Source organism: Chiloscyllium punctatum, chromosome 10 (genome assembly GCF_047496795.1).
Source record: "Chiloscyllium punctatum isolate Juve2018m chromosome 10, sChiPun1.3, whole genome shotgun sequence".
Taxonomy (NCBI): domain Eukaryota; kingdom Metazoa; phylum Chordata; class Chondrichthyes; order Orectolobiformes; family Hemiscylliidae; genus Chiloscyllium; species Chiloscyllium punctatum.
This window is the reverse complement of record NC_092748.1, coordinates 29,757,456-30,045,813: the sequence shown is the minus strand read 5'-3', so window position 1 is coordinate 30,045,813 and position 288,358 is coordinate 29,757,456. Positions and strand designations below refer to the sequence as shown.

The window sequence follows — 288,358 nt, the reverse complement described above, 5'->3', positions numbered from 1 at the left end:
AATGAACTACCAGAGAAATTAGTGAATGCAGGTACAGTTACAACATTTGAACGATATTTGCATAAGTTCATGAATAGGAAAGGTTTGGCGGGATATGGGCCAAGTGTAGGTAAATGGGACTAGTTTAGTTTAGGAACATGGTCGGTGTGGACTGGTTGGACTGAAGGGTTTGTTTCCTTGCTGTATGACTCTATGAATGAAACTGTCCCATGATTCTCCTGAATGTTGAACTTTCTATCAAGTCTTGCTCTATCAAGAACTGCTATTGTCCTGAGGTTAATGTAATTGTCAAAGGCTTTCAGTACATCTTCAAATATATCAGTGCTTATTTTGTTCCTTGGTGAGCTACAACACCATCAACTGTTCTCCCAATTGTACATCAAAGTGTATTAGCTTTATCAGCTTCTACTTTGGTATGTAATTTGGAAGCTACACTGAATCTTAAGATTTGGAGGTGCCAGTGTTGGACTGGAGTGTACAAAGTTATAAATCACACAACACCAGGTTATAATCCAACAGGTTTATTTGGAAGCACTAGCTTTCTGAGTGCTGCTCTCCAAAAGCTAGTACTTCCACAGAAACCTGTTGGACTATAATGTGATGTTGTGTGATTTTTAACTATGAATCTTAAGAACTTAAATTCTGTGTTTTATTTGGCTTACATCTAAGATTAAATCTTGCTGACAATATTATTTTTGATGCCATGTCTTTCTAATGGGATTTATTTCCCATGCTTAAAAGACTTTTAGTAATAGCAATGCTGTTGCTGTGTGTTGCTACTGGAGGGATTTCCTGCGTTTTTATGTCCCAAATGAAGGATTTACACCTTTGGATGCTAAAATGGGGGATTCCAATGTTTTGCAGGTAAAATGGACGATTGTTGACTTTTCCACAGTCTCTCAGGATGAACTTGTCGTTTGCAGCCTATGTGCATTAAACCCATTTCCTAAATGGCTTTCCTGAATAAATTCCATTGCCTGCAGCTTCTATAATAATGACCCCTTTAATCACAGTTATTTTTTCTGGCTGATTGCTGCTGCTGTTGCTCTAATAACAATCCCTGCGTCTTTCAGAATCTTTTCCTGATGAGTCTTGCTGTCTGCTGCTTTAGTAAGTTCCCCGCCAGCACTGTGATTTAAATAATGGATCTAAGTCTCTTAAATTTCTTCTTCTGTGAAACATCTTGCTTTGGCTTCAGATCACTTATTCTGACTTTGCAAAATCCTAGGCCTGAAGCCTTAATCCACAACCTGGTTGATACACCCAACATTCTCCAGATGATCTGGTAAAGGCAAAGCTTTTTCCATCATGGGCCATCTACATGTGGCCATGGCAACCGAAGTGCTTCTCTTGATTCCTGCCCTCTTAAGTGTCACATGTGTTTCCTCTCTCATGCCGTTGTCCCTCTCTGCACAGCTGTCTCATTTACAGGATTTATTACTTACTTTGGTCGATTAATTTTCTTGTTGCTTGTTGCATTCCCTGCTGTGGGTTTCTCCAGTGCTTTTTTAGTGTTAGTGTGGGCTTTCCCTCTCTGTGGTTCAGTGCCGAGATCCTCTTGAAGTTTATTATGCACTGCTTCTTGTCATTGCTGAATTTCACGTCAGGCTATCCGTCCAGTTCCAGTGTTGGATCACCGGGCTGGCCTCATTCTTCAGCTGTAGCCCTGTGCTGCCTCTGGGACTCACATCGGGTGCTCTTTGACACTGTTATGAACCAGACCAGAGACCCTCAAGAATATATTAAGAAGGTAGTCAAGAGTGTGGTGCTGGAAAAACACAGCAGGCCAGGCAGCATCTGAGGAGCAGGAGAATCGACGTTTCAGGCAAGAGCCCTTCATTAGGATGGGTTCTGAAGGGCTCTTGCCTGAAACATCGATTCTCTTGCTCCTTGGATGCTGCCTGACTGGCTGTGCTTTCCCAGCACGACACTCTTGACTCTGATCTCCAGCATCTGCAGTCCTCACTTTCTCATATATTAAGAAGGTAGCCTAGACCCTACCTTTTTATTTTTTTTAAGGCAAATGTTGGGTGCGGCATTTCAGATGCAATTTGATTCGTCAAACTACTCAATATTAAGCGAAACACAATTTACTCAAACACTATAGTTAAAATATAACAAAAGAAAGAGGAACTCAGAATAACTTACCCCGATTGGAAAGCTTAATAAAATAATAGATTATTTTACTACTAAACAGTATCTGTTCCAATATAGAAACATCACATAAACACACCATTGGCAAAAGGCAAACAGATTGTCTTTGTTGTAGTTCTCCAGACCAAGAGGAAAGAACATCAAAGGAAATCTGAGAGAAAACTCAGAGAGAGTGTGTTGCAGTCATGAGAGATTCATTGCCTTCCAAATCTGCTGAGACGCCAGCAATAACTGCTGAAAGTTAAAGCTAAAGCCCCTGGTTTAGTGGGTGAGAAATTGGTGACACCCATTCAGCTGCTTCTATTGTTCCACCTTTTTTTAAAAACACCCAAGTTTTCACAAGTTGTTTATCTTCTCATAAACCGCTTGGACCTATCCCCCCAGTCTCTGTCTAGAAGAAATCACGACAAAACACTCCTCTTGAAGCCAAAGTGTGATCATACCACTTGCCTTTTCTTTCGCGGGTATAGTCAATGTCTATCCCTTTGTAGTAAGATCAGTCTGCACCCTTGCAAGTGAATATTAGCAGGCTTTATTAAACAGCATGGACATTTAAAGAATTCTTCTGTATCCGTACAGTTTCACACACCTGTTCCATGTGATCTACCATCATTATCAATGGCTCTCTTGGTAAATGCTCACTTGGGAATTCCAGAAATAAATGTGCAGTTGACCATTTCCTCCACAACATTGAAGAAATGCCCAATGAATAGGCATGTTTTCTTACATTCCTTCTTGCAGCCATTTAGAGTCATTGAGACATAGAGATGTACAGCACGGACTCAAACTCTTTGGTCTAACTTATCTATGCCGACCAGATATCATAAACTAATCTAGTCCTATTTGCCAGCACTTGCCCCATATCCTATTCATACACCCATCCAGATGCCTTTTGAATGCCATAGTTGTACCAGCTTCCACCACTTCCTCTGGCAGCTCATTCCATACACATACCACCCTTTGCAGGGAAAGGTTGCCCCTTAGGTCCCTTTTAAATCTTGCCCCTCTCACCTTAAATCTATGCCCTCTAGTCCTGGACTCCCATACCCCAGGGAAAAGACCCTGTCTATTTACCCTATCCATGCCTCTCATGATTTTATAAACCTCTATAAGGTCACTCCTCAGCTTCTGATGCTCCAGAGAAAATAGCCCCACCTTATTCAGCCTCTCCCTAAAACTCAAACCCTCCAACCCCGGCAACATCCTTGTAAATCTTTTCTGAACCCTTTCAAGTTCCACAACATCCTTCCGATAGGAAGGAGACCAGAATTGCACGCAATATTCCAAATGTGGCTGAACCAACAACCTCCAACATTACCTCCCAACTCCTACACTCAAAGATCTGACCAATAAAGGAAAGCAAACCAAACGCCTTCACTATCTTATCTACTTGTAACTCCACTATCAACAAACCTTGATTCTGCATTCCAAGGTCTCTTTGTTCAGCAACACTCCCCAGAATCTTACCATTTAGTGTGTAAGTCCTCAGCTCTCTAACTGTAACAAGTTTTCCTAAAGTTTGTCAGTACTTTTCACAGCTTATCTTTGAGCTGAATGCATTATTTAAGCTAGGACTAGCTGAATATAATGGTCCAGATCTTCTAGTCAGTGGAAGAGATGGAGGGCACAATGCTGGCCTTGTTAAAATTACACTCTGAGCTTTCCTACTGGAGCACCTTCCTGCCTGAGGTCCAGCTTAGCTCAATCTTGGACCCAGTGACAATATGGTTCAGGAAGCCCGTAACTGAAGTAAAATCAAGTTCTGTGCATAACTCTCACCAGTTGTCTTTCATTTAATTGACTTTCAGATGCTGACAAGCATCACATGCCCCACACTCCTAATGATGCTGTCCATCACACATCCCTGAAAATACTTGCCTTTCCAGCCCCTGACAGTGTTCTCGCCCCCGCACCTCCTGACATGGCTCACTACTCACCTTTGGACCCTGCTACACATTCCTAAACATTCACGATCCTTGGCTTATCATTGGGCAAACCTACCTCCTTATTCTGTCCAATGTGAGCAGGGGCTTTGGGGGAAGAGGGGGGTTGGTTAGTGTTGTCAGGAGTTTTCTAGTGTTAATCACTGTCATAGGGTACAAGACTGTGTGAACATTGTTAGGAGGTAGGGGTGTGTGAGCAATGTCAGGCTCACAATGGGGATATTAACATTTTCAGTGTTTTGGAAGAAGGGGAGAAAGAGTGTTGTGCTAGGTGTGTGAACTGTTAATATTTGGGGGACTGTGATGGGATATGAGCCAGGAATGCGTGGGGGATAGTGAGCAGTGTCAGATTTGCAGTGGGTGCTGGGGTGCTTTGAAACTCCACCCGATTTCCCTGGAACCCTGCTGAACAGGTTTCACATATGCTGTGGCAAACTCTAAGCAAATTAACATGGTGGAAGTATAGGACAAAGTGGGAATCAAATGTTATTGTGATCAGGATTAGAGTGGTGCTGGAAAAGCACAGCAGGTCAGGCAGCATACAAAGAGCAAGAAAATTGACGTTTAGGGCAAAAACCCTTCATCAGGAATTGCGCTATTCCTGATTAAGGGCTTTTGCTCGAAACGTCGATTTTCCTGCTCCTTGGATGCTGCCTGACCTGCTGTGCTTTCCAGCACCATTCTAAATCAGACTTGGGTTTCCAGCATCTGCAGTCCTCATTTTTACCACGTTATTGTGATCAGTGCAGGCATCACAGTGCCTTTTTAGTTCATTTCCAAGTTTGGGTGTCAATCAGCTCTTTGAAACATCCTACGCTGTGCAGCCCTCAATACTGGAAATGTCTCATTACTTGCTACTAATGGTGCCAGATAGTCGAGGTCAACAAGATGAGATATGGAAAGCATATGAAAATAAGACTGGCAAAGAGAAGGTATGAGAATAAAATTGAAGTTATCATTAAAGGGAACACAAAAATACCGCACCTGCAGGTAAATAAATAGGTAGTCAGAGATGAGGGACACGGGAGAATCTATCAGGAATAATGCAAGTTTAGAGATAGAAGTAAATTCCTCCATTGGTACTTTGTACCAGTGTTTATGAGCAAGATTACATCAACAAAGTCACAGTAGAATTAGAGATGGTAAAGATAATGAACGGAATGTAATAGATAGGATATACTGAGAAGGCTACTTAAGTATCATATGGATAGATCACCTGGTCCAGATGGTATACATCTCTGGTATTGAAGGAAATGAGATGTGAAAATAGCAGTAGCTTTTACTCATTATTTTCTCATCTTCTCTAGATTGGGGGAATTAGGGATTGATTAGTGTGGCACTCTTATTTAAGAGAGGAGGAACGGTCATTCCTAACAAATCTGTTCATTTAATATTCATGGTGGTTCAGGTTTCAGAAACAATATTTGGGATATAGGTAAGAGAGAATTGAATTACTTAATGACAGCCCTCAAGGATTTGTAAAAAATAAAACATCTCATGTTTAATTGAATACTTGGGTGAAGTAAGAGAGAAAGAGAATGCAATAGAAGGTGCCAGGAATTGTAACCAAGCCTGTGACAATGTATCACATAAAAAGCAGATTAACAACATTGAGGCTCATGGAGTAGAAAGGCTTGAATTAAAAATTGGCTGAAGGACAGTAAACACCAGGTCCTGATAAACGGTTGTGTTTCAGATCGGGAGACAGTAGATGGTGTTAGCACTAGGACTATTGCCTTTTTTGACACAACTCAAACATTAAAATGCAGTGTAAAGTATCATTAAGAACTCAGAGGTGTGGCAAACAATGAGAGTGAAACCAAGCAACTGCAACAGAGCTAAGAGCAGTTTGCACAGTAAGTGGACACATTGAAGATGGAATTCAATAGAGAATGTGTGCAGTAACACATTTTAGATTAGAATCCCTACAGTATGGAAACAGGCCCTTTGGCCCAACAAGTCCACACTGACCCTCCAAAGAGTAATCCACCCAGAACCATTTCCCTACCCTAGATTTACCTCTGACTAGTGCAATTAGCACTATGGGCAATTTAATACAGCCAACTCATCTGACCTGCACATCTTTGGATTGTGGGAGGAAATCGGAGCACCCGGAGGAAACCCACACAGGCACAGACAGACAGACCCAAGGTGGAAATCGAACCCAGGTCTGTGACGCTGTGAGGTAGCAGTGCTAACCACTGAGTCACCATGCTGCCCTTTCAGAAGAGAAATCGATTTGGCTATACAGAATTAAAAGCACAGTTCTTAAAACTGTAAGAGAATAAAGGGACCTGCATTGATTTGGCTGCATTGATTTTTTTTGAAGATGGAAAGATAATTGAGAGATTAATTTCCAATACATTTGGGATTTAGGTTTTCACAAATAAAGGTGCGAGTACAAAAGTAGGTAAGTTATGCTGAATATTTATAAAGCTCTAGTTAAGCCACAGCTGGAATACTGTACACAATTCTGGTCAGTATGCATTAGGTTCAACGTAAAAACCCTTGAGAGGGTGTTGAGAGGATTTATCAGAATATCTCCAGGGAATGAAGGAATTTAGCTACAACTTTAAATTGGGGAAAAAGTGTTTTTTTTTCTCTGTGGTATAAATGATATTGATCTGATAGACACATGCAAGCTTATGACAGATTTAGGTAAACTAGATAAAGAAAAACTGTTCCCATTCACTAATAGCACAAGGACTAGGGAACACAGATTTAAGGTTTTGGACAAGAGATGCAGGGAAAATATGAAGAGGAGCTTTTTACACACTACGTTATACAGACTTTGGGGACAAAGATGGTGGATCTAGAGATAAACAATGATTTGAAAAGGGATTTGGATGGTCACTTGAAAGCTATGGGTTTGTATAGGGAATGGGATTGACCGGAGTGCTGTACAAAAAGCCAGTATGGGTTTAATGGATCAATTAGCCTTCTTCTGCACTGTAACATCTTCATAATGTCATGCCTGTATGATTTGAGGTCAATTCAGAAGTTGGCAGTTCACATAACCTCTTAGTGCCATGCCCCAAATTGAACCATGTAATCTCTTCTCAGTTCATTATAGTGCTGCCTAGTTAGTCTGTGCAGCTGACCGTCTGTCATGTTAATCATATTCCCAGATAGCAGCCTTGTTAGTATGTTGTATCTTCCAGATACCAACCACTTATCACTTGTGGTAGCTCCCATCATCAATCCTCCTTTCATACACCATGTTGAGGGGCCAGTCTATTATCAATGATTGAGGATAGACCACAAGAGTTTTAACAAGAAGAGGATCTCACGGGCGAGTGGGCGGCACGGTGGCACAGTGGTTAGCATTGCTGCCTCACGGCGCCAGGCACCCGGGTTCAATTCCCGCCTCAGGCGACTGACTATGTGGAGTTTGCACATTCTCCCCGTGTCTGCGTGGGTTTCCTCTGGGTGCTCCGGTTTCATCCCACAATCCAAAAATGTGCAGGTTAGGTGAATTGGCCATGCTAAATTGCCTGTAGTGTTAGGTGAAGGGGTAAATGTAGGGGAATGGGTCTGAGTGGGTTGCGCTTCGGCGGGTCGGTGTGGACTTGTTAGGCCGAAGGGCCTGTTTCCTCACTGTAAGTAATCTAATCTTAAAAAAAACAAGTATTTCAAAGTAGCAATAATTGCAATTAACATTAATCAGTTAAGTGTAACTACAACTACTAGGTATGTTATATCTGTCTGCATCAGCATCTTGTGCAAAACTAACAGTTTTGCCCACACTATGACAGTGGGAAATCTTCAGATTGAGTAGAACAAACTTTAACATTAATTCCTTCTGAAGCATTACTTCATGCAATAGTATCAACTGTGAGGTCCACGGTTCAACATTCAGCTTGCTGCATGACAAGCCCATCAACATTCCATCCATCTGCAGGTCAAATACAATATATGAAACACAACAATTTTTCCATTTTAGTTGCATTTACTATAAAATACACCACTAAAGAAAAGTCAGATCAGCATGTTTGAAGTACGCATCATTTAATCACCAGTAATCTTTGTTACTCAGCAGTAAATTCTACTAAAATAAGCATTGGGAAGTCACACAGTTTATCATACCAGTGCCAAAAATGTCCAGCATTTCTATGATGCATGAAGAACTTGTTCAAACTTCAAATCCTTACTCACTGATTTAAGAATTGAACTGTTGAACTATTCTGCACCATCTTCGGTTGCTGTGATTCTAGACCTTTACACAGACAAGGTGTCCGATGATGATAGGCAATCTCTGAGGAATCCATCAATAATATTCACATCTGTCCAGGAAAGCAGCATGGTAGGCTCACCCAAAGTGCACCCATCTGAAGTTTCACTCCACAATTTCACTCGCACTTTATAATTCAACTACTGCTGCATTCCTCCCTGTATACAGGCTGCCTGGGGTTCTGGCACAGCTCGACTTGCTTATATTACAATTATGAATAAATCCAGATGGATAGCTATGTGTATTTGGTCAGCCTTTCTTTTGTCCAGAGCCATAGGGGAGTTTTAACCTTACAGAGCATGTGGTCCTGGGATGGGATGGATGGTTAATTGGGCTAAAATCGACAGGGTATTGGGAACCCACAGCAATCCCCAGCTTCTGCTTTCTATTGTAATGTGTGCTATGAGCAAGAGGCCTCATTGAGTGAGATGGGTTTTCAATGCAAAGGTGTTATGACCAAGTCCAGAGGGGTGAGTAAATTCCTCTCTGCCTGAGGTTGATAATAACAGAAAGGAAAGAAAAAAAGGATACTTTTTCCCTTTCAATACAGATTCCGACATGCATTAAAGGTCTGAAGAACACACCAGACTGAACTCCATCAGTTAATCAGAATGAAGGAGTTAGTTGATTGAAATATGAACTTATTTAAATGGGTAAAAACTCATACTATCACTGGTAAGCATGCAGACAGAATAATGTACCAAGTAAAGGGAGGTGGATTTGAAAAAAAAATTACTGCTCTCTGATGAAGGAATTATATGTTGAACTGGGGTTCATCTCGAGACTGTTGCATGGTGGAGTTCCATGTTTTTAAAAGAAATCTCAGTTGATGATTTGTTTTCTCATCACCATTTTGCAAGACCAGACATCGAAGAGAATAACAGCCCTTATTCTTGGCTCCTGCAAGATGTTACTCCATTTTTGCAAATGTCTGTTCTGCAGCAAAAGCCTCAAGCTCATATCATGGTTTCTCACATCAGAAGTAGGGTGTGGGTTTGATGTGTTAAACCTGGCTGTTAGCCCTGAATGGGGACAGTCTACTTTGACAAAGAGTTTTGATGGTCCAGCATATGAGTTCAACTTGTCATCCTTTGGTATAGAGTGGGGTTTCAATCCTCCGCTGTGCTTTGCTAGTTTCAGGGTTAATTGTTCATTCTAGTAATACCTGTAGTTGAGAAGGCTCTTCCTTAGTGACATGAAAGGTCTCATTGTGAGCTCCACATTCCAGATGATGAATTTTAATTGAGAGTGTGGTGCTGGAAATGCACAGCAGGTCAGGCAGCATCCGAGGAGCAGGACAATCGACATTTCGGGCATAGGCCTGTGGGATAGGGGGCTGTCAGATAAATGGGAGGGAGGTGGGGTGGGGTGGAAGGTAGCTGGGAATGTAACAGGTAGATGAAGGGGGAGAAGAAGGTGATAGGTCAGAGAGGAAGGTCGAGCGGATAGGTGGGAAGGAAGATGGACAGGTCAAGAGGGTGGTGTCAAATTGGAGGCTTGGGACTGGGATTAGGTGGGTGGAGGGGAGATGAGGAAACTGGTGAAATCCACATTTATCTTATGGGGTTGCAGAGTCCCAAGGTGGAAGATGACACATTCTTCCTCCAGGCTTTGGGTGGTTAGGGTTTGGCGTTGGAGGAGACCCGGGACCTGCGTGTCCTTGGTGGAGTAGGAGTGGGATTTGAAGTGTTTGACCATGGGGCCCGGCCCTCTTGACCTGCCCATTGTTTTTCTCACCTATCCATTCCACACTCCTCTCCGACCGATCACCTTCTCCCCCACCTTCTTCTGCTTAGCGTATTCCCAGCTACCTTACCGCCAGCCCCACCTGCTCCCATTTATCTCTCCGCCCCCAGACCCATAAGCCTCGTTCCTGATGAAAGGCGTATGCCCAAAACATCAATTCTCCTGCTCCTCGGATGCTGCCTGACCTGCTGTGCTTTTCTAGGCACCGCACTCTCAACTCTGATCTCCAGCCTCTGTAGTCTTCACTTCCTCTTATATGAATTTTAATGTCCAGGTAATAACCCCTGGATAGCATTTTCAGGATGTAGTAAGTTGCCTTAATCATTAATATATTCCTGTAAGTTTGGCTGCTGTTGCTGAATCTAAAACTGTTTAGGTTACATAAGTATCAGGCCATTTCATGCTCCTACTTGATGCAATCTTGTCTGTGAGCATATGCTGACAGTCTGCTCAGTGTTGTACTCAAATGTTTCATCTGATATGTAGGAGGGGCAACTCATCATCTACATACTCTCGATGACCATCTTTCATCTGCCTCTGTTTTCCAATCAAGGCATCATGTACCCTTGGGAGTATCAACAAATGATGAGTGCGAAGAGTTTTCTGCACTTTGCTGAATAGTATTTGCATTGTGGTCCTGCAGTAAGAAGATATTTATAATCTGGAACAGATATACATATTAGCTCTAGACTATGTTGTGTTGCCAGTTGGCTGATGATCTTCAGATCATCTTGCAGAGTTAGAGGGCCTTTTCCTGGTGTCAGCGTCAGGTTTTAGAAGATGCTGTCTGTTTGTTATGACAATACCATAAATAATGGCCAAAGACATATCCTTCTGTATGCTGAAAACACTACAGTGTTGGTGTCCATAATATAAAATATCTATCGTCACCAGGGTGATTGGTTGTGGTGTTGTAGTAACACTCAGTTTAATGCATACCGGGGAAGGGGATCTTGTATCTTCTTTCTATACAGTGAGGTTGCCATTGGTTGGCTGCTACATCTACATCACTTGCAACATCTATGGGTGCATGTATTTCAGTGCAAGTAATGAAGGATGTACACTCCAGTCCCAGAATCTAATTTTGTGCACAAATTCTTTTGTTCCTGCCTCAAGTGGCATATAATCTGGATTGTGGGAAACGCTACCTCTGTGCTCATATATTCTTTGATGTTTACAAGTCTGCTCACTGTGCATTTCCATATCCTCATTCTCTGACTCTACAGCTCGGCGAGGCTTTTTTTTGGATCTTGCTTTACGATGTTAGGTACACCCTCTTAGTTGTTTGGAATGCTACATGGGTTTGGCTGTAGGATGTGGCTGCTTTTGCAGTTGATTAACTTGTTCTGGTCTTTAGTCTCTACTTTGGGCTGTTTCCAGTGTTTGCTGGCCCCACATATATCACACACATTTTGAAAAGCTGAGCAATTTATCAGTGCGTATTTGAGATAATACAACTCACATTGCTTACTAGGCTTATGAGAGCTTATGCTGCTCCTCGGATGCTGTCTGACCAGCTGTGATTTTCCAGCATTACACTCTTTGACTCTGATCTCCAGCATCTGCAGTGCTCACTTTCTCCCTTACCTGCAAGGCTGTCATGTCACTGATAGATAAATAACACATAGATTACAGACTTTGTCAGCCTAACTGTATTCATATCTGTTTTGCAGCAGTACTTCAATGCCAGACTTCAGACCAGTCCACGGCATCTTTTTGGATCGCATTCTATGAGAGTATAGTTGCTATCCCAAGCTAAATTACTTTGTCAGTCAGCTGTTTTTCCTTAAACTGCAGGCACACTGCCTGTAGTGTGCTATCTCGTGGCTGTTCCTATGCAAACCTTTTTAGCAGACATGAATTTGCATGAAAAACTGCATGAATTTATGTAAGACTCCGTTATCTCACTTTTTAGATTAGAATCAATCTAAACATCATGGCATAGACAGAGAACACTTGGTGCTAACACCTTCAACATATTGTCTAGCTATCACCATTGTTAACAGCTAACCCAAGAATGCAACTTTTTTAAAAAAAGGTTTTGTGATTTACACATGAAAGAAGTGAAACTATCACTGTATTCGAACAGATGAAAGGCTTAACAGACAATCAATTTTTCAATGTATAATTTCAGTTATGTCACACTGTAAATTTTTGCTATAAATTCTGTGTTAGGATTGAGCCCTCTACTATCACCTGATGAAGGAGCGTCGCTCCAAAAGCTAGTGTGCTTCCAATTAAACCTGTTGGACTATAACCTGGTGTTGTGTGACTTTTAACTATGTGAAGATGTGTATAGATCTGTACATGAAGCATATGAGTTAAACAGTTCGGAAGCAAGATTGAGTGAAAACTTACAATTATATGTAAAGCCAGATATATCTGGATGTAGGTTTGCTCGCTGAGCTGGAAGGTTCATTTCCAGATGTTTCGTTTCCCTACTAGGTAACAACTTCAGTGGGCCTCCAGGCGAAGCACTGTACATGATTCCTGCTTTCTATTTATATGTTTGGGTTTCTTCAGCAACAAACCCAAACAAGCAGACAAAGCACATCCAGAAACCCTAGCCACTCTCCCCTACATCAAAGACATCTCAGAAATGACTGCCAGACTACTCAGACCCCTTGGCATCATGGTAGCCCATAAACCCACCAACACACTAAAACAGCAGCTAATGAACTTGAAAGACCCTATACAGACAACAAGCAAAACTAATGTCATTTACAAAATATAGTGCAAGAACTGTAACAAAACTACATTGGACAAAAGGCAGAAAACTAGCCACCAGGATACATGAACACCAACTAGCCACAAAATGACATGACCCTCTCTCACTAGTATCCTCACATACAGATGAGAAAGGACATCACTGCGACTGAGACAACACATCCATCTTAGGACAAGCCAAACAGAGACATGCACAAGAATTCCTAGAAGCATGGCATTCCAACCGGAACACTATTAACAAAGACATCGAGTTAGACCCCATCTACCACCCTCTGAGAAAAAGAACAGGAAATTACATCACCACAGGAAATGACATCACCAAATCAAAGAAACCCAAACATATAAATAGAAAGCAGGAATCATGTACAGTGCTTCGCCTGGAGGCCTATTGAAGTTGTTACCTAGTAGGGTAATGAAACATCTGCAACTGAACCTTCCAGTCAGCAAGCAAGCCTACATCCAGAACCTCAACCTGAGCTACAAATCGTCTCAAAACTTGCTAAGCCAGATATATATATATATATAAAATGTAAATGAGGAAGAAGCACTGAATGCATTTAGCAATTATTTGCAAGTGGTAGTATATGATAAGAGAATGGTGTTAGCATGTAGTGCAAAGAAAGGAAAATGAATAGGATTGGAAAGAAGGTAATAAAATGTGCCCCATTGTGCTGAAATGTGGACTCATGTCTTATTTCCCCGCACTTGCTTGTTTTAGATTAGATTAGATTACGTACAGTGTGGAAACAGGCCCTTCGGCCCAACAAGTCCACACCAACCCACCGAAGCACAACCCACCCATACCCCTATATCTACCCCTTACCTAACACTACGGGCAATTGAGCATGGCCAATTCACCTGACCTGCACATCTTTGGAATGTGGGAGGAAACCGGAGCACTCGGAGGAAACCCACACAGACACAGGGAGAACGTGCAAACTCCACACAGTCAGTCGCCTGAGGCGGGAATTGAACCCAGGTCCCTGGCGCTGTGAGGCAACAGTGCTAACCACTGTGCCACCGTGCCGCCCAGGTTTTTGGCCAGGTACTACCTTCACCAATGAGAATTCTAAGTCTTTGTTGCTTTCGTGTCATACTTCCAACATCAAGCAAATTGTGTTTTATTTTTGCGTGTATTTAACACCTACTGGGAGTAAGCAATCAAAATGAGTTACTATTGTGTGCTATCTGGTTCAGTACCAGTAGTTCATTAGCAGGAACTAATGAATTTCCTCAGTACAACTCCAGCAAAGCAAATTATTAAAGTGCCATTTTTTTCTGCATTTTCATGGCAACACCAATCAGAATGTACATGCCTGGTCTGAGAACTAAGATTTGACAATGAACTATTCCTACTACATCTCTGTGCCACTGATGGCCAAGCCAATCAGCACCCTCTACTCATGCAGTATAAATTGGAGCCCTTATTTTCAAGTCTGTTTCTTGTTCCTAGTCCTGATGAGTGCAAGACAAAAAGCTTTGACTTCTAGTCTTTATTTAGCATCTTTATAGCCATTATCTTATTTGTCCAGTGTAACTTTTTAGCCATTAACACCTATGTTTATTTTACTCAAGTTTATAAAATGATTTTTTTGGAATTTCAATTCAATCCGAGAATCCTTTCATTCTTGATTATGAAATCTACTCCTTGTAAGACAGATGATTATCAAGACCTCATCTTCCATCACCAAACCATCATCTCCTTGACCATACACAACCTCATCACCTCAGGGGACCTCCCACCTACAGCTTCCAACCTCATAATCTGGGAACCCCGCACTGCCTGGTACTACCTCCTACCCAAGATCCACAAGCCTGACCATCCCAGCCGACCTATCTCCTCATCTCCTTATACCTTAATACTGTCCTATTCCCCCCCCCCGCAGTCCAGGAACTCCCCACCTACGTTGGGGAGACCACCCATGCTCTCCATCTCCTCCAAGACTTTCATTTCCCTGGCCCCAACACCTCATCTTCAGCATGGATAACCAGTCCCTGTGCATCTCTATCTGCCATGATGAAGGCCTCCAAGCTCTGCTTCTTCCTCTGCCAGCATCCCCACCAGTACCCTTCCACTGACACCCTGATTTGGTTGGCTGAATTGGTCCTCACCCTCAATAATTTCTCCTTTGAATCTCCCATTTCCTCCAGACCAAAGGGGTAGCCATAGGCATCTGCATGGGCCCCAGCTATGCCCATCTCTTTGTCACTTACATGGAATAGTCCATCTTCTGGAGTAACATTGGCACCACGCCCCACCTTTTCCTCCGCCACATAGATAACTGTTTCAGCACCACCTCATGCTCCCACAAGGAGGTTGAACAGTTCATCAACTTCACCAACGCATTCCACCATGACCTTAAGTTTGCTTGGACCATCTTGGATACCTCCCTCCCATTTCTGGACCTCTCCATCTCCATCAACGGTGACCAACTCAACATGGATATCTTCTATAAACCCACCGACCTCCACAGCTACCGGGACTACACCTCCTCCCACCCTACCTCCTGCAAAAACACTATTGCTTATTCCCAATTCCTCCACCGCATCTGTTCCCAGGAGGACCTGTTCCGCCACAGAACACACCAGGTGGCCTCCTTCTTCAAAGACTGCAATTTCCCCTCCTACGTGGTAGATGATGCCTTCCAGTGCAACTCATTGATTTCCTTCACTTCTGCCCTCAAACTCCACCCCTCCAATCGCAACAAGGACAGAACCTGCCTCCCCCCTCCCCCGGTCCTCATGGGCGGCACGATGGCACAGTGGTTAGCACTGCTGCCTCACAAACCGGAGACCCGGGTTCAATTCCCGCCTCAGGCGACTGACTGTGTGGAATTTGCACGTTCTCCCCGTGTCTGCGTGGGTTTCCTCCGGGTGCTCCGGTTTCCTCCCACAGTCCAAAGATGTGCAGGTCAGGTGAATTGGCCATGCTAAATTGCCCATAGTGTTAGGTAAGGGGTAAATGTAGGGATATGAGTGGGTTGCGCTTCGGCGGGTTGGTGTGGACTTGTTGGGCCGAAGGGCCTGTTTCCACACTGTAATGTAATGTAATGTAATCTAATCTAATCTAATCTTCCACCCCCTCAACCTTTGTATACATCGCATCATTCTCCGCCATTTCCGCCATCTACAAATGGATCCCACCACCAGAGATATAGTTCCCTCTCCACCCTATCTGCGTTCCATAAAGACCATTCCTTCTACTACTCTCTTGTCAGGTCCACGTCCCCCACCAACCCACCTTCCCCTGCCACCGCAGGAATTGCAAAACATGTGCCCACACCTCCTCCCTCACCCCCATCCAAGGCCCCAAAGGAGCCTTCCACATCCATCAGAGTTTTACCTGCACTTCCACACATGTCATTTACTGTATCATTGCACCCGATGCGGTCTCCTCTGCATTAGGGAGACAGGACACGTTCTTGCAGAACACTTCAGAGAACACCTCCCGGACACTTGCACCAACTAACCCCACCACCCCATGCCGAACACTTCAACTCCCTCTCCCACTCCGCCAAGGACATGCAGGTCCTGGGCCTCCTCCATCACTAAACCCCAACCACCCGATGCCTGGAGGAAGAATACCTCATCTTCCGCCTTGGACCCTCCAACCACACAGGATCAATGTGGATTTCACCAGTTTCCTTATTTCACCTCCCCCCCACCTTATCTCAGATCCACCCCTCCAACTCAGCACTGCCCTCTTGAACCATCCTATCTGTCCATCTTGTTTCCCATCTATCCATTCCACTCTCCTTCTTCATCTATCTATTGTACTCTCAGCTACCTTCCCCCCAGCTCCATCCCCCTCCCCCTCCCCCTCCCTCTTATTTATCACTCCATCCCTTGGCTCACAAGCCTTATTTCTGATGAAGGGCTTTTGCTCAAAACACTGATTCTCCTGCTTCTCGGATACTGCCTGACCTGCTGTGCTTTTCCAGCATCACACTCTCGACTCTGATCTGCAGTCCTTACTTTCTCCATTATCAAGGTCCAACTTGACCAATGTTCTCACAACTGGGCTCACAGCACCATCCCGATGCAGACTTATTCTGAGTTTAGGTAGACCTCACTTCAAGCTGGGCTTGTCTTCCTGGAAAACAGCACTTTAACTGAATCATTGTTCCGTTGGAACATAATCATAAGCAGTACTGTGCATTCCCAGCTGAAAGAATTTAGAAGATAAAATGAATCATGGAATATAACAAGAATACAATATAAATTCAAATAAGATAACACTCGCCAATTTCGATCAGTCTTTTTGCCTCTTTGCATTTTCCAGTTTGTCTCTTTGTCCAGTCTCCTCTGATCGATTCCCAATACAACAGAGCACAACCCAACATTGCACAAGATGGAGTTAACCAGGAAACAAAAACATATTTCAAGGAACTGGATCATATTCCTGAAGAGAAAACCCAATAAAACTTGTGAATGATGCATACTGATCTAACTTGACTTGTAAACCTTAGGACAATGCTCCCGTATGAACACTACGTCCATTCCAAGTGTGCCTTTTTAAAACTATTTTTTGACTAACCAGAACTAAATTGGAATAATGTCAGTTGGTGTGATAAAAAGGAGGATTCTGAATCTCTCTCACAACTTGCTTTCTTACCTATCTTTTCATTGTCAGCAGATGATACACTTGGTTCCTTAATTCAAGCCATTGTGTCGATTTAAAAAGTTAATTCTCCAGCACTGGTCCTTGTGGTACTCCACTACTTGCAATTTGCCAGGTTTAAAACACTCCCCATACTGAATTTGAGGTATACTCCCTAATGGGAGTATCTAACCCTTTTAGCTGCCTCAGCACAAAATGCAATTTGCAAAGCACAAATGTATGAATTATTCAAATAATATCTCTATGACTCTATGACGCCATGAATATGGTACAGAATGAGCAATTTAGTCAGTCTCGTTCCACTGCACTATCTTAATAGACCTGTACATTTATTTCTTTCAAGTGTGTCTCTACTTTGTTTTTGAAATCATCGATCATTTTTGCTTCAAACACCTCATAGGTGGAGATTTCCAGTCATCCCCTGCATCTCTTGCTAAATAACTTCTATCTGTGTCTCCTAGTCCTTGTACCATCAACAAATGGGAACAGCTTTCTACCTTACTTAAACACATTTTTTGTTGTTTTGTATGCCTCCAAGGTAAGAGATGTTGCACATTTTATGTTGCACAGAAGACTTATTCAAAATGGCTTAAAATGTTTACTTTTGTGCAAATAGAAATTAGCAATTGTTCAGTATCTCTTTTTGAGTAACTCCACCCAGGATTAACTAATAACATGCAGCGAGAGGTTGGCAACAAACATAATCAACAAATAAATCCAAACATAAGCCAGAAATGAACACTACAAATTCACCCCTTGTAAAACCGAAGGTTTTATTTTGAATTAAGACAACCAAACATAAGACAACAAACATAAGTATCTTAGAGTTCAGTATGTTTGTTTTTTCTAATTATAAAATAGTCTCAAAATATAAAGGACTCTGATGATGGTGCTGAGAGCTACAATCTTGAAAAGGTGGTTCTGTGTGATCAGTTCTGTGAGATGAATAGTCACCATCACAGTCACTTATCGTAAAAGGATCCTCATAGTCTTTGAAATATCCATGGATACCTGTTATCAAACATTCCACTTTGTATTGCCATCCAACAAATAAGAGTTGGGTCTAAGCAACTGCTTTTTCTGTTATGGTCCAGGTAGAGGTGATACATATTTGTGCTGCACTTTGGCTATTTGTTCTGAACCCTATTTCCAATTTCAAATTGGGGTTTCTTTGTCATCTCCATGCTGGTTGAATTATGCTTTTGATTTATTCAACTGCATTGCAATGTCTTCGCTTTTGCTCTAGCATTCTCATTGAGTGAAGATCATGGCTCAAGATTGGTCAGCAGCATGCAAACGTTTCAGCCAGTCATTATTTTAGTTGGTTTCTTTCCAGTCAGACAGTGTGGGGGTGGATCACTATGTGTGATATACTGTAAATACATTGCTTAACTGTTGTCCCCTCTCACATTCTAGCTCTCAGACTGTCCTTCATCACCCTTCTGAATTATTCAACGTTGCCATAGGGTGCAATATATTGTCAGGTGGTGGTTAATTCATACCTTGTTAGGTCTATTAACTGACAGGAAACAATTGCTATCTTTCTAAACTGTGCCAGTTTCTGTTATAAAGCATTTTACAAACTGCTTGTCTACAACGTCTAACTGAAATAGTGGTTATGGAATTTGTTATATGATCATTCATTATGTAAATGATTAACAACAAGCCCAAAAAAAATCATTGATTTCTAGGGGCTGCTTGTACTTCTCCAAAAATATCTACTTAGAGTTGTTGTAGTTATTTCATTAGTCATGGGGTTTGGATTGTGGAGATGTGGAACACTGTCAGATTTTTCACAGCTTCTAATGAATACTTCTTTGCTGAGATCTAGTGCCAGCCGCAGGAATGCTTCATAAGATCACTGTTTCATTTTAACATCACCCAGATGTCTTACACAGGCAAGATGCAATCCAGATTGCTTTAGTGATTTCAGGGTAACCACTTAAGAGAGAGCAAGTTCATCGCCTACTTCAAAGTACTCTCCAGTAGCACTTCTTTACATCACTCAGCTTTTACATACTGGTTTACTTTCTGCAGTCTGTTTCTACCTCAACTCTTCTAGTGTAACACAATTCACAGTTGCATGTGTTGCACAGTTCAACTGTATTCACGCAGTTTTTAATGTCACAAGTCATTTCACCATCACAAACAAAATGTGTTAGCAGCATGGCTGGGCGGGTCAGCTCTTTGGTTGTGTAAATCTGAGTAATGTTTGGCCCTGTTGCAGTACTGATGAAGACATTCTGACCGTTGCATAGAGATCGATGACCAAAGTCTGATGGGGTTAACAATGTAGTCAGCATTTGGTGAGCAGTATGGAGAGTGAACTTTCCATCAGAGACATACACATTCTCAAACATAGATCCAGGCCAGTGCTTCTCACATTCTGTAGAGTATTTGCACAGTTTTTGAATACAGAAATGGACCAAAAGTCATTCATTTCCCTCAGTGAATTGTGAAACTACATTGCCAATCACATTTCCTGATGATACGTGTTTCTGCATACGCGTTGAAAAATACATTGACCGCTGGAGATATTATCTTTAATATATCAAATGTTGTTTACTGCCCATTTCCATTGTGCATCATTCACAGGAGCTTGTGAAGAGGCCTTGTGATAACTGCATGCTTAAGGAAGAATTTGTGATCAAAGTTGGTTGCACTGAGGAATGATGCCAACTCATTCATGTTAGAAGGGGTTGTTTGACATTGTAGTGCATTGACTTTCCTCCAGCGGCCACTCCACACCATAGGAAGCCATTCTTGGATATCGTGAATGTGGTTTTGTCCTTGTTGATCATTAAATTGTGATGTTCACGTATTACTGATAATCACTGACAATGTTCTGTTTTGTTGTTTCCATAAACAATGATATTTGATGATCCCTTCAAAGTCTGACAAGACTGAAGAAATTATCCCTTTTAATTATAGTCTTTAGGTCATTCTATGGTGATAAGGATAAAAAAGATTCAGTTAATGGCAAATGGAAATGCTTCATTTGTGTCAATTTTCATGAAGCGTGTGGAGTCATGAAATGATGCTAATAGTTCTTGGATCCAGGAATCTGGGATATTTGTCTGAACTTATACATTTACGTATCATATTAATGTTAGCACACAATCTAAGATTGCTACTTTTGTGCCATGCAATGGTTATGTTCAATGTCCATGCCAATTCAGTAAATGATATTGCTTTAAGTTGTTTCAGTTCAGGAAGGATTGCAAATGTAACTATTCAGGAAGGATTGCAAATGCAACCATGTCAAATTTTGCAAAACTGATGCACTTGACAAATTGATACAACAAGCATGTCAGCAGCATCCTTTACTGTCAGCAAATCTGATAAATAAGGAAAGATACTGGTGAGTCTGTACTGTCAATTACATGGGGTTAACCAATTTGAAGTAAGTCTGTCGAAAAGGTTTCCCCCAATTAACCCTGTGCCTTTGTCTATTCAGCGCATGAAACTATCTAAGGTGATTTTTTTGCAGCTTAAAGGACCTCTGCCCCAAACCCCTGATAGTTTGGTCCACAATTAGCAGATACTGACATGAACATCTAGTTTAGGGAGAATATTAAAAGCAAAATCAATGTATAAAATGGAAAAGTAACAACATTGGTCTTCAAAATTTTATAAGAGACCAGAGTCACAGTCATCTTTTAAAATCGCCAACAAACCACCGTGGGTGGCATGGTGACACAGTGGTTAGCACTGCTGCCGTGCAGCACCAGAGAGCTGGGTTCAATTCCTGCCTCAGGTGACTCTCTGTGTGGAATTTGCACATTCTCCCCGTGTCTGCGTGGGTTTCCTCAGGGTGCTCCGGTTCCCTCCCACAATCCCACAGGTTAGGTGAATTGGCCATGCTAAATTGCCCGTAGTGTTGGGAGAAGGGGTAGATATAGGAGAATGGGTCTGGCTGGGTTACGCTTCGGTGGGTCGGTGTGGACTTGTTGGGCCAAGGGCCTGTTTCCACACTGTAAGTTCTAATCTAAAACCACAATATTATATGCCCTAGTTCCTACTATTCCACAACAAAGACTTAAATGACATCTTTAATGTGATTAAATGTCCCAAGGTGCTTCACAGGATCATTATAAAACAAAGTATAATACTGAGCCAAGTAATGACACATTGAGTCAGATGATCAAAAGCTTGATCATAAAGGAAGGTTTTATATAGGGCTTTAAAGGAGGAATACAACGTGGTGTTTGGAGATAATTCCATCATTTGCAGTCCAGTCAAATGAAAGCATGGTAACAAAGACAGAGCAATAATAAATATCAGTGCAGAAAAGACCAGATTTGGAGAAGCACAGATATCTGAGAGGGTTGTGGGTCTGGAGGAAATTATGGAGATAAGGAGGGTTAAGAGTATGGAGGGTTTTGAAAGCATGGATGAATCGCCCACTTGCTCATGGGGAGATCCACAGGTTTGATGCATCATCGTACCCTACTCTTTTGACCTTGCTTTTTGCCATCTCCTTGCATCTATACATAGGTAGGGGCTTCTCAAGACCATAATAACAAAATTCTTCATTGACCAACACAATTACACTATTAATGAAGCCAAGACCCTGTATCACAACCAATTGTTGTTAGGTGAAGCCCAGCAATTTAACGATATCCATTTGATTGTGTATCAAATGCCACATTGGCAATCTGCTGAGGCCAGTTGGTGATCAATTTTGAATGATCCTAAAGTCGCTGAATTCAATCACTTTTTATGAAGACCTTTGCTAGCATCTGCCTATAAGTCATATGCAGTTATTGGCACCTCAACACCCAACCTCATCCCTTAACTGGATAGGCCTATACCTCCAGTTTGTTAATTGGCTGGCTGCCCACAGGATCGTGTTTAACTAGTCCCATTACATGTTGCTGTTGTCAGGATCTGTAGCCTCTAAATAAAATTTGACTCAGTTCTATAGAGTTTGAGATTACCGTGTATGTAGCATTCTCCTCATTCAATTTATGTGTAACATACTTCTAGCTCATTGTTATTCTAAGTATAATATGCCAAGCTCTGTCATTTTGTGCGCAATGCAGTCCAAACTCTGAATTGTTGGAAACATAACTGAATCCAAGCTGTGTCCTCCTGCCTGTAACACGCCTGTTTCTATGTTATCCTGTATATACCACACTCTGCTTTTATGATGTAACATAATCCCTGACCAGTTTAACTTGTTGTGAGGCACGCTCCTTAGCTTGAGTCGCATGTCATCCTAAATGAGTGCGATCATAATTGTATGCTCAACTGAATGTAACATTTCACAGATGTAAATTACCTGCTTACACAATGAAGGCTCAAGCTTAATGCCAGCTGACCTCTAAACTGTTCACTGCATATTCATGCTCACTGCACATTCTTTTGTATTGGTGGACAGAAGTACAGAGGTTTGACTTTATATATTAACATCACAGCAGTAACAGGACATCAGGAGACAGGGTAAAATTTACGCAAGTTGAATCAGGAAATAAAAATCAACAAGAAAAAATCTTTAGTTATCAATTAAAACGCCAGAGGCTGAACATAATTTTAATTCAGCAGTCTTGAGCACACACTTGGAGGTCAGAGAATGCTGCTTATTCAAACATTTACATTTCTGAAATAACTCCAATTCCCAACAGGCTGCAGTGTTGGATTTCAGTACATGAGTTGCAGCTGTCACAGTGATGAAATTCCCTTGTAATAAAGTAATATGGCTGTAACCTGTTACGCTTTAAAAATCATGGCATTGGGTTCACTAAGATGTCAGGGCACGTGTTTCAGGGCATTTCAGACAAGACGTTCAGAGAGGCTGTTGGGGCAAGAGCTTCAAAGAGGATGTCAGGGCAAACGTTTAGAAGAGGATTTTAAAAATGTCTTTGGCATCTCTGGCTAGGCCAGCATTAAATGTCCATCTGTAGTAATCTGGAGAACATGGTGGTGAGCAGCCTTCATAAACTGCTACAGCTCTCGGTGTGTATGGAAGGGAGTTCAAGGATATTCAAACAACAACAGTGAAGGAATACTGTTGTAGGTCCAAGTGGTTTGGAGGAGACCTTGCAGGTGGTGTTTCTATCCATCTGCTATCCTTGTCATAGAGTCATAGAGATGCACAGCATGGAAACAGACCCTTCGGTCTGACTTGTCCATACTGCCAGATATCCTGAATTAATTTAGCCCAATTTGCCAACACTTGGCCCATGTCCCTCTAAACCCTTCCTATTCATATACCCATCCAGATGCCTTTTAGATGTTGTAACCATACCAGCCTCCATCACTTCCTCTGGCAGCTCATTCCATACACGCACCACACTCTGCTTGAAAAAGTTACCCCTAAGGTACCTTTTATATTTTTCCCCTCCCACCCTAAACCTATATCCTCTAGTTCTGGACTGCCCCACTCCAGGGAAAAGACCTTGTCTGCTTACCCTATCCATGCCCCCTATGATTTTATAAATCTCTATAAGGCTATCCCTCAGTTTCTACACTCCAGGGAAAACAGCCCCAGCCTATTCAGCCTCTCCCAAAAGCTCAAATCCTTTCAAGTCCTTTCAAAGGGAGAAGTTGCAGGTTGGCAGGTGCTGTCAGAGGTCCCTCGGTAAGTTACTACAGTGCATCTTGGAGATGGTAGACTCTGCAAATACTGTGTATTGATCATGAAGGGAGTGAATGTTGAAGGTGGTATTTGAGTGTAAATTATGTGGAATGCTTTGAACTGAACATTATCAAGCCTCTGCACCAATCCAGGAAAGTGGAAAGTATTCGAACATACTCCAGACTTCCATCTTCTGGATGATGACATGCTTTGGGCTAACAATACAATTTACTGACTGCATAATCCATAGCCTCTGACTTGCTCTTGTAGCCACAGTATTTACATGGTTTGTCCAGTTCAGCTCTGGGTAAATGGTAACTCCATGAACTTGATTGTGGTCGACTCAGTGATGATAATATCATTGAACATTATGGGATGATTGATAGATTCTATTTTATTGAAGATTGTCATTGCCTGGCACTTGTGTAGTGCACTGTTACTTGCCCCTTATCTGCTAAGCCTAGATGCTCTCAATATCTTACTGAATTTGGATGGTGACTGTTTCAGTATCTGAGGAGTTGCAAATGGTGGTGAACATCAGCAAACATCTCATTTCTGCACTTATGATGGAGAACAGCTCATTGATGAAGCAGCTGAAGATGGCTGAGCCTAGGACACCATCCTGAGGAACTTCTGCAGAGATTCTTGGTGCTTTGATGATTGGCCTCCAGCAATCACAACTATCTTCCTTTGTGCTAGACATGACTCCAATTAGTTGAAAGCATTCCCTTTCATTCCTGTTGGCACTAGTTTTGCAGGAACTCCTTGATACCATACTCTGTCAACTGTGCCTTGATGTCAAGGGCAAGTCATTCTTACTTCATGTGTCAAGTTCAGCTCTTTTTCGTCCATGTTGAAACAAAGACTGTTTTGAGACAAACAAAAAATGTTGGAAACACTCAGTAGGTCTGGCAGCATCTATGGAGACAGAAAAACACAATAAACATTTCAAATCTGATAATTTATCACCATACCACAAGCTGGCCAAAGTTCCACTTGTACACAATTCTTTGGCTCCAATTCATTTGTGAACTACACTTCAAGTACCCCTGAAACTAACTGTGTAAACAGTGTTTAGAATGAGTGTCAGGTTACTTGCCTGAACACAACAATCCTCCAGAAATCCTTGCTTTTAAAACACTCATTTTCTCATTTCAATCCATGATTAAACTTGTCAAAAAATAATTTAAAAAACAGTCATTACAAGGTGCAATGGGATGGTTTGAAGACCAGTACATGTGATGTTGGAAACCACAGGAGGACGATCATCTACTAAGCATCTCTGGCTGAAGGTTGTTGCAAATATTTCGGTATTGTGTTTTGTACAGCTGGGCTGGGCTCCCCATCATTGAAGATGGAGATGTTTGGGGAGTTTCCACCTCCTGTCAGTTGTTTAATTATTCATCAGTATTCGAGACCAGATGTGGCAGGACTTCAGAGCTTAGGTCTGATCCGATGGTTGTGAGGTTGTTAGAGCCCGATGTATTGTATGCTGCTTCTGTTGCTTGGCAGATAAATAGTGCTGTTTTGTAGTTTCACCAGGTTGACATCTCACTTTTAGGTATGTCTGGTACTGCTTCAGGCATGTCCAGCTGCACTTGTCATTGAATCTCCCTGATTGATGTCAATGGTAATTTCGGGGTTATGCCGGGTCATGCAGATGACAGCTGAATGTAACTCTGCTGCTGATGGCCCACAGCACCTCTTTAATGCTCAGTTTGAGTTGCAAGATCTGTCTGGAATCTGTCCATTGTTTCACACAGTGATAGTGCCATACAACACAATTGAGAGTGTACCCTCAATGTGAGTCAGAAGCATTGTCTCCACAAGGACTGTGCAGTGGCCACTCCTACAGATACTATCAGGGACTACTGCAACAAGTTGCTTGGTGAAGACAAAGACAAGCAGATTTTTCCCTCATGTTGGTTCCCTCACCACCTTCCACTGACCCAGTCCTTTAGGATTCTATCTGCTCCATTAGTATTGGCTGTCAAGCTCATTTGGTGATGGTTCCCTCATTCAGAGTATATCTGTGCCCTTGTCACCTTCGATGCTTCCTCCAAATGTTGTTCAATGTGGAGAAGTATGAATTCTTCAGCTTGAGGGTCATGGGAGGGAGTCAATAGGAGGTTTCCTTGCCTCTTTTGGATTTGATACAAGATTTTCAGAACGGAATGTCAAAATCAGTATTTTGGAGAGGAATGTTGGGATGAGTTTTTCAGAGTGGAATGTTGGGATGAGTGTTTCCGAGTGAATGTTGAGGCTGCTGCCCATGGACAGTCGGATTTTTCCGGAAACCAAAGCTAAGGTGTGACAACATAAGGAAATTGTGAATTGGTTGCTGGGTTATGCTGCTTAGGAACTATGTGAAAACATCTGGCAAGTGAAGTGCAACAGTAGAATTAACAGTCAGCCATTAGTGAGTAGTTGGTGAGGATTTTCTTTTAACTTTATTTTTAAAAAAAGGATATTGCTACAAGTAAGATATGTTCAATATAAGTAGGATTTATCAGTATTATAAGGTTTATGAATGGTGGTGAGGCTTATTAATATTGGTAAGGTTTTGTTTTAGCAGAAACAAGTTCAGCTGATAAGTAAGTAGCAGGGTTACGCCAGCCTCTAGAATGCATATCATATGCCATATCAGAAAAATGGCAGCATATCTATGTGACTGTGAAATTGGTGGATTCTGCACATATAGAGGTGGTCACCCCACAGCTTAACAGCATGGAGGAAGAGAAGGAGAGACCACATCAAATGCAATGTTTGCATTCATTTCAAGAGGACTAAATTCAATAGCAGTGATGTAGTGCTACTGCTGTATAAGGCTCTGGTCAGACTGTGTTTAGAATATTTGGAGTGATTTTGGCCTCCATATGTAAGGAAGGATGCGCTGGCACTGGAGGGGTCAAGAGGAGGTTTACAAGAATGACCCCAGGAATTAAAGGATTGTTATATGATGAGCAACTGAGAACTCTGGGTGTCTACTTTAGAAGCTGGAGGGGCAATCTGATTGAAACTTACAGAATATTGAGAGGCCTGGATAGAGTGGACATGGAAATAGATGGTTCCACTCGTAGCAGAGACTATGACCTGAGGGCACCGCCTTGGAGTGAAAGGGTGACCCTTTAGAGATGAGGATGAATTTCTTTAGCCAGAGGGTGATGAATAAGTGGAAATCATTGCCACCGAGAGTAGTGGCGGCCAAGTCATTGAGTGTACTTAAGACAGAGATTGATAGGTTCTTGATCACTGAGGGAATCAAGGGTTATGGGGAGAAAGCAAGAAAATGGGGTTGAGAAACATATCAGTCATGATCAAATGGTGGAGCAGACTTTATGGGCCAAATGGCCTAATACTCCTTCTATATCTTATAGTCTAAGGGATTATACTGAAATTTCATACGATATTAGCTAGGTCTCAGCTGGTTTAATGAGCATGACACATTAGGAAAGATATGAAGGCATTAGAGAGAGAGCAGAAAGGATTCAATTACAAAGATAGCTGGGGAAGTGAAGACTGTTATTCTTGGGAAAGGAAGGCCAAGAGGAGTTTTGATAGAGGTGTTTAAAGTCATGAGTGGTCTGGGCAGAGTAAATGGAAGGAAAACGTTCCCACCCATGATAGGGTTAAGAAAGAGAGAACATTGAGAAACAAAGCAAATGCGACACAATGAAAAACCTTTTTGTCCAGCAGTGGTTAAAGTATGGAAACTTCTTCCTGAGATTATGGTGGAGACATGGTTCAACTGAAGCATTCAGAAGGAAATTAGACTGATATCCAAAAGGGAAGAGTGTGCAGAGTTGCAGGGAGAAGGAAGGAGAATTGCACGAAGTGAATTGCTCATTCAGAGACTGTTTCAGATTCAGGGCTAAGTGGTTCTCCATCTGTTCTGTAATAATTCTGTGATTCTGTGAATAGCTAACAGTGTCAGCAAAAATGTAAGCCACTGGTCGTAACAACTAAAAATTGTGGGAACTGTGCATTGTGTTGGAATTGTCCTGTTGGTCATAGATGTTGCGGTGCTTAGCAGGTTGAGGAGCAAATGAACAATGAGCTTGTAAGCATATCTTAAGTTGCTGTATTTCTTAAATTTCCATAGCAAGACTGATATAATCTCCAGCTCTTGGAGCAAGCACATTGTTGCTCACAGAATGTGCTTGCTTTAAGCAGTGGGTAGTAAAACCATGAAGAATGAGTAGGCATTTTAGGTTCCAGCTCTAACCTTGTTCACATAACAGTCATCAATATCTAAAAAAGGAGAGGAACTACAGTTGTTTGAAAAACAATAAAAACCTTTTCACTGTGTGAGGGTTGATAAATACTAATATTTAATTATTTAATTGAGTTAATACAAAGTGTTGCTGTAGTATTGAAGCACACAGCATAGGTAAGTAGTACATAATACAATAACACATTGAGTAAACACTTTAATTTATCTGATATCAGTGGATCTTTTAACAGCAGGTAAAGATAATTATTTGAAACAATCACTTATTATTGAGGTTATTAATGAGGTGCAAAGAGCTTACTGCATTCCCTAAAATCTGTTATAATGTGAACGATTTAAATTGAAAAAGTTAATCAGCACCATTTGCCTGATGTAGCAGTTGCCTATAAACACAAATGGTGTTCATGTTGGGGACTGTTCCTTACCATACAGGGTTATGTGTGACTGAGCTATGGCAGTACCTTCTGCATTAGTTTGTAGATATTCTTACTCAAGCAGTTCAGAAATGTTATTGTACATGTCCGGAGGAGGTAGGACTTGAACTCAGACCTCCTGGATCAAAAATAGGATATTACCACAGTACCACAACAGTCCTGCGGTGATTTTTAATTATTTTTCTCTTTTACCTTTTTTTTAATCAATCTGTTCAGAGTTGTTATTACACACCTCTGGAGCAGGGGAGACTTGACCCTAGGCCTCTCGTCTGCAGTGATTTTTACTTCACGGTGATGAATACACTCAGCTGAACACTGCTTAGGCAGTAACATTGTTTTAGAGTCAGCAAGTGCAGAAGTGGAATTTTGAGGAACCTTGATGGTGGCAAACTGGTTTCTGGCTGCTAACAGGAAATTATACTCAACTTCAACACTCCCATGCTGCTTGTTCTGTGGACATAGAAATCACAGGAGGAAATGGTCGTGATTTGATCATTTATTCTGCAAGCAGATTTAACCCTCAAAATGAACTGTTACTAATGTTTGAAGAAAGTTTGACAAAAAAGACCGGTTGAAATTTGAGAGGTTGATACAGTCCATTGGTTAGATATTAAAACTTATGGTTTGAATCCCTTCATTAACAAATATATTGTACAGGAGTCTCAGTGAACAATACATCTGCATGAGGGTAAGTAACAAATTAAGAACACTTGCAAATGAAAAAAAACTTTGAAACAGGAAATACTGATAACGCTTGGCCAGTATCCTTAGTAGTCTGCTCCGTTGGGGCATTTCAATGTAACCTGACAGATTTAATTCCATCTTAAGCACTGTCAGCAGGAAAACTGTTGAAATCTATCTTATAACATGATCTAATTCCATGGAGCAATTAAAATGGAGAACCGTGAGAGAGAAACTAATTTTTTTCTTTTATTTAAGGTTGGTTGCAACTGGATAAGACAATCCACAGGAAATTGAGTTGTTCATGGACAAAATGCAGAAGATTGGTGTTTAAGAAAAATGTGAAGCACTATACTCTAAGAGGCAAGAAGCCTGTCCGACAAAATGGATAGCCATGGACAAGTAATGAGATAAAAGACAACAATAAAGCTAAAAAAAATTTCAAAATACAATAATGGACAGATCCTGGTCAAATGGGAAAGATACAAAGAACAGCAAAGGGTGACAAAACATAGTATGTGCAATAAAAAGGGAATGTGAAAAGAAACTTGAAAAGAATATCAAAAGCAAGACAAATTTTAATTACATTTGTAAAAAAGGTGGTCAGGAGTGATGCAGCTGCTTTGTAATCTAATAATGGTGATATTGTCAATGAAATCAGAAAACTGATATTTGGAGCTGTTGAACAATTACTTTGCATCAATATTTGCTGTAAAGGGGAAAGATCAGCATGCCAGACATCAGGGATTGACAAACAAAGTAATAGTAATGAAAGAAATGGCACTAAACAGTTACAGATCCCCAGAACCAGATGGCTTCAATCTCAGGGTTTTAAAGGAAGTAGGGCAAAAGCCTTAATTAAAAATTTCCAAAGTTCTCTCAATTTTCGAGCTGTTCTTTCAGATCGGAAAATTGCATATTTCATTCTGCTATTTAACGAAGGTGAAGAGGGAAACCGGGGATTTGCCGAGTTAAACATCTGTTGTTGGAAAACTCATGAAGTCTATAGTTAAGCATTGTGCGACTGAACATTTTGAACTTTTCAATAATCAGAGAGAACGTGGACTGGTAAAAGGTTGGTCTTTCTTAATGAATGTGATTGCATTTTTTTGAAGAGTTGATTAAAGCAATAAAGAGTGAAATATCTCTGACTATCATTTACATGAGCTTTCAGAAGGTAGCCTCATAAGAGACTACTAGCTCAACTTCCTGTTCATGAAACTGAAGACAAATTTTTAACTGGGTTAGAAAAAGCCATTGATCTTCAGTTGTGGAATATCTTAATGGTAAAAGATCTTTCAGTACGAAGGGAAATGGGGATACTGTTGAAAATACAATCAAGGGAAAAGATCAGCTCTGACCTTGTTGATTGGCAAGAGGAGACAGAGTGTCAGGATAATGGATGGCTGCTCTAATTGAGGGGATATGACCTAGTGGGAAGGAATTTTACACTAATCAGGTTAGTGATGGCAAGAGAAACTGAAATATGCAGTGTACATACTTGGCCCTGTTCTGTGGTCTCCCCCCCTCACAATTATCCGCTGGTTGGTCAATTCATGGTCGACAAATTAGCGGCTCACATTAGGACAGGAACCAGGCAAAGCGACATACATCAGTCAGAGGGAAGCTCTTATTTGGTGAGTTAATGGTTCTATCCAAACAGCCAATAGGGGGCCAAGGTCAAGACAGTAGTGAGCATTGCAGACTCACTGACTGAGTAACAACTACAGACAAACTTTGACAGACCAAGTCTTCCTCAAGTGCTAACCACATTACATCCATTTCCACTTTATCAACCACTAGTCCAGTGAGCAAAACGTGCATTCAACAGTGTTCCTGGAGTAAAGGAATGTTGCAGTTATAGTCATAGTAGAGTCATAGAGATGTACAGCATGGAAACAGACCCTTCGGTCCAACTCGTCCATGCTGACCAGATATCCTAACCTAATCTAGTCCCAGTTGCCAGCATTTGGCCCATATCCCTCTAAACCCTTTCCATTCATATATCCATCCAGATGCCTTTTAAATGCTGCAATTGTACCAGTCCGCACCACTTTGTCTGGCAGCTCATTTCATAGACGTACCATCCCCTGCGTGAAAAAGTTGCCCCTTAGGTCTCTTTTATATCTTTCCCCTCTCACGCTCTTGTTCTGGACTCCCCCACTGCAGGGGAAAGACTTTGTCTATTTATCCTATCCATGCCCCTCATGGTTTTACAAACCTCTTAAGGTCACCCCTCAACCTCCGATGCTCCAGGGAAAACAGCTCCAGCCTATCCAGCCTTTCTCTTGAGCTCAAATCCTCCAACCCTGGCAAGATCCTTGTTTATGAGCGGCACGGTGGCACAGTGGTTAGCACTACTGCCTCACAGCGCCAGAGACCAGGGTTCATTCCCGCCGCAGGCAACTGCCTGTGTGGAGTTTGCACATTCTCCCCGTGTCTGTGTGGGTTTCCTCTGGGTGCTCCGGTTTCCTCCCACAGTCCAAAGATGTGCATGTCAGGTGAATTGGCCATGTTAAATTGCCCGTAGTGTTAAGTTAGGGGTATGGGTGGGTTGCGCTTCGGCGGGTCGGTGTGGACTTGTTGGGCCGAAGGGCCTGTTTCCACACTGTAAGTAATCTAAGTAATCTAAATCTTCTGAACCCTTTCAAGTTTCATAACATCCTTTCGATAGGAAGGAGACCAGAAGTACACACAATAGTCAACTGCTTGGATCCATGTCCTCCTCCAGTTTGTGAGTAAACGGTAGGAGGTTCTCATTCCAAAAGCTGGAAAGAGGAGATGTTCCTGCCTGACCAAGAAGGCATGGGTAGAGTTGGCAGAGCAGATCAGTGGTTGTGGGGACATCTGTAAGAACTGGTTCCGGTAGCACAAAAATTGACTGTCTCAAATTGAACTCAGATCAATTTCCACAGTTGCCTTGTGGTTCACTTTTGTCTTCTCATTCGGCCTTATTTTTCACCTTTTGTGCTACTTGGTCAACGCTGTTGCAAACCCTTATCCCAACAGCACCCACAATTGAGCTCATGAGGCCAGCATTAAAGTTTTGAGAAGCAATAGTTTGTGATCAGTTGGGTCTATAATTGACTCAAATGCTCTTTAATTGGTGGGAAATAGCAATCTCCCAGCTTTAAGGCCCATTTGTCTTCCACATTACAGCATTGGGAAATTTTATTCTACAGCAAGAGGGAAAGTTATCTGAGCTCTGAATGTAAAAAAAAATCTCCCCATGGTGCCTCATGATGATTTGTGTTTCACCCTCACCTATGAGAAACAGAAACCATAGAGTATAGGAGCAGGAAGAAGACATTCAGCCCTTTATTCTTGCTGCACACTCAGTATGGTCATTGCTGATCATCCAACCCGACTCCCTGTTCTTGCTTTTTCTCCATACTTTTTGATCCCTTCAGTCCTAAGAACTGTATCGAAGTTATAGTCATGGAGTCATAGAGATGTACAGCACAGAAACAGACCCTTCGATCCAACTTGTCCGTGCCAACCAGATATCGCAATCCAACCTAGTCCCACCTGCCAGCACCTGGCCCATATCCCTTCAAACCCTTCCTATTCATATACCCACCCTGATGCCTTTTAAATGTTGCAATTATACTCACCTCCACCACTTCCTCTGGCAGCTCATTCCATACGAATGCCACTCTCTGCATGAAGAAATTGCTCCTTAGATCTCTATTATATCTCATCCTAAAACTACGCCCTCTAGTTCTGGACTTCCCAACCCCAGGGGCGAGACTATGTCTATTTATCCTAGCCATGCCCCTCATGATTTTGTAAACCTCTATAACGTTACCCCTCAGCCTCTGCTACTCCTGCGATAACAGCCCCAGCCTATTCAACCTCTCCCTATAGCTCAAATCCTCCAACCATGGTAACTTCCTTGTAAACTTTTTCTGAACCCTTTCAAGTTTCACAACATCTTTCCAATTGGAAGGAGACCAGAATTGCACGCAATATTCCAATAGTGGCCTAACCAGTGTCCTGTACAGATATAACATGACCTCCCAACTCCTGTATTTAATACTCTGACTGATAAATGAAAGCATACCAAACACTTTCTTCACTATCATATCTACCTGTGACTCTACTTTCAAGGAGCTATGAACCTGCACTCCAAGGTCTCTTTGTTCAGCAACACTCCCTAAAACCTTACCATTAAGTGTTTAGGTCCTGCTAAGATTTGCTTTCCCAAAATGGAGCACCTCGCATTTATCTGAGTTAAACTCCATCTGTAACTTCTCAGCCCATTGGCCCATTTGATCAAGATCTCATTGTAATCTGAGGTAACCTTCATCACTGTTCACTACACCTCCAATTTTGGTGTCATCTGCAAACTTACTAACTATACCTCTTATGCTCACTTCCAAATCATTTGTATAAATGATGAAAAGTACCGATCCTTGTGGCACTCCACTGGTCAGTCTTCCAGTCTGAAAAACAACCCTCTACCGCCACCCTCTGTCTTCTATCTTTGAGCCAGTTCTATATCCAAATGGCTAGTTCTCCCTGTATTCCATGAGCTCTAACCTTGCTAACCCATCTCCTGTGGGGAACCTTGTTGAACGCCTTATTGAAGTCCATAAAGATCACATCTACCGCTCTGCCCTCATCAATCCTCTTTGTTACTTCTTCAAAAAACTAAAGTTTGTGAGGCATGATTTCCCACGCAAAAAGCCATGCCGACTATCCCTAGTCAGTCCTTGCCTTTCCAAATACATGTACATCCTGTCCCTCAGGATCCCCTCCAACAACTTGCCCACCGCCAACGTCAGGCTCACTGGTCTATAGATTCCCAGCTTGTCCTTACCACCTTTCTTAAACAGTGGCACCACATTTGCTGACCTCCAGTCTTCCGGTACCTCACCTGAGACTATTGATGATATAAATATCTCAGTTAGAAGCCCAGCAATCACTTCCCTAGCTTCCCACAGAGTTCTAGGGTACACCTGATCAGGTCTTGAAAACAATCAATGTTTTGACCTTGACTACTTTCTATGGCAGAGAATTCCACAGGCTCACTTGGGTGAAGAAAATTTTCATTTCAGTTCCAAATGGCCTATCCCGAATCCATAATCCATCAGGAACATCCTGCATTTATCCTGTCTAGTCCTGTTAAAATTTTGTAGGCTTCTGAGATCCCTCCTCACTATTCTAAATTCCAATGAATATCGTCTTAACCAATCCAGTCTCTCTTCATATGCCAGTCCTGCTATCCCAGGCATCAGTATGGTAAACCTTTGCTGCATTCCCTCCATAGCTAGAAATTTCTTCCTCAGATAAGGAAACCAAAACTGCACACAATGCCCCAGGCGTGATCTCACTAAGACCCTGTACAACTGCAGCAAGACATCCCTGCTCCTGTACTCTAATCTTCTCATTATGATGACCAACATACCATTTGCTTTTTTTGTCGCCCATTGTAGATTTCTGCTTGCTTTTAGTATTTGATGTATAAGGGCACCCAGGTCTCATTGCACTTCATGTGGTGTGTGAGTAATGGGGAGGACACAAAGTGGCTACAACAAAATTTAGAAAGATTGAGTGAATAAAGCATATACATGGCAGATGGAGTATAACATGGAAAAACAGAATGGCATATTGTTATTTAAACGGTGATAGATTGGGAAATATTGATTGTCAAAGGGACTTGGGTACCAGATACTGAAAGCAAGCAAGAAAGCAAGAATGCTACATTAGCCTTCATCGGAAAAAGGTTTGTTTTGAGCATAGGGACAGGGGAGTCTTGCCTGCAGCCTCACTAAGTCTTACCTTGGTGGGAACACACCTGAAGCACTGTGTGTAGTTGTGGTTTCCTTGCCTCAGAAATGATATACTTGGCACAGAGAGATGGCAGCGAAGGTTCACCAGATTGATTCCTTGCGTGAGAGTTTTGTCATATGAGGAGAAATTTGTTGAGTTGGACCTGTGTTCACTACAGCTCAGCGGAATCACAGGGGATCTCACTGAAGCATTTAAATTCTGACAGGGCTGAATTATCTGGATGCAGGGATGATGTTTCCCCTGTCTGGAAGTTCCAGATGAAGGGGTCACAATCTCAAAATATCCGTGATTTGAAGGAGTTGGTGTTGGACTGGGGTGCACAAAGTTAAAATCACACAACACCAGGTTATAGACCAACAGGTTTATTTGGAGGCATTAGCTTTCAAAGTGCTGCTTCTTCATCAGGTGGTTGTGGAGCAGAATCATACAACACAGAATTTATAGCAACAGGATTGCAGTAACATTAAACAAATTTAGCTCACGTCTTTCATCTTTTAGAATGACCATGTTAGTTTTTGTTCCTTCATATGTAAATCCTGGAACTTTTTTTAAAGTTACATTCTCAGGATAGCTTTTAATAATAGGTGCCATCTCATCTCAGCTCAGGTAATGCATTAAAGGTGTGGAGTTAAAGTCTGTTTCCCAACTTTAGATCAGACTGATTCTACTTCTAAAGTTGGGTTACATGGATTTATGCAGTTTTTGAGCAAAATAAAATATAACTCTGCAAGTACAAATTCACCCCACATGTGTGTGTGTGTGTGCAGGAGAGACTGAGTGTGTTCATGTGGGTGTGTGTGTGGGGTGGGGGGGGGGGGGGGGGGGGGGTGTGAGTGTCTATGAGAGAATGTGTGTGAATGTAACGGGGTATAAGTCTGTGAGAGGTTGCACGTGTGGATGTGAGTGGGGGGGTGTTTGTGTGAACATTTGAGAGAGCTTGTGTATGAGAGAGGGTCTGCGTGGCTGTGTGCATCTATAGGAGTCTGTGTGTGAGCATGTGTGTGTATAGTGCAGTGGGGTCACCTGCGGTGTGACATGAACCCATGACATTCTATGACACTGCGATCCTGTTGCTATAAATTCTGTGTGATATGATTCTGCTCCACGACCACCTGAAAAAGAAGCAGCAGTTTGAAAGCTAGTGCCTCAAAATGTACGACAGGTCATTTCTTCACCCAGAGGGTGGTGAGCCTGTGGAATTCTCTACCACAGAAGGTGATGGAGCTAATGTCACCGAATTTAGTAAAGAAAGAAATACAGATTTCTAGAAGGTAAGGGCGTTGAGGAGTATGTGAAAGGTTCGGGAATATTACATTGAGGCAAAAGATCAGTCACAATCACACTGAACAGCAGAGTGGACTCAATGGGCCAAATGGCGTAATTCTGTTCTTTTTTCCTGTTTCATATGACTTGCACTTGTGACTTGTCACAATCACTACAGACACTGGGATAACACTGCTTCCAAAGCAGTATTCAGTTAACTCAAAACCTTGCTGCCCAAATCCCATCCCACATTAACCAGAACCAGATCCAATGACTTAACCTACCTTGGTTTCCTTGTTCCCCAATATCCCCAGCTTAAAATTCTCATTCTCAGTTTTAAATTCACTTAGTATTGTTCTGACTCAAAACACTCTTTGCTGGCATCCATTGTTGCATTCTCCTCCAATCCCAATTTGTGAAAAACTTTCCTGCATGTAATTCTGCTTAGGCCTCACTACAGCCCTTGCTGACTTACTTTGAATCAATTTTGTTGTCTGCAGTTACTCCCTTTGTTGCTAAGTTGCAAGGAGAGCTTTCAGCAGGTTCTTTTTTGTGCTTATCTATCATGTGCAGCATCTGTTATCCTTGTGTTTTTTTTCTATGAAATGACTTGAAATGTTCTTTGCATTAATGGTGCTTTAAAAATTACATTGATCAATAATAAAACTAATATTAAAACAGAAGAGAAGCAGTAGGAATTCTTTTTGAGAGCTATAGGAACAGAGGGACTCCTTGTTAGATCATTGTTTTCTGTGAGACTCCTTACTAGAGGTGGGAATGTTTGTCATTCTGTGGAACTCAAGCATATGATGCCAAACTCCAGTTCTCCTTTTTAAGATTGTAATCTCATGCCTGCATATGCTGGTATTTATTATAAATTGTGTTGGAGATTGAAAGAAAACAAGAGACTGAGGCAAAAACACACTGCTTGTCGTTTGCACAGGAATTCTTTTAAAGCTAGGTCCTGATCCTCCAATGATTCCACAGTTTATTGGGCTAGCTGATCCCAGCCTGGATAATGGAATGGCCTCAGTGCCTTTTGTTGTTGAAGGGAAAATTGGCCATGTTTTCTGTTCATCAATGATCATGCTAGGAGGTTGATGTAAATAAAAGTTAGGTAACCTTATCAAAAACAGAATAACGTCAAGGAAACTAAAAGAGGGAGGAAGGGAACAAGACTAATCCCGCACCTTTAAAACAGGACTGTCGCAGATACTGGGATAACACTGCTTCTACATCCATATTCAGTTTGCAAAATTGAAGATGATTGACGAATCAAGGAAAAAGGTACAGTAAATCATAAATAATCGGGTTAATCCATCATACTTCTCTCCATCCATCCCATGACTATTTGCTTTCCTGGAACACGGACACTGCGCATGCAAAGTCAACTCGCTGTTTAAGGTGCACCTGGCAAACTCCAGAAAGGCTATCGCAGTATTTGAAGAGGCAGTAAGGGACATTAAGTGGCAAGATTCACTCCAAAGAGTAGATTCAGTGATCCATTGAAAGATTTAGCCAAAACAAAATTAAATCTTTGAGACCAGCTGCTCCACCAAAGCCCCCACCCCAACCCTCACCACCCCCCCCCCCCCCCCCCCGCCACTTTCTTTGGAGGAATTCCAGCCTTTACTTTCCAAAGAATTCCATAAGGCAGTTACAGAAAATTATGTCAAGTGGTGTAACCTTAAACTAGGATTTTTCAGCTACTAATTCCCCTCATAATATGAAATCTTCCTTATGTAAGATAAGGCCATCAGGCTTATAACTGGAATTCTTGCACTCAGGTGGGAACAGCCATAATCTTTTTAAATGGGCTGCTATAACAATAGAATTCTATGCTACCTTAAAATAGCCCAACATCCTCCTCAGAAGATGAGCAACAGATAAAAGTTAAGAGTTCCCCTTGAAAATTGTATTTTCTTCTAATTCAACTGAATAATGATACTCTTACAAACTATTCTCAAAGGTGAAATTATGAAGAATCACTTCTGTAATCCAACACTGCTAGTGGGAAGCTAGATTCACAAGCAGCAACTTGCAAGAAATTTGTACCAAATACTAGAAGGCAAGGTCAGAGATGTGATACATTCTTGCATATTATAAAGTGGAGGAAACTCTCTAGAAGCTTGTACTTGACACAGTGGGATTCATATTTGCATGGACAGTCATAATGACTTTATTTGGATGTTAGTTGTTTGTAAGTTGGCAATAGTTCTTTAAAACTTAACAATGCATTTACAAAAATTAATTGCTGTATTGTATTATTTATTGAAAGACCACTTGTATGAAATTGGTACAGTTTATACATTTTAACATCAATGCAAGACAGACATATTGATGCATTGTCAGTGCAACTAATACCTTTACATTCAGTGATGTTTTACTGCAGGAAAATCAGTTTACCTCGGCAATAGTGTTTAATGAAAACAAAGACTGATTATGAATTGCTAAACTGCTACATGGATATATATATTATAACATATTAACTATATTGAATACTATGGCTGCTAAAACTTGGGCTATCTTCAACAGCACAGCTTAAAACCAAATTTCCTCTTCGTAATTTACAGTGTTTTCAACACATCTGAAATCTTAGTCTGGGTTCTAACCTCTTTATACCCCAAATCCATTATTCTCATTATGATAAATCTTCCAAAGGTTTTTGCCTTTAGTTTACTCTGGTTTATCCAGATTTTCATACAGAAGCCATATGAACCCTTTGACATTAAAATGTAAGACAAATCTTAGGCATGTTTAATTTTACTTACAAAAGTACAGTAGATTTTACAGTGTACTGTTCTCAACACAATATGTTTTGGTTGTGCACAGCAAAAATGACAAATAATGGAGCAAAGCCTGGACCCGCTAACAGAAAACACAATTCAGCTTTTTCACAATCGCAACTGGGAGATTTGTGCCGTACAATGTGCACTTCCAAAAATATGTCAGTGCAGTGATTCAGGTGCATAAAAGTTATGAGCTATGAACTTTTGATACCAGCCTCATGGTACAAGGCTGTGCAGCAAACAGAAACCAGGCCTTTCCCAATAGAGAATAAATCAAAACTGGGAGTCAACATTCTATGTGTGAGGAATCAAATTGTAAGCAAATCAGGGCTTGCATTTATCTGGAGTATTTCAGAACCTCAGGTCATTCCAAAATTCTTTACAATCAACAAATTACTTTTGAAGTGTAATCATTACTGTAATATAAAAAACGTGTTGACCAATTTGCATTAAGCAATGCTCTGAAAACTGTAATAATGAGGACATGATCTGTTCTAATGATGCTGGTTGAAAAACAGATTTTGGCCAAGATAGCAGGTAAAAACCCTAACCTTTATTTGAACAGTACCATGCAAAATTTACACCATTTGAGGGGCATACCTAGTCTCAGTTAACAGCTCATTGGGGTGGCATGGTGGCTCAGTGGTTAGCACTGCTGCCTCACAGCTCCAGGGACCTAGGTCCAATCCCAGCTTCAGGTGACTGGCTGTGTGGTGTTTATATATTCTCCCTGTGTCTGTGTGGGCTTCCTCCCACAATCCATAAATGGGCAAGTTAGGTGAATTGGCCATGCTAAATTGCCCATAGTGTTCAGGGATGTGTAGGTTAAGTAAATTGGTGAGGGGTAAACATAGGATAGGGGAATAGGTCTGGGTGGGCTACTCTTCGAAGGGCCAGTGTGGTCTTGTTGGGCTGAAGGACCTGTTTTCACACTGTAGGGATTATGTAAATGTCTCCAACATGCGGCACTGCCTCACTATTAAACAGAGGTGTCATGTAGTTTGCATGTACAAGGATCAAAGATGTGGCACAAATCCATGATCTTCTGACATTGAAATGGGGGTGCTACCACTCAGCGACATCTCACACCTTAGGGAGTTGTGTTCCTTTTTGCTTTGGAGTATAGTTGCAGATGACCTCGTCCTAGAATCATAGAGCCCCAACAGCATAAATGGTGACTATCAGCTAATCGAGTACATGTCCATATAGTAATGCAGTTAGTGCAAATCCTCCGTTCTATCCCCAGACTTCTACAGGTGTCCCTCAAATGTCCTTACAATTTCTTTTTGAAATCATTTTATCCACTTGTAATCATTTTATTAGCAGTAGGGACGACTGAAGCTTAAGGTTATTGCCAACATTCATTACGCAACATAGTTATGTGTCCAAGGAGACATAAATAAAATTTGTGAGTAAGAAAGCAAGCTCTTTCAAACAAGAAAAGTTGTGACTAAGTTACAAAAAAGCCACTGAAGTGAGCAGTTCACATTACTCACTGCAACAATCATAATTTGCATTTATGTATCAACTGTATTTATAAAATCACGAGAGGCATGGATAGGGTAAATAGACAAAGTCTTTTCCCTGGGGTCAGGGAGTCCAGAACTAGAGGGCTTAGGTTTAGGGTGAGAGAGGAAAGATATAAAAGAAACTTAAGGGGCAACTTTTTCACACAGAGGGTGGTACGTGTCTGGAATGAGCTGTTAGAGGAAGTGGTGGAGGCTGTACAATTGCAGCATTTAAGAGGCATTTGGATGGGTATATGAATAGGAAGGGTTTGGAGGAATATGGGCCGGGTGCTGGCAGGTGGGACTAGATTAGGTTGGGATATCTGGTTGGCATGGATGGGTTGGATTGAAGGGTCTGTTTCCATGCTGCACATCTCTATGACTCTATGACTCAAAGCATCTTTGGACGTTGACAGGTTTGAGGATGCCAAACCAAAGAAGAAAATGTTAGGAGGAGTAGCTGAACTCAGAATCAGTGGGTTTTGTGGAGGGAGTGCTGGAGTAGGCAGCCTTAGTAGTTGAAAGCTTGGTCATCATTGTTTCTGCGAAAGGTTGCTGGAAGCACAAGAGGTTGAGGCCAGATGAATAAGGGTATGAGTAGAGTTATAGATCTGGACTAGGTGACAGTGGTAAGCAGCAACCCCATGGAATGATTTAACTGCAATAATGAGAGGTTTAAAGTGAAGGGATTCTGGGAGTCACGCCACATAAGATATGCATGGTAGTTGAATTTGGCAGTGCTTGCTTTGAGATAAGAAACTGGAGGCAGGGTTTTGAATGAATCTAGATTTATTGCACCAAAAGATGAGAGACTGGCCAAGGGAACATTGAGGAAATTGAATCTGGAAATGACAAAGGAGAGTTCCAACAGCACGTGAGCTGTCAGGGAAATGGAGCAAGTAATATTGCAGAGCCTGAAATAGGCAGTCTTCTTAGTACAGTCAGTTCTGATAGTTCCTTCTCGCGCAATGTCGCGTTATAAGAAAATCGTGCATTGCCATGTCATTTAAACTAATGAGGCATGAATCACGTCATAGCTATTACAGGTAAGAACAGTTCACATTCTACAGATAACTGTCCAAATTCTTCAATCACGTTAAAGCCAATTTGCATTGAAGAAACACACGTTATGGCAAAACTGACTACACTAGGAATGTTGGGTTTGAGGTTGAGCTTAGGTCAAATTGGATATTGCATCATGTACATGTCAATGTGTGCAACAACACTGTCAACAAGAAGCAAGATGGGAACAGGTTATCTCCTTGCTCTTTTAACTGCCAAATGGAAGATGACACCACAGGAATCTGGAAAATCATAGATGCAAATACTTTTTACATGGTGAGAATTTTCATTAAAATTCTCCTGTGGATATTATCTTCTGTGCTGGTGTTGTTTCAACATAAAAGACCCCATTTGAATTCTTTACAGTTGTTTACATGAGTTGCCTTAACTGAAATGTTATCATCATTTGAAAAAACAGAATAATTATAGTGATAGTTACCATCGTCCCGTAAGGCTGCTCTCCTTTATTAGAGAGAAATGACAGGAGGTGAACTTAACCTGAGGGTCACCACGCTGCTGGTGATGGGCAGGGTCAAGGCCTCAGCTTTTGCAGGAATTGAACCCCTACTTTTGGCATCACTCTGCCTCACAATCCAACTGTCCAGTCAGCTGAGGTCACAGAGTCCCATAATAATTATACAGTGAGGTTTAACTGCAATAACGACAGTGGTAGTGTTCCCACCTTAGAACCAGGAAGCCGGGGTTCAACTCCCACCTGCTCCAGAGGTGTACAAAAATATCTCTGAACAGGTTGTTTAGAAAATATCTACAAATGCGAAGTCAGATTAGTACTACCGCACTCAATATGAACTCCCTCATTACTGTGTAGGAAATGTTCAAAGGAGAAGATTAAACAATTATAGTCTACATCCCTAGGACATCTGATCTTATGCCTGTTTGAAAAAAATAGTTTCATGTGGCCCTATTATAATTAATTATGGGGCATATTTGTGCACACTAGGCTCACTGATTTTAAATCAACTTGCTCAATCCTACAACCTTGTAAATCCAAAATCTCCCAGTTAGAAAAATACTTGCACCCAAAATATTCTACAGACTCCACTGAATATTTAAACACTTGGCTATAATAGCAATTATACTATTTAATCAAACACCGCACTTGCTATTGCAGTTTAATAGATATTTGAGAAGGTAATGCTTCTGCTCAAAAGAGTGGAGATTATATTAAGCGATTGCCTCTAACATGGAGCACTCTGTTTCTGTGGTGTCCTTAAGTCTCGTGATACCAGACTTGACAGAATATTTGACGATGAAAGCTTTCATGAGATCATATCTATAGTTTTTATTGATGAAGCTATAAAGTATGGGATTGGCACAGCAGTGTACTAGGGATAGACACTGAGTGATATGGAAAGCCATATATACGAAATTTTCCAGTTCACAGCTGAAAGATAAAAGGTTTAGAAACCACAAAAAATCAAGAAATAAAATTGAGTGATAGGGGAGCCAACAGATAAGGAAAATAATCACATAGACAAATATTATCTTTCGGCTATTTTTTCTTTCTGGGTCACTTGTGACTGGAATGGCTGTTGCTAGGAGAAAGTAGAAAATTGCAATTATGGCAAATGGGATAATAAAGCCTACGATGATGCAGATCATTTCCATCCCAGCCATCCATTCTCTAAAGTTTTCTTCAGGATAAGCCAAATGGCAAATGGGTTTATTTTGATAATTGGGAGTCACTTTCAAGAAGAAGAAATCTGGAAGTGATATGAGAAAGGCAAAAATCCAAACAAACATGCAGATAATCTTACGGATCAAATCTTTCTTATGGTCAATGGAATCTCGGAACCACACCATTGATATGTACCTGTCCACACTCATGCAGGTTAGAAAGAAGATGCTCCCAAACAGATTGACACTGAAGATGAGGTGAGTACTTTTGCACATAAATTGCCCAAATGGCCAGGTGCCGTGCTGAATGAGAGATGTGACCCAGAAAGGGAGAGTGACGACCACACACAAGTCTGCAATGGCTAGATTTAGGATGTAGAAGTGGGTTTCGTATCTTGATCGTTTTGCCTTCACGTTCACGTAGACCACCACGATGTTGGCCACCAAACCGATGACAAAAATCAGGATATAAAAGAAAGATATGGTGTGCAGGATCGCATTCTTAGAGAAATTGTGCAGACAGTGGAAAATCTCCCAGGTCAAACAGTCAGAGTCATTTACACAAGTGGTCCAGGTCTGGTTCATTGTGGTGAGGTTTTGTTCATCCCAGTAATCCCAGATGCTGATTAAATCAGCGGCTGTCATGGTGATCAGATATGATAAGATTTCAGAGAGATCTGTAAAAACAAAGAAAAATCTAAAGACTTCATCTTTTTGATTCACTGAAATAATTTTAAATGCTTAGCTCAATTACCAGCATTCCTCATATATAATTTCATATCCCGTCCATAAGGAAAGCTGACAGGAGGGATGGGAGGAATGATAATGCAGTAGATGATCATGAACTGACCCCCAAAAAGTGTGACAAAATAGTGCAACCATCATATATTATCTCACTAAAACATATCTTCAGCCTGATCAGTGCAATTAGTTAGTAACATCAAATTTAAAATCTGAAAGATAAACATAACATTAGGTTCACAACATTCCAGAAACAAACTAGGGAAACAAGCTGCTTTCAATAAGCCATGTCTCTAACTGGACTGAAACTGTTTCCAGACTGATTCTCATCACTTTTCTTAAGGCTGACTTATTTAACTTTAAAAAGAAACCCCTTAAATTTCTGTACTCTTTTCCAAAAAAAAAATTCTCTGGATGTGGGTGTTACTGACAAGTCCAGAATTTGTTCCCAATTCCTAATCCCGACCGGAGTTAACTGAGTGACTTGCCAGACCACTGTTTAAAGGCAGTTAAGAGTCAAGTATGTTGTGTGGAGCTGGACCTATAGGTCAGATTAGGTAACCACAGCAGGCTTTCCTCCTTAAGCACACGTGTTAATAAGTTCTTCTTTCAGACAACTTAACAGTTTCAGTGTCAAGTTTATTGTTATCAACTATATCTTTCCTGACTTTTAAAAAAAAACTCAACTTAAATTCTCAGACTGCAATGCTGTGATTTGAACACACGTATCCTAAATAATTGGTTTAGGTCCTCTTGATTCCGAGAACCCTCTAATACTACCTTTGCCTTAAAGAAAATGCAAAATTGGTTTCATTAGAAAATACAGTACAGTAGTTCTAACCACATATTATACTATGTTAATGCCCATCACAGTGGAACAATTTGCTTTATACTATGTTTTGTTTGTGCATGTTAAGTTGATACATATTTAGTCTATTCTAAATATGTCAGCTTTAGCTTAGTTAGTGACTAAAAAACTGCAAATGCTGGAATCCAAAGCAGACAGGCAGGAGGCTGGAAGAACATAGCAAGCCAGGCAGCATCAGGCGGTGGAGAAGGGTTACAGTCCTGAAGAAGGGTTACACCCGCAATGTTGACTTCTCCACCTTCTGATGCTGCCTGGCTTACTGTGTTCTTCCAGCCTCTTGCCTGTCTGCTTTGGCTTAGTTAGGAGCATGCATACTTGTACATCATAAGATCTGGGCTCAAGTCCCACTTCAGAACTCAAGCACAGAAATCGAAGCTGGTGCTCAACTACATATTTAAAGGGACAGCTGCAATTTATTTTCACTTCATTCATAAGATCAGTATTTATTGTCCAATTCTAAATGATTGGAAGTGATGGTGAGCGGGTTTCTTGAACTGCTGGCTTCCATGTATTAGGCATACCCATCGTGATGTTAGGGAGGGAATTCCAGGATTTTATCCTGGTGATGCTGATGGAATGATTGCACAATTCCAGGTTAGAATGGTGTGCAGCTTGGATGGGAACTTTCAGGGGGTGGTCTTCCCACGCATTTATTGTCCTTGTCCTTTTAGGTGGTGGAGATCATGGGTTTGGAAAATGTTGTGGCAAAAACCTGACTGAGTTAATGCAGTGTATCTTGTAAATTATAGGCACTGCTGTCATTGTGTGTCAGTGGTGAAGGATTGCATATTGAAGCTGGTGGACAAGATGCCAATCAAGTGGGCTGCTTTATCCTCGTTGTCATGCTACACTCATCCTGGCAAGTGGAGAGTATTCCATCACCCTCCTGACTTGCGTCTTCTAGATGGTGGACAGGCTTTCAGGAGTCAAGAAGTGAGTTACTCACTATAAGGTGTTGGTTAGCTCAATTGGCTGAAAACTGTTTTGCCAACAGTGTGAGTTCAATTCCCACACTGACTGAGATTACCATGAAGGACTTTCCTTCTCAATCTCTCCCTTCACCTGAGGTGTGGTGACCCTCAGATTAAACCACCACTAGTTTTTTCGCTCCTTAATGAAAGAGTCTGGTAGGACTATACTGAATTACCTTACTCACAACAGAGTTTCTAGCTGCTGTTGTAGACGCAGCCTCCTGTTGTAGACACAATATTTATATTATTGTTTCTGATCAAATATAACACCAAAGTGTTGATAGTGAATGATTCAATGATGGTAATATCAGTAAATGTTAAGGGAAATGGTTGGATTCTCTCTTGTTGGAGATGGTCATTGCCTAACACTTGTATGGCATAAATGTTTCTTGCCACTTATCAGCCCAGCCTGAATTTTGTCCAGGTCTTGTTGTAATTGGAAATGGACTGCTTCAACACTTGAGGAGGAGTCACGAATGGTGCTGAATTTTGTGTAGTCATCAGCCCACCTTTGACCTTACGATGAAAGGAAGATTACTGATAAAGCAGCTGAAGATGGTTAGGCCTCGAACACAACCTGAGGAACTCCTGCAGTGATGTCCTGCGGATCAGATAATTATCATCCAGAACCACTACCACCTTCCTATGTGTCATCTATCACTCCAATAATGGGGAGTTTTTTTCCCTGATTCACATTGACTCCAGTTCTTTTGGAATAATTGATCTTACACCCAGTCAAGTGATGTCTTCACTTTCACATTTGATATTAGCATATATTGCCTATGATTGGCCCAAGACCCTTTCAAGGTGAGGACCTAAGTGGCCCTAGCAGACTCCTAACTGAGTTTCAGTGCCAAGATTATTACTAAGCAAGTGCCACTTGAAAACATAGTCAATGACATTTTCCATTGCTTTGCTGATGCCTGAGGGAAGCTGGAACAGCAATTGGTCAGGTTGGATTTAAAATTAGAATTAGGTTTTAATGTCACATGTACTCAAGCACAGGGGCACATGAGACAGTGAAAGGTATATAAAGTTGCCATTTCCGCGCCATCTTAGGCACAAAGGTGCCTAGGTACAAAAGCTTCGGTGTAAATTTGGAAAGAAAATAAGTTAAAGGTCCAGCGTTACTGTCCTAAAGCGGAGAAGGCGAGAAAATAAAAGCAGACAGAGCAGATGAGTCCACACTGGGCTCCAACTCAGATCCGCACTGGGGTTCATCTCAAAGCCGGAGTGCCTAGGTCCATGCGAGGCTTCACCATGAGGCCGCACTAGGTTTCATCATGAGGCCATGCTGGCTTAACATGTCGCCACTGATGTTGTCTGAGGACAGGAAGTAAGTAGAATTGGAAAAAAAAGCCATGAAAGGAGAATGGGTGATTTGTCCTGCTTTTTGTGTACAGGATCTCCCTGAATAATTTTCCAATTGTTGGGTATTTGCCAGTTTGGTAACTGTGTTGGAAGAGCTGGGCTGTGGGTGTAACTAGTTCTGGAGCACACGTTTTCATGTATTATTGCTGGAACGCTGTCAGGGCCCATGGCCTTTGCAGTATTCAGTGTCTTCAACTGCTTCTTATTATCAGAGGGAGTCAATCAAACATGAAGACTGGCACCTGTGATGCTATGGACCTGAGAAAGAGATTAACATGGATCATCTACTTGGCAAATCTTGTTGAAGATATATCCACTTCAGCTTTATTTTTTGCACTGATGTGCTGGGCTCCCCCATCAGGGACTATAGGGAATAGCAAAACTGCAGTGATCAGACCTGATCAGTTGTTTCAGGGCTTGCTTGTCCCGATCTATTGCTTGTTGCTTATGCTGTTTGAATTATGTATAGTCCTGTCTCACAGTTTCACCAGCTGGGTGGAACACATTTTCAGAGATGCCTAGTGCTACTCCTGACATGCCTTCCTGCACTATTTATTGATCATAGAACATTGAACATCACAGCACAGTACAGGCTCTTCGGCCCTCGATGTTGCGCCAACCTGTGGAGCCAATCTGAAGCCTATCTATCCCACACTACTCCATTTTCATCCATATGTTTATCCAATGACCATTTAGATGCCCTTAAAGTTGGTGAGTCTACTACTGTACTAGGGCTGATCATCCAGTTAGATGGTAAGGGAAGAGTGTGGGATTTGCCAGCCACAAGGTTGCAATTTGTGTTTGAGTACAGTTCTGCTGCTGCTGCTGCTGATGGCCCACAGCACCTCATGGATGCCAAATCTTAAGTTGCTAGTTCTTTTCAATGCCCATTCCACTTAGAATGGTAATAGTGCCACATAACATGCTGGAGGACTAGTCCTAATACTGTCATGAGCAGATGCATCTGTAGCTAGATTGGTTAGTTTGAGATCAAGCAAGTTCTTCCCACTTTTGGTTCCTTCACCACCTACCACAATAACCTTTAGCACCTCACCACTTCAATTGGGAATGATGCTGCTGAGTGATGGACATTGAATCTCCAACATGAAAGAGTGTTGCTGCATCAGTGGAGGGTGGGTTATAGATGGCACTCAGTGGGGGATTTCCTTGCCCATGTTTGAACTGATACCTTAAGACTTTATAGGGTCCAGAGTCAATGATGAGGCAATCCTATTTGTGTTCCACTGTGCCAATGGGTGGTCTGTCCAGTTCATTCATTTTAACAGATTTCATAAGGGTAGATACAACTAAGAAATTTGGTAGGCCATTCCAGAAGGCATTTAAGTATCAACCACAATGCTGTGGATCTGGAGTCACATGTAGGTTATACGAGGTGAGATTTTCCTTCCCGAATGGACATGACTGAAGTGATGGGTTTTTATAAAAATCAACAATGGTTTCATTCACTCATACAATTTTTTTGTGGTCATCGATAGGATAGCTTTTGTTTTAAAAGAAAAATCTAGATTAATTGAGCTCAAAATCTATCATAGTGTAATTTTAACCTGTGCCCCTTTCTCAATTACTAGCTAAGTGATCATACCGCAATACTACCTAAAGGGAACTGGTTAACAAATGGTTCTTTGTGACAATAAATGATAGTTCCATGGCAATTACTTCTGATACTAGTATTCAATTCCAAATTGATTAATCAAATAAATTGCAATGGTTGGCTTTGAACCAATGCCCCAGAATATCAAGCTATTGATCTTCTAGTCCAGCAGTATTACCACTACTGCACAATCTTTCATTACCGATACCTAATGAATGATGAATGAGAGCCATTTGCTATAGGGAGAGGATGAATAGGCTGGGCTGTTTTCCCTGGAGCGTCAGAGACTGAGGGGTGACCTTATAGAGGTTTATAAAGTCATGAGGGGCATGAATAGGATAAATAGACAAGGTGGGGACTCCAGTACTAGAGGGCATAAACTGAGAGTGAGAGGGGAAAGATTTAAAAGGGACCTAAGGGGCAACTTTTTCATGCAAAGGGTGGTGTGTGTAAGGATTGAGCTGCCAGAAGAAGTGGCGGAGGCTGGTACTATTACAACATCTAAAAGGCATCTGGATGGGTATATGAATAGAAAAGGTTAGAGGGATATGGGCCAAGAGTTGGCAAATGGGAGTGGATTAATTTAGGATATCTGGTTGGCGTGATGAGTGGGACTGAAGGGTCTGTTTCCATGCTGTATATCTCTGTAACTCTATGACATATATTATAGTGCTTCAAAAACTCATAAAAGCATATGCAATTGCTCTTCATGCAATTGATTTCCTCAAAATTCAATGACTATGTTCGGTAGGTAACAGAACAGACATGTCTCGCCTGCTGTGACATGTGAGATAAGTGGTTAGTGATTTTATTCTTTTGTGAAAATATGAAACAGCAGCCAGGAATATAGCTGTGGGAGTGTTCTAACCTTCACTTGAACCACTGGAGGAGACAAATTGAACCTCAGTTTAAACCTTCATTTAATGGAAGTATCTGCAGCACCATAGGACTCCCTCAGCCCTGCACTGTAATATCAACCAAGACTATGTGCTCAAGTCTTAGAATGGAACTTGAAACAATAAATATCTGACTTAAACATTTGGAAGAGAGGTAATGTGACCAAGGAAAAACCAGGTAAAAAATGGTAGAATTAAATAGTCCCACAGACAGAAAAATCTCACAAGTAAATTTACAATTAATTGTCATATAAGCAATGGGAATGAAAATTAAAATGCAATTTACCTGTTTATTGCACTCTAGAATGAGTTAAGTATGAATATGTCACAATAAATAGTATATGCCATTGACGAATCACAAAGACACTAAATATTCTTAAGGATCACAGAATGATGAAGTGAAAAGATTTCTCAAGGGCAAATCAATAGATAAAAAAAGTTGGGAATTGTCTTTAAAAGTCTGTGATCTTATCAAGAAAAAATAGAAAATACAAGCAAGTGTTCAACTGAGAATATGAGTATTTAATAATGCATATGATATTTCTTAGAATTTCAAAATGAACAGATGTGCGATATAAGGGTACATTTCCAAATGTTTCAGTGCTCTGGCAAGCATACTGGAAATTTGGCTACAAGCCAAAGTTTGCATGGGTATGATTCTCCTTTCATGAAAAGCAATGGATAAAAAGAAACGTTTGCCTGTGAATTGGGTGTGGTCCCACATTCCTCATGTGGTGTTGACTTGTAATGATTTATACTAAGAGAGTCAAATAAGTATTTTAGAGTTCTTTTTATCATTCTGGTTGAGTGCGGTTGTCAGCATGTTATGGAATATATATCAAAGTGTCCTGAAGAAGAGTTATAGAGTCATAGATGCATCGAAATGTACAGGCCCTTCGATCCAACTCGTCCACGCTGACCAGATATCATAAATTAATCTAGTCCCATTTTCCAGCAATTGGCACATATTCCTCTAAATCCTTCCCATTCATATCTCCATCCAGATGCCCTTTAAATGCTGTAATTTCTTCTGGTAGCTCATTCCATACATGCACCACCCACTGCATGAAAAAAAATGCCAATTAGGTCCTTTTTAAATCTTTCCTTTTAAATCTCACCCTAAACCTATGCCCTCTAGTTCTGGATTCCCCCACCCCAAGGAAAAGACCTTGTCTATTTATCCCATCCTTGTCCCTCATGATTTTATAAACCTCTATGAGGTCACCCGTCAGTCTTTGATGCTCCAGGGCAAAGGGCCCCAGCTTATTCGACCTCTCCCTATAGCTCAAACCCTCCAACCATGTCAACATCCTCATAAATCTTTTCTGAACCCTTTCAAGTTTCACAATATTCTTCCAATAGGAGGGAGACCAGATGTACATGCAATCTTCCAAAGGTGGCCTAACCAATGTCCCGTACAGCCACAACGTGACCTAATAACTCTTATACTCTTCTTATGAATGGCTAAGAAGGATCTCCTCAACAGCAACCAATTAAGTGGCAAGTGGCAATACTGCCACTCTAGTATGGATGGTTGACCGACCAATCACATGCCAGTAGCTTCAGCAGCATCGTGAAGGAGTACACCTTCAGGATAAGGGTGCATTGACGGCCCTGCACATTCCAAACTGGTTAGACTAGGGTTGTGCAGACCAGGCTGGTGGACCTAGGTGATCAGGATGTGTGGGGGAGGGGCTGACTGAGGACTAGCAGTGTTACTGATGTGGTGAATGCCATAACCATCAAGGAGCCCCTCTCTCAGCCATGCCTCAACTATCAAGAAAAAGGACCCCACGCTCCTACCTATTGGGACGCTGCCTGAGTCTCTCCAGGGAGCAGTGAAACCCCCCCCATTCCCACTTCAACATTGGCAATAACCTGGCAGAGGTGGAAAGTGGCCCTTAATTGAGCATTTAACTAGCTCAAAAGGGCCCTTGGCAGGCAATGCTTCTGCCATCCATTCTACCATTGTCAACATAACACGGCAATGCAAAAATATGTCGAGCATATGCTGCTTTACTGCCCTTTTTTGACAATCTTCTTAACTCCCAGGCTGATCCCAAAGGAATGGTAAAATGCAGATTTTACTTGATTCTAACAAAAGCCCAAATTTTCCCGTGAGAGCAGAGAAATCTGGGTGCAAGCTGGCACACCGCACAATGTAATTGGCGATAAAGTTGGAATGTCCGACAAGCTGATTTGCACTGTTCAGGAAACCACGTAAAAGTCTCCAGTACTGAACTCAGGGTGAAAGACTACAGGTGCATGAAGGGACATACCTGAAAATGCTATGCTGGTTAATCTTTTGTCTAATTCAGAGTTTGCCTGGTGTAAATGACTACCCTTACTGACCTGAACACACTCCAACTAACCATCAACGGCCGATAAGACCACAGCTCATCCCAACTGTTCACTCATGCACCCACTCAGGCTGAGGGAGACCAAATGGAATATGAATGCTCCACTTGTTTCTTCTCCAGCCATCCTAGCTTGTCCACTCAGATGTTAGATGGCTAATACTGTCTTTCCGGTGGGAAGAAGGCCAATATACAACAGCGAATCTTGGGTGGACAGACTCTACACCCCACTGGTATGGTAGGCCGGGACAGTCTGCAAAAGAGGGGTAATGTTGTCAACAAGGAAGTTGGTCAGTTACAAATTTAAGAACCACCTCCTCTCTAAATGAAAGGTTCAAAAAAGCTCAACTTTTTAAAAAAAAATTACAGGTGTTATCACCTATCCTAATGGAATCCTCTATTACATGAAACTATTTTCCCAGGAGCCATCATTATTTTGCCTTTGTGCTACCCTGCCATTGCTGTCATAAATGACTTCCAAACTTTCTCAAATCTCACGCTTGGAAAATGCAGCAGGCAACAAATTTTTTTTAAAAATTCGGTCGATGGACCCATTAAGGAGCTAAGTGGCTCATTAACTGGTGATTTCAAAATGCTGGATGGGATGCCCATTTCCAACCTACCCCTCCCAATCCACTCTCCCACCAATTTCACAGACTGCTACGATAACCTTGATCACAGCCTTTATTTTGTTCAAATGGGAGGACAGCTGGTTCTGATTTGTTCACTGAAAATCCAAATGTGTCTCCTCACTCTTCCATACACATTCACGAAGAGTCAAGACCTTTATAAACTTAACCGAAAAGGCAACTCCATTTCCTTCAACTCTGCTGCAATTGTGGGACTTACCTTGGAGTGGCTGTATTGGTCATTTTTTGTGCTTCAACTGAGATCAAAGACTTGGCTGAAAATTGGAGCTGTTCCATCATGAAACAGAAAGCTTTGTAGTGTACCTAATGTACCAAACATTGTCATCGACATGGAAGATCTGATCCAAAAAGTGGGAGCGGGAATACAAATACATTTTATACGTACTGTAAAACAAAAGATAGAACTCAAGAGAAGCATATTTGCCTAAAGAATGGTTAGAAATTGGAACTCCTGACCACAAGGAACAGATACTTTTTCAATGAGATGGACAGCATGGGTAACCAACCTTGCTTTGGCACTGCAGAGTAGTTAAGGGGCAACTACATTATTGAGGATCTGGAGTCACGTGCAAATCAAACTAGGCAGGTATATCATATTCCCTAGTTCCATGGGCACTAATTTGCATTTTGTAAGTGCGATTTGAATTCCACCAGCTGATATTGGGATTTCAACCCATGTGTCTAAAGCATGAACGCAGACAGCTGGATGGCCTGTCTAGCGACTCTTGTGCTTTCCTTTAGGGCATGAATTCTTCTCCCTGAGCGAGAGAGGTTGTGCTAATCGGAATGAGAAGGGATGAGAGAACGCTCATGTGGAGCCTAAGTCCCAACGAGAACCTGTTGGGGGCCGAGGATCTTGTTTACCTCCCCCCGCCCCCACCCCCATCCTTCAGTGCAATAAAGACTAAAATAATGCCTCGCTAATAATTCAGTAAGACGATGGTGTTCCAGTTTCTCTTTGCTGATCCCAGCAACAATGTATCCTTAGTCAGTCAGGGATGTAAAGAAATCAACTCTGCTCCCGCTCCCGATCAAAATTCACTGATTCTGACTGAAAAACGTGAACATCGTCTCGGTCTTAAGGTACAAGCAACTCGGAGACTTCAGTCGACAAAGAAAAAAAAACTCCGGTTACTGGCCGGCACTTGTCTTTTCTTTCCGGGACTGTGGCACCCCACCCACATTTCATGAAGAAGCACTTAAGGAGAAACTACGCAAGAAGAGGTCAGGTCTCCGACCTAGCAATTCCAAAGCAAACAGCAGAGTTTGTTTTTCAACCGACAGCTACATTAACCGTGAAGGAAAATGAGCAGAAGAAGTCCATGCATCTGAGAAACGCGCGATCGAACATTTTTATAAGCTATTAGCACCTGAATCCAAATCTTAGATTAAGAAAGCGTTTGATTTTGAGCCTATTTGTTAATAGTGTAAACATGGTGTGGTGGCCTCAGGCAATGTGCTTTGGCTGAGTCTGCACTGTTGGCACAGAGATCTTACCTGGGGGAAGAGTATAGAGCCTGGCTTGTTTCTCAATAAGCGAGACCGGCTGCAGTTCAATGACTTGCTGACTGACCAAGAGCTTGCACATGAAGCATGGTAATTTTGCAGGAAGATGCCGACCGAACACTTATAAAGCCCCCAATTAGTTACCGAGGAGAGGAGTTATCAGCTTTCACTCTCGCACGAATGAACCTGCAGCGCTTGATATCAGTCATTTCTGAGACACTTTCAATATCAATAAGCAGTCCAACTGCTGGGAGCTATCAAGGCTCGCCCACAACAGCTCCAGTTGATAACAGCAGTCAGTTCTACACAACTTTTCTTTCGCCGGTGTTTACACAAACAAGCAGGCTTTACACACACAATGCCACGGATATCGTTGAGGACGGAACATGTCTAGAGTTTAGTGTCAGGTTAAATGGATCAAGGGAAAATAAAAGCTCACACGTTACCTGCAATCCGCCGCTCTCGCTCTTCAGAGCTGTGTTACTGGAAATTCCTTCTGCTGTGTCGCACGGATTCCGTGTTCCGAGGAAGACGCCTCCAAACGGAACTCAGGGGTTAGTAAGTGGGCAGTTCCCTCTTAGAGAAATTAGTGGATCAGGCTATCACGTTTTTCGGCATCCAGGAGTTATCCATGCTTGTGTAATATCCAGAGTTGTTATTACGAATTGAAAACGCTGAAACTGTGTTTATCTACTCGGTTGTTATTTTAATGCAAAGCGAACAGTTGACAGATGAGTTCAAAGAAAAGCCTATTCATTTTACTTCTTTGCAAATTGCAGTGATAAATATGAAACTCGCTTGTAAAATTCCAGGTTAAAACAACATCTTCTTGTTATTATCTGGAGACAAACACAAAACCAGAAATGGAATTCCACGGGGATTGTCCAATTGAAAAGTTGGGAAGTTCGATGTCGTCATGTTGTGACTGGATATTAAAGATTGGCATGAAGAGGTGACCGCTGGCCATTGTGAGGAACCCCAGCATAAATGTTGAGGAGAGAGACTAAAGGTGGCAATTTCACAAGCTGAGCCACCAGTAAGCAGGCCAGAGGACTTCTGAAAGTGAGATGCCTGGATAGATCCTGTGGAGCTTGTCAATATGTCTCAATAAGGATCTTGCATTTGCCACGATGGTGTGGCACAACAGCAAGGATAGGCCTTGAGCAACAGGACATTCAGGACACTGCCCCTTCCAGTGATGAGGGTATGAAAGGAGAATGGTGACCAGGCACACGATGGAATGAAGCTTCTGAGGGACAGCAGGCAAGGTGCAGTGAGATATGCTGTAAGAGGACTTGTGCCATAATACCGACACCTTTCACCTCAACCTTGCTCAAATACACTAATAAACTTTTCCCTTATCTGCTAACATGACCTTGATTGTCCTGATCATTTCCCAGGCAGCATCATCATGGCAATGGTGGTGACCTCACTGAAAGTGCATCTTGCTATCACTGCCTTTCTGAGAACCAGCAAACTGTTAGTGGTTCAGCAATGTTTAAAAAGCAAAGGATTCTTTCATTGGTACAGTCACACAATTCATTTCATGCAAATGTGACTTCCGATCATTAGATCTAAGTGCAACTAGGTGGACTTTTAAAAATATATTGCTCCTGTGTACTGCTCCCCCGTGCCGTCAACTTTTGATGAGTATGATGGTCATCCTCGAGCTGTCTGAGACCTGAACGATCAGAGAACCATAGAAAATAGGTGCAGAAGTAGGTCATTTGGCCTTTCCAGCCTGCACCACCATTCAATATGATCATGGCTGATCAGGCAATCTCAGTATCCCATTCCCACCCTCTCCCCATACCCCTTGATCCCTTTAGCCACGAGGGCCACATCCAGCTCCTTCTTGAATATATATCTAATGGACTAGCCCCAATAGCTTTGTGTGGGAGACAATTCCACAGATTCACAACTCTCTGAGTGAAGGAATTCTTTCTCATCTCAGTCCTGAATTGCTTACCTCTTATTCTTAGACTGTGACCCCTTGTTCTGGACTTTCCCAACATTGGGAATATTTTTCCTAAATCTAGCCTGTCCAATCCCATCAGGATTTTATATGTTTCCGCAAGATCCCCTCTCATTCTTCTAAATTCCGGCGAATACAACAAGCCCATTCGATCCAATATTTTCTCATGTCAGTCCTGCCATCTGAGGAATCAGTCTGGTGAACCTTCGCTGTAAGTAAGAATGCCCTTCCTCAGACTAGGAGACCAAAACTGCACATAATACTTAGGGTGTGACTCACCAAGAACCTGTATAACTGCAGCAAGACGTCCTTACTCTGATATTCAAATCGTCTTGTTATGAAGGAGAGCATGTCACCTGCATGCCAACACTCAGGTCTCATTGCACCTCACCTTTTCCTAAACTGCCATCATTCAGGTAACATTCTGCCTTCCTGTTTTTTTGACCAAAGTGGATACCCTCATGTTTGTCCACTCAATCAATCTGTCCAAGTTGGCCTGCAACCTCTTAGCATTCTCCTCACAGCACACACTGCCATCCAGCTTAGTGTCATCTGCAAATTTGGAGATATTGCTTCAATTCCTTCATCCAAATCATTAATGTATATTGTGAACAGCTGCGGTCCCAGCACTGAACCCTATAGCACCCCACTCATCACTGCCTGCCACGCTGAAAAGGACCCCTTTATTCTAACTCTTTGCTTCCTGTCTGCCAAATAGTTCTCTATCCATGCCAATACATTACCTCTGATACCATGAGTTTTAACTTTCCTTACCAATCTCTTATGTGGAACCTTGTCAAAAGCTTTTTGAAAGTCAAGATATACAACATCTACTGATTCACCATTGAGTTCTTTACTGGTCATATCTCAAAAAAATCCAGAAGATTTGTCAAGCATGATTTCCCTGAGTGAATCTACGCCTACTAGAACCAATTCTGTCGCCATTTCCAAGTGTTCTGTTATTACATCATTAATGATTAACTCCAGCATTTTCACCACCACCGACGGGATTAATGCTAACCAGCCTATAATTCCCCATTTTCTGTCTCCCACCTTTCTTAAAGAGTGGAGTTACATTAGCTATCCTCCAGTCTATTGGAACTCTTCCAGAATCTACAGAATGCTGGAAAATGATCGCCAGTGCATCCACTGTTTCTCAGGCCACTTCCTTAAGCACTCTGGGATGCAGAGCATCTGGCCCTGGAGACTTATCGGGTTTTAATCCGATTATTTCCCCAATATCATTTCCTGACTATGAAGGATTTCCTTCAGTTCCTTGTTCATGCTTGACCCCATGTGCCCTCACACTTCCTGAAGGTTACTGATGTCCTCCTTAGTGAAGACAGATTCTAAGTATTTGTTCACCTGGTCTGCCATCTCTTTGTTTTCCATTATGAATTCACCTGATTCTAACTACAAGGGACCTACATTTGTCTTCACCAGTTGTTTTCTTTTCACACATCTACAGAAATGTTTGCAGTCAGTTTTTATATTTTGTGCAAGCTTACTTTCATATTCTACTTTCCTTTCTGAATTAATCCTTTTGTCCTCCTCTGCTGAATTTAAAATTTCTCCCAGTCCTCAGGGTTGCTGCATTTTCTGGCTAGTTTATATGCTTCTTTTTTGACTTTAATGCTTGTTTTCCCTTGTTAGCCATGGTTGAGCTAACTTCCTGGTTTTAAACTTATGCCAGACAGGGATGTACTATTGTTGAAGTTCATCCATGTGTTCTTTAAATGTCTGCCATTGCGTATCATCAACCATCAACCCTTTAAGTATCCTTGTCCAGTTTATCCTAGCCAGTGCATGCCTCATACAATCCAAGTTAGCTTTCTTTAAGTTCAGAACCCTAGTTTCAGATTTAATTGTGTCACTCTCCATCTTAATAAAGAATTCTACCATATTATGTCCACTCTTCCCCAAAGGATCTCACACCACAATGTTGCTAATTAATCCTCTCTCGTTATACAAAACCCACTCTAGGATGTCCCCAACATCACAACTACTGTTTGGAGGCATGTACACAACACCCACTTATGTCTATTTCCCTTTGGTGTTCCGCAACTCCACCCATACAGATTCCACATCGTCCAGGCTCAAGTCCTCCCTTACTATTGTGTTAATCTTCTCCTCAACAAGCAACACTATTCCCACCTCCCATTCCTTTCCATCTGTTTTTTTCTGAAAATTGAACAACCCAGGCCTTTGAGTTCCCAACCTTGGTGACCCAAGTGTATTGAGAGCATCCAGTACAAATACAGGAGTCCCCTCTTTGCAGAATTGTGAGGCACTGTTGTCAGCATCAGAATGTCTCTGGGGCTGTGTCCACACCAGGAGCTGATTGATAGGATTTCCAAAATACAGCAGATAACCATTTCTTCACACTTTCCCTGTTTAACCAAAGAGTCCAATGACACCAGGCACCTCATTCTCCTTTCACTCAGTTATTGCTCCACAGAGCTCAAGGAGGTGGTGATAATGTGCAGGTCCATGTATGCAGCCGGTATCAATTGGGTGATATCCTAGAAAATTCAACCTGCTGCTTCCATTTATATACTTGTTACAAAAAAGTACAGAATTGTTTTGTTGCAGCACCAGCTCTCTGAATGAGCATTGGGACTTGGTGATATTTTCCCACTCTTTCCCCATAACCCTGCCCACTTTTATTTAACTAATAATATAAAGTCTTTTTGAATGCCTCAATTGAACGTGCCTCCACAACACCTCCAGATAGTACATTCCAAACCCGAACACCTCACAGAGTGAAAACGTTTTTTTCACATTGCACGTGCTTCTTTTGCAAATCTGTGGCATTTTGTTGTTACTCCATCTACAAGTGGGAACAGATTCTCTGGCTGCCTGTCCAATCCTCTGAGCACTTCGTAAATTTCCACCAGTGCTCTCTGGTCACAGGATTGGCTGATGAGAACACTACTTTCCCTGTCTTTCTTTCCCAAGCTGCTTTCATTGGTTTGCAGGAGACAGAAAGTGACTTGTGATAACCTTTAAGAGGTTATTTTGTCCCGGTGTTTTTGTTTTGCAGAGATGTTGTAAGGCAGAGATGCTGAACTGCCTACTGAAGATGACTTGAGTAAACAGATTGGGAGGTCTTGGGTTTTTTTTAACAGCCTGAATGAGTGTGGCCAGCTCTCACAGATCCAGATTTCTGGGTTTCAGCTTTTTCAGTAATAGCAGAAGCTATTGGGGTCTCAGAAAAGTTGGAATCTTCAGTGAATGTCTCCTGGCTGCCACACTCTCTGAATTTTCTCTTGACTTTTTTCCCTCTCGGATTGGAGAACTGCATATGAAAATCTGTGTCTGAATTTTCCTTTTTGCCAAGGAGTGTGTTTATGTGATGTTACTATATTGGAACATTTAATTAGTAATGGGTACTGTATGTATTATTCTGTTAATTTTCCAATCTGTTAATTTACTCTAAATTCCTCTTCTTTTTTAACTACAGTGAGTAAATAATTTGTGTTTTGCTTAACACCGAGTAGTTTGACCAGTCATATTGCACCTTTACATTTGCCTTTTAAAATAAGAAATAGTTGGGGTTTAGTCCACCTTCTTAAAATATTCATGAGAAGATCTGGTCTGCTCCATAACGGGCTGGTTCACAATTATTAAAACTTCTTTTAACCGATTAATTAAAAGCCTCAACTTACAGCAACTTCTGACGGAAAGGTGAACTGTTTTCTTCAGACTTAAAGTGGCTTTTACAGCAGAGAGCAGAGAGAACACCTCAACTGATGGAGATCTAATGGCTTCTCCCTGTTTGTTCACAGCCCTAGCTCTTCAGCTACCGGGGAACTAATCACATTGTTGTTTGAAAGCAGAAGACCTTTGTCATCAATAAGTGGTTGCTAGTCCACAGATAAATCAGCTATTTGTTTTCAGCTGATTCTCCAGCTGTACTGGCTCCACCTCCTCTCTGCCTTCTCCTCCTACAGCAGTTGTGTAAACAGTGTTTACTATGAATGTCAGGTTATTTTGCTTTTATGTTCCTAAGCTTTCTTATAATCTATATCCGGAACCCACGTCTTTCCTAGACATTACCAGCTAGTTGGAAGTGCAATACCTCAAGGAGCAAATTAGATATTTCTTTCTGAACCTGCACAAATTCATGGGGTTATGGTTGTGGTGGTGTTGGGAGAGGATGGAGACAGATAGAGAGTGAGAGTGAAAGTGACAGGTCTTGGTTCTGAGATTTCCTTTTGCCCTGAAGTTATGACGAAGAGCTTAAACTGATTTTGTCATCTGTAAATGAAAAAACAGAGAAATTAAGCTAACTAGGATTAGCATTATGTGTAGTGTTTAAGGTGTTTTCAGCATAATATCAAGTGGCACTTACATAGTAATAATTGGCTCACTAATTCTCAGTTGAGGTATTGCCTGGGATACTCAGCTTCTGACCTCATTACTACCTTGGCTCAAGCACAGACAAATGAGCTGAACTCGGGAAGTGAGGCAGAAATGACTGCCTTCAACATTACGGCAGGCATTTGACAGAGTGTGGCATCAAGGAGACCCAGCAAAATTCAAATCAATGGGAATTGGTGAGTGGGGTCAATTCTCCACTGATTTGAGTCTCTAGCACAAAGGAAGATGTTAGTAATTATTGGAGATCAATTATATTAGCTCCAGAATATCACTGTAGGAGTTCCAACCATCTTCTGTTACTTAATCAATGACACCGAAGTCTGAAGTGAGGACATTCACTGACTACAGTGTACAGTATTGAGTACTATTCATAGTTCTTCATGCAGCATGGATGACCTGGACAACATTGAAGCTTGGGCTGATAATGGGCAAGTAATATTCATGTCACACTATTTCCAGACCGTAATAATTCCTAATATATGAGAATTTAACAATTTCCATGGATATTCAATGTCATTATAATCTCTAAATCTTCAGCTATGAATGTCCTGTTGGGTTACCATTGACCAGAAAATGAAGTGGACCAGTTAAATAAATACTATAATCTGGAATTGTGCAGTGAGTAACTCACCTCATGACTCTCAAAACCAGTTTGCCATTGACAAAGCATATTTCAGGACTGTGACAGAATATTCAACACTTATCTTTATGAATATGGCCACCACAACATAAAAAATGCTCAATACAATCCAGGACAAAACAGTCTGCTTGAAAAGTGCCTCTACCACTGAGTGGCAGCAATGTATATAATGTACAGGATGCACTGCAAAAGCTCACAATGTCTCCTACAACAGCACAGCAACATAATTAAAAATGACAGCCCCACTAAAAGGCACTGCAACAAAACATCGACAGAAACATATCAAATTAAATGAAAATGTTAACTTTGTAGGGGATGCTTGCACTCTTGTCAAGTAATCCCCCCGAAAAAGATGCCAACCGGTCACAGAAGGCAACACGGCTACTGGAAGACACAGTGTGCTCTGTCTCCATAGGCAACTTGGTGCACAAAACCAGCATGCTGCCTGAATCTGTTAATGGTTTCTTTGGCAAGACTCCCTAAATTATATACTCAGTTCTGTCTCGCATTTTTTATTGTTGTGCAATAGTTAGCCTTTTTTGTTCAGAGTATCAATCCCAATGACTGTGTAAGGGGTACTGTACTATTTGTCACTGAATGGTTGGAAAGATAAGTTGCTCTTAACTGGTGTATGGAGCAATGAATAGGTAGATAATCCTCTGAGGTCATCTGTGATGTCACTGTGACAGCAGTAGCTACGTCCCCATGTCCTACGAAGAGGCTGGACCCTGCACAGATCAGAGCATGTTGTTCTATAGCCTTATCATCATGTACAGTGTAACAATAAACATAGATTAATAGTTACTATGAAGTCTGACCGAAGCTTGTATTACAATACAACAAAACCATACTAGAAGCAAATGAATCAACTTACTAAAAAATTAGTTTAAAAATTCAGTAGGTCTGGCAGCATCTATGGAGAGAAAGTGGAATTAATGTTTCTCCTCTCAGAATGTTCTGAAGAAGAGTTGTTGGACCCTAAACATTAACTCTGCCTTCTCTTCACAGATGCTGCCAGACCTGCTTTTCCAGCAATTTTTGTTTCTGCTTTCCAGAATGCACAGTCCTTATTTTTGCTTAAGAAATGTTAATGATCAAAGTGCCTTGCAATGTTCCAGTATGTTGATTCATTGCCCTCTACTGGTTATTTATATGAACACATAGGACAAATACTACAATATCCTTTCAAGAACTTCATCTGTTAGAAATACATGCTGGGAGATCAATACCTTGAAGAGTATGTTTGCTTTCTTGAAATACATGTCTATTGAGTCATATTGAGTGACAGAAGCCTGCATTTGGAAAATCTGAATTAATAGCTGATCTTATGCATGAAACTAAAAATGAACGAAAGCCCACTCAGGTAAAGAGATTTGACAGCTATCTTGATGAGGTTGGTTTCAACAATAGATTCTCCCTAGGGCCTCAATATGTTAAAAGTGATCATAGGTGAAGCAAAACAAGCCAAGTAGGGCTGCATCGTTTACTAAATTTACTGCTAGGATTTCCTGTGGTCAACCCTGATTACTTATTCTCAATTCATTTCAGCATTGTGTTGGGCTGGACTTGTCAAAACAAAAGCAAGAGTTTGTGTGAGTTAAGAGCTGCTGAATAAACCATGACATTCTGCTTGCACTTAACTACCAAGTGGCAAAAGATTCTGTTGTATATTTTTGCCTTTCTTTTTATTTTATTCACTTGTGGGATGTGGATGTCACTGGCTGGCCAGCATTAATTGCCAGTCCTTAATTGCTCTTGGTGAGCTGCCTTCTCTAACCACTGCAGTCCACATGGTGTAGGTAGACCCACAATGTCCTTAGGAGGGGAATTCCAGTAATTGGACTTAGCAACAGTAAAGGAACACCAAATATTTCCAAGTCAGGACGTTGAGTGGCTTGGAGGGGAACTTGCAGTTGGCGATTTTACCATGTTCTTCCTGCTCATGTCTTTCAAGATGGAAATGGTCATGGGTTTGGGTGGTTTTGTCTCAGTATATTTGGTGAATTACTTCAATACGTCGATTGCTGTTTAAGAACAAAGCCACACAGCTTACCTATCCTTAGCCACATCCCATCTTACAACCCTGTCTAAGTCAGTGCTACTTTTTCCCAATAGCCTGTGTACCTTAGCACCTTCTCACTGTTCAACGCGGGACTGTCACATACAGGAAATCTTTAAAATGCTTCAAAGCATTCATGTTCATTCAGCAAACTGAAGCTGCCTTTGATCTCAGATCCGAAACAGACTGGTAAACATTTGGACAAATATATTGTCACTGAATGCTCACTGCATCCAGCTCTCATCTTTTGCAACTGGGTGTGAATTAAGTCCCATATAGCTTGTTATCCTTAACATTGCTGCACTGTATCATGCAGGGGTTAATGTTCCTCCTGCTCAATGTCCTCATTTTCCTCTGCAGAATACTATTCTTGCTGTCATTGCTCTTCAGCTTTAATGACATCTCCCATTTGTCTGTTGAAATTGTTATGAGCACAGCATGCATTGATTATACAGCACGTTCCTGTATCGCAAGGCTGCTGAGACTGATCCAAGCATCTGAAGTTTATCTTCAGCACACCTCTCTTTCAGTCCACTATGGTCTTTGTTGAAGAATAGGCAGTGTTGCATCTAATTTTGGATTCAGTCATGCAATTGTGTAACTGAGTCATCAGCCATAGTCATCAGCCTTGTCTCCCAGTCACCATCCATATAAGACATCGAGCCCTTTAGGTGCAGCAGGATCGTAAAAGTTCTCAAGAATATGGACATCATAACAACTCACAGACCACCTTGTGCAAACTTCTAGTAAATGATCACAGATCATTTGCCCCTTTTCTATTTATGAACTCAGTTATGCTATGATATGGCCCTCTCAATGAGGTGTGTATACAGTCTGTCCCACCTTGTGCCAGGGAGAAAGCAGCTATGTTGCCACAGTGTACTGTCAGGGCTGTAGCAATGACTTTGCCATGAGGATATGAGATAAAGTTGAATGATCTGGCAGAAATTGCATCAGTATTGGTCTTTATATACTTGTGGGTCAAGGACTGAGAGATCCCACACAGGGGCCAGTTATGTAAACCATTAGCACACTTGTCACCCAGCTAGGATAGCCACCTACTCCTTCCATGTGCACGCCCTGCTTCAGCAGTCGGTATAGTTCGGTGATAGTGTATTCCTACAGTGGGACGAGGAACACCCTGACAAGGACAGCCATGGAATACTTCTGCATGGAACTGTGACATGGGACCTCATTCTGATGAATGCAGCAGTCGTCATGTCGCAAAGAGATAGGAGGAGATTGTAAATGCTTTATGGTACTGAGACCTTGCTCTACTAGCCCCACATTACCCAAGAAAGACATCACTGCATGTTGTTGAATACTAATAGGTCAAAGAGAGAAGGAATTGTTTCCATGCCTTTGTGCAGCCTACTGCAGAGATACTACAGAATCTTTGTGCTTTATGCTCTGAAAATGCTACTTTCGAGGTCACCACTTTTGAGGTCACTTCTATTCCACAGAGATTAGATCTTCTATCTGCAATGGTTAATGACATGGTGAAGTTTGCTTGTAACCAGCATTTGCATCCCACACAGTTTGACATTGCATACATTTCACATGCACAGTGTGATGATTACAGATGACCTCAATCTGTACTGTGAAAGAGACATTGAAGGTCTCAGCTCAGCCTGGTAAAGAAGTTCGTCCCTAACTGACTCCCCTGACTGTAGTGCTGGTAATGTCCATCCCAAGCAGTTGATGGACTGCCCAAGGCGCTGTAATGAGATTGAATAATGTCCTTTATTTATTGTATCAAGATGCCGAGGCTGGCAGCAACCCCCCCGCCCCCCCCACACCCCCACCTTGATTTAACTGAGGACTGCTCCCCTTAAACTTTGAGTCTGAGGCATTTGGTTGATGCATGGTTTCTGGAATATGCTGTAGCTGTGAGATTGTTGCTGTACCGCATGACTGACAAACATGATAAGGTGAGTGTGTTAAAGAGCAAGGTCAGATGGAATTATTGAGACTTAAGATCTGGCTGAATGGGCAAAGTGCCAAAGGACAAGGCAAGGCAGGGATGCTGTGGGCATCAAAAGACTCACAAAGTGAACAGAGTGAATGAGCAGTCCTGAGATGCAGCATCGAATACATGAGATGGGTGCCTGCGTGCAAAATGTCCTTGCAGCAGCATTCTAATAAAAGGCGCCAGTGTGCTCCAAAGTGTAGCTTGTAAATGAAAAATCTTACCGTAAGTGGATCAGAGATTTGCCATGATGCTGTGTTGAGGCTAGTATGTGTCAGATGCAAAAGTCTCTGGATGCCAGATGTGTACTGCTGCTGCCAGTGGAGTCTGCTATGAGATGTTGGTGCCTGGTGTCCAAAATGGAGATGTGCAGAAGCATGTGGTGAGATGGCATATCCAGGTAACTGTTTTGACTTTCGTTTTCAGAACTGTTGCTTTTTCATGGCTATCCAGAGGATGGAATCATGGGAATATTAATGAAGCAAGATTAATTAATAATGCAATAACAATACAGAGCAACCTCGGTTATCCGAAAGTCAATTGTCTGAATTTCGGATGATCCAAACCAGATCTCAAGGGCCGACAAAAAATGTTATCTGTTATCTGAACACCCAGTTAGCCAAACAAAATACTGCTCGCCCATCTCATTCAGATAATCGAGGTTGTTCTGTACATGCAAATAGGCCTCTCGTGCTCACGTGTAAGAGTTGCTTTCAACACTTAGTTTGAAAGTGGGACTTCACACTCTTCACATCGAGAAGCTCTTCACTGGCAATCTCATGAATTTTTCCAATTTCTTAGCCATTGCCTAGATCATTTACAATTTCCTTTTAGCCATATGTACAGAATCTTTACTGAAAATTCTCAGTTGTCTATTCACAGCACAACTTAGTGTAACTTGAACTACTAGCAAGCACACTAACACGTAAGGGTAACAATTGGTTTTTAACCACCCTGCTTGTGTATGCAATGTCAGGCAAAACACAAACATGTTTTTGTTTTGCCTAGAACTACCCTTCTTTCAACTCACACCATATTTTTAATCTGGGACACAACCCACAGGACACCAACATTCAGCTTTTTGAATGGCATCCTTTCCTTTGAAGTGACGCTGTCTGATGTTCCCTTGACATTTTGGTGTGACACATCCTAGGGATTTTAGAAAGCCATTGAATTTACATTATCAGCCAGTGTTTCATGTTGTTTCCTTCTTTTTTTTAAAACAACACATGTTTCACTTAAAGTTCAATCATCCATAAGTAACTTGAGGTTGTGGTCCGTTTTCATAAGTGTAGCCAATATATACTTAATGGTGATTGAAAACAACCCATCACTAGTAGCTTCTGATTCCTCTTCATGCTTTTATTAACATTTGTATCTGTCTTGCATGAAATACGATAATTACAAAATTTCAAAAGTAATGCCCATTATTCACTTGCTGGTTTGCATGGGATTTTGACATGGATAACCCAAGAAAGTTTGAGTTGTAAGCACTTTTAATTTTTTTAGTTTATCCTGTTGTGCTAAAATGCCTTAAAATTAAAGTTGGCTTTGTCTTATATTCACACACAATATTTCACAATAGTAGATATCACCCAAACTGTTTGGAGAAAAAGAAACATTGAAATCAACTATAATAAGTCTGTGGTAAACATCTGCTGAAAAACAACAAATAATGAAATAACAAAATGTTTCAGACTCTTTAAGAGTCACAAAAGTTCTCTAATTTTCTGTAGTCCATTCCAGATGGTAAAAGTAAGGAGCCAGCTTAGTACTTACCTTCTATTTGTCTGAGAGTGGGACTCATTCTAAGTGATACTATTTTGGAACAATCTAAAATATCAGCCTCAATCCAGGATTTCTAATGAAATGAGTGAAGTCAAATTTTCCAGTTATCAGTGTCTGTCCCTAGCCATTGGCTTCGGGTTTTGTGAAATTTCTGCTTTGTGCAACAACTGACACATGCATTCCAACCACATGCTAAAAAAAGCCAGATGTCCAAAGTTGAGCTTAAAATGTAGATGGACAAAATTTCCATTAATTGCAAAATTGCATTGTCAAATATTTTGGATTGTTCTTCAATCATCTTCAAGCTCTGATAAAACCTGCGACAGATGAGGCCTCTGACCTGACCATACAATGTGCCAGAACCTTTCCCATTCTTTATCTGATGTGAAGCCAGTTCACCATCTCAAACTGAAACCCAGATGCTGCAGCAATGAGCAATGGCTTTAGTATCTGGAGGGAATTGACAATTTTTGTTGTCCAGTTGTGGAGAAAATGTTTGCAATTCTTTCCATGTCATATTTTTAAAAAGGGTGGTTGCAGTAAATAAGAAATCACAGTCCCAGTAATAACACTAATTTATTGCCAAAACGTTTGGCAGCTTTGCTTTAGCATGTGTTGAACAAACACAAAGAAACTGATGGAAAATGCACAAGATGATGTTTTTTCCTTTTGTTCATTTTTTTTCTTGACACAACTGGCATTTATTGCCCATCTTTAATTGTCCTTGAAATAATGTCAGCAAGCTGCTGCCTTGAACTGTGAGTCCATGTAAGGTTACGGTTCTCCTAAATCACTGTTAATTAAGGAGTTACAGGGTTTTGATCTAACAACGATGAAGGAGTGGCAGTGATACATTTCCAGGAAGTCAGGAATGTGTGTGATTTCAAATTATGATGTCCCTAATTTCCAGCTGCCTTGGTCTTTCTAAATGGTCAAGGTTGTGGGTTTGGAAGACGTTGTTAAAGTAGCCATGGTGAGTTACAAAAACATTAAGAATTGCAAAACATTAGGGCACCGTTCAGTCTGTTTCTTCCAATGTTGTTTCTTTGCAAGAGTCAGTTCCACCCTTCCATGATTCTCTGTCAAAGGAGCTGTGGCGATTGCTGCAATATGTCTGAAAAATGCTGTCGCTGCCAAACCACTGGCCAACCCAAACAGATTGCTTGATAAACAATACAATCAGAAAAAAGAAACTCAGAAAAACAATTGTGAGTTGTCCCATTTTGAGAAAACTTTACCCTTGTGGAACTGGCTGTTGGCCTTGAACCCTAGAATTAAAAATGGGCAAGTCTGCCAGGATGGATAGCATCCTATCAGACTTTCTGGACCAAATTGGCCTATTGGCAAAACAATAGCTGGAGAATGGCCAGCTATATGGCTAAAATCTGGTGCAAGGCAATGCTAATAGCCAGGCCTAAACCAAGAAAGTCAGAAAATGACCCTGGGAGCTACATTTTGCTGCTTTCTGCAACTTATGTAACCTTCTTAAGTAGCTCATCCTTTTAACAATTCAATAGCTTATGAACTCATGTCTCTCCTAAAAGTAGGTTGGCTTTACGCTCTACTGGAAATGGGAATTCCAAGTACTACTGGCCGTTTGAGAGATGAAATCCCTTCTAATTTCCATCTTAAATGTTACACTCCTTATTTTGAAAATATGCCCTAGTTTCTCCCATAAGGAGTTATTTCTTCTCAGCATTTACTCTGTCAAGTCCCCATCAGAATCCTATATATTTCTGAGTGCTGAAATGACTAAATAATCCAATGCTGGATCTACAGCGCTGGTAAGGGTGGGACAAGTGGTGTTTGTTTAAGTGTGTGGGTGGAATATTTGGGGCTTTGAATGCTCCTTCTTCTGTTTGCATTTGGTGTCCATCAAGGAATGTCGGAAACGTTCAAAATGTTGGTTCCTTCCTCTTCAGCTTGGGTGGTCTTGGATTTGATATTCCCACGAGTTACATATTTCCAGGGAGGCTTTGAGGATATCCTTGAAGTTTTTCCACTGCACTCTCAGTAACCACTTCATTTGCTGAAATGGGAGAGCTTGTTTGAAAGTCTTGTATGAGGCGTGCTGATAATATGGCTTACCCACCAAACACAATTGATCATAACTGGTGCCTAATGCTGAGGCTGTTGCCTGAAAAATGACACTGATGATGAAGTAGGAGAAAGTGAGGACTTGCAGATACTGGAGATCAGTGTCGAAAGTGTGTTGCTGGAAAAGCACAGCAGGTCAGGCAACATCCGAGGAGCTGGAGATTCGACGTTTCGGGCATAAGCCTTTCATTAGGTCTCAGCAGGAGAATCAAAATTTTGGGTATAAGCCCTTCATCAGGATTCCTGAAACATTGATTCTCTTGTTCCTCAGATGCTGCCTGACCTGCTGTGCTTTTTCAGCATCACACTCTCGACACTGATGTTGGAGTGCCTACACAACCCGTGGATTTGCAGGATTTTGCAATGCCATTGCAAGTGATATTTCCCAAGGGGTTTACAGTATCTGCTGTATATTGTCTATTTGGGACTCAAGCAGAAAGGTTGGTTTGTAACACTACTACTCCTGAAGATCATGAACTTTGTGACAGTTTTAAGGTCTTTGTCATCATTTTTCTCCTCAGATAGACAAATGGAAGCAATGTTGAATGTCGTTGTTGATGTCTGCAAACTAGGGTGAGGGGACGTTCCTGATATTTGGGAATTAGTCTACATTATTCAGTGGCTGACCATGAAACCTGACAGTCAGGGGAGGTAAGGTGACAAGAGCAGCTGTTGGAGGACCTTTGTCTTTCTGATGTTTAGCCTAAAGTCTACTCTGTGAGCAAACAAATTTGAAGAGTGCTCTCCATAGTAACTCCTGACTGGCAGAATGAAAGGCGTTGGAGAAATCAAAAAAGCCATTTATAAAGGTTGTTCTATTTTTACTATGTGTACTCGCTGTATTTTATTTGAATTTATTTTGCTGTGAAGATCATATCCTGTGTGCCTCTTGATAGACAGAATCCACATTGTGACTTTGAGTTCTTCAGTCACTAGGAGGAGAGAATTAAGGAGAAATATTTCAATGATCTTCCTTGGGGCACACAGCAGAAATACTCCTCTGTAATCACTACAGTTGATGTTACCTCTTTGCTTGAAAATGGTTACAATTATCAGCATCTCAATGATCCTTGGGCATTGTCTCCTTCTTCCATTTGACGGAGATGATGTAATCTACATGAGCCAACCATGTACCCCTGGTATATTTCAGTATTTTGGTGGGGATTTTGGCTGCATTAGCAGACTTGCTGGCTTTTAGCTGTCGAACGGCCTTTTCATCCTCTAGGTTATGCTGAGGTAATGATAGACAGCATGCTGTGAAGTGAGGTTGAGGTCACCATCCCTCCTAACCTTCTGTTCTCCGATGCTAAACATTTTGTCTCAGCAAAGGTCTCAGCTTCATCCCTCTATGACCCCCACTTTAATGAATTTTAGGCATGACGTAATGTCAAACTCTTCTTCAGTTGTCTTCACCTCTGTGCCCATTTCTTTGGACAAGAGTCCTCTCCCTGTCTCACAGACTTCTTTGCCCAGCTCTAATACTCTCCCTCCACCTGGATGCCTCCCTCTGGCCTTTTACCTGCACTCAATCTGTTCATTGAGAACTGTTGATGTGACATTGGTTGCCTCAATTTCTCTGTTCCCATCGCCCAATCCAACCTGTACTTACTTTAAACTGACTGCACTCCATGTGCTTAGATACAACCCTGACTTTGTTATTAAGCTTGTTGATAAGGGTGGTGCTGTTGTCGTCTGGTGTACTGACCTCTACATTGCAGAGGCTGAGCGCTAGCTCTCAGATACCTCCTCCTATCTTCTCCTGGACCATGAACCTAGCATGGCACATCAGTCCACCCTATCAACTACAGTCACTCGCCGCATTTCATCTAGTCATCTCCCCCCAACTGCCTCTAAGCTGATAGACCCCAGACCCACACAGCTCGCATCTACCTCCTTCCAAAAATTCATAAACAGGACTGCCCGGGCAGACCCACTGTTTCAGCCTGCTCCTGCCTCACAGAACTCATCTCTTCTCACCTTGACTCAGTCTTTTCTCAGAGGAGAAAGTGAGGACTGCAGATGCTGGATATCAGAGTCAAGAGTGTGGTTCTGGAAAAGTACAGCAGGTCAGGCAGCATCCGAGGAGCAGGAGAGTTGATGTTTCAGGCATAAGCCCTTCATCAAGAATCCTGAAGGGCTTATGCCCGAAATGTCAATTCTCCTGCTCCTCGGATGCTGCCTGACCTGCTGTGCTTTTTCAGCACCACACTCTCAACTCAGTCTTTCCTCCCCGATACAGTCCCTACCCACTTGCATCCATGATACCTCTGACGCTTTACACCAGTTTCAGAATTTTCAGTTTGCAGTCTCCAGCCGCCTCCTCTTTACTATGGATGTGCAACCCTTTTACATATCCATTCCTCATCTGATGGTCTCACAGCTCTCTGCTTCTTCCTGGAGCAAAGGCCAGAACTGTCCCCATAACAACCCTCCTCCTCTACTTGGCTGAGCTCATTCTCACACTCAACAACTTCTCTTTTAACCCCTCTCATTTTCTTCAGGTCAGCCCCTACAGCCCAAGTTATGCCTGTCTCTTTGTGGGGTATGTGGAACATTCCTTATTCCAGTCCCATTCTGGCCCCACATCCACAACTGTTTCTTCAATATATTGATGATATAATCAGTGCTGCTAAGTTGATTGATTTAGCTTCCAATTTCCACTCTGCCCTCACTTTCACCTGGTCTATCACCGACTCCTCCCTTCCCTTCTTCGACATCTCTGTTTCCATTTCTGGAGATGGGCTGGCTACTATTATCCACTATAAACTCACCAACTCCCACAGCTACCTGGACTATACATCCTCACACCCTGCTTTCTGTAAATATTCAATTCCATTCTCCCAGTTCTTCTGTCTCTGTCACATATTCCAATGAGGCTAACTTCAAAAAGGGAGCCTCCAAAATGTCCACCTTCTTTCTCAAACAAGGATTCCCAGAACTGTTATCGATAGGGCCTTCGACTGGGTCCGACCCATCTCCTTCATGTCTGCCCTCACACCCTCTTCCCTTCCACAACAGTGATAGGGTTCTCTATGTCCTTACCCACCAGGATCCACATTCAGAAGATCATCAGCCACTATTTCCGCCAACCCCAGCAAGATGCCACCACTGGACACATATTCCCATTCCCTCCCTTGTCCACTGTCCGCAGGGATCATTCCCTCTGGGACACCCTGGCCCACTCGTCCTTCACTCCCAACAACCCCACACCACCCAACATCCCCACAGCGCTTCCCCTTGCAACCACTGAAGGTGTAGCACCTGCTCATTTACTTCCTCCCTCTTCAATATCCAAGGGCCCAAACATACCTTCCATTTTACCTGCACTTCTCACAATCTAGTCTACTGCATTTACTGCTCACAATGTGGTCTCCTCTATGTTGGGGAAATGAAGCGTAGACAGAGTGACTGCTTCACAGAACATCTGTGGTCTGTTCGTAAAAATGAACAGTTTTCCATTGCAATGGAACCTTTTCAGAATGTAGGAAATTTTGGAATACAGCAACTCGTGTCTTATTGAGGAAAAGCTTTAAAGAGTCAGAAGATAAATCACTCATGACAGAATAACCAAGCTCTAACCTAATCCTGTAGTCACGGTATGTTAAACCCCTGGTCAATAGGGACAGCCAGGTTGCTGCTAATGAGGCATTCAATGATGTCAATGCTAAGGGAAAGTGGTTAAACTCTGATTTTTGGAACTGGCTATTGCCTGACATGTATGTGGCTCAAACTTTATCAGGCAATATCACCATCTTGTTGTCTTAGCATTTTCTAATTTGGCAAAGTTTAATCTCTGATACTCTGCAAAACTGTATTTTTCTGCATGCTTGCAGTTTAGGTAAGTGTTTGTACAGTTATAAAGGGACAGGATACATTTCTACATTTTAGTATTTTTAATATTTTCTATATGATTTTAACATAATGGAACAAACTGTTTTCATGTTAACTGAGAAATACTTGTCTGGGTTAATTTTTCCAAATGGCACAATGCCAAGTACATACTGAATTACAAAGAGAGCATCCTATTTAAAAATAAAAAAAAACTGTTGCTGTCAAACAAGGAGGTGGAGAAGAGGAAAGGGTTACTTCTCTTCATTAGATTTAACAATAACAACATTCACTCGTCCTTTGCCTTTTTAATAAAAATATGATTTACCATTCTTATTAACTAAATTGTTAATTTCACTTGCTGCATTATGCATGATCTGCTGCAGTCTCACCCAATTTTCTGGGCAAAAGTGGGGACTACAGATGTTAGAAATTAGTGTCTAGATTAGAGTAGTGCTGGAAAAGCACAGCAGGTCAGACAGCATCCGAGGAGCAGAAAAATCGATATTTTGGGCAAAAGCCCTTCGGGACTTCATCAATTACTAATCTGGTCCATCTTCTTTTGCATACTCCTTCAAATGAAATTTCCTTGATGGAGATGGCTTTGAAAGTGGGGTTTGTGGGGGTAGAGGCGGTACAAGGAAACTTAAAAACTGGTACAATCCATCTTCTGCACATGCTCCCAACTCCCTGGTCTGCCAATCTAATTGGAAGTGACAGGGAAGCCATGAGAAGCTTGTAACAAGCCACCTACATTCCACTTCACAGCTGATATTCTTTAATTTCCTCAACCCCCCCCCCCCCCAACTAGATAAAAATAAATACAGTCTTGTAGGTCTAAGAGACGCCTTTGGTTTTTTTGGATAGAGTCAAGCTCCAATGTTTGTTTCCTTGATATGCTACTGTACAGAAGCGAACTGCATTTGTGACTGGTTATATACACTGTATTTTTTAAAATAAATAGAGTAAATTTTTGAAATAAACAACAAAGTATGAGTCAATGCGATGTGTCAGGAATATGAACAAATCCTCTTGGTTTCCCCCCACAATCCAAAGATGTGCAGGTTAGCCAAATTGGCCATGCTAAATTGCCCATAGTGCTCACGGATGTGTAGGTTTGGTGCATTAGAGTCAAGATTAGAGTGGTGCTGGAAAAGCACAGCAGGTCAGGCAGCATTCAAGGAGCAAGAAAATCGACGTTTCAGGCAGGAGCCCTTCATCAGGAATGAGCCTCATTCCTGATGAAGGGCTCAGTAAGGCGTTCGAAAAGGTTCCAATGGGAGACTGGTTAGCAAGGTTTGATCTCACGGAATACAGGGAGAACTAGTCATTTGGATACAGAACTGGCTCAAAGGTAGAAGACAAAGGGTGGTGGTGTGGGGTTGTTTTTCAGACTGATGGCTCTATGACTCTATGACTCCTGGCCGTGACCTGCAGTGCTTTTCCAGCACCACTCTAACCTGACTCTGATCTCCAGCATCTGCAGTCCTCACTTTCACCAGGTTCAGTGCATTAGACAGGAGTAATAGGGCAGGGGAATGGGTCTGGGTGGGTTACTCTTCAGAGGGTCCGTGTGGACTTGTTGGGCTGAAGGGCCTGTTCCCAGACTGTAGGGATTCTGTGAAACAGATGAGAGGCCGCTTGGCTGCAGGAGGTTCAAGTTGCAACTCATCCTGTGGTGCATTGGTAGTGTCCCTACCTCCGAGTCAGGAGGCCCGCGTTCAAGTCCCATCCGCTCCACAGGTGTGTAATAACACCTCTGAGCAGGCTGACTGGTGAGATCTCAAGGTAAAAACAATGACTGCAGATGCTGAAAATCAAATACTGGATTAGTGGTGCTGGAAGAGCACAGCAGTTCAGGCAGCATCCAACGAACAGCGAAATCAACGTTTCGGGCAAAAGCCCTTCATCAGGAATAAAGGCAGTGAGCCTGAAGCGTGGAGAGATAAGCTAGAGGAGGGTGGGGGTGGGGAGAGAGTAGCATAGAGTACAATGGGTGAGTGGGGGAGGAGATGAAGGTGATAGGTCAAGGAGGAGAGGGTGGAGTGGATAGGTGGAAAAGAAGATAGGCAGGTCGGACAAGTCAAGGAAACACTAACTGAGCTGGAAGTCTGAAACTAGGATGAGGTGGGGGAAGGGGAAATGAGGAAACTGTGGAAATCCACATTGATGCCCTGGGGTTGAAGTGTTCCGAGGCGGAAGATGAGGCGTTCTTCCTCCAGGCGTCTGGTGGTGAGGGAGCGGCGGTGAAGGAGGCCCAGGACCTCCATGTCCTTGGCAGAGTGGGAGGGGGAGTTAAAATGTTGGGCCACGGGGCGGTGTGGTTGATTGGTGCGGGTGTCTCGGAGATGTTCCCTAAAGCGCTCTGCTAGGAGGCGCCCAGTCTCCCCGATGTAGAGGAGACCACATCGGGAGCAACGGATACAATAAATGATATTGGTGGATGTGCAGGTGAAACTTTGATGGATGTGGAAGGCTCCTTTAGGGCCTTGGATAGAGGTGAGGGAGGAGGTGTGGGCACAGGTTTTACAGTTCCTGCGGTGGCAGGGGAAAGTGCCAGAATGGGAGGGTGGATCTCAGCCGACAACGAATCAAAGTGAGATGGTCAAAACCTGGATCAGCTCCTGGTTGCCTGGGCGATGCTGGAATGAGCGGTGCAGATCACGCATGCGTTTCCTGGCCATACCCTCAGGCTGCTCATCGGTGCGAAAACCGCGCATGCGTCTTAGGGCCGTACCACCATCCCACCCCAGCGCATGCGTATTACGGCCGCATCGCCATGCCGCTCGTCAGCGCTGAAACTGCGCATGCGCCAGCGTCCTGGTTGCCCTGGAGTTTGGAGGAGCAAGTGGGAGAGACGCTGAGCTTTGAAAGAAAGTTCAGGAGCTCCTAAAAACAAAGCCAGCAGGCACGCAAAACGATTATTTCGCAAATCAGTAAAATTTGCTAGAGGGAGATTGGAAGAGTGGGTGTTCAGCTTGCAGGAAACCCACCTGGAATTTCTGGAGGATCTGATACGGTGTGGAGGATGAAATCAACAAGGCTGTAAAACCGACCACCCCATCCAGCTCAGGGGAAGTCCAAGCAATCCATAAACTACCCTTCCCACACTGCTGGCATCATGTCAAACAGGTAAGCAAGAAGTTAATTTGTCTAGATTAAATATGCATCAAAATATGTAGCGAGAGGAAATAAGGGAAATTGAGCATTTCAACAGAACATATTGCATTGCTATAGACTTCGTTAGAAATAGTGATTGAACTAAGATTAGATCATGCTCCAGGCTGAACAGGATTGTAGCATAGTCATTTAGTTGTAGTATGATATTCTGAAGTTCCTTTTAGACAGAAAACCAATCTTCACTGAGCTTTTTAAAATCAGAATTGCATATTAATTGAAATTGATTTGCAATAGACCAGTCGCATTATTGCTTTTAAATTGTGAAATGGAAGTAATTTGTAATGAGAATTACATAATGCAATTATCAGTGACCTCAAGATACAATTAATAAATGTGAAATGGGTTTCCAAATTTTAGCATTAAGATTCATTAGTTTCTTCTTTTTTGTTTTGAGCCAAAATGTATTCCATATGGTGATTTGAGTAAAAACAGAAACATCATCATAAAAATCTAATATCCCTCTTTAGTATTACATTATTTATAAAATTGTAATACTACAATGATCCATTCAAATTTTGGGAAAACCTTCTAAAAGTGATACAATATTTTAGAAGGTGCAGAAGTCAGTAATCCGAATATTGCAATCTGTCAGATTTTGCACTGCAGTATTGCACTGCAGCTTGTTAAATTACTTTGGTGTTCTACTGTCTACAATAACACTACAATTGAAAGGAGAACACATAAATGATGCTGAGCACAGGTTAATGACAGCTGGCATAACATAAGGTGTAGTACAGTTTGACATTAGAGTCATAGAGATGTACAACACTGAAACAGACCCTTCGGTCCAACTCGTCCATGGCAGCTAGATATCCTAACCTAATCCAGTCCCATTTGGCAGCACTTGTCTCATATCCCTCTAAAACCTTCCTTTTAAATACCCACCAGATGACTTTTAAATGTTGTTGATGTACCAGCCTCCACCATTTCCTCTGGCATTCATTCCATACACACACCATCCTCTGTGTGAAGAAGTTGTCCCTTAGGTCCCTTTTAAATCTTTCCCCTCTCACCTTAAACCTATGCTATCTAGTTTTGGACTCCCCCACCCCAATGGAAAGACCTTGCCAATTTACCCTATCCATGCCCCTTGTGATTTTATAAATCTCTATAAGGTCACCCCTTAGCCTCCAACTTTCCAGAGTAAACAGTCCCTGCCCATTGCTAAGTCATTATAGAAGAAACATCTCATCCACTCTTGGATACTTAAATGAGACCTCCTGGAAAGTAAGAATGCCTAGAAATAGTGGCACGGTGGCACAGTGGTTAGCACTGCTGCCTCACAGCGCCAGAGACCTGGGTTCAATTCCCGACTCAGGCGACTGACTGCGTGGAGTTTGCATTTTCTCCCCGGGTTTGCTCCGGTTTCCTCCCACTGTCCAAAGATGTGCAGATCAGGTGAGTTGGCCATGCTAAATTACACCGTAAAGGGGTATGGGTGGGTTGCACTTTGGCAGGTCAGTGTGGACTCGTTGGGCCGAAGGGCCGAAGGGCCTGTTTCCACACTGTAAGTAATCTAATCTAATCTAAATAGCATGAGGATGGGGTTGCATTGAAGTGTGCTGAACTACAATGGTTAAGTAGCCTTTTGATACTTGCTGTCCAAATTACAAATGAGAACAGGTTATTTGAACATTAGTGGAATCCATTGTATTCTGCATCAGGATGAATCACGCTCCTTTCAGAAGAGATCAGGAGAAGATTAAATGTGAGGGAAAACAAACAAAACAACAGAAAAGATCATTTAGGTTCTACATAAGATATCTATAGACAGTATCAAATTCATTTCATATTTTGTCTAAGTAATGCCAATTAATGCAGTAATAAATCTAGCACAATTGATCGGAACAAAAATTCATCCCATAATAACCATCCATTGGCCCATTGACTGGAAAGGTGTTTGTGTGATGAGGACAGTAGCTAAACTACGCTCAATCTTATTGCCAAATAAGTTGCCAACTTTTACCCATTTACTGAAGGGCTACCATATGGTTATTAAACTTTACTAGAACAATTTAAAAAATGTAAATTAAAATATTTTCTATAATGCTTAAAAAAATGAATGTGTTGTCATTTCTCCAAACAGTGACTTACTTGACATTGGAATTACCATGAAGCCAATATTGTCATAACTTTGATAAATCTTAAATTGTATCACATTGCAGACAGTTGGTACATAAGAACAGAAGTCGGCCTTTCAGCCAGTTGAGCCTGCCCGACCATTCAATCTGGTTATGGTTGATAGAACACTTCAATGCTTTTTACCCACCCCATTGCTGTCAATGTATTTTGTAAATTTCCATGAGATCACCACCGCACATCCTTTGAAACTCTAGGGAATACAGGCCCAGTTTACCCAATGTGTCTTCACAGGACAGTCCTTCCATCCCAGGGACAAGTCAAGTGAATCTTTGTTGCACTCTCTTATGGGAATAATGTCTTTCTTGAGATAAGGAGGTCAAAACTGCACACAGTACTTCATGTGCTGTGTAACCAAGCTCCCATGCAGTTGAAGCACGGCTTCATTACTCCTGTACTCAAAATCTTTTGCAATAAAGACCAACTTTCCAAGAGTTTTCCTAATAGCTTGCTGCACTTGCATGTTAGGCTTCAGATATTAATTGACAATGATACTGAGGTTCCTTTGTACATCAACACATGCCAATCCCTACCATTTAAGAGATATTCTGCGCATCTGTTCCTCTTACCAAAGCGGATAACTTCACTTTTTTCCAGATTATATTCCATCTGTGGTGTTCTTGCCCATTCATTAAACCTGTTCAAAGCCCCATGACACAACTTTACATCTTTCTCACAACAGACATTCTCATTTAGCTTTGTATCGCTTGGAAATACTATACTTAATCCCCACCTCCAAATCACCCACATATGTTGTGAGTCACTGGGGAACAACTACTGATCCTTGCAGTATCCCAATGCCTAAGAATTCCCCTTTTGTTTCCACTCTGCTTTCTGTTTATCAGTCAGTCATTAATTACATTACCTCCTATCCCATCTGCTTTTATTTTTCTGAACAGCCCCCTATGCATTAAAAGCCTTCTGAAAATCTAAATAGAATATGCAACTTGATGCACTTATATAGTATGATCTGCTTGTAAAGCTCGTAAGACAAAACTTTTCATTGTACCTCAGTACACGTGACAGTAATAAATCAAATCAAATCAAATCCATCATCTCTCGTTCATCAATTTAGTTTGTAACAATTTTATAACAAAACTCATTGGTGCATCAAACATGATTTTTATTCATGAACCCATGCTGACTATACCTAATCAGATTTTTATCTGCTTGGCTGTTTATCACAGCCTTTATAATAGATTCTAGCCTTTTCACTACTTCTGATGTTAGGTTAATGGTCTGCAGTTCCCTGTTTCTCTATCTGACTCCCTTCTTCAATAATAGGATGACATTTGCTAACTTCATTATTTCAGAAGCATTTCAGAATCTGTACAATTTGAGAAGATAACCATTGGTGCGTTGCCTGTTTCTAAAGCTAATACCGTCAATACTCCAGGATGTAAGCTGTGAAGTTGTGGAGATTTATTCACTGTCAGGTCCAATAATTCCTCCAGTTCAAACTTTTATTAATGCTAATTTCCTTCACGTCTTCATTCTCCCTAGTTGTTTGGATACTGAAGAAGGACATTTAACCCCTTGAGCCTGCATCTCCATTCAATACGATCATACCTAACGAACTCTTCAATTCCTTTTACCCACTCTATCCCCACAACACTGTACATCATGCATAATTGGTAATCTATCAATCTCTATGGTAAATATACTCAAAAGACTGAGCTTCCACAGTACTCTGTAGTAGAGAATTCCAAAGGTTCACAATCCTCTGAGTAAAAAAAATTCTCCTCATCCCATAGTATTTTATATTGTATACAGTTCTACATATTGTAGCATATGTTTCTTATACTGAAGCTCAAAGTGAAGGTTTCAAGTTATCCCATCTCATCTATTCCTTCCAAAACAGTTGCTGTCCAGACCAGTAACAACAAAAAATATTTTGCCCTCGTTGCCTATGAAATTGTGATAATGAAGACAATCTTACTGCCTTCGACAATCCTCAAGGGTGAGAAATGTGTTGCATGGGATGGCATCATTAGGCAGGATGGGAAATGTTAATTTCCCGAAGTTGGGTTGAGATGCAGAGATTAAGTTGCTTGTGTGCGTTTAGTACATCGAGGATTCTGCCAGCTTATGGTGGAGTCTTTTTTGTATTCAGTACTCATGATTGTAAATCCTTTTGTTATGGTGAAAATCACAGCCTCAGAGTCAGAATCGGGATTCAACGACGAGTTTATTGTACAAAGAAACCGGAGCTCTGGGGAGAGAGGCATCCGCCAGCACGGCTGTCAGTAGAGAGCCTTCTCTCACCCTCGGAGCACATGTCATGATATTTTATACATTTCATGGTATAATATTTCAAGTATCGATTCTTTGTTTGTACAGCATGGTTTGTTTCCAGAAAACATTACAGAGTCATTGTCAGTTTCAGCGGCTATTCGGAAGTCAATTGTTGCAGTAATTGATCGTGATCGTTTTTCCTGAGAAGGAAAATCGTTTTCCATTACTGCAAATTTGAAGTATGAACACCTATTTCCAAGCAGTCTTAGGTAGTTAACATTTCTACTGAAGGTGGTGGCTGGACTCAGACAAGTTTGCTGATGACACCAAAATTGGAGGTGTAGTGGACAGCGAAAAAGGTTACCGCAGATTACAACAGGATCTTGACCAGATGGGCCAATGGGCTGAGAAGTGACAGACGAAGTTTAATTTAGATAAATGTGAGGTGCTGCATTTTGGGAAAGCAAATCTTAGCAGGACTTATACACTTAAGGGTAAGGTCCTAGGGAGTTTTGCTGAACAAAGAAACCTCGGGGTGCATGTGCATTGCTCCTTGAAATTGGAGTCGCAGGTATAGGATAGTGAAGAAGGACTTGATATGCTTTCCTTTATCGGTCAGAGTATTGAGTACAGGAGTTGGGAAGTCATGTTGCTGCTGTACAGGGCATTGGTTAGGCCACTGTTGGAATATTGCTTGCAATTCTGGTCTCCTTCCTATCGGAAAGATGTTGTGAAACTTGACAGGATTCAGAAAAGATTTACAAGGTTGTTGCCAGGTTTGGAGGATTTGAGCTATAGGGAGAGGTTCAATAGGCTGTTTTCCCTGGAGTGTTGGAGACTGAGGGATGACATTATAGAGGTTTATAAAATCATGGGGGGCATGGATAGGATAAATAGACAAAGTATTTTCCCTGGGATGGGGGAGTCCAGAACTAGAGGGCATATGTTTAGGGTGAGAGGGGAAAGATATAAAAGACCTAAGGGGCAACTTTCCATTCAGAGGATGGTACATGTATGGAATGAGCTTCCAGAGGATGTAATGGTGGCTAGTACAATTGCAACATTTAAAAGGCATCTGGATGGGTATATGTATAGGAAGGGTTTGGAGGGATATGGGCCAGGTGCTGCCAGGTGGGACTAGATTGGATTGGGACATCTGGTTGGCATGGACGAGTTGGATAGAAGGGTCTGCTTCTGTGCTGTACATCTCTATGACTCTATGACTTCGGTGGGAGTGGACATTACTGATGTGTATTCTCTCCCCCTCCCGCCTTAAACTAATCATCTATGTTCTGTGTCTTTTGCTGGCATCCTGTTAGCCTCAGGCAGTATCTGTGCATGCTTTGCTGTAGTTTTCCATGTAATGGCTCAGTGGCCATCTTGTGTGCTAAGTGACCAACTTATGGCTCAGTGGCCATTTTGTGTCTGTGTGCCCCATGTCAGCATGCCCTGTGTCAACTCCCACTTCACTCCCCACTTTGTGGTCAAGGAGGCGACTTTGGAGATCTTCCATAGACCACCCAACTCACATATAGACCTTTTCTAAGGTCTCCTCATCCCGAGGGGTGTTAAGGAATGTGAGTTTCGTTGGGGGCTCTTCTGTGATGACTCTTGCTCCTGGCATGGCCCGCATCAGTAGCACCTTACTGCAAAGTTTTAAACATCCGAGGCCTAGGCAAAATACCAGTATGAGTGAATTAAGGAGAACAATCCCGTGTGTCAAATAGCGTCCCCAGGATTTGCCTACCAGCCATTCTAGCCAGCTATCTCCTCCTGTGGCACCTTGTCTGAAGTAATCTAGCTGGTCCCAAATGTTTTTGATTTTCTGTGTAACATTGTAAGAATCGTTAATGGCATAGGTTATACACTTGTCACCAATGATTGCACATACTCCCCCTTGCTGGGATAACTGATAATCCATCACGTAATGTGTCTGAAGTGCGTAAAGTCTGAGTTCAGCCAATTCACCATTGATTGCTTGTAGAGCCTATGGTGTATTGTTCCCTGAGATTGTCAATCCACACACAATATAGTTTTGGTTGATCCCTGCCCTCCCCTTCACTATTTGATCACACAGCATTGCCCTTTGATGTGAAGGGCACTACTTGTCACAGGCCACTCCGCTGTTTCTTTTCTTCCTGGTGGTGGAAATTTGAATAAAGATTTGTGCACTTTGTGTCTTTCACTGTGTCTCACACCTGCACACACACGACATGGGTGCTGAGGGAAAAATAAGCACCACCGCAGTTAGGCGGTAGTGTGGGGGAGGGGTGGGGGGAGGTGGTAAAAAAATGAAAAGACTGTCAGAGGTGTCTGAGAGCTGGCTCTTGAGCGAGCTGGATCAGTGTGTGTGCGTGTGTGTACAAGGACTCTTCTCATTGACTGTGTCAGGGGGGAAGGGGGGAAAATATATAGTTTTGGTTTTTCGCGCTGATGACCCCTGCCGGCCCCTCAAAAACAGAGATCCCCAAAACCTGTACTGCAATGATGATCCCAGTGTGGTGGGGATCTGCAAATCAGGGCAGGATTCCTGGCTGATGGAGCGGGCCACTATCCTTCTCCGAACATATCCCCGACTGGGGCATGGTACAGCGAGGGGTCCTATCATTCCTACTGCGAAAAGGTTCAGGAGGTTTGGTGTGTCAGTAGTGTAAATCCCCTTAAATAAGAAAACGAATCCCCTCGCTGCCCAATAGCATACAGTGTCCTGTTCCTGTTCCTGTTTGTCTTCCCATCTTGCCTCTGACTCCCCGTTTGCTCCCCCCAGCTGGTAGGTATCAAACCGGTATGTCCATGTGACAGAGCTTACGTGAGTGTCATTGCACTGTCTGTATATAAACTGCCTTCCCGTGGTCACCTTCAAGCATGCCTGTTCGCTGCAGGTTGCACGGAAGTTGTCTCTGGGTGATTGTACAGTGCTGGTGAGCACGTTGTGTCTGCACACATGAACTGTTTCTCAGTACCACGGCATAAACACATCTCCATCCCTGCCCCATGAAACAGAGTGGGTAATCAGCGATGTTTATATAGGTCTTTCCCTCCCCCTGTTGGTGCGCCCAACCCCATGGGCCGGTGGGTTTGACCAATTCCACACACCTACCCTGGAGTCCCCTTTTGTATTTCCCTGGCTCTCCCTTCCATGGCACGCCCGAGGTGTCTATTGTGTATAAGTCGCGAGGGGTCCACACAGGGGTGGCCACAAATATAGATTCGACCGATCGCACCAGTGGGTAATTCCCATGTAAATTTAGCTGGGTTTTTAAAAGAGGTTGTTCTCAAATCCTGACAGGCTTCCGAAACAGTAGTACACACTCTCGTAAGTACATGATTAAAGTTAAATGATGTTAACAGTCAGTGTCCCTTTCTTTTACAATGGTACCCGGAGGTCGGCAGCAGTAGGTGATTTCTGTCCTTGTCAGTAGTTTTACCCATGCCTCTGGGTGGTTTGCTAGGTTGTGGTCACGGTGCTCTCCCCTTGCTCACTGTCTTGCTCACAGTTCCTGTCTGTGCCTGGGGGATGGTCAATCATATTAGTTCGTTCATAGGAGTCCTTATACGGTTCGAGTTGGGTCCAGTGATTCCACGTTCCTCTTTCCCTAATGTCTATATAGGCGCGGGTGTCACCACTGATTATAACTTTCTACGGCCGATTCTATTTTGGGGAAAAGCCGAGTTGTCAGGCCCGGTTCGTAGGAGGACGCAGCTCCCAGCTGCTGGGAGCTCAGGGAAGATTTTGAGTTCCCCTGCCTTGTCCTTTTGTTTTTGTCTCTCATTTACTAATTTACGCATCCCTTTTAGTTGGGTGCTTAATTCTAGTACATATTTTAGTGGTACATATATCGGTCCCACCCATTATAGTGGTGTCTGGTAATTGCTCGCCTGGTCATTAATTCGTAGAATGTTAGTCCGGTTGGCTGATTCGTGGTGTCTCTTAATTTCATTAGTACAGCTGGCAGCACTTTGGCCCATGACCTCCCTGATGTCTGCATGGCCTTAGCTAAAGCATTTCTAAGGGTTTTGTTCATTCTCGCTACCATTCCTAAGATCTGGGGGTGATAGAGGATACAAAAGTTTTGTTTTATCCCTAGTAGCTGGCATCCTGTTTTCATAACTTTGCCTGTGAAATGTGTCCCTTGATCGGAGTTGGTCTGTAGAGATACCCCCACTTCGGGGTTACCTCCTTTGCTAGAATCCTGGCTCCAGTGGCAGTGGTACAGTTCTTGGTGGAGAATGCATCTACCCATCGGGTGAACTGGTCTATGATGACCATGCAGCACGTTTTCCCATGGGAAGGTGGTAGTTGGTGTTCCCAGGGTCCCCTTGACCTCGGTTGGTGTCCAATCCTAACTTTTGTGGGCCTACCTGGGTTGTGTTGTGTGCAAACCATGCATCTGCGGCAGTGTTTGGCTATATCTCTTCCCATTCCCTTCCACCACCACCCTCTCCCTAGACTTGCTATCATAGCTTCCCTGCCTGTATGTGAGAGCCCGTGGTGCAGCTCGAACAAGGTGTTTTGTATGCACGCTGGTGCTACCATCTTGTCTTCTTGCCTCCAGACACCATCCTCCACTTTAAGTGCTCCCTGCATTTTCCATCTCTCTCTCTGCCTGTGGGGTGTCCTCCTGCAGCTGCTGTATGTGAATAGCATCTTCCGTTATTTCAATAGTTGCTGTTGGAACCTCATCAATGGTTTCCTGCTCTAAGGTTCGCTGGGCTGCTCAGTCTGCAGCTTGGTTCCCTTTAAATTTCAGCCATTATGGACTATCCTTCCCTGGCTCCTTTGGTGCGCTTTGATTTTTATTACTACAGCCTCATTTGGCTGTTCGCTGGTGCTCAGCAGTGCTTGGATTCTCAACTGGTGTTTGATGGGGGTTGCCCACGCTTTTCCCAGCACACTACCTCTGTATGATTTGCTCTATTGCAGTGACTGCAGTACTTTCCTTGTCCTATTCCTTGCCTGTGGGGCCCTATAGTCTCTGGCAAGGTGTCCCTGTCGGTCACAGTTGTGGCAGAATAGTTTGATTCTGCCTTCGCCTCCATTCCAGTTGACTTCTCTGTTGGGTTTTGATTTCATCGTGGGAGCTTCTGCCTCCTGCACCCTGCTAGGTCACTCTACCAGGTCGTCATAATTTTGGGGCGTTATCACTCCCATTTTCAGGATGGATGAATGGGTCCTAGAAAGCCCAAATGAATGCCTGGTCCCCACGATCTGGGTTTGCTTGACCTGAGCACTCCTGCTATACCTAAATAATCATTCCCTATATTCAGAGGCTCCTTCCCTTTTGGGCTGTTTAGTGATTGTGATTTTGCTCCAGCTCGTGAGAGAATTTCCTAATACCCGCTGGATCTCCTCTTTAAAATGGGCGAAGGGTGCCGGCTGGGCATCTATCTCAGCTGTAAGGGCAACAACATGTGTCCACCCCAAAAGTCACGGGCTGCTGTAGCTTCGGGTCCGCCAGCTACCTGTCTCCATTTGTCTGCTGGGCAGGCTGCCTGGACCAGCTGATGTATATCCCTCAAGTGCAGTTGGTGCTCAACCCATATACTGTCTAGCTCTTCCCAGAACCTTGTGTTTGCACTTCAGGGCTGTAATTTGCCCACGGAGGCCATGATCTTTCTCCCAGGGTAAAGGGTTATAGTTTGCTTTTGGCTGCAACTCTGTTCCCCCCTCTAGTGATTGGCGCTAGATTATATTCTTGCATCTCCTGCTCTGCTGAGGGAGCAGTTGATCCCTGCTGTACAGTTTCGTAGGAGGGGAAAAAGTCAGCCTCCCTTTCCTCCTGTACTTTTTCTAATCTTTGTTTCAGCTGCTTTATCCCATCCTCCAGCTCCTCATTTCGTTCTTGGCCTTTTCTCCACCTGCTAGTGGAGGCACCTACTTGTTCAGTTAGGCCTGCTAGTTGGTACACTGATATTACACCTTTTTAGTTTTCTTTTGTTTTGCTTTATTAATCAAATTCCGCTGCTATTCTAATGTCTGGGATGGGTCCCAACCCCCTTTCTTCATCTGTTCTGTCAGCACTAGTCCATTTGTTTTGTATTTCTCAATAAGGGTACCTGCAGCATCCCCTTTAAAATCCCGATCTGCCATCTCGCAGATTGTGTACCCCTGGATACCACCAACAGTAAGTGTCCTTATCCACTGGGACTTCTCTACCCACTGACGACTAATACTGCCCCAGTACCCGTATGGCCGTAGCAGCCTCCTAGCAAGGTATGTTCTCTACCGACGGGAATTCTCTACCCTCCTGGCCACCACTGCTAGTTGGTACCTATCAATCGGCTGGGAATTTTGGTTCATTACGGTGTGCTGTTCACTGGCACTCCTCTGCCCTCCCGGCCACCTCTACTGTTCCAACACCATCCGATAGGCCCAGAAACCTACCTCTACCCTGGTGTACTCTCTACTGGGGGGACTTTTTACCCTCCCAGCCACCGCCGCTATTCAAGCTCGGCTGTTCTACTACAGACTGACAGAATATGATGATTACTCACAGTGTCCACACTTCCCACCTCGGTAACGTGCTGCTCCACTGGAGGTTTGGTCAGAGTGATCAGCTTCTTTTCCTCACCACTTCAATTGAAAACACAATAACAGATTGCACCCAACCTTCGACTAGGCTCTAACTGCACTCTGCAATCCTCACCCCTACAGAGTCCAACGTTACCCACATTTGCCACTTGTGCTTCACAACTGCTAGTGCCCTTGATGCTTCAATTCCCAACCATCGTGTGGGGGGCTAGCCCTCTGAACAACCGTTTTAGGGCAGGGTTTTTGAGGCAGGCAGTACCTCATCCTCTGGTCGTTTCAGCACAAGCAGCTGGTTATCACACCAGTTAGTACACTTTCCCACTTATGCTCCACAGGCATGCACTTATACACAACCCAGTACTATCGCACAGGTTATACGTTACAATGGTATACCCTTTTAAACTGTGTCTTTAGCCTGGTCTGACTCTTCCCATTTTCAAATTCAAAGTGTCTCTTACCCTGGCTCCCCGATCAAGCCCTTTTGACCAGAGCACCAGGAATAGGAGACCCTGCTCACAGTGCCAGTTGTTGTGGGGAAAATCACCAGCATCGGAGTCAGAATAGGGATTCAACGACAGAGTTTATGGTACAAGGAAATACTGGAGCTCTGGGGAGAGAGAGAGAGAGATGTCCGCCAGCACGGCTGTCAGCAGCGAGCCTTCTCTCACCCTCGGAGCACGTCATGATATTTTATACATTTCATGGTATAATATTTCAAGTATCGAGTCTTTGTTTGTACAGCATGGTTTGTTTACAGAAAACATTACAGAATCATTGCCAGTTTCTGCAGCTACTCGGAAGTCCATTGCTGCAGTAATTGGTCGTGATTGTTCTTCCTGAGAAGGAAAATCGTTTTCCATTACTGCAAATCTGAAGTATTAACACTTGTATACAAGCAGTCTTAGGTGGTTAACATTTCTATTGGAGATGGTAGCTGGACTCAGAAACTTTGGCGGGCAGTAGACATTACTGATGTGTATTCTCTCCCCAACCTGCCTAAACTAATCATTTATGTTCTGTGTCTATTGTGCTGCTATCCTGTTAGCCTCAGGCAGTATCTGTGTATGCTTTGCTGTGTTTTCCCATATAATGGCTCAGTGGCCATCTTGTGTGCTAAGTGACCAACTTCTAGCTCAGCAGCCATCTTGTGTCTGTGTGCCCCCTGTCAACATTCACTTCACTTTTTATGATACATCTTATCTTCAAGATAAAGTTGGTGGCACACAAGATTCCTTTGGCACCCATATCTCACAGAGTGGTGAAAACAGTACTGGGCAATAATACAAACATTCATAGAGCTATAGAGTCATATACCACGGAACAGACCCTTTGGTCCAACTAGTCCATGCCAACTAGGTTACCCAAACTAAACTAATCCTGTTTGCATTTGGCCCATATCCCTCTAAACCTTTCCTATTCATGTTCCTATCCAAATGTATTTTAAATTTTGCAACTGTACCTGCACCTACCACTTCATCTGGCAGTTCATTCCATATATACACCATTTTCTATGTGAAATAGTTACCCCTCAGATCCCTTTTAAATTTTCCTCTGTCACCTTAAAACCATGCCTTCCAGTTTTGAACGTCCCTACCTCAGAGAAAAGACATTTGCTGTTCACCTTATCTATGCCGCTCATGATTTTATAAACCTCTATAAGATCACTCCTTAGCCTCTTCTGCTCCAGTCTCCCCTGATAACTTCAACCCTCCAGCCCAGTAACGTCCTTGTAAATCTTTTCTGCACCCTTTCCAACTTACTAATATCTTTCCTATAGCAGGTAGCTAAAACTGTATACAGTATTCTAACGTGGCCTCAGCAATGTTCTATACAGCTGCAACATAACATCCCAAGTCCAACATTCAATGCTCTGATCAATGACCGCAAGCATGCCAAATGCCTTCTTTACCACCTTACCTATGAAGCTACTTTCAAAGAACTATGTATCTGAACCCCTATGTCTGCCTGTTCGACAACACACCCCAGGGCCCTACCATTAACTGTGTAAATCCTGTCCTGGTTTGTCTTCCCAAAATGCAATACCTGACATTTAGCTAAATTAGACCCCATTTGCCACTCCTCAGCCCCATTGGCCCAGCTGATAAGATCCCATTGTACTCTTCGATAACCAGCTTCACTGTCCACTATACCACCAATTTTGATGTCATCCACAAACTTACTAACTATGCTTCCTATAGTCTCATCTAAATCATTTGAACAATGATAATTAACCGTGGTCCCAGCATCAATCCCTGATAGCGAGTTTTGAGAAGATTTGTAGCTCAGGTTGAGGTTCTGGATGTATGTTTGCTCGCTGAGCTGGAAGGTTCATTTCCAGACGTTTCATCACCCTGCTAGTTAACATCTTTAGTGGGCCTCCGGGCGAAGCACTATTGATGATTCCTGCTTTCTATTTATATGTTTGGGTTTCTTTGGGATCGTGATGTCATTTCCTGTGGTGATATCATTTCTTTTTCTTTTTCTCAGGGGGTGGTAGATGGGATCTAACTCGATGTGTTTGTTGATAGAGTTCTGGTTGGAATGCCATGCCTCTAGGAATTCTCATGCGTGTCTCTGTTTGGCTTGTCCTAGGATGGATGTGTTGTCCCAGTTGAAGTGGTGTCCTTCCTCATCTGTATGTAAGGATACTAATGAGAGAGGGTCATGTTGTTTTGTGGCTAGTTGATGTTTGTGTATCCTGGTGGCTAGTTTTCTGCCTGTTTGTCTAATGTAGTGTTGTGTCAGTCCTTGCACGATATTTTGTAAATAACATTAGTTTTGCTTGTTGTCTGTATAGGGTCTTTCAAGTTCACTAGCTGCTGTTTTAGTGTGTTGGTGGGTTTGTGGGCTACCATGATGCCAAGAAGTCTGAGTAGTCTGGCAGTCATTTCCGAGACGTCTTTGATGTATGAGAGAGTGGCTAGGGTTTCTGGACGTATTTTTTCTGTTTGGGTTTGTTGCTGAGAAATCTGCGGACTGTGTTCATTGGGTACCAGTTCTTTTTGAATACACTGTATAGGTGATTTTCCTCTGCTCTGTATAATTGCTCTATGCTGCAGTGTATGGTGGCTTGCTGGAATAATGTTCTGATATAGCTTCGTCTGTGGATATTAGGGTGATTGCTTCTGTAGTTCAAATTGGTCCATATGTGTTGTTTTTCTGTTTGAAGTTCCCCATTGGCTGTTCGCTCTATTGTGACATCTAGGAATGGCAGTTTGTTGTTGTTTTCCTCCTCTTTCGTGAATTTTATGCCAGTACAGGTACTATTGATGGTCTTGAAGGTTTCCTCTAATTTGTTTTGGTTAGTGATGACAAAGGTGTCATCCACATAGCCGACCAAAGTTTGGGTTGGATGGTTAGCAGAGCTGTTTGTTTGAGTCTTGCATTGCTGTCTCTGCTAAGAACGCTGATATTGGAGATCCCATGGGTATTCTGTTGGTTTGTCTGTAGGTTTTATTGTTGAAGATGAAGTGTGTGGTAAGGCATAGATCCACTAGCTTGACAATGCTGTCCTTGCTGATGAAGATAGTGGTGTTTGGTGTATGTGTCCTTGGGTCTTCTAATAGTGTAGGCAGTGTTTCCTTGGCCAGGTTAATGCTGATTGATGTAAACAGGTCTGTTACATCAAAGGTGGCCATTATTTCATCCTCTTCTATCTTAGGAATTCAGGAATTCTTGGGTGGAGTGGATGGAGTGGTGTGAGTCTTCTACTAAGTGTTTTAGTCGTTGGTGTAACTCCTTGGCCAATCTGTAATTGGTGCTCCAGGGAGCGAGACTATGGGTCTGAGGGGGGCTCCTGGTTTGTGAATTTTGGGTAATCCGTAGAAGTGTGGTTTGTTGGATCCGTCTGGTCTCATTTTTTGGAAGTTGGTCTTATTTATTTCTCCAAATTTCTGAGGTTTTTAGAGTAGGGCTGTGATTCAGTTCTCTAGTTGTAGGCCAGGTCTATCGCCACATGTTGGTAAGTGTTGGTATCTGTAAGTAGTGCATTCGCTTTTTCAATGTAGTCGCTTTGATTTAGAATGACTGTCAAACGTCCTTTGTCTGCAGGTAGATAACAATGTTTTTATCTTTTTTTAGTCTTTCCAGTGCTTTCCTTTCCTGTGTATTGAGTGTGTTTCCTTCCTTTTTTCTGCTTAATGTTGGTGCGACTACCTGTCTGATAGTTTGCTGGGTTTCTTCTGTGAGTTGGTTGTCCTTTAGTGTTGTTTCTAATGCTGCTAAGAAATCTTTCTTGTCCGTATCCTGGCAGTTGTAATTTAATCCTCTTACTAAGACGGCTTTTTCAGTGTCTGTTAAGGGTTGGTCAGATAAGTTTTTTATCCGTGCTTCTGTGTTGTCAGTGTTGTTACTTTGTGTAAGTTTGTCTAGTTTTTTTTCTGTAGGTCTAGTTTTTTTCATTTTCAGTGTTTGTCACTGTCTAATATCAATGGTTTGTTGTACTGTGTCTGTCCATTTATGGTCTGTTGCATTAATGAGTAAAGAGTTTTGGTGCAAAATTTCCCAGTTATATTTACGGAGACTGTTGTGGGCATCATTACTCATTTCTCTAAGCATTCTGCAGCTGTTTTGCTCTGTTATTCTTTTGTTTAGTGGGGTGTTAGGGGGAGGTTTGTATTTAAGACATTTAGGTAGTACCTGTTTTCTTAGGCATTCATGCAGGAAGTACATCTGTTCACAGGTGGCACTCTGTCAGATGGCATTTGTTTCCCATTTTTGGGCCATTTTTAGTATATTGCACCCATAGGTCTTAGCGGGTTTTGAGAAGATTTGTAGCTCAGGTTGAGTTCTGGATGTAGGTTTGCTCGCTGAGCTGGAAGGTTCATTTCCAGACGTTCGTCACCTTACTCAGTAACATCTTCAGTGCGCCTCTGGGCGAAGCACTGCTGATAATTCCTGCTTTCTATCATGGTATCCCACAAACCCACCAACACACTAAAACAGCAGCTAATGAACTTGAAAGACCCTATACAGACAACATCACCTAGTAGGGTGATGAAACATCTGGAAATGAACCTTCCAGCTCAGCGAGCAAATCTACGTCCAGAACCTCAACCTGATTACAGGTCTCCAGCACATCAAACAATCTTCCACCATCACTCCTAGTCTCCTACCTTCATGCCAATTTTGTATTCCATGTGTTCTAATCTTACGAATCAATCAACCATACAAACCTTTCGAAGGCCTTGCTAAAGTCTATGTAGATGATGTCTCCTGCTCTGCCTTCATCATTTTCTCGGTCACGTCTTCAAAAAAATCAAATTTATGAAATAAAATTTCCAATGCGCAAAACCATGCTGACCATCCCTATTCAGTCATTGCCTGTCCAAATGCAATCAAATCTTTTGTCTTAGAATCCTCTCCCACAATATACCCACCATTGACATCAGACTCACTGGTCTGTAGTTCTGTAGCTTTTCCTTGCAACCTTTCTGAAATAAAGGCACAACGTTTGTCACATTCAGACTTCTGGAACCTCGCCTTGGCTGAACATGATACAAATATCTCTGCAAGGGCCCCCACAATTGCTTACCTAGCTTCCCACAATGTCCTGGGATCCACTTGATTAGGTCCCTGGGGGTGATCAACTTTGTGTTTTATGACTCCAGCACGTCCTCTTCCGTAATGTGGACTGATTTCAAGGCCTCACTATTTATTTCTAAATGTTCTCTCGCTTCAATGTTGTTTTCCACGTAAATATTAACATGAAATATTTATTCAGTATCTCGCCCATCTCCTGAGGTTCTAAATGTAGACCGCCTTGTTGATCTTTAAGGGGCCGTACTCTCTCCCTCATTGTTCTTTTGCCCTTAATGTACTTGCAGAATCTCTATGGATTTCTCTTAACCTTATCGACCAAAGCTATCTCATATCCCCCTTTTGTCGTCCTGATATCCTTTTTACGTATGCCCCTATTCTCCGCAAGGGATTTACTTGTCTTTGTCTGAGGTGCCTCCTCCTTTTTCTTGATCATAGTCTCAATATTTCCAGTCATCCAGTGTGCCCTACTCCTACCAGCCTTGCCCCTCATTTTGACAGGAACATACTAAACTCTCGTCATCTCACTTTTAAAAGCCTCCCACTTCCCAGTCGTCTCTTTATCTGCGACCAGCCGACCCCAATCAAATTTCAAAGTTCCTAATATGGTCAAAACTGGCAATGCTCAAGTTTAGAACTTTTAACTTTTAAACAAGGCCAATTCTTTTCCATAACTATTTTAAAATTAATAGCATTATAGTCACTGGTCCCAAAGCGCTCCCCCACTAGCACCTCAGTCACTTGCCTATTTCCCTAGAGAAGGTCGAGCTTTGCCTCTTCTCTCGTAGGAACATTTTGGTAAAGAAAATTTTCTTGAACACACTAAACAAATTCCTTCTCATTCAGGCACTGTGGTAGACCCAATGTGTGTTTGGAAAGTTAAAATCCCTCGCAATTACAAGCCTAAAGATAGCTGAGATCTCCTGACATATTTGCTCCTCAATTTACTTCTGACTATTGCGGGGCCTATAGTACAATCCCATCAAGGTGATCAATCCCTCCTTATTTCTCAGTTCCACACAAATAGCTTCATTGGATGATCCCCCTGGAATATCTTCTCTCAGTCCAACAGTAATGTTTACTCTGATCTAAATTGCCAATCTCCCTCCTCTCTTGCCTCCACTTCTATCCTTCCTATAGCATCCAGGAACATTGAGCTGCTCATCCTATCCCTCCATCAGCCATATTTCTGTAATAACTATTGCTATCCCAGTCTCATGTTCCCAAACATGTCCTGAGATCATTTGCCTTCCTTGTCAGGCCTCTTGCACTGAAATGCATCGGTTTAGTTCTTCAGTCTTACCTCATTCTTTGCCATGCTCTTGCCTGCCTTGCCTATTTAATTGGCACACTTTAATTTCTGAATCATCCTCAATCTTCTCTCTTTCCTCGTGACTGCTTAGGATCCCTCCATCCTACCTTCATACTAGTTTAAAGCACTAGCAAATTTCCCTGCCAGGATATTGAAACCCTTTGAGTTCAGGTGTCACCCACCTCTCTTGTAGAGATCATTTCTGATTCATAAGAGATCCCAATGTTCCAAAAATCGGAATCCCTGCCCCCTATACCACCTTCTCAGCCACTCATTAATCTTCCCTATCCTCCAACATGTGGCACTGGATGTAATCATGAGATTGCTTTTTAATCTCCTGCCTACCCTCCTATATTCATTCTGCAGAAGCTCATCCATTTCTCTGCCTCTGTCGTTGGTACCAATGTGTACTACAACGGCCTCTGGCTGCTCATAATCCCCTTTGAGAACTTGCAGCAACTGCTCCGAGAAATTCATGAAAAGCAAGTAAAAAATCATCAGCCATGTAGTCAGATTGCGACTCTGTTTCTTTTTTCATTTTTGTTACCACAGTGCTCTGCATTTCTAGCCCATAAATCTGGTCCTGGTTCCTTCAGAAATGGAAAGTGTACTTGAGATTGAATAGTTCCTTTGCAGTTCAGGAAGTTGCAGGAAGTCAAACCATGCCCCCTTGTGTTGGCCTGTTGAGTGTCATGTGAAAAACTTCATGTATCGTCCTCTTCACCAAGATTCAATTATGTACTTACAAGTGATTGTTTGCTCCTAAACAGTTATGAACATGTAATTTATGCATTGAAGTAGATGTGGATGGACATTGCATGAAATTTAAAATGATAGAGCAAGTAAAGAGAAATGGTTTCCACTAGTCTAAGTGTTGATACCCAGAGGGCACCAATTTACAGAATTGGCAAAAGAACCAGCGGTGAGACAATGATTTTATAAATGTGATGAATGTTCAGGATTTGGAATGCACTGGTGGATACAGATTCACACTGAAATTCAAAAATTAATTAGATACATACTTGAAGAAGAAAAATTTCTGGAGGCATATAAAAGGTGAAGGGATTCCTGTACCAAAGACCACATTCTCAAAAGGCTGAGTGACTACTTCTTGTTCTGTTTCAATATATGATTATATAAATTATATCTAACACATTTACTGTAATTAGTGGTTAGTGTTCTGAATATCTAGTAGTTAATTCAGATTTTTTTAGAATATAATTGGTTATTAATATCTAAGCTGTAGAAAATGGGACATCTGGCTGAGAAACTGGTACTGAACTAAGACAAATTCAAACAAGCTTTTATTATAGGGAGAGAGGTTCGTGTTGACTTGAGGTTAATTGCTAGAAAATTAAGATGATAAATAGAGGATGGGCATATTTAACTAAAGAACTAGAAACAATACAAACTAGAAATTATTAATATAGCTTTTAAGAATTAACTTTGCACATACCTAAAAAGGGGGAGGGGGCAGGTTTAAAGGAGATGTAAGAGGCAAGGTTTTTACACAGAGGGTGTTAAGTGCCTGGAATGCGCTATCAGAGGAGGAGGTGGAGGTGGATACAATAGCAATGTTGAAGAAGCATCTTGACAGATATATGAATAGGCAGGGAATAGAGGGATATGGACCACTTGGGATCAAAAGGCTTTTGGTTCAGAAATGGATCGTGTGTGGGCGCAGTCATGGTGGGCTGGAGGGCTTGTTCCTATACTGTGCAGTTCTTTGTTCTTTGGAGTTCAAAGATAATTAAATTGCATTATTATCTGGGAACAGTATGTGTGCCCCATTGCTACAGAGATCAATGGAGCTTAGAGAGATTACTTTTTGAAAAGTTTTTTTTTGAGGTTTTTTATTGTGAGTTATCTCTCTGAATTCAATGAGGATATAACCAGCAGGTATGACTAGGTTTGGGAAAGCACCTAAGAGGCTGAATGTGATTTGAATTTCATGTGGCTTCTATCTCCTTGGAAATTGAGAGATAAAGCTGGACCTACATCTGAAGCAGCACAAATCTCGATCTGTTGTCCATTATGAAGTCTGTGGTTGGGAATGGTATTCAGTCTAAGACAAATTTGTTCAAGGAAAAACGACAGGAATATTTGTTTACCTGGAAACCCATAGAAGAAATAAACATCATTTCTCAATAAGAAGCATTTAACCTTTTTGCAGCTGAAGACATAATTAGTTTGTTTACCATTTGAAACCAGAACAGTGGGCTATTGAAAACTAAGTGTGTTTACTGAGGTTTTAAACCTATGTATAGAAATTGTAGAGACCTGTAGCTGTGGGATCCAATGTTTGGAAAAGAACTTGGATAGTTGCTTAGCTTAAAGGAAAGACCCCCATTAAAGCTTACCTTGGCGAATGGCTGGAACATTGTAGAGAAATGTGAGTGAATTTCAGAGAGTGATTTACTTAATTGTGAGTTGCTCCCAGGAAAAGTGAATGAAGTTTACAGATTTCATGAGATAAGGCAACGTGTTTGTGTGTTTGTAAATAGAAAGTTTATAGCATAAACTTTTATGATCAAGGTGTTATGATAATAATGCTTTGTTTGCATAATGCTTGTTGATATACAATAAAATTTATTTCTTTAAAGAACATGAAATCCTGTGCCATAATTCTGCCAGTTAATTGTTAGGTCTTAGATTTCTCCTTTAATTTAAATGTTTCCCAATCAGATTATAATATTGTTTAACTTTTTGTATCTGCTTTCTTTCATTGTAGCACTTACAATAAGATGTGGGTTGATACCCATGAGGACCTGGAATACCTTCTGAAGCAGGAAATCAATGCCCAGGTTGCTAAACCACAGACAGACCGTGTGATAATCTTTCAGATGCTGGTAACATTCTATGTGAAATACGTGCAGATTTTCCGTAGTATGGAAATTCTGTATGACCAGATTGTGCATCCTCAGAAGCGAAGAGTTATTCATCATGTGCTGGATGGGGTTATGGGAAGAATCCTGGAGCTAAAGAATGAAATGGTGAAGCTGGAGTTCTCAGAGTACCACTATTGTGACGATGTCCTGCAAGACCTCAAGCTAACCCCAGTAAGTGTGGTTCCATCATGGATTAGAGATATAAAGAAATGCAATGGATCTGATGTTGGTTTGAGAGTTATAGAGCATTCAATTGGATAGTCGCTGAAAATGAGTTAAGAGTTTACCAAGGGAGATGACTAAATTGAAATGGTGTTGGACGAGGAGGTAATGCATGCCAATGCAAAATGCCCACCTCTGTGTAAAAGCTACATTGGTGCTGGTGGACACCTCATGCTCTCGCTCCAAGGACATCTGAGCATGGACATAGCCACAAAGAAAGGCGGGCCATTGGGAATTACAGCTTTCTCTCTCCACAGCTTGATGCCTGGATGTGTTGATCGTTGCCTTAGCTAGGCCCTGGGCCATGAGGTCCTCCAACCTTTCCCCCTACCCAACCACCCATCACCACATCGGGTGGTCAAAAATCGACAAAAATTCAACTTTCTTGTTGTTCTTTATTTCAGACACCCATCACCAATCAAACAAAACAAATTACTGTGAGCACTGTCCACCATGTGTAGGTGAAACAATCAAAAATTCAAGAAAACAGGTTGGGATTTCTGGGTGAACAAGGCAGAGGATTAAACCAAAACAGTATTAGATTAGATTACTTACAGTGTGGAAACAGGCCCTTCGGCCCAACAAGTCCACACCGCCCTGCCAAATTCCCCTACATTTACCCCTTTTACCTAACATTACGGGCAATTTAGCATGGCCAATTCACCTGACCTGCACAACTTTGGACTGTGGGAGGAAACCCATGCAGACACAGGGAGAATATGCAAACTCCACACAGACAGTCGCCTGAGTCGGAAATTGAACCCGGGTCTCTGGTGCTGTGAGGCAGTAGTGCCACCGTGGATTTCAGCTCTTCTCATACATTTGAAAAATCCACCACGAGTCACCCAATTAACTGCCTAAACAAATAAAAAGTTCAAGTGCTGGTGACCAAGCTGGTGTAATCATAACGCAAATCAAAAAGGTGGGGAAACAAGAGAGGAACAAATTCAAAGTAGCGTCAGAGGGGGACTTAAAGAATTCAGCTCTTCAGCGCAATCAACTTGGAGATGTACTGAAACAAAAATATATTGCTGGAGAAATTCAGCAGGTATGGCAGCATTTGTACTGAGAAAGAGTCACAAGACTTGAAACTCTGCTTTTCTCTTCACAGATGGTGCCAACCTGCTGAGTTTCTCCAGAACTTTCTATTTTTGTTTCAGATTTCCAGAGTCCACAGTTCTTTGTTTCTGTGATCCTATTACATTTGATTGGTTGACCCTGAAAGGGATCTGCGTTTTTAACATGAACGGCACATGCCGTTATCTTACACCTTGCATCCACTGCTAGTAATCGGATAATATCACTCAAGTGTATTGCAACTATGATCAGCAGAAGCCAAATAGGCAGATGGTAGCATAGTGATATGTCATTAGATATTAATCCAAAGATCCAGGCATCTCATCATGCTACCTGGTGGAATTTCAAAAAATTATAAATCTGAAATTGAATGCTCATGTAATTAAAGTGAGCAGATTTTACATAGTTGTCAAGTATTGGCTGAATGGGTGTGGTCTGATCGCTCATCATAATCCCCACATCCATTCTCAGGTGCTATTTAATTTAAAACCCTAATAATTTGCACAAAGGTTGTAAGTTTGCTCGCTGAGCTGGAAGGTTCATTTTCAGACATTTCATGACCATACTAAGTAACATTACCAGTGAGCCTCTGGTGAAGTGCTTGTGTTATGGCCCACTTTCTATATATATGTATTTATGTTTCCTTGGGTTGGTGCTGTCATTTCCTGTGGTGATATCATTTTCTGTTTTGGTGATGTAATTTCCTGCTCCTTCTCTCAGAGGGTAGTAGATGGGAACCAAATCGATGTATTTACTGATAGAGTTCTGGTTGGAATACTGTGCTTCAAGGAATTCTCATGTGTGTCTCTGTTTGGCTTGTCATAGGATGGATGTGTTGTCCCAGTCAAAGTGGTGTTCTTCCTCATCTGTATGTAAGGATACTCGTGATAGTGGGTCATGTCATTCTGTGGCTATTTGATGCTAATGTATCCTGGTGGTTTGTTTTCTGCTTGTTTGTCCAAAGTAGCCCACAAATCCACTAACACACAAAAAGCAGCTAATGAATTTAAAAGACTCTATACAGACAACAAGCAAAACGAATGTCACTTACAAAATACTATGCAAGAACTGTAACAAACACTACATTGGACAAACAGGCAGAAGCTAGCCACCAGGATACATGAACATCAACTAGCCACAAAGAAACGTGATCCAGTATCACTAATATTTTTACATACAGATAAGGAAGGACATCTACTTTGACTGGGACAACACATCCATCCTAGGACAAGCCAAACAGAGACGTGCATGAGAATTCCTAGAAGCATGGCATTCCAACCAGAACTCTATTAACAAACCCATCCATTTGGATCCCATCTACCACCCTCTGAGGAAAAGAACAGGAAATGACATCACCAATGCAAGAAAATCTAAACACATAAATAGAAAGTGGACCATAGCACCAGTGCTTAACCGGAGGATCACTGAAAATGAATCTTCCAGCTCAGTGAGCAAACTTACATTCAAAACCTCAACCTGAACTATATATCTTCTTCAAACTCACTAATTTGCCCAATATTCAAAAGGCTACAATAAATCATACTGTATTCTTGATGAAGGGCTTTTGCCTGAAACGTCGATTTTCCTGCTCCTCGGATGCTGCCTGAACTGCTGCGCTCTTCCAGCACCACTAATCCAGAATAAAATAAATCATAGTACTAGTTGCATTACTTTGCAATTAATTTCAGTTACTATTGCCATTAAGACATAGCTCTGGGGGAGCATCATTCTGACAGTTGCATTGAATTATGTCACCTCACATATTAATTTTTAATGATTTCTGATGACTACTTAAGCTTCAAATTACATCAAAGAGATATAAAAAGATGTCCTGAGCAATGAGTACATTTTCTGAATTTGTTGATTCAAGCCTTTTGTTTACTTTTCTCAAATTCAATTTCACAGGAAGACCTAGAGATCCCCATCCCTGGATACTTTGTCAAAGATAAACTGAAAGTCTTGAAGATCAGGCAAAACATTCTCGAGCAGATATTATCAGAAACCTCACTTCCAGTGGAACAAGTTAGTAGTACATAAACAAATATGTACATCTTTACTTTTAATATTGAAAGTGTTTTTGTGTTTAATTTCTTTACATCTTGAGAATGTAAATTAAACCTGCTTTTTACAGTGTTAAAGGTGATAGCCTTCTGTCTATTATGTCCAAGTAATATGTCCATAAAGATATAAATTGGATACGTAAAAAACAGAATGTAAAATACCAATTACCTTGACACGAAATGGAGCTCAGTAGGTCAGGTGACCTTTTGTGTTTCTGAGGCATTCTATACAGACCCATGCCTAGTCAAGTCTCTGGGAAGGCACTTACCACACAGTCAACCTTCCCAGATGTTGATCACCACTTGTCTCCATTTCAATTTGACCCAGAATCACAATAACTGATTGACTTGCAGGACATATGGAGATGGGAAGTATAAATAAAGATACCTGGGGGCTATTCATAACTGAAATGCTGATAAAGTTATCAAATATTTCCATTGCAAGACAGTTGTTTAGCCTACCAAACGATTCTTGTGGACAATGGGAACACCAATAGTATGGTCGTATGATAAAACTCACAACTGCACAAAGCAACTTCTTAATTCTGATCTTTAGAAGGTGAGGGTCAGTCAGGATGGGAGGCAAAGATACCCAAATGGGAGGAGATTCTCAAACTAAGAGAGAGTGCTGTCTAGAAATTTGCCACAGGTGAAATGTGGGGCTATTCTTTCATCTTCAGGTTATGATTTCACCACAAGGGCTTGACCATAATTTTAAACTGGAAAACCCAGAAACCTGCTGTTGCATGGTGTAAGCCAGCAACGTCCAATATCTATTGTCTTTAGTGAACCAAGAGAGATTATTCTGGTCTGAAATGTTTCCAGTTACTGTCGACAACTATTAATAAAAGTGACTTGCACGGTACAACTTCTGTCATCATTTTTTCTTGTCTGTGTGACTTGTGTGAATGAGTGTTGCTGCGTTTTTATTTCGGGTACTAAGCCTTTTTTTAAATTGAAATCTGTCAGAAAGTCTGACCTGTTTCTGATATTTAAATTCTCAGCACTCAAAGTGTTAAAACATTTCTGCTTTTAAAAGCTAATTGTTGTAGTTAGTCCTAAGTGGTGGAGAAGGAGGGAACCATTCTGCCATTTCCTTTCTGTCTGTTGCTCATTTTGTTCGACAATGGGTTACACCACAGCTCTGTATTAAGCATCATCTGATGTAACATTGGCTGCAGAGGAAGGTGTATGGTTGACTCTTTTCTTGTACCCTTTTCTTCACTAGGTAGCTTTTTGTTTCTGCTTGCCTTTTTCAATACTCTACAATGGCAGCAGCCTCAAGAGATCAAGGCTGTCAATGATTGTCTCCGAGATGTCAGTGTCATTCTTTGACATTTTTTTTGCAGGATCCTAGTACTGAAGGTATGACTGTTCAGATGGATTACTGTATAATGGCTGTCATCCATTTTCTGAACACAGGAAAGGCAGGGTATATGTTATTGGCTTAGCATTTAGTGTAGGCTAATGGTATTAATATGCTCCATGACCACTTGAGTTATTGACCTTGTTCTGTTGAGAGCTGCCAAGGATATATCTAAGACAGTGAAGGTGGAAAGTGCTCAAACTTTTCTTGCAGTGTCTGATGTCCAGGTCACATCACTATTACAGGGCTGTACTGAGGAGTTGGTTTTGGTAGACTTATCTTCTGGTGTTCTCTATTAGGTTGTTAATGTTTCATGCTCTCTTATTCAGCTTGGACATAACTACTGCTTTTGCAATGCTTGTATGTGATTTCAGCATCAAATGACAGGGAGGAGTATAAAGGCAGCAGGGGAATGGTTAAGACGAAAATTAGAATAGCAAAAAGGGGACCTGACATAGCTTTTAAGTTAAGGAGAATCCAAAGAGATTCTATAAGTATGTTAAGAACAAAGGAGTAACCAGCGAGAGAATAGGGCCATTTAATGATCAACAAGGATCATTAATTTCCACATATGTGTGGAACCTTAGGAGACAGGTGAGATACTAAATGAATATTTTGCATCAGTATTTACTACGAAGAAGGAAATGGAAGCTAGGAAACATGGGGAGGCAAATATTGATCACCTGAAAGAATCCATATTACAAAAGAGGAAACACTGAGGTCTTAAAATACATAAATGTAGGTAAATCCCTGCACCTGACCAGGTGTATCCCAGAATTTTGTAGGAAGATAAGGAAGAGGTTGCTGGGTCCCATGCTGAGATAATTGTATTATCGACAGCCACAGATGAGATGCTGGAAAACTGGAGGGTGGACAATGTGGTGCCATTATTTCAGAAAGGTGGTAAGGAAAAGCCAGAGCAGTATAGATGAGTGAGCCTAATGTCAAGGGTGAGTAAGTTGGTGGAGGGGATTATGAAGGACAGGATTTACATGCATTTGGAAAGACAAAGACCTTGTGAGTGGGGAATCATGTCTCACTAACTTGATTGCATTTTTTGAAGGAGGTGACAAAGAAGCTTGAGGAAGGAAGGGCAGAAAGACATTTTAGAAGGTTCTGCAGGTAGACTGCTTAGCAAGACTAGATTACTTGAATCTGAGAAACTAGCCAATAGGATGCAAAACTGACTTGAAGATAAGAGGCAAAAGCTGGTAATGGAGGGTTGTTTTTCAGACTAGAGGCCTGTGATCAGCAGTGTGCTGCAAGGTATTGAACTGGGTCCACTATTTTCCGTCATTTATGTAAATGATTTGGATGTGAATGCAAGTGGTATGGTTAATAAGTTTTCAGATGACACCAAAATTGGTGATGTAGTGGACCATGAAGATTATCTCAGAGTACAATGGGATCTTAATCAGATGCGCCAATGGGCTGTGGAATGGCAAATGGAGTTTAATTTAGATAAATGTGAGGTATTGCATTTTGATGTGCTAAATTAGGTAGGAGTTGTACAGTTAAGGGTTGGGCCCTGAGTAGTGTGGCTGAACAGAGAGACCTAGAATTGCTGGTATAGAGTTCCTTGAAAGTGGAATCACTGGTAGACATGGTGGTGAAGAAGGGTTTGGCAAGCTTGCTTTAATTAGTCAGTGCTTTGAGTGGAGGAGTTGGGACCTTATATTGCAGCTGTGCAGGACATTGGTACGGCTACCTTTAGAACACATGTTCATTTCTGGTCTCCCTGCTGTAGGAAGGATGTTGTGAAACTTGAAAGGGTTCAGAAACAATTTACAAGGATGTTGCCTGGGTTGGAGGGTTTGAGTTATAGTGAGTGCTGAATAGGCCGGGGTTTTTGTCCCTGGAGTGTCAGAGGCTAAAGGTTGACCTTACAGAGGTTTATAAAATCATGAGGGGCATAGATAGGGTGAATAGCTCAGATCTTTTTCCCAAGGTAGGAAAGTTGAAAACCAGAGGGCAGAGATTTAAGGTGAGTGGGAAAAGATTTAAAAGGGACCTGAGGGGCAGCTTTTTCACGCAGGGGTGGTGTATGAATGGAGCAAGCTGCCAGAGAAAGTACATGAATACAAAGGATTTAGAGGGTTTTGGACCAAATGCTGGCAAATGGGATTAGATCAGTTTAGGATATCTGGATGTTGTGACAATTCGGGCTGAAGGTTCTGTTTCCATGATGCATAACTCTATGACTACATGACTGCCGGTGAACATAGAGTCCAGATATATGAAGCCACCAGCATCATAAAGTCAGTTCTGGAAGATGCCACCACGGCAACATCCTGCACTTTAATGTTTATCTTCCTGATATTGATATCAGTAAAAAAAAATATAGAATCTGTTTTTCCTTGATCACAACCTATTTTCACAAAACAGATCTGAAGAAAGGTATTTGCCTGGGAAACAGCATCGTGGATTAGTTTCCCTTGTTTTTCTTCTGCGTCTGCTGTTACTTTGAAGAGATTCAGAAACACCTCTCTCTGAAAAGTATTGCCTTGCAGAAACATAAATTTCAACACGATTGATATACATTCTCATACATTTGTGGCCAAAGGAGATTTTTTAAAAACATTGAGATCAACTTTCCAGGTGTGGGAGAGTCCACTCTGACAGCTACATTTCCCAGCCACTTTATCATTATGTATCCCACCTTTAACCTTCTTCAGTACAAATCCACCAAATGACAAGACTGGTTTTTCTTTGGTATCACGTAATAAACTTGAAACTCTTTCCTCTGTCCTGTTGTCTTTGATTTCTTTTTATTTTAGCTTCAAGTTTTTTGGCATCCACCAACAACTCTCAATGAATGGGGATGTCTGATTCAGATTCTTTTTAAAGACTTTTCTTTGGTTTTCATTTTATTGTGCAATGTTTTCAAGTTATGGCCTGTACTTGCAATTTAATGTCTGTCTAATGCATGTACTGCAAGAGCTCCTAATTGCTGCATTGAATACCCATACTCTGGGATGTAAACTTGTTCTGACACAAGTGTTATTTCTGGACCCACTTGGAATGTTCTTTCATGCTCTCCACTTTTTGTTCGTTTTGTCAGAAGCACTCACAGTGTTTGACAAGGTGCAATCCTTCCAGATAGGCTAAGGTTTTCATCAGGTAGCACATGATACTGGCTTCCTCCAAGAAAAATCCCACCGCTGATGGGAGTAGCCTTTAGATAGCCTGAACTAATTCATGACTGAGCAGGTCTTGCATTTGAATGGTTTTGTTGAAGGGGACTTAGTGAGTTGCTGTAATGTATCTTGTAGATGATATAATTGCTGTCACTGTGCATCAGGTGGAAGGATTGCATGTTTAAATTGGTGGATAGGGTGCCGATCAAGGGAGCTGCTTTTTCCATGTATTTAGTCAAATTTATTGAGCGTTGATGGAGTGCATTCACCCAGGCAAGTAGAGAGTTCTGTCACATTCCTGACTTGCGCCTTGTAATCGGTGTACCGACTTTGAGGAGGCAGGAGATGAGTTACTTACCACAGAATTTCCAGCTTCTGATTTGCTGTTGTAGCATTTATATGCATTTGTAGTATTTATATGCTAGTCCAGTTGAGTTTTCTGGTCAATCAATTCTGTGAAGTTATGCCACTAAATGTCAAGGAGAGATGGTTAAGTTCTCTCTTGTTGTGGATGGTAATTGCCTGCTAGTTGTTTGGCATGAATGTTATGAGTCATTTATCCATCCAAGCCTGAATGTGGTCCAGGTCTTTCTGGATATGGAAACAGACTACTTTGGTGGCTGAGGAGTTGCAAATGGTATGAACATTATACACTCATAAGTGAACTTCTGATCTTATGATGGAAGGGAGATCCCATTGCTAAGGTAGCTGAAGGTGCTTGGGTCTAAGCCACTAACTGGGGCATTAGATAGTACAGTTAACTTGAGGGCTTTCCATGTGGTGCAGTGGTGATATACCTCCCTCTGAGCCAGGAGGCCTGAGTTCCTGTCCCACCTCCTCCAGAGATGTATATAACATCTCTGATCCGGTTGATTAGGAAAGAAAATATACCATAAGGAACTGCTGGGACTGAGAGACCCTCAGCAACCACAACCATCTTCCTTTACACTAGGTGTGACTCAAAGCAGTGGATAACTTCTGCCAGTTTCAGTTGATTTTAATTTTGCTCAGGCTGTTTGAGTAGACTCAGTGTGATGCTGCCTTAATATCAAAAGGCAGTTGTTCTCATCTCACTCTGGAATGTCATGTTTTCCATGCATGTTTGGATCAAGGCTGTAATATGGTAGGGAGCTAAGTAGCCCAGTTAGAACCCAAACCAAGTATTAGTGAGCATGCTATTGTTTTGTAAGTGCCACATGATAAAAATATTGACAACACCTTTTTTTCACTTTATTGACGACTGAGACCACACCTGGTTTGGTCTCCAAATTTGAGGAAGGACATTCTGGCTGTTGAGGGAGTGCAGCATAGGTTCACGAGGTCAATTCCCGGAATGGCGGGACTATCAAATGTTGAAAGATTGGACCGACTGGGCTTGTATACACTTGAGTTTAGAAGGATGAGAGAGGTTCTGATTGAGACGTATAAAATTATTAACGGATTGGGCACTGTGGAGGCAGGAAGCACGTTTCTGCTGATGGGTGAGCCCAGAACCAGAGGACACAGTTTAAAAATAAGGGGTAAGCCATTTAGAACAGAGTTGAGAAGAAACTTCTTCACCCAAAGAGTAGTGGCTATATGGAATGCTGTGCCCCAGAAGGCAGTGGAGACCAAGTCTCTGGATACTTTCAAGAAAGAAATGGATAGAGCTCTTAGAGATAGTGGAATCAAGGGTTATGGGGATAAGGCAGGAACAGGATACTGATTGTGGCTGATCAGCTATGACCATAATGAATGGTGGTGCTGGCTCGAAGGGCTGAATACCCTACTCCTGCACCTATTGTCTGTTGTCTATTGAGAGTTGACTGATGAGTGGTAGGAGAAAGTGAGGTCTGCAGATGCTGGAGATCAGAGTGTGTTGCTGGAAACGCATGGCAGGTCAGGCAGCATCCAAGGAGCAGGAGCTGAGTGGTACTTGGCCAGATTAGATTTAGATCAGTCAGCCCAGTTGGCTGGATAGCTGGTTTGCAGTGCAGAGTGATGGTAACCTTATGGGCTGAGGCTACCATGAAGTTCTTTACCTTCTGAACCCCACACCTCACCTGGTTAAACCCATCACCACTTCTCTCTCTCTCTGTCTCTCTCTGATGAGAGAGCACCCTCATAATCCTCTGGGACCATGGCAATTTTACCTTTTAAACAGAATTTACTGAAAATGTTTTCTATTCATTTCAAACCTGGATGTATCTAGTGATATTACGTCAAATTTAATCTGTTATTCATTTTTTATCTTTGAATATCTGAGAACAGAATTATAAGTTTGTTCTGATATCTGATGAAATAATTTATTCTTTTACCAAGTTGAAGCTGCCTTCTCTCACTGTAACCTATTCCTTACACATTTTAGAAAAGAGTTGTCAAAGTATTGACGCTAGAAGAAGCCATTCAAGTTATTCAAATTTCTGAGCGTGCTCGACAGGGACGGCTACGGGCCAAGTTTATGCTGGAAATCCGAATGCAAGAGGAAAAGGATAGATTATCTAAACATAGAGCAGCAAGCACACTGGCTCCTGAACTAGCAGCTACTCGGATCCAAAAGGTTTTTAATATCATACAATCTTGACTTAAGAGAAGAACATAAGCATAAGGATTAAGAATGAGTAAATGATGATTAGTAGGCAACTTGTCAAATATCATTGGCATTACAATAATATTATTGGGATGAAGGCTATCTCAGGTCCAAAATAATTTATTATATTTAGTTTTGTTATCCTGGAAAGTTGGTAAAAATCCCAATTTCTTCAATTTATGATCACCACACAAAGAAAACATCATTATATGTCAGCAAAAAAACATTGTTCAATTTCTGTGTCATGACTTTAGGTTAAACAAATCCATCATACATATTATGGTGAGGTAAAAGTTTTGTTTTTAGCAAATTATTTTCATTTGTCTCTTTGGACTGAAGAATGTTACTAATGTAAAATAATAAACTGCAACTTAATTATTGACTTTTATTTAGCATATGCATTTATCATTTATGCTTGTACTTAAAACTTGAAAAGGCCGCACTCGGTCAAATTCATAGTTACGTTTCTATTTCTATCATGTAAGAAAACCACCTAAAAATCATTCCTTTCTACACAGAAGCTGTTTGCAGTAACTTTATTTGATTTTGTAGGTGTGGCGTGGATATACTGGGAGGAAAATAGCAAAGAAAGAACGTGCAGAAGAAATGATATTTATTGAAATGGTGAGTCCTAGTGATGCAATTAACAAGTAAGCATTGTCAAGCTGATATTGAAGTGAATTGCCAGTCAGTTGATTAATTAATCTGAAATTGGGTCTTGGGAAAAGATTAGGTTGCAATTCTCCAAAATAGCATGATACTTTTGAACTCTGAGCTACAATAAAACACAGTCTGAAACCACACAACAACTCTCTCTCTTCATCTGCTGGGATAAATGTGGAAGGTTAACTGTAGGTGAAATGATCGATAAATTCCAGTGGTATTTGAAATCCGTGCCATTCTGAGAGAGGGAGTCAAATGCTGGATATGGGCAGAAGATAACTAAGATTACTTTCTTTATACTTCTAATATTTGCAGACCCTAAATCTAATGTCAACTGCTTCCACAAAATTTTCACCAGAATTCCCCGCCAGTTTTGCATTATAATGCGGAGCTTTACTTGCATTACCAGTAGAAATTCTGCTAACAATTCTCCTCATGTGAATAAACAAGAAGTGAAACGTAACAATGATCTGGTAAATAGATTAAGTAAATTAACCAAATAACTAAATTAAGGGCTAAATCTAACCAAAATTTTAATTGGTAACTTATTATCTTGTTTAATCCCCACTTGAACCTTCTAAAGCTGAAATAATTAAGAAGCAGAATTAACAAAAGCTATAAAAACATTTCCAACAGCTACTACATATTATGCATTCCATAAGGAATGACTTACTTGCAGTATTCTGGCTTTCCATGGATCTATATAAGAGAAAGTGAAAGCTTTTTTTGTGAAAACCTTGTCAAGCCAGTCATACATTTCAACTGCCTCTGAATTTCTGCCTTCCTTACAATTAGTTTGGCTTCCGGCAAGGGGTAAAGGAGAAACCTGTCAGTGAATTTAGGGTTTCCTGCATTCTGCTGGGTCCCCATCTCCAGGTTCCAGCAGGTCAGATGCCACACAAATGATTAGATGATAACCCTGGGTTTATTATCTGTCTCTGAAGTCATGCAAATCTTAATTTAGTTCCCATTTTTTGCTCAGTAAAAATTAAACCAGTCTGAAACATTAAAAATTTCATAATATTGTTAGTCAATTATCTTTTCGTTAGTACCAGTTTAAAATTCATATTGAGAGTAGGGAATCTGTATCAGAAACAACTATTTTGATAAGGGCAGATTGGTCAGAGTATAAAAATAGATAGTAAGAGCTTTATATATAAAAAGAGAGAGAACAAAGTGAATATCAGGCCTTTGGAGAACAGGCTGGGGAGATAATAATGAGGAACCAGGAGCTGGCAGAAGAATTGGTTAATTACTTTTTATCACTTTTCAGGGTACAAAACATTAATAGCAATCCAGAAGTACTAACCAACCAAGGGTGTAAAGGGGAATAAATAAATGTGATAACTATCACCAGAGAAAAACTACCAGGGAAACTAATTGGGCTTCAGGCTGATAAATATTCTGAAGCTGATGGGTTGCACCCTACAATATTAAAGGAAGTAGTTACAGTGATAGTGGATGCAAAGATAGTGATTTTCCAAGAAATCTTAGAATAAGTCCCAGAGCATTGGAAAATTACCAGTTTAATACCCTTATTCAAAACAGAGGAAGACAAAACAATGGGCAACTCTTGGCAAATTAGTTTACTATCATTGTGAAAATTATTGACTCTATCATGAAAGATGTAATTGTTGAGCAATTAAACATATATAACATAATCAAACTGAATCAGTATGGCTTCATGAATGGGGCATCATGCTTGACCAAATTTATTAGAATTTTTTAAGTTAAAAAACTTGATTGATGAAGGGGAGCTATTACATTTAGTATATTTGGATTTAAAAGGCTTTTGATAAGGTACTACACATAAGCCTTCTCAATGAGGTAAGAGCTCATGGTGTTGGGTTGGATATTAGCGTGGATAGGGGATTGGCTAACTCATGAAGTTGGGATAAGGAGTGCATTTCAGGATGGAAATCTGCAACTAACAGTGCCATTGGGATCAATGCTGGTGCCAATATTACTTACAATATGTCCTAATGATTTGGATGAAGAAAGTGAATATAATGATGCCAGGTTTGTAATGAAACAAAAATAGATGCAAGGGCAAGTGGTGAGGTTGATACAAAAATCCTACAGAGGAATATAAGCATGTTGAGTGAGGAGGCAAAAACTTGGCAGATAGAATATAAAATGAGAAATGTGACATATAGTTTGACAGAAATAATAGAAGAGCTGAATATAATTTAAATGGAGAGAGTCTGCACATAATTGCATCATAGAGAGATTTAGGAGTTGTCATGTATAAATCACAAAAAGCCACCAAATTGTCCAGCAGGTAATTACAAAGCCAAATGGAATATTGGCTTTCATTTCACAAGGAATAGAGTACAGGTCATTCTGCTATAATGCGCGTTTCGTTAACGCAAATTCGCTGTAACACAGTTGATGAATTGGGGGCTCTGTTTCTAAAGTGTGAAGTTTTAAAATGTGTTTTGGCTTTAACACGATTACATTGACAACACTTTAGGTCCTGTGTCTGAAGAGCAATTTTTCTATAATGTGGGTTTGCACAAGAACTCAACCATCACGTTATAGAAGAATTACCTGTATAAAAATAGGGAAGTCTTGCTAAATCAATGCAAGGCACTAGCTGAAATGCACCTAATAATAGATATAAGAATGTATCAACTAAAAGATTTGGTAATGTTGGAGGTAATTCAGAGAAGGTTCACCAGGTTGAATCTGAGTATGGAGTGATTTTCTCATGAGGAGGGGTTCATTAGATTGGATCTGTATTCATTGGAGTTTTTAAGAATGAGCGGTAACCTTGTTGAAACTTAGAAGACACTTGCGACTTGGGAGGATGTTGGAAATGCTTCAATTAAACAAGTTCCAAATTCTGTCAGAGGTTTTGGCCCAAAACGTTGACTTTTCTGCTCCTCGGATGCTGTCTGACCTGCTATACTTTTCCAGCTTCACATCTATTGACTCCAAATTCTGTCAGACTTCAGTAAGAACATATGCAAATAGTGGAGTGTGTCAAGTATAGATGCTGTTCAAATAGCACCATATTGCTACCACATTTCCAATCCCAAGGCCTAATAAAGGTTTGACAAACCAAAAAACCTCCTGGAAAGATGCTCACTATTTAAGTAGGTGGTAACCAAACCTCTTTACAAATGGCCCCATTGCATGCATCTTTTGCTTTGGGAGGTTAGGCTGGGATCATGTTGTTCTGTCTACCTGGTATCACATTGGAATTGGCCTCCATGTTGGACCAGTGCTTGAACATACTGTTTAGAAGGTTCTCCTCAGTTATCTCGGACATTACCTCAGTTGTTTTAGAAACTGTTGGGACTGTGAAGCCTTTTCTCTATCCACTCCCATGCCCCTCCATTCTCCAATGTCATCTTTTTGCCCCATGACAATTGCAGGCTGTTCATTTCCACTCACCAAGGAAGCTGTATGCACAAAACCATTGTCAAGATGGGGACCCTGCTGAGCTCATCAATTTGAGAGCTTTGGAGCAATCAAGTACTCAGAATGAGACCGTTTGAGAGCTGTTTCAATGGGGACATATAGCCAGACATCTGTTTCTTCCAATGTGCTCATACTGAATGCTTGGCAAAGCTCCAAGTGAGTTTGCTCAGCATGGGTTCTGTTTTAACAGGTGGAAGTGGAGTGTTTTCTTTGAATGATTGATGTCTTTATGAGGCTTTTATAAGTCATTCTTTCTTATTCTGTTTTGTCAATGTCTGCATATTTATTTGGACAAACTTAAGACGTGTGAAGTGAGGGAAAGCTGATGTTGTTGATTCTACTAATATCTGACACATTTCTAATATTGCAAATTTCTGATTTCTTTTTTCACTACTTTTCTCTACTTGTCATTGGTAATAAATGGTGCATTGTTCTGCGCTGACTGCATACGAGATGCATTGTCATGGAGTGGCTATGAAAGGGATATAGAATGTGCCACGGAATGCATAGAAAGAGCTGGCGGAACATGAAGGGGCTATTTTTATGTTTCAAATGGCCTCTGAATCCAGACTGTGATTAGTTTTTTTTTCCTGAGGGATCATGAATCATGAGCCATCAGAAGCTGTCCCAGCATTACAGTGGAGCCGGCCAGGATAAGGATGCAGGTCGACTATCAGGACCCTTCTCTAGTGCTGGTGAGGAATGGGTGGGGCATGAATCGCAGAAGTGGGTTGTGTCACCATTTTAAAGTATCTTCCTAGTCTGCGCCTCTAAAATAATACAAAGACATGCAGATGCTGGAGATATGAAACGAAATTGCTGGCTAAACTTAGGTCTGGCAGCATCTGTGTGAAGAGCTCTTTGAGTCTGGTGACTCTTCAACAGAAATTCAGATATTCCATGTGCGATAGGAAAAGTGGTTTGCTCGTAACCTGTCAACATCATTGATTGTCAATGAACTGCCGTGCCCTCCCATCCCAACAACATGACCATTCAGTCCATAAGTAAAATTATACAGTTATAAATAACTGTAAAATGCCAACAATTGATTGTACTTTTCTGTCTGTGCCTACATTTTGTTTCATTATTGCTTTGCTTGAGATGACCTGGGCAGCTGCAGTCTGCTGGACTGAGGCATTGCCGAGAGGTGCTGGTACAGCTTCTTTGCTCTAGTCTATTGGAGGCTGTGGGGCTCACTGGCAGAAGGGATGAGAAATACTGACTCACTCTTTGTGCACTCAGATGTCAGTAAGTCAATTTACAGGTGCCCCTCCTCCATTTCAGTGTAATGGCTCTTCTCTGCTTCCCAGACATACATAAGGGATATCATCCAAAGTACATGAATAGTCCATTAATGTACTGAAATAACTGCACAGAGGCCAGTATACTGTCACTGGGTCACCCTTTATTTATGTGGGCACAGTACACTGGCTGTGGCCAGCCAGCTCGGAGTTAGTCTCTGAATCCCCTGTTTACATATGTCAGCTAGGGCTCCCTGATTGGCCCAGATTAACAGTTCTAGTTAAGAATCTCATAGTCAATAAGATCCACATGGTTCCAATCATGACACAAATACATCTATTTGGTGGAGAATATTCTAGACTTCCTTCTAGATTTATCAATTTCCTCCGATTAGTGAATGGCATTTCCAGTCTGAAGCAGGTTTGGAATTAGCATCGCCATATTGGGAGCTGTACAAACTGCACAGGTTGCATGCCTGCAGGATCAGGACCAACATCATTGTAGAAGCATTCGCTAGTACAGGGGGGGAGGGATTAAACTAGAGTGGCAGTTAAACGTGAACTTGAGTAGGGCAACAAAGATAGAAATGAAAGGTAGAAAAATAGAAAGCAATGATATAGTTGCAATTATAGAGTCTTGGCTGTGGAGTGATTACTGGAGGGAAGTGAACATCCAAGGGTATTCAATCTTTAGGAAGGTCAGAAATAGGTAGTGGGATGATGTTGTTAATTGAACGATTAACTCAGTTCAGTCATGATAAATGAATTGGCTCAGGAAATCTAGATGTGAACTCCATCTGGGTGGATTTATAATGTAAGAAGGAGTAGAAAACTCTTTAAATTGAAAAAATAGCTTAAACCCCTAATTTAGTTGCTTGGTTAATTTAGTTCATCTATTTTCAAGATTATTGCTCATTTTCACTTATTTACTTGTAAAAGGAGAATTATTAGCTGAATTTGGAATGGTGATGCAAGTTTTACTGAAAAAGCTGCACATTTTTGAACAAAAGTGGTGGCACGGTGGCTCACTGGTTAGCACTGCTGCCTCACAGCGCTAGAGACCCGGGTTCAATTCCCGCCTCAGGCACTTTCTCCCCGAGTCTGCGTGGGTTTCCTCCGGGTGCTTCGGTTTCCTCCCACAGTCCAAAAATGTGCACCTTAGGTGAATTGGCCATGCTAAATTGCCCATAATGTTAGGTGAAGGGGTAAATGTAGGGGAATGGGTCTGGGTGGGTTATGCTTCGGCGGGTTGGTGTAGACTTGTTGGGCCGAAGGGCCTGTTTCCACACTGTAAGTACTCTAATTTAAGAATTCTAGTGGAGTAGATAAGAAAACTGTGTGGAAGCAGTTGACATTAGATTTAGATTAGATTAGATTACTTACAGTGTGGAAACCGGCCCTTCGGCCCAACAAGTCCACACCGACCCACCAAAGCGCAACCCAACCAGACCCATTCCCTACATTTATCTCTACACCTAACATTACGGGCAATTTAGCATGGCCAATTCACCTAACCTGCACATTTTTGGATTGTGGGAGGAAACTGGAGGAAACCCACGCAGACATGGGGAAGAATGTGCAAACTCCACACAGAGAGTTGCCAGAGGCGGGAATTGAACTCTGGCGCTGTGCTAACCACTGTGCTACCGTGCCATTCGCAATTTAAGGTCTGCAAATATTAGAAGCATTAAGAAAGTAATCTTATTTTAGTTCTGTCCATATCTAGCATTTGACTCCCTCTCTCAGAATGGCACAGATTTCAAACAGCACTGGAATTTATAGGTCATTACATCAACAGTTAAATGTATGTATTTAGCCAAGTAGATAAAGAGAGAGAGGTGGTTTCAGCCAGTGTTTATTGCAGTGTTTAGAGTTCAAAAGCAATTTATTTTAGAGACTTGCAAACTAATCTTTTCCTGAGACCCAATTACCAAAATTACAACAAATGTTTTATTAATCAGCACCTATGCAATCAGGAGTGATCGAATATTCCAGTTGATCAAGAGATCCACATAATTAATGTAAAAACACCGACCAAGTAATATATATGTAATGCAGTGTGTATATATATCACTGATATACTTTATTTACAGCATAAATCACTTAAATAATAATGTAACTTTACCTTAAGTAAAATTTACTGGCAGAGAGCTTTCTCATTTGTACCCTCAGCTGACTACTTGGACATTGTGGAGATCGTGACAATACAGTAAATGTCCAATATTTCAGGTATATTATTTTCGCTAGTTCATAAGGTGCCATTTTTCAGATGAGACATTAAACCAATGCGCTGTCTAGCATCTCAGGAGAATGTTAAGGATCTCATGGCTTTTTTCAAAAGGAGTAATCTTTGATGTGCTGGCCAATATTTATCCCTTAGTCAATTGCACAAATGGTCAGTATCACATGTTTATTTGTGGGAGATTCCTGTATGCAAATTGGTTGCCACTCTTCTGATATTTACACTTTCTTAGTTAATTTTGTATTAGTTGTAAATCTTTGGGATGTTCTTTGGTCCTTGAAGGAGTCATATCCTGCATACAAATTTAGGAAGTGGGACTGTGAAGAGAACAACAGTGTGATTTTTCAAGAAATTTTTAAATGCTTTAGTCACATACAGCAAAGTATCTAAGTGTTTACTATTCCTGTGGAAGTTTTAAGTCCCAACTTAGATTAATGGCTACTTAATTGGCAACATGGTTTTCCTTCCAGGGACCCCTCAATTCTCAGTAATGAGTGAAGGGAATGAGGTAACATTTAAGAAGGATGAGACCAACCAGATTATACACATGTATACAATTATACATAGGGCCCACAGAGATTAATGAATTTTGAAGAATGTTACAAGCTGGAGTTACTATTGGGTGGTGATGCTGGCCTACTGATCACAAAATGAGATGAGTCTGATTATAGTACCCAGATCTAATTGGCTAATTTATTCTACATAGGTGGTCAGTGGGAAATAGCAGAAAATCATGATCAGTCGTGAGAAGAGTCGTGATTAGAAGGAGGAGAAGACTGTCCCTGATGGAGGACTCTTAGGCTGTTTTTTTCAGAATTCATAGCAGTACCCCTGCCTACGCTGACTCCAAACAGAAAGTAATGATACCTGTTTGTGACTCTTTGTTTTATCCTGGTCTTCTCCTTTTCTGTCATCACCTGGCAGAAAAGCCCTGTCAATATAGTTGTATAAGGAAGGAAGTGAGCACAAGATGGTAGAGATCCTGTCAGACTCCTAATGAAAACATCTTATACTGTTTTCCGTAGGTGGTGAAATTGAGCTGTGAGGATGACATCCAGCATCCCTTTCAATCTATTTAGTTTAGAAAGTGTGCAGCAGTCTTCATTGGTATTAAATTGTGAAAATTAGTGATTTTAGATAAGGAACATGTTAGGTGGATTGGCCATGCTAAATTATCCTGTAGTGTCCAGGGAGGTGCAGGCTAGTTGGATTAACCATGTTAAATGTGAGATTACAGGTATAGGGTTGGGAGGTGGGTTGTGTCTGGGTGAGGTACTGTTTGGAGGTTCGGTGAAGACACAATGACCTCTATCTTCAGTGTAGGGATTTTATGATTCTGTCAACCAAGCTGAGTGCTCCTTTTCAGTCAAACAATAATGAAAGTGGTTGGAAAAGTTGAGCGATTGTAATTAACATTTCCCTGGATTGTGTTCAGTGCTCAGTGTTGGTTCATCAACTGTACCTTTTTTTCTTTGTAGAAGCTGTATGTTTAAAGGTACTGTCAAAAAATACTTGGCGAGTTACTGCAGTGCATCTTGTGGGTTGCACCCACAGTGCTGGTGCTGTACCTAGCTGCTGGTATTTAGCGGTAGGGAGCAAATATTTATGTTTAGCGTTTGAATGCTGTTGAATCTGTACTGGCAATATTTAGAATCGAAAACTTGTACTTATCAGAAAAAGCCAAAAACAATGGATTTATTCTCCCCAAAGTCCTGTAGTCTGATAGATACCTTATGATAAAGAAAGACAATGGAGGGATGCCAAACTTCGTGCCACAAATTTAAGATAGTCATGAATAAATGCAATTGGAAATTCAGGAGAAAAGTTACTTCCCACAGAGTGGAGCTTGTTGCCACTAGCAATAGTTGAGGCAACTAGCAAAGATATACTTAAAGAAAAGTTAAATAAGTACAACAACATAATAGAAAGAGATGTTGGTATAATTAGTTGAAGAAAGTGGGAAGGGGCTTGTGTGGAACATAAATTCTGCCAAAGACCAGTGGGTCACATGGTGCGTTTTGGTCTATAGATACTGTCTGCACAGTAGACCATGCTAAAATTTAAGAAACGTCATCTCCAGATATTTTCAGGGTTAGTAATTATGCTAGAACTGGGAGGAACTGCAGGCAGGATTGAAATCTCCCCAGGAGTAGCAAAGAAACATCCGCATTGTTTTTTCCATCAGATGGTAAATTATTGCGAGAATTGTAAATGAATTTCCTTTTGCTAGCCTCAAATTAATCCTGCATGTTTCTCAACAGTTACTCAATAATGATTGACAGGGGAGTGGAAACAAATTGATTATAATTCTGATAGCTGTGTTATGGTGTGGAGTTTTTTTTGTAAAAGTGTTTCCAAGTACTCTCCACTGACAAGTACTCCATGTGGTATTATATTGAGCCTTAGAGATCAGGGACAGGCTGGATTTGGTTCATGACCTTTTGAAAAGGAAGTTGATTTTGGGCTCAGCTGCATTACTTTATTTGGCTTTAGTACTGTTGGGCTGGGTAGTTTAGAAATCAGTGCTTGATTACTATTGAGTGACAAGTAATAGAAACTTGGTGCATGAAGGCTGGGTGAGGGTAAAATTGGCTTCATTTGGGAATCCCATGGTGGCTGAATCAATGTGTAATCTCACATGCAAAGAATGAAAACACACTCCAGTGATAGCCAATATTGTCAAAACAGCTGTGTGGCATAAAACTGAAAGTAATGGAACGGGAAAATAACCAATGCAAAAAGGCTTGGCTGAACAAAAATGTAGAATTCTTTGAGCTGTAAAGAGGTTTTGGTTTAGAAATTTCATAGTCCTACACCTAATTTTCAGATACTAAAGGGGCGCCTCCTGTTTTGTTTGAAGACCGTGATTGAGACTGCCACCGTGATTTGATCTGTCTTTATGGATACACGCCATAGGTGATCATTCATTATCAGTTCGGCTTTATGTGAGATTTAGATATCTGGGTTTTATTTTCCTAAACTATTGAGAGGCTTTCTCCAAGGTTGTATTGACCCACTTTGAATGCAATCTATCACTGCCTCTACCTTACCTTAGAGTGACTAGTTTCTGACTTTCTGGAGTTCCAATGAACTCTTATTTATACTTCACTAAACATAATGCTGATTTTTATATTGTAGTCTCTCTACATTTATTGAATCCTCTTCTTGACCTTGAGAATATGCAACTTCTGATGTCTGTATTACATCATGTTGTATATTTTCATATCATTAACTTATGCATTCTCATTATACTATAACTCCCCCCGTTTTGCTCAACGTTTACATTTCCAGTATTTCAACAACTTCTTCAAACTCTTTAAATTCTCATTTTCTCTTGAAAGTCTGAACTTCAGGGACTGAGTTTTTGTGAAATTTTCATAGCTTGTACTGAACTTGTTCACCTGTGATGTGAATGATGGTGATCTTCCACCAGTTCTGTAGTTCAAGTTTCTTGCGGCAGTGTATTTGATGCCTGTGTATTCTCATTATTCCCAATTCTGTGATAGTTTTCGTAGTTGCCTATCTGCAACTATTTCGTAGTTGCCTATCTGTTCCTTATGAATATTCCGATGAGAGTTCAAATATATAATACCAGCTCTAATGAAAGATCACTGGACTTGAAACATTAGCTGTTTTCTCTCCACAGGTGCTACCAGACCTGTTGAGTTTCTCCAGCAATTTCTGTTTTCATTTAAGACCATGTGGCTGATCTGATTTGCTGAGAACTGAACCCTGTTGATGTCCTTTCTCTGATCTAAATCTTCTAGTTTGGCATCAAAGCTGACAATGTCTTTACTCTGTGCCTGGAACTATGCCAATTCTTTCTACCCTCTGGTGGTCATTCTGAATATCTGTTCCTGTCTCACGGCATAAAGATATAATATTTTGTCTCTGGTTATATATGCCTTAATACTGGAACTTCTGCTTTGAAACTTCTGCCCATAAGTAATTCTGCCAGTTAAAGGTCATGATTCAAATGTGTTATTTTGCAGTTTAGTTAAATTAAATCTCAATAGCTATTTCTGATCATTAATAATAATTTGACTTTTATTGCTGTCTCGGCGTCTTCATTGGTCTGTGAGTGATGAGGAGAACTAGTGAATGTAATTGATACCCAATTCTGCTGTTATCTACGTGAAGTATTAAATCACAAATTAAGTGGCAAGTATACATTCCCTTGATAGTTGGATAGGTATAGTTCCCGGTCTACCAAGAAGACATAAACAAAGTAGTGTCTGACTGTTGATTGACCTATATTGCAGGATAACATGAAACTTTCAATTTCTTTTGAGATGCCTGCCCACAAGAAGGTTCCTGTGTACAAGCTTTATACTTGTTTATTCTGAAGTGACCTCCATTTAAGAGGCATTTGGATTGGTATATGAATAGGAAGGGTTTGGAGGGATATGGGCTGGGTGCTGGCAGGTGGGACTAGATTGGGTTGGGATATCTGGTCGGCATGGACAGGTTGGACCGAAGGGTCTGTTTCCATGCTGTACGTCTCTAGACTCAATGACTCTAGACTCAGTGGATATTATGGAAAACCTTTTCATTCATAGTGTTTTGCGATGCAAGTCTATGATTGAAAACTAAAAGATCATCTATTATAATCAAGTTCCTCCTTTGTATATGATATATTTGAAAAAACTAGCCTATTGATTCTGTTTTGACTGCCTTAACAGAACTTCTTGATTTTTTTATCTGATGCCATACTATGGATTTGGGTTTGAGGCAGATCTGTTGAGGAGGATGCAAAGACTTAGATTTCAAGTAACACTCATTTTCTTTCATACCAAGTACTGCTACACATAGTAATCATCAATGTATCAGGCACTGACTTATAGCGACATTAGGTAAGGACTAAACCATCTTTATGTGTTCATGTCCATGTGCTGTCTGAGCTTCTTCTAGAGAAACTCACACCCTTGTCTCTTAACGTGTCCTTATAGCATGATGTAATTCACCCCACATTGTGTACAATTTTTACTCAGTGAGGTGCAGCTATGTGACATCACTACAAGGTTGCTCCAAGGTCCTAAAGCCATAATACAGCATTTACTTCTGCTTTTTGAACTTCTCAATTTTCCTGTAATTTCCCAGAGGCAGTAATGACTTCATTATAACTGGTAGAAATGTTTTTACATCATCAGTAAGGACTAAATCTTTTGCTTCAACTTAATCAACTGTAGTTCCAGATAATGCATCAACTATGATCTGTGTTTTCCAATTCATAGACTGTCATTTAATCATAATAACCTGAGGCTGAACTTTGGATTGTAACAACATTTGGACTATCTCCTTGCATTCTAATAATGTAAATATTGGATTGTGGACTGTTTCTATTTGAAAATTCTCTGCCATCTAGAAATCTGAGAAACATTTACAGCCCTTTGATTATGGCTAAACATTTTTGTGCTATGGTTGCTAAACATTATTCTCTGTTCCTGTTAATGTCCTGATGTGAAATATACAGGCTTCCTGCTACTAAATCCTGAACCTGGATTAATGCTATACCCAATTCTCTTGAAGTTGCATCTGCATCCATCAATGATGACAACCTTGGATTGTACTGAGCTAACAGATCTGAAGAAGGCAATTTTGTTTTTATCTTCAGAAATGCTAAGATCTGCCTTAGATTACAAAACCATTATTGACCTTTTCCAAAAAGATCTCTTTAAATGTGCGTAATTATAGACATATTTAGAATTAATTCATCTACCTGATTGACCGTTCCTGGAAATTGTTGAACAGCATCAAAATTCCCTGTGGGAATTCCCTTCTTGACGTTGTCTTCCTCAGATCGACCATGGTTCCACTCTCTGGAATGACATGGCACAAGAATGTAATTCTTGTCCTTGCAAATTGACATTTTTTATTCAGCTTAAAGCTGCATTCTACAATGCTTTAGGAACTTCATGAACTCTGTGAAAATGTTGTCATGCTATGCATAAGTATGTCATGCATATGACAAATTACCCCTTTGTTACCCTCTAGAATTTCAAAGTTTACATGTTGAAATATTTTGAGAGCTCATGGTATTCCAAACGGTAGACAATTATTACAAAATTACCCAAAAGGTTCTGATGAATGTGATTAACAACTCTAATAGTCTAGGGGCATTTGTCAACTGTTAGCATCAAATTTCATAAAGTATGCTACTGTTTTTAGTTTTGTCAAACTGTCAGCCACAGAAGACATTGTGTGGTTTTCTCTCTGGACTGCTTTATCCAATTGTGTGAAGTCCACACGTAACCTGAGCACACCACTGCCACCCATGAACAATGATTTGTTAGCATTGTTATCCTAACACTGTTTAAAGGTGTATCCAAATTTTATGTTTTATTAAACAAAGTAAACTGCTTCACAAAAAGGAATCCAAAATGTGAAGGTTACCTTTTCAATGTTAAAAGTGTTGTCAGGTGGCTTAAATTTTGGAAGTCTTTTTAATCTGTTGACCTTTGTTATTAATAATACATAGTAATGTGCTTACATTATGAATGTGTGCAACAATGAAATTATTGAACTCATTATGCATTGTGCATAAAACCTGTAAATTGTTTGATCTGAAATGCAATCCTTCCAGGTACCTTGCTGAACTTGATTGAGACTTATAGAATTAAAATTTTAGTTTTTGTTTGATACAAATTTGAACACATTGCTTATTTATTTATTCACTTCTAACCACAGAAATTTAAAGGTAGATAATGTACACAGAAGGATAAGTATTTTGCAAGTAGTATTAATATGTTATGTAGTGTTACCAAAGACACTCTCCCAATCTTTAGGTCCCCATCCATTTACTGGATTTACAATAACTTTCCATTTCTTAATTTCGTTTTATGTCTTTTTCCCTCTTTGTCCAATTTAGCTCCCTTTGGAATATTAATTGTTTGTCCTGTATTTGAATGTGAGGTATTTTCTTTTTTGAGCCAATCTCTTTCAAATGATAGTTTTGCAGAGTATCCTGCTCAAGAGATATGGTTGGACAATTTCAAGCTTAAAATTAAGTGATTCATAAAAATCTGTTCTGATAGATGTTTTCGCTATCAGTGGCACGGGTGTTTTCAGTTTAGCTGTCTGACATACATACCAATGCTATTATTGCAAGCAACGTTACAAATACTATCATGACAGATGGTTGATTTCTTTTCTCAGGCACCACCACCCAATTTTGAACAGCTGAGCCCTGCTCATCTGCAAGCTCAGAAAACAGTTCTGCAAAGGCATGTAGTGCAGGAAGTACATGAGGTGGAATATCAGGAAGCTTTAATCACGCTAAAAGAACAAGTACGAACAGTGGAGGGAATGGATATTAAGGAAACTCTGCAGGACCAGATCCGACAATGGTTTATTGAGTGTCGGTAAGGAAAACAGATTCATGAATTTCCTGGAGCAACCCAAGCTTCTCTTTCAGATCTTGTTTAAATCCAGCCACAGTTGAAATTCTCAGTACTTAACCAGACTATCCTTAGCTGATATTGCTGCAACTCTTAAACACGTGGTGTGAACACTATTGTTTATCACAAGCATGAAATGAATAAAATTTAGTTTCCAAATGCTGATGACACCCAGCCCTATCTCCCCATTACCTCTTTTACTTTTGCTACATTATTGGAATGCTCATAGCTACGTTTTGTACACACAATTGCTGTAGAAACTCAGCAGGTCTTCACTGGTCTTCAAATATTAACTCTATTTTCTGTCAATAGATGCTGCCAGAGTTTCTGCCAACTTGCTGAGTTTCTCCAGCAATTTGTTTCTGTTGAAATTCTTTCACCTTGTTTAGGATGTGATTGAAGGCTGCAGGTTGGAGACCAACTATTGCACCATGGATTGGGACCTGAAAATTGAAGGGTATAGGACAAGTAGAAAGGATAGGAAGCTTGAAAATGTTAGTCTGGGGATAGGTTTCTTTGTTTGTTAATCGTGGTATTCACAGAATAGAGGAATGGTCGGTATTAACATAACCAACACAAAATGTTTCCTTCACTAGTTTTACTGGTTTTCCTTTCTGTAAGGTAGAACATAAAGGAAGAAATAAGTGGGAGCTTGTTCGACAGGAATGGCAGTAATCATGATTGATTTTAATCTGCATATAGACTAGAAAGGTTGGAAATGCACAGAGTGCATAGATGAGGAGCTGATTGAATGTTTTTGAATAATTTCTTGCAACAGCATGTTCTGGAGATAATTGAAGAATAAGCCATACTAGACCTGGTATCATGCAATGAGATTGAATTCTTTAATGACCTCACACTGAAGGACTTCCTACCTATTAGTGACCATAATATTATTGGATTTTACATTCAGTTTGAGAGAGAAGAGTGTGTCTGAGACTATTGTTTTAAAAACTTAAATAAAGGCAATTATGTGGGCAGAAAAACTAAAGTGAATTGACAAACTAGGTTAAGGAAAGGCCAAGAGAGATTCAGTGGCAGACAGTTAAGCGAATACTTCAGAATGTGAAAAATAGACACATAGCAATAAGTAAGAAAATATCCTATGGATCGATGTGCCATCCATGTTTAACTGGAAAATTTAAAGATAGATTCTAACTTAACGAAAATACTATGCAAACACAAGTGATAGAATAAAAGGTTGGACATAACATTTTTTTAAAAAAGCAAAGAATGACTAAAATAATTAATAAGTGAGGGGAGAAATTTGAGTGTGAGAGGAAGATAACCAGAAATATAGAGATAGTAGGTCTTGCATTAAATGTCGAACAAGCTCCCATTATTTCTTCCTTTATGTTCTACCTAACATAAAGGCAAACCAGTAAAACTAGTGAAGGAAACGTTTTATGTTGGTTATGTTTGTATTAAATGTTTGTATTATAGAAAGTCTTTTGGACAACTGATCACGGTAAATAAACAGTTAGCAGATGAATTGAACAGGTATTTGATGTTCGTGTTCATTAAAGAGGATACAAGGAATCCAGAATAGTTATACATGAAGAAATGGAAGGAAAGGAGGAAACTAAGAAATTTACAATTACCAGAAAAGTGGTACTGTAAATATTTGGAACTGTGGGCTGACAACTGCCTGGTTCCTGAAGCATCCTAGAGTCTCTATAGAAATAGCTGTACTTGATACATTGCTTTTCATCACCCTAACTCTATAGATTCAGAAAAAATATCCCATTAGATTTGACCATAGAAAATGCAACTCTGATCTTCAAAAAAGAAGGGGACAGAAAGTAGGAAACTACAGGCCAATGGGGTTAACATCTGTCATAAGGAAAATCTTAGAAGCTCTTATTAAAGACATTATAGCAGCACACTTGAAGAAATTCAAGGTAATCAGGCACAGTCAATATGTTTTTGTGGAAGAGAAATCATGTTTAGCAGGTTAATTGGAGTTCTTTGAGGAAGTAATATATATTGTGGATAATGAAGAACTGATGAATGTACTGAATTTGTATTGCCAGGAGACATTTGATAAAGTGCCACTTCGAAGCTTTTAATGCAAAGTAAAAGCTCATGGTGTAGGGGATTAGTATATTGGCATGGGTAGAAAACTGGTTTGCTAACAGGAAGCATAGACGAGTTATAAATGTGTTTTTGCAGGTTGGAAGGACTTAATGAATGGTGTGCCACAGGGATCAGTATTGGGCCCTCAACATTTTTGCAATTTGTATAAGTGTCTTGGGTGAAAGGACAGAAGTGGGCAGCATGGTAGATCAGTGATTAGCACTGCTGCCTCGCAGTGTCAGAGACTGGGGTTCAATGCCTGCCTTGGGCAATTGTCTGTGTGGAGCTTGCACAATCTCCCCGTATCTGTGTGGGTTTCCTCCGGGTGCTCCAGTTTCCTCCCATAGTCCCAAGATGTGCAACTCAGGTGAATTGGCCATGCTAAATTGCCCACAGTGTTAGGTGTATTAGTCAGGGGTAAATATATAGTAGGGGAATGGGTCTGGGTGAGTTACTCTTCGGAGGTTTGGTGTGGACTTGTTGGACTGAAGGGCCTGCTTCCACACAGTAGGGATTTTAATTCTAATTCTAATGAATGCCAAATTTGTTGAGGCTAAACAAAAAGCAAAGAAGTAAGCCGCGAAGAGATTATCAGGATTATACAGAGGATATATATGGGTCAAGTAGGGGCAGTACAGTGGCGAGCTGTGGGCAATGTGAAGCCTCAAAAGACAAAAAAGCCCTGAAAATAAATTCCATAAGGGGAAGAAATAACTTGCACAAATACTTTTTGAAACGTTGATTCAATTTTTTGAAAGGCATCATTACACTTTATAAGAGGCTATGCAATTGCAGATTCTGTACTGTAATCGAGAAAAACAGAAGATAAATTTGCAAGTTGAGATAAGGAGTTTTATTCAATAAGTCATCTTGTGCTCTATTGCATTGAGACCCTTCACATATTGGATAATAAAACTTTTACAGTAAGTCTTTCCTTAACAATGGACCAAACCCACACACACTACTTCAGTAGTGGTTCTACTAAAGTTTGTAAAATTTTAACAAGTTCCTATTCTTGCCCTCTCGTTGTCCTCCAATAAAAGCGATCCATGCCATTTAACTTCCTAATTGCTTAATATACCTCCTTGCTAACTTTCTGAGTTCCTCGTATGAATACACTAAATCCCTCTGAACATGAATATTTATAAATCCTGTGCATCTGACTACCCAAGTGAATAACCTGACACATCCTACATTAGATTCCATGTGCCACCTTTTTGCCCACTCACTTAACCGACCTCCTGTTTCACTTTGAAGGTTCTTTATGTCCTTTGAGGTTTTTTTCACACCTAACATTGTATCATTTGCAAACTAAGTTACATTTCTTTCGCTACATCTTTGGTTATTAATGTAGATTGTAGCTAGTTGAGGTCACAGCACTGAGCCCAGTGGCACCACATTAAGAAGAACCATCACAACTCTGTTAAAACATTGACAAATCTCTTTTTTTTTGACGAATAAAGATTTATGAACCAATTGCAGTTGATTTTAATAAAGCATTTAACAAGGTACTGTAACGTTGAAAGATTAAATGGGACTATGTCTCTGAACTTTAATGTAATATTGAAGAGTTAAACTGCACTGACTGAACATTCTGAGTGGGGATGACATTCATGAAAGAATGCGGATGACTCCCAGTCCATTCAAACAGTCATTTGCTACTATTCCCCTACTATTACCAAATCAAACTCTCATTCAATCTCTTCCATTCAGAAACACTTTCTCGCCATCCCCTGAAACTAGGTATGTCACACCTACATTGTCTTGGGAAATCACTGAGTCAGGAAATCATCTGCATAATAATTCTCCAGGATTAGGGAATTTACATTTGCATTATCTCTGAGGATGATCTCATCATACCACAGTACTAGGGATAGCATGTGGTTGGGGGCGGGGGGGGGGGGGGGGGGGAGGTTGGTAGTGGGGTGTGGCCAGAGTATCTGTGAGCATGACCAACTGACCTGTATAAAGGGGATGTGATTCCTTTATTCGGTGCCTCACTTTGACTCTATTTTAGACAGCCAATTCCCAACAAATCCTCCAAGTTAAACAAATGCCGGTGTTCCCCTCCATTCCTGAAGAGTTTCAAAGCCCCCTCTGAGGATGAAAAATACTCCTACTCTCTCAGAAGTGATCCCCGAACTTTATACTGTCACACTGACCCATCTAAGTGAACGTTCTTTCTACATCTATCTTGCCAAGACATTGAGGATCTTGTACACTTCAATCAATTCAGCGCAGATTGAGGAGCAACTATGTAAGGAGATCACAGTTAGGGCAAGAATAATAGAATTGTAATAAGGAATTTCAACTTTCCTAACACTGACTGTACAGGAAATTGTTTAGGCCACTTTTGGAATATTGTGTGCAATTCTAGTTGCCCTCCAATTGGAGGCATGTTGAGAAACTTGAAAGGGTTCAGAAAAGATTTACAAGGATGTTGCCAGAGCTGGAGGGTTTGAGCTATAGGGAGAGGCTGAATAGACTGGGACTGTTTTCCCTGGAGCATCAGAGGCTGAGGGTGACCTTATAGAGATTTATAAAATTATGAGGGGCATGGATAGGATAAATAGACAAAGTCTTTTCCCTGGGGTGAGGGAGCTAGAGGGCATAGATTTAGGGTGAGAGGGGAAAGATATAAAAGAGACCTAAGGGGCAACTTTTTCATGCCGAGGATGGTACGTGTATGGAATGAGCTGCCAGAATAAGTGGTGGAGGCTGGTACAACTGCAACATTTAAAAGGATGGGTATATGAATAGGAAGGGTTTAGAGGGATATGGGCCAAGTGCTGGCAAATGGCTCTAGATTGGATTGGGATATCTGGTTAGCATGAACGAGTTGGACCGAAGGGTTTGTTTCCATACTGTACATCTCTATGACTCAATGATCAGTGAAGAGGATGAAAGGGGTCACCTAGCTTGTACAGGCTTTAATAAACTTTAACTGTTTGCAGAATTTGGTGTGTGCGAATTACATCTCATGTATGAAACCTCGGGAAAAGAAAATAACAGTATCAGAAAAGGTAGATTAATAAAACTGATGCTCATAGACTACAAGAGTCAATGGTCTAAGCACATTTAAGGATAGAAAACAGTGAGCTGGCGTAAGTGGTTGTTTTTCAGATTGGATGATGGCAGTCAATGATGTTCCATAAGATTCCAGCTAGGACCACTAATATGCATAAATCACTGGGATTTTGGTATACAGAGTAAATTTTCATAATTTGCTGATAGTACCAAAGTCTTCATGCTATAGGAAACAAATGAATGTTAATCAACTGAGATAGGCTAACCGATTGAGCACACAAGGGGCAAATAGAAAACACAGACAACTTTGAGGTGATATATATTGGCAGATGGCATAGGAAGAGGCAACGTGGACATAAGAGCACGGTCCTGGTACTTCATGGGATACATTGAGACAAGACATAAAATGATCTAAATTATTTTTAAAAATATATTTTTTTAAGTAGGTGTGAGGTTATCCATTTTGGACCAATAAAGTATAGATTAGGGTACTTCTTGGATAGTATGAAGTCAAACAAAGTGCATGTCCAAAGAGACTTGGGAGTTGGGGCATGGAAAGTAATTGAGAAATTAATGGAATGCTGGCCTTTCTTTCTAGAGGACTAGAGCAGAAAGGCACAGAAGTTATGCTGCAGTTGTACAAAACCGTGGTTAGATCCAACGTGGAGTACCATGAACATATCTGGCCACCACACTTTCAGAAGGAGGGAGTACAGCGCAGGTTGACAAGAAAAGATATCGGTACTTAATGGGTTAAGTTATGATGAGAGAATAGACAGGTTAGGCCTGATTTCTTTAGAATTTAGAAGGTTAAGGGATGAATTAATCAAAGTCTTCAAGATATTAATCGGCAAAGACACTGAAGATAAGGATAAACAATTTCCACTGGTTGGAGATTCTAGAACTCGGGGGCATGGCTTAAAAATTAGGGCCAGACTATTGGGGAGAGATGTTAGGAAGCTCTTCTAGTACTACAAAGGTAGAGATTTGGAACTCTCTTCAACAAAGGCCAGTTGATGTTAGATCAATGATTAGTTTTAAGTCTGAGATAGATAAAGTTTTGGGTCAAGATATTAAGAGATATGGGACATTAATCGGTGGAACAGGCTTGAGGGGCTGTATGGCCTACTCCTGTTCCTCTGATCTTACACAACATGACCTTGTTGGACTCAAATGGCTGCTACTGATCACATAATTTTCAAGTTGGCCACATCTCCAGAAATTTCTGGCAGTATAACCACAAGATCAAAGTTAAACCATCACCTTTGTGAAAACTTGCACCTATTATTGTTGGGTCACATTGCAAGAACAGTAAAATAAATAGAAGTACTGAGCTTCAGTCTTGAAAATAAAAAAATAAATTGGTAGTCAGTATGTCTACAGAGACACTAATAATAACCATCTAGCTCCTTGAACTGAACCGTGAATTTTGACTAAATGCACAAAGTGGCTTCTTTAATCTAACTGACTCACTCCTGGGCAAGGTTACATCAAAATTCCTCTGGTCTTTGATGGGCTTTAATTGTTCATTTCTGAATCCTTGTCTCAGTCTTTTTTTTTTAACTTCCAGCATGGATAAAATGCCTTAAACAGGCTTAAAGCTAAGTTCCAATCTCCTTGAATCCTATTTCCAAAGGATTCTTCTATTGGCCTGAAAAGTAAGTCAGTTTACTTTAAATCAACACAACCTTGCTGTGTCATCACCAATGTGAAATTCTGCAACTCTTACCTTCAGCTATCTGGACATACCTGAACCTTAACTCCTGGGTGAAGGAACCCTCACTGGACTTAAAATTTTCCTGATGAAGGGCTTTTGCCCGAAACGTCGATTTTACTGCTCCTTGGATGCTGCCTGAATTGCTGTGCTCTTCAGCACCACTCATCCAGAATTAAAATTTACATGCTATGTAAGATAGACCAAGGGAGTATGTATGTGTGTTGCTTTAAAACATTTTAAAACAGATGACATCATGAATGGTGACAAGTACAAGAGTTCAGTCTGCCTAAGCCCCTGATCTGTTATACAGTAATTAGCATTTGGGATCTTGGGTTACATAAACAGAGTTCTGAGTATAAACGCAGTTATTACAAGGCAGTTTGCAAAATCATAAGGTGTCTGGATATAGTAGATCATAAAAAAAGCATTCCTTGTTTAAAAGCATAGAGAACCAGAGGCACAGTTTTGAACTGCTTTGTAAGTGAGAGGTAAGGAGAATTTATTTCACACAGCTAGTAGTTAGGGTCTGCCATATTGCGGAAGCAGGTTCAAGTGAGTTATTCTAGAGGGCTTTGGATGCTTTAAATAGTGCGCAGTTATGAGGAAGTGGCAGAAGATTGGTACCAAGTTAAAATATTCAGAGAGTCAGTGCAGGCACGTTGGGCTGAATGGTCTCCTTTTGCATCATGGCAAGTCTGTGGTTTTGTAATGCCAATAAAATTCTGATTAGGCTCCAATTAAGGCACTGCATCCAGTTCTAGTCACCACACCTTCAGAAGATTGTGAGTCATAGAGTCGTACAGCAAAACCAGACCCTTCGGTCCGCCATTTCTATGCTGACCTGTAGAAAACCAAACTACATTAATCCTATTTTCCTGCATTTGGTCCACAGCCTACTATGCCCTGGCATTTTAAGTATTCATCCAGATGCTTCTTAAATGTTGCGAGAGTAAAATGGTGGAAACACTCTCATCGATAATTTCAAAAGGAAATTAAATGGGAACTTGGAGAGCTGCTCTTGCAAAATCACAGGGATAGAGTAGAACTTTGGGACTGACTTGACTGCTTTATAGAAAGCCAGCATCCCTTCATCTTGTAATTACTCTCTGATTCTGCGCCATGACACTGCTGTGTTCTGCACAAAGTGAGATACAGCCAGCAGTTCTGGGTCCACCGGACCCAATGCTGCTGTCTTTTTGAATGAGATGACAGCACCAAATTTACCTTTACCTTGCTCTGCCTGAATTGGCAGGAGGGTTAGGTGGAGGTTGGTCATTGTCAGAAAACAGCACATCCAATTTTACCTCCTTGCATACTCCATGATGTTAGACCTTGATTAATTTGGAGAATTGCTGCTTTTTAAGTGTTAATGTTTTATTCTTCAATCTAGAAACACAACTGGGAGGTTTCCCAATTTCCCTGATGCAGAGAAAGGTGGTTCTGCAGCTATTTTTGCTACAAAGACTCCAGAAGAGGTAATTTTCAAGACGAATCGAAGGGTTATATTCAGACGTTTGTGATACATAATTCGGCTATAAACTGCAATTGTTTAAATGCCAGTATGTTGACTTTTGTTAATGTGTTCTACCTTATAACTTAAAATTCAACATGTATGCAGATAGTATCAGTGGCATTTTTAAGTAAGCTATAGTTTTCAGATTAGAACTCTCACTTAGAGAGAGAAAAAAGTCATCCAAGTTTCTTGGAAACAATTTCTATCCATTAAACCTTTTTGAGGAGGGATTGCAGCTTTGGAGCAGTGATTCTGTGATTGAGATAGAGCTCCATCCTGTTGCATGTTATTGTCTTTTCTAGATTATAACATTTTATCTGAATTAAGATAGCAACTGCACTGTAGAGTTTCAGTACTGTACTGGACCGACTATTGTAAACTGAAGTTCAAACATTGCAAGTTGTGATTTTGAATGTATTGGCCTCAAAATTCACAGGGAATTGAGCAAGGGAAGCCAAAAAGATTCAAAGGTCCTCACAAAGCCGTGGGTGCACAGGTCCTGTCAACTTTAATCAGGACCTCATTATCATTAATAATAAAGACTGCTGGAGAAACTCAGCAGCTCTTTCAGCATCTGTGAAGAGAGAAACAGAGTTAACATTTTGAATGTGACATGACTGTTTTTCAAAACCATAATAATTTTGTTGTTATCGTATTCCAATGAGTCAAACGGGTAGCTAGAGAGTGGAGAAGGTAGTACCTTCAGTACAGATGTGATGGCGTCTTCTTTTTAGTAAATCAACCAAGGCCTCCTTTCATTCCTCCAGTTTAGTTGGCACTAAAAACAATGACATAGCCATCTTATAAATATTGTAGTTGTAGCAATATCTTTTGAGACATAGTAATGATAGCGATCGGCATGGAAAATGCATAGTGTTATCATTGAGTGCAGGGATTTGACTAACATTGCATGCCTAGTTCATATGCTTTCATATATCCACATGTTTTGCTTGAAGGGGACAGAATGCTCACTCTTGTTTTTTCCCTTCCTTCCTGCACAGTCTCTAATATTTTTTACAAAAGCAGGGTTTCTAGTTAAATAAGTTGGCTTGTGCTTTAATAACTTACCACTCTCCTCAGGTGCTCCAAGAATTTGTTACACAAGGTGAAAAGAAAAAGAAAAAGAAAGAGAAAAAGGACAAAAATGAAAAGAAGAAGAAAAAGAAGAAAGGGAAAGCCAATAAAGAGGTAATGTTCCAAATGTTGGGTTTTGTCTTAAATTCCTCTTACATTCAGTGGTGTAAATCTTTCTCAAAAGAAGGCTCAGTCTTTCTTGTGCTAAGGATTCACCTGTATTGCTTAATATCTAATTGTATTTTGTCAGTTGTGATTTGACTCAGATAGTTTGTCCTTTGTATTAGCTGTCACTAGCATTTCTATGATAGCCCAGTAGACAACACTGATGAAAATTCTGAGATGAGCTCAAAGTCCAACCAAATAGTAGCTTTCCTCGACATGATACATGCAAACTGGACAGTAATTACAGCCCTTTTTCAACTGCTATAACCCTTCCTGCAATATATAAAAGAATAAAACTGTTACATTGTCCCTAATGTGGAGTATTGTGTACCGTTCTGGTTGCGGCATTATAGGAAGGATGTGGAAGTATTGGAAAGGATGCAGAGGAGATTTACCAGGATGTTGCCTGGTACGGAGGGTAGGTCTTAAAAGGCTGATGGACTTGACACTGTTTGTGTTAGAAAGAAGAAGGTTGAGAGGTGACTTAATAGAGACATACAAGATGATCAGAGGATTAGATAGGGTGGTCAGTGAGAGCCTTTTTCCTTGGATGGTGATGGCTAGCACGAGGGGACATAACTTTAAATTGAGGGGTGGTAGATATGGGACAGATGTCAGAGGGAGTTTCTTTACTCAGACCATTGTAAGGTATGTCTTATGGCTAAAATGCTCAAAATTTGAAGGGTTGTGATGGGATTAGGTAGTGAGAAGCTTTTTTTCCTGGTAACCAGAAGAGAAGAATGTTAAAACAATTCTCAATGATTGTTTTATTACTGAGAGATGAATTTTTTTTATAATGCAGTGAGTTGCTATGATTTAGATTTTGATAGATGTTACTTGCTCACGAGTATTGCATTCACATGTACTCTCTTTCGTCATTTGGCAAGAATCTCTCTCCCTCCAGGATTGTGACTATTTTTGCTGGAGCCTTATTTTGTTGATTACAATATTGTTTTTTTTCATTGTTTTGCATGTCTTTGTATCCATCTTAAATTCTAGCAGCCACCATACTATTTTAGAAAGTCGATTAAATCTAGAAACTTGCCAGTCGTCCTCCTATGCAGTGTTCTTCCAGTAGCTGCAGCATGGCGAGAGGAGACTGCTTTGAAGGAGAACTGCTCAGCTTTAGGTCTAGAAAGTCTCGCTACAAACCCTATTTCCTCGACATATTTAGCAACAGGGTGGGATGGTTGGCTAATTGGCCACTATGAGGGAATTTATTGGTAGAGTGCAGTGCTAGAAGGTTGAGAGACGATCTGTAGTATCATGCTGCACAGACCCAGTACCATTCCTCAGAGTGCTACCTCCATTGACCTAGCAATCTGATGGAATATAGGTTTCTGGACTGCTGTGAGACTTTTCAAGCCCCTTTGAGCATGATTATCCATTGTTATGAAGATGTAGGTGTACTGTACCTTTTAAGAGAGTAAACGCTAGCAGTGACAGCACCAAGTGTTCTCAATAAGACACAATGTAATATGTGCTCCAGCTATTGGGGTAGCCAGTTGCCTGGAAATGACAAAGCAGATTCGAATTAGGCCAATCAGTTTAAATTCTACCCTGAAAAATACCAAATTCCAATCAGGTTTTAATTGAGTATATTGACAATCTTAAAAGGCAATGACACAATCTGATGCTTTGGGGTATAAGACCGGGGAAAATTAAATAGTTGGAATGAGAACTGCCACAGGAGACCAACAGCTATAGACTGCTAATCAGAGCTCTCTGAGTGGTACCTATCTAGAGAAGGAGTTTGCACTGAGAACAACCTCAACACTGACCTAGGGAGCAAATTACTGACGAAGATAAAGAGAAGATTTGACTGCTGGCTGGTTTTAAAATTAGAATTTTTCTGTAAATCTCAGTTGGGAGTATTATTGGACTAGTGTTATGGAAAGGAAGGTAAAGGATAGGTTAGAGGAAGGAATTGTAAATAGTTGTTAGTTAATTATTACCGGGTCTGCGACTGTTCTCATTAAGTTGGCATCATTTCCATGCTAGAAGGCATGGTCTCCAAACTCTGTACAAAGCCCTGTGCCAAGTTGCAAGAGACTCCTTCATGATCCATGAAAATTATAGCAGGCTTTCTGCCAAGTTAAACAATATACTAAGCATTTCTGTGTGTCTGTCCATAAAAGCTTTTTCTGTCTCCATCAAAATTCTCATCCGAGCCCTGTGCAACAGAATCTAGTGTGCGATCCCACTGTCTATGGAGCTGACTTGTATGCTATCCCTTTCCCCTGTCTTGGTTGTGGCTGCTCATAACAGGTGAGCCATTGGACAAGATCTTGTGGAAGTCCATGGCTGTTAGCGGGGGAGGCAGTGAAAACCACATGTCACCTCTTTTTGGGAAATCCTACCATTCATGTGTCAAGCAAGCACATGACAGGTCAGCAATGGGCCCTAGCCCAGGATCAAGGGTTCCAGGTAGAGTGTGCGCTGAGTGTTGCTGACCACCCAGAGGCCAACAGCAGTCTTAAATGGCAGTGCTGTCAGAGCAATGGCTGCTACCAATATGGCATCTGCCTGAGAATTTGTGTTTCTGATTCCAGACCTCTCCCTATTTTCCTTCCAAAATACCACTATTTTAATAGCATCAATTAAACTGAAGTTTGCTACAACTTTATTGTACTCCAGTCTGAATAGCGTTATTCAAATATGAGGCAAAAACACTTTAAAAATATCTAAAATTGGATTAAATCATGAGAAGTCTCAGTGAGTTATTTGGAGCCTGAATTGCTGCAATATTCAGAGAAAATGTCTTGTTTTCAAAACAAAGTCACACAATTATTGAGGTGCTCTTCAGCGTATTACAAGCAAAATCCTGTGGAGGCTGAAAAACAGTCATGTTGGACTCAACACATTAACTCTGTTTCTCTCTCCACGATTGCTGTCAGACCTGCCGAATTTCATCAACACTTTGTTTTTGTTTTGTCTTTCATACTGTACCGTTGAGTCAGCCTATTACTTTAACAATTAATCTGTGCAAGGATCTGAATGCAGTCAAAGAAAATTGACATCATCTGGCTTTTTTGTTTCCATTTCTAGCACTTGTCATCGTAAAACATTGGTAATAGTTATGATTTAATTCATCCCATTAAGAGAGATGTATGACGAGTATGGCTTATGGACACACACACGCACATTTCTTTTTTGCAATTCAAGTGGAGGTTTAACTGAGCAAGATGTTGGATAATTTTAACCCTTTATAGAGCAAAGAGGAATGGGTGAAGATTAGATTAGATTCCCTATAGTGTGGAAACAGGCCCTTTGGCCCAACCAGCCCACACCGACCCTCCGAAGAGTAACCCACCCAAACCCATTCCCCTCTGACTAATGCACTTAACACTATGGGTAATTTAGCATGGCAAATTCACCTGAATTGCACATCTTTAGACAGTGGGAGGAAACTGGAGCACTCGGAGGAAAACAACGCAGACATGGAGAGAATGTGCAAACTCCACACAGACAGTTGCCCAAGGCTAGAATCGAACCTTGGGACCCTGGTGCTGTGAGGGAGCAGTGCTTGAATATGCGTGATGTTGAAGAGTATATATGTTAGATACTTGACAGGAACCTAATGAGTGATTTAAATAGGTAGAAAAGCAACTGATTGAGGATTTAACTATGCATTCTGTTCTAAAATCTGTGCATGTGTTTCCAAGGTTGCCTGAAAATCTCGTTAGGCAAAAGTGAGGACTGCAGATGCTGGAAACCAGAGTTTAGATCAGAGTGATGCTGGAAAAGCACAGCAGGTCAGGCAACATCTGAGGAACAGGAAAATCGACGTTTCGGGCAAAAGCTCTTCATCAGGAATAGAGGCAGGAACCCTCCAGGGTGAAGAGATGGGTGGGGGTGGGGGGGGTGGGGTGCTGGGGAGAATGTAGCAAAGAGTACAATAGAAGAATGGGGGTGGGGTTGGAGGTAATAGATCAGAGAGGAGGGTGGAGCGGATAGGTGGGAAGGGAGATTGGCAGGTAGGACAGGTCATGAGGACAGTGCTGAGCTGGAAGGTTGGAACTGAGGTAAGGTGGGGGGAGGGGAAATGAGGAAACTGGCGATGTCCACATTGATACCCTGGGACCGAAGTGTTCCAAGGCGGAAGATGAGGCGTTCTTCCTCCAGGTGTCGGGTGGTGAGGGAGTGGCGGTGTAGGAGGCCGAGGACCTGCATGTCCTCGGCAGAGTGGGAGGGAGAGTTGAAATGTTGGGCCATGCGGCAGTGGGGTTGATTGATGTGGGTGTCCCGGAGATGTTCCCTGAAATGCTCTGCGAGGAGGCGTCAAGTCTCCCCAATGTAGAGGAGACCGCATCGGGAGAAACGGACACAATAAATGACATTGGTGGATGTGCAGGTGAAACTTTGATGGATGTGGAAGGCTCCTTTAGGGCCTTGGATGGTGGTGAGGGAGGAGGTGTGGGCACAGGTTTTGCAATTCCTGCGGTGGCAGGGAGTGTGCCAGGACAGGAGCGTGGTTTGTTGGGGGACGTGGACCTGACCAGGTAGTCATGGAGGGAATGGTCTTTGCATAAAGCAGAGAGGGATGGGGAGGGAAATATATCCCTGGTGGTGGGGTCCGTTTGGAGGTGGCGGAAATGTCGGTGGATGATATGGTTAATGCGAAGGTTGGTAGGGTGGAAGGTGAGGACCAGGGGGGTTCTGTCCTTGTTACAGTTGGAGGGGTGGGGTTCGAGGGCGGAGGTGCGGGATGGGGATGAGATGCGTTGGAGGGCATCTTAAGCCACGTGAGAAGGGAAATTGTGATCTCTAAAGAAGGAGACTATCTGATGTGTACTGTGGTGGAACTGGTCCTCCTGGGAGCAGATATGGCGGAGGCAGAGGAATTGGGAATACGGGATGGCATTTTTGCAGGAGGTAGGGTGGAAAGAGGTGTAATCTTGGTAGCTGTGGGAGTCGGTGGGTTTGTAAAAAATGTCATTGTCAAGTCGGTCATCATTAATGGAGATGGAGATGTCCAGGAAGGGGAGGGAGGTGTCAGAGATGGTCCAGGTGAATTTAAGGTCGGGTGGAATGTGTTGGTGAAGTTGTTGAACTGCTCAACCTCCTTGCTGAAGCACGAGGTGGCGCTGATGCAGTCATCAATGTAGCGGAGGAAGAGGTGGGGAGTGGTGCTGATGTAACTACGGAAGATGGACTGTTCTACGTAACCAATAAAGAGACAGGCATAGCTGGGGCCCATACGGGTGCCCATGGCTACCCCTTTGATTTGGGCCAAATCTTACGTAGCTCTGCCTTGCATCTCTGATAAGGATCAAGAGCAGTAGCAATCCAAGCACTGGCAGTAAAAACTAGCTCCCAGGAACAGAACAAAATCCCCCAGCAGCAAGAGCAACACCAGCAAGTACAGCGGCTTCTCTTCTGCAGCTGCCTGCTATCTAACAGGACGCACACTGTAGACATGGAACTAGCTCCAGCACGTAGACAGTGTGGCCCAGCACAAAGTTTGCTGGCACAGGATCAGTTTATTGCACGCCAGTAAACAACAGTACCTTGTAAGACTTAGACTTTGCCAGCAGCTCATTGCTTATGTCAGCAGCATCCTGAACAAGAAAGGCCTCCATCTCAGTGGACTGGGTAGGTACATAACTGGGTGGGCAAAGTCACTTCTGCCTGAAAATTGTTTGCTTCCTGCCCCACCCAGTGATTTGCTGATGTAATTTATAAGATTTGACAATGCTGTCCATGATTGCTTCTCTGGGTGATTAATGCCAGTTTACGAGTTTATGTTCACTTCTTACAAATTGTTTCACAGAATGGCAGCTCAGTGTGCCTGGATATAAGAGTTTACATACAGGATAGGAAAGGGAATAGAGAACAGTGCAGATGCAGCATTCTTGACTGAGAATAAACTGCGATTGTCATATACTAAATAAAGCATCAAATGAGGCCATATGCGTTGAGCTTAAAAACAAAAAAGGGGCAGCCATGCAGCTAGGTTTATACTGTAGACCCTCAAATAATGAGAGAGAGTTTGGTGAGCAAATATGTAGCAAAAGTCCAAGTGCAAAAACAGCAGGCATAGTTGGGGACATTCACTACCCAAAGATACACCAGCATAAAAGACACAGAAGGCATAAGATTGTTGAACTGCATTCAGAAGGATTTTTCAGCCAGCAAGTGACAAAGCCCCATAACAGAGGGCCCCATTCTTGATTAGGTTTTCAGAAATTAGACTGGGCAGATAGATGAAGTAGAATGGAAGACTATTTTGCATCTGGTGATCATAATACAGTTAAATTTAGCATCATTTTAGAAGGTAGAATGAGAGTAAAAGTGCTAAATTGGGGAAAGCAGATGTTACAAAATGAGAGATGGCTACTTGAAGGAGAAGCAGCACAAAATCAGTGAGAGGTGTTCAAACACAAAATTCTAATGCCATGGGGTGAACACATCTACATACAGCATAGAAGAAGCATAGAGAGCAAGAGAAAGAAGAAAAATAGAGCTGTGATAATTTAAAAAAAAATCGTAATTTAGGAAGCTTATTGGAGTATACAAAGTACAGGGGGTGAAGGGGAAAACAAAGGAAAAGATGGTTTATCAATATATTAAGAACAGGTGGATGGTGAAGGAAAAGGTAGGCCTTCTTACATTTGAAACTGCCAGGCAATTCGAGCTATTACTTAAACCGGCTGCTGGAGAGGTGTCTGAGGAATTCCAACTGCATAGATACAGCATCCCAATGTGTTGTTGTAGGTCCAAAGGTGAGAAGATAGTCTCATGACAGGTATGGTCTCCATCTGAGAACCTGTCTCCCTACTGGCCACCATCTCAGGCAGACCAGGCTATAGTCGCTGCGCATGATGAATGAATTTGTGCATTCAACAGAAGCACAGTTAACCACACCAATATTTAGACATATTTAAATTATTTCATATATTTGACAGCTGATTTCTGCATGGAAAGCAATCTTTCCTCAAGTGTATTTGGAAAGGCAAGGACTGTTTCAAGATAGACAACCTGGCTTTGTGCGTGGGAAATCATGTCTCAAAAACTCAATTGAGTTTTTTGAAGAAGTAAAGAAGAGGATTGTTGAGGGCAGAGCAGTGGACGTGATCCATATGGATTTCAGTGAGGCTTTCGACAAGGTTCCTCATAGTAAACTGGTTAGCAACATTAGATCACATTGAGTACAGGGAGAACCAGCCATTTGGATACAGAACTGACTCATAGGAAGAAGACAAGGTGGTGGTGGAGCGTGGTTTTTCAGACTGGAGGCCCATGACAAGTGGAGTGCCACAAGGATTGGTGCTGGATCCACTACTTTTTGTCATTTAAACAAATGATTTGGATATGAAACTAGGAGGCATGTTTAGTAAGTTTGCAAGTGACACTAAAATCAGAGGTATAGTGGACAGCGTGAGGTTACCTCAGAGTACAATTGGATCTTGATCAGATGGGCCAATGGACTGAGGAGTGGCAGATGGAGTTTAATTTAAATTAATGTGAGATGCTGCATTTTGGAAAGGCAAATCAGGACAGGACTTATACACTTAATGGTAAAGTCTTGGGGAGAATTGCTGAGCAAAGAGACCTTGGAGTGCGGGTCATTGAAAATAGAATTGCAGGTAGATAGCATAGTAAAGAAGGCATTTGGTGTAATTTCCTTTATAGGTCAGTGCATTGTGTACAGGAGCTGGGAGGTTATGTTGCGACTGTGGAGGACATTGGTTAGGCCACTGTTGGAATATTGTGTGCAATTTTGGTCTCCTTCCTCTTAGAAGGATGTTGTGAAATTTGAAAGGGTTCAGAAAAGATTTCCAAGAACCTTGCCAGTATTGGAGGATTTGAGCTATAGGGAGAGGCTGAATAGGGTGGGGCTGTTTTCCCTGGAGCTTTGGAGGCTAAAGGATGACCTTAAAAGAGGTTTATAGAATCATGAGGGGCATGGATAGGGCAAAGATACAAGGTCCCTTCCCTGGGGTGGAGGAGTCCAAAACTATAGGGTATAGGTTTGATGTGAGAGGGGAAATATTTAAAAGGGATCTAAGGGGCACCATTTTCGTGCAGATGGAGATGCGTGTATGGAAGAAGCTGCCAGAGGAAGTGGTGGAGGCTAGTACAATAACAACATTTAAAAGGCAATTGGATGGATATATGAATAGGAAGGGTTTAGAGGAATATGGGTCATATGCTGACAAGTGGGTCTAGATTAATTTAGAATATCTGGTCGGTATGGACGAGTTAGACCGAAAGGTCTGCTTCTGTGCTGTACACCTCTATGACTGTATCCAAAGATGTGCATGGTAACTTGTGAGTGGATACAGAAGATGTGAGCAATGTTCAATATGAGTATTTTGCATTTGTCTTCACAAAGGAAAGAGATGATGCAGAAACACTGTTGGAAATTGCCAGAAAAATTCAGCAGGTCTGGCAGCAGCTGCAGAGAGAAAGCAGAGTTAAAGTTTCAGGTCCAGTGACCCATCTTCAGAATTGGCCAGTTTTCTCTCCGCAGATGCTGCCAGACCTCTCTGATTTTACAGCAATTATGGTCAGTGGATTTTTTTTAATGGAATGTGGCTTCCACAGGTGTTCCACAATACTCAGTTCAGCATGCTGAGTATCTGTCACAAAATTGTTGGCAAGCAAAAGGCCTTGCCATCGGTAACTGGCCACTAGTCCACAGATCAGTCAGCTACTTGGTGCTGGCTGAATCTCCACTTGTACACATCCTTGGCTTCAGCTCATCAACACCTCCTCCTAATACTTCTTGAACCAGCACCTCTACAAACAGTGCTTACAGTCAGTGTTAGATTACTTGCTTTCAAAAACTTGAATTTTGCGAATTATTTAGTCCATAATCAGAAACACAGGAAAAGAAAAATGCATGGTCTTTTCAAAACAAGAAACTGGACTAAGGCATTCAGCCCCTTGTGCCTGCTTTGCCGATCATGGCTAGTCAAACTGTAACCTCAACTCAATATTCCCACCTAACCCCAACAACCTCTCACCTCGTTGCCCACCAGAATCCCTCTACTTCAGCCTCAAAAGCACTCAAGTCTCTTCCTCCATTACTTTCCCAGGAAGAGAACTCCAGAGACTCATCTTGGGGTTAGAGGCTTACTTTGCTCAACTCTCAAAACCCTCAAGAAGGAAAGCAATCACTTTATCTGTCTCCTAATTTTCCAACCCAAAATGACCCCTCATTATAGAAAGAAAGGTATCTTGCTATCTGTCTCACTAACTTGTTTTGACATTGCAAAGATTTATCCATAACTCCAGGTGATTTTTTAGGTCATTTATATTATCTTGTCGGGATTTGCTATGAGGTCTGCCTAGGGGAAGAGACTGGTTGTGACAGGACTGGGAGATTCTGTCCTGCTAATCCAAGGCTGGTTTAAAAACAATTAACACCTTCAACATTTTCATAAATCCAAATCTTGGTAAGACTTGTCAGAGCCCATCCCTAGTATTGCTTTGTGAAACCGGTTGCAACAAATTCTTAATGAACCACTGATATTATCTACAAATGGAGAGATATACTTTGAATTTTGTGTTTCCATTATTTAAATATCATTGAAATAATAGAACAAGCGCTCAACTATACTTCCATCCCTGTTCCAGTTCTTGCACAAAAAATGTGCTCGAGACAAAGCTACTGGCAAATGAAATGAATTCAGGCAGAGGTGGAAACGTTGTCCATAAAGGAAAATAAATCGCCACAAAAAGAAAAGTTCGGGCATTTTACTGAGTCCTGTTTCATGTAAAGTGAATAAGTCCTTTTGTTGTTTTTCATTAACCCACATAGATTTGTTTACTTTTAAATCCAGATGTGAAATATTTATAGCAATGCCTCCAGTTGGAAAATTAAAGCAGTGTTTGTAATCTGGTTTATAAATCATGATTTCCATTTCAGACAAATATTTTAGTTTGGGATGTGGTAATGTTCCCATGGCAGCAACATTAAATGCTCCTTTATGAGATTTATGCCAAGATATCTACTTATGAACAACGCCGACCCATCATGCTCTTTAAATAAAACAGGTTGCCCAAGGCAAGATTTGTTACAAGTAGGTAACATTGTGATTCGTTGGTCTAGATTGTGCTGGAAAATTAATGAATGTTCAATTTTATTAATGCACAAATCAGATAGTAAGTTCTGACAAAACAAAATGTACATGGTGTGAGGTGCAAATTGTATAACTTGCAGACAGATACTCGCAATTTCACTGTTTGTGTATATTGCTAAACTTCACCTCTGAATGTTGGCGATGGTACTTCATGGCCTAAAGACATTTTTAATGACTTGGCAAGTGTTTATGCAATGCCAATTATCATTTCTGATGTTTAAAGTGAATTGCAAATTTTCATTCTTACATGTAGTCAATTCTTAAAAAAATTAAAGGAAGAATTGATTTTTTTCTTCACCTTACTGCCTACTTTTCTCGCTCTCTCAATCCAATCTTTCTTTCCTTCTCTTTTTTTGTCTCTCTACCTGATCCTGCTTCATGATCATTTCTATGGTGCTTTCCCAGTTCTTTAATTTCATTGCTGAAGGTAATAGACAATGGGTTCTGTCAATTTCCAAAATGCTGGATGTCTTGGTACTTTTGCTATGCCATAATCAGTTTCAGCAAAAAATAAATTTCAAGGTCAGGAGTCAATGAAGATGCCTTACTCGCAATGTATAATGTCGCACGATTTTAGCTAAAACAGCCCTATTACTTTGCCTTAAAAAACATCTGACAAACACAACAGTGCTACCAGCAGGAATGTTTTCTGATGTTTAGCTCTCTTTCCCCTCCTGGTGATCTCCATATGCAATGCAACGTCTGAATGAGAGAGTAGGCACAGAGTCTGTTCCTCATACTCTGCTAATGTACCTGTGCAATTAGCAAGGAGTAAGTGGGCAATTGTATCACTGTTTGAGAAAGTGGTTGAATTATGTTCAGTGTTTTTTTCCCTCATTAGTCAACTGAATCCGATAGATTACAGGCATTATGTTTTGCCACCGTGGTCCATTGCCAGAACGTTATTTTTATTGTGAATGTTTTAAGGGAACTAAGCTGCATTTTTCCATAAAGTTGTTGTTTGATCTCATTTCACAGACAGCTAGGTCTGGAATTTCCACAAAGGCACTTGCATTCTGCTACTGTTAGTTTGCTATAAGGGCTCTAAAATTCTAGAGGAATGCTAGGTCCTGGATATTGTATATGAAGTGCACAACATATTCTTTGATAATTCTGTCATGGAGGAATTGGACCGGAAGGTCTGTTTCTGTGCTGTATATCTCTATGATACTATGACTCTATATGTCCTTTGCACCCTTCGATGGGGCCAATCATCCAAGCTCTCCCATCACACACACTGTCCATCAGTTTGGATTACACAGCCTCCATTTCTTCAAGTTCTGACTTGAAGACCCACCAATCAGCACCACACAAATCGAGCCATGCTTGGACTTCATGATTACTGGCCAATCAGATTTACTGGTCACTCTCCATAGTGAGTATTCCTCTCCAATTAATGCCCTGCAGAGCATAAAACAGTTTTGGACAGCCAACTTTATGGTGGGTGGCTTCTAGACTGACCTTTTGTTCAGGACAAGGAGTACAGCACCCTATAAAGTCATGTATGGCCAGTCCATTTTCACTGTCTTGCTAGGAGTTAGCCCCTTTGAAGTAAATTTAAATGATAAAAGCGTGATAATATGAACAAAATTGATATGCTTTAACAATAGTACTCACCTTCACTGCAAGGTGGAAATTGTCATGTGTGAATGTGGTCATGTGTTGAAAGAGACCAAAGTCTGGGAAAAAGAGAACCCAGTGAGTACACAGCTAGCTTTTAGTAATGGAAATAAATTGGGATTGGCTGTACCTGTGCTTTTGTACATAAGAAGTGTTGTTAAGCTTCAAAATTGTATCTGCAGTGTGTGCATAAACATTTAGGTTGTATCATATCTGATAACATGTTGGTGATGGCCTTTGCATGCTATGAATGGCAAAGTATGTACATTATGAAATCCATGACATCAAGCAACTTGTGATGTTGATTTGAGACCACTCAACTCAATGCTCCTGTTAACATTTCCTCTAATCGAGAATAGATCAATGCATGTGCAGCAACAAGAAGGACCCCATCAGCACTCTTTAAAGTGATCATCATCCACTAGCTCCTGGTTAATTTTTGTCCAGGCTTCAAATCTACTTGTTTATAGAACATAGAACATAGAAAAGTACAGCACGACTGGCCCATTGGCCCACAATGTTGTGACATGGATTAATCCTAATGTAAGATAAAAGAACCTAACCTATGAACCCCTCAATTCACTGCTGTCCATGTGCATGTTCAGCATTCACTTAAATGTCCCTAATTGTATTAAATACAATTAAAGCCTGGAGGATAATGTGGCAAGATGAGGGTAACTTACAAAAAAACCTCTCCTTATATACTCCTACAGTGGGAGCATGGGGTTTTCAGCCAGAGCAGACAGATGCTGAATTCAAAACCTGGAGGTCCAGAGGTGTCTCTTGCTTAGGGGACCTGTTTGATGGGGAGGTTATGATGTCTTTTGATAAGCTGCACCAAACGTTTGGACAGCCTAATAGATACCTTTTTCGGTATTTCCAAATACGAGATTATATACAGAAGTAGACCACATTATTAGACAGTCCCTACAAATCGGATAGGGAGAGAAGAGTACTATGGCCAATGGGTCCATCCTCATTACATAATAAGGTATTGAAAGACATGGAACGACTGTTTAAAATATGGAACCAGGAATTGGGGTGAGAACTCCCTTCAGAAATGTGGGAGGACATCTGGGAAAATGCCAGAAAGATCTCTATTTGTAATAGAACTCAAGCTATTCAATTAAAGATACTCCACAGGGCTCATATAGTACAGGAATGGCTGGCAAAATTTGGGTTGGAACATCCCCAATGCGTCCTCAATGTAAAATAGAAATGGGCACTCTCACGCACTGTTTATGGACATGTCACAAGATCCACAAATACTGGGACAGAGTAGCAAATGCTCTGACAGAAATCTTGGGAATGGAGATTGGATTGGATCCAGAATCTCTTCTCCTGGGCTTTTCAAATCTGCCCTCCCTGGATGTGCATGGGAGGAAATTATTCTCCATTCTCTCTTTTTGTGCAAGAAAACTATCTTTAGTAATTAGGGAGCTGAGGGCCCACCAGGACCTTTGAATTGGCATAGGTTAATCATGGAATATATCCCCCTTGACTTCCTCACAAACATGGTGCACTAAAAAACTGAATTATTCTATAAAATATGACAGCCGTTTTTAAACTATACAGACGCAAATATTTTGGCCATATTGTCAAGGGCTTTTGTCTAGCTGTGGTAGTGGTTCTGGCTGGTTCGGGCCTCCTGGGGGAGGAATCCCACATAAATATGGGTTTTATTATGATTTGATGTTAATCCATTTTGCATACATATTTAATTATTATGTTATTTCTTATTAGTGGGGGGCATGGTGGCACAGTGGTTAGCACTGCTGCCTCACAGCGCCAGAGACCTGGGTTCAATTCCCGCCTCAAGTGACTGACTGTGTGGAGTTTGCACATTCTCCCCGTGTCTGCGTGGGTTTCCTCCGGGTGCTCCGGTTTCCTCCCACAGTCCAAAAATGTGCAGGTCAGGTGAATTGGCCATGCTAAATTTCCTGTAGTATTAGGTAAGGGGTAAATGTAGGGGTATGGGTGGGTTGCGCTTCGGCGGGTCGGTGTGGAATGTTGGGCCGGAGGGCCTGTTTCCACACTGTAAGTAATCTAATCTAATGTAAGATATTTTATGCTTTGGTTGTTTGTAGGATATATATATATATTTAATTGTCTATTAGTGTTTATATTTGTTTGTATTACTTTGTAATATTGTAAAAAATGTTTTAAAAATCTCTTTTTTCTTTCAATAAAAATATCAATTAAAAAAATGTCCCTAAAGACTCTGCTTCCACCACAACCACTGGTAACGCATTCCATTCATTCACAACTCTCTGTGTAAAGAACCTACCGCTGACGTCTCCTCTATACCTTTCTCCTAATATCTTAAAACTATGACCCCTTGTGCCAGTCAATCCTGCCTTGGGGGAAAGTCTCTAGCTATTGACTCTAACCAAGTGTCTCATTACCTTGTATACCTCGATCAGGTCACCTCTCTTCCTCCTTGTCTCCAGAGAGAAAAGTCCGAGCTCTTCATAAGACAAGCCCTCCAGTCCAGGCAGCATCCTGGTAAACCTTCATTGCACCCTCTCCAAAGCCTCTGCATCTTTCCTATAGTAGGGAGACCAGAACTGGACACAATATTCCAAGTGTGGTCTCACTATGGACTGTTAGAGCTGTAGCAAAGCCTCGTGGCTCTTAAACTCAATCCCCCTGTTAATGAAAGCCAAAACACAATATGCTTTCTTAACAATTCTATCCACTTGGGTGGCAACTTTGAGGGATTTATGTACTTGCACACCCAGATCCCTCTGTTCCTCCACACTGCCAAGAATCCTGCCTTTAATCCTATATTCAGCATTCAAGTTCCACCATCCAAATGCATCACTTGGCATTTATCCAGGTTGAACTCCATCTGCCATTTCTCAGCCCAGCTCTGAATCCTATCTATGTTGCGCTGCAGCCTGCAATAGCCCTCGATACTATCAATGGTACCTCCAACCTTTGTGTCATCTGAAAATTTACAAATCCATCCCTCAACCTCCTCATCCAAGTCATCTATAAAAGCTACAAAGAGCAGAGGCCCAAGAAAGAGTCCTGCGGGACCCCACTTAACACCAACCTTCAGGCAGAATACTTTCCATCTACAACCACTCTTTGCCTTCTGTCAGCCAACCAATTCTGAATCCAGACAGCCAAATCTCCCTGGATCCCATACCTTCTGACTTTATGATTAAACCTACCATGGGGAACCTTATCAAATGCTGCATCCATTGCTCAACCTTTGTTGACCTGTCTTGTCACCTCTGCAAAGAACTCAATTAGATTAGTTAGGCATGACCTACCCTTCACAAAGCCATGCTGACTGCCTTTAATCACGCTATGCTTTTCCAAATAGTCATAAATCCTATCCCTCAGAATTCTTTCCAAAACCTTGCTAACCACAGACTTAAGACTGACTGGTCTGTAATTGCCAGGGATTTTTCTCTTACTTTTCTTGAAGAAAGGAACAACATTTGCCTCCTTCCAATCCTCTGGTATGACTCCCATGGATAGTGAGGAAGCAAAGATCTTTGCCAGCGACTTAGCAACCTCCTTTCTTGCTTCCCAGCACAGCCTGGGATAATTCTGGTCTGGCCCAGGTGACTTATAAATCTTAATGTGTGCCAAAATTTCCAGTACATCATCAATCTTGATCTGTTCAAGCTGTATCCCAGCTCCTCAAAGTTCTCTTTCACAACAAGGTCCCTTTCCTTAGTGAAAATCGAAGCAAAAAAATCATTTAGGGCTTCCCCTATCTGCACGCACAAGTTCCCTACGCTATTCCTGATTGGCCCTACCTTCTCCCTGATCATTCTCTTATCTCATGTATGAACAAAATGCCTTTGGGTTCTCCCTAATCCTTCCTGCCAAGCCTCCTCGTGCTCCCTCCTGGCTCTCCTCAGTCCATTTCTGAGCTCCTTTCTAACAAGCCTGTAATCCTCTAAAGTTGTGCTCGATCCTTGTTTCCTCCACCTTACGGAAGCTGCCTTCTCCCTTTTGATGAAAAGCTCCTCTGTTCTCATCATCCAAGGCTCCTTAATCTTACCCCTTCTTACCTGTTTCAGAGGGACAAATTCGTGCATCACTAGCAACAACTGCTCCTTAGACAGCTTCCACAAGTCTGTTGTGCCCTTTCTGTGCAACAATTGCTCCCAATCTATACTTCCCAATTCCAGTCTGATAATGTCATAATTTCCTTTTCCCCAATTAAATATCTTCCCATGGTAACGGCTCCTTTCCCTGTCCAAGGCTATGGTAAATGTGAGGCAATTGTGGTCACCCACCGTGAGATCTGACACCTGTCCTGGCTCATTGCCGGGCACCAAATCCAAAATGTCCTCTCCCCTTGTCAGTCTGTCTACATACTGAGTAAGGAAACCCTCCTGAACACATCTGACAAAAACGGCTAAATCCAAACTACCTGCACTAAGGAGATTCCAGTTGATATTGGGAAAGTTGAAGTCACCCATCAAAACAATCCTGCTACAGCTACATTTTTGCATAATCTGCCGACCTATCAGTTCTTCAATCTCTCTACTGCTATTAGAGGGTCTGTAGAAAACCCCCAATCAGGTGGCTGCTCTCTTGCTGTTCCTAACTTCCACCTATACTGACTCAGTAGACAAACCTTCCTCAACAACCTTTGTTTCTGTACCTGTGATGCACTCTCTGATTAGCAATGCTCCACCCCCTCCTCTTTTTCCACCCTCCCTATTCTTTTTAAACGTTCTAAACCCTGTAGCTGTCAACTATCACCATTGTTCCATATTGGAACTAAAACATCCAGCCTCAGTGTGACCACTGGTAGGGAATCATGCAGATTGTTGCCAGGTATTATGGTCGTAGTGATATCTTTAATCTGCAGTTGTCCGCTGGGCTAACTACATTCAGGTCATTGCAGCAATCAGAAACTAAGCAACAAGGGTTATCTGGTGGCCACATAACTGATTCTGATATGTAGTCCATGCACATGTGTAACATATGCATGCACATTGTTATGTCCCCAGCTGATGGTAACACTGGGCAGTCAGATTCCATTGTGGAAACTGGCTTGTTTAGACCAAAGCTTTATTTTTATGTTTGTTTACCATGACGATCAGTTTCTTGTGGATATGTTCATGCACTTTTTACAAACAAATTGTAAAAGTTTATGACACAATTATTTTTTTAAAATGACACAATTGAGAGCCATTGAAATGATATTTCTATAAACAGTAAAAAGAATTCTTCCATTTTCTCTCAGCAACACCCTTACCTGTACTCCAATCACAGTGATGAGCCACTCTAAACCTTTTCTTTCTGGATAATTAGTTTCTGGATACATTTCTGTACACTCTGTGCTATTTTCTTAAATGTGTCTCCTGGAGACCCTATAAACAAACTGGCAGCTCACCTTACCTATTCATGAACTTGGGTGTCTATACTCAAGCCTTCAACAGGCTTGTAGGATGTATTTCTCTCTGATATGTTCATAGCCTTCTGCTTCTGGATTTTTATTCTCACAGCCATCTAAGCATCTCAGGACTTGTTCCAGCTGTGACTGCTTGGAGACTGTGAATAGCATCCCTTTGCTGTTATAGATCTCTTTGCTCTGGATGGAGCTGTTTCTTCATGCAAATGGGAATATTTGCAATGTCTCCAATCTGACACAGCACAAAGTGCCCAGATATCCTAATTTTAATTTGGGGTAGTGAGTGCATGGATGAGTTAGTGGAAGCCATGCCCACCCCCTCTGGAAACCATGCCAAGGTATCGACTGAGCTACGGGTTCAGAAACATGCTATATAAAAAGCCTGTCACTGTGATCCAGAAGAAATAAATTGTAAAAATGTTGCCTCTAGTATGATAACGATAGGATTACTGTACTAACAACCTATCATAATAACTCTTAGACTCATTGCCAACAACCATTTATAGAAATTGAAAACAGTCACAGCAGACTTCTAAAGAAGTGAAGTAACTTGAGAATTTAAATATCCTGACAGCTTCCAATGAGTCTCTTTGCTTTTTTGATGTACGACTATGACTATTTTTAACATTCAATTTCCAACACTGGTTTGAGGTTACTATGAAGGTCTCTCCTTCTCCACCTCTTTCCTCGTCTGAGGTGTGGTGGCACTTAGGTTAAATCACCACCAGTCGCATCTCTCTAATGGGAGAGCAGCCCCTCTGGTCTGCTAAGACACAACACAACAACACTTTTAACAATCCCAAAGACCATGTGATGTCTCCCATATGGGTCCCTGGAACTTTCCCAAAGACACACTTGGACCAATCTAAAATGTTGCTCAATCTCTCCAAATAATTCTGCTGGCTAAAATCCATCAGTGATATTTTGTACATTGTATTGGTAGAACGTGTATCTGATTGAACATGTACAGCACTTGGACTTGGATATAAAAACTGCAATTTCCACTCCCCTAGTGAAAATGATGTGTCTTGCCTTCAGAAACTGGACAATCTAAATCAGGACTCTGGTGCCATTCTGGTTGCATTGCAAACCTCACCAGAATAATACATGGGAGTTATATAGTATAATTGTTCAACCCTGATATAGCAAATGGGAGATCAAATCACTGATAAACAAATTCACGGTTCTGTAAGATTGCACTGTTTTGCTTAAGAATCTGGAAACAAAGGAAGTTCTGCACATTGAGAATAAAAGTTTGTTTCAAGCAAAAACGCTATATAAAATCTTTGGATTTTATCCTTCAGTTTGTTAAGTTAAATTTCTCCTTTAGATTTTTTTTACTTTGCACTCAGTTGTACAAAAATGTAGGTCATTTTATTTGAAGTTGTCGAGCAATCAGCACATTGAGTCTGGTTCCATGTTCCACTTGAAATCTTACAATATTGCAATTTCAGCTTTATGGTGAACTGTTTTGAAAACCAAAACAATAAAAGACACAGCTTGCTTTAGACTTCCGAAGCAGGAAATCAAAAATCAAAAACGTAAAATAAGCCTTGACTTGTGTAATGTGACCCTGGCAAAATTCAAAAACACGTAATCATGTTTTTATTTTCACATAGGAGGAAGAGGATGGTTGGAAAATAGCAGAGAGTCATTTCCTCCCCACAATCAAAGAAGGTCAAAACACATTCGAAGGTGGGGAATGTGATGATTTGATAGTCACATTTAAGTATGTCACTAACATGTTTTGGACAGTGATATTATGAAGTGATTTCTGAAAAATGGAAGAAAAACAAGGGTATTATTGAAGTTACCAGTTTAAGCATGGTTCTATTTGGGAATATAGTTGTTTATTACACCATAAATGTGTGCCTGAGACCTGTTATTAGCAATTCTGCACCATCGGGGATCTTCACCTGTCTTTGTGACCAGGTGTACAGGAAGTGTCATTTGCTGCTCCAGATCGTTTGGCTTTTCCAAACTTGAGAGACAACTGTGGAGCATCAGGGAGCAAGAGACTTTTCTGCATTGCACACTATATCTCTGAGATGGTGAGGGGTTACAATAAAAGGTGGGTGGACATTCAGAGAAGGAAGTAAAGGCTGGTGGTACAGAAGTCTTGCTTGTGTACACCACTGTTCAACAGGCACTCAGCATTAGAGGCTGCGAAGTGATGATAGCCTAAAGGAGTACTATAGCACTAATGCCCAAGGGACTGGAGAGGAGAGAACAGCAAAATGTAGACATACAGTTTTCAAAGGAGAATCTATTGTTGAGGCAATTCTGCCACTGTCATTGTATGATGTGTTCATAGAATCCCTACAGCGTCGAAGCAGGCCATTTGGCCCATTAAGTTCACATCGACCCTCTGAACAGCATCCACCCCCCCACCTATCCCTATAACCCTGGATTCCACATAGCCAATCCACCTAGCCTGCACACCCGTGGACACTGTGAGAAATTTAGCATGACCAATCCTTTGAACGTGCACATCTTTGGACCATGGGTGGAAACCAGAGCACCCGGAAGACTCCCACAGAGACTTGGAGAGAGTGTGTAAACTCCACACAGACAGTCACCTGAAGGTGGAATCAACCCAGGCTCCCTGGTGCTGTGAGGCAGCAGTGCTAACCACTGAGCCACTGTGCCACCACTGTGTTGCCTCCTTGTTGCCAGGGAAAAGGAGAACACAGACAGCATGCAGAATATTCTACGGGGGAGGATGGGATTGTTTCAGAAGTTGTGGTACACACTAATATTAACAATATAAAGAGGGCCATTATTGAGTTCCAAAGGTCAGTTCCAGGGAGGAAACTGAGAGTGGGACCTCAAACACAATAATATCTGGAATTAACCCCCACCCCAACCCTGTGCTTGTTTGGGATGGGAAACAAATATTGACCTAGCCAATAATGCACATAAACTGTGAAAGAATGAGCATTGGTGAGTAATGGTGGGTTAAGAGTTTATGAAAATGTGGTTGCATGGGAGGAGAATCACCAGCAAGGGCTGGAGGAGGGTGGGGGCTAGTGTTCAGCAAAGAGTGGAATGCTGATCAGAGGGTCAGTGTGGACTGAGTGGGCCGAATCGCTTGTTTCCACACTGTGGGGATTCTATGATTATAGTGTGTTGACAGTGGGGTACCTAAATTACCCAACTGTTGTTTGGAATAATATTTGACTAAAGGGTAAAGAAGAGGAGTAATTTCTGAAATATGTTATCAGTATTTTCATGAAAGAAGTGTTCTGAAATGAGGGATAGAATGGTGTGCCCTCTCCTGTAGCTGGTGAAATTGGTGGCAGGGATATTTAATCAGGTGGGCAAAAGTGAGGACTGCAGTTGCTGGAAATGAGAGTCTACATTAGAGTAGTGCTGGAAAAGCACAGCTGGTCTGACAACCTCCAAGGAACAGGAAAATCGACGTTTTGGACAAAAGCCCTTCGTCAGGAATGAAGGCAGGGAGCCCCCAGGTAATACTCTAATGTATTTAATCAGGTGTCAGAGTGGTGGATATGTTGCCTATAAATGTTATCCTGCCAGTTTGATGCCCTTAGCTGGTGATTAATGCTGAACAATCCTCAAACTTTGCTCGTGGCTCCCCCACCTCACACCACTACTCGCCTGTGTCTGTTTTCCTGCTTGATTTAAGGCCTTATATGGGTGTGATACCAGCAGTGCCAGCATTGTTCCCAGTGGACAATACTTCCTCATATACTTGTCTAGCTTTCCTTCAAATGAATCAATATTATTCTCTTCAACTACTCCTCGTGGAGCGAATTCCAAATTCTTATGATTCTTAGGATGTCAAGTTCCTTCTGAATTCCAAATGAATTTCTTATCGACTATCCTATATTAATAGCCTCCAGCTGCAAGTTGAAATATTGCACAAAGTTTCACTGACCCTCCCATAGGTTCTGCTGACAGGACCAAATGCAGGTCTGAGCCAACATTAATAAGTGTGTGAAGATGATGAAAATTTTACCAATCGTGGTGAACTATGAGGATTCTGATACGTATGTGTCTCCTGTAGGCTTCCCTTGGGATTGAGGATCTCTTGCCTCCACTCTAGCTTGAGTTCTGGAATGGTTGATAAGATCAATCTGTGATTGGCAGACTCTGCCATGTGGACAATAGACAATAGACAATAGGTGCAGGAATAGGCCATTCTGCCCTTCGAGCCTGCACCACCATTCATTATGATCATGGCTGATCATCCTCAATCAGTGTCCTGTTCCTGCCTTATCTCCATAACCCTTGATTCCAGTATCCTTGAGAGCTCTATCCAACTCTTTCTTAAACGAATCCAGAGACTGGGTCTCCACTGCCTTTTGGGGCAGAGCATTCCAAACAGCCACCTGGGGTCTGGCTGGTAAATGAAAAGTTGGAAGATGGGTTGTTTGGAGGGCTGTACTTCAACTTCACCTCTGCACATTGCTAACAAATTATTTCAAACTGTTTGGTGACTTCCCAAGTGACATTGGGATCTTGATCAACTGGGCAGTGAATTGAAAATGGTAGATGGAGTTTAATTTAGATAAATATGAGGTGTTGCATTTGCGTAAGACTAACCAGGACAGGACTGACACAGTTAGTGGTTAGGCCTATAGACATGACCCATGACTTTCATGAAAAATACTGATCAACACATCTCAGTCTTAAAATCACCAATCCTAAGGAAAAGACACCTACCATTAACCCTATCTATACCCCTCATTATTTTATAAACTTCTATAAGGACAACTCTCAACCTCCTACACTCTGGTGAAAAAAAGTCCCAGCCTATCAAGCCTTTCTTTATAACTCAAACCTTCCATATCCAGCAACATCCTGGTAAATATCTTCTGAACCCTCTCCAGCTTGATAATATCCCTTTTATAACTGGGTGACTAGAACATTGAAAAGCTTTCCCATGAAAAGCAGCATAAATAGGCCAATGTGTTAACCCAAAGACAGTGAAATGAAATCAGAGAACGTGTTTACAAATGAGATGCTTGTATAAGCAAAACGCAGTTTCAGCCATGCCTTAAAAAGATGAATTATACAGAATCTCAAAGCGACAGCAAATTTAACAGATGGCAAAACAAAAACCTCTGATTGTACAGCAAGTTTCATAAACAGTGGATGTCTCCAAACAGTTAATCACTTTTGAAATGTATGAACAGTTATACCATAAAAAAGCAACTGATTTACACACAAGTAATTCCCACAAACAGCAATTAATAACGATTGGATAATCTCTTTTTTGGGCATTGTGGCAAATATTGGACAGAATACCAGGTTGAACTCCCTTGCTTTTCTTTGAAAGATGTTATGTTGATCTGAAAGACATGACAGCGTCAGGTTAACTCCTCAATCAAATGACAGGACATCCAACAATGCAGAGCTTCCTCAGTGCTGCAGTGTACTGTCAGTCTAGATTTGTCTTCCAGTTTCTCAAATTCAAAGACAGGAGTTTGTCAAGGGACTATTGCTGACACTGTGTAAGGGAGTTCAGAGTGTGCATCACCAAGGGCCATATCCAGCACCTCAAAAAGAATGTTGGAGTTGAAGTGTGGTTACAAGTTTCTTGCAAGGGCTTGAGTAGTACATACACTTGATGCAAGTAAAGAAGGAAATTTAAAATATAAAATTTTGAGCAAATTACACCTGAAATGTTGGGTAACTTTGAGTATTTGAGAGGACATCAATATGGGTTGAAGAACAGAAAAGAGGAAAAGTACAGTCATTCTTCACACTGGAAGACAGTGGGGGTGCTCCCCAAGCTTTAATTCTAGCTACATTGCCTTTTTGATGTAAATTAATTGATTAGCTACTCAAATACAGAATAAAATTTCAAAATTTGGCAATGATATTGAACTTGCAGGTATGACACATATTGAGGATGACGCCAATCAATAAAATAGCAATATGTGAGTAGAATGGACAGAAAAAAGGAGGAACAGAATTTAATGCAATGAAGTGTGAGATGGTGCATTTTGGAAGAAGGCATGAGGAGAGGTGAGGTTGGCACAAATCTAAAGAGTGTGCAGTTGTTTGTGCATTATTTCTGAATGTGGCAATGCAGAGAAAGTAGGAGCAGGAGTAGGCCATTCAGCTTGCTATGTGTTTCAATATGGTCTTGGCTGATTATCTAACTCTGTGCCCTGTTCCTGCTTTCTCCCCATACCCTTTGATCTCTTTATCCCTGGGAACTATATCTAACTCCTTCATGAAAGCATTCAATGTTTTGTCCTGAACTGCATTTTGTAGCAGAGAATTCCCCAGGCTCACCAATCTCTGGGTGAAGTAACTTCTCTTCATCTCAGTCCTAAATGGCCTACCCTCATGTTAAACTGTAACTCCTGGTTCATGACTCCCTAGTCGGGGAGAACATCTTCCTATCGAGTCCTGTCAGAATTTTACAGGTTTCTGTGGGATTCTTTTTCATTCTTTTCAACTTTTATAAACTGAATATAGTCCTAACTGATTAGGCTCTCTTCATATATTAGTTCTGTCATTCTAGGAATTGGTCTGTTAACCCTTCGCTGCATTCCCTCCATAGTAGAACACAATACACCAGGTATGGTCTCACCAAGGTCCTGTATAATTGCAGCAAGACATCCCTGCTCTTGCACTTGAATCCTCTCACTTTGAAGGCTAACGTACCATTTGCTCTACACAGCGAGAGAGTAGAACATAGAACAGTACAACACAGTACAGGCCCTTTGGTCCTTGATGTTGTGCTGACCTTTTATCCTACTCTAAGATCAAACTAACCTACATATCTTTCATTTTACTATCATCCATGTGCCTTTCAAAGAGTTGTTTAAATGTCTCTAATGTATCTGACTCTACTACCACCGTTGGCAATGTATTCCACGTACCCAACACTCTCTGTGTAAAGAACTAACCTTTGAAATCTCCCCTAAATCTTCCTCCAGTCACCTTAAAATTGTGCCCCCTTGTGATAGTATTTCTGCCCTGGGAGCAAGTCTCTGACTATTCACCCTATCTATGCCTCTCATCATCTTGTACACCTTTATCAAGTCACTTCTCACCCTTCTTTGCTTCAGTGAGAAAAGCCTTAGCTCCCTCAACATTTCTTCATAAGACATGCCCTTCAGTTCAGGCAGAATCCTGGTAAATCTCCTCTGCATCCTCTCTAAAGCTTCCACATCCTTCCTATAATGAGACAACGAGAACTGAACACAATATTCCAAGTGTGGTCTGACCAGGCTCTGTAAAGATACAGTAAAACCTTGCAGCTCTTAAACTCAATCCTCCTGCAAATGAAAGCCAACACAGCATATGCTTTCTTAACAACCCTATCAACTTGGGTAGTGACTTTGAGAGATCTATGGACCATGGACCCCAAGATTCCTGTTTTCTTCCACACTGCCAAGAATCCTGCCTTTAACCTTGCATTCTGTATTCAAATTCCACCTTCCAAAATGAATCACTTCACACTTTTCCAAGTTGAACTCCATCTGCCACTTATCAGCTCAGTTCTGTATCCTGTCAATGTCCTGTTGCAATCTACAACAGCCCTCCACACTATCCATCACTCCACTAACCTTCATGTCATTGGCAAACATACTAACCCACCTTCTACTTCCTCATCCAAGTCATTTATAAAAATCACGAAGAGCAGAGGTCCCAGAACAGATCTCTAAGAAACACCACTGGTCACTGAGTTCCGGGCTGAATACTTTCCATCTACTATCACCCTCTGTCTTCTGTTGGCCAGTCAAATCTGTATCCAGATACCAAATCTCCCTGCATCCCATGCCTCCTTCCTTTCTGAATAAGCCGACCATGGGGAACCTTATCAAACACCTTACTAAAATGCATATACACTACATCCACTGCTCTGCCTTCATTGATGTGTTTTGTCACATCCTCAAAAAGGTCAATAAGGCTTGTGAGGCATGACCTGCCCCTCACAAAGGCATAGCAGAAGATTTGGGTTCTTGAGTTTTATGAATAGTCATATTATGCACAATTTTACAAACCTCATGAGAGCAAGAACGGGGGCATGTTTCATGGCAAAATAGCATGGACCCAATTTAGACATTCTTTCCAACCTCTCCCTCCTAACAACCGTTGCTTTTTCCAGTTGTGGCCAGTACAGTTGATTAGTGACAGACTAAATGGAGAGGATGAAGGGCTAAGCATAATTAATGAGCCAGTGGAACAGACTTTAGCAGATATCTGCAAACTCACCCCCAGGGGCACATTTAAAGCATGGATTATTGGATAGTCACGAACTGCAATAAGCCAAGAATTAGTCAGCAGAGTTGGAGGGTATATGGCAGGTTTATGAGTGTGTCTGCAGCATGTGTCATCAACCAAGGCATCAGGACCAGTGTTGTGTTTCTGCAGGGGGTACAACCAAAGACAGTTTCTACTCCTGGAAAGGCCAGATAGTATGGTCACAGATACCATGGTTATTCCCTGCAAAGATATTGGAGTATAGAGATGAAGGAGTTTCACTGTAATTATGTATGGCCTTGATGACCCTGCATCTTGGGTATGTGTATAGTTTTGGTCTCTTGTCTTAGAGGATGGCAATACAGGTTTAGTAGTCAGGTTTCTGGGATGAGGCAGTCATTCCATAAGAAGATATTGGGTAGACCAGGCTTGTATTCCTGAGCATTCAGGAGAATGAGAGGTAGTTCCCCATTGAACCATGCTAAGCCTTGAATGACAAAGCAGACTTGAAGGTCAAGTTGCTTACTCCTGATCCTTTTTCTTATATTCTTATGTCTTTATTTTATCAGGCTTGCTGTAAACTGGAATGTGAAGTTGGCCTTTTCTATGTGGTGGACAGATGATATTGTTGGTTGCCATGAACTGGAAGCTCATTCACATGCTTTTGCATTGGCGTATATTGATTTGTTCAAGGAAATTTACATGAATCCCCAGAATATCATAGATAAGCAAGAGATCTTAGTTGTACATTTCAAAAAGCATATTGGTTTGCATATGTAATACCAATGATGATGTAGAGGTGCCAGTGTTGGACTGCGGTGGACAGTTCAGGAGTCACCAGGTTATAGACCAACAGGTTTATTTGAAATCACAAGCTCTTGGAGCACTGCTCGTTCGTCAGGAAACTTGTGATTTCAGATAAACCTGTTGGACTATAATCTGGTGTCCTATAATACTGTACTGATGAACTTAACTTGCAGTTAGGCACCAGAGACATTGGAAGTTTACTGCACTCTAAGGTGTATATAGGGATCCTCTATAGTTCAGTTCATGTATTTTCACTTGAAGTTTATTTGATGATTTTACAAATAGTACAGCCGCTTTGCTGGAACAAAACAATATTCTCTTCCTTGATTTTGTAAACATAACTAAATGATCTAGTCTACAGATTACTTTATATTCTTCAGCCTTCTGAGGCATCCAATTCAATTCATTCTAGTGAAGTCATATTGCTAACTATTCTTTTCAGCTACTTGACAATGTTATTGACAGAGTAATTTAGGTGGGCCTGAGAAATAAAAATGCCAGTAAAATCTTATGCGTCAAGGATTTCTGTTTCCTAGAATAGCGTAAATACTCTTGCAACTGGTATCCTGTCTTTTATTCAGAGGAAAGTGGGAGAGGACCATAATAAGATTGTGCAGGAACCCTTATGACATTGTGAATGGATGGCACACATCCTAATTACCAAGAGGTTAATTCACCTTGCTTCCTGATGTTATTTTTCAAATATCTGGAGCAAAACAATGTGTCACTTCCACTACTCCCACCAAGATTCTAATTGCATTTTAGGTTCTTTTTTACTTTTTTAACACATATGTATACATTTTTAAAAATTTGACTATACCCATTTGAGAAACAGATATTGGCTAGCTGTGTTTACTGGCTCAAATACATAGAATGCTGAGGAAACCCAGCAGGTTTGGCAGTATCTGTAGAGTTACATTTCCTTTTAGCTCCAGATACTGGACTCGAAACATTAACTCTGGGTTTTCTCAACAGATGCTGCCAGACCTGCTGAGTTTCTTCAGCATCCTGTGTGTTTGTTTCAGATTACCAGAATTCACAGTATTTGATTTTATTTGAATAGACTGGCTCTCCATTTGTCCTGTGATGATATTGAGACTTTTTTAACTTCTCAAATCATTATTTTATGATTCCTGTCTTTCAGGTAAACTAACTGTAGATTTTATTGTATAAATTGATGTGAAGAAAAGACACTTAGATAAGCACCTGAATAGGAAAGGTTTGAAGGTATATGGGCCATGAGCAGCTAGGTGGGACTAGTTTAGTTTGGGATTATGTTTGGCATGGACTGGTTGTCTGTTCCCGTGTTGTATGACTATGATTATTTATATCGGACCAACTAGGGAACTTGCTACAAAACAACTGCCAACATTGCTGGCTTATCAACTACCCGACAGGGTGCGGCTAGAATAGGCTAAGTTATCTGCCTTTGATATTTTCCTTCTCTCTGTGGTGAATACAGACCTCCTTAAACACAGAGCCTTTTACACCTTCAGTCTACAATGCTGCAGTAAATGCTCGATCTAACTTGCTATACAATATGCATTAACAAAAAATGCTCTTTCTTTTTTTATCTCGTTTCCTGTTTCTGCCTTGGGGGAAGAAACAAACAAGAGCCAATAGTAGCATTTGTTAAACTGTTGACCATCTGCTCTGTCAATAAAGTCTCAACTTCTTTTCCTCTTCTTGTGCTGCAGTGACGTGGAAGAACCGAAAGGAGGACACAAACTTTTCCCAGAAGTACGTTGCTGAACTCATCAAGGAAGAGAAACGCAAAGAGGTGGAGGAGGAAATCAGAGTGCAGGTATTGAAGGTGTAATCCAAAAACAAAACAATCTTGAATTGTGGCAGTGGTGCTCAAGGTCACAAACACAACAAGCTCTAGAAAAAGTGTATAGATGGCCTTAGAATTTCCTCCTCTCTATATCGACAGCATAAATCAAGATCAACTGTATTGTTTTCCACTCTACCTCATTCTTTCCTATTAGACTGTTCAGCACTTAACCTCCATCAATCATCTCTACCTCCTACAATCCAGTTTTTAAAATCTCCAACTTTTGACACACAGTCCCTGGCTCTTCATCCACTCTATATTCCCTCATGTTTTTTTCCAATCTTGACGTGGCTTTTTTTTCTCTCAAAGCAGTCAAGAAATTTCCTGACATCCGAACCCAAGTCAGGAGACACTGCTGGAGTTTCTGTCTGAGGGTGGTAGGTACATGGTGGAGTCAGGCCTGGTGACCCGAGAAGCAGTGCACATTACAGGGACGGGCCTTGTGTGGGGGAATGTATCTCAGTGCAGGTACAAAAGCAACACCTGTAAGGAATTCCTGCCATGAGAAAGAGACAGCAATCAATAATAATCAATATTGTGATGGTTATCCAAATGGTAGCTGATATTAGAAGAATGTTTTCCAGAGGATTACATAGTTTATGCTATTCATTGTATTCACGTTGTAAAGAAGGATTACATTCTACAATACTAATGCTGGAAGCACTTCACAAGGTACTGTTATCACTCTGATAGGAAGAGTCCATTGGCAATCAAGCCTCACTAATCCATGAATTTTAATGAAATGGTTTAGCAAATCACCCAAAATAAAGTTATAGAATTGTAAGAGTCATACAGCGTAGAAGCAGACTCTTTGGTCCAACTCTTCCATGCTGACCAGACATTCCATTCTGACTTAGTCCCATTTGTCAGCGTTTAGTCCATGTCCCTCTAAACCCTTCTCATTCATATACCCATTCGGACACTTTTGTCTAAATATCTCAAATATTTTGTGGGTATTTGCCTCTACCAGTTTAACAGGCATTAAGTTCTGGAATCCCACCAGCCTCTGAGTGAAAAAAATTTTCCTCACCTTCCCTCTAAACCTCTTGCCCCTTATCTTAAGTCTATGACCCCTGGTCATTGATCCCTCCTCAAAGGGGAAACATTTCCTTCCTGTCTATCCTGTGTGTGCCATCACAATTTTATATGTCTCAATCATGTCCTTCCCTCAGTCTTCTCTGCTCCAAGGAAAATAGCTCCAGTCCAGCCAATCTCTCTTAACAACTAAAACTCTCAGCCCAAGCAACATCCTGTGAAACCTCCTCTGCATCCTCTCTAATATAATCACATTTCTCCTATAGTGTGGATTCCAGAGCTGGACACAATACTCTGTCTGTGGCCCAAATATCATTTTGTACAGTTTCAACAGAATGTTGTTGCGTTGAAATGTTAAATTTGTCTTTCTTTTGTTTTCTACAGCATTATACAATGTCCATCAGGCTTCTCTAATAAATTTGAATAACTGCCATTACAAGCAAGACTTTTTATTTATGAAAGTGGCAAAACAAAAGAAAATGAGAACTAAACCACTATTCAGAATTCAAATATTTCCCATTAATCCCATATGTACATAATCATGCACAGACAAAACAATGCAATACCATCTGCAGAGACGTTACAAATTTGAAAAGAAATTGGCCAAAAGAGTAAAAGGATCCCTTTTGATAAAGGTATGAATTCAGAAGGTGGCATGAGTTAACTTCTCGTAGATCTTTAGGCTCCCTGTTTATAAAATCAAATTCGTGACAGTAACAGATCTTCAGGTTAGATTTCAGATTCACGTGGGAAACAGTTCGGTCCTGATGTTTGAAACTTTTTCAGGCTTTCAGACTACTTCATTGAGAGAGCTTTTAGCTAGTTTTGCTTTAAGATTTGTCTTTTACTGACAGAGAGAGAGAGAGAGAGAGAGAGAGAGAGAGCTGCTTTCTGCTGCTATCCTGATCAACAAATGTTCATGTCTAAGCTGTAAAGCACAATGCAGCCTCAGTCCAAAGGCCATTGATAGGCCACAAAAATCACTGATTCTTGGAACAGCTATGGGTTGGGACAGCACACTGATAATGAAGCACCAGTACTCCCAGGACCTTCACAAAACTTAAAGATTTAATCAAATTACTCAAAGTTCTCAGTGCTCCTGTGTGATGAACTTAGGTTCATGGAAAACTTGGACCAGAGTTCTATACTTAACAACAGGCTTAACAACAATTATACTTAACAACAATTTATTACAATTAATACATTTTAATTACAGGCAAACAAAATAAGAATTATCAACTTATAACTTTCTAACTTAAATTCTACTCCTTCTTAAACCTCTACATAAACGTGCAAACATTGACAAATTAAAACGTCAATGTTATGGGTGGAGAATAAAAGATATTTGGGGAACACAGTTAAATAGCATCAGTACACAGGATTGCTTCATCTGTGTCTTTCTGATCTCCTATCAATTTCATCCCAAATCTACTCGGTTCTTCACTGAATATATAATGCAGCTGGCACATTAAATGTCCAATCTCTCAGTCATTGATTAGAGGCGGCATCTTTTATATGGTGAGCGAGAGTAGCCAGCTATCTTCCAATTCTTTGTTACTTTTCTGCAGAGATAAAGAATGCCACTTTTTTTATTTTTTAAGTCTTTGCTGCTGTATTGATCACATACAGGTTGTCCATTTGCCCAGGAGCCAATCAAAGCGTTGTTGTCACGCAGAACATTCCTGGCTCACACAGCTGGTCCTGATTGAAAAACCAATCAACAGCCTGACTCTTGGCAAAGCTGCCTTGAACACACACCATTATCACTAATTAGTTCAACAATCCTCCCCAACTGCTTCAACAGAGCAGCAGTGTTGTTGCAATTCATAATGAGTTCCCTTAGCTTATTTTAAAGCTGCAACATCGCCTTCCATACTCTGTTTGGTTTAAATCCGTTTCCTTTTCCAATTTTGGTCCATAATCTAAAAGTAAAGCAAATTAACAAAATGTGGTCTTTATAAGAATCATTCAGTGTATCTCCTATCTCTCTCAAATGTTCCACTGAACTGTTCTCTTAAAATCCTCAGTGTTACATGAATCATAGCAACTTCCAGGGTGCTGTGCAGGAACGTCATGGTGTGGTCATTCACCAACTTCTCATTCAAGAAATGGATGGATGTGGTGTTTATATAGGTGTTAACTTGAAGATTCAGTGGTCTTTTTACAGTAGCAATAGTCTTGTTCAGTTTCATGCCTTTTTCGCAAAACCCTTGATTCCCTTGCTGATTAAGAAACTGTCTGACTCAGCCTTGAAAATACTTAATGACCCAAGCCTCAACCGCCTTCTGCAGTCAAGAATACCAGAGGATTTACAACCTTCTAAGAAAGAAATCCGTCCTCATCTCTGTTAAATGTGTGACCCCTTAGTTTGAGATTATGCCGTCTCCAGTTCTAGACTCTCCCACAAGGGGAATGAACTTTTCTGCATCTACCCTGTCAAGTCCTCTAAGAATCTTGTATGGTTCAGTAAGGTGACCTCAAATTCTTCTACATTCCAATGAATAAGCCCTATCTACTCAACCTCTTCTCATAAGACAGTTCCTCCATTTCTGGTATTAGCTTAGTGAAACTTCACTGGACTGCCTCTCATGTCAGAATATCATTCCCTAGAGAAGGGACTCAAAGCTGTCAGTTGTGGTCTGAATAATACCTTGTATAGTTTTAACAAAACCTCCCTAATTTTAAAATCTATTCCCTTTGAAATAAAGGCCAACATTTCATTTGCCTCCCCTATTACCTGCTGAACGTGGATGCTAGCCTTTTTGTGATTCATGGCAAAAAGTCCTAAATTCTTCTATTCTGTAGCATTCTGCAGTCTTTCTCCATTTAAATAATATTCAGTTCCTCTATTCCTGCCAAAGTGCATAACTTCATATGTTTCCAAATTATTTTCCATCTGCCAAGCTTTTGCCGACTCTCTAACCTGTCTGTGTCTCCCTGCAGACTCTTTCTGCCATCCTTCCCACCTATTTTTGTGTCTTCCGTCATCTGGGCTTCTGTGCATTCATATACCTCTTCAGAGTCACTAATATATATTGTAAGCAATTGTGGCCCAGCATGAATCCCTGTGGCACACCACTAGTTACAAGTTAGACGGGTTACACTTAATATAGAGGGGCACCAATGTCCTGGGCAGAAGATTTGCTAAAGCACTTTGGGAGGGTTTAAATTAGTTTGGCAGGGAATGGGAACCAGAGCTACAGATCAAAGAAGAGGGTAGTTATTGATTGGGCAGAAATAGAATGCAGAGAGCCTATCAGGAAGGCTACACAGTTGATGGAACAAAAGGATGGGCTAAAGTGTGTCTGCTTCAGTGCAAGGAGTGTCAGGAATAAGAGTGAAGAACTTAGAGCAAGGATCAGTATTTGGAACTACGATGCTGTGGCTTTAACGAAAACACAGGTTCTGAAATGTCTGGGTTTATCTACTTGAAGAAGCTTTTAAGTTTTTTTAAAAAAAAACTTGTAAGATGAAAGGATAGTGACCAGATCTACCAGCTCAGCTTTTCTCTGTTTGTTATGGTTTGGTTTTAGCAAGCAGTCAGTTTTTGAGGCTGCTGGTGAAAGAAACAGCTCCATGCTAGTTCTCCCTCTGTCTCTCATCTCTCCTGTAACAACCTGTGTTTGATGTTACCTATCTTTGCCAACGGGGTCTTTATGAGGCTGTTGCAAGTATTTGCAGCAGCGTCATTAAGTTACGATAGAGTTTTAAATAGTTAACTTATTCTATGTTCTCTTTTGTTTGTGTTTCATTTGGTAATAATGCGAATAAATTCTGTTTTGTTTAAAACTAAGCGGTTGGGCCAGCTGCATCACTCCTGGAATATCCACTTTACACCTGCTTAAAACATCTCGAAAAGTTAGGGTCTGGCCTACCTTCTTGAAATTTTTTGAAAGGATCTGGCCTAGTCCAGATTCCTTTGGTTGTATGTTGTTTATGGCAATGTGCAGCATGATCCAGGTATGAGAAAACATTGGCTTGCAAATACAAGAATAAAATATGTTGTTGCTCTACGTAAAGATTTTGTTCAAAGATAATGACATGAGGCTTCTCCTATCATGTTAGTTGTTCTTAGTCCAAAGGGCGTAAAGGTACAGAAATGCTTTAAATGAAAGAAAAGCAAGACTGATCATGCACATACTCATGAAGTCTTGGATAAAATGTGCTACTGTCATAGCTTGCTTATTATTTCCGCAATTAATAAATTAGTCAATTTGTGAATTTCTTTTTGAATTAATTAATGATTGCTGAACAATGATCTGGAGAAAGCAATAGTCTGCTTGTGCCAATAGCTTTTACTCCTGTTCTTAAAACTCTTCAGTTCTTCCTTTCTGACTCGTATACACAAATTCTTGAGCCCCAAACTCAATTGTCTAACAAATATTTATTCATTTTCACAAATATTTGTAAAAAAGCGTAATTTGTTAGCCCTCAAATTGTAAACCTGACATGGTTGTTTAATAACACAGATTGCCAAATTGGATCTATTGATAAGTAGTGCAGCTTAAATCCCACAGGAAGTGGCTTCAATTCTATTTACCATTTACAGCTTCTAAATCTGTGCAAAATTTCAAGTCTAATCTTGTTTACCTTCAGCTGCCATCTGCAAGGAATAACAAGATAAAAGCTTCTTTTTTCCCACGTTTTAGAGATATTTTAATTTTTTGATTCAAAAAAGACATCTTAAGCACATATTATTATTCTAACGGAGTCATCTGAAGTCACTGGATCTTACAACATTGTTTCCTTATACACGGTACTGCTTTTAAGATTCTGATCTTTATTCACCCGAGCATGATTTATTTTAAAGTAGCGGGTGGAACATATCAATATCTGAGTCATGAGCTGAAAACTTGACCTCAGTGTGAAAGGACACCCATAAATATTTTCAGGACAATACTGATCCAAAATTTTAGGCTAACCCACCCAAAAGACTTGGATTTGCTTCCCATTTTACAGCCCACCAGGTTTGGGTGGTGTGTAAAATAGGTGGCTGCATCAATCATATTAGCTTAGTTTTGGATTAAGTTGAAATTGCTTCCTAAATAGATAGAAATAGGAATAACTTTGTGGCAATTCCTAACCCTATCACTTTAAAGAGAACTTGAGTATTTGTTGAGAAAATATGTGAGCTGAATTGTTTTCTTGATTTATTTTTCTTTGGCACAATTAATCAAAATTTGGAGATCGTGAAATTTTAATTGGAACTCACGTTCAATGCAAGTTGAGTTTCTGCAAACTGTTGTACAAATTTTATAAACGTTATGCTAAGAGCTTACCCCACCCAAAAAATTAGGAGGCACACCCAGAATATCAATGAGCCCCCACTTGCACTTTCAGACATGAGCTAGATATGATGAATGAGCTTTTGTGCTGATAGTTCTATTTTGCAATGGCTTTTTATAACTGCACCCTAATAGAACTAGAAAATGGTTTTGTATATTTTTTTTAAAAGTCGTGTCCTATAATTTAAAACCAGGTTACTCTCCATTTGTGGAGTATTAATATTGTGTATTTTGGGAGATAAACCCATTTTCACTCACTATTTAATTTGCACCTAGCAACCAGTTTTGAATATTTTGTAATAGTCACATTCAATCATTTAAAATCAGTGTTGAGAGATGTGTTATTGAGGTATGCTGTTGAAGCATTTCATCTTACACTAATCAAGATAGATGCACGCATACAAATTTTAAAGGGGCAACAATTTATACTGAATGAGAAAAAGGATTTTTCTTGATTGAGGCTTTGCCATAGAGAATGTATCAGGGAATAATTGTTCCCCAACTTGCATTTAAATTTAAAAAGGCAACTTGATTAGTAGATATATTGCCATGGGTAATGCACCAGAGAACAGTTGTACCCCAAATTTTTGTTTAATTGAAAGAACACAATATTTGGATACATTATTCTTCTTAACAGTAATGTCATTGCAGGTATGATGCCAGAATATGTCCTCATGACTGTTTGATCATAGCAAGCAGTATGTCACTTTAGCTGTTTGCAACAGGCAGAATACTGATCATTGTCAATCAGCCTGTGCTCACAGACTTCAGAACGTCTCAAACACTAAACATGATTCTGGGAATTGGAACCACTTATTGGATACTCCTGAGTCTATTCAGAATTGAAAACAAACAATTCAGCTTATCAGTTGAGCTTGTACATGGTTGAATTATGCTTGCCCAGGAATTACATATAATATTCAGCACATTGTTCCTTGCAAATACCACTTTGTAATGTGGAGTTCTAACCATCTGCATATAAAGTGTAAAGGTGAGAATTTGTGTGACAGCATGTCAAACACTCTAAGCAGTTTTGGTTTCCTCATTGACAAAATGCTTTCAGTTTGTCAGAGGCTATTCAGTTGAGATTTACTCGATTGATCACTGAACTTAGTGGATTATCTTCTGTGGAAAGATTGGGCAGGCTGGGCTTGTTTTTACTTGTGTTGAGAAGGGTGAAGAGTGATTTGTCTGAATCTTATCAACCCTTAATGGTCTTGATGGTATTTATTCATGGGGGTGAGTTCAAAACTAGGGGGTACAGTTTTAAAATTAGGGTCACCCTTTCAGGACAAGGATGAGGGATTTTTTTTTCTCTCTGAGGTTTGTGCAATTTTGGAAGTCTGTCTCAAAAGGCAGTGGAGATAAGGTCATTGATTGTTTTTGAGGCTCGGCTGGATAGATTCTTAGTGATTACTCAGGGTAAGTAGGAATGTAGAATTCAGAACACAAACAGATTAGCCATGGTCTTATTGACTGGCAGAGCAACTTTGAAAGGCTGAATAGCCAATTTGTGCTCCTAATTCATATATCTGTATAAGTGCAGGGCATTAGAGGGCAAAATCTACATTGCAAGACCTGATTACTATGTTGAAATATTTGTGAACATTTTAAGTGTAAAATACATTTTAGATATAGAATCCTTACAGTGTGGAAACAGGCCCTTTTGCTCAACAAGTCCACACCAACCATCTGAAGAGTATCCCATTCAGACCCATTCTCCTACTGCTCTACATTTACCCTGGACTAATACATTTAATCTACACTATGGGCAATTTAGCATGGCCAATTCACCTGAACTGCGCATCTTTGGATTGTGGGAGGAAACCGGAGCACCTGAAGGAACCCACACAGACATGGGGAGGATGTTCAAACTCCATCCAGTCACGTGACGCAGGAATTGAACCCGGATCCCTGGTGCTATAAGGCAACAGTGCTAACCACTGAGCCACTGTGTCACCTAGATTTTAAAAAAAAATTCTGGCTTGTTTTCTTCTAAGGAAACTATTAAACATCTCCAAAAAACTGTTTTGCACAAATTGGAGACATTTTCCCTGCCTTCACTCGCACCCCTCACAAATCCAGCCTGTCATGGAATGCCTGTTTTGCCTTATAGTCTTACAATAAATTAATAGAATGGTTAAAGGAGAGAAGGAAGTCATTTGGTGTTTTGACTGACTTTCTGCCAAAGAGGCTCAGCTAGCCCCATTCAACTTGACCTTTTCCTTAGCTGTGCAAACTTCTCCCATCAAGTGCATATCCAGTTTCTTTTTGGAAGTCATGATTGGACTCCCAATCCTAACCACCCATTTCTGAATACGGATCGACTACAGCCATATACATTTATGTGGAGGCCTACCTCTTCCACACTAATAGCCCTTCTTTTCAAACTTGCTGTCTACACCCTGTCAGGAAGACCTCTATTCTGACGTGCTCCAGATCTCGCATTGTTTGAGTGATGATCACCTCTCCTATTGGTATCACCAGTTAGCCCTATGACACAGGTATACCTCCCATTATTTCAGTTTCTTCGTTGTCAAATGCAGAGGAAGCCTATTAGTCAGTTGCCCTGAAGATGATTGCTTCAGGTGGGCAGACCATAGTCAAAGCCTCTTCAGGATCTGCAAAAAAGTCCCAATGCCATTATACTTTAAAATCCAGAAAATTCCTGCCAATGCATCAGTTTCAGGTTTTGGTTTTGTAAGGGTGCTTATAACTTCCTTGCTTTTGTGCCTCTGTTTAAAAAACTTATGATCTTTGATGCCTTTTGAGCCACATTCTGTCACCTTCAATTGTAAGGGCTACAATCTTTTCAGCAAGCTTCCTTTCAAATGCCTTTCAAATATTTTTGTGTGTAACACAAACATTCACGGAACTATTTTTATCACCTTTCTCTGTTTCTCCATCAAAAGAGTTCAAAACGCTTGTTGAGTGCATACTTTTCCAAATGAAAGTTTCTTTCATTCTTGATAATTAATTTCCAATAGCCTCCTCATCACCAACAGCCAGCTGACTCACCTTCACATTAATGTCCCCATTTACTGTACCCAGATATTCAGAACTCTCAGACAACCCGTATTCAGAAAGGTGTCTCCCTGCTTCACGAGGTAGTTCTCCAACATGCCAATAGTCCAAGATTCAAAACTGAAAATAAGAATTGTGTTTTCCTGAAGATATTACAAACAAAGCAACTAACTTATCACGGGTCGAGGGTGTGGTGCTAGAAAAAGCACAGCAGGTCAGGCAGCATCCGAGGAGCAGGAGGATCGACGTTTTGGGCATAAGCCCTTCTTCAGGAAGGGCTTTTGCCCGAAACATCAATTCTCCTACGCCTCAGATGCTGCATGACCTGCTGTGCTTTTCCAGTACCACACTCTCAACTCTAATCTCCAGCATCTGCAGTCCTCACTTTCACCTAGCTAACTTATCATGACTGGGTAGATTCCCTCACTCCAGAAACTGTTTATTTGGTTGCCCCTCCCTCTCTCTGTCCTTTTGATCAAAATCTCACTGATGGTGATAATGGGTCCTGGCTGCTTGTTTTTAAAATGCACTTTTATCTTGTGGCAGTGATAAGTTGAGTTTTTTAAGTTGCTGTAACATTTCTCATGTAACGGCACCCACCCATTTCCCATGCATGCTGGACACTGGGGAGATTATTATAATTTCCTAAGTTGTCTCTTTCTTGGACAGAGGTATAATAACGACCACTGGTCCTTCAGTGCCCAATGATAACTGAAAGATTTTGATCAATACCTCACCTATTTGTCCCTTAGTTTCTTTCAGCAACCTAGAATACAGATCTTGTCCAAGTGACTAATGCTGATCATTTTAGTCCACCTTTTTTATTTGTAACAAGTCTGTCCATTTCCTCTTAACACAACCTTCTCTTCATTTGCTTGATGAGTGGTTGAATACACACACTGATCTCTTGGATTTATAAATAGTGGAGTAACATATGGAAGCAAAAATACCAAGTCAGAATTTTTGAAAACACTGCTTAGGCCTCATGAGGAGTACTGCAGACAGTTTTGGATTCCGCACTTCACGAATAATTGAAAGACCGATGAAAGACTTCAATTCTGAGGAGAGGTTTGGAAGTGTTAGAACCATTCATCTCAGAACAGGGCAAGGTTAAGAAGTAATCCAGTAAAGATTTTTAAGATAATGAGGGAATTTGCAAGCATAAATATTAAAACTAGAACTAAAGGTTACAGTTTCAGACTTACCAGCAGAAGGTTTCAGGGCGTGATGAGAAATCTTTTCAAACATCAAGTTGTCAGGATCTGGATTAAATCTTCCTGAAAAGTTTGTGAAAGCTGATCGAGTAATAATTTTAAAAGGGAGTTGGACAAGTCTTTAAAGATAAGGAAATCACAGGGTAAGGGAGAAATCTTAATAAAAAATGGGATTAAACACAGCTGCTTTCTCACACATCAATGGCATTAGTAAAGTTAAATATGTTTTTCATTCTTTCCCGGATTTATTAATGTCAGCCAATCCGTAAGGTTCTGTGTTTTAGATATACTGCAGCCTAACAGATTGTTAAATTGCAAAAATCTTCACTTAAACTTGGTAAGAGCATTTTAACTACTTTATTCTCCAGACTGAACTTGAACACTTGGAAGCATCTAAAATAGGTTCCTTTCAACATTAATTATGCTCCCCTCTTTCTTCTCCCTATAAAGTCCAGAATTTATTGTGGCATGCAGGAAGCAGAATCAAGTTGCATAATTCATATCTCTGCTCACAAGGAGTGCCATCAGTTTTGATGACTCCATCTTCTGCAGGGGGCCCTTAGTGGTGTCCAACCATTTCCTGCACTTCCCTTCCCTCAGAGAGGATTCCCCTTGTCCTCAGTAACCACTCCAACAACATTTACACCCAAAGGATCATTAGCTGTATTTCTGCCAACTCCAACAGAATGCGATCAGCGGACACATTTTCCCCTCTCCTCACTTGTCAGCATTTCACAGGGGCCGTCACCTCGAGGACACCCTGGTTCATTCCTTCTCCACTCCCAACACCTCCCCACAGCCCCCAAGGCACCTTTCCATGCTATTGTGGAAGGTATAACACCTGCCTGTTTACCTCCTCTCTCCTCACTACCCAAGGCCCGAGACACACCTTGCAGGTAAAGCTCACAATGTGATCTGCTCTACATTGGGGAGACAAAGTGTAGACTGGACAACTGCTTTTAGGAACACCTACATTCTGTCCTTAGAGAGTGATGCTTCAACATGCCATCTTGTTCCCTGGCCAACATCCTGTCTCAGGCTTGCTGCAGTGCTCCAGTGAGGCTCGGTGCGAGTTGGAAGAACAGCACCTCATTTTCCACTTGAGGACGTGGCAGCCTTCAAGACTCAGTATCGATTCAATATTTTTAGGACCTGAACACCTCCTCCCATGTCCTTCCTTCACCCGCATCTACCGGGCCTTATTATCACATGGGCTGCTCTCATCACATCCAACCCATTTTCACTCACTAATGGTCACCATTAGTAACTTCTCATTCTCCCTGGATCACCATTACCCATCGCTTTGTATGCCCAGTTGCTGTTCTCTCCTTCTGGGCTCCATCTCCATCTATTGTTTATCGACAATGAAGAAGGTTACCTCAGAATACAATGGAATCTTGATCAGATGGCCAATGGGCTGAGGAATGGCGATGGAATTTAATTTAGATGAATGTGAGGTGCTACATTTTGAAAAGGTAAATCTGGGCAGGACTTATACACGAAATGGTAAGGTCCTAGGGAGTGTTGCTGAACAAAGGGACCTTGTAGGGCAGGTTAATAATTCCTTGAAATTGGGGTCACAAGTAGGTAGGATAGTGAAGAAGGCATTTGGTATGGTTGTATTTATTGGTCAGAGTATTGAGTATAGGAGTTGGGAGGCCATGTTGCAGCTGTACAGGATTGGTTAGGCTACTATTGGAATACTGCATGCAATTCTGGTCTCCCTTCTATATGTTGTGAAACTTGAAAGGGTTCAGAAAAGATTTGCAAGGAATTTGCAAAGGTCGGAGGGTTTGAGCTATAGGGAAAAGCTGAAAAGGCTGGGGCTATTTACCTTGGAGCTTCAGAGGTTGAGGGGCAACCTTATAGAGGTTTATAAAATCATGACGAGCATGGGTAAATAGCAAAGTCTTTTCCATGGGATGGGGGAGTCCAAAACTAGACAGCATAGGTTTGATGTAAGAGGGGAAAAATTTAAAAGGTACCTAAGGGGCAACGTTTTCATGCAGAGGGTGGTGCAAGTATGGAATAAGCTGCCAGAGGACGTGATGGAGACCGATACAATTACAACATTTAAAAGGTATCTGGATAGGTATATGAATAGGAAGGGTTCAGAGGGATATGGGTCAAATGCTGGCCAAAGCAACTCGATATATTTAGGCTATCTGCTCGGCATGGGATGAGTTGGACCAAAGAGTCTGTTTCTGCCCTGTATATTTCTATGTCTCTACTCCTCCATCCCCTGTCTTCAGCACCTTTTCCTAGCTACAGTCAGTTCCGAAGAAGGGTCACTGACTCAAAATGTTAACTCTGTTTCTCTCTCTCCACAGATGCCACCCGACCTGCTGAGTTTTGGCAATTTCTGACTTTTTTTTTCTGTGCTCATAAACTGAATTCTTCATTTATTATCATAAGCATATCATGAAATGTAAAATAAAAATAGAAAATGTTGGAAATGTAATTGGTTTCAACAAGTATAAAGACAAATAAAAGACCTACTAATACTTCAAACTTTTCTTAAAACAGTTGCAATCATCAAAACTTGAGTCCTTCTATAAAATAAAGATGGGACAGAAAAATATCAGGTAATGATGCAGTGTCATAGGAGTCAGGTTTACAATTTATGGAATGTCCTTTTCCCTCACCAAGGTTTGCTGTTTCCAGTGGTCAGCTTTCCTTGACTGTATCTGTCCTATGGAGTCACACCTCCACTCTCCTGCTTTACAGTGACAGATTGTCTCTTATTGCCATTTCCCATTTCTATTATTTACAATGTAATTCCATTATTAAGCATGCTTTTTTCCTCCATTCCCTTCTGTGGTTCTGCAGGGAACGTTCCAGTAACATTAGACCTCCTAATTTTCCGGTTATTCTTATACATCTTCAGTTCTGCTGGTTTCATTTAAATTTTGTTTTTCCTAATATGTTTTTGACGTTTTATCAGATTATCCTTTCTTATCCCTTTTGCATTCTAAACTTGATTCTAAAAGCCTTTTAGGAGCTATTCACAGGGGCCCTCTTGTGGTGTAATGGTAGTGCCCCTACCCCTGAACCAAGAAGTTTGCGTTCAAGTCTCACCTACCCGAGATGTATGCAATAACATCTCTGAATAGGTTGATTAGAAAAGTAATCGTTAAACTCTTTTAAATAACTATTGTTGATGAGTAAACAGACTTTAAAATGGGCTTTTACCCATTTGTTTTCCCTTTTTCATTGTTTAAAAGCCAGATGTTTGAAACATGTAGAATTTACATGTAGCTCTTTTTCTCCAGGTGTTGATTGATTTTAGTGTATTCCTAACAATTTTTTTGCTTTATTTAGTTTTTTTTGATCTATTTAATATTGTATGCATGCTTAGATGTCCTTTTCAATGTTCATTTATCTATATATGCATATGTGGAATGTAATCTTACTCTGAAGCAGCTCAATCAGAACTTATGTATGAAGACTCAGTGATCAGGTGAAAGTTTTAATTAATACCATATATGCTCTTTCATATTACAGGTAGATGAGCTAATGAGACAGGAACTGAAGAATTTAAAACTAGCAGTGGACAGGGATAAAGGTTCAAAGAAGAAAGGTGGGAAGAAGGTAAGGGAGTGTTGTTGAACAAAGAGACCTTGGAGTGCAGGTTCATAGCTCCTTGAAAGTGGAGTCGCAGGTAGATAGGATGGTGAAGAAGGTGTTTGGTATGTTTTCCTTTATTGGTCAGAGTATTGAGTACAGGAGTTGGGAGGTCATGTTGCAGCTGTACAGGACATTGGTTCGGCCACTGTTGGAATATTGCGTGCAATTCTGGTCTCCTTCCTATCAGAAAGATGTTGTGAAACTTGAAAGGGTTCAGAAAAGATTTACAAGGATGTTTCCAGGGTTGGAGGATTTGAGCTATAGGGAGATGTTAAATAGGCTGGGGCTGTTTTCCCTGGAGTGTCAGAGGCTGAGGGGTGACCTTACAGGGGCATGGAAAGGGATTAAATAGACAAGGTCTTTTCCCTGGGGTGGGGGAGTCCAGAACTAGATGGCATAGGTTGAGGGTGAGAGGGGAAGGATATAAAAGTGGTGAGGCTAGTACAATTACAACATTTCAAAGGCATCTGCATGGGTATATTAATAGAAAGGGTTTGGAGGGATATAGGCTGGGTATTGGCAGGTGGGACTAGAGTGCGTTGGGACATCTGGTCGGCATGCGCAAGTTGGACCGAAGGGTCTATTTCCATGTTGTACATCTCTATGACTCTGTGGCTGTAAGTGTCCCAGTACCCACATGCATGAGATACCAGAATTAAGCTGCAATAAAGTTTCTATGAAGAACTATAAGCCCAAGCATAAACTGTCTTATAAACCAAGAGAACTGAGCAACATTATACATTGTAATCAGTTTGTGACTGAAGCAGGGCAGTCTCAAGAAGCAATGGGGGAGAAAATGAACAAAAAGCAGTGGAATTTCCAAGATGTGAGCTCTTTTTCAATTGGCCATTTTGCAATCTTGATCGCTTTTTCATTTGGCTTTAATTGACTGCTAATCATGGGCCTTCTATACCTCTAAATTGACTGAATTTGGCTGACTTTAAACTGAATTTCATAGTTTGCAACAGCATCTGGAGTGAAATCACTATCTATTGAGTGCTGGCCAATAGCAATTTGTTAGCACTGGATTCATGTTATGGATATCTGGCTGCAATGAAATAGTCACCATCCCTGCTGAGTCCATACATACTTCATAGTCATATCCTTCTGGGTGGGTTACTCTTCGGAGGGTTGGTGTGGACTTGTTGGGCCGAAGGGCCTGTTTCCACACTGTAGGGAATCTAACCTAATATGCTCATCAGTCTGACCTCGAGGTGTGCCCGGTTTTGTGGGCAAGGACCGTTCCACATGACTGGATGTTTGCAAAAGCATGAAAGGTTATGTATGCTCCAGCCTAAAGAGTTGTGGGTTATGTTTATGTTTAAAATTCTTTGAACATTTGCATTTTTCCATTTGAATACGCTCAGATCATGCTGATATTTAGTTTATAAGATCATGGACCTGAAAGGATTAATGCGTAGACTGCATGAAAATCTATTCAATCAAATGGCGAAATATAGGCTTGATTGGGGATAAGATAGAACAAGTCAGGGGTTTGAAGGCAACAGATTCATCATTTAAATCTCCCAATAATCTTATTGGCTATTATAAATCAACCTGTTATTACACACCTCTGGAGCAGGTGGGATATGAACCTTGGGCCTCCTGGCTCAGAGGTAGCAACATTACCACTGTGTCTCTACCAATAGTCTTACTATGTCTCACAAATTAATGTAACCCATACCTAATTGCTATCATGCAACAAACTATATTTTGTTAAGACTGTTGTTATTTCAGTAACACTGTCAACCAAATACTGCCTCAGACCCAATCAAGGAAAGACTCACAAAACCTGTGAATATCACAATAGCTAGGAAACAATCATGTGTTTAAGGCAAGTCTATTTCTTGCTCTGAGAACTCAGCTGAGATTGAATTTCCTTACAAAATGAACCAGCATAAAGTGTGATGCTTTCTGAGCTTGGTTTTTTGATGATTTTTCAACTGCATTTAAGATTGTGAATAAGTACATGTGATCACCAAAGGAAGGAAAACATCAAATTGCCTTTTCTACGTAGATATATCTGGTTCTAGGGTTGTAATTCATCAGGTAAGGGAGAGTATACATCATTTTGTTGACAGTCACTTCAGATTAACTAGTTCAAAATTTGGTAAATTCAGTTACTCATACTGACATGCAGTTAATCCAGCTGGCATTTATTTCCTTTCTAGTCTTTTTGCCTATACTTTGTCCCTGATGGGTTCAATCCCAACCCCTACTATGTTTGCTATGTACATGCTAATAGAATATTTTGATTCATTTTTATGTTAACTGTCATTCTATTCTCATTGGGCTGGACTTTATGCTCCCCTTCTTGCATCCTTAATGATGAAGGGGCTTATAAAATTCAGAGAGTTGCTTGCCCACTGTCTGCATGCCTGCCTGCCTGCCCTGGAACTGACTATCAATTTTATGGGGCGTGGTGGAACTTTCAAGCTTTGGGAATATTGAGGCCCTTTAGTAATCTGTTAATCATCACTAAAGGAAGGCCTAAACCATGCGGGAAGCCTGACAACTTTAGCTATGTATGCTAGCATCTGGCAAGCGGGGAGGTGACATCCTGCCCTGGTCCCTTGTGCCTGTTGGAAGTTCACCTCCTAAGATCAATTGTCTCCATTCACCTACTCCATCTTCAACCTGAACTCCAGTCATCCTCAACCAGGCCTCATCAGGAACCGCCAGTGCTCCTCTTTGCCGGAACTGCCTAGAATCCCAGCATTGGCTGTCATTGCCAACCAGTGCTGCTGGGTGAATGGAATTGCCAGATAACCTATTGGCCAACAATTCTCCATGGCAGGAGTCCTACTCCACTGCCTCCCCTCCCAGAATGGGGCAGAAATCTCTCTTAAAGCCATTATGGTTGCTCTGAGCAGCAGCCATCACTGTGGGGGTGGATGGTGCAGGCTCGCCACAGACCTTTGTGCCAGGGAGCCACATTACACATGCAGTCTGTAGTCACTCTTTGCCCGTCTTATTTTACCCTTGACACTCCCTCTCAACTTCCCTCAGAGGGTGGAGGGAATCTGGAATTCACTGCCTGTAAGGCTGTTAAAAGCAAAAACCCTCATAACATTTCAGAAGTATTTAGATTTGCACTTATAATGTCAATGCAAACAAGGCTATTGATTAATTGCTAGAGAATGGTATTGGAATAGTAGGGTAATTGTTTTTGAGGGGCCAAAGGGCCATTTTTTGTGCTTAGTGTATTTGGTCTGGTTCTTGCTTGAATAATTCACATGATATTCGTCATGTATTTTTTTCTTGTCTCATTATATTCTCTTTCTCTCTGACCATGCAAGAATACTGGCTTTGGGGTCCAAATCTTGAACCCTTCTTGAACTGTGTATGGCTTGTATTTAAAAGATATCCTTTTAATGATCACCCATTGTTACCATTTTTCTGGTCAGTCTTTGGTTCCATTTTACCCTGGCTATTAGCCCTCTCAGAATTCAAGCACAGACACTCTGTGCACTTGGCTTACTTTATCCCCCAGAAACAGATCTCGCAATTTTCCCTTCCTTGTTGGACTTAGAAAATACTGGTGAAAGACGTTCTCTTAAACATATTTCAGAAACTCCTCCCCTTCTCTAACTTCATCCAACTGATTTTTATGCAATTAAAGTACTTCAATTTAGCCGCACTTCTGTGGCTGCAATCTGCTTTAAAAAAACCATACCCTCTTCCCAGAAAAATACCTCTCTCGATCATCTGTTTTCTTTCCTGGTCATGTTTCCAGCCACAGTTGGGTCAGGTCCACTCTCTCAGCACCAAACTACCAAAAAAAAGCAGCACAATATTTCCACAAGCTCTGTCTGTGTGGGATTATGTGACAGAAATTAACCTACTGAATTGTATTGAGGAATCTTTTAAATAGCACTGATGCAGAGACAATCTCACAGCTAAAAACCTGAACTTTGAAAGGCATGCAAATTTATTTAACGAACCAGTATGGTCCAAGTTTGAAATGGGGAAGCAACACTTTTACAGCATAGAGGGAAACAATGTAGTTTTGGGCATTTGGTAGGCATCATCTCAATAAATTAGGCCTTGTGACATTGTGACAGTGCCCCTGTGCATACCTTTTGCAAAGTAATGCACCATACAGCCCATGCTGGATGCTGCTGTTAGCACAGCACACACAAGTTCAACTTCCATGGCATTTTCTGCAACAGCTCTACAAACAGAAAATCCACACCCATGACTATTACCTTTATTTATTTGCTCAAGCAAGCATTTATAGCCCATCTCTAATTTCCATGGAGAATGTGGTGGTGAACTGTCTTGAACTGTTGTAGTCCATGGAGTTTTGATACAGCCACAGTGCTGTTCGGATGAGAATCCAAGGATTTTGATGCCGTAACCTTGAAAGAACATTAATACAGTTATTATGTAGCTGGAGTGATTGAGTTGCTAAGCCTCTGCTGTGCCTGACCTCCCAGGTAATAAAGATCAAAGCTTGGAAAGTGTTGTTGAACAATTCTGAGTGAATTGCCACTCTGCATCAGTAGCAAAAGGAATGAATGTTGAAGGTGACTTATATGATGTCACCAAGGAGGCTGCTTTGGCTGAGATGGTTTTGAAAATCTTGAGCATTGCTGAAATTGCAATCAGGTGGGAGTGAGGACTGCAGATGCTGGAGATCAGAGCTTAAAAATGTGTTGCTGGAAAAGCGCAGCAGGTCAGGCAGCATCAAAGGAGCAGGAGAATCGACGTTTCGGGCATAAGTCCTTCTTCAGGAATTGCAATCATCCAGGTAAGTGGGGAGTATTCCATCACACTTGAGCCTTGAGATAGTGGGACAGGCTTTGGGGAGTCAGGAAATGAGTTACTCGCCATAGAATTCCCAGCCTCTGATCTGCTCTTGTAATCATCGTATTTATGTGACGTGCAGTTGAATATAATATCAATGATAACTCTCAGGGGGTTAATAGTGGGGATATTTAGTAATGATAACGCTATTGAATTTTAGGGGGATCGCATTAGATTCTATCTTATTTCAAATGATAATTGACTGGCACTTTTGCCACTTCTCAGCTTAAGCTTACGTATTGTCGAAGTCCTATTGCATTTGGCTGTTTCAATACATAAGGAGTCATGAATGGTGCTAAACATTGTGCAATCATCAGCAAACATTCCCGTTCATGACATTCTGATGGAGGGAAGGTCATTGATACCTAATTGAAGACAATTGGGTCCAGGGTACCACCTTGGGAATTGCTTAATGTCCAGTCACGTCCATTTAGATTGCTTTAATTTACCATGTTTCTTTATATAAATTGCAAACACTGTAGCACAATAATCAACTGAAAGTTATGTGAATATTTTTGGAAGTATCCCATAAGTTGACAGGTTTTAATACAACATACACCCTCATAAATTATTTACAGTGTTCTTTTTGTAAAATATTTATCAACATCTGGATATGTTTATTACCAGTAAATTAGGGAAACCATTCTAAAATAATCACTTTGTATATCACGCAAACTGATTTAAAAGTAAGTGATTCTGTTTCTTTTGCCTATTGCTGCTCTGGAATAAACCTCCCCGTGTTACCGGGCAGATTTCTGAACAGCAGCAACAAAATCTGGCTAACTGCACAATAATGGGGTTGATTCAGCTAAGTTGATGGCTTTCCTGATCTAAGTCTTATGATTTGTGAGGGGTTAGCTGATAGAGCTCTATCATTAGCTTTGGTACCATTGAGCTAATTATGCCCAGAAAATTATCTAGTATTCCCATTCCCAGTTGATTTTGAGAAATGTTTGGCTGGGTGATGACTCTGAACAGGATTAAATTGGACTGAAACGTTTTCTGCAATTTAATGATCTGCTGATAACTTATGTAAGCTTTTATAATGGGAAAACCCCAGGAATAAGTCAACTGAATGTTTTATTTGTTTTGGTTCTTGGGTGATGGTGCAAAGCAGAGTTTGGCTTGTGTGTAGTTTCCTTTGCGACATTAATAGTCATTCATGTAGAGTGGTCTGAACTGTAGTTCTAATTGGCACATTATTTTTCATTAAGGACATGTAATAAATAATTCGAGTTCTTTTTATGATCATTTGGCAACTTTCAAGGTGAATATTTATAACATTTAGATAGAATCTGGACTCATTTCTCCCTGGTGTCATAAACTTGCACAATTGTACCCCAGATATTGATGTCCTTGTAAATAAATTCTACAGATTTAACCTTTATTTCGGTAGTTAATAAGACATATTTTTTAAAATAGATGTTTGCACGTTGAATTATTTGCATAGAAATAATGTTAGTATTTTGAATTCTATTAATGCATTGTGTTTCTGGGTTTAACACAGAAAAAAGCCAAGAAAGGAAAAAAGAAGAAAAAAGAAAAAGATTTGACATTGCACAGGTAGCAATCAAACTTGGAAAGAGCCATATTGTGATTCAATATTTTGCAAATTAATCAGACTTTCATCTCGACAAAATTGTAAGTAATTGACTGGATATTACATTCAGCACCCAGTGTATTTTGTTTAGTGGGGATCATATAGAATAGGGTGAGTGCACAGTCCACCATCTTTCTACGCATTCCTATGTTCAACTCCACAGTACAGTGGGTAGGTAGATGTGAGTGGACCAGCAGAAAGCAAGGGGACAAACCAGTCCTAGTCTCTGCAATTACAGGACCCAACTGATGGGAGCTTTATACTCCCTGTGCTACAGAGAGTCAAGAGGGAGGCAGTGACATAACGGTAATGTCACCGGAGTAAATTGGACTGATAATCCAGAACCCCAGATTCATGTCCCTCAGTCCATCGAGTCTACACTGACCATCTGAAGGGCACCCCACCCAACCCGACCAATCCCCAAAACCCCACACTTATCATGGCCAATCCACCTAACCTGCACAGCTTTTGACTGTGGAAAGAAACCAGAGCACCCGGCAGAAACCCACGCAGATACGGGGAGAATGTGCAAACTCCACCCAGAAGGTCATCCAAGGGTGGAATTGCCCTGAGTCACTGCCAATGTGAGGCAACAGTGCTAACTGCTGAGCCAACATGCTGCGGGTTCTGAGGATAGGAGTCAAAATCTCACCATGGCAAATGATAATGTTTGAATTCCATAAAAATCTGAAATCAATGATCAATAGTGACTGCACAATCACTGTCATAAAATGGCAATGTGACTTCAGACCCACAGCATTGTGGTCGACTTGTAATTGCTCTCTGAGCAATGAGGGGTAGATATGAAAGCCTTGGTGCAGCTATCCCGTGAATGAATGAAAGAAAAGGGAGTGCCAGAAGAGAGACCATTTCATGCCTGGATCAATAGCTGAAAACAGACCACGACAGACTGTAAGGACAGAATGTTATGGAGCTCTGAGTTGGTTTCTTAGACAAGTTAAGGGAGATTGGCTGTACTTGGGATCCTGGCACACAGCCTCCAGCACCTATCCAGGAGTTGGACACAGGCAGTCAGAGTTAGGTCCCCTCTTCATAAGAGTGCGATATGGATTGTTGGGCAGCACATCACCTTGTCCTGACTCTTTCTGCCTTATTGTGGACTCCCTCCTGGAATGAGAGTAAGACAGAAATTAAAGACATTGAAAGAATTTAGAAAATCTGTCACTGTTGTTGCAGGTGAGAATGTGTCCTGAGCGGGTGAATAGGCAGCACATATGGCATGCAGTGATGGAGATGTGAGGGATTGGGGTAGGTGACAGTAAAGGAGTGAAGAAGTTGCAGGCAGTAATGAGAGTAGTGGAGCATGAGCATTGTTGGGAGGTAAATACAGAAGCGGGGAGTGAATGACAGAGTATGTGAAGGGAAGATGGTGGCATTTACACCGGCAGAGTGGAGAAGATTATTGATGTTCTGTCCACATGACTGGTTATCCCTCAGATGGCTGAGACTGCACTGACCTGTAAACCTCTTATCAGGCTGGTATGATCTGACGTTGTAGCCACTAGTGCTGGTCTTGGAGGAATGAGTCTGGGTGGGTTGCTCTTCAGAGGGTCGGTGTGGACTTGTTGGGCCGAAGGGCCTGCTTCCACACTGTAAGTAATCTAATCTAATCAAAAGAAAAGAGGACATCCTGCATCTGCACCACCCTGTCCAGCAGGTCCTCCACGTTGATGTCATGGTGTTTGGTTAGAGCTTGGCTCTGGTCGTATATAGCATAGTAATAGTGATAGATCTGCATCATCTTGATATCAACACCTGGGGAGACACGAGAAGATCAAACGAATTAACATGGGAAAGGTTGATGTCTCTACAGCTGAGCACATTCCCCTCCTATGTTTAGGAACATCATGCATCCCTAGGTGCAGCAGTTGGTGTGTCTGGAGAGCAATGAATACCCAGAGACCTGTCCTAAGGGTACTGTGTGACACTTACCTTAACAGAGCTAATAAGGTCATTGAACCTTTTCCTGCATTGGATCACGTTCCCCTGGGTGACACCCTGTCTACTCACTGTGGCTCTGACCTCTGCCTAAACCTGTTTGGTCTGGAACGATGGCTTTCTCCCTCCCTCACTGTGTCCAGGACCTCTGGTTTGGCATCGGCAAAATGAGAACCTGTCCTGCCCCAGGTTCCGAGCCTCTGCCAGTTTGGTTCCGTCTCATGCCAGGAATGAATGCAGTGAAATGGCAGCCTTGGTGGATTTAAATCAAGCCTGCTCTCTTCCTTTCCACTATTCCTACCTCCACGCCTTCTCAGTGTCCATCCACCCATCCCATCTCGCCAATCAATAATCCATCGCATGAAAATCGAGGTTATGACAGTTTCTTTCTGGGACTGGGATTAAAACTCAGAACCAATCCCAGTGTCCAATACCTGGAAATCCCACCTGCTAATTGGTTACTAATAAAGTGAAGTGTATCTTTGCATGATTAAATGTGTGAATTATGCATGCTGGTATGGTGTAAATGATCTGTGGCTCAAAGACTTACTTTCTGCCCTTTAATATTTGGAGTTCATTTTTAATCAAGCTAATCATACAACTGGAAGGACATGGATGTTACCTCTCACTTCATCTCAAAGAAACATAATCTGTAGAGAGCATTTTTATATTAAACCTTTTGATTTGCCCAGAGTTATTATACACCATAGGTTTCAAGCAGTCAACACATAGTTTTTAACATCAGACTCAATCAAAACAACAGCAGTAAACATTGAACAGGCTGTATATCACACTGACTTGTATGGACATTTACAAAGTGCTGCTTTCTCAGGGTCAATTGTCACACTAAATACTAAACATCCAATGGAGTATCAGACATTGACTAAACAGAGAGCAGCTGGAAGTTTCTCCCTTGAAAACAAGGCTATGTATTTAAAAGGCATGGGGGATACCAGATAAATGAGATTCTCACAATCCTCTTGCAAACAGCACACTTACAATGGGTTGAAATCATTGCAAGATGTCTCAAAATAATATTATTAATTTATTGGAAGAGTTTTCTTTTCAGTTGAGATGTTTCTGGAGTGCTCTGGATAACTGTTCACCCTAACTGAACTAAATTAAAAATTACTACGCGACTGAAATATCATAAAATCAAAGATCCATCCCAGGCAGTTAAAAAGAGAAAAGGAAAATAAAAACAGGATTCATACCCATGTAAGGTTGTTAAAGCATCCTGAGTGAGAGTTTCTGTCACATCTGCACTGGCTAGTTGGCTTCATTTATTCAACTTTTCAGCTTATATTGATTCTGGCTGACTTGTGCAAGGTCAGTGAATTCTCAGACCTCTGCCAATGGCTTTGCATTTCTTGTCCAGGAAACATACATAAACAAAAAGGGTGAAAGAATACCAGGCAAGCCAAGTGGCTGTATGCAGCCAAACTGCTATAAACACAGCTTTATCCTAACCCGAAAGGACCTGTGCATGAGGTCATTTCTTGGCACGATGAGTCTGCAATATATAAAAAAAAGTTCATGATGACCCTGTTTGTTATGATTATTTTATGATCTTTGATTTTATGTTATGAATATAACTAGCCAGTATGGGAAAAGAGCTGCAACTGCATTAAAGCATCAGTGTAGAATGGCAGTGTACAGAACAAAACCATTCAGCACATCATATCAACATGTATACCCTGTAAATTGGTCAAGTTGCACTTTCCTGAGTACATAAAACATCAGGGGAGCAATGGCCAATATGTGATCAATGAACACAGAGACTTGAATCATAGTAGAAACAGAGAGTGTATATACTAAAAGTTAATCTTGCATTTACATAGGACAATTAATTCCCTCTATGAAGAATTAATACGTGAAGGTCTGCTCATACGACCAAGAAATGTGCGACTCTCTGATTTTATAGGTATGGAGAAAATCTTTCTACTTTTGCAATTGATATATATAAACTGAATAGGTTGATCTGTTCCAGCAGTTTCAGGGCAACCTATGGATAGCTCAGGAATCTTTTTTAATATGTATTTGTGCGTCTTTCATATGTTTAAAAATTGGTTACAACCTATTTTAATGTATTACTCAGTACCTTGAAGGAAGAGGAAGCCTTATGACAGCTACATTCCAAACATTCTCAAGGGCTGGAATCTCGTAAAGTTCCTGGGAGCAGAAAGTTCGGCAAATGGGGCATTTAACCCTGTGAGAAGTGAAAGATCAACTTCCCATCAGTTAGATAAAACTTGGGAAATATTTTGGTGGCAGATTTGTGATTTTCCAAAATATTAAAATGTCATACTTGCCGGATTAAATTGTATCTTTGCAATTCATTTGCCAGAAAATATGCAACATAGACTTTCAGATTGATGGCTGGTTAAAAATGATATGCAGCAGGCAAGATAGTCTTCTTGGTGAATTTGGAGGGAGTAGGGACTATTTTTCTTCCATGGAAATCCTTGTTGGGCCCAGGAAAAATAGGCTGAGATGTTGCATGGAGCTTAGGTGGTTTCTGTCCGGGGATGCTGGGGAATGGTTGTCCAAGGGACTGAAAGCAGGTCATGTGTGACAGTGAAGGGAGTTAGATTGTAGAGAGAGTCAGTCTTTACTGAAGGCAGCATAAACTTGAGAAGGATTGATCAAGGATTATTGGGAGTATTTCAGTCGTGATTCTGGAAGAACTGAGGGAACCAAAGTTGAATCAAGGCTGCTAGAGGGTGAATCAAAGATAATAGATGAAAGGTTGGGTATGACTGAAAGAGGATGTAGTGTGATGCTTGTAGCTCCAGAGGCCAGGGGTGTCTGTAGTCCTAATGCCTCACAATCATGGTCTATAGAACTGGGGATCCAACAAAAAGAATGTACATAAATTTTATACTCTTTTCTCCTGGCTTGGGGTGGGTGTGAGGGCATGTACAGAGAGAGATGAGAGTTGTAATGGGGGCTTTCAGGTGTAGTAGTTGGGAAGAGTGCTGGAACGGTTCAAGTTTAAATTCCTCCTTTCAGACAGGCAAAATGACATTGCTGGCTCGAAGAGAGTGCATGTTGTCTCAGTGCCATTTAAATGTGTCTGGACAGTAGGCTATTTTGAGGCAACGGCACAGTCAGTGACTGTCTGCCTGCCCCTCTCACAACTGGCTAGGCCTCTCAATTGTGTGTATTGCTAATTACTGGCCACCACACATCCAAGGGGAATTCCCATTTACGTCCAGGCCTAGATTCCATCCAAAGTCTTGGATCATACAGGTAGCGATTACTTTGCCAGATACTTTCAGAATATCAAGAATGTTCACATACTTTAATCCATCTCACTCTTCCATCATATTGAAGGTAAGTCTTAATTCTATAGTTAATAAGGAGATACTAAAGACTTCAAATGACCCCTTCTGGTCAACATTGTCTCAAATTATTTGTAGTTTTCAGGCTCAAAATCTCTTGTGTTCTACCCATCTCAGCTGATCCTGTCATCACTGGACCTTATATTTCTAATTCATCCTTAGTGCTCCTTTACTTAAACCCAGGAAATTTGACATTGCTTTACAAATGAGGATATTAATGTATAGAATGATGAAGGAACTAGAGATGACAAGAGACTGAAGAAAGAGCGAACTCGTGCATAGAAATTTGGGGAAGGCCCAGTTCTGAGTTGGAAAATCAGTAGAAGCAATTTACTTTATCATCAGAAAAGGATATCACAATTTTACATGCAAGTACATTTTAGATCAGCGATTTTGAATGGAAACAAAATTCTGGGCTGTATTTTGAATGGAAAAAAAAATTAGACTCAGGACAACTTTAAATAACATTTCTGAGAAACCTTTTTTGATGCCACAGAGGCAATATGTTTTTTTAAACAAATAATTGGTCAAAATAGTTCAGTTGGTAATATTTACTGCTCTTAAAATTTTGTCTTGACTTCTTTTACCAATATTCGTCATTGAACTGCCAAAGTACGAATAGTCATTGTTTCCTTGGCCTGATTTGAAGATGCTGGTGTTGGACTGGGGTGTACAAAGTTAAAAATTACACAACACACATGAAAGGAGTGAAACTATCATGGTATTCAAACAGATGAAAGACTCAACAGACAATCAATTTGTCAATGTACAATTTCAGTTACATCACACTGTAAATTTTTGCTATAAATTCTGTGTGTTAGGATTGAACCCTCCACTATCACCTGATGAAGGAGCGACACTCCGGAAGCTAGTGTGCTTCCAATTAAACCTGTTGGACTATAACCTGGTGTTGTATGATTTTTAACTTTCCTTGGCCTGGCTGAGTACTTAATTGAAAAAAGCATTGAAGAAATAAAATTACTGATGAGATCACAACTTGTGTGGATTTAGAAATTGCCATAAGAAAGAGATTGCCGGATTCGATTAGTTCCTTAATGAAAGCCACATTATGTATTTCCACCCCTAATCTATCTTGATCCAAGGGTAAATGTTTTATTTGTTGTTGTGTTGTAGAGAAATCGAATTTGTGACAGTGCATTGCTTCACTACCAGAAGTGGTTTGTTTGTGACTCTTGTTGCTCCCTGTGAGAAATCACATCTTAATAATATGGTCAAATTACATCACCTCGATTTTGAGTTTACTGTATTATACACATGATTGATATTCATTTAGGTGACGAATACCTGTATGGAACACTTGTCCATTTTTTAAAAATCATTATTTCCAGCAACATGTATTTCAAAACACAGTTTGACTGAGGTATAAGAGAAATTTCCTCTCCAAGGCACTGTCAAGCATGCCCAAGTCGGATGTATCGTTGTTTAAAAGCAATGTAAAGCAATCTCTATAATGATGGAACAAATCCACTGAAAGGAAATATTTGAGTGGACAGAGAATAAAATCATTTCAATTCTATCCAGGCAAGAATTCTCAGTTCAAGTCTATCTTGATCTGATACAGAATAAATCTCTCTTGAAGTTGCTGTCTTCAAGGAACAGAGCGTTTTAGACACAATCAAGTTCTTTCTGTTTGCCTGAGAATGTTACTTAACTCTGTTATTACATGAGCCAACAGAGAAAGAGATGTTTATTCCATCAATCTGAACTAAACTTTAATGTAGGTCCAACTATACTATGAAACAAAACCATCAAACCCCTCAATCAAGAATTTAAGCGGAGATTAGTACCCTCATAAAAATGAAAAAAAAAGAGTGACTTGATTGATTTTTATGTTTGATTATGTTCGCTTTTCTTACACAGGTGAGTACAACTATCTGGGAACCACACTACGGCAAACTGATATCGAACCGATGCCTTCCCTCTCAGATGTGAGGCAGCTGATTTCACTCTATGGGATTCTGCCATTGGGTAAGAGCCTAGACATGAGAATTGGAACAATACACTCCATTTTTAAATGGAGAAAACTTCCATAGTGTTTCTAATCTGTTGAAAAGGAAGAGGAAACGGTTTTGCAACACCTTTCATAGTCACTGGTCCTCTCAAAGTGCTTTATTGCCAATTAAGTCTTTCTCTGATGTAGTAACTGTTTTAATGGAGGAAATGCAGCAGCTAATTTGGAAATAGTCATTCTCCTAAACAACGATGTGAAAATGGCTGATTTGTTTTGGGAGAGGTGGTAGATAGTCAGTGACAGATAAATAACTCACCTGCTCTTCTTTGCAATAGTTCCATTTTATACCCACCTGAGAGGGCAGTCTCATCTAAACTATGGTACTTTGGCAATGCACATGGTACCACATGGAATGTTAGCCTTAAAGTCTGTGCTCAGATTCAAGAATGGGACTTAAATCTGAAATTTTCTGACTCAGTGTCAAGAGTGCTTCCAACTGAACAATATCTGCCACTGTCGTCAGATGCTTGTGCACAAAGCAAAATAAAATAGAGTTACAGAGTCATTATGGCACAGAAGGTGCCTTTTGGACTAGAGGCTATCCCAACTCCCTGGAGAGCAGTGTTAACTAATATGTTCAACATTCGGCAATCTAGCCTCTTATGCATGTCAAATTGTCAACCTTCACTTTTAAGAGTCACTCAGTATTAAATTACATTAAAGGTGCAGCAGGGGGTATGAATATCATTTTCATTGTCCAGATCACTATTTGTCATCTGTTCTTAATTATTTAAGGAACAGTCAACCATTATGGCTTGCCCATTGAAGCAAAGAAAACAATACGCCATTTAAAAAAAAATTCCATCTTCCTATTTTCTTTCGATGCCTCAAAAAGATGATATATTTATACAGCCAGGATCATTTTGTGAGCTGTGAAAGCAGGGTTAGCTTTTTGAACGTCAATTTTTCTTCTAATTTTCTTGGGAAATTGAGTGATTCAGGTGCAAATTGAAAAAATTATTTCAGTTTAGCCGGTAGTAGATGATTCTCAGAAAGCAGATGGGCATGCTCAACAGACAGCATTGCATTGCATTGATGACACAAAGTTCCATGGCATTGCAGACAAGGTAGATAATAGCCTAAAATTATAAAGGGATTATTATGAAGATGTGGGTGTACTGTACCTTTAAGAGAGTAAAAGCTAGCAGTGACAGCACCAAGTGTTCTCAATAAGACACATTGTAACATGTGCTCCAGCTACTGGGGTAGGGAGTTGCCTGGAAATGACAAAACAGATTTGTATTAGGTCAATCAGTTTAAATTATACCCTACAAAGTACCAAATTCCAATCAAGTTTGAATTGCATATATTGACAATCTTAAAAGCCAATGACACAATCTGATGCTTTGGAATATAAGACCAGGGAAAACTGAACAGTTGGGACGAGAACTGCCACCAGACCAACAGCTGCAGACTGCTAGTCAGAACTCTGAGAGGTACCTGTCTAGAGAAGGATTTTGCACAGAAAAAAAGCCTCAACACTGACCTGGAGAGCCAATCTACCGACAAAGATAAAGAGATGATTAGACCACTGGCTGGTTTTAAAATTTGAATTTTCCTGCAAATCTTAATTGGGAGTTTTATCAGACTAGTATTATAGAAGGGAAGGTAAAGATAGGTTAGAAAAAGGAGGTGTAAATAGTTGTGAGTTAATTATTCTCTATTATACTTTAAGAAATAAAGTTGTTAATTTTTACTTTAAATAGTTCTTGGCCTCTTGAATTTTCACAGATTGTTGCATGGGATAAATCTTTTCTGTGTTGCTGGTTTAAATTAAGCAGGAGGGTTTACCCCATGTCATTATAGGGAGATTGATAGACTAATTGAATGGGTAAACTATAGTGGATGGAATTTATTTTAGTCACTAATGGGATATGGACATTACTGGCTTGCCAGCAATTATTCCCTGTCCCAACTTGCTCTTGAGAAGTTGGTGATGAGCTACCTTCCTGAACAGCTGCCGTTTATGTGCTGTAGGCTGACCCACAATACCCTTAGGAAGGGAATTTCAAGATTTTGACACAATGACAGTGAAGCAATGGCAATACGTTTTCAAGTCAGGATAGTGAGGGGCTTAGAACATAGAACATAGCACAGTACAGGCCCTTTCGCCCTTGATGTTGTGCTGACCCTTTATCCTAAAATCTCTGGCTATCCTCTCTATCTATGCTTCTCATCATCTTGTAACTCTCTACCAAATCGCCTCTTATCCTTCTTTGCTGCAATGAGAAAAGCCCAAGCTTCCTCAACCTTTCTCATGCCCTCCAGTCTAGGCAGCATCCTGGTAAACCTCCTCTGCACCTTCTCTTAAGCTTCCACATCCTTCCAATAATGAGGCGACCAGAACTGAACATAATATTCCAATTGTGGTCTAACCAGGGCTTTGTGGAGCTGCAGCATAACCTCACGGCTCTTAAACTCAACCCCCCTGTTAATATAAGCCAACATACTTCCCCCAGCTTGGAGAGGAACTTGCAGGTGATGGTGTTCCCATGTATCCACTGACCTTGTTCTTAGGTATTAAAGAAGCTATCTTTAAAGCACTGGGCTTCAGTACCACCATGCCGAGCCAAGACACTGCCACTCCGGCCGAGAGACCGCCATGTGCTGCCAAGAGACGGCCACAGGCTGGGCTGGGTCAAGAAGATGCCTTGCCGTGTCTATGCTGAGGCTAGAGGTGAAGAAAAGAAGAAAATAATTTGTAGCATTATAGTTTTGAATGGAAAATGACAGACCTTGTCACATAATTGCAAAAACTGAGGCAGGAAAGTCATGGGTATAATCAAAGGGAACAGAGAATAAACAAAATGTTAGGGGAGGGAACATTCTATGGAGTAGAAGCTGATTGGCGAATTTGAAAAAAAATTATATCAGGCAATCCATAAGGTATGATAAATAGTGTGGTAGAAGGAAGAGAGAATTTGAATAAACAATGGAATTGGAAAACTGAAATGCATTTGATTAGTACAATTAGTAATTTTGCTGATGATTGCACAGTGTGTGACTTAGATGCTGAAACAGTCCAAACCCACATGCCGCAAGACATAGACAACATCAAGGCTTGGCAGATGAATCAAAAATAGCATCCCCAATAAGAGAGAATCCAACCATCTCCCCTTAACATTGAACAGCATTGCCGAAACCACCTGCATCAATGTCCTGGCAGTTATCACTGACTGCTAGCTAAGCTGAATCCACATTTAATTGCTATGACGTTAACCGAGGCTAGGAATTCTGTGGTGAGCATCTTAGTTCCTGACTCAGGAAAGCCTGCCCACCTATTTGAAGCCACAAAGCAGGAGTGTGATGAAATGTGCTTTGCTTCTCTGGAAGATAGCTCTAACAAAATTAAAGGAGTTCAAATCCATCCAGCACAAAACATACTTTGTCACTCCAGGTAATCTTTGATTTTTAAGGAAAGGGAATTTCATTCTGTTTTAATCTCATTATTATCAAAGCATTTTATTTAATGAGACTGTTGTTTGCTGTGCATTCAATAAGTATTTGCTAAGGTAAACCAGTTTACCACGAGAACAGGAAGCTTGTATTTTCAATGTAGCAATGCAGTTAAGTCCCTTGGGAAACAGAGTGGCCTGGGAAAAGACCATTTATTAAATCATTCAGAATTCAAAGTCAAACTTCCTGCTGTTTCCAGTGGGAATGCCAGCTATCTCAAATGGAAGAAGACAGAGTTCTCATGCTCATTGATTGTTATATTTAAAAAGCCAATTAAATATCTGAGATGCCTGACATTTTACTTCATATTTAGTCCGAATGTTGCTAAGTCTTTCCAACAATGGAACACTTCTAAAGATAAGAAAACTTATCAAATGTGATCTCAATTATTACAATGTTACATGAAATATTAAGATGATGTAAAACACTCCATGTAACATTGTTTCATGTGTGAGGACATCACAGCCATAGCTAATTGCATTATCTCCCAAAATCTAAATGTGTTGACAATAGTTACTTTTCCTCATCAAATCGATTGTAGTCTGTGAACTGCTATCTCAGCTGAGATTCAAGAAGTAGTCTCATGTGAACTCCCAAAGCATCCCTGATAAATAGTGCTGCAGCATCTGGTGTACTATGTACAGATTTAGTCCACCACTGTACAAAATTTTAATAGTTGTGCAATTCCATTGCAATACTGTATTGTTGTACAGGTTAATTCAGCATGGGTTCATCTGATACACTTTAATCAACTGACAGGATCTTTTGATGAAAATAGGAGTGTGGACAAAAAATCTAAGATGGAGATCAAGACCTTCAGGTTCTAAGAGACAATAAAAACTCAGGAGCTGGGGGCTTGCAGGGGAGAGAACTCCCCCATTGTCCTGACTTGGTAGCAGTAATAATTGCTTTAAGATGGGACTTCTTCCCTCTGTCAGGAGGAAGCCCTCCCTTAAGAGTTGTCAGCTAATCTGATGGCTGGCACGCTGTTAATACCAGTAAAGTCAGCTGGCCATTTTTGGAACTACAGGCATTCCCAAGGAGGCCCAATAATTGACTTCTCAGTGATGGGGGTCCAGGACTGGGTTCCAGAGGCTTTGCAGGGTGGGGTTAAAGGAAGAATGATTTTTTTTAGAGGGTGGAGTGCTTTAGATGGATTTACAGGATCTGTAAAGGATGTTAACTGTGCAACCTCCCCCCTCACCCCACCCCACACCCATGGCCATCACATTCCCCATATATAGCTATTAATAGGTTAATAGGCCCAATGATGGCATGCAAGATCACTGATTATATTTCCAAGACCATCAAATGGGAATACACAATCAAGCCCCTTGACTCCATAATGGAGTGAAAAATTACACTTCCCTATATGTGTATGCAACACAGAGGAGACTTTGAAGTCCCCGCGCAGAGTACATTTTGTTCACTTTTCAACCTCAGTGCTTCCTCCAAGTGCAGTTGGATATGAGGTGTACTGATTCACCAGCTAGGGGGCAGTACATGGTAACCTTTTGTTATTTTGTTTATCAAATGTTGTCAAACCTCTCCTAGTCTTTTCTTTCCAGACAGTGGACAAGGTACACCAACCCTGTCCTCATAACTTGTTTCTTATCCTTAACTTCATCCTGGGGAGCCGACAGTTCATTTTAATGGCTTTATCATCCTTTCTATACTAAGGTAAACAAACTGCATCTATTATTTATCTGTGGTATAGTTGCAGTCTTATATAAATTCATCAAATATCAATTAACCCCAGTCTTGAAACGCTATGAATTGTCAAGGCATCTTTCTCTTTTGTGAGGAGCTCCTGTGCACTTCTGATTTCAGTTTAGTTCCACTTTCAAGATTATGGTCTCTTGTTCCAGATTTCATCTGCCAACAGTACAGATTCTCACCAACAATTCTGTAAAATAACAGTCTTTTTCAGGTTTCAGCAGACCTTTACCTTTTAGAAAGCAGGATATGGTTTTGTATCACAAGTAAATTCCTGTGGGAGTCTCCGATTGATTCCCTGTATTCTTGTTGCAGGTTCTCAAGCTGTCCATGAGAAAGCTCCATTGGTGAAATCTTTGCTGCTGGCAGGACCATCTGGAGTCGGAAAGAAAATGCTGGTCCACGCTCTCTGTACGGAAACCGGAGCCAACCTGTTTAATTTGTCACCACATAACACTGCAGGAAAATATCCGGGCAAGATTGGTCTCAAAATGATGATCCACATGGTATTCAAGGTAGACTGTCTGATAGGACAAACAGATTATATTAGATGCACAAACGATGGTAAATGTTGAAACACTTCAGTATCGCTGCATTCTTCCAGCATGGTTGGTTTTCATAGAATCCTGACAGTGTAGAAGCAGGCCATTCAGCCAATTGAGCCCATACTGCCCCCCCCCCGCAACCCCCCCCCCCATGAAGAGCATCCCACCCATACTCAGCCCCTCCACCCTATCCTTGTAACCCTGCATTTCCCATGGCTGATCCAACTAGCCTGGACACTACAGGACAATTTAACATGGCCAATCCACCTAATTTGCACATATTTGGACTCTGGAAGGAAACCACAGCACCCGGAGGAAGCCCACACGGGCACAGGAAGAATGTACAAACTCCACACAGACAATCACCTGAGCCTGGAATTAAGCTTGGTTCGTTGGCACTGTGAAGCAGCAGTTGAGGTCCCAGCACTAATCTTGGTGTCACACCATTTATTACATCTTACCAACCAGAAAATAACCCATTTGTGCCTATTTTTCATTTTTCTTACAGCCAGCCAATTTTCTGTCCATACCATTATGTTATCCTTACACCTATATTGTTTAATCAATAACAATGTTAATAAGCTTTGTGACAATTTAACAAGTACCGAATGAAAATAAAGTTCCATACAGTCATTGCTTCCTCCTTATCTGCAGCACATTACTTACTCAAAGAACTCTGGTAAATTGGTTAAACATAATTTCCTTTAACAAAATCTTGTTGACTCTACTTGATTATCTTGAACTTTTATTAGTGCCCTTTATGACGTCTTTAATAAAAGCTCTAAATATCTTACCATTGACAAATGTTAAGCTAACTGGCCTGTAGTTTCCTGTGTTTTATTTCCCTCCCTTTTTGAAGAAAACAGTTATATTTTGCAGTCTTCAACACTAATGGGATATAACTTGGGATCTAACTTTCACCAATCTAGGAGATTTTAGAGAAATATAATCAATGCTGCATCCATATCACAAATCCCTTATTTTAAGACTCTTGGATGAAATACATCAGGATTAAGGACTTGTGCATGGTGGCACAGTGGTTAGACTGCTGCCTCACAATACCAGGGACCTGAGATCAATTCTAGCCCTGGGCGACTGTTAGGTGGAGTTTGCACATTCTCCTTGTTTTTGGGTGGGTTCCATTGGGTGCTCTGGTTTCCTCCTGCAGTCCAAAGATGTGCAGGTTAGATGAATTGGCCATGCTAAAATTGCCCATAGTGTGCAGGGATTTTCAGGTTAGGTGGGTTAGCAATGGTAAATGTAGGGATAGGGTCGGTGGCTGGGTATGGGCAGAGGGTTGGTGAAGACTTGACGGGCCAAATGGTCTCTATCTGGACTGTAAGGATTCTATGAATTGTCAGCTGCAGCTCCAACAGGTTGCTTAGTAACACTTCCCTGGAGATCTCAATCTTTCTGAGTTCAATGTTCCCTTTCATTTCCTGATTTACAACGTTTTTGTGATATTACTTGTAATATCTACAGTGAAGACTATGCAAAATACCTATTCAATTCATCTGCCACCTTCTTACTTTCCATTAATCCTCCAGACTCACTTTCTACAGGACTAATGATGAATTTATCTCTTTTCTCTTTAATGTATCTGTAGAAAATCTTGCTATCTGTTTTTATATTTCTAGCTAGCTTTCTTTTAGCCTCTGACCAGATCCAACTATACCACCACTCCTTCCACCCTGATGTGACTGCCCCTTGATGCAATGTATCCCATACCGACCTTAACCAATTGCTATTTGACTTCACTAACCCCTGACTCAGCTATTGCTCTGACTAAACTCAACTACCCACTTCACCCTGGATTAGTGGTGCTGGAAGAGCACAGCAGTTCAGGCAGCATCCAACGAGCAGCGAAATCGACGTTTCGGGCAAAAGCCCTTCATCAGGAATCTACCTACCTATCTCACTCACTGACCCTCCTATCAACCCTCACCCATCAATGCACCTCACCTACTTAGCTCTCCTCTCATTCACCCACTCATCCATTCAGCCACTTGCCTACACTCTCGTCCACTCACTAGCACTAGATCTTTAAAATATTTACCAGAATATGGCAGCAAGTGTCGTGAATAGGAGGAGTGTCCTGACTTCCCCAACTCTACATGCTTAAAATGTTGCAGAGGGATGCAGTGCTGTGAATTTCTTTGACTGTTGGAATTAGAAGATTCTGGAAGAAACGTAGAATGCATTGAGTCAGGAGATTTTACAAAGGTCTTACTAAAACTATAAAAGAAATTGCTCAGAAGAGTCAGAGGCACTTATTTCTTGGAATCCATCAGCCTCCTTTGTGAATAAAGGAGCTGGAGCAATTTGCATAAAGATCAATGAACCTAAGCGTGGGTCTTTATTGAATATTTATCTTTGAGTATCTGCTATGACTCAGTGGGTGGAAGTGTCACTTTGGGTCAGAAGGTTTTAAGTTCAAGTACCACTCCAGGCCTTGAGGATAAAAATCAATGTTGACATTCCAGTGCAATACTGAAGGAATGCTCACTATTGGAGGCATTCTTTTGAATATGATAGTAAACTAAAGCACTCTGTAGCTGTCCTCTCACATGGGGATATAAGAGATCTGTGGTACTGTTTCAAATAAGAGCATTGAACCTAACCTGTAGTTATGCATCTATTCCTTAATGTAACATCACAAGTTGAATATCTAGTTGATATTAGGTTATTGTTTTTGAGACATCTGCTGCTTCATTTTCTACATAACAGTGACTACAGTGCAGAAATATTTTATTGGCTGCAAAGTGCTTTGTGGTTTGAATTGCAGGTGTTTCTTTTATTTATGGAGTGAATGGATGTGCCAACTATAGGAGAAATTAACCAAATCCTTTCCCTGTGCCCAAATGCATACATGGACTGAGAAACTAGGAACAGGAGTAGGCTACTCTGCCCTTTGAGCGTGCTCCATTATTCTACAGCAGCTAGTTTATTTCATTCAAAGTGTAAGTATTGCAGAGAATTCTGGAACGGTGAGAGCACATAAGTAAGTAATTTCAGTTCTCCGAGTTTGTCCCAGCTCTTCTGCAAGAGTAATTCATCCAGTTCCATTCTTAAGGTTTCCCTGTACCACTTCAGACATTTTATTTCCCAAGCTCACTCAATCCTTTTTCAAAAGTCACAACTGAATCTGCCCTCAACTCTCTCAAGCACATTTCAGATCCCAACCAATCGCTGGAGGAGCAGATGGGACTTGAATAAAGACCTTCTGACCCAGAGAAATGACACGACCACTACACTGCTAGTTGATCCTTGTACACAAATGTGTACCACAGCACTTTTCCCATTTTCTTGCATCATCCTGTATTTATGTGGATTGAAAGCTTATGGTCAATACATCCACAATTCCTGTCTTACTAACTTTACAATAACTAATGCTGGTCATTCTAATTCTTCTTTTATCTTTTATTAACCCATGAAATATCTCAATTGCCTCCTTCTTCATTATCAAAGTGGTTATATGCAAGCCTACGGAGATTTAATGAAGCATTTTGGCATGGACCAAGGAAGCCGTAATTGCTGGTCTTTTGTTTATGCTTTTATTTTGAAAGGGATTGTCATTTTTGCAATTTTCCAATCTTCTGGCACTAATCCGGAGTCTGAGAAATAATGGCATATTTTGGCGTATTTGCAACATCCATTGTCACTTCAAAGAAAAGAACAAAGAAAATTACAGCACAGGAATAGGCCCTTTGGCTCTCCAAGCCTGTGCTGATCCAGATCCTCTATCTGAACCTGTCACCTATTCTCTAAGGATCTGTATCCCACTGCTCCCTGCCCATTCATGTATCAGTCTAGATACATCTCAAATGACGTTATTGTGCCTGTCTCCAGCACCTTCGCTGGCAACACATTTCAGGCATCCACCACCCATGTTTCACGCATATCTCCCTTAAGCTTTTCCCCTCTCACCATGAACTCATGACCCCTAGTAATTGAGTCCCTCATTGTGGGGAAAAAGCCTCTTGCTATCCACCCCGACTATACCTCTCATGATCTTACAGAACTCAATCAGGTCCCCCGTCAACCTCCGTCTTTCTAATGAAAATAATTCTAATCTACTCACCCTCCCTTCATAGCTAATGCCCCCCATACCAGGCAACATTCTTTTGAACCTCCTTTCACTCTTTCCAAAGCATACACATCCTTTTGGTAGTGTGGCAATCAGAACAGTATACAGTATTTCAAATGTGGCCAAACCAAAGTCTCGTACAACTATAACATGACCAGCCAACTCTTGTACTCAGTGCCCCGTCCGATGAAGGAAAGCATGCCATATGCCTTCTTGACCCCTCTATCGACTTGTGTTGCCACCTTCAGGGTACAATAAACCAGATCTCCCTCTACATCAATTTTCCTGGGGTTTTTCCATTTACCGTATAGTTCGCTTTTGAATTGTATCTTCCAAATGCATCACATCACATTTGCCCAGATTGAATTCCATCTGTTATTTCCTGCCCAATTCTCCAATCTATCTATATTCCACTGCATTCTCTGACAGTCCCTTTCAGCATCTGCTACTCCACCAACCTTAGTGTCATCTGCAAACTTGCTAATCAGACCACCTATGTCTTCCTCCAGATCTTTTATGTATATCACAAACAAAAGGTGTCCTAATATGGATCCTTGTGGAACACCACTGGCCACAGTTCTCCATTTTAAGAAACTCCCTTCCCCTACTACTCTCTGTCTCCTTCTGCCCAGCCAGCTCTCTATTCATCTAGCTAGTACACCCTGGACCCCATGCAACTTCACTTTCTTCATCAGCCTACCATGGGGAACCTTACCAAACACCTTACTGAAATCCATGTATATGACATGTACAGCCCTTCGCTCTTCAGTCAACTTTGTCACTTCCTCAAATAATTCTATTAAGTTGGGAAGACATGACTTCCCTCTTCCAAATGTAAATAGATCCTATCCCTCAGTATCTTCTCCAGCAGCTTCCTACCACTGATTTTGGGCTCACTGGTCTATAATTACCTGGATTATCCCTGCTACCCTTCTTAAACAAGGGGACAACATTAGCTATTCTCTGGGACGTCACCCATGTTAAAGGATGCTGCAAAGATATCTATTAAAGCCCCAGCTATTTCCTCAGTAACCTGGATAGATCCCATCGGCCCTGAGGACTTGTCCACCTTAATGCCTTTTAGAATATCCAACACTTCCTTCCTTCTTGTCAACTTAACCTGGAGTAATCAAACATCTATCCCTAATCTCAACATCCGTCATGTCCCTTTCCTCGGTGAATATCGACGCAAAGTACTCATTAAGAATCTCACCTATTTTCTCTGAATCCATGCATAACTTTCCTCCTTTGTCCTTGAGTGGGCCAACCCTTTCTCTTGTTACCCTCTTCCTCCTTATATATGAAGGGCTTTGGGATTTTCCTTTACCCTGTTTGCTCAAGATATTTCATGACCCTTTTAGTCCTCTTAATACCTCGATTCAGATTGGTCCTACATTCCCGATATTCTTCCAAAGCTTCCTCTGTTTTCAGTCGCCTAGACCTTATGTATGCTTCCTTTTTCCTCTTAGCTAATCTTACAATTTCACCTCTCATCCATGGTTCCCTAATCTTTCCATTTCTATCCCTCATTTTCACAGGACATGTCTGTCCATCACTCCCTTTAAAAGCCTCTCACATATTGAATGTGGATTTACCTTCAAACAGCTGCTCCTAATCCACGTTCCCCAGATCCTGCTGAATTTTGTTATCATTGGTCTTCTCCCATGTTAGGACTCTTCCTTTAGGACCACTCTCATCTTTGTTCATGAGTATTCTAAAACTTATGGAATTGTGATCACTATTCCCAAAGTAATCCCCTACTGAAACCTCAACTACCAGGGCAGGCTAATTCCCCACCAGGTCCAATATGGCTTCTTCCCAAGTTGGACTATTTACATATTGGGAGAAAGTGAGGACTGCAGGCGCTGGAGATCAGAGTCGAAGAGTCGTGCTGGAAAAGCACAGCTGGTCAGGCAGCATCCGAAGAGCAGGAGAATTGACATTTTGAGCATCAGTTCTTCATCAGGAAGCTCTTTCTGGTGAAGAGCTTATGCTCGAAAAGCAACTCTCCTGTTCCTCAGATGCTGCCTGACCAGCTGTGCTTTTCCAGTACCACAATCTTCAGTTATTTACATAATACTCTATAAAAGCCTCCTGAATGCTCCTTACAAATTCTGCTTCACCTAGACCTCTAACACTAAATGAATCCCACTCAATGTTGGGCAAATTAAAATCTCCTATCACCACCAACCTGTTGCTCCTATATCTTTCCAAAATCTGTTTACCTATCGGAACCTCTATCTCACACTCATTGTTGGAAGGTCTGTAGTCCAGCCCCAACATTGTTACCACACCCTCTATTTCTGACTTCCACCATATTGCCTCACTTAGATGTAGGTTTGCTCGCTGAGTTAGAAGATTCATTTCAAGATGTTTTGTCACCCTACTAGGGGGGCCTCAGGCAAAGCACTGCTGAAAATTCCTGCTTTGTATTCATATGTTTGGGTTTCTTTGGATTGGTGATGTCATTTCCAGTGGTGATGTTATTTCCTGTGGTGAAGTCACTTCTTGTTCCTTTTCTCAGGGGGTGGTAGATGGGGTCTAACTCGATGTGTTTGTTGATAGAGTTCTGGTTGGAATGCCATGCTTCTAGGAATTCTCGTGCATGTCTTTGTTTGGCTTGTCCTAAGATGGATATGTTGTCCCAGTCGAAGTGGTGTCCTTCCTCATCCATATGTAAGGATACTAGTGAGAGATGGTCATGTCTTTTTTGTGGCTAGTTGGTGTTCATGTATCCTGGTGGCTAGTTTTCTGTCTGTTTGTCCAATGTAGTGTTTGTTACAGTCCTTGCACGGTATTTTGTAAATGACATTTTGTAAATCGCCAGACTGTGTTCAAAAAGGATGGGTACCCAATGAACGCAATCCGCCGATTTCTCAGCAACAAACTCAAACAAGCAGACAAAGCACATCCAGAAACCCTAGCCACTCTCCCCTACATCAAAGACATCTCAGAAATGACTGCCAGACTACTCAGACCCCTTGGCATCATGGTAGCCCACAAACCCACCAACACTCTAAAACAGCAGCTAATGAACTTGAAAGACCTTGTACAGACAACAAGCAAAACTAATGTCATTTACAAAATATCATGCAAGTACTGTAACAAACACTACATTGGACAAACAGGCAGAAAACTAGCCACCAGGATACATGAACACCAACTCGCCACAAAAAGACATGACCCTCTTTCACTAGTATCCTTACATTGGGCGGCATGGTGGCACAGTGGTTAGCACTGCTGCCTCACAGCGCCAGTGACCCGATTTCAATTCCCGCCTCAGGCGACTCTCTGTGTGGAGTTTGCACATTATCCCCGTGTCTGCGTGGGTTTCCTCCGGGTGCTCCGGTTTCCTCCCACAGTCCAAAAGTGTGCAGGTTAGGTGAATTGGCCATGCTAAATTTAGCAAAGGGCTAAATTGCCCTTTGTGTTAGGTGAAGGGGTTAAATGTAGGGGAATGGGTCCGGGTGAGTTGCGCTTTGGCGGGTTGGCGTGGACTTGTTGGGCCGAAGAGCCTGTTTCCATACTGTAAGTAATCTAATCATATGGATGAGGAAGAACACCACTTCGACTGGGACAACACATCCATCCTAGGACGCCAAACAAAGACATGCATGCGAATTCCTAGAAGCATGGCATTCTAACCAGAACTCTATCAACAAACACATCAAGTCAGACCCCATCTACCACCCCCTGAGAAAATGAACAAGAAGTGACTTCACCATAGGAAATGACATCATCAACCCAAAGAAATCCAAACATATAAATACAAAGCAGGAATTTTCAGCAGTGCTTTGCCTGAGGCCCACTGAAGATGTTACCTAGTAGGGTGACGAAACATCTGGAAAGAACCTTCCAGCTCAGCGAGCAAACCTACATCCAAAACCTCAACCTGGGCTACAAATTTTCTCAAAACTCGATATTGCCTCACTGCTCAAGTCTCCCATAGTGTCCTCCTTCAGCACAGCTGTGATATCCTCTCTGACCAGTAATGCAACTCCTCCACCCCTTTTACCTCCCTCTCTATCCTGCCTGAAGCAACTATATCCTGGGATATTTAGTTGCCAATCATGCCCTTCCCTCAACCAAAGTCTCAGTGATAGCAATAACATCACACTCTTAGGTACTAATCCAAGCCCTAAATTCATCTGCTTTACCTACTACACTTCTTGCATTAAAACAAATGTCTCTCAGACCACCTGTCCCTTTGCGTTCATCATCTGCTCCTTGCCTACTATTCCCCTTAGTCACATTAACTTCAGTATCTAGTTCCTTACAGGTTTTAGTTACAATTTCTTACTGTTCACTCACCTCCTCATTTGGTTCCCATCCCCCAGCTCATTAGTTTCCTTCAGTATTCTTGAATATGCCTTATTTGGTTTTGGTGCCATATCACTTTTAAGGACAGACAGCCAAACAGACAGGTCTGAATTCCATCCCTTTCAAACCATGAACTGGGCAGAAGCTACTTTCTTGATAAGAGCAAATTTAAAAACCTCAATTTAATACTACAGTTATTCGGAATTAAGGGCTACGGGGAAAGTGCAGGTAAGTGAAGTTGAAATGCTGATCACCCATGATTAAATGGCAGAGTGGACTCAATGGACCGAATAGCTTTACTTCTATTCCTATGTCTTATGGTCTCATTCCATCCACTTCATGCATACACTTCATCTGGCTCCTTTTTGAACCCAATCCTCCTTTTGCTTTTTGTATGCCAGTAGAACACCGCAGGAATGTCAGTATCTCTTGTTTATTCAACGCCCCTCTGTACTTTCTATAAATAGTCTGGTTCTCAGTTGTATTATCCACATCACATCTGTTTTAACACTTTTTCTACTTAATTTTATCTTAATTTTTGTATCTTGTCTTCCAGGAAGCTACAAATTTGTTTGTCCTATCATTCATCTTTGCAGGATTGCACCTGGAATATGCATCAGCAAATTTCTTCTTAAATTTAACACATTGGTCAGTTCCTGTTTTTCACACCAATCACTGATTCCAGTTCTCAGGCCCAAGACCATTCTGAGCCCATTGAAGTAGATTTCATTCCAGTTACTTTTTCTTTCTCTGTGTTATTCTTTGTACTTTTTCCATAACCAATCTAAACCTTATGCTTTAATGATCACTGTTCCTAAATGTTCCCCTATCTACTGTTCCACTTTTTCCACCCTCATTTCCAAGAACCAGTGGTCAGCGAACTGGCAACATACTGCTGTAGAAAATTCTCCTGAACATATTCTAGGAACTTGGGTTCCTCTCTGCCCTTTATACGACTACACTAGGCCTTTAATTCAGATGATTAAAGTTCCCCATTATAACTACTCTAGAATTCATGCATGTCTCTGTAACCTCCTTTGTTCCTTGATAACTTTCCTACATTCTCTCCTTTTCCTGCTCCTGAGCTCCCTAGTGACATGGGCTGTGCCATCATGATGACCACTTTATGGAAGATACATAATGAACCACACTAAAGCCTTTGGTGAGAGCTGAAGGGCTGCTGTATACTCACCCCAGTGATTTGCTCGATATTGTTTTAAATGCCAGAATTGCTCACATCATACGTACTAAGCCACATGAGATTGGGTTCCCAAGCTGAATCATGAGCTAAACATTAATATTATAGCAGTGACTACATTTCAAATTGTAAGTCTTTCATTGGATGAGGACATCACTGGCTAGGCCAGCATTTATTGCCTAACCTTTATTGCCCAGGGGCAGTTAAGAGTCAACTACATTGCTGTGGTTCTTGAGGCCAGACCAGGTATGGAAGGCAGTTTCCTTCCCAAAATGGCATTAGTGAACTAGATAGGGTTTTTTCAACAATTAGCAATGGATTCAGTCATTATTAGGCTCCGAGTTCCAGATTTTTATTGAAGTCAAATTCTACCATCCTGTGATATAAAATCCTGTGATAGGATTTGAACCAATGTTCCCAGAACATTACCTGGGTTTTTGGATTAACACTCCAGCAACAATACCACTAGGCCATTACCTCACCTGTTATATAGTTCATGTCACTTAGCAACCATTCTCTGTGTTTAATGTTGCTGAAACACTGAAGGAGCAGGAAACTGGCTGGTAGAATTCCTGAGGTACACCAGAATAGTCATACACTAACTGCATGTTCATCAAATATGAACTGTTATATTATGGTAGATTTCAGCATTTAGATGTGTGTCCAGTTGATAGCACCCTGTAACATAGGAAAGGACACACCACTGCTTTCATCTGTTCAGAGAGAACACAATGAGCTCCCTTATCTTGGCAAAGAGAAAACCTTTCACCTCTCTGATGCTGCAGTGGATGGTGAACTGGGAGTTGCTACATGTGCCACCTACCCAGGTCTGAAAAGATCCCAGCCCAAAGAAGTTGGGGGTTATGGTCATCACTCCAGCCTCTGGCGCCACAGTCTTTGAGATTGCAGGTCTGGTTGGAAGGGGTGCCAGAGTTCCATCAGCACTCCCTTCGCACAAGTGCCCAAAATGCATTCAGTGCTCTAGACTTAGGTGGAGAGAAGGAAAATGCTTCCCGAAGCCACTGCATCGATAGGCCTTCTGCAGTGAGCCCTTTTCTCTCTGATCTACCCTCTCCTCTCTCTGTTCCATGCTCTCCTCCCTCTGTGTAGCTTGTCCTTTACTGCATCAGCACCAACTCCCTTTCATGCACAATTATCACAAGTAGGTTCCCAGAGCCTCAGACAGATGAGGACTAAACATCATACATAAACTGATGAACATTTATTAATCATTTCTACTTTTACAGAGGTATGATTGAGCTGGAATTCACTAGAACCATTCTCTATCAGATTACTGTCCCATGTAGTTTGATCACACTGATGATGCAGTCCAGTTGTAGTGATCGGAGCCATGCCTTTAGCTGCTAAACAACATTCAGCAATGCATGTACAAAATAGAGCATTAGATGGAGCAGCAAGATTGAAAATGGGAACAGTACAATTAAATCTGCTTTATGCTCTGACTGACATTACAATTTGTCGACACTGCATACTTTTGGAGAACATTGTCAACGTCTGTGCTACCGTTCTCCCCAAGACAATGTGTTGTGTGGCTCATGCCATTAATGTACATGGTGCAGATAAACAATACAACTTTCCTACGAAAATAGGATCCACAGTTTGGTACTCAATTTTTCAGTTTGCATTTGCCTTGTTGGCAAGTCAATTGTAACGGCATCCCAAGATGTGAACAGGCATTTTTTTGCCACTAATCTCACCCTCCAGAAGAGGAAATGGTTAAGAATAGACTCCAAGCACACTTCCTTTTGACCCAAACTCCACAGAAATTCCATGCATAAAGTTTAAAATGTCAAAGTCATATAGTGCAGGAAATTAATATAAAATGTTTTCAATCCTCACAAATGAAGGAGTTTAACTCTCTCTGTTGACCTTCAGAGGTCTTCCCCTTATTCATTTTATCTTAATAACATGGTTATTGATTATCTAGCCTTTAATCTGTTTATATGTGAACTCTTAATTAATACAGTTAGTACTAATAAATGCCTACATTATGTGGAACCAGTCAAATTTAAAAAGCTATCTGAAAAGTGAACAGTTCAAGGAAAATCCATACATCCATCCAGACAAAGACTTTCCTGGATGGAACACAGATATTAAGCATTTATTTCCCCCACACTTAACCGAGAATCAAATTTCAATTTATAAAGCTCATAATTCACTTCAGAAGTTAGTCTAATGTTATAGGTTTCATAACTTCTTGGCAGGATAGATTATTGTTGTTATCTTCACAATTGCACTTATTTCTGTCTTGTATTTCTTTTTTCTGTACTTCTTTTTATGTGTATCTTATGCTGTGATCTTACTGAGGTCAGACTGTTTGGGCTGGGGATAGAAGAATTCACAGTGGTATAGTCAGTATTATTAACATTCCTGTGTTAGCTGTGATATGTTTGAAATTGCAACTGTGATGAGACCTTGCCCATAAGCACATGAAAACTCCATAGTCAGCAAATAGAGTACAGTATCCTTGTATTCCATCAAACCAGACTGAATTAACCTTCAATTTTAGAGGTCAAATATCAATAGTGTTCTTTCCCGAATGAATCTGATCGGAGATGTTATTATATACCTCTGGAGCAAATGAGACTTGAACCTAAACCTCTCACTCTACCTCTGCATCAAGAGATCCACTAGTTGTAACATAAGGAGTTAATAGCTATTATACAGATAGCTAGAATCCATCACTGGAGATGTCAGATCCCAATGAAATGGAACTGAGGGAAGAAAGTTTGACAGGATTCTTGTTAATATCTGTGCCTGTGGTGTAAATGTTCATTCATTTGTACTGGTGCGGTGTCCAGCCTCTCTTATCAAATGTAATTATTGGGATTCCGTATTGAGATTAATACAGTAATCAGAGTTTTGTTTAGAATTTGTAGTCATCTCAGCACAATTCTTGATGATCTCAAATTCACAAGTTATAATTGATCCTTAAACTGCCTCTAATTCAACAATTACTCTGTGCTGGTTTAGCAGTTCGCATTTGGAGACCACAACAATGACTGATATGATCAAAGGATGCTATTGCACTGTTGAATATAGTTCCTGATATACTTAGTGAATATTTAACACATTAGATTCACATTTTTTTGATTTTAAAACAGGCATCAGTCATTGTGTTTGAAACAAAACAGTAGTCATTTACTGTTTCCGGCAGAATAGAGAAGTATTTACTTCTGTGGTTGTCTGAGCAGCAGCTACCATAATAACACCTGATCTTAACACTAGTGCCCAAAATGAGAAAGAAAATCACTTGTCAATGCTAACATTCTCCACCAGGGTTGGTCTGAAATGCAACAAAACATTTTTTATGATGTGCTAAATCACGTTGAGCAGAAGTCATTGGAAAATAGCAACAACTTTAAATAGGTGTGTGGATTTTTTTGATGAACAGCTAACCTTTCGATTTTGGTATTTAGTTCACCTACCACTGCTACTTAGCTTAACAAACAATCACAAGATATGGCAGGAAAGCAAGCATGGTTTGTCTCTACTGACGCTTTATTGCTAACATTGCAAATACAGTGGAACCTTGATTATCCGAATGCCAATTATCCGAAAATAGGATTATCCGAAGGAGATAGAAACATTACATAAAGAACGTGTTTCCAGCAGTGATTGCGTCTTTTGTTTACAGTGATTAAACAGGCACCATCTCCAAATGACTGACCTCCCGTCCTCTCTCTCCCCATATTTTCCCTGGATTTCTACAGAGACTGTACCCTAAACCCCCCACCCAGATAAAATCTCTCCAACATTGTCCTGTACAGGGCACTGGTGGAACCTGTCAAAAAGTTGCAGTAAAACGTGTGTGTGTGTGTACGCTGTTTGGAGACGTACCCCACAAAGGCAGCAGCAGCAATCTTATTTTTGGTGGCCAGTCCGGCTGCCCCAGGGAGGGAGCGGGAGTCAGTGCTGAACGGGGATGAGGGGGCAGGGGGCAGTGCTGAACGGGGATGAGGAGGCGGGGGCAATGCTGGACGGGAATGAGGGGGCGGGGGCATTGCTGGATGGGGATGAGCGGGCTGGGACAGTGCTGGACGGGGATGAGGGGGCTGGGACAGTGTTGGACGGGGATGAGGGGGCAGGGGCAGTGTTGGACGGGGATGAGGGGGCAGGGGGCAGTGCTGGACGGGGATGAGGGGTTGGGGCAGTGCTGGACGGGAATGAAGGGGCCAGGGCAGTGTTGGACCGGGATGAGGGGGCTGGGGACAGTGCTGGACGGGGATGAGGGGGCAGGGGCAGTGTTGGACGGGGATGAGGGGGCTGGGGGCAGTGCTGGACAGGGATGAGGGGGCAGGGACAGTGCTGGATGGAGTGAGGGGGCTGGGACAGTGTTGGATGGGGATGAGGGGGTTAGGGGCAGTGCTGGACAGGGATGAAGGGGCCGGGGCAGTGTTGACAGGGATGAGGGGGCTGGGACAATGCTGGACGGAGTGAGGGGGCTGGGACAGTGTTGGATGGGGATGAGGGGGCTGGGACAGTGCTGGACAGAGTGAGGGGGCTGGGACAGTGTTGGATGGGGATGAGGGGGCTGGGACAGTGCTGGACGGGGTGAGGGGGCTGGGACAATGCTGGACAGAGTGAGGGGGCTGGGACAGTGCTGGACGGGGTGGGGGTGGGCGGGGATCAATGTTGGACAGGGGCAGGTAGGGGTGATGTTTGGGCGGGGGCGCTGGTTATGGAGGGTGGGAGACGGGGAGGGAGGTGCGGTGTGCGGGGTGATGTTGGGGGCCAGGGGGAGGTATTGGACGGTTTGCGGTTGGGGCGGCTGAGGTGTTGGACGTGGGCTCGCGCGCTGTGTCACTCAAGACAAACCATGCTTGCTTTCCTGCCATACCTTGTGAACATTTATTAAGCTAAATAGCAGTGATAGGTGAACTAAATACGAAACTCCACCAGGATCACCCAAGGGTTTCAAGATGAAGATGCTGGCAGGGAGCTATGCCTGGTGGCCAGAGTTGGATGCCAACATAGTTGCATTAGTGGAGCAGTGCCCAGAGTGCCAACAAGGACAAATATTGCCATAGTAACACCCACACATTCATGGGAATGGCCAGGTAAACCCTGTCAACTATGCCAGTCTTTTCATGGGATCAATGGTCCTGGTCATTGTGGGCACCCATTCAAAGCAGTTGGGCATCCGTAAAGTTTGTTCGGCAAACTCAGGGACGACAATTGAGAAGGTGTGAACATTGTTCACAATACTCCAGGATGTATTGGCCACGAATGTCATTTACCAGCAGGGAATTAAAATATTCCCTAAAGTCAAGTGACATTCAGCACATAAGGACAGCTCCATACCATCCACCAGTCAGTGGTCTAGTGGAAAGAGCAGCTCAAATGCTGAAGGCAGTCTTAAAGAAGCAGCCTACTGTGTCACTTGATACCAGGGTGTCCCAGTCCCTGTTCGATTATAGGACCACCACACACACAACAATAGGGATAGTTCCAGCAGAGTCGCTGATGGGGAGAAGATTCTAACCAGTTTAAACCTGATATTTCCACACCTAGGGGGAGGGGATGGAACGGCGGCAGGAAAGTCAATGCAGGCTACAGGCATTCTCTAAGCAAAAGAGACAATTTAATTTGTGGGATGAAGTTTGGTGCCAGAACCATGGAAATAGCCTTGTATGGATACGATGCAAGGTTGATGTGACTTACAAAGTTTGGGTAGGTGATAGAGTCCTGAACAAACACGTGGATCACCTGAAAGCTGTTACCTCGCAAATGAGGCAGGAGTAAAACATACCAGGTCCCTCAGAACAGCAGAAACTGTAGTTTTTTTTCCCTCTCTCTCATGATAAGGAGACCTCAGAGTCCAAGATGGATGCAGCCTGGCTAACGCTACGCTGCCCATGCCTGAGTCCAAATCAGAGGAACTGCATCTGAGACCGAAACATCGCAGGAAAAGCTACATGAGAAAGACCAAGCCTACATCCTTGGACTTGATGTCGGGGGGGGGTGGTGGTGGGGGGGGGGGGGGGGGGGGGGGGGGGGGGGGTGGCAGGGCGGATATTTTGGCTAGATATACAAAACAACTAACAACTGTAACAAACTGAAATGACGGCAGCCCAGGCAGGATGACTACCTGAAGTGCTCATTAATTTACCTCCGAATGGCCTTAATTTGTGGTAGGACACAAAAGTGGAGCTTTAGCCTTTCTGTCCAGAAGCAGGAAGGTGGCAGACATACCATCTTAAATAATTTTTCTGCTGCTCTCAGGTCACCATCTCTGGGCCTGGCAGATTGTGTCCAACAACTGAGCTTCCACAACCCTCTGAGATAGAGAATTCTAAAGATTCACCACCCTTTGAGCGAAGAAATTCCTCCTTAGTCTAAAATGGCTTTTTTACAGTCTGAAATTGTGTCCAGTTGTTCTAAATCCCACAGCCAGCAGAAATATCCTTTCTGCATTTCCTCTGTCTAGTCCTTTCAAATTTTATAAGCTTGAAATTCAATTGAACAATTCAAATGGTTTTATGTAAAATATATAACTAAATATCTGTAAGTGAGCATCATGTTAGTGTCTGATTGTGAATGAGAAGGACTTCTGTGGCATTGTTAACAGTGAGTCCAAAATATTAGAATAGACTCAAATCACAATGGAGTTTTTTTTAAAACTTGTTTTGGTTTAAAATGTCAATTTGAAGTATGTCAAGAACAGAATAATAAATTAGAAACTTAGTGGTTGTTGAAAATGGTATAATCAGATTTGTAGCATTCAACGGAGCCTCAAGGTTTTTGATTGTTTGTCGTTCTTCCGATCTGTCTTTGCTCTTCTGAAATCCTATCCATAAATGGACACAGTAAGGCTTATGAGAGATAACATCACTTAACGGGAAAAGAATTGTGGAAGGTCACCACCTTTCCTTCATTGCAAAGGAATGTTTTCATAGCTTTATTTTTTTTACACAGGTTACTGGAAATAGAAACTTCACTTTCAGACCCCTTGCAAACTAAGTTTTCTTCCAATCTTCCCATGCCTCTCAGCTTTTATTAGGCGTTCTAAAGGTTCTTTTCCCCCCCCTTTTCCAATTATTTTTGACGGAAAAATTCAAGCAGCCTGTTTGTATGCCTCTGTCATTTCTGTTCTAAAAGTGATCAGAAGTAACTGTAGAAAACTGTATTAGATCAACTCCTCCATTCTTGAGGCACATGCCACAAATTCTATGTAAAAGCCTAACTACAATTTTAAAAACATGCTATCTGGAGACAAAGGTGCAAAATTCATGTTCTACTGGGCAGTGTCAAAGAATGTTAAACATGTTAGTTTTTCAAATAATAGATATTTACAGGGAGGTCCCATACTTACATCAGAGTTTGTACCTGATCCCAGCAAGGCAATTGTAGAATAGAATGATTACTCAGATACTCTAGGTTTAAGGATGACCAACACAAGGCCTGGCAGGGTGGAGCATTTAAGAATAGTAAAGATCTGATTTATGCCCAAAGATCTGATTCTATGTGTGCCAACTTTTCTAACTGCGAAGGGAAAAGTGATCTTCATTCAAAGCCAAAGTCAAAAGCCAAACTTCTCAACATCAGCTTTTGATTATTAAACATTATTGGGCAGTCGTCCCAGAAAGTAAACACTGGTTCACACTGAGTTGGTTGCACCAGACACTTATTGATATTATTCAGAGAATCTCATTGTCCTGTAAAGCAGCGAGCTGTCATACTTTAACTCCAGGTCACCTTCTGACACCACAGAGTGGCCACATTGATCAGAGTCTGGAATATAGCAGGTACCTAAAATCACAGAATGATTGCAACATGGGAGTAGGCCATTCAGACCGTTAATTCCATGCCAGCTGTCTGCAAAGATAACGTAGCTTGTCCTACCATTGTTTTTTCCCATTGCTCTCCAAATGTTCCCATACTAAGTGCTTATTTGATTTACTTTTCAAAGCCATATTTGATTTTAAATTCACCATATTTTCAGGAAAAATACTCCAGTTCCTAGCCACACACTGTCCAAGCAACCTTTCCTCACCTGTGAATATTTTACGAATCGCCAGCCCTCTGGTGCTGGGTCCTTCTGATAAAGGGAGCAATTTCTTTATATGTACTCTGTCAAGATTTCTATTGATGTTGAAAGCCTCCAAAAGAGAAAATCTGATAGAGGCTTTCAAAAGCACTGGAGGTCTTGATTAGATCAATAGGGAGAAAATGTTCTCACTCGTAAAAGGGTGAATAGCGAGAGAGCATAAAATGATTTAAAATGATTTGCAAAAGTAGCGAATGTGATTTGAGAATAAGAAAACCTTTCACACGATGAGTGGTTCAGGTCTGGAATGCGCTATCTAGAAATGTGGTAGAGCAGGGTCATTGAGGAACTGAAGAGAGCATTAGATGATTATTTGATCAGAAAATAGATACAATCATATAGACACCAGCAAGGGAATAGCACAAAATCATAATGCTCATGTGGAGAGCCAGTGCAGATACAGTAGACTGAATGGTCTCCTCCTGCACCATAAGGTTTCTGTGATTCTGTAAAATTCTCCTGTCAACATTCTCTGCTCTCAGGAGAACAACCCAAGCTTCTTCAACAATGTAAATGAAGCCCCTCATCCTTGGAACCATTCCAGCAAATCTTTCCACACATTCTCTCATACCTTCTCCAACAGTGCCTGGAAGTGCCCAGTTGTGACTGAAACAGCGTTTTATAAAGATTCATCATGATTTCCTTGCTTTCATGCTGCACACCTCTATGTACAAAACTCCCGGATCTAAAATAATTTTTAGAATTGCCTTCTCCACTCTCCATTTGGCGACCTTCATTGGTTGTGTGCATATGTCCCTCTGGTGTGTCTATTCCTACACCCCTTTCAGAATTACGCCTATAATGTTATTCCCTTATAATGTTGTTCCCTTTACTTCCAATAGAAATATCTCCAGAGCGGCTGTTATTCCTCCCCGAGTTGCCCTTTATTTACACATGAACAGTCCTTGACTTTAATACTGCCTCAATCAGAGTCAGCTATCAGAGTCTCTCCCTTTTCTTTTGTCAGCCAGGGCTCCCTGTTTGGACCAGATTAACAGCTCCAATCAGGCAACTAATTTTCTGAGATCCAGCTTGCTCACCTTGTTACAATCACTGCACAATCAAAATGGATCATTTCACAACTGTCTGTATTATATTTTATCATTCACCTAATTCATTAAAGTGTTGTGGGGGAGGGGAAGGGGGCGGGCAAAAAGTGGAGTAAAAGAAGCAATCAAATCAGCTATGATATTAATAAATGGCAGAACAGACTGAATTGGCCTACTCCTGCAGTTATTTCTTACAATTTTATGTTCTAGCAGCTATTTATGGAACTCTATTCTAGTAGCAATCTGCTAGTTGAGGGAAATTGGAAAATAGGCAAATACTTAAAGGCACAATATACTGTATTCTACAATTGTTTACAATTTTCCTGAATATAGTGCAGAGCATAGAAAAATACTTAAGTGCACAATATATTTGATCATTGTTTACAATTGTCCTGAAGGTAGTACACACCAGAAGTGATTTGAAATACTGGAAATCCTCATTTCTAGGCCAAACACGTATTCCCCGATAACACTATTTGATAATACGTGAGCTGATCGTATACATCACATTTGCAGCTAATCCAGAAATTCGACATTCTGTGAGGAGTTGGGTTGAAAAAAATCATAATGGCACTAATACAAATTTATTGAAAAAATATATGTCACCCTTCATACTGCCAATGTGTACAGGATCAGGGATGTCACCTGACTTTATAATTATCGGAAGGATGTGGAAGCTTTGGAAAGGGTTCAGAGGAGATTTATTAGAATGTTGCCTATTATGGAGGGAAAGTCTTACAAGATAAGACTGAGGGGCTTGAGGCTGTTTTCATTAGAGTAAGGTTGAGTGGTGACTTAATTGAGACATATAAGATAATCAGAGGCTTAGACACATTGGACAGTGATGGCCTTTTTCGTCAGATGGTGATGGCTAGCACAAGGGGACATAGCTTTAAATTGAGGGGTGATAGATACAGGCCAATGTCAGAGGTAGTTTCCTTACTCAGAGTAGTAGGGGTGTGGAACACACAGCCTGCAACAGTAGTAGACTAGCCAACTTTAAGGGCACTTAAATGGTCATTGGATAGGCATATGGACGAGAATAGAATAGTGTAGATTAGATGGACTTCAGATTGGTTTCAACAGTTCGTGCAACATCGAGGGCCAAAGGGCCTGTACTGTCTGTAATGCTCTCTAATTTCAGTCAGCCAAGCATATATTTATGACAAACTGACTACCCAAGAGATAAATAAGAAATATAACATTTATGTTGCCATTTTCATGATCTCAAGACATCTCAAAGTGCATTACAGTGTAGTAATGTAGGCTATGTGGCAGCCCATTTACACACAGCAAGCTCTGGCAAACAGCAATGTCATATTGATTTTTAATAAGCTGGCATTTGTTTCCCACCTTAAATTCCTTTGAGGAAGTGATGGCGAGTCCTTTCCAGCAGTCCACCCAATGCAAATACACCCACAGTGATATTATCAAAGAAGTTCCAGGATTTTGATCCAATGATAGTGAAGGAATGGTGACAAATTTCCAAGTTGGTTGGAGGGGAACTTGCAGGTTTTAACATACTTGCAGGTATGTTGACCTTCATTGCAAGAGGGAATTAGTACAGGAGCAACAAAGTCTTCCTGCAGCTGTACAGGGCTTTGGTAAGACCACAGCAGAAATATTGTGTGCTGTTTTGGTTTCCATACTTAAGAAAGGCCATACTTGCTATAGAGATAATGCCATGATGATTCACCAGACTGTTCCCTGGGATGGAATGTGGTGAGAAATTTCTTCATTCAGAGAGTGGCTTTGGAAACCAAATAACTGAATATACTTTTTTTAAGAACATGGATTTCTAAAGGTGCCAAGTGCTACGGAGAAGATAGAGGATCATCTACAATCACAATAAATAGCAGAGCAGGCTCGATAGACTCACTGCTCCTATTTTCTATATTTTTTAATTTCTCAAATGTGTGTATTTATCTGTTCTAACTTTAACCCTACTGATGGTTGTGATTTACCTAGGTTGCTCGTATGTTACAGCCTTCTGTTGTATGGATTGACAATGCAGAGAAAGTCTTCTACAAGAAGGTTCCAAAGATGGAGAAAGAGGTAGGAGCAAAGTAGTTTTGTTCAATGATATTGAGGCAGTTAGCTGACCCAGGTTATGAAGTCAGTATTTGTTATAGGCTTGGTTCAGTTGTTATTTTTTGTTGTTGTTTCATGAATGTGCATACATTTTAAAACTTCTTTTGTGAGATGTGGATATCACTACCAGGTCCACCATTTGTTACTCAGTTTCCCTTGAGACGGTGTTAGCAAGCTCCATGTCATGAATTACATAAAACATAGAACATTACAGCGCAGTACAGGCCTTTCAGCCCTCAATGTTGTGCCGACCTATCATACCAACCTGAAGCCCTTCTCACCTACACTATTCCATGTACGTCCATATGCTTGACCAATGACGACTTAAATGTACTTAAAGTTGGCGAATCTACTACCGTTGCAGGCAAAGCATTCCATACCCTTACTACTCTCTGAGTAAAGAAACTACCTCTGACATCTGTCCTATATCTATTACACCTCAATTTAAAGCTATGCCCCCTCGTGCTCACTGTCACCATACTTGGAAAAAGACTCTCCCTGTCCACACTATCTAACCCTCTGATTATTTTATATGTCTCTATTAAATCACCTCTCAACCTTCTTCTCTCTAACAAAAACAGCCTCAGCCTTTCCTCGTAAGACCTTCACTTCATACCAGGCAACATCCTAGTAAATTTCCTCTGCACCCTTTCCAAAGCTTCCACATCCTTCTTATAATGGGGTGACCAGAACTGTACACAATACTCCAAGTGCAGCCGCACCAGAGTTTTGTACAGCTGTAGCATAACCTCATGGTTCCAGAACTCGATCCCTCTATTAATAAAAGCTAAAACACTGTATACCTTCTTAACAACCCTGTCAACCTGGGTGGCAACTTTCAAGGATTTGTGTACCTAGACACCGAGATCTCTCTGCTCATCTACACGACCAAGAATCTTACCATTAGCCCAGTACTTCGCATTCCGGTTACTCTGACCAAAGTGAATCACCTCACACTTGTCTGCATTAAACTCCATTAGCCACCTCTCAGCCCAGCTCTGCAACTTATCTATGTTTCTCTGTGACCTACAACATCCTTTGTCAATATCCACAACTCCACCGACCTTAGTGTCGTCTGCAAATTTACCAACCCATCCGTCTACGCCCTCATCCAGGTCGTTTATAAAAATGACGAACAGCAGTGGACCCAACACCGACCCTTGCAGTACACCACTGGTAACTGGACTCCAGGATGAACATTTCCCATCAACCACCACCCTCTCTTATTTCAGCAAGCCAATTACTGATCCAAACTGCTATATCTCCCACAATCCCATTCTTCCGCATTTTGTACAATAGCCTACTGTGGGGAACCTTATCGAATGCCTTGTTGAAATCCATATACACCACATCAACCGGTTTACTCTCATCTACCTGTTTGGTCACCTTCTCAAAGAACTCAATAAGGTTTATGAGACATGACCTACCCTTCACAAAACCGTGCTGACTATCCCTAAACAAATTATTCTTTTCTCGATGATTATAAATCCTATCTCTTATAACCTTTTCTAATACTTTACCAATAACTTAAGTAAGACTCACTGGTCTATAATTACCAGGGTTGTCTCTACTCCCCTTCTTGAACAGGGGAACCACATTTGCTATCCTCCAGTCTTCTGGCACAATTCCTGTAGACAATGATGATTTAAAGATCAATGCCAAAGGCTCAGCAATCTCCTCCTTGGCTTCCCAGAGGATCCTAGGATAAATCCCATCTGTCTCAGGGGATTTATCTATTTTCACACTCTGCAGGATTTCTAATACCTCTTCCTTGTGAACCTCAAACGCACCTAGTCTAGTAGCCTGTATCTCAGTAATCTCCTCGACAACATTGTCATTTTCTAGAGTGAATACTGTTGAAAAATATTCATTTAGTGCTTCCTCTATCTCCTCTGACTCCACACACAATTTCCCACTACTATCCTTGATTGGCCCTAATCTTACTCTTGTCATCCTTTTATTCCTTAAATACCTATAGAAAGGGTTTACCCTAATCCTATCCGCCAACAACTTCTCATGTCTCCTCCTGGCTGTTCTGAGCTCTCTCTTTAGGCCTTTCCTGGCTACCTTGTCACCCTCAAACGCCCTAACTGAGCCTTCACATCTCATCCTAACATAAGCCTCCTTCTTCCTCTTGACCAGAGATTCCACTTCCTTTGTAAACCTCGGCTCCCGCGGCCTACAGCTTCCTCCCAGCCTGACAGGTGCATACTTATCTAGGACACACAGGAAGTTTTCCTTGAATAAGCTCCACATTTCTAACGTGACCATCCCCTGCAGTTTCCTTCCCCATCCAATGCTTCCTAAATCTTGCCTAATCGCATCGTAATTGCCTTTCCCCCAGCTGTAGCTCTTGCCCAGTGGTATACACCTATCCCTTTTTATCACTAAAGTACACATAACAGAATTGTGTTCGCTATTACCAAAGTGCTCACCTACTTCCAAGTCTAACACCTGGCCGTGCTCATTACCCAGTACCAAATCAAATCAAATCTAATCTAAATAAGTTCTAATCTAATCTAACTAAGTAGAAGGGGTAAATGTAGGGGTATGGGTGGGTTGCGCTTCGGCGGGTCGGTGCGGACTTGTTGGGCCGAAGGGCCTGTTTCCACACTGTAAGTAATCTAATCTAATCTAATCTAAATCTAATGTGGCCCCTTGTTGGCCTGTCTACAAACAGTGTCAGGAAGCCCTCCTGCAAACACCAAACAAAAACTGACCCATCTATAGTACTCATACTATAGTGTTGCCAGTCAATATTTGGAAAGTTGAAGTCCCCCATGACAACTGCCCTGTCTCTCTCACTCCTATCGAGAATCATTTTTACTATCCTTTCCTCTACATCTCTGGAACTATTCGGAGGCCTGTAGAAAACTCCCAACAGGGTGACCTCTCCTTTCCTGTTTCTAACCTCAGCCCATATTACCTCAGTTGACGAGTCCCCAAACATCCTTTCTGCAACTGTAATACTGTCCTTGACCAACACCCCCCTTTTACCATCTTTTCTGTTCTTACTGAAACATCTAAATCCTGGAACCTGCAACAATCATTCCTGTCCCTGCTCTATCCAATTAACTGATGCAGTCTGATAGAATTTGTATTTGTGTCCCTTTCAAGTGCAACACTCCCAAAGTATGTTGAGTTTACCAAGTGGAAGGCTATATATAGATTGAAAGCAAATCTTATTCATCCACTTTTTGCAAATGTTCCACTGTAGCATTATGAAAAAAAACTTATGTGCCCGACAAATAATCCATCTACCTATTTTCAGTTATGGAATAAAGTGCTTGGTAAATTATCAAACCGTCCCTGACAATCCTTTTAAAGCAGGGGATGTACATTTTATCAGTTTCCAAAAAAGGTTTGTGGGAAATTCAGTCGATTCGTGCTAGCCATCTGTCCAATACCTGGAACATCAAATTTCTCCTTGTCTCTCCTTGTACAGTTGGAACCGAAGCGGTTAAAGAAATCTTTCCCAAAAATACTCAAGTCCATTAAAGCAGAAGATCGTGTTCTCATTGTGGGCACATCGCAACGACCATTCGATGCAGAATTGAAGACTTTTTGTCGAGGTTTCCAGAAAATTGTGCTCATCCCTAGACCAGATTATACCTCTCGATTTGGTGAGTATAGGTTACAGTGATCCTATTGTAGAAGAAATGTTCTCGGATCTATGCCCCACTTTTATTGGCTTGCTGTGTCCAGTGAACATTGAAAATCTATTGGACCAAAAGTCATGCCTGCGGGCAAAAAAAAAAAGATTATCTGCATCTGTTTGAATAATTGGAAGGAAATTCAGGTGAGTGCCTGAACTAGCTCAGTTATCTACTGCTTGCTGTGTCAAGGTGATCCAGTGCATCTAGCGCCATTTCTGTTTAGCACAGAAGCTAGCTCAGCACAGGAGGCCTGTCGACGTTCTCAACATGCCTCAGTCAGATCAAGAAGATTAGTTTTTGGTAGACAGTCCCAGCATCGTAAGCCAATGGCAGCCTCTGCAATCCCTCTAGGGGCTTGTTTGCAGTCACTTGGGTTGTTCAGAATCAGGATGTTCTCCAAAGGGTGAGGAGCTGAAATTTGGCCCACTAACCACCTTCAGTCTGTCAGCCCTACTGTGGACTATTTTTCTCTTAGAATGTGAGCAAGGCAAGTATTATGGCAGATGAAAGCGAATGGCATGGTTGTTACTTTTTGGTGTAAATGGGCAAGCGAATAGATAGTACTGGGAGCTGTAGGGTTAGTGCTGTCAGGGGTTTGGGGGGGGAAGAGGGCACTGACAGTGAGTGAAGGAAGATATTGCATGCAATAGTGAGAGTGATAGAGGATGCACTTTAGTGGGAGGTGAGTAGAGTAGTGGAGATGGAGTGAGTGTGAGATATCAGAGAGAAGTGACACTTAGGTTGGCAGAGTGGAGAAGGTAATTGATCCTCTTCCTGTAGTACCGTGCATGCCGCCAGAGATTGCTTCAACCCATGTGGCAGCCACAAACTAGTCCAAATCATGGAGGAGAACTATTCAGCAGGATCTCCAAATCCCTGCCTACAAAGCAGTCTGTCAGTTTCCTGCTGTCTGCCATGTTTGGGGCAAATGTCAGGAGCTGTGCAAAGCAACCCAAGGATTGACAGGGCTCGTCCTGGTGCACAAAGATGGCCTGGGATCAAGAGATGCTGGTCTTCTGGTGAAATGTGGCTGAATGGCAAGTTGTTTGGGAACAGTGGGTGGTTAGCTGGAGCTGCAGTTGATGTGATGGATGCCAAAGGGGCATGATAGGAAATAATAATGTGTGTTTGGTAAGACACAGTAAGAAAACTAGTTATGCCTCAAGGTGGAAATGCTGCCAAAAAGATTCAACTCCAACTTAGCCAAAAGAAGTAGGCCCAATATTTCTGTACATGGAATGATTAGTATGTAAAACTGGTCATCAAAATGGTCACCTGTGAATGTGGAAATGGGCATGGTGACAACAGACTTCCCAAAGCCAGAAACAACGTGTATGAGTGCTGCCTTTCTCACTATGTTCCCTGCGTAATAAAGTCAAACCAAATGCTCCTGTATATTTGGCCTTACTGAGCTGAAGTTCCAGAGATGAGGGCAAAGTACTGGAGCAGGGGCAAATGCTGGGAGCAGGGAGATAGACAATGAGAGAGGACAAAAGTCACAAAGAAGCATGGCTGTTGCTAAGAACTTACTCCAACCTTGCAGTAGCCGTCACTACCTCACTGTACACTGGCATCTACTTAAATGTTTCTCATTGGAAGGCAACTGTGCCCATTGTTTGGCCCATTGATAGCACTGTCAGGTAGAGTTTCTATGCCCGTACACTCCTTCTGGCATTTTCATGAAACAAGCCTTCTATGTATCGTGACTTTACAATAGAGACAAATTCTAATAAAATGAATCTCTGGTTTTTGTCCAGGTTGTCAGCCATTCCCACCAGCAGAATAAGAAGTCCAATAGAGGCATGCCCATCAAAAGCCGATGTTCGGGATCCTTCACTCTGGGTTAGCCAAACTCATGCTTGTTGTAGACTATGCAAACCAACTGGGGTAGATTTAGGGGAGAAGGTGAGGACTGCAGATGCTGGAGATCAGAGCTGAAAATGTATTGCTGGAAAAGCTGACCTGCTGCGCTTTTCCAGCAACACATTTTCAGCTCTGGGGTAGATTTAGCACATACAATCACATGCAAGCCATTGTGATCAGGTTCTCTGTGAAAGTGTGTTCAAACCCAGTAAGTTTGGCTAAACCTGTGTGAAAGTTAAAATGCCATTGTTTGGAGACAGAAAGAACAGCATGTGGAAATCTTGGTGCAAAGTGGGAGATTCCAACAGTGAATTTGAAATGACCATGTACAGTCCTTGCTAAAAGTCAATATCTTGCAGCCAGTGGGGTGGTACTGCAGAGGAGCACTAGGACAGGCAAAGACACAGGAAAGACAGCTACTCAGTCAGGGAAATCCCCAGAATGATTAGTTAACATTTAACTATGATAATAGGACAGTTCATGGGACTGAAATGTTTGTTTTGTGATGGATTTTGTTTTCATATTGTGGCCAAGCAATAATCATGATGGTCATTAATGGGAGTTCAGTAATGTGTAGAGTTGGAGTTGAATGCTGGAGGGTGATTGCATTTACTGATATTGCAGATGGATAAGTTGACCACAAATGGCTGGTCCAGAAAGGGGCTGTGTTGCATATTCTCATCCCTTCATCCTGCTCCTGAATTGGTCACCATTTAAGGAAGCACTGTGTACTCGTGATGACAGGATTTTACAGTGTGCAGCAGACCACCACAATCATTGACAAGTGCTCCTGTCTTCTCGACCAGTCTCTCATGCAAGACTTTGTCAAAAACCCATGTAGACTCCATCAACTACGCTACCTTCATGTACACACTTAGTCAACTCCTCAAAAAATATCAAATTTGTTGGACATGATCTTCCTCTGATAAAACCATGCTGATTGTCTTTGATTAATAGTTGCCTCTCTAAGTGGTGATTAATTTTGTCCTTTAGAATTTTTTCTCGTAGTTTCCCAACAACTGATGTCAGACATACTGGCCTGTAGTTTCTGGTTTATCCCCAGTATCTTGAAAATTGGTATCATATTAGCTGAATCCAATCATCTGGTACCCCTACTATGGCCAGTGAGGATTTGAAAATTAATGTCAGAGCACCTGCAATCTTTTCCGTTGACTCCCACAGTAGCCAGGGATATATCTCTGTCGACAGTGTGGTGCTGGAAAAGCACAGCAGCATCCGAGGAGCAAGAGAATCGACGTTTCAGGCAAAAGCCCTTCACAGTCCATCAGCAGTCCTCACTTTCGGCTGGGATATATCTCATCTGGGCCTGGGGATTTATCCATTTGCAAGTCTGCTAAAACTGTTAATCTCTCTCTCAATATCGATTTGACCAAGTATATCATAGTCTTTCTCCCTGATTTGTGGCCTACATGATCCTTCTCTGTTGTGAAATTAGATACAAAATATTCATCTAAGATCTCAGCTCTGTATCTGGCTCAATACACAGATTGCCATGTCGGAGCCCATGGGATCAAATGTAGTTTGGCAAATTGAATCCAAACTCGACTTTGTGGCAGGAGGCAGAGAGTGATGGCCAAAGAGCATTTTCGTGACTGGAAACCTGAGTCCAATCTCAAAGCACAATGTTTGGGGCTGATTCCCTTACTATTTGTAGTATATGTTAATGGCCTAGATATGAATGCAGGAGATATGATCACTAACTTCACAGATGTCAGGAACATTGGTGGTTTGGAAATAGCAATAAAGAAAGCTTTAGATTATAGGATGTCATAGATGTGCTGAGTAATGGTAGATGGAATTAATCCTGAAAAGTGAAAAGTGATCCATTCTTGGAAGACTAACGAGGTAAGGGAGTACATGTTGAAAAGTAGGACTCTAGGAAGTGCCAAGGATCAGAGAGACCTTAGTGTGCATGTCCATAGATCCTTGAAGAAAGCTGGACAGATTGGTAAGGTGGTTAAGTCAGCATATGGGATATTTGTCTTTATTGGTTGAGGCATTGAATACAAGAGCTGGGAGGTTATGATGGAGCTCTCTAAAATACTAATTAGGCCACAGCTGGAGTATTGTGTACAGTTCTAGTCATCACATTGTAGGAAGGATGTGATTGTACTCGAGAGGATGCAGAGGAGATTCACCAGGATGTTGCTTGGCTGCAGTGATTCAGTATACTGGGTTTGGTTTGCTTAGAGCAGAGAAGGCTAAGGGGGGACCTAAATGTGGTGTACAAAATTCTGAGGAATTTAGTTCGGGGAGCTAGGACACAACTTTCAGAATTTGTAGTTCACACAGTCGATTAATGTCCATCGTAGGGTGTTCACACGTGACTTTCACCTCCACTCTTTGTATTGGATGGTGCTATGACTGTCAATGCCCAGTGTGAGTTATCTCGGGTGATCACATATATATCACTTCTTTATCAATGCACATGGCAGGTTACTCGGTGAATCGGGTTGAAGGTTCTGGCAATATGTTATCAAGCCAGTTGAACACAGCTTGAGATGCTGCAGGCCAGGAATTTCCCCACAGCCTGTGAGATCACTCCCACAAGCCCAGAGGTGTCAGCCAAGAAGGCTAAGATGGTTCCCCAGTTTTCCGAGCTGCCCTGCAGTCACCATTACAGATGGGGCCATCAGCAGAAAGGACATCATTTTCCTGAGTGACTGTGCCAGAACGATGTCACAAAAGACCCGTAAAGCCTGGGCAGAGATCACAGCATAGGTCAATACCATTGTTACCTATAAAAATGATGCAAAAAGAGTTGGCTCAACATCAAATATTTTCTGCAGTCCATTAGGGGAAGTGACATCTTTTTCTCTGTGCTACCCCACTCTTACACAGGTATAGCTAACTCTGTTACTGCACAGGCATCTCACAAAGCCTCATCCCCTGCAAGCCTTAACATCACAAACAATCTGGTGACACAGTCTGGCAGTAACACCACTGATGTGTGTCTGCAGCCAGTGAAGGAAGAAATAGCCGAGGTCTAAGACCAGGCACCTGTACTCCACCATGCTGAAGGCGTATCTTTGTACTTAGTCATAAGTGACATAGTTGACCTGCAGAGAAAGGCTGAGGGACATCAGGCAGATTTGCTGGAATGAAAGAGGAAGGAGTCTATCCACATTCTCATTGTCATGGTGCTGGTGTGCAGCTCACTCCGCGGGAGGAGTGGCAGCCATCTTGGAGACCCAGCTCCAGTAAAACGCTAAGTGGCTGCCGGATCTATGCTAAGTCCTGTCGTCCATTGCTCTGGTCATAGGTTCTGAGCATCAGTGAGAAGGGACAGGGTGTGAGACACCTCAGCCACACTCCAGGTGACCTCCAGGAGACAGGGTGGTACCTACCGACACCAAGAGGGAGGAGGAGTGAGACATAAGCATCCCATGTGCTTCATTTCAGTATACTCTAACGGTGTCCAACCCTTCCCAACCTCCCTGCTGCCTCTACATGCCTTAGTTCTAGGAGTTCAGGCTGAGCAAGGTGATCCTGCCCCTGTGCAGGTGACTCTCAGCAAGCCCAAAGCCCACAAAAGCAACTGGCCAAATCTTCAAGGTGATCAGGACACACAATGCAGCATGCTCCCTCCATCCCAACTGAAACAGTCACGTCTGCACCAAGATACGTTGAAAACAGAGGGAACAAATAACCTTCTGAAGACACATTGGTGGCATGGGTTTTCAGCCATTGTACATAATGTGCACTTTGGGAGATAAGTACTCATTGGTGTTGTTCTAGAACTTACTGTAGTTTTATTGCCTCAACTGGACTACAATAAGTTATCAAATATGAAAGATGTGGAGCATCTTCAACTAACGAAAGGATGCATTGTGTCGCAGTCGCCACACCTTGGCTCCTCTCTCATAATCAGCAAGATGGGTGACTGGAGCTAGCCTCGTCTGTCAGGGAGCTGCAGCCCTGTACGTTATAGGTGACTAGGCACAGCTGATGAATCCTGAGGATACTGGGGCGAATGTTGAGTACTGTTGAAGGAAGCCAGGCTTTAAGGGAGTGATGGCAGAATCTGTCATGTGTCTACAAGCTCTAGGAGGGAAAGCCCTGACTCATATCTGGAATCCTTAAAGCCACACTACAACATTTAACTCTGTGAGGAGGCCAGTGGGCAGCTCGCATGTTCAATTAACATAATGGAAGAGTGGGATTCAAGGAGTAAATGCACATTTGGCAGCTAATAGTACAGGATGTGTTGTCAGAGGGGACACTCAGCATTGAAAGGATGCACCATAAGTTCATTACTTTCTGAAATACTGCAAGAAATAAAGATACATAACAACGAGTCTCAGATCAAGGCACAAGCTCGTCGCCCTCATAAGACAGTAAACTGCTTGACCACTTTTGAAGAAAGATCCAGGAGTGCCCAATACTGAAAGTGTTCTCTGCATCAGAGCTGCTTCAGCACTAACTTCAGTCCAGATTAAGTTTTGCACACATACTGTAGCTTTTACAGACATGAGGATTTCACAATTAGCTGAAAGCAAAAGTCAACTAGTCAATCCTTGGGGAACATTGTATACATCAAAGGGAGGGCTGACAGCAAATTGCACAAATGAAATAATAACCTGAACAGACAATTCTCAATAGAGCTCAGTCATCCTGGAAGTGGGTGATTATAAGGTTCCCTCTGGCCTCTCAAGGTCTCTCTGGATCATTACCCTGTTTTCCTCTCTTTGACAGGTCATCTGGTCCAAATCAGGATTCTAAGCCTCATCTTCTCCCTCAGAGGTTTCCTCTCACTGCCAGTTTTCTTGATCATCTTACAAATTTCATCCCCATTTTAGCGATTAAGACTCTGGAGAGTGCAGTGCCCACCGTGATGTGAGACAGCCTGTCTCTGGTATCCTGTATCACACTGCCTGACTGGTCCACACATTGGAATCTCAGCTGCAACAGGTGATGTCTGTTCCTTTTTCAGGAGGAGGCTGAGGGGTGACCTTATGTAGGTTTATAAAATCATAAGAGGTATAGATAAGATTCTAGATTAGAGTGGTGCTGGAAAAGCACAGCAGTTCAGGCAGCATCCGAGAAGCAGGAAAATCGATGTTTCGGGCAAAAGCCCTAATAGCAAAAGTCCTTTCTCTAGGATAGGGGAGTTTAAAACTAGAGAGCATAGGTTTAAGGTGAGAGGGGAAAGGTTTAAAAGAGACCTAAGGGGTAACTTTTTCATACAAGCAATCATTTGTGTATTGAATGAACTGTCTGAGGAAGTGATAGATGCAGGCAGTTACAATATTTAGAAGACATTTGGACAGGTACATGAAGTGGAAGGGTTTTGAGGGATATGGACCAAACTAAACTAATTTGGGAAACCTGGCTGGCATCAATAAGTTGGACTGAAGGGTCTGTTTCCATGCTGCATGGCTCTATGACAACAGAGTGAGGATTACTTAGTGGGTGTCATCAGTCCATCAAGAACCCTTGTCTGGTCCAGGGTCTTTGAAGGCAGCTGGCAACCGTGCACAGCCCAGGATGAACAGATTATAGCAGTTCCCTTGATTTCTAGTGCCGAACAGCCAAAATCTCATCATTGTGGTTACAAATTATCTAAGCATTGAGGGAGTGGAATTCCTTTCTGTTCACAAAGGCTGCTGATTCATGTTGGGTGCTCTGGAAGCTAGCTGGATATAATCGATGACAGCCAGAACCTGTGGGAGATCAGGAGTGGCTCCATTGGCTTGTTGCTCTTGCTGTATAACTCGCTAAGTCAAGCAAGAATAAAGTCAGCCCCTGTCAGAAAAGCATCAAAGACATCCTCAATGCACCGATGGGTTGGTGATTATGAAATGCCACAGACGTCCCTGAGACAATCCTCTGGCCAAAGATTTCTGGCTACCAGGCTGGAATTGCCATGTAAGCTTTCTGATCGCTAGTGTTTATCAATTGGCATTGATCTGACACAATTGCTCAATCTATCTGCACTGGCTATCAGTCATTTGCAGCTAGCTATACCTAAGGTAATAAATCCCATTCTGTGCCACAGCTGTCCTCTGCTGTGATTGATCTTACTCTGCTGCATCTTCCTCTGAAGCTTATGCAATGGCTAATGGTGTCTGTTTTATTGCAAACTGAACTGGCTGTGCTGTCTTCTGAGGAGGATCCTTTGCAGTCTTACTACTGCAGGACTCAGCTCTGCCATTCTGTTTTAACTTGCAACTGGCAACAGTAAGAGAAAATACACGGTCTTATTAAGAAGACACCTTCAGGAAGTAAGTTTGCTCGCTGAGCTGGAAGGTTCGTTTTCAAATGTTTCGTCACCACACTGGGTAACATCATCAGAGACCCTCTGGTGAAGCACTGTTGTTAGTGACCTGCTTTCTATTTATGTGCATAAATACAAAGTGGGTTACTAACACAAGTGCTTCACCGGAGGCTCACTGATAATGTTACCGAGTGTGGTGATGAAAGGTCTGAAATTGAACCTTCCAGCTTAGCGAGCAAACTTACATCCAGAACCTCAACCTGAAATCTTCTCCAAACTCGAGGACATCTTCATCCCTGACATCCTTCCCTAAGAGTCTTCAGTTTATGACCTTACAAAGGGGAGTGTTCCACCGGGACAAGGTCCCAAACATGTGCTCCATTCAATCCTGTGAGAGGACAACATTGTGCCATGACCCTCACAGGAGTTTGCAGGTAGTTACTGCAGCAGCATTTCCTTCCAGCCTGACAATACCCCTGACCATGCACACTAATCATCCAGAGTATTTGCAGCGTGGCCGAAGAAAAAGGATTACATGGCTTTAGCGTGAAATAGCTGTCTGCCTTTTTTTTGACAAAATCGGTAATATATTCAGTGCAATTTCATTAATATCAAAACCCTATTGCAACGCTGACTTTTTGATCATAGAATGTGGTTTCAGTTTTGTGTTCTCTGCAGTTACTTGCAGGCTCTGCTTATGGCTTCTTTGAGTCTCCTCTTGTTTTGTGCCCCTGACAAGCCTCCACCTTCCCAGCCCCTCCATTTCGGTTGAGCCCCTTTAACCTGAGCATAAATGCCCCTGTTTTACCCTGGAACCTCAGACCATTGATGTACCTTTTCTGGCTCTGCACTGCCTCCACATCATTTCAAGGCCTGTGTGACCATGACTTGTTTTGAACAGCGTCCCGCCAGCGCCTCCCAGAAGCATCAACAATATGAGGAAGCACACATTCATACAGTGAGATGCAGTTCAGATCTGATTGGATTACCTGAAGGGATCTGAGGTTGGTTCAGTTGGAGCTTGCAGAAGGGAACTGGATAAGCACTGAAGAGAAAACAAAGTGTTGGGCTACAGGGAAAGGGCAGTGGGACTCAATGTTCTGCTTGCATGGACATGACAAACTGCATGGCCTCCTTCTGTGTTATAGATTTCTATAAGTCTGCATTTTTACAATGCTATGCCCAAAATCCCACAATCTTTTACGCCATGTCATTTGATTATGCCAGTTTGCAAATGTTGAAAACCCTTCGCCTACCTGGTTAAACAGAAGTAAAATTTACCGGGTGCCATTGACTTTTTCAGCATATTGCTTCAATCCAAAAATTACTAATTTAAATATTAGCAGGTGAATACTAAGGCATTTTCACAAACTTCAAGCATATCCTAATTTTAACAATTTGCATTTAATATCTTTGGTAAAATAACAGTCAACTAAACACAATGCAAATATGTGTTCTTCTGATATCACCAACAGTAAATTTAAACCTTCACTTTGTGTTTACAATGTTATTTTCAGTGAGCAAACTAATTAAAACTCTCACCTTTCAGTGTTATGGCGGAACTTCATTCAACAAAATAGTGGGATTCTGACCAGTTCGTTGGACTTGAGTTCTCTAGCTAAGGTCACTGATGGTTATACCCAGGGGCATCTTAGCCAAGCGGCAAAATATGTTCTAAACGAGCAACGCATAAAGCAGCTACACACCAAACCCCTAACCGCAGTGGAGTTTATTACCCCTCTGGCCAGGCAAGATCCTGTATTTAAGGAGGAGGAGGAAACATTCAAGGTAAGGAACAACTCTTCAAAAGGTCACAATTGATATCCATTTGATAACTAAAGTGATCGAAAGGATGTGTTGGTGGTTTCAGAGCGATGCCTATTCCATGTAAGTTACTAAGCAATAACAAGCTGTCAGTCTGCCAGGGAAGAGGATAATGTTTTACTCTCCAAACTCTGCCTCGTCGTAATGGGAGAGATTTGTTAATTTTCCACATAAACACAAATCAGCCTCACCAACTCCGTGCAATTTCTGGGGGTCTACTCAAGTTTGCTATTAGTTTAACCTTGGCACCGGTAAAACTTTGAAGGTACAAAAACAAAGTTCCAGTTGTTATTTTTTTTTCCCGGCAGCTCAATGGGGATGTTATGTAATTCTAGGACAATTTCACTTATTAAGTATTTGAGGAGCAATTTTAACCAAACTCTTTGGGGATCAGTCAGACTGCTGGTTTGACAGTTCACACAGTCATCATCACTGGGAAGTCAAATTGTTCCAGGTGTTACGTTCCAACCTGTCAGTTTCCCATCAGCCTTATGCAGTGTAGGCAACTTGTCCAAAACCATAAGGGATTCCATAAGGGATGTTTGGTCAACAAGGGAGTCAAGGGTTAAGGGTCCAGAAAGTGGAGTTGAGAACTCAACCAGATTAGTCATGATCTTATTGAATGGTGGAGCAGGCTTGAAGGTCAAAAGGCCAACTTCTGCTCATAAATCTTAAATTCCTATGTTTAGACAGGACTGTACTAAAGCCTTTTCTCGAACAGGAGAAATTGAGGACTGCAGATGCTGGAGATCAGAGTCGAGAGTGTGGTGCTGGAAAAGCACAGCTGCATCCAAGGAGCAGGAGAATCAATGTTTTGGGCATAAGCCCTTCATCAGGAATGAGGCCTCAATTCTCCTGCTCCTAGGATGCTGCCTGACCGGCCGTGCTTTTCCAGCACCATACTCTCAACCCTTTTCTCTAACAGCAGCGAAATTGTCTCCTCTTTTCAATACCTTGATTTACTTTGACACCCGCTATTACCATGCTTTGATGACCGTTTCTCAAGGAAAAAAGCCTCAAAATCAGTATTGGCTAATAAATTGTTCACAGAAGCTATGAAGAGGTAGTCTTCTGTCCCTGGGGTCCTTGATCCAAAGAGAAGTCTGCTGTCAGCTTAGTCAATACTGATATGGAAAAAAGATACAGCTAGCTTTCTCTAAAGTAGGTGACATAGGGATCATGTCCTCCAGCTGATAGGACCCCTGCTATCTCCACAAGATTGAATCCATCAAGTTCCATTCATACTCTCAAACCGTTCCATAGTACTGCACAGCTAATAGTCAATGTTATAACATAAGTATGTTATAATATTAGTCACAGCTATACCATAGGTAAATAAGTACCTTACAACACTGTTATGCAATGACTAAATAGGTAATAATAGTCACTGCTGTAGAGTTCAATGAATAAGTCCAGGTAAATTTGGCAGCAATCATATGGACACTCATGCGTCACAAACAGTCATTTCCTCAGTTTTGGTGGTATTGGTTGAAGTCATTGGAAGACTTTCTTGATGTTCTGTTATGGGCTTTTTGGATTTTTATACTAGCTCAGGCTAGATTTCTGAGTTAATTTTAAAAAAACGTCTCTTAATTGATTGCATGTAAAAGTAAGGTTATCATTTTTGTGCTTTGTACTGTACACATTCAAACTTTCTAGCAGGGTACTAACACATGACTACTGAAGTCACAGCTACAACACAGGTTGTCTTAGGGCCTCTGCATATTCATTAAACATATCTCTGCTTTCTGCCATGATAATTGTAGCATATGATCCATTTCATCTATCTTGTGGGTTGACTGAGCCTAGCTTTTGTGGCTTATTCAGAAAACTGCATTTTTGACACTGCAGCACTCCCTTATCTTGTGCAGAAGTATTGCTAGGTTACAGACTTAAGTCTTTAAACCAGATCTTGAATCTGTGAAGTCCTGATTCTGAGATAAGAGGCATCACTGAGTAACAGGTACTGGGCCACTTATGTGTGATCTTCAGTTTGAGAATAAGATCAGGCTGAATTTTGTTGGATTGTCAGTCTTATGAAGTGTAAAGAGTGGACGTTCATCTTAACCAATTAGTTGAACTGGTTATTATGACATGACCCACTCACATTACACTCTATTTAATATTCAGCTCTCAATGGAAATGAAAACAGATGGTTTAGCTGTGACCAGGGATATGTGATATTTAAATATTGAAACCTGTATGAAGCAGCACAATAAACCTTCACAATAAACCTTTGGGCGGCACGGTGGCACAGTGGTTAGCACTGCTGCCTCACAGCGCCGGAGACCCGAGTTCAATTCCCGCCTCAGGCGACTGACTGTGTGGAGTTTGCACGTTCTCCCCGTGTCTGCGTGGGTTTCCTCCGGGTGCTCCGGTTTCCTCCCACAGTCCAAAGATGTGCAGGTCAGGTGAATTGGCCATGCTAAATTGCCCGTAGTGTTAGGTAAGGGGTAGATGTAGATGTAGGGGTCTGGGTGGGTTACGCTTCGGCGGGGCGGTGTGGACTTGTTGGGCCGAAGGGCCTGTTTCCACACTGTAAGTAATCTAATCTAAACCTCAGGCATAACTGCTTGTCTGTTTTACTCCAGGATTGGTATGCCAAAACACCGCTGGGCAAGAAGAGAGCCAAAGCTGCAAAGGAACAAGGAAGCGATAAAGGGAAAGAGAAGGGGAAAAAGGGAAAGAAAGAAAAGAAAAAAGGAAAGAAGAAAAAATAGCAAAATATTGAAGTTCTTGAAGTCAGCTGTATATTTATATTGAATTCAGTCAGTTGTAAGTATTGAGACAGGTTTTGAGAGTGCCTATTATAATTAAGTTCATCAAAAAGAACAGTAATGGTTAAGGCACTAAATAGTTTCCTTTCAATCAACATAATTAAATCATTCGCAATGCACAATTGTATGATGTCACTTCCTGCAACCATTACTTTGGAAATACCAACAAAAGCTTGTGATTTTCTGAGGAGCAGAAAGCATGGTGTGAATTCTACCAAATGGCAGCTGTAGTTGTGAGGAAATGACTCAGTTCATCTTTTGTGATGCAAAGGTGGTGTATATTATGTTAATAAAAATAAATTTGAAATATTGGTTTGACAAAAAATCATTGAATCTCTGAATTATTGCTAACGATGCATGGTCAAGGAATTTCTAAAATAATGTGGTTAGAATTTACACTAGCACTTTTTAATGAGGCATATTACTGTCAGTAAAATATCACAGATTCTCCATCAGATTGTCAGTATTTTTTTTTCAGACCGTGATACAGATGCAAAAGAAACTCTCTGCTAGTTGTGTTGTATTCCGATGGTCTCTGTCTGATTAATGGTTGGCATTTTCATCATTGGTTTTGTTTCCAGTTAAACAGTTCGTTAATTTATTTTGTGAATGTGTTAAATGGATCCTGAACTGAGTAATTTACTGCCTGATATATTCTATTTTTCAATACGTCAGAGGTTGTTCCTCCAGGTTTTATAACATGTTTTACCTAAAGATGGTGGTGTTGACCACAAAACATTTGCTCTGACTTTTTAAACTAGTTTTTCAATCTAAGTAAAAATTCTATCATAAGAAAATGTGATCTTATAATCTAAAACTTCAAATATTGATGGTTCAGATCAGATTTAGGACCACAGAGTCAAACCAAACAGTTTAGATTGTGAATCCAAACATTTTCATTGAAAGAGAAGTATATTTAGTTTTAATATCCATGGAGTTGGAGACGTATGTAAAGAACAGACTTTTTAAACCCAGGTTCAAATACACAGTTCCATTACCAAGATCAGTTTGCTAATTTCAATACAGTTTTTTACAAAATGGTTCAAAAACCTAAATATTCTCACCACATTCAACAGACCTTTGCAACTTTGGCAGTTTGGGGTGGCAAAGTGGCTCAATGGTTAGCACTAATGCCTTACAGTGCCAGGCACCTGGGTTCAGTTTCAACCTCGCATGACTGTCTGTGTGGAGTTTGCACATTCTTCTCATGTCTGCATGGATTTCTTCTCACAGTCCAAAGATGTGTATGTTAGCTGGATTCGCAGTGGGGTTGCAGGTTTAGGGTACTGTAGAGGGAGAGCCTGGCTGGGATGCTTTTCAGAGAGTTGGTGTTGACTTGTTGGGCTGAATGGCCTCTATCCACACTGTAGCGGATGCTATGGATTAATCAGATCCTGGACATTTATTTAAACATGTAACTTTGTAATTGATAGATTATAGATCATAATTGGAATTTGTATCCCCCTGAAAGGAACAAGATCCCTTCTGTCCATTTGTTAAAGGAATTTTTGTTACTTCATGGTTAATTGATGTGGTTTAGCTGAATTGGCTTTTGGCCTCTTTGCAAAATTGACCTTAATGATAGGGTAATAGTCTGTTCAATGTCTCCTTAGACTGATTTTGAGCACACATCTTCATATAATTTTTATAAATGTTAGTCTCAAGGCTGGTAAATTGCATTTTGTTGAATCATGTTACATTTCCTCGCAACAATTTTGTGTTTTCCGATTATAAAATTTGATTCTAGCTTAAAGTACATGAAAAAAAGTTTTAGATTAGCCTTTACCAGAAACACTATACAGAAACACATCTAGTATAAATGTGTGAGCTTAAAGCCAGTCCTTAAAATAGAACAAATTATTATTATTAATCTTTCAGCTATGCAAATATAACTGAAGCTTAAAATATAGTGAATTATATGTATCTCAGCTCGTACCGAATTAACTTGATTAGGAAACTGTCAGTCATTTGTTCGTAATTCATTGTAACCCCGATGTGGAGGTGCCGGTGTTGGACTGGGGTGGGTAATGTCAGAAGTCACATGACATCAGGTTATTGTCCAATGGGTTTATTGGAAATCACAAGCTTTTTGAATGCTGACCCTTCGTCACAGCAGCATTCTGAAAGCTTGTGATTTGACATAAACCTGTAGGACTATAACCTGGTGTCGTGTGACTTCTGACCTTTAACCCCCGCAATGAGCATGTCTTGCTGAACTTGAGAGCAGTTTCTAATTTTTTTAAATTATAGTAACACAAATATTTTAACAGAAGATTCTTTAAGGAGTTTTAATTTAGCCAACCCTTTTAGAATAACTATTGATTCAAATATCTAAGATCTTCAACTAAAATTCGTTGAGATTCACTCTCTTGAAATCATTTCGTAATCAAAGAGGTTTATAGCATGGAAACAGTCCCTTCAGCCCAACTTGTCCATGCTGCCCAGTTTTCACAATTTAAACTAGTCTCATTTTCCTGTTTGGTCCATATCCCTCTATGCTTATCCCATCCATGTACCTGTCTAAATGTTTTTTAAATGATTAAATTGTACTTACCACTACCTCTGGCAGTTCCTTCCAGACACTCAGCACCCATTGCCCCTGCGGATACTTTTGTAAAACTCGTCTCTCACCTTAAGCCTAACCGTCTAGTTTAAGACTCCTGCCACAGGGAAAAAAACTGTTCGCTATTTACCTTATTTATGCTTCTCATGATTTTTCAGACCTCTATAAGGTCACCCCTTTGTCTCTGGCTTGCCTTACTCATTGTCATTATAACTCTATGAAATGGCTGACGCCCAATATTCACAGATTGCTTCCAAGGTGGCTCCCTGGGGCATGTTAGCTTATTCCATATGTCTAGTCAGAGAATTTATTCTTTTATAACAAAAAAAAATCAGCATCTTACCTTACTTTTATTCATTTAATTGAGAATCGAGAGTGTGGTGCTAGTAAAGCACAGCAGGTCAGGCAGTATCCAAGGAGCAGAAGAATCGACCTTTAGGGCAGAAGTCCCTCATCAAGAATTAATTTAGAAATCCTTTAATCGAGGTTGAAATATATCAGCAATATTTAGCTTCTGTATTCAATCTACATATATGTGAAAAGGAATTGTTTTGCTATTTAATAATCTCAATTCGATTAAGGCTACAAATTTTGTGATTTAAAATGAATAGAGTTGTAACCTCATATAGAATCCTAGTCTGATTGTATCCAAATGGTTCATGAAAAATTATTTTAATGTTTCTTAACTCCAACTGGAGGTTTAACATTTTTTGTTTGGTGTTGCACGACAGAAAAGTGTCAATTAGAAGACTCAGTCCTTCACATCAAGCCTGTCAGATGCTCAGGCAATGGAATGATAACATATCTGAATCTGCTAACACATTAATGTCACCATTCCTTTTAGTCATTTTAACTCTGATCTTTAATTGTTGTTGATTGTAATTCTTTTTGATTCATTCATTCATAGAATATGGGTATCACAAGCTAAGCCAGTTTTTATTGCCTGTCCAAATTACCTTTGAGAAGATGGTGTGAGTTGCTTTCTTGAACTGCTGCAATCTGTAGGATGCTTGTAGATCCACAGTGCTGTTCAGGAGGGACTTCCAGGCTTTTGGCCCAGTAACAGCAAGTACATAGTGAAGGAAGGTGATGGTCTAGTGGTATTATAATGAGACTTTTAATTCAGAGATCCTTATAGTGTTCTGGGGACCTGGGTTCAAAACCTGCTATAGAATTTGAGTTCAATAAATATCTGGAATTGGGAGTCTAATGATGACCATGAAACCATTGCAGATTGTCAGAAAAGCCCATCTGGTTCACCAATGTCCTTTAAGGAAGGAAACTGCTGTCCTTACTTGGCCTAGCCTACATGTGGCTCCAGACCCACAGGAACGTGGTTTGAACGCTGAGTAATTAGCGATTGGCAACAAATGCTGGGCCTAGCCAGTGACCCTTGCATCCGTGAAAGAATGAATGAATAAAAAACATATAGTTCTAGTTCAGAGTAGTGTGTGACATGGAAGGAATCTTGGAGGTGGCTGTGTTCCCATGCATCTGCTGTCCTTGTTCTACTAGTCATGGGTTTGGAAGGTACTGGTGGAGGATCCAGATAAGTTACTACAATGGATCATGTGGATTGTACAGACTGCTGTCATTGTCTGACTGAGGTGGAAGGAGGGAATGTTTAAGGATTGGGTTCCAATCAAGTGGTCTGTTTTGGCCTTGGTGGTGTCAAGCTTCTGAATTGTTAGTGGAGCTGAACTCATCCAGGCAGGGGGGGAGTATTCCATGATTTGTGACTGGTAAAGAATGGGCAGGGAGAGAGAACACAGGAGGTCAGTTACTTAGTGCTGAATTCCTAGCCTCTGACATCCTCTTGTAACTACAGTACTTATAAAGCTAGTCCAGTTTAGTTTCTGGTCAATGGGAAGCCCTAGGATGTTGATAGTGGAGAAGACAGTGATGCTAATTCTATTGGATATTGATTAGATTAGATTCTCTACAGTGTGGAAACAGGCCCTTTGACCCAACAAGTCCACACCAACCCTCCAAAGAGTAATCCACCCAGAGCCATTTCACTCTGACTAATGCACCTAACACTATGGGCAATTTAGCATGTCCAAGAGGCAATGGTTAGTTTCTCTCTTACTGGAAATAATCATTATCTGGCATTTGTGGTTTGAATGTTATGTGACACTTAGCAGTCTAAGCCTAGATATTATCCAGGTCTTGCTGCATTTTGACATGACCTGCATTGTATCGGAGGAGTCACCAGTGGTGCTGAACATTGTGCAATCATCAGTGAACATTCCCACTTCTGACCTTACAACAGAGGGAAGGTCATGTAGAACTAATGTTTCTATCTAGGCCAATTTAACAGGGGTGAAGCGAAGGTTCCTGAGTTGATAGGGCAAATTAAATAAAAATATTTGAAACTCACAAATGAGGACTAGCAACAGAATAATCTGCTTTCCCACTGTCAGTCAGGTCTGTAGGGAATTTGCTCCCCCTTGTGGCCAACATTAATTATGTTTTGCTCAATTTCAAATAAGCCTCCATAATCAGAAAGTGCTGTGGAAACACAGCCGGTCTGGCAGCATTTGATGGGGAGAGGAGAAACAGTTAACATTTCGAGTCCAGAACTGGCTGGATTAGTGTGTTCAGTCACTGCTGTATCCTGCTGACTGGCAAAGAAGGCCGTGTCACTAGCCCCAACTAACATGGACCCAGACAATGGCATGAGTCAGTGCTGCGTCCAGGATGAAATCCAGGAAGAAGGTTAATGGTCTTCTACACTCTGCAATAGTGACTACTGTTGTCTTCTCTTTGTTGCCTCACTGTCTCAGGGCACCCACTCATTCTAACTGCCACTGCACATGCCTCAGACCAAGGCTCTCATTATTGCACATATCATCTCCCCCACCACATCGTCCCAAAGTACTAATCCATCCTGCCCTCTGCATTTTCTGCTCACTCACTTATCTGTTTCTTAGCACTGCATCACTTATTTGATTCATGTTATCTTTCCTTGTTCGCGTTATCCTCGGAATAAAACAAAAACACATTCAACTTCCTTATCATTTATCATAGAATCCCTACAGTACGGAGGAGGCCATTCAGCCCATCGAGTTTACACCAACCCTCCAAAGAGCATCCCACCCGTGCAGTTTTGGCCTCCTTTTCTGAGGAAGGATGCTCTTGCTCTTGAGGGAGTGCAGCAATTCCAGGGATGGCGGGACTGACATATGAGGAGATTGACTAGGTCAGGATTGTTTCTGCTGGAGTTCAGACGAGTGAGGTGGGATCCCATAGACACTTATAAAATTCTAAGGGTAAATGAAGGGAGCATGTTCCCAATGGTGGGTGTGTTCAGAACCATTTAAGATGGAGATGAGATATTTCTTCACCCAAAGAGTGGTGAGCCCGTGGAATTCATTGCTACAGGAAGTAGTTGATGCCAAAACATTGAATGTATTCAAGAGGTGGCTAGATATAGCACTTGGGACAAATGGGACTGAGGGGTTATGGGGAGAAAGCAGGATTAAAGTATTGAGTTTGACCATCGGCCATGACCATGATGAATGGCAAAATAGGCTTGACAGGCTGAATGGCTTCCTCCTGTCCTTTCTGCTATGTTTCTATGTCTATGTTTCAATGTTTCACCCAGACCCACTCTATCCAAGTAATCCTGCATTTCCCATGGCTAATCTACCTAGCCTGCATATCCCTGGAGACTACGGACAATTTGCCATGGCCAATACATCTAGCCTGCATATCCCTGCACACTATGGACAATTTTCCGTGGCCAGTCCACCTAACCTGCACATACTTCTCCTGTTTGTACAACATCACGAGCAACTCTTCCATCCACGCTTAACATACTCACTCCTTCCTTTTGTATCATTGATGGATAGGTCGGGCTGGCTCCAGGACTAATGTCTCCACAGCCTCCTGATTCATCTACCTGTAATCCCCAAGCTGCTTACCCTTTATCTGTATGACTGACCATGCCCGATTCCTCGGATGGCAAGGAGCTGCTTCCCTGGACTGGAATCAAACTCGGCCCTTAACTGACTGTAGTCCTCTTTAACTCCACTAAGGACTGCTCCCCTTGGAATTTTATACATGCTTTTGTAATGGAAGTGTATGCAGTGTGGTTGCCACATAATCTGTTGCCCCATGATGTAGATATAACACTGATGTACCACATAGCTACATTCCACCCCATTGATTATTCAGTCCTGTAAGCCCTGGTAAGCTCTCTGCCTCTCCCATTTCGCTGAAGAACAAAGCAAGCTGCAGAGACTGGAAGCCTGCATGACAATGCAAAGTGAGTGAATGCTGCAAATTAGCACTGAATCGTGAGATGTATCCTGTGTAGATGCAGGGGATGCACCTATCCGTGCAGAAGACAGACGCATTCAAGTTATCAGTGTCTCTGAGCTGCGAAGTGTAATTCTGAAGGGCTGAAATGCTGTGAGAATTGAAATAAAAACATCCATGATGGTCTGGTGAAGTTGTTCTTTCACAATGACAAATTGCTTGAACAAAGAGTTCTGAAGTAGAGTCATATCAGACTCGAAACATTCACTCCGTTTCCCTCTCCACAGATGATGTTGAATTTCTCCTGCATTTTCTGTGTCTCTTTCAGATTCCCAGCACCCACAGTGTTTTGCTTTTATTTAGAGAAATGAGATGAGTTGGTCTAATAATGAGGTGCAAGTGCATGAAAATAAGGTAATGACAGCTTGAATGAGATTCTGAACCCTAAGGGGAACGTCAGAAATTACCTTCTCAATGTTGAGACTATAATGTTTGCAATCTTTATATATTTCCGCAAATTTCTTGTCATTGCCCACATCATTCAAGAGAGCGGAACCTTTTGCCCTTCCTCTTTGTGTGTAACCTTTAGATTTGGTGCTATCAAAGTGACTCCATTAATTGAGGATCTATATTCTGGATTATTTTGGAAGTGGAGAACACTACTTTGAGGCACGTCCATAAGGGCCCTCACTAACTTTTACCGATGCACCATAGAATGCATACTGTCCAGATGCTTAACAGCCTATTACAGCAACTGCTCTGCCCAGGACTGTAAGAAACTACAGAAGATTGTGTGCACAGCCCAGACCATCACAGAAGCCAATCATCCATCCATCCCATTCCATTCACACTTCCTGTGGAAAGGTTGTCACCATCTTCAAAGACCCCTCCCACTCTGGTAACGCTCTCTTACAATCTCTTCTGTCAGGCAGAGGTACAAAAGCTTGAACACACGCACCAGCAGGTTCAGGAACAGCTTCTTCCTGGCCCTTATTGGACTAATGAATAGATTCTCTAACTTCAAACACTGTTGATCCTGTTGATGTTGATCTGGCTTTGCATATCTCCTGTACAGCTGTAACCTTCATATGTTGCTCTGTCTTAGCCCCCTTTGATCTATATTTCCCGGTTTGCACTGATCTGCCTGTACTGTTCACAAAGTACAATAACTCAAATCAAATCAAAATCTCTACTCCAATATTCTCAATGCTGAACAGAGGATTGGGTTTTCATGATCTCCCAGCATAAAGTGAAATAATACCAGTCTGACTACCTTCCCTGCATTCTCCTAAATAACATGTTTAACTGGATAAACCTGTACTAGATTCCTAGATGTATGGTTGGTATGGTATTCATAAGTGGAACTGGTCCTGAGATGTACATCTATTACCCACCAGGAACATCAACTTCTGTTCTTTTATCCTCTATCAGGATCTTGATCATCTGTTTGGCGTATGTTTTGAGCAATTCTATTATGTATTGTAAATTGATTATTATATGTGATCCATTAAAAAACTCTCTGTAATCGATACTATTTATCCTGCCCATGTCCACTTTAATCTATTTCTAACAGTTTCTTTGCGGACTAACCTAGACCGCTGAGTGTAACCTAGTTGTTCCCATGCTGAATGTGTTTTCTGCATTGGTAATTACACTGCTTGTTAATTTTTTTTATGTTGAGGACCAGAACCTATTGTACGGAAGTCTATGGCCATGGTATTGTATCCCAATTATTGACTTAATTCTTCAGCCACGCAGTATGATGTTTTTCCCCCAAAGGATATCCCACTTCCCCTTCATGCAACAACCAGGACTTTAAGCCTTGGAGTTGGGAACTGGAGGTTTACCTGACCCAACTTTCCTGTCTACTCCTCTGTTGTGATACTCGAGAATTGGTGTGGAAGACTTAACAAAGGTCAGATGTGTTTTTGGTTTTCTCCAGAGGGAAGATCGTAGGAATCTGAGCAGGTATTCAGAACCAAGTAACAAGGCAAGTGATGGATGCCTTGTGTGTAGGATTAGTTGCCTCCGTATTTAAGCCACTTAAAAGTGAAATTAAATCAGCCAAATCAAACCAAATTTAACCAGTTGAAAGGGTACCAGTCCCATATTAGGGCACTGTGACATTGCTTCAGCATTAATATATGGGGGCCAATATGGAAAAGCTTCCCACTGTGTGGCAAGGTTATTGGTTGACCTAAAACAGTTGAAGTAATTGGGCTGTTAGCTACAAAGCGATGGTATGAAGTCAGAGGTGCCTGGATTATTTAGAATGTTTTTATCTATAAAGTCTTCACATGGTGCTATTGGGAAAATGCCAAATAATTGAAGTTCACATCCCCAGAGACTCCCTCAAAATGGCTCCTCTCTATTCACTACTTTGCTTCCATGTGTGTTATTTCTGTATTGCAGGCTGTACTAAAATGCAAACGAAAAGGCAAAAAGCAGGAGTCTACTCGTCACTGTTCATGCACATGTTTGAAAGTGCATTCTTTCTGACAAAGCAAGGTGAAGGTACAGTGGCTCAGTGGTTAGCACTGCAACCTCACAGCACCAGGGACCTGAGTTCAATTCCAGCCTCAGGTGACTGTCTGTGTGGGTTTCCTCCAGGTGCTCTGGTTTCCTCCCACAGTCCAAAGATGTGCAGGTTACTTGGATTGGCCATGCTAAATTGCCCATAGTGTTAGGTGCATTAGTCAGAGGGGGGTGGGTTACTCTTAGGAGGGTTGGTGTGGACTTGTTGGGCTGAAGGGCCTGTTTCCACACTGTAGGGAATCTAAACAAATGAATATGACAAAATCTTTTCCTTCCAACTTTTCAGCCATTTGGAGAGATGATTGTTCAGAGTTTGTTCTCTTCCAAATATACCTGACAAATATTTACAGTCACCTGCCTCAGAAGGGGCAGCAATTCAACCAAAGTTCTAATCAGCAGCTACAGCAATGGCTGCTGAGGTACTCCTATTTATCCTGCTCATTCTGCCAGCAGCTCACTCCTCTTACAGCCTCATTGGATAGTAGACCTGGTCTTTATCCAATTAAGGTCCAGACCCGGGAGGAAAACTGATGCCAGATCCAGTTTCACATAGGAAACACATATGCCACCCAATCAAATCCATCTCCCAACTCCTCCAGAAAGATGCAACCCAATGTGTGTGTAAGATCTCCCCAAAACCATCAGCAAATTTATTTGTACACTTCACCTTCTAAAGACAGGGATTACAAAGCTGTTTCCAGGAGGAATTTGGCTTGAGTTTACCTCTAGCAGTGTACTTCTCCTGGTGCAGCAATGCTCAAGTTATCTTCTGTAACATTAAAAAAAACTGAGAATGAATATCAATGTATTTGAGAAGCCAACAGACGTTTATTACAACTATTCTGTTCAACCATAATATTCATAGGCATATAAACGTTCTTGCTAATATGAAGCTATTAATTTACCCAGGCCAACATGCTTTCAATTGCAATCGTGCTTGGGAAGGCTTGATTCTGTCAGGTCACATGTTACGATGCAGTGATCGTATCGTGGAAGGCTTTATTCTGTCAGGTCACATAGAGTCATAGAAATGTACAGCATGGAAACAGATCCTTCAGTCCAACCCATCCATGCTGACCAGATATCCCAACCCAATCTAGTCCCACCTGCCAGCACCCGGCCCATATCCCTCCAAACCCTTCCTATTCATATACCCATCCAAATGCCTCTTAAATATTGCAATTGTACCAGCCTCCACCATTTCTTCTGACAGCTCATTCCATACATGTACCACCCTCTGTGTGAAAAAGTTGCCGCTTGGTCTCTTTTATATCTTTCCCCTCTCACCCTAAACCTATGCCCTCTAGTTCTGGACTCCCCGACCCCAGGGAAAAGACTTTGTCTATTTATCATATCCATGCCCCTCATGATTTTGTAAACCTCTATAAGGTCACCCCTCAGCCTCCGACACTCCAGTGAAAACAGCCATGTTACAATACAGTAATATTGTCTTTTAAAGGTGACTGACATATTAACTGTGAGACATAACACGTCAACCCCCTTTTTCCAAAGATACATGTATCCCAAACATATACACATGGTGTAAATAATTACAGGATATTTAATAATTATGCAAACTGGTAAAACAGTGTTTACAAGACTAATATTTCCTACTTCATTGTAGCACCTTGGAGGTTTGAAAACTCATCGTGATTTGCTGATTGTCTGCCTGTGTGGAGAGTTATGCTTTGATATTTGTTGCACTTGTTCGGCAACTTGGTTGTCTTCCTGCTGTCACTTAGCACACTGCACAATCATTGTCATTGGACCATGCTTCTTTACTCTCTTCACACATTACTGATATGTCATACATTGATCAGTAATGAGCTCCTATGATTGGGACTGGTTGCGTATGTTTGAAAACTTTACTGATGTCCAAGTATTTGTAATTGTATTTCCAACTCTCACTGTGTGCCCAGTGTATAGTTTTGGTCATTCTTTACCTGCTCACTGATGGTTGTCTCTTCCATCCTCCTCTGTCTTTGAAGTAGAATATCCTGTATCACCAAATAGTTAAACAATTGGTTGCTGGGTAAGGGTGTTTGCATTTGCCATCTGAGTATAATTTGTGGTGGGGATGCTAATTCCTTCTGCATTGATGTGGTTCTGAAATGCAGTAATACAGTGTGAAAATCATGCCTTGTTGTTCCACAAATAATAAAAACTGACTGACATTTGTTCTGATGGACCATTTGAGCGTGGATACTGGGGTGATTATGTGACATGGATCACTCCCCACTTCAGTATGTCACTTTAAGTAGTTTACTGGTTGACTGCAGCCCATTATCAGGTCTTACCTGATTTTAAGCACCAGATAATCTGAAAATAGTGCTCATTGCGTCAACGTCAGTCACATTCTTTTTTTTTAACTTGCTGACTTGTTGAAGAAGGGACGTTTAGAGAACCAGTCCATCACAGGGCTATAATCTTCCCTGTGAACTGTGAATAGGTCTATTGCTACTTTCATCCAAGAGCGGATGGAACATTGTGTGGATGTAGAGACTCCCCCTGCTGTTGATGACACACCTCACATCCTAGCTTTCCCCTGACCCATACACAGAATAACCAGCAAGCCATCATGTGTGTTCAATACCCATCCATATATGGTATAATGTGGACGTAATATTTTGGAGTGGTGCTTTTGGTATTAGAACTCGATTGCACTTAAAAATGACTTAATGTGATACACCAAGTTTGACTCTGAACGAATCTTCCAAGTACTTCTTTAATGCTATCAATCCATCTCCTGAATGATTGTCTTTGACAACTCCTGTAGTTGTGCATTTTCAGGAGATGCTGATTGCAACTATTCACACTGGCTCTGGCTAAAGTGTAACAGATCAGCCTCAAGAACATCTTCAGCTTCACTGTCTTGAACATCCACGTGTAGATCAAGAGAAATATCTTGCTCTTAGCATGTGGGTTGATAATCTGCCCAGTGTGTCTGATGTGATCCTGGTACGCAGCTCATATCTCACTTCAAGGTCGTAGCCAACGTTGAGGAGGGAGACTCTGAAATGTCCACCAACTTCCTCAACCGAGGATTCCCCAGCATCGTGGTCGACAGGGCCCTCAACCAGATCTGACCCATGTCCCGCTCTTTGGCCCTCACCCCCTTTTCCCTCCCATAACAGCGATAGGGTCCCACTTGTCCTCACCTACCATCCCATCAACACCCACATCGAAAGGAGCATTAGCTGCCATTTCAGCCACGTCCAGTGGGGTATCACCACTAGACACACATTCACCTCCCCTCCCTTGTCAGCCTTCCGTAAGGAGCATTCCCTTTGGGACACCCTGGTTCACTCCTCCTTCACTCTTAACGTACCCCCTACAGCCTCACTGCACCTTCCCCTGCAAGGGCCTGTTTACTTCCTCCCTCCTCTGTATCCAAGGGCCCAAACACCTTCCAGATGTAGCAGTGCTTTATCTGTACTTCACTCAATCTAATGTAATGCCACTTGCTGCTCACAATGTGGAGAAATGAAATGTAGACTGGGTGACCATCTTTGTTCTGTCCACAAAAAGGACCCTGAGCTTCCTGTTGCCTGCCACTTCAACACATACCCCTGTTCCCTGGCCAATATCTCTGTCTCAGTCTTGCTGCAGTGCTCCCTAGTGAGGCTCAGCACAAGCTGGAAGAACAACACCTCTTTTCCCTCTTGCGAATGCTACAGCCTTCTGAACTTAATGTTGAGATCAGCAATTTTATGGCTTAAGCTCCTTCCCCATGCTTTTCCCTGCCCCCATAAACAAGGCTTGCCATCACATATTCTGCTCCTACACTAGACCGACCATAAGCCATATATAGTCCCTATTAACAGCCTTTCATTCTCCTAGATTAGAGTGGTGCTGGAAAAACACAGCATGTCAGGCAGCATCTGAGGAGCAGGAAAATTGATGTTTTGGGCAAAAGCCCTTCATCCTCCTAGGCTCACCGCTATCCACTCCTTTGTCTGCTAACCATTCTTCTCTCTTTGGGCTCTATCTCTACCTATTATTTACTCCTTACCCTGTCCCTCCACTACATCTTATGCATAAAACCCAACATTTTTCCTAGCTTCTATCAGTTCTGAGGAAGGGCCACTGGATCCAAAAAGCTAACTCCGATTTCTCTTCACAGATGCTGCCTGACCTGCTGAGTTTTTCCAGCAATTTTTGTTTTTGTTACTAACTTCTAGTTCTCTTTCAATGATTGTGAATAATCTTAGATCTGCCAAGAATTCTGTATTCTAACATGGATTCTGTATACTACCATTCTCACATGCTGAGGGACAGTGGTTGCTGGATCTACAGGGAATATATCCATTCCAAAAGCCATGAAATAAGTAAATTATATTTTTTACGTTGCCTCTTGTGATCTCTGGATCTTCAAAAAGGAATTTCCAGTGACTGAGGTCTACAAGAACAGAGACAGGAGAGAGACATTTTCATACAGAGTGTTGAGGGCTAATGAGACTGAACTGGAGATCACAACAACAATTTTAACCCTAACATGACCTGGTGCAGATAGTTTCAGATGTGCAACAACTTTATGTAGCAAGTGACAAAGTGGAGTTATATTTTGTTGCTGCACTTTGGGACCTGGTAGCATTTTTTGACCTGATCAATTTTACAACAATTGACCTGACTGGGAATCCATTGGTTGCTCCCCTTTGGAGTAACCTAGCTGGGAAAACCACTGGAGCCAGGAACCATCCAAGGTTTGAAAGACTTAGTTTTTCTAATATCTTGTGGAATGGAAGCAGTAATTGTCCCAATGAGAAAGGTTAGCTCTCCCCTGCCGAGACACCAGCGTCCCACACAAGATCCTCCTGAATCTCACTGGCCATGATGTTGCTTCTTGCTGGTAACCTCTCCTCAGGGGCTGCCTGAGCATTGCCAGACACCCTCAGATTTCATTCCAAGTCAGGAGTGAAACTGACCAGTAGATTACAGATCTGGCTGGGGAGTTAAAGATCAACTTCTCCAAGTTAAAATTCCCACTAATAACATCCTGAAGAATTCCAATGATTCCACAGGGTGAGGCACTCTTGTCTGTCTGACGATGACAAATTTGCTGATCCCACACTGATTATAATAGATATATTTATGATCACACACCCCACGAGCTTGCAGCAGTGCATCTATCAGAAAATCACATTTCCACTACTTTCAGAATGGAATGTCAGATATAATATAGAAAGGATTATTCTTAATATTGTTGTATAACTTGTGGATGCCGCCTGTTTAGAGAACTTCTGTTGGTGATGGTCTAATTCTAACACAAGTTTGCTGTGTGGGTACTTTATCAGTGCAGTGAAAATCAGCAGTCAGTTTAAACAGCAAACCGACTTAAAATAACCACGAGGAAACAAAATGAATGCAAACTCGTATCACTAAAAGTAGCAAACGCAGAACCTCTGGAGTTTTCAGCTGTGGTATGTAAGTCGTCCAAAGCTTATCTTCGATATGGAACAACTGGTGAGTGCACAGGACTGTGGAGGTTGTGCTAAAATTTAACAGCAGGATTTCATTCTCATTTTTCTGACAGGTTCCCATCCAGCAGCTAACAATTTTGATGTGAGTGTACTGACACTTCCACATATGACATCCACATCACTGAAAAAACATTGTACCAGCTTCATTGGTGCAGTAAAAGGGGATTTACACATAGATACGGGGGTCATGACTGAACTACTAAATAAATAGTTTACATCTGCCTTTACCAAGGAATAAGACAATGTGCAGAAAATAGTAAAAGAGGAGATCATTTGAAGATTTAAATTGATAAGGAAGTATTGATTTGCCTGTACGTTGACAACACACCAAGACTGGTTGAGACGCATTCAAAATTACTAAGAGAAACAAGAGTCGCAATTACAGAGACACTGGGCCATAACTTTCCAATCTTCTTCAAATATAGCAGTAATGTCAGAGGATTGGAGAATTACAAATATTACCCCTCTGGTGAGCAAAAGCTGCAAAAATAAGCCTATCAACAACAGGCCAATCAGTTTTGCTTAACTGGTGGCTGTGTCTCTAGACGTGATAATTTGGGGACAAAATTAATGATCACTGAAACAAGTACAGCAAAATTGAAGCAACCAATGAGGAATTGTTAAGGACGCATTTGTTAAACTAATTTTCTTGAGATTCTTGGTGAATTAACAGAGATGATTGAAGTGTTGATGGAACTGTGTAGAGTGTAGCCTTGTATAAAACATTTTATAAAGTGCTGCAGGACAGATGTCTTAATTAAGTTATATCTCATTCAGTGAAAAGGACAGTAGTAACATCTGTATGAAATTGGCTGAGCGACAAGAAACAGTGCTAGTGACAAGATTTTTCTCAGACAGGTAGAAGTTTGTCGCGGAGTTCCAAGGTAGTGGTATTTCTTCTCCTGACATCTATAAATGATCTAGACCGTGTTGTACAGAGTAAAATTTTAAAATTTGTAGATAATACAACATTTGGAAACATGGTGAAATGTGAGGAGGACCTGAGGATACAGACAAATTCATGAAATGGAAAGACAAGTGGTCGATGAAATTTAATATGTCTGAAGTGATTTTATTTTGTAGTAAGAAGATATGGAGACAGTATAGAATAATAATGGTCAGAATTCTGTCTTTATTACCTGGCCTGGCCTGGCCCACATATGGCTCCAGATCTGCAGCAATGTGACTCTGAAATGCCCCTGTGAAAATACCTAACATTTCATTCAGTCCAAATGCAATTAGGGATGAGCGACCGATGTTAGCATTGCCAGGAACACACGCATCCCATTAAAGAATGAGAAAAAGTTGTGGTTATTGTAACTCCCACTCTCTGTTGTCATTGTTTTACTGCCTAAAATGTAATTATCTCTTCATGATTGTTTGTTTTCATGGGTGTTGTAGTCCCAAATATGAAAGCAATGTTTTTACTGACGTTGACGCAACTGAGCTGGCAGATCCCTCTCTGCAAGTTTCTAATTGTGGTTAGGAAATATTTGGTCATTTTCAACGTTCTGTGATTAAGGCATTGTGACTGCTTGGAACTGGCTTTTATTCTTGAATGTGACAGAAGCTTCTGTTCTCCTTTGATTGATGAATTGTCCATTATGATCCTTTTCGTTTGGAAACTGCACAAATTTTCAGAGTTGTTTACACATACCTGGTAGGCAGACAGCAATTGCCTAGAAACTCAGCAAGTCTGGCAGTATATGTGAAGAGAAATCAGTATGAATGTTTCAAGTCGACAGACTCTTCTAGAGTAAAGCTAGACAGATTTTTGCTTTTCCGTTTTGTGAAGATTATTTTTTTTTAAAGGGTCAGAAGTTAATATTTTTGTCAGTCCAAACAACATTTCTAACAAATCATGTGGCTATGATAAATGGCTGAAAAAGCTACCTGGTAATTAACAGCTGATGTGTTTACGAGGTTGAGGTTTTATGATGCAAGGGAAGCAAGGGCAGGGGTCAGAATGAGAAGCAGTTCAGTTCAGAAAAATGATCCCTACCTGCTGATGTCCTGTTTCACAGTCTCAAAGTCGTCAGAGTTAGAGAAATGTCAGTGAGTTCGGCCTGTCTGTCTGTCTCAGTGAGAGATGGAGAGATTGTATCTGGTGAGTATGCAGACAGTTACCAAAATGAACTATTCTCAACCTAGTTTTGCCATCACTGTGTCCCCCAATGTCCCCCAATCCTGACATTACCATACAAATACAATGTGTACAATGACAGGTCAGATGCTAGGAATTAGTGAGTAAATCATCACCTGACGCCCAAAATCTGTCCACCATCTACAAGGCACAAGTCAGGAGTCCAGTGGAATACTCCCCATTTGCCTGGATGGGTCCAGTTTCAGCAACACTTTAAAAAATTGCTTGATAATATCCAGGACAAAGCAGCCCACTTGATTAGCCTCACATCTACAAGCATCCACTCCCTCCACTACCGATGCTCAGTAGCAGCAGCGTGTACCATCTACAAGATGCACGGCAAAAATTCACCAGAGCTCTTTAAACAGTCCCTGCCACTTCAGTCGAGAAGAACAAAGGCAGTGGATACATGGGAACCTGCGAGTTTCCCTCCAAGTCACTCACTATCCTGACTTGAAAATACATTACCATCCCTTCAGTGCCATTGGGTCAATATCCTGGAATTCCCTTCCAAATGACATTGTCGGTCTACCGACTGCACAGGGACTGCACAGGGACTGCACAGGGACTGCACAGTGGTTGAAGAAGGCAACTCAGCACCACCTTTTCAAGGGCAGCTATTAATGGACAAAAGATGCCAGTGACACCCCCATCCTATGAGCAAATTTTAAAAAAAGTTAAGAAGAAAAATGAAGAGTGAAAATAGGAATGATTTTTCACTGAGTTTGAATGTCTAGAAAGGACATTGCTGGGGAAAAAAAAGTTTGAATATTTTGTTTGAAGTTTATGATAACATCTTTGCCAATTCTGTTGTGTTTCAAACAAAAAAACCAAAGAGGACTACAGTACAGGATCAGGTCATTAACCCATCAAACCTATGCTGGCCTGACACCTTTCTAAACTCAAAACGCCTTGCCTCTACAAGGTCCATATCCCTCAATTCCCTGCCTATTCATGCAGTTGTTAAGATGCCTCTTAAACATTGTTATAGTATCAGCTTCTATGACCTCCTCTGGCAGCACATTCCAGGCACTTACTCCTCTCCCAACCCCACCTTCTGTGTGAAAGCTTGCCTCTCACATCTCCTTTAAACCTTCCTCCTTTACCTTGAACCTATGTTCCCTAGTAATTGATATTTCTATCCTGAGAGAAAAAGATTCTGGCTATCTATTCTGGCCATAGCTTTCATAATTTTGTTAACATTTCTAGGTTATCCCTCAGTCTTCAATGTTCAAGTGAAAACAAACCAAGTATGTCCAATCTCTCCTCATAGCTAAAACCACCCAAACCAGGCAACATCCTAATAAACATTTTCCATATCCTCTCCAAAGCGTCAACATCCTTCAGAAGTACACACAATATTTGAAATGTGACTGTTCTATACATAGAGGAATCTTGCTTACATGGAGGACACGGGTGGGGAGTATTGCTTTCGGTTAATTGAATGCTGGATAACAGAGTTAGCCAAGCATCGGAACCTTGCGATCTTGTTTGGATAATTTAAAATTCGGTCAATTGAATGCTGCATAATCGAGATTCCTCTGTAGCTGCAACATAACTTGCCAATGTTTATACTCTATGCCATCAGTCACTTTGACCACCTTATCCACTTGTGTTGCCACTTCCAGGGAACTGTGGGCCTGTATGCCTAGATGCGACTAAGGTTCAGCCATTTACTGTATACCTCCCTTCCTCAGACATTGTAGAAAGAGAAACCCAGGAAACAACTGAATGAACAAAAGAAGAAATGGGATAAGGTGTTAACCCAAGGCTTGATGAATACCTAATGAATTAATGACAGGGAGGTGTATAACAGCATCTGTATATTTATCATGGAGAGAGAGGGAAAAGAAGTAACTTGACGCTGGTACATGTGAGAACTGAAGAAGCAGTTCAAGGACCTCTATAAGAAAGTTGGAGGGAATTTTGGCAGGAAATATTGCATTCCCAAAATAAGTTAGGGTCATACAAACCACAAGAATGGAACAACAGCAGAAGGGGGAAAGGTGAAGATAAGATTGAATAAGATGAAATTCACTGAAACTGAATATCCTACTTTGCAAAGGAAAGATTGTTTATGCTCTCTACTATTGCTGCCTAAGATACATAGTTGCATCTTTTACAACCCTCAAGGGAATGCAATGGGTGTAGGTAAAGAGAAAGAGAGAGAATAACAGAAAATAACCAGGGATGAGTAATATTAATGGCTATTTCTACAGAGTTAAGTATGCTAAGTGGTCTATATGTAAATAGAATGGATAAATTGCCTTTGTTGTGTCTCTGGTATTTAAAATACAGGAGTTGATCAACAAAATATGAAGGTGCATCACAGATTGTTAATTCACACTGTGTCATCCAATAATTGTGTTTGCTTATAATTTATGAGATTACCAGACCATACTGATCATAAAGTGGCATAAGGAAATGTTCATGTCTATCAGGCTAATTTTGCTGGAGTCATGCTGATATTGTTCAGTTGTATCAGTATTAGCCTGGAATTTTAAATGCAGAGTTTGATCACCATTAATGGGTGGCCCGGTGGTACAGTGGTTAGCACTGTTGCCTCACAGTGCCAGAGACCTGGGTTCAATTCCCGCCTCAGGCAACTGACTGTGTGGTGTTGCCCCCTCTCACCCGCCTTGTTTGTGTGTTGCATAGAGCCATTTGCCGAATCCATCAGGAAGGATGCGAGCCTGAGAGGGGTGACTATTCCTGGCAGCGGGGGCCTGCAGGTTAAGGCCTCCCTGTACATGGATGACGTCGCTGTTTTCTGCTCGGATCCGCTGTCCGTGCACAGACTCGTGTGCATCTGCGACCAGTTCGAACGGGCCTCGGGGGCCAAGGTAAACCGAGGCAAGAGCGAGGCCATGCTCTTCGGGAACTGGGCCGACCAATCCTCTATCCCCTTCACCGTCAGGACTGACCACCTGAAGGTGCTGGGTATTTGGTTCGGGGGGGCTGGGGCGTGCGCCAAGACCTGGGAGGAGCGGATCAGGAAGATGAGACAGAAACTAGGCAGATGGGGGCAACGGTCGCTCTCCATCGCGGGAAAAAACCTGGTCATCAGGTGTGAGGTCCTCGCAGTATTGCTATATGTGGCACAGGTCTGGCCTATCCCCAGGACCTGTGCCGCCGCAGTCACCCGGGCCATCTTCCAATTCATTTGGAGATCAAAGATGGACCGGGTCCGAAGAGACTCTATGTACAAAGACCGGTGCAATGGGGGAAAAAACACGCCCAATGCCACCCTCACCCTGATGGCCACCTTTGTGTGTGGCTGCATCAAGCTGTGCGTGGATCCCCGGTACGCAAACACCAAGTGTCACTACGTACTGAGGTTCTACCTGTCCCCGGTGTTGCGAAGGATGGGCCTGGCCTCGCTGCCGCGGAACGCTCCGAGTAGTTGGACCGTTCCGTATCACCTGTCCTTCGTGGAGAAATTTATGAGGAAAAACACCTTTGACCACAAGTCCATCAGGAAGTGGTCAGCACGTAGCGTCCTTGAGACCCTTCGGGAAAAGGAGAGGGCGGATCCTGTCGAGCGGTTCCCTGAGCAGACTGTCAAAGCCATTTGGCAGAATGCCTCATCGCCAGAACTTTCCAACAAGCACCAAGACGTGGCTTGGCTGGTGGTGAGAAGGGCTCTGCCTGTGAGATCCTTTATGCACGCCCGGACTCTCTGCCGCACCGCACGCTGCCCTCGAAGTGGCTGCGGGGGGGACGAGACTGTCACACACCTCCTTCTGGAATGTGCCTATGCAGAGGAAGTCTGGAGAGGAATGCAGTGGTGCTTGTCGAGGTTCGTCCCGAGCAGCGCCGTGACGCGGGACTCCGTGCTCTACGGCCTGTTCCCCGGGACTCACACCGAGACGAACATTAACTGCGCCTGGAGGATCATCAACTCGGTGAAGGACGCTCTCTGGGCGGTCCGAAACCTGTTGATCTTCCAGCTGAAGGAGTTGACCCCGACCGAGTGTTGCAGACTGGCACATTCCAAGGTCCAAGACTACGTGTTGAGGGACGCGCTGAAGCTTGGGGCAGCTGCCGCCAAGGCGCGGTGGGGAAAGACCACCGTGTAAGATCGGCCTGCCGAAAGAAGAACAGGGGGCCCATACAGACGTTTTTTTTGGGCTCTGCTGATGCCTCAGCCAAATATATGTATATATACAAGATTGAAAAAATGCACAGGATTGTAAAGGACAAGAATAAAGTCGAATCTGTGTTTGTAAATATGGACATATGTATGGCATGATCCAATGTACAGACCATCAAATCATTTATGAATAAAGTATATTTTTGAAATAAAAAAAAAAAAAAGTTTGCACATTCTCCCCGTGTCTGCGTGGGTTTCCTCTGGGTGCTCCGGTTTCCTCCCACAGTCCAAAAATGTGCAGGCCAGGTGAATTGGCCATGCTAAATTGCCCGTAGTGTTAGGTAAGGGGTAAATGTAGGGGTATGGATGGGTTGCACTCCGGTGGACTTGTTTGGCCGAAGGGCCTGTTTCCACACTGTAATGTAATCTAATCTAATATGAAAATGCATCTCAAATTGCATCTGAAAATGCTTCTGAAATCAGGCTTAGGGATTGTAATGCGTGATTAATGCACCCTGGGCTGTTGTGATGCATAGTGTGTCATCTAATAATTGTCTTTACTTACAACTTCCAATGACATTCATCAGCCCATACGGCCCTTAAAGATGACACAAGGAAATTTCCATATCTGTCTCACTGATGGCACAATACATTGTGGTACTAGATCATTACACCACATGCTGGTATTTCAAATAAGTTTATTAAAGACTGTTGAACAACACTGTTTACTGTTCTTGTGCTAACAATTCAATTACTTCTGAAATCAGGCTTAGGGTTGTAATGTGTGATTAATACACCCTGGGCTATTGTGATGCAAACTCCACAAACATTTCCTGCTGCCTACCAATTATTTAAAACATATCTACAGCACAGCACAGGGAAAAAAAACAACAGTTGAATAACTATGTTTGAACAGAGAATGTAAGTTTGCACAGTTTGAGCATGAGTTAAAACAAACCAGCCCAATTTAAAGCCAACTTTTCAATGCAGAGTTCACCCTGACTGTAGAAGGGACTTGAAATGGTCCAAGTGGGCTAATAAACAGTAAGAACCTTTAAAAACACCACTGACAGCATGCCACAAGGATGCAGTTTTGCAAGCGGTTGTGCCAGAGGTACTGGCCAGAGAGACAGAATACCTTTCCGTATTGGGCCTTGCAGGTAGTCTTTGAGTGTCAGCAATTTAGACCTGAGAACCTGGATCAAAGCTTAGAAAAAATGGTTAGTGAAGCTATTTGAGTTCTGAGTCATAGAATGATAGAATTTTACAGTACCTAAGGAGGCCATTTGACCCACATTCTCCAGCCCCGTCTCTGTAGCTTCTTCTTCATTTTCAAATATATATCCAGCTCTCTTTTGAAACCTTATATGAAATCCGCCTTCATTTGTTGGTCAAAGAGTCAAATGAAAAGCATTGTGCAATTGTTCAATGCTTTACTTCCTTAATTACTAAGTGTCAGCAGAATTTCCAACGCAGACTCCCAGTAAGTCACCTGATTCTTGTGTACGGGTGCTCCCCAAAGGTGTCATCAGCACCGGCGATCTGCGAGGTCACCCCAGATCTCACATTTGAGAACATGTCCAAGGCCCAGAAGATCAGTTGATGGGCGTGTGGTTGGCTCAGTCACCACTGATTTTCATAGTTGCAGAAAATAAAGGCATAGAGCTCTTAGTGAAAATGGGCAGCACGGTGGCACTGTTGCTTCACAGCGTCAGAGACCCGGGTTCAATTCCCACCTCAGGTGACTGACTGTGTGGAGTTTGCACATTCTCCCCATGTCTGCATGGGTTTCCTCCCACAGTCCATATATGTGCAGGTTTAGTGGATTGGCCATGCTAAATTGCCCGTAGTGTTAGGTGAAGGGGCAGAGTGTGGGGGAATGGGTTTGGGTGGGTTGCGCTTCAGCGGGTCAGTGTGGACCTTTTGGGCCGGAGGGCATGTTTCCACACTGTAAGTAATCTAAACTTTGAGAATTTGCTGTAAGACACCAGATGTGGGAGATCATAGCACAGCATGCAAACGAGACCAAAATCCTCAGCGCTGAGACTGAAAGCTGGGAAAGATTCACTTTTTAAAGAAATTGGATATGGTGAAACTACTGTCTGAAGGAATTTCAGGCCTATCGTCTACATGAATAAAGGAACATAGCTCCAAATGGGAAATATTGAAGCTTCATCCCTGAAGTAACCACAGCCATAGTTGAACATCATAGAAATAATGTATTACACAAGACTATTTCCTTCTACCACCACTACCCCATTTCCAGAAATATTTCTGGTTTAATTTAATTTTGGCTCTAAAGAGACCTTGGTTCATCACAGATCATCAAATTGCTTTAGCACTGTATCTCCAGTTGTAATGGCTAAGCTGCTGGCACTGATCATAGTTGCTACCTGCTTGGCCCAATAAGAGACGGAGGCCAGAAGTAAAACCAAACATTGCTGGAAAAACACAACAGGTCTGGCAGCATCCGTGGAAAGAAAGCAGAGTGAATGTTTCAGGTCCAGTCACCCTTCCTGAGAGCTGATTGTAGCCAGGAAAAGTTTGGTATTCATACTGAAGATGGGCTGCGGAGATGGTGGGGAATAAACGGTAGATGGAGATGAAACCCAGAGTGAGAGAGGAACGACAGTTGGACAGATGATGGAATGGGGAAAAGGCAGTCTGGGAGAATGAATAGCTGCTAATGGGGACAATTAATGGCTGACAATGGGTTGTTTGTGGTAAGCAGCCCATGTGATGACAAGGCCTGGTGTATGAGGTTGGGGTAAGGACATGGGAAAAGGCACTTCAAACCCTAAAATTATTGAACTCGATAATAAGTCCAGAAGGCAGTAGAATGTTTAAAAATGAGGTGCTGTTTTTCCAGTTTGTGCTGAGCTTCGCTGGAGCACTGTAGCAAGCCTGAGACAGCAATGTTGTTCACTATGGTGTGTTGAAATGGCAGGCAACTGGAAGCTCAAGGTCAATTTTTTGTGAGTAGATAGTAGGTGTTCTGCACCGAGTCTACGTTTTGTTTCCCCAATGTAGAGGTGACCAGACTGTGAGCAGTGAATACAGTCAACTAGATTCTGTGAAGCAGTCCATTCACCTGGATGATGTGTTTGGGGCTTTGGATGGTGAAGAGGGAGGATGTACCTGGGCGGTTGTAGGGGAGGATGACATGGGGCTGTGGAAGGCTGTTGGGAGTGAAGGAGGAGTGGACCAGAGTGTTCCAAAGGGAACAATCCCTGCTGACAAGGGAGGGGAGGGGAATATGGCAGTGACATCCCCCTGGAGGTGGTGGAAATATAGCTCATTGTGGATGGTGGTGATATGGTAAGTGAGGACACGGGGGTCCCTATTGCTATGATGGGCCCTGTAAACCATGATGGCAGAGAATCCTCGGTGGACATTTCAGAGGCCTCTGGCTGAAGCAGGCATCACCAAAGAAATGTATTGAAGGTGTGTTTTGAATCCACCCAGGATCACAGGTGATGTACAACACTCCTCAGGCATCATGAATGGTAGTGGACAATTAAACGTCTTAAACATCCCCATCCTCAGTGATAGAGTAGTCCAAAACATAGTGTCATAGAGTCACAGAGATATACAGCATGGAAACAGACCCTTCGGTCCAACCCGGCCATGCTGACCAGATATCCCAACCGAATCTAGTCCCACCTGCCAACACTCAGCCCATATCCCTCAAAATCCTTCCTATTCATATACCCATCCAAATGCCTTTTAAATGTCGCAATTGTACCAGCCTCCACCAATTCCTCTGGTGTGAGACCTATACCCACCTCCTAAACACACTCTCAAACACACACCTAAAACTAGACTGTCCCAGTCTATGTTCGGAAAGTTAAAACTCCCTACCATAACCACCCTATTATTTTTACGGATAGCTGAGATCTCATAGAACATAGAACATTACTGCGCAGTACAGGCCCTTCAGCCCTCGATGTTGCGCCAACCTGTCATACCAACCTGAAGCCCATCAAACATATACTATTCCATGTACGTCCATATGCTTGTCCAATGACGACTTAAAATGTACTTAAATTGGCGAATCTACTACCGTTGAAGGCGAAGTATTCCATACTCTTACTACTCTCTGAATAAGGACTCTCCATACAAGTTTGTTTCTCAATTTCCCTCTGACTATTATGAGGTCTATAATACAATCCCAATAAGGTGATCATCTCTTTCTTATTTCTCAGTTCCACCCAAGGAATATCCTCCCTCACCATAGCTGTAATGCTATCCCTTATCAAAAATGCCGCTCCCCCTCCTCTCTTGCCTCCCTTTCTATCCTTGCTGTATCCTGGAACATTAAGCTGCCAGTCCAGCCCATCCTTGAGCCATGTTTCTGTAATTGCTATGATATCCCAGTCCCATGTTCTTAACTATGCCCTGAGTTCATCTGCCTTCCCTGGTCGGCCCTTTGCAATGAAATAAATGCAGTTTAATTTATTAGTCCTACCTTGTCCCTGCCTGCCCTGACTGTTTGACTCGCTTCTGTTCTCAACTGTATCAGTCTCAGATTGTCTTTTTTCCTCACTATCTCCCTGGGACCCACCCAACCCCCACCCCCCACTTTACTAGTTTAAATTCTCCCGAGCAGCTCTAGCAAATTTCCCTGCCAGTATATTAGTCCCCTTCCAATTTAGATGCATACTGTCCTCCTTGTACATGTCACTTCTACCCCAGAAGAGATTCCAATGATCCAAAAATGTGAATCCTACTCCCATACACCACTTCCTCAGCCATGCATTCATCTGCTCTCTCCTCCTATTCCTGCCCTCACTAGCTCGTAGTAATCCAGATATTACTACTCTCGAGGACCTCCTTTATTCCTGCCTAACTCTCTGTTATCTCCCTTCAGAATCTCAACCTTTTCCCTTCCAATGAGTGCAATGACCTCCTGCTGGCCCCTCTCCCCCTTGAGAACATTCTACACCCTCTCTGAGACATCCTTGATCCTGGCACCAGGGAAGCAACACACCATTCTGATTTTTCGCTGCTGGCCACAGAAACATCTGTCTGTACCTCTGACTACAGAATCCCCTAACACAATTGATCTCTTGGAACTCAATGTACGCCTCGTTGCATTAGAGCCAGTCTCAATACTAGAGACTTGGCTGTTCATGCTACGTTCTCCTGAGAATCCAGAACCCCCTACAATTTCCAAAACAGCATACTTGTTTAAAATGGGTAAACCCACAGAAGGCTCCTGCGGCACAGTGGTTAGCACTTCTGCCTCACAGCACCAGAGACCCGCGTTCAATTCCCACCTCAGACAGTTGTCTGTGTGGAGTTTGCACATTCTCCCCGTGTCTGCATGGGTTTCCTCTGGGTGCTCGGGTTTCCTCCCACAGTCCAAAAAATATGCAGGTTAGGTGAATTGGCCATGCTAAGTTGCCCGTAGTGTTAGATGGAGGGGAATGGGCCTGGACGGGTGCTCTTCGGAGGGTTGGTGTGGACTTGTTGGGCCAAAGGGCCTGTTTCCATGTTATAAGAAATCTAATCTCTAGCTGCCTACCTCTCTTACCTTTCCTGGAGTTAACCCATCTCTGTGACTTTGTCTGAGACTTTCCCCCCCTTCCTATAACTGCCATCCATCACATACTGTTGCTGCTGCAAATTCCTCATTGCTTTGAACTGTCTCTCCAACCAATCCATTCGATCTGATAAGATTCGCAACCAACAGCATTTATTGCAGATATAATCCACAGTAGCCCTTAAACTCTCTTTAAACTCCCACATCTGACAAGAAGCGCATATCACTCTACTAAAGGCCATTTTTGCTCCTTCACAATCTACAGACCCAGAAAATAACACCATCTTATTCCTCTACAAAACACTGCCCCAGGTTAAATTAATAATTATGGCTTGTATTTTAAATTTAATCAAGATATATATCCCAAAAAGCATATAATCAAGAAAGAACCCATTCTACGCACTACTGCAGACTTTCTGTGGGTCCCACTTAAAAACAATACACTGATCTGCTTCTGTGCTGTGTATTTCGCCCAAGCAATTCCTCCAAGATCAGTTGTGAATTTCACTGTTTGTTAATTTTCCCTGACCATCAGTGCAAAAGATAAGGCTGGAGCATTTGCAGCAATCTTCAGCTTGAAGTGCCAAATCCATCTCAGCCTCCTCCAGTGGTGCCCAGCAGTTCAGATACCAGTCTTTAGTCAATTCTATTCAAGAAATGGTTGGAGGTAGTGGATGCTCTAAAATCCCTGGGTTCTAACAATATTCAGCAATCATACTGAAGAATTGTGCTCCAGAAGCTGCCACTTCCCTAGCCAAGCTCTTCCATTACAGCTGCAATGCTGGCATCTACCTGGCAAATTACCCACATATGGCCTGTAAGCAAAAGCAAGACAAATCCAATCCAGCCAATTACAGACCCCATCAGTCTATTCTTCATCATCGCAGAAGGTGTCAGTAACAGTGCTAGCAAGCAGCACCTGTTCTGCAATAACCTCCTCAGTAATACCCAGTTTGGGTACCACCAGGGACACTCAGTTCCTGACCTCATTACATCCTTGATTCAAGCATGGACAAAAGAGCTGAATTCCGGAGGTGAGGTGAGAGTGGTAGCCCTTGACATCAAGTCTGCGTTTGACTCAGTGTGACATCAAGGAGCCCTGGCAAAACTGAAATCAGTGGGTATTAGGGCAAATGCTATTCTGCTTGGAGTCATACCTGACACATAGGAAGATGGTTGTGGTTATTAGAGGCCAGTCAACTCAGCTCCAGGACGTCTGTGCAAGAGTTCATCAGCGTAGAGTCCTAGGCTCAAATATCTTCAACTGCTTCAACTTCCCTCAATCATAAATCAGAAGTGAAAATGTCCACTGATGATTGCACAAGGTTCAGCAATGTTTGCAACTCCTCAAATTCTGAAACAGAAGATGAACTCCATTTATGTTCTCTCTTTTTATTTTTTTTAACTCAATGGCATTTTATTATGGCAACAAACACTTATCACTATATCTTTCTAGATGAATATGACAACGAGTAAATAAATAAATATTCAAATTAAGAAGTGGGATGTTCACCAATGATTGCACAATGTTTAGTACTGTTCGTGACTCTTCAGATACTGAAGCAGCCAATGTTCAAATGCAGCAAATTCTGGACAATATCCAACCATGGGCTGACAAGTGGCAAGCAACACTTGCACCACACAAATGCCTGGTAATGACCATCTTCAATAACAGACAATCTTATCACCGCACTTCGATGTTCACTGAATCCCTCACTATCAACATCCGTGGGTGGCACGGTGGAACAGTGGTTAGCACTGCTGCCTCACAGTGCCAGAGACCCGAGTTCAATTCCCGCCTCAGGCAACTGACTGTGTGGAGTTTGCACATTTTCCCCGTGTCTGCGTGGGTTTCCTCTGGGTGCTCTGATGAATTGGCCATGCTAAATTGCCCGTAGTGTTAGGTAAGGGGTGAATTAGGGGTATGGGTGGGTTGCGCTTCGGCGGGTTGGTGTGGACTTGTTGGGCCAAAGGGCCTGTTTCCACACTGTAATGTAATCTAATCCTGGGTGTTACCATTGACTAGAAACTCAACCGGACTCATCACATTAACGCAGTGGCCACAAGAACATAGATGCCAGGAATAACTCATCCCCTGACTCCCCAAAGCCTATTCACTATCTACAAGACACAAGTTGGGAGCATAATGGAGTACTCCCCACTTGCCTAGATGATACAGCTCCAACAGTATTCAAGACATATCAGCCCACTTGTTGGCACCACATCCACAAGCATCCACTCCTTCCACCACTGATGCACAGTACTAGCAGTGTGTATCATCTTATAAGGTGTATCATCTTATAAGTCATCAAAATCTTTGACCACACATTCAAACCCATGGTAAATTCCATCTAGAAGGACAAGCGCAGCAGATATATGAGAACACCACAATCTGCAAGTTCCCCTCCAAGCTACATACCAATGGGAATATATCACCATCCCTCCACTGTCACTTGGATCAAAATCCTTGAAATTTCTCCCTAAGGGCACTGTGGGTTGACCTACAGCATGTGAACTGCAGTAGTTCAAGAAAGCAGCTCACCATCAATTTTTCAAAGACAACTAGGGACAGGCAATAAATGCTTGCCAAGCCAGCTATGCCCACATCCAATGAGTGAATTTTTTAAAAAAGCAAAGGAAAAGACAAAAGTACTTGTCGGTTTGGAAGGTGCTGTCTAAGGAGCTTTGACGAATTTCTCCACAATGGCACAATAGCGAGAGTGTAACAAAATTGCCCAACTAATATGAACTCTTTCTTGTGATACCTTTAAAATAGTGTGGGCTGATCAACTTAAGCACATATTCTAGAGTTAAGAACTCATGGTGCATTATCATGTTTTGTTGATCAACTTCTATGTTTTAAATTTCAGTCACAACAATGACATAGTATTCTTTCTATTTATGTACAGCCTACTTAATTCATTCAAACTGGAGGAAATAATTATTTACCCCTAACATTCTGTTATTTTCCCTTTTCACCCTTGTCTGAGTTTTTTGTTCTTTCCTTGAGGTTGGAAGAGGTGTGTTCATGAATGTCAGGATTAAGCATTGACAGGGTAAAACAATCTTTTTCAAGCAAACAAGAAATTCTGTCCCAGTTACTTCCGTTGTGATTCTTACTATCTCTCCCTCTTTCCCTTCAGTCTGTAAGATTTCTCTGTTATCTCCGTTTACAATCTGCTGAATTTAGCTGTTACTCACATCTTTGTCTCTCTTACATCCCTCATATATCTGTGACTTACGATTCTCAGTGTTGCCTTTTTGTTCTCTTTCCCTTTCTGCATTTCCATCTCTACTACTTTCTCTGGATTCTGAAGAGGCTTGACAGGATACATGCTGGTAGGATGTGTCCTGTCATGGGACAGTACAACCAGAGGGCATAGTTTCAGAATAAAGGGCCACCAATTTAAAACGGAGATGGGGAGGAATGAGTTTGCGAGTCTTTGGAACTTCTTGCCACAGAGACCTGTGGGGGCAGAATCCTAGTGCATATTTAAGGCTGAGAGAAATTTCTTGATCAGTAGGGGAATCAAGGACTATGAGAAAGGGTAGGAAAGTGAGCCATGAGAAATGTCAAATCAGCTGTGATCCTATTAAATCACAGAGCAGGCTCAAGGGGTGAAATAGCCCACTCTTGTTCCTATTTCTTATGGTCTTATGCTCTCTGTCTTTCTCTTTTATTTTTGCACTCCATTTAACTTTATACACTTTTTCTTTCTCTGTTAATTCCAATTTCCATTTGCATGGTTTTGTGCATGGGAAATCATGTCACACAAACTTGATTGTGTTTTTTAAGGATGTTACCAAGAAGCTAGACAAGTGACAGATATTGTTTATGTGGACTTTAGTAAGGAATTTGACAAGGTTCCACATGGTAGACAGCTTAGCAAAGTTAGATCACATGGAATTCAATGAGAGCTGGCCAATTGGATTAAAAAAAAATTGGCTTGACAGTAGGTGACAGAGGGTGGTGGTGGGGGTTGCTTTACAGACTGGAATCCTGTGACCAGCAGTGTTCCATAGGGATGAGTGCTGAGTCCACTGTTGTTTGTCATTTACAAAAATAACTTGAATGAGAATATATGACGCATGGTAGGTAAGTTTGTGGATGACACCAAAATTGGTGGCAAAGTAGACAATGAAGAAGGCTATCAAAGAGCACAATGGGATCTTGATCAACTAAGTCAATAGGCTGCAGAATGGCAAATGGAGTTCAATTTAGGTAAATGTGAGGTGTTGCATTTTGCGAAGACAAACCAGGGCAGGATTTACACAGTTAATGAAAGGAGTATTATCGAGCAGAGAGACCTAGGGGTTCGGGCGCACTGTTCCTAGAAAGTGTTGTCCCAAGAAGACAGTGGTGAAGAAGGCATTTGGCATGCTAGCTTTCATTGGTCAAATTATTGAGGACAGGAGTTGGGATGTCATGTTGCAATGGGACTGGACATTGGTTAGACTACTCTGAAGTACCGTGCACAGGTAAAAGCAATGACTGCTGCTCCTTGGATGCTGCCTGAACTGCTGTGCTCTTCCAGCACCACTAATCCAGTACCGTGCACAGTTGTAGTCGCTTTACTATAGGAAGATTATTATTAAATTGGAAAGGATGCAGAAAAGAATTATAAGGATGTCATTGGGACTGGAGGGTTTGAGTTATAAAGCTGGGACGTTTTCCTTGGTGCATAGGAGACCAAGCAGTGATGTTATAAAGGATTATAAAATAGAGGACATAGATAAGGTGAAGAGCAAAGATCTTCTCCCTGGGGTAGGAGAGTCCAAAACTAAAGGGCATATGTTTAATGTGTGAGAGGAATGATTTAAAAAGGGACTCAAGAGACAACATTTTCACACAGAGGGTAGTGTGTACATTAAACAAACTGACAGAGGAATTGGTTGAGGCGAGTACAATTGGAACATTTAAACAAAATTTGGACAGGTACATGGACAGGAAAGATTTAATCGGATATGGGGCAAACATTGGCAAATAGGACAAGTTCAGTTTGGGAAATTTGGTCAGCAAGGAGGAACTGGGCCAAAGGGTCTGTTTCCTGCTGTATGACTCTATGACTGTATGGCCTAGGCATTCCTACCTTGACCGGCTGCAGAGAGGTTATGGTGAAAGTCAAACCAGCACGTGTCCCTGACTGGAGTCGAAAAGATGTGTCTAATCAGCTGTCAGTCTCTGAGCTGGAGGAGGGTACCACAGCCAGCCTTGCCAGTGCTTCCTCTGAGGGATCTGTAGCTTCACGCTGTGAGGTGGAAGAGGGGACATTCCTGAGCACTGTCCTCTTGATTGCAGACGTCCCGTTGGTACCTGCATGGCACAAAAAGAGAAGGTGCGCGCGGCCAGGGGTTATACATTGTGGAAGGTGAAAACCACATTGAGGGTAAGGTTAATGAGAGAGTTGCACCATAATGAACATTGCTTCTTACACAGTTAGTGGGACCTGGATTGTTCAGCAGGAATTGTCCCAGTGCCAAGAAACACCCTTAATAGGGAGCAAGGAAATGGATGTCAGGCATTCTACCACCCATCCTGGATCCTTCCTCCATCTTCTGGGCCATTTTCTCCTGGAATAAGAGAAAGGGAGGGACAGAGTGAGCTGAAATGCAATGGCACAGCTGTTAGTGCTGGTGCAGTTTGGGGAAAGATGATAAGTGAGTGAATAGGCAGCACAGAAAGCATTCAGATTAGTAGTGTTGTGTGGGGAGCTGGGGTGGTTGACAGAAGATGTTGCCTATAATACTAAGAGTTGAAGAGTGTGAGCCTTATTGAGAGGTGGGTATAAGAGGAGAGGTAGCGTGAGTGTGCAGTAGCAGTGGTGGTGGTACTCACCCTGGTGGGGTGGGAATGATAATTGTCCTTCTTACGACACTTTGGGCATTACACTGTGCTGTGGAGACCACATCGACATGGGGTGTCAATCTCAGACCAGGCTGCTAAGAGTCTGGTGGTGTGGCATCGTCTGTCTCTCTTCAGGGAACGGGGCAGCCCTTCCTTGGCACCGCTCTGAACCTCGAGGTCACTGTCTGTGAAACCCAGTGTCAATATTCCTTTCACGTCCATGGCAAGATCGAGCTGCCTCTAACTCCAGAATACCAGTCATTGTCAGGACACACAAATACAGCTCCAACGGCAAGGTGTCAGGGCAGCGGCGAGGAGTCCCAGCTACGACAAGTGGTAGAATCTGCCTGGCATTGGGCAAGGGGGCACATTGGGGTAGTGTACATAATCAAGGAAGAGGACTGGAGACAGGAAGGTTTCCAAGAAATGCTCAACTAAAATGACAGTTTGCCAAAATATCGAAAGATTCAGCCCTTAGTGTTCAAATCCGAGGACAGTGAGTGGGAATGGAAGTAGGGCAGGGGATTAAAATGAAACTACCAGAAACTCAAGGTCACCTTGTAGTCTGATTGGTGGAGCTCAGGAAAGTGACACTAATTTGTGTGGAGAAGATCACATTGTGAGAAGCAAAAGGAGTATAACAAATGGGAAAAGTACAAATAAATTGCTTTTTCACTTGAAGCTGAGCATCGGCCCTTAGATAATCAGAAGGGAGAAGTTAAAAGCCAACAGATGCTATACCTACCCCATTTTATCTATGTACACATCTCTGTGAATTTGTAGACAGTTTTCAGAATATAAAGGTCATGATGGACAGTCAAAGGAGTCCAGAAACTCCTGACACCAACAAATGTGGGAATCAGTTTTGACAGCAACAGTACCTTAAACACACAAAGCTGAGGATGAACAAGTTCTTGCCGGCAACAATTAGAAAATTGCAGAGAGGCATCTCGAGCTATTGCTGGCAACACCCTGCTGTGTTGTTGCTTCATATTGGTAAAGTGCCGGAGTTAATTTCTGTTACACCTTTGTTTAACTTTGGTTTTGCATGTGTGGCTTAGAATGACGATTGCAAAGTTCAGCAGGAAGCTAAGTTTAAAAATTGAACCCCTTACATCAGAGCTCAATTATCCCACAACATTGCACAGAATCATAGACACAGACAAAAGAATCAGCAACATTCTCACCATTCATCTTGGGGCACACTGGCACCATTCGCTGCCCTCTGTTAAAGACTGGAAACCAAAAACAGTGAAGGACAGCTCCTTCACTCCTAATTCTGACACATTTCTGTTGCTCCCCAGTTTCAGAGAGGTCATGTGATGATACCACAGAGGTTTGCTCTCTTAGAACCTGTCACTTCAATGTTATAGCTGCTATTTCTGCCATCTCCAGATACACATGCCCCTCTCCTCAATGTCAGTCTTCTGTGGAGACGATGACCTTCGGGACTCCATAGCCCCCTCCCAACACACCCCCACAGCACCTTTCCCAAAACCACAGAAGGTGTAATAGCTTCCCATTTACTCCCTCCCTCCTCAGAATCCAAGGTCCCAAATGCACCTTCTAGATGGACTAACGGTTTTTCTACACTTCACAGAATCTAGTCTGCTGCATTTGTTATTCACAATGTGGTCTCCTTTACATTTGAGAAACAATGTGTAGACTGAGTGACTGCTTCACAGAACACCTACTGACCCTGAGATTCCAGTCGCCTGAAACTCCAACACACTACCCTGTTCCCTGGCTAACATCTTTGTCTCAGGTTTGCTGCAGTGCTCCACCGAAGCTCAGCCTAAGCTGGAAAAACAGCACCTCATTTTCCGCTTGGGGACCCTGTAGCATTCAGGCCTCAACATGGATTTCAATAACTTTAGGGACTTGTGCCCTCCCGTGACTTTACCCCAACCCCCATACACTAGGTCTTTTATCACCTAATCTTGTATTTCACACAACCCATTCTAAGCCTTTAACTGTTCCCATTAATGGCTATTCACCCTCCTGGCCAGATTGTCATCGCTCCTTTGTCGATCAGACTGTTCTTCTCTCTCTTTGGGCTCTATCCCCACCTATCATTTTCTCATTTTCCCTCCTCCTACCCTATCTTCTGCATGTAAACCAACATTTTCCTAGTCACCATTAGATCTGATGGAGGGTCACAGGACCCGAAGCATTACCAAAAGGATAGAGGAGGGTAGAGTAATGGATGTTGTTTACATGGACCTTACTAATGCTTTTGACAAGGTTCTGCATGGTGCTGCTTCGTAAAGGTACATCACATTGGATCCAGGGAGACCTAGCTAACTGGATACAAAATTGGCTTGATGTCAGGAGACAGAGGAAGATGTCAGAGGGATGCGTTTTAGACTGGAGGCCTGTGACCAGCAATGTTTCACAGGGATGAGTGCTCAGTCCACTGTTGTTTGTCATTTACAAACATAATTTGGATGAGAATATCAGAGGCATGGTTGATAGGTTTGAAGATCACATCAAAATTGGTGGCATTGTGGAGAGTGAAGATGATTATGAAAGAATACAATATGATCTTGATCAACTAGGTCAGTGGGCTGAGGAATGATAGAGTTTGATTGAGATAATGGTGAGGTGTTGCATTTTGGGAAGATAAACCAGGGCAGGATTTACATAGTTAATGATAGTGCCCTGGGAAAAGTTGTCGAGCAGAGAGACCAAGGGGTTCAGGTACATAATTCCTTGAAAGTAGTGTCACAGGTAGACAGGGTGATGAAGAAGGCATTTGGCATGCTTGCCTTCATTGATCAGAGCATTGAGTCTCGGAGTTGGACATCTTGTATGAGCTGTACAGAATGTTGGTGAGGTCACTCTGGAGTACTGAGTGCAGTTCTGGTAACCATGCTATAAGAATTATATTACTAAATTTGAAAGGGTGCAGAAAGGGTTTGCAAGGATGTTGGCAGGACTGGAGGGTTTGAGTTACAAAGAGAGGCTGAATAGACTGAGTCTTCTTTCGGTGGATTGTAGCTGACCAAGGTTCCAATAAGCTGACCTTATTGAAGTTTATAATTTCATGAGGGACATAGAGAAGGTGAATAACAAAGGTATTTTGTTATTTTGGGGTAGTGGAGTGCAAAATTAGAGGGCATAGGTTCAAGGAGAAAAGGGAAAGATTTAAAAGGGACTTGAGAGGCAACGTTTCCAAAGAGTGCTTTGTGTATGGAACGAACTGACATTGGAAGTGATAGTGGTTAGTACAATTACAATATTTCAAAGACATTTGTACAGGTATGTGGATAGGAAAGCTTCAGAGGAATATTGGCCAAATGCAGACAAATGGGATTAGTTTAAATTGGGAAATTTGGTTGGCAAGGATCAGTTGGACCGAAGGGTCTGTTTCCATGCTATATGCCTCTATCAGTCTATGTAAATGAATTGACTATATTTAAATACTATATAATCAATGATAGAGCACTGATTACTACCATGAATTCCAGAATTGCTTCTTATAATAAACATTCTTATTCAATTATTAAATTGTTGAGTTTTACACTTTCTTTCTCAAGACCTTTTTTCACTGGAGTGTAGGAGGTTGAGGTTTATAAAATATGATGTGAATGACATTTCCTTTGGGTGAGGGATTTCAAGAGTAGGGGGTATATTGTTAAGTGGTTCATGTGTCGAATGAACTTCCAGAGGAAGTGGCCGATGTGGATACAGTCACAATGTTTAATATACATTTGAACAAGTACATGAAAAAGAAAGGTTTGGAGGAATATGAGCCAAGTGCAGGCAGGTTGGACCAGCTTAGTTTGGAATTATGGTCCTGAAATAAATGGCACACCAAGAAAATCCTCCCATCCTTACTTTATCCAAAAAAATGTCTTTTCACTAACTATCTGATCATATAGCGTCTTAAATCAGAGGGAATTTATAGTGAAGATGGAGGCCCTTTTGCTCTTCCTGTCCATGCCGACCTTTTGTAGAAACCCCATTCCTCCAGCTTTGGCTTCGACAAACACCCCTTGTGTCAGCATGTTTTTCTTCTTTTAGATAATGACGCAAATCCTTTTCCAATACTGTGATTGAATTTACCTCCACTGTACTCTCGGGCCATGTATTCCTTTACAGGAATGTATTGCTGTGTTGAAGAAAAGGGTTCAGACACCTTGCCATTGCTCCCCTTGCCTTCAATCTGTTATGAAAAAGGGTCACTTGATTCAAAGCTTCTTCTGTTTTCTTTTTACAGGTGCTGCTTTTTATAGGACCTGCTGAATCTCTCCAAACATTTCTGTTTTAGGTTTGCTTTAAATCTGTGCTTGTAACTCTTTCCTTATGTGAACTGATTGTCTGGTCTGGCCTACATGTGACTGCAGATCCACAGTGATGTAGTTGACTGTTAACTGCCCCTTGATAAGGCCCAGTAAAGTATTCAGTTGTGCGAAACAGTTGCAGAATGGTTGATGGCACTGTACCCACAACACACAGACTGGAAATGGTACAAGAAGGCAGTTTGCCATCACCTTCTCAAGAGGCATTAGGGATGGGCAATAAATGATACCAGCCAATAGCCCGCGAAATTAAAATAAATTGCGATCTCAATCTATATGTCTGCTGGCTGGTAATTCATGACCTCGGCCTGAGCTTTCACTGCAACCCTCTGACATAATGAGGCTCCTGCAGTGGAGATTGTGAATATTAGTCACCATATGGTGGCAGAGTCTGCAAGTTCTGTCATGGAGTTGACCAACACTTTCACCCTGGAAAGATCAAACGACAAGTTCAGCATGAAGCCTTTTGCCAAGTTGGAGTCAGACAGCTCCATGCTGCTTGAAGGTTGTGACAAGAGACTCTGTGATGGACCTGACAACACACAAAGCACTTCAGCATAGATGCCCGACAGTCTTTGTTGCACACAGCTCCATCGCTGTCCTTTGTCAGCCTGAACAGGGACAGTTGCTGAAAATCTGAAAGACAAAGGCACAGATGTATGGTGATGCTGAGGTAAATAGAGAAGGTGAGAGATTCATGTTTACACACTCTGTAACTTGAAACACACAAGAGATTGTGGATAGAGCAGTGGGATATGTGAAGGTGGGTTGGGAAGGTGTTCGTGCCATCGATTGTGACATACGCAACACTCAGTCAGAGTCATGCTAATGACTGACAGCTCCAGTCGCACCATATTAATGACTTGGGGCTGATTGTCATTCTGAGAATTCAACAGCCCACATTTGTTTAAACTCACCACGAGGGATATTTCTCAACTGTAGAAATTACCTTAGAACACATGACGAAACTGGCCATTGAGAACACGTCACACATTGCAAAATATGCTCCATAAAAATGACCACAGAGCGTGAGTGTTTTGGGAAATCATTATTTTAGTTAATGGTATGCTCTCAGGTAATTAGCAAGTGCAGAAATTAGTCTGATTAATCATTGCTCAATAATTTATGGTGTGTACATGCATAGATCTATATAAGCCCAAAGTGCAGGGACAAAAGCAGCAGAAAGGTAAACAAAGGAATCGCATCCTCTGCCACTGTACACGGACAGAATGAAGGCCATTATCTTCATCCTTGTTGCAGCCCAGATTGCCTATTCCTACGGTAAGCACTGATATTATGTTACACATACCTCTAAAATCATTTTAATTTAGCAGTCTCCATGCGTTTCACAATTCTGCCAACCATTGTTCATCTCGCACCATAGTGTCAGCCTCTACCCTGGCAGAGATGAATGGCCTTGGAAATCATTCAAAGGAGGGCCAAGCGATTGATATCTCTCCCACAGTTACCAGGGCAGATGAAGTGAGCTGAGAATCTTTCCTTGAGAAAAATGTCAAATTAAAGAAGATATGATGGCAAGCATCAATATTATTTGACTTGTCTCAAGGGACTAGACTATCTGAGTTAAATAGGAGAAAATGAATACTGCAGATGCTGGAGATCAGAGTCAAGATTAGGGTGGTGCTGGAAAAGCACAGCAGGTCAGGCAGCATCCGAGGAGCAGGAAAATTGACGCTTCAGGCAAAAGCCCTTCATCAGGAATGAAGCTGGGAGCTGCGGGGGTGGAGAGATAAATGGAGGGGTGGGTGCGGTGGGGTTGGGGGGAAGTTAGCTGTGAGTGCAATAGGTGGATGGAGGTGGGGATGAAGGTGATATGTCAAAGGGGAGGGTGGAGTGGATAGGTGGGAAGGAAGATTGACATGTGGGACAGGTCATGAGGACAGTGCTGAGTTGGAAGGTTGGAACTAGGGTAAGGTGGTTGGAGGGGAAATGAGGAAACTGGTGAAGTCCACATTGATGCCCTGGGGTTGAAGTGTCCTGAGGTGGAAGATAAGGCGTTCTTCCTCCAGGAGTTGAGTGGAGCTCAGCACCGTCCTCATGACCTGTCCCATCTGTCAATCTCCCATCTGCTCCACTCTCACCTCCGACCTATCACCTTCACCCCCACCTCCATCCACCTATTGCACTCTCAGCTACCTCCTCCCAGCCCAACCCCCCTCTCAATTATCTCTGCACACCTACCCCCCACCCCGCCCAGGGCTCCCAGCTGCATTTCTGATGAAGGGCTTTTGCTATTCCTGCTCGTCGGATACTGCCTGACCTAAATGAGTTAAATAGATGAGTGATGGCAGAGGAACATTATATGAAGTTTTGTCACAATGCATGGAAGGAGCTATGTTAAGTATTCAGTTATCACTTTTTTTTTGAGAATGAGTTTGAGAATTTATTAAAACACACCGAGTGTACAGATTCCAAAAGAGAGCTGTATTAATTCCTCAGTGATGAATAGATAGAATTTCTAAAACACACACCATAGTTTCCTGATACTGATTTAATGACTTTGAGGTATGGGAAAGGAATGTTCTTGACTCACTGAGGAACTTTTGCCCCCTGCAATTTTTAAATCTTCCCTAAGAAATTTGTGGCTCAGGTGGGTGATTGAACTGTTGCTGGAGTTCACGCAATGTCAGAATGTAACTTAATGGTACTTGTTCAACTTGTTTGAAATGTTTCATATTACAGCCCTCACAGACAATGGGCTGCAGCTAGCTGTTAGAGCTAAGCACACAGTCAGTGTGACATGCAAAAGTCCAAACAGGTGAAAATAACTTGTGTTTTGCATTTCTAAATAAATGTATCCCAAGTACTGAACACAGTTCCTCTTCCCTCATCAAATTACACTTTAAAATGAACAAATGCAGATTTTCCTTTCTCATTTTGCCTGCTTTTGGGTAAATATCAATGATGCTAGAGGACAACTGGCAAGATGTATACTGGCAGATCCATAGCAGCAGCCCTTGGGATGCCATGCCTGGAAAAGTGAAAATTAGGTCTGAAAATATTCACAATACAGCAACATTAGATGTTAGTCAATAAATTGTTAAGTTGGGGAGCACTGACATTGATTGAAAATATGGTTAAAAGGTCCTGATATTTTACCACTTTTCTGTTTCATTCAGGGCAATCACTTGATCAGGCTGTAGATGATGCAATTGATCAGCTGAATGAAGACTTGATAATCGACAATATTGTTACTGTGGTCAAACAGATCAATGTAGATGTGAGTCACATCAAATATTGTTATATCCTACGTTCCTTTATTCCAATTGCAGAAGTGAAATCTTCTAGTAATTGTGACATTTCTTCTTTTTTGTTGGTATCTAAGCAATTTAATTCTTCTTCTTGAGAATGTGTTGTATTTTTACAGTTGGGGAGAGGTGGTCTGAAATATGCACAATGGTAACAAGTTATTATAAAGACCTGTCATTTCCCTCTGCTTACAACCATGCCCATTCTATAAATGCTCCCACTGACTCAGTATCTGTGAAAATGTCATGTCCCTCCTGTTAAATGTTCAACATTGTTTAAATATTCAACACTGATTCTTCCCTTCTAATCCTATTCTTTCGGCCAGGCAACTCTTAAGAAGCAAGGTCTGGTGGTAAGATTGAAGTTGCAGATACAGGAAACTAACTGCTCAAAGGAAACCGCAAACCTTTTCTCAATTTGTGTGCCAAAACCTGAAGCTGTAAGTATGACATTTATGATCTGATGATTTACTCAGGTTTACCTGTTTGCTTCTAATTCTTTTATGTCTAGGTGAGCGTGATAGACAATGCAAGTGAGAGGGTATCTCTCACCTGGAATGAGGCTTTTTTGTTTGATGATGAAAACATGAAGGTCATAAGTTAACAGCAAAATCCCAGGGCAGGACGTACACTCACTCTGTGGGGCCATTTAAACCACAATTAATTTTGTCAGGGGATATTTAAATGTTTCAAATCAGTTCGTCTGCTAATATCCAACTCAGATTCAAAAGGCTTGACTCAGTTTGTTTTGGTTAGAGCATCATTGGAGAGGTGCTGCTGCCCTGTGACTGCATCCCTCCCTCTGAGCCAGAAGTTCAAGACCTCCTCCAGGACTTGTTTCTCAGCAAAGGACAGGACTCGCTGTTTGGGTTACCAGCTTGCTAATCAGCTTTCCATTCCATTCAATATTCCTCACTCTTCTCTCGAGGAAAAAGTGTGTGAAAACTCAAAGCAAAGCAAAAGGATTTCTGTGTCATTCGCCATTCAACAAGGAGCCTTGAAAGACAAACTTTTCAGCAAAACTATCTATGTATTAGAATGAACAGAATCTTCATAAACCAAACCACCCTGACCCCACCAAACCCCTCCCCGTAAATTACTTTAGATCAGGAAGCACAAGAGCATTTGGTGCAAGAGAAGACAAGAGCAGCGAAGCTTTGGATAATCTTGGGTACGAGATGGTGCAATAGTGAGGTCAGCCAGGATTGCGTTGGAATAGTTAAGTCCATTGGGAGCGAGGGAACAGATGAGACTTTCTGCAGTGGAAGAGTTGGGATAAAGTCTGGCCACGCTGGAGAGATGAACCGTAAAATTGGAGAAATCTGTAACATAGAAGAAGGCTATTTGAGTTCAGACTAGCCACCAGATAACCGTCCAGCCTAATCCTCTATTCAGCTCTTGGTGCATAGAATTGTAGGCTATAATATTAAAGTGCACATCCAAACCATTTTAAATTTTATGATGCATCATACCCCAAACACACTTTCAGACAGAGGATCCGCAATTCCCACCTTCCTCTTGGGGGAAAAGAATTCCCTTTAATCCTCTTTTAGGGCGGCACGGTGGCACAGTGGTTAGCACTTCTGCCTCACAGTGCCAGAGACCGGGGTTCAATTCCCACCTCAGGTGACTGTCTGTGTGGAGTTTGCACGTTCTCCCCGTGTCTGCGTGGGTTTCCTCCAGGTGCTCCAGTTTCCTCCCACAGTCCAAAGATGTGCCAGTCAGGTGAATTGGCCATGCTAAATTGCCCATAGTGTTAGGTAAGGGGTAAATGTAGGGGTATGGGTGGGTTGCGCTTCGGCGGGGCGGTGTGGACTTGTTGGGCCGAAGGGCCTGTTTCCACACTGTAAGTATTATAATCTAATCTTTAACCTTGCTAACTTTTACTTAAAACTTCTCATTGTGGATTATTCAATCAGGATTAATAGGGTTTTGCAAGTCACTCTACTTAGAAACTGCATTATTTTACTTACTTCATCAGGCCATCAGTATTTTGAACATTTGGTCAGAGCTATAAAGGTACAGTGGTGTCTTCTAAGAGGGCTAAGGGGAGGGAGCAGAAACAGGGTCATCCTAGGACAATGGACAATGGATGTCAGAGGGCAGTTGTAGATTAGCTAGTAGATGTGTGAGGATATCAAAACAAAGACAACCGTGATATACAGCACATCTCCAGATGGATACACACAGCAGTGACAGCAATGAGGTCTCCCTCGCATCACATAACCCCCACCACCTCTGTTCCAAAGAAAATAGCCTGAACCTTTCCAATCTTACCCCATAATAAATCCCCCAGTCCAAGCAACACCTTCACAAATCAACAGCAATATTCCCTGATGATAGAACACTTGCTTTCAGGAGACCCCATGGTACAGGCTCATTGTGAGTTAAATTTAATAACACAGGGAGCATCGGTAGCACAGGTCACAACAGATTTGAGAAGAATGTCATAGATCATAGAGAAAAGGGTATGTCGCAATGTGCATATTAAATTAGTTGTGTGACAGGACTCAGACAGTAAATGTTAATGGATATTTTTCAGGCTGGAAGCAAGTTTGTAGTGGAGTTACCCAGGGGCTGGATTTGGGACCCTTGATTTTCCTGATGTATATTAAGGATCTATATCTTGGTATCCAGAGGGCAATTTCAAAGTTTGCAGATGACACAAAATGTGGAAGAATTGTAGAATGTGAGGAGAGCAGTGTGGACCTCCAGAAGGACATTGACAAGTTGGTGGAGTGGGTAGGGAGGGAGCAGATGAGTTCCAACACAGAGAAGTGTAAGGTGATGCATTTTTATTGGAAGAACATTGAAATACAATACAAATGAAGGTCATGAGTGGTCTGGATAGATGAGATAGAAAAAAACTGTCCTTGAAGAAATGGACATTCAATGTGATTAAAAGTGAATATAAGAGCTTTGAAATGATCTGCAAAAGAATCCAGGGTAGAGAATGCGGTAGAGAGTGTTTTGGATATGGAATGCCCTGTCTGGAAGTGTTCAATTGAGGCTTTAAAGAGGGAATTGGATGATTATTTGGGTAAAAATAATGTGCAATGGGATAGGGATAAAGCAGGAGATTGGCGCTCTAATGAATCCTCATTTAATAAGCTGGTGCGGGTGTGATGGCCTGAATAGATCCATCTGTGCTGTAATACTTTATAGAATCCCCACAGTGTGGAGGCAGGCCATTTGGCCCATCGAGTTCACACCAACCCTCCAAAGAACATCCCACACAGCACCCTGCTCTATCACTGTCATCTTAATGTCTGTGATTCAGAGATTAATAATGTCAAGCAAAATTTATTTTATAAGTGAAAAGCTGTGAATAAATTTCATTGCCGTTGGTTTATCTCTTAACATATTTTCTATCCGTAGAAAGAGCATCATTGTGAGTTTGTGGTCAACTATGAAAATTGTGTACTTAAAAGAGTTGACATTGCAAAGTGTGTGGATTTGCTGCCTGAGGCAGCTGATATGCAAATTCTTGAAGATCCTTTCAACACGTCCTCAAATAGTTCAGCAAGCACTGGCTCCACGTGAGACTGAAAACCAAGGTGAGAAACTGTTCTTAAGGTTACTGTAGTATGGTTTGATTAGTCCCTGGTATTGATGGGCGTGGGTTATTATTTCCTGGCAATAAATACGGGGTCACTATGCACAGGAATCTCTGAATCTGGTGTTCCCAATCTTTGAAGTATATCCCCCCTCCCCCCACCCCTCACTCCACCTAGTCTACCCACACACACTGGCATCTTTCATTATTGACTCTGTCTGGGAATCAGCTAGACCTGACAGATCAGCTCTCTGCAGTCTCGCAGTGAAAGCTCTGGAGCTTTCAAGGCCAGGTCACTCTGATTCATCTCACTACAGCAAAGGGGCTGTTCTCCCCTCCCCATCTCCACTAATCCAGGCTGAGGGTGAGGAATCCAGGCTGGGCCGTTTTGAAATGGGAGCTTCTTGGGAGTGGGGTTGGTCATAGGAAACACTCTAAATCCTCAGAACCCACAGCAAGGACTGCACAGACATTGGCACTTCTCTGAAGAAGTCCTCAACTCTCTTCAGCAGTGGGGATTCCAAAGGACTGTGAGATTCGACTGTCAAGGATGGATTCTATCGGGCAGTTTAACTACACGGTTTGCTGACTCACAACAGTATTGTTTACATGCCTCTGCTAAACCCAGAAGTGACTGGGTTTGATGTGTGTGATCTATTCCAATTGTAACATCTGTCCTGATTATAACCCTCTCATTTTCTTTGGGATAAATTTCAGCCTAAAATATCTTGCATGCTTCAATTTTAATACAAGTTATAGGTAATGTCAGCAATTGCTGCCCATCCCCAACTATCCTTGATGTGGTAGTGATAAGTGACTTTCTTGAACTGTTGTAGCCTTTGTTGTGGATCTGTTCGCCGAGCTGGGAATTTGTGTTGCAGACGTTTCGTCCCCTATCTAGGTGTACAAAATCCCCTGCAAGGACTGCACAAAACACTACATAGGACAAACAGGAAGACAGCTAACGGTCTGTATCCATGAACACCAACTGGCCACAAAACAACACAATCAGCTATCCTTAGTAGCCACACATGCAGATGACAAGCATCATGAGTTTGACTGGGACAACACTACTATTATAGGACAAGCCAAACAAAGAATAACCAGTGAATTCCTAGAGGCATGGCACTCATCCACAGATTCTATCAACAAACACATCGATCTGGACCCAATATACCGGCCACCGCAGTGGACAGCTGGAACTGACAACCGGAAACGGCAGAGACAAACCACTATAAATGCTGGAGGAAACATCACAGAAGCGCTTCACAGGAGGCTCCCAAGCACTGAGGATGTCATCTAGACAGGGGACGAAACATCTGCAACACAAATTCCCAGCTCGGCGAACAGAACCACAACAACGAGCACCCGAGCTACAAATCTTCTCCCAAACTTTGAGTAGCCTTTGTGCTGCAAGTAGGAGGGCATTAAGGGAAGAATGTGGAAAATATTTTCCCAGTACAGGATATGTTTGAGCATTTTTTAATCAAAGTCCTTCAGGGTATTGGGTGCAGGCACTTCCAGGATTGAATAATTATTGATAGTTGCATCATAAACACCTGAGGCAAATAATTGAACTCTTTGATAAATTGCCTATCAAATAGTAACTAAATTTTCTTGATGACTTTACCTGTTAGACTGATTGACCTAATAGTTAACTGAGACACCATGGAAGATTTATCTTATTCTTCTTTCAGTTGCAGGATTCTCAAGTTTAACAAGAAAGCTGGAAAAGGAAGGCAAAACCAAACACAAACCAGAAATGGAATTTCTACAATGCATCAGTTAAATTCCCAATATTGCTTTAATACAACAAGGAAGTAGCTTGTTTCTCAACAGCTAACATTTCCTGACTATACCTTAACATACGGGTGTGAAATCTTCATTATTTCTTTGGTTAAGGTGTTACTTCTCTCCCATTAATTCTTCGCCTATGAATTGTTGAGTTGTCATGAACATCAGCCCTGAAGCTATTCAGATCTGGCATGGGTTACTGTGGGTCTCTAATGAAAGTTTTCAAAGCTGCGAGGCATAGGAGTCCTGTCCAATTGGTCACAAATGACCTCTGGCCTTGAAATGGACCAGCAGACCACCATCTCCCTCTTCCCCTGACCTCCCAAGTGGGGGAGTTTACAAACAGTGATTCCTTCCCCTTCAACTAGTACGTGTGCTGCAGATTTTGGTCATAGTGGATAAGATGCCCCAGCAGACTTGGAGGGCTGGAACAATTTATCAGGAAGCTTAGCAGCGGACTGGAGCAGGAACTTGCCTTCTACAGAATTCCTTGCTCCCTCTCCAGCTCCATTGGTCACTATTCCCACCTCCTAAATGGAGCCTTCAGTCTACCCCCAACTCAAACACAGCCTCTCTCTTCTGGAAATTACAATTGGCTTCTCCCTCCCTTGTAAAACCCTGATCTGTCCTGCTCCTGATTAACGGGAACTGTTCCTGGAGTCCCTTCATTGAATTTCCGGGTGTCAATTTGTCAGGGTAGACTGCTTTACAATAGCCAGAAAAATGAGAATAAAGTCCTGCTGTACATTTAGCAGAAAGGCCATATCCTCTGTCCATTCTCTGCTGAGTCTTAAAATATCAGGATCAAGCACCTGACTCCTCATAAACCACAGCTGAAAACCTCTCCGAGTGTTACAATTTAACATTCACTCTAGTTCATCCTTAAGCAAGTTTACTGTGCAAGCTAAGTGCTGACCTTCACTGCATTAATAAAGTACCTGCAAAGCAATTCTGTCTTAGAATTTTATTTTCATTCTCCCAACTGTAGCTCTTTTCAAAGGCACCAGCCAAAAGTTAATACTTCAGGATGAAGAATGACCCTTTCTTGTGTCTAATTTCCCATTCTTGCAACAGTGGAAATATGACTTACTGATAGCTGCTCTGACACAGTGCTAGTCTCTTCTGGTGCAAACATGACCTGTATAAAAGAGTCAGGTTGCATCTGAACTGGAGGGGGAGCAATATCCTGTCAGGGAGATTGGATGGATCTACTTGGGAGGGCTTAAATTAGTCTGGCATGGGGGTGGGACCCAAAAAAGTAGTGAGATAAGGGAGAAGATTGAGGCTGATATAAAAGTTAAAGAGAGTAAGTTAAACAGACAAGGCAGGGAACAGCATGGCAGGGAATGGGGGAAATAAATTGCTTTTTTTTTAATGCAAGAGGCCTGACAGGTAAAGCAGATGAACTCAGGGCATGGATGGAAAACTGGGACTGAGATATCACAGATATTATAGAAAAAGGGCTTAATGAGGGACAGTATGACAGCTCAATGGGGAGTTTCAAAAGTTAATTGGGGTAGGCTGTTTTTAGGTAAAGGGATATCTGCCAAGTGGGAAGCTTTCAAAATGAGATAACAAGAGTTCAGAGACAGCACATTCCTATAAGTTTGAAAGGTAAAGCTGGCAGAAGGAGGGAACACTGAATGACTAGAGACATTGTGGATCTACTCAAAAGAATGGTGGAGGTATATGTCAGATATAGACAGCTGGGATCCAGTGAATCCCTTGAGGAGTATAGGGAGTGTAGGAGTACACTTAAGATGTAAATCAGGAAGACAAACTGAGAACCTGAGATAGTTTTGGCAGATGAGATAAAGGATAATACAAAGAGATTATTTAAATACTTTAAGGGCAAATGAGTGACTAAGGTGAGAATAGGGTCCCTTAAAGATTGATACTACTGACTATGTGTAGAACCATAGGAGTTGGGTGAGATCCTAAATGAATATTTTGTATCAGTATTTACCATGGAGAAAGATCAGGAAGCTAGGGAAGTCATGGAAGTAAATAGTGATGTCTTGACAAGAGCCCATATTACTGAAGAGGAGGTGTTGCAGGTCTTAAAATACATAAAGTTAGATAAATTCATGGGACCTTATTAAGTATATCCCAGAACCTAGGGAAGAAAACATAGATATTTGTATCGCTTACAGCCACAGGTGAGGTACCGGAAGCTGGAAGGTAGCTAATATTGTGCCATTATTAAAGAAAGGCTGCAAGGAAAAGCTAGAAAACTACCAGGAAGTAATGGTGAGCCTAATGTCACTGGGGTAAGTTGTTGGAGGGGATTCTGAGGGACAGGACCTACATACATTTGGAAAGGCAAGAATTGACTAGGAATAGTCAGCATCTGGTGACTGATGTTCTGAAGAAAGGTCACCTGACCCGAAATGTTAACTCTGATTTCTCTTCACAGACACTGTTTTTCCAACAACTTCTGTGTTGGATACAAAATTGGCTTGATGGTATAAGACAGATGGAGGTGGCTGAGAGTTGTTGTTTTGACTGGAGGCCTGTGACCAGTGGTGCACTGCAAGGACTAGTCCCAGGTCCACTGTTGTTCATCATTTGTATAAGCAATTTTGTTGACAATATAGGAGGCGTGGCTAGTAAGTTTGCAGAAGACACCAAAATTGGTGGTAGAGTGGAAAGTGAAGAACAGTATCAAAGAGTACAAGTTAAGCTTGGTCAATTGGGCTAGTGGGCAGATAGAATTTTATTCCAATTTATTTCCCCCATTCCCTGCCATGCTGTTCCCTGCCTTGTCTGTTTAACTTACTCTCTAACTTTTATATCAGCCTCAATCTTCTCCCTTGTCTCACTACTTCTTTGGTTCCCACCCCCATGCCAGACTAATTTAAGCCCTCCCAAGTAGATCCATCCAATCTCCCTGACAGGATATTGCTCCCCCTCCAGTTCAGATGCAACCTGACTTTTTTACACAGGTCATGTTTGCACCAGAAGAGACTAGCACTGTGTCAGAGCAGCTGTCAGTAAGTCATATTTCCACTGTTGCAAGAAGAGGTGTTTTATTTATAAGACAAACCAGGGCTGGACTGGCACAGTTTAATGGTAGATCCTGGGGAATGTTGTCTAACAGAGAGATCTAGGGGGTGCAGGTGCATTGTTCCTTGAAAGTGGCATCACCGCTAAACAGGGTGATGAAGGTGGCATTTGACATACTTGCCTTCATTAGTCACAGCATGGAGTACAGGAGTTGGAGCATCATTGTATGGCTGTATAAGACATTGTTAAGGCCACATTTGGAGTACTGCTTGCAATTCTGGTCACCCTGCGATGGAAGGATGTTATGAAACTGGAAAGGGTGCAACAAAGATTTACAACGGTGTTACCATGACTGGGAGGTTTGAGTTATAAGGAGAGGCTGGGTAGGTTGGATCTTTATTTCTGGAGCGTAGGAGGGTTAGAGATGAGTTTACAGGGATTAAAAAAAAAAGAGGGGCATAGATAAAGTGAATAGCCAAGGTTTTTTCCCTAAGGTAGGGAAGCCAGAACAAGATAGCAAAGGCTCATGGTAAGAGGAGAAATATTTAAAAGAGACTTGAGGATCAACTTTTCACATAGACGGTGCTGAGCATAAGGAATAAGGTGCCAGAGGAAATAGTAGAGGCGGGTACAATTGCAACATTCAAAAGATATTGGACAGGCTCGCAGATATGAAAGGTTGAGGGAGATTTGGGCCAAATGAGACTGGTTTGGTTTAGGAAATTTGGTTGACATGGACGAGTTGGGCTGAAGGGCCTGTTTCCACGCTGTACGTCTCTAGTGTTGTGTGATCAGAGATGAAATTTTATTACAGTTAGCATGGGATCTGCAAATCAGCCATCAACAGGCAGATGTTAATGTTTAACATAATATTTATCACAAATAAGCAGCGTGGGATCAACAAATTAGCCATCGTCAGACAGAAAAGAGCGTCTCACCCTGTGGAATCATTGGAATTCTTCAGGATGTTAATAGTGGGAATTTTAACTTGGAGAAGTTGATCTTTAACTCCCCAGCCAGATCTGTAATCTACTGGTCAGTTTCACTCCTTACTTGAAATAAAATCTGAGGGTATTAGATTAGATTAGATTGCAGTGTGGAAACAGGCCCTTCGGCCCAACAAGTCCACACCGACCTGCCGAAGCGCACCCACCCAGACCCATTCCCCTACACCTAACACTACGGGCAATTTCGCAGGCCAATTCACCTAACCTGCACGTTTTTGGACTGTAAGAGGAAACCGGAGCACCTGGAGGAAACCGATGCAGATGCAAACTTCACACAGTCCGTCGTCTGAGAATGTGCAAACTTCACACAGTCAGTCGTCTGAGAATGTGCAAACTTCACACAGTCAGTCGTCTGAGTCGGGAATTGAACCCAGGTCTCTGGAGCTGTGAGGCAGCAGTGCTAACCACTGTGCCACTGTGCCGCCCATAGTGTCACCGTGCTGCCCAACTGTGCCACCGTGCTACTGTGTCTGGCAAAGCTCAGGCAGCCCCTGAGGAGAGGTTACCAGCAAGAAGCAACATCATAGCCAGTGAGATTCAGGAGGATCTTGTGTGAGAGGCTGGTGTCTCGGCAGGGGAGAGCTAACCTTTCTTGTTGGGACAATTACTGCTTCCATTCCACAAGACATTAGAAAAACTAAGTCTTTCAAACCTTGGATGGTTCCTGGCTCCAGTGGTTTTCCCAGCTAGGTTACTCCAAAGGGGAGCAACCAATGGATTCCCAGTCAGGTCAATTGTTGTAAAATTGATCAGGTCAAAAAATGCTACCAGGTCCCAAAGTGCAGCAACAAAATACAACCCCGCTTTGTCACTTGCTACATAAAGTTGTTGCACATTTGAAACTATCAGCACCAGGTCATGTTAAAGTTAAAATTGTTGTTGTGATCTCTAGTTCAGTCTCATTAGCCCCCAACACTCTGTATGAAAATGTCTCTCTCCTGTCTCTGTTCTTGTAGACCGCACTCACTGGGAATTCCTTTTTGAAGATCCAGAGATCACAAGAGGCAACAAAAAAAATAATTTACTTTATTTCATGGCTTTGGAATGGATATATTCCCTGTAGATCCAGCAACCACTGTCCCCCAGGATACAGAATTCTTGGCAGATCCAAGGTTATTCACAATCATTGAAGGAGAACTAGAAGTTAGTAACAAAAACAAAAATTGCTGGAAAAACTCAGCAGGTCTGGCAGCATCTGTGAAGAGAAATCGGAATTAACTTTTTGGATCCAGTGGCCCTTCCTCAGAACTGATAGAAGCTAGGAAAAATGTTGGGTTTTATGCATAAAATGTAGTGGAGGGACAGGGTAAGGAGTAAATAATAGGTAGAGATAGAGCCCAAAGAGAGAAGAATTGTTAACAGACAAAGGAGTGGATAGCGGTGAGCCAAGGAGGATGAAACGCTGTTATTAGGGATTATTTGTAGTTTACAGTCAGTTTAGTGTCGGAGCAGAACATGTGATGACAAGGCCTTGTGTATGGGGGTAGGGGAAAGCATGGGGAAGGAGCTTAAGCCATAAAATTACTGAACTCAACATTAAGTCCAGAAGGCTGTAGCATTCCAAAAGAGAAAAAGAGGTGTTGTTCTTCCAGCTTGTGCTGGAAGCACTGCAGCAAGCCTGAGACAGAGATATTGGCCAGAGAACAGGGTGGTGTGTTGAAGTGGCAGGCAACAGGAAGCTCAGGGTCCTTTTTGTGGACAGAACATAGATGGTAACCCAGTCTACATTTCATTTCTCCAATGTAGAGGAGAACAAATTGTGAGCAGCAAATGGCGTTACATTTAATAGAGTGAAGTGCAGATAAAGCACTGATTCACGTAGGAGGTGTGTTTGGGCTCTTGGATATGGAGGAGGGAGGAAGTAAGAAGACAGGTGCCATACCTTCTGCACTTGCAGAGGATGGTGCAGTGAGGCTGTGGGGGGTACGTTGAGAGTGAAGGAGGAATGGACAAGGGTGTCCCAAAGGGAATGCTTCTTACGGGTTACTCCAAAGGGGAGCAACCTATGGGATTTCCAATTAGGCCACTTGTTTAAAACTGATCAGGTCATATAATGCTATCAGGTCCCAAAGTGCAGCAACAAAATATAACCCCGCCTTGTCACATGCTACATAAAGCTGGTTTATGTCAGAAACCATGAGTTCCTGGTCAAGTTAGGGTAAAATAGCTCCCATGATCTCGACATCAGTCTCGTTAGCTCAAAAGACTGTATCAAAATGCTTCTTTGCTGTCTGTCCTGTCTCTTCTGCTAGACCCCAAACATTGGAAATATTTTGGAATCCTGAGGTCACCGGAGACATTATGAAAGTATTAATTATTTTATTTCATAGCTTTTGCAATGGATATATTCCCTATAGATCGAGCAACCACTGTCTCTCAGCATGTGATGTGGACTGCTCATTTTGGGACACTGGGTTGGAAATTTTCATGTTAGGATTCAGAAATCTTATCCGATCGCTCACAATCATTGAAAAAGAATTCACCCTTACTTCCTGGTTTGTTATGTCAATGCCAGGGGTGCCTGAGCAGATCCAGTAAGCTCATTGTGTGACTAGCCTCATTCTGCTTTTAATCATGACTTCTTGAATGTCTGTCTCATGATGGGTGTTTCTCTGCAACACAGGGAACATTGAATTGAGAAGAGAATTCCACACCATCTACTGAGGGACAACTGGGGGTGGACAATAAACGTTAGCTTTATTGCAATACTCACATTGCCTGAACAATTTAACAAAGGATTCAGTTAGTTATTAAAGAGGAAGAGACTGACCTGTGTCATAAGCCACCCATGTCCTTGTTGACCAACATTATTCATCAATGTGTCAAAATTAGAATTTTGTTCCTCACTTGCAACTTGCGGCATAATCTCATATCATCCTGACCCAAATTACCAGAGGTGAGGATGTGTATCATAGGAACATAGGTTGATAAGATTTAGGAGCAGGAATAGATCATTTGGCTCTTCAATCCTGCTCCACCAATCTACAAGGTCATGGCTGATTGGGTTGAGATCTCATCTCCATATTCCTATCTTCCCTGCTTGACAATTGACTTTCTTGTTGATCAAACATCTGTCTCACTCAACCTTGAATTATTTTGTCGACTCAGTTTCAATTACATTCGAGTAAAGAGGCTTATGCAAAAGCAACCCACCTGAGAGAAAAACATTTTTCTTTACCTCTGTCTAAAATAGATACCTCTTGTTAAGCTAATTCCATTAGTTTTTGTCCCCACGACAAGAGGAAACAATCTCCAGATATCTATTCTATCAAAACCCTTGAGGATCTTGCATGTTTCACTAAGATCATTTCTCATTCTTCCAACGTGCTTTGGATATTCACTCAAACTGTTCAACCTTTCTTTAAAAGATAACCCTTTCATCCAGAGTTGTATTTAGTGAACCATCTCTGAGCTGCTTCTCAATATATCTCTTTCAAATAAGGAAACCACGACTGTGCATAGGACTCAGAATGTGATCTCACCAATGCCCTGTACAGTTACAGTAAAAGTTACCTACTTTGACATTCCATTCCTTTTGCAATAAAAACCAATAACATTCCATTGTCCCACCGAATCACTTGCTGCTCGAGTGTATGTTAACTGATGTGAATCATGTACCAGAACATCTAGAACTCTCTGTACAAGCAGTTTCTAATACCTTCATTTGAATTGGATGGTGCTTTTCTATTCTTCCTACCAAACTGGTTCACATTTACCCACTTCATCTTCCATCTGCTAAACCTTTGTCCACTCCCTAAGCCTATCTGTAGACCTTTATTGATTCACTACCTCTTCTCGACAAGTTACCTTCTTTTCTATCTCATTGTCATTGGCAAATTTGGCTCCCATTCATTCAATCCCCTCATCCAAATCATTGATAAAAATTATAAATAGTTGAGGCTGTAACACTAAATCCCCGTGGAGTTCCACTAATGACAGTTTACCAATTTGAAACATTTATCTCTTTATCCTATTTAATCCCTTTTATCCCCATTCTCTACTTCCTATTATACAATTAATCCTCTATCTGTGCTAATATTTTAATCCCCTATATTATATGCTCTTATCTAATGCAATAATGCTGTAATACTAGAGGGCACACATTTAAGGTGAGAGGGGAAAGTTCAAAGGAAATGTGAGAGGCAACATTTTTACACAGAGAATGGTAGGAATTTGTAACGTGCTGCCAGGGATGGTGATGGAGGCTGATATGATGGGAGTATTTCAGGGACTTTTAGATAAGCTCATGAATATGCAAGGTATGGAGGGATATGGATCAAGAACAGACAGAGGGATTAGTTTAATTTGGCATCATGTTCGACACAACATAATGGGCCAAAGGGCCTGTTCCTGTGCTGCACTGTTCTATGTTCTAAGTGGCACCTTATCAAATACCTTCTGAACAACCAAGTGAGATAAAGGATTAGATTTCTTATTATTTGCTACCAGGGATTCCCAAAATTAATCTAGTGGATCTACCCAATTTGAATTGCACTGCATTATACATTACATTATATATTCTTCTGTACTAAGTCATATTTCACTTTCAATGAACTCCTTAGAACTAACTAAGCAGTTTGGTTTAACCCTGTGGATCTAAGTTTTGTTTGAGCCAAAAAGGTCTGGAGATTTAGTTGGCGAGGTTACGTATTCTTATGGTATCTTATCAGAATTCTGCCAAAGAATTTCAAAAGTCAGAGTAAGTTTCCATGGCCAACATCACCATCTAGTGGCAAAACACAGTATGGAACAAGTTCTTACCTGTTTGAAACAGAGCACACTGTAGATTATTCAGTTGGAACCCTGAACAAATCCCTTAACGTTCTACTCTGATTTCATGAGCACTGCAGGAAAGAGCTGGTTAGTATTTTCCACTACATTCTTTTCTATTATAAATTCTGTGTCCTACAACCTTACACTCCACAACCACCTGATAAAGGAGTAGCATTCCAAAAGCTAGTGCTTCCAAATAAACCTGTTGGACTATAACCTGGTGTTGTGTGATTTTTAACTTTATGCATCACTGAGGTGTTGCACATCAGCAATGTGGCTGCACCCGTGTAAGTCTATGCATTGGCTCCCAGTGCTGCCACACAGTTTAAAGGGAATGTTGGTTCTGGCATGTCTCAATCCATTCCCCACGCACGAGTGTTTTAAGGGCCTTCTTCACTCTGACATCATGAATACAGCTAGCCACCAGAAAGAAGAAATGACAACAGTGGTTAGCATGGCTGCCTCATAGCATTGGGGACCTCAGTTCAATTCTAGCCTTGGGCAACAGTGTCTGGGGAATTTGCGTGCTCTCCCCGTGTCTGTTTGGGTTTTGTCCTGGGTGCTCTCATTTCCTCCTGCAGCCCACAGGCATGTAAGTTAAGGTGAATTGGCCAATTTGGTTGTGGGTCTGGGTGGGATGCCCTTCAGAGGATTGGTGTAGACTCGATGGGCCAAATGGCCTCTACCTACAGTGTAGGGATTTGATTAACATTAAAATATGCAAATTATAAATACTGATTGATTGCTGCAAAATAGAACTGCAGCAATTCCAATGGATTTGTTCCCCAGTGTTGGTGTTGTCTCTCACTGGTCTGTCCCTTTTGCGCAAAAAATAGAGCAAGCCTTTTGGTATGATCCATATAGCACTCACAGAGTTTGAGAGCTGAAACCAGCCAAATAAACTTTTCTGGGAGATTATATTCCTGCAGCTTGGTCTCTGTTGTAGTATTCATAATGATATTTTAAACAGAGAAGGAACATCAAAGTTTATTACATAGAAATGGAAAGAAAACAACTGTATTAAACTATACCAGAACTATTTGGAACATTTCTATTCCAGATACCAGAAATAAAATCAACCATTTTACCTCCCCCCACCCCCACCACTAACCTTGCAAATACTTAAACCTCGGTGAGGGTGACCCTGTTTTTACTTTAAAGTTTCTTATTCAACTTTACATGGTTTCTTTCTAGCAAACTTTGACTTTTACTTAATGCTAGCTTCGTTAGTTAACATCTCTTCACCAGATCACTCCAAAAGAACAGATAACACAGCTCAGGTCTTCCTTAACAAATTCCTTACAACCATGCATTCAACAGCCCAAAAGATGTCTTCTCGCAAGATACTTTAATATCGTCTGTTTCTTCAGCTTTACCTCTTAATAACTTGTAAGCTAATTAAGAATTTGTTTTAGCCCAAACTGCTTTGGAGTCTTTTTAAAATTTGAATTTTTAAATTTAAATTTGAATTTTTAAATTTTAATTTTAAATTTCTATTTTTAAATTTATGTTTTTTTCTAAATCATACCCCTGCTTTTACAGGCCTTTTCTTCCCAGATGTTCTGCTTGTTCCTGAAATAAGCCTAACTATTCACTAGCTCTCACTTTCTAAAAAGGAACTTGTTTCTGTCTCTGTCTCACTGTGCGATAGCAGCCTATTTTGTTGCCTTCTTGTACACTTTATTAAGTACTGAATAATTCACCTCAAAATTTCTTTTGAAAAATCTCATTGAAAAATGAAACCACCTGGAACCACTCACAGAATTAGCCTAACATGGAACTAAAACTATGTCCTTCCCTTCTGAACAGACACAATGTAGAAATATAGATCAATCTTACAGCTATACAAATCTCTGTCCATTTTAGAAACTGAACTTCGAAGTAGTATTAATGTTCATTACAAGCCATGGATGCTTTCAACGTCTTATTTTCAATATGTAGATTCCAAACTTTAGAGCTTGCAGAGTTGAGGATAAGCTTGGAGAATCTTAAGATTGAACAACAAAAGAGCTTGAACAGTTCACTAATAAGTGATAGTTGGAGCAGTCTAACTACCTGCAGGAGACCATTGGTTTGAAATTCCAGTTATAGACAGTAATTCATGCACTTTAACAGTGTACGGTAACTTAACAAGAATGGCTTATAGAAAAATAGAAAGAAACTTTGGAAACTCTTCAAAGAGTCAGCAAGGCAATATAGATGGGTTAATTATATTTTCAAAAAGAGGAGATTGTTATTAAACAAGGAAACTTTGAGGAAGTTTTGTTCCCTTTATTTAAACAGGGATATCATTGTATTGGAAACAATTCAGAGAAGGTACCTGAGATGAATTATGAGGAAATTATGTCATGAGAGGAAAGATTGAGCACGTTGGAGTGGACAGTTTGGAATATTAAAGAATTGAGAGGAGTCTTGACATAATAAATACTGAGATAATATTTCCTCTTCTACGGAATTAAAGATAAACGGCATGTAAGAGATGAAGAAGAATTTCTTCTCTTGATGTCATTAGCGTATGGAAAAGTCTATCTTAAAGTGTATTGGAGGATTGTTCATTGATTACATTCAAATCCAATTCAGACAGTGTTTTGTTTCTCATGTGGTAAAGGGTCATGGGGACAGACAGGAAAGTGGATTAGAGGTCACAGTCAAAAATAACCATGATCTTAATGAATAATAGAGCATAATCAGTGGGCAGAGGTCCTACACTGCCTCTATTTTATGCTCTTATATCTTCAGATCACACAAATTAATGTTTTAATACAGCGATTACTGGAATAAAATCCATCTTGATTAACCAATCAGGGCTGACTTGTGGACAAACCTATTAATTGGCCAGTTTTAGATTTCAATCTCCATTTCTGCGCACACACATTTTAATTTACTTCCTTCCCTGGAGCTTTAGGATTAGCCCCATTGCAGGAACAAAGTACATAATGTAGTTTCAGTGTGGTACTGAGGGATTGCTGCTTGGTAAATGGAGCAAATTGTCAAAAAAGTACTGGTCATGTAGGTGAACAGAGAAGATCCCATCTTGTTATGTAAAAAGTAAGTAGCAAGCTCTCCTGGTCAACATCAACCTCCTTCAACCACATCACCAAAACCAGATTATTTTTGAATTTGTGGGGTCTCACTGTGAGGAGGTTATTTGTTTGGTTAAAGGAGGATTGTGTATTGTGGGTTTGATCAGTCATAGACATGACCTCCCAACTCCTGTACTCAGTACTCTGACCAATAAAGGAAGGCATATCAAATACCTTCTTCACTATCCTATCTTCCTGTGACTCCACTTTCAAGGAGCTATGAACCTGTCTCTTTGTTAAGCAACACTCCCCAGGACCTTACCCTTAAGTCTATAAGTCCTGCTAAGATTTGCATTCTCAAAATGCAGCACCTCACATTTGTGTTAAATCAGTTCAATTTGCATCTTGGCAATTTAAATTTTAATAGCTCCTTCTCAAAACATGAGAGATTAGATTAGATTACTTACAGTGTGGAAACAGGCACTTCGGCCCAACAA

General features: G+C 41.6%; 2 protein-coding genes and 1 long non-coding RNA gene across 6 annotated transcripts; 1 reads left to right on the top strand and 2 right to left on the bottom strand.

The window, feature by feature from the left end:
- Nucleotides 1–38,654: 38,654 nt before the first annotated feature.
- Nucleotides 38,655–55,140, bottom strand: LOC140481974 (atypical chemokine receptor 3-like). Of its 3 annotated transcripts, none has more exons than XM_072578751.1 (2): nt 54,823–55,140; nt 38,655–44,081 (listed from the first exon to the last, which is right to left on the bottom strand). In XM_072578751.1, the coding sequence occupies exon 2, from the start codon at nt 44,047–44,049 to the stop codon at nt 42,952–42,954; it is 1,098 nt and encodes a 365-aa protein (XP_072434852.1). In that variant the 5' UTR covers nt 44,050–44,081; nt 54,823–55,140; the 3' UTR covers nt 38,655–42,951. The 3 variants fall into 3 exon arrangements, with proteins under 3 accessions (XP_072434852.1, XP_072434851.1, XP_072434853.1); XM_072578750.1 differs by lacking the exon at nt 54,823–55,140 and adding an exon at nt 54,368–54,553; XM_072578752.1 differs by lacking the exon at nt 54,823–55,140 and adding an exon at nt 53,070–53,190.
- A 20,804-nt stretch (nt 55,141–75,944) lies between these two features.
- On the top strand, nt 75,945–230,987 carry iqca1 (IQ motif containing with AAA domain 1). Of its 2 annotated transcripts, XM_072578748.1 has the most exons (19): nt 75,945–76,247; nt 96,783–97,110; nt 100,144–100,260; nt 107,149–107,340; nt 107,923–107,994; nt 122,098–122,303; nt 130,550–130,634; nt 131,753–131,860; nt 150,631–150,706; nt 159,706–159,812; nt 173,905–173,991; nt 180,344–180,399; nt 184,237–184,319; nt 187,621–187,728; nt 193,259–193,458; nt 214,182–214,268; nt 217,750–217,927; nt 227,611–227,849; nt 230,477–230,987. In XM_072578748.1, the coding sequence occupies exons 1-19, from the start codon at nt 76,237–76,239 to the stop codon at nt 230,603–230,605; spliced, it is 2,469 nt and encodes an 822-aa protein (XP_072434849.1). In that variant the 5' UTR covers nt 75,945–76,236; the 3' UTR covers nt 230,606–230,987. The 2 variants fall into 2 exon arrangements, with proteins under 2 accessions (XP_072434849.1, XP_072434850.1); XM_072578749.1 differs by lacking the exon at nt 173,905–173,991.
- LOC140481973 (uncharacterized) lies at nt 180,936–183,706 on the bottom strand. Its single transcript, XR_011961642.1, has 3 exons — nt 183,610–183,706; nt 181,915–182,212; nt 180,936–181,564 (listed from the first exon to the last, which is right to left on the bottom strand). It is a non-coding gene; the product is annotated as an uncharacterized lncRNA (long non-coding RNA).
- Nucleotides 230,988–288,358: the final 57,371 nt, after the last annotated feature.

Coding starts and splice junctions, on each gene's coding strand:
- LOC140481974 (XM_072578750.1), bottom strand. CDS start 54,458: ATGTGCAAGCTCTTGGTCAGTCAGCAAGTCATTGAACTGCAGCCGGTC. Junction 44,082..54,367: donor GCTCTATACTCTTCCCCCAG/GTAAGATCTCTG, acceptor TTGTTTTTACAG/ATCTCTCTGAAATCTTATCA.
- iqca1 (XM_072578748.1), top strand. Junction 122,304..130,549: donor CAATGGTTTATTGAGTGTCG/GTAAGGAAAACA, acceptor TCTTCAATCTAG/AAACACAACTGGGAGGTTTC. Junction 159,813..173,904: donor AGGAGGAAATCAGAGTGCAG/GTATTGAAGGTG, acceptor TTCATATTACAG/GTAGATGAGCTAATGAGACA.